This window comes from Anoplolepis gracilipes, chromosome 10 (genome assembly GCF_047496725.1).
Source record: "Anoplolepis gracilipes chromosome 10, ASM4749672v1, whole genome shotgun sequence".
Classification (NCBI taxonomy): Eukaryota; Metazoa; Arthropoda; class Insecta; order Hymenoptera; family Formicidae; genus Anoplolepis; species Anoplolepis gracilipes.
The window spans coordinates 382,094-642,900 of NC_132979.1; the positions used below are offsets into that span (position 1 = coordinate 382,094).

Sequence of the window (260,807 nt, forward strand, 5' to 3'; positions counted from 1 at the left end):
AAACTGGACGTTTCCCCACTTCTTGGGGCAGAGATGGCGCTGAAAATCATCTTGTTCTGCTAAAAAGAAGAGTGCTTCTCACGTAGCTTCCTTTCCATCATTGGTAGTGATGTGAGTAAGACGTCCTGCTTCTTTTCTCCGTTTTTTTTTCGTAATATATTATTACTTGTTTTTATCAGTCGGCAAATTTTTAAAATTGCTTTGCTTTGTCAATAATTTTTCTTTTTATTTTTGCGAACTGAGTAATGTATTCGAATATACGTTTTTAGACCTCATCGTTTTATAACCATTGTACATACACGTGGTTGTGCCTTATCTTGACGATTAAAGTGTGTTTGAATAGAACATTTATCTTTTCTCATATTTTATATGAAATAACAAACTTGCATTTGTCGTTTATGCGTTCGGGAAATTAAATGTATTTCAGTCACAATTAGAGTCGGTTTTTTCACGTGCACATATATGTTTTAGTAAAAAAACATAGTTTTAGTAAAATACCTAATTCAAGTAAAAAAACGATTTGTGGCTGTTTCTAAAAATTTTTCATTAATTGGGCTAGTCATTTTAATAGCTAGTCGAGCTAGAATGTCCTCTCATTTTGGCATGCCTCTATCTTGTATCTCGATAGAGCATGAATGCTTGTGGGAGGTAAAGCAAAGAGGGAATTGCCTTCGGAGTCCACACGATATTGTCTGGAACCGTTTCTCTATATTCCCAATAATTCCTAAATATTGACTGAATATACATTCTAGTAGGCTTTAAATGTACGCAGAAACTACATAGCATTTTTATGATTTTAGGGTCAGATAGAATAAGAAAATAAAAACTTTAAATGGGACTGATATTTTGTATATCCATCTGAGGAGGACAATAAGGAACAAGAAGATCTCTCGATTAAGGATAAAAAAAGTTTCAAACAGAAGAATGTCAGGCTTTACATCATTGGACAAGCTTATCGAGCACTACGTAACATTGGTAGAACACACTTCGACTATCTCACATACAGTTCATGTGATTTTTGGACATTTTCCAACCTAAAGAAGAAAGTTGGAAATATTGATTAAAAAATGAAAAATATCTCTACAGCATGTCTTTGGAAAGCTTAGTGAAACATTGCAAGTGCTATTTACAATACGAAGAACAGTACTATTTTGAGAAAAAAAATCCATCTCAATTATTAAGACATTCAGAATTAAAATAACACAATAAATTAATATATTTTTTTGGAATAGTCCTTTATAACTTATATAAAAAATTAAAGATAAACAGCAATAGAAATTTTCATAATATATGAAAATATTAGCAATATAAACAGCAAATACAAATAAAATAAGTTCGGGTACAAAATGGCACATTTAAAATAAGTAAGTTTCCATAAATTATATATATATAATTTTCTTAAAATAAATTATTAAAAGCTTTTATATGATGATATTAGCATATGATATGATTGTGATATTACACACATTTTCCTCTAAGAAGAACTGAATTTACAAATTGCAACTCGCTTTCACAACTATAAATTTCAAAATTAAATTCTAATGTCTATGTTTCTGTATGTTAACTTTAGGTTGCAAACACTATTGTTGGAGATTAACAATCGAGATCAAGTGATAACATCACAAGGATAATTATAAGGCATACTTTTGCCAATGTGAAGGATGTTCTCAAACCAGAGGAAAAACAAAATACTTAGCATAAATAAAAAATGATATGATATGCATTAGGATAAGAAACTTAAAATTTAATATAACGTCAGTGCAAGGTAACAGAGAGCCTCTCTCTCTTTCTTTTTCTTTCAATATAAAATAACTTTAAACTATTTTGCAATTAATTATATCATTACTGTATATGACATATGTTAATATATAGACTGTGAAAAATTTAATAAATTTTATGATATATATGTAAGTTCAGTCTTTACTGTATACTAAATGTTAGCACCTCTAGAAAATATCTTGTCAATAATATTGCTTACAATCCTAGCGTTTTGCAGATATGGTGATATATTCGTGCTTCCTCCGGTTTGTCCAAACATCCGTAAAGATTGTTCAGTTTCAAGCAATCGGTTTTACTCATCGCTTTTCGTTGGCCGATCATGACACCGGGCGTTTTCGGTGTCACAGTTGGTTTCATAGGATCTATACTAAAAAAATAGTTACCGTAATGCATTATACTGTCATATCCATACTCATAACTATACGTCGCGTTCTCCGGTGATTGCTTGTTGAAGTTTGATCGAAATCCTAATACAAAAGAAGCGACCGTTAAGAAAATGTCTACGAATATATTGGTTCAACAATTATATAAATATGCATAAAGGAAACATTTTTACCAGGTATAATATTTTCGTAATGTATATCTATATACGTGTCTCTATCGGCACGACTGTGCTCGTGGAAGATACCGAGAGCGTGCATCAACTCGTGTATCGCTCTTCCCTCGTTTTCCAAGCAATTCGGTCCTTTCTCGTTTGGTGGTTCCAGGGAAAGAATCTGAGTTCCACCAAATTTGCCCACAAACGACCAGCATCTGGATTAATTTGTTTAGAGACGAAAGTTGAAATTAATCTTATTTTTCAAAGCCCAATTCAACATGTATGTTTTATACATAAAATGCGTATATTTACCCTTTAGGATACATTATTGGCCAAATCAGTAAGAAATCCTTGAGTTTACCATCCCATGGAATAAACTTGATGCATGTCATATAATTTATATATGTAATTGCTTTATATATTTTTATATAATCCTGCGGATCTGGAAACAAAATCTTGTACATTATTATCATGTTCTCTTATCTGTTTTTAACACAATATAGAATATAATATTAAATGTACTTATTTATACATACATACCATATAGAACGCTAATTACATAGGGAACTGTTCTATTTTGCCACAGTTTATCCGGAAAAACATCCCAACGTAATCCAACACGCAAATAATTGAAATACTAAACATAATAAATAATATAAAATACATGTAAGAAATATAATAAGAAAAAAAAAAGAAATAATATGTACTTCGCTAGTTACAGCTATATCTCCTTCAAACAAACCAGGACGGACTTCCGGGTCTTGCGACGATTCATAAAGACGTAATAAATCATTTTGGTTCGATGTTCTAACTATATGTGGAGTTTTATCTTATAAAATTTGTATTCTTCGACATTATACTTAATGCAAAATATTCAGTCTCGATATGCGATTATAAATCCTCTTCATACTCACCTATATTATTAGGCACGATAGGGTGTATTGCGTTGACAGAAGATTTATTTATTGGTGAAGCGATTGCAATGGTTGTGCAAAATAAATATGTACACGTTAGCAATTTCATTTTCATTATTTATTCGTATTATACGGTTTCGTAACACTAACAATTACGAGATATTACCTACGAGATATTACCCGCGGATTTTTTTTCAAAAAGCGGTGTCTTGACACGTGACAGATACAGTCATAGGTTAGGATAACAGCTGATTGGCAAAGCCAATAGTCGACGAGATCCCTCGGAAAATTTCAAGCTTTTTATTTGAGATACAAAAATATGAATATATAATATATATCCTGTTTACAGTTTATTAACGTTTTCGTGAAATTTACTCAGTATTTAAATATTGTTCATGTATGAGGATTAGGAGAATTATTATGGGATTTTCACAAAAAACTGAGCCAAATTTAGATCATGCAATTGCAGGAGCTGCTAGTGGATTTATAACGAGATTTCTATGTCAACCTTTAGATGTTATAAAAATTAGATTTCAAGTAAGTTTTATTATATAATAAATCTTTTGTGGTATATATTTTCTTCTGCTTTTGCAATTACATAATTATCTTTCTTGCAGTTACAAGTTGAACCAATTTCAAAATGTCACATTAGCAAATATAAATCTGTTTCACAAGCTTTTTTGTTAATCTTGAGAGAAGAAGGAATTTCTGCTTTATGGAAAGGCCATATACCTGCGCAATTACTGTCAATTACCTATGGAACTGCTCAGGTACAGAATAAAATTTGTGCAGTAATATATTTAATTTAGTAATTAATATATACAGAATATAAAAAATCCTGATACTTAAACTAACATATATTAATTGCTAATTAAATAAATTATTGGATAAATTTTATTATATATACATTGCATCCTACTCCTTTTTGCAGTTTTATTCCTACAATGTGTTTATAAAAATGATGCAAAAATTGCCAAAAATTGAGCAATGGAATCATTCGATGCATTTTATCGCTGGTACTGGTGCTGGAAGCATAGCGATAATCATTTCATTTCCTTTTGATACTGTAAGGACTAGATTAGTAGCCCAGTCGAGTAATCATCAAGTATATAATGGAGTATTACATTCTTGTAGGTAAGTTACAGAAAGATTATTTTCAATTTACACGTTAATACTAATAATAAAAATTCCAACACAACATTTTTATTATGACACAAATATTTTTATAATTTAATAATATATATATATATATATTTTTTTTTTCTTTCAGTTCGATTCTTCGACAAGAGTCGCCGAAAGTTTTCTTCTCTGGTCTATTACCAACTTTATTGCAAAATGCTCCACACACTGGCTTGCAGTTTGCATTTTATAAATTTTTCACAGATTGCTATAAAAGATATACTTCTGGTACTGATACTAATTTTTACAATTCTATGCTATCTGGTAGTGCTGCTGGATTCATTACGAAAACGATTGTCTATCCATTTGATCTTGCTAGAAAAAGGTTGCAGATACAAGGTTTCCAACATGGACGTAAAGGATTCGGCAAATTCTTTCAATGTAATGGATTATTAGATTGCTTAAAAATGACTGTAAAAGAAGAGGGAATACAAGGTCTTTTTAAAGGTCTAGTACCGACTCAGATAAAAGCTACCACAACTTCAGCTCTGCATTTTACCGTCTATGAGCAAGTTTTATTACTGTTAAGAATATTGTAATATATAAGAGTAAGTTTAAATGTATTTGCTTATATGATGGATTTATTTTAATGTATACATATCTATGCATATATATATATATATATATATATATATATATATATATACTACACTTTCTTTTTTGCAAATATATTAATTTATTAACATAATTTGTATGTAAATATAATTTTTAATTTGTACTCTTTGTAAAAGACTGATTTTTCCAGCATACATATTGTATATATTTGTAAATAAAAATTATATAAATTCTAAATAAAACTTAAATATACAAATTATATAAGTTTATCATTAAGTCTCTACTCTGACCTAAATATAAATATATATCACAATATTGATTCTCAAAAATCAAGATTATACATTCTAGTCTCTATATACCTACATTAAATTAATTTGTGCAGGCATATTTTCAGGTTCCCCTTCTAAAACAGCCATAATATTTCTTGCTGTAATTCTGGCCATTTCATCTCTGGTCTCTATGGTAGCGCTTCCTATGTGAGGTAAAACGACTAAAAGGATAAATTTAGATTAATATTATTTTATATATATATATATATATATATATATATATATATATATAATTTCATGTGTGAAAAATTTCTGTACGACATGAATCTTTAATTATATATACTTACCACAATTATTCAATTTTAAAAGTTCATTATCTAATGGTATCGGTTCCGGTGTCACAACGTCTAAGCCAGCTGCTGCAATTGTGCCACTCTTCAAGGCGTCTATTAGTGCTTCTTGATCCACCACGTCTCCACGACTACCGTTCACGAATATAGCTGTTTTTTTCATTCGCTTGAAAACGTCAGCGTTAAACATTTGCTTCGTCTCTGGCGCTAAAGCTACAGTCACTACGACAAAATCACTGTTCTCGAGTAATATGTCAAATTCGACTTTTTCACCGCCGAATTTGGACGCCTCCGGTTTGATTGCTCTGCTTGTATACAATATTTTAGCGGTGTTGAAGCTTTTGAGCACCTCTGCCACCCTGAAGCCGATTCTACCCAAACCGACAATTCCTACAGTCTTCCCAGACAATCCTGTACCACACATCCATTTCGGCGCCCAGGTTTTCCATTCGCCTCTGCAATAGAATATGTTTCAGTTTTCATGTCATTATACATACTTTCGTAATATATTCTTAATACTTCAGCATACTTGTAAATTGCTTTATTCGCCTGCAATAAATTCCTCGACGTGGCTAATAAAAGACCTACTACCAGTTCTGCGGTTGCTTCAGTCAAAACATCAGGAGTATAACCGACTCTGATGCCTCTTTTCTTTAAAGCGTTTAAATCCAGGTGATCGACACCCACTGACATAGATGCCACAACTTTCAATTGTGAACCTGCAGCTTTCAGAACTTCATCATCTATTTTATCCGTTAGCACACAAAACAGAGCATCTACTCCACTGATTTTAGACAATAATTCTGTTCGTGGTATCGGTTCAGGTTTGTCCCAAAGTATGGTCTTATATCTGTAACATAAAAAGCCAGATGACAAGTAATAACAACTATATCGTATATCGTACTGTTACATTTCCTATGATATTTGTTTCATGACATTATATTGCATAATTATTTAAAATTTACATATGAAATTAAATAAAGAAACTAAACTGTATAAAATTATATAATTATATAAAAACTAAAAAAAAAAAAAAAAAATATGGAAGAATGAGATAATATAAATCATGTTTTACAATGTAATAAAATAAAAAAATTGTTTAACAATAAAAATTTGTTTTAACAATAAAAATTTACTGTAAATAGAATATTCACCGTTCGTTCAGTAAAGATAAACCTGCAATAGGTATGTCCGGTCGTGTAATTAAAACTTTAGGTGTATCCATTTCGACAGAACTCATTAGGACTTTCGGACAATTGCAGATCGCTGGATTGAGCCTGTGTGAAAAAACAAATCTCTCGCTTCGCTTAAAGAAACTAGCCTTCCTGTATTGCATTATGTATTATCACTTAACGAACTAACCTCTAGAAGTCTCTTGTAAATCTCTGAGATTTTTTTGTGCGGAAAAGATGAATTATATTCCTTCCTCCTTTGAATCAGAAATTCAATTATATATAATTATAAATAAATAGTGATTTTTGGAAATTTTATTCTCTCGCATCTGTGGATAATGACTTGTGATTCTCCTTCTTTTAAATATTTAATTTTCACTGTGTTTCTAATTTTTTTAAACTACACAATCTTTTTAAATTATAAATTTTTTTGCACTAAAAATTCACGATAAAATATATCACCGACATGGCAGTCTCTGTAAGACTGCAAGACTTTCAAGCTTCAAGATGAAATAAAATAGCATGAGCTATGTAATATAGTGTTGGTGGTGTTTGAGATAAAAATTATTATTGCAGAGATGTCTGCTGCAATTATGTAATAAATTTATAGTTGAAACTTGCTACAATCAGAGATATACTTATAAGATAGAAATTTCACAAGATACATGAAGTGGTTATAAAATTTGATTTATAGAGAATGCGTTTATTTATATATTTATTATTAATATTGTTCATTGACATATATATGTATATACATTTTTAATTATTAATTTTTTTATAACAAAGTTTCTTACATATTTATTTCTATATATATTATTATTAATACTAATATAATAGAAGGCATTTATCCATAACAATTATGTTTGAAAATTATATATAAAATTAGCAAAAAAATATGTAAAAAAAAAAAAAGGGATAGATGTCTTTTATACTCTTTTTTTTTTTTTTTTAATTCAGCTATTATATATAGTGTGCTTCTGTTTCTTGATAATACTGTATAAATTGATAGGTAAAACGGCTTTCTATAATTTTATAAAAATAATACTACAGAATACAAAAATCGTCAAATAAAAGACCTATAACAAATTATACTGTATCAATATACAAATGCCTTGCTATCCTCTAAACGATCGGACTCCTTCGCGTCCTTCTGATTTCTCATAGCTGCCGCGACTGTGTTCTTCATTAGCATCGCCACCGTCATGGGACCCACGCCACCGGGGACTGGTGTAATATGTCCAGCAACTTTCTTTACACCTTCGTAATCCACATCTCCTACCAGGCGATACTTGCCGTCTGCCGTCTTTACCCTGGTAATTCCCACGTCAATCACGCAAGCGCCCGGTTTTATCATTTCCTTGGTGATCAAGCCGGGAACTCCAGCCGCCACCACTACTAGATCCGCCAGCTTTGTATACTTTTCTAGTTCTGTGTGAGGTGTGTTAATATGGCAGATTGTCGTTGTCATGTCCAAGGCACCTGTTTCACCTAAAAATAGAATATATGATTAGTTTGAAAAAATAAAAAAAAAAAAAAGAAAGAATCAAACTCATGTTATTTGACAGTATATAAATAATAAGATCGAAATTTATTAAAGTTTTTCTATAAAGAAGAAAGATTTATTAAATTACATTGTCGCTAGTTACTGATACGATTCTACTTTAGTGGGACATTACAACTTTGCTATCAAATTAATATTACCTTTGCCATCTGCGTGAAGTAATAACGCAATAGGTAGTCCTACATGTTTCGATCTACCAACAACCACAGCATTTTTTCCAAATGTCTCGATTTTGCTTCTAAGTACTAATTCTTTGACAGCCAGGGGGGTGGCTGGTATAATACTACTCTTGTCCAGTGTCAAATTGCCAAGATTCACTAAATGGAACCCATCTACATCTTTTTTAGGAATTATTGCTTGGCACACTTCTTTGTCATTCATTCCTTTTGGCAATGGTAATTGTACTAGTACGCCATCAACGGATGGATCTTTATTAAGATTATCAATTTCCACAAGAAGTTCCGCTTGTGTTATATCTTCTCCCAAATGAATAGTGTAACTCTCAATTCCTGATTATTGATAAATAAAATATTAGTATAGATAAATTTATGAATAAAAAAACCTTTATTGTTTGTTGAAATAAAAAATATATTTACCTACTATCTTTGCAGCTTTCATTTTTCTACCAATATATGCTTTGCTAGCTGGGTGATTTCCAACTAAGATTGCTACTAATTTTGGTCTTTTTTTCCCAGCATTTACACAAGTATCTATAACAGTTTTTAATTCCTCTTGAATCTCATCTGCTATTTTTAACCCATCTATTATCGCAGCTTCTTGCCTGTACATAAAAAAAATTCAGAATTATTCTATATATTAGTCTGCAGGTTACATTCATAATACAATTAATACATTTTTATTCTTGTCAAGATTATAGTATTAAATATTATACAGAAGGATTGTTTTAATGCGACCAAACTGGCAAATTAAACTTATTTATTTCTTGAATGTTTGACATTCAATTGACTTTCTGACGTGTAAATATGACGAATTTACAACTCTCTAACCGTAAGAACGTCAATTTAGACTCGAAAGGATTTAAAATCGACCTTAAGGTCAAAACGTCATCTTTATATCAAACATTCAATAAATGTTTAATTTAGTCGCATTAAAACAATACTTCTGAATAATTTTCGTCACTGGTGATACAAATTATTATCAATAAATATTATACATTTTTGAAAAATAATCATCGTTTTGCGCATTATTTATGTACATATTAAAAATAATTTATAATTTTATTATTACTATATAATAAGTATGTTTTTTACACATATATGTATTGAGATTAATTTGTTAGACATATTCTTTGAATTGCAGATTAAAAACATTATTTATCATACATGTTACAAACATCTGAAAAACAATAGAAAAACCATTTTTACACTTACCGGATTTTTGACAGATGCAGCTTTCTCGCAAAAGTCTGCGAGACGACGGAGAAGATGCTCTTCCGGGAGAACATTATTCGCTGTTGTTGCTTCGAGAGATTCAATCACTCTTCTGAAATACATGCTACTGCATGCTGTTAAAAGCTTAAGATATGCCGAGGAATTCCGGTTTCAAAAAGCTTGTGCAATCCGTATTACGTGGGTTCGCGATAATACGAATGTCGTTTGGACAAACAACTGTCATAAAAACAATGCTGCTCGCAGGGGGTCTCTATAATACTGACGTTTTAGGCGGCGTTTATTGCGAAATCGAATAAGACCGCGAGCGGTCAGACCAGTTTTGCCTTTCGCTATTCGGAAAAAAAAATTATGTGAAAAAATAGTTGAATTCCAATGCAAATCCATGTTCGTTCGACGTAAGGAAAGTCAAGTATGAAATGACCATAGAGACATTAGATATCTCTAAACTCTATGGGAATGACCATAGAGAGATTAGATATAGAGCACGCGAGTGCTAACTCGTAATGGATGCGATTGTGAAATAGAAAGAGAACGCTGCATATAGGCCCCTTGCCCCTTGACCCTTGTGTCAGACAGAGGAAAACTTGCCCCAGCTTGCGCATGCTCGATTAGACAAAGACACAAGGGGCCTATGCAGCTCTTTTTTTATTTCGTTATCGCGTTTTCGGCTCTCTCGCGTACTCTATATCTAATATCTCTATGGGAATTAACAGGGTGACAGACGTATTATCCGTCAACCAATAAGAGAATTTTTGATAGTGGCTTAAAGATGGAGCCAGAAATCCATTTTCGTGGGCACAAATGTTTTACGTCACCGCTGGATGATCCATCAATCAGAGCGCGCTCATATTTTACACTTTATGTGATGTATTTGAAAAAGAAAAAAAAAATATGGTAAACAAATGGTTTGATATATCAAATACACCAGAACGTATAAAATAATATGTAAATATAAAATTATTTATTTATCTATTTTTATTTGACTGAAGAGAGATAGTTTACAAGAAATTTCACAAAAAATTGCTGTCATTTTGCATATTGTTAGTCGCACCAATTAATTTTCATTTACGAATAAAAAAGTTATGTGTTATAAAATTTATTCCTGACAAATTTATTTTCATTCTAAATAATGTCTGTCTTGTTAACAAATCATAGTATTATCTATTAATATTTAAGATAATTCTGTGATAAAATGATGAGACACATTTCCTATTCAGGTTTTAGGAACTATTTTTATGACATATCAAGCGACACTATGTTTAAGATAATTATATGATAAAGAGAAAGAGAGAGAGACAGACATTCTCTGTTCTTTTCTCTGTTTTCTTTAGATTTAGAAACTACTTATTAAATGATATAATTGTTTAGTGTAAATTTCACAAGATACATGAAGTGGTTATGAAATTTGATTTATAGAGAATGCGTTTATTTATATATTTATTATTAATACATTGTTCATTGACATATATATGTACATATATATATATATATATATATATATATATATATATATATATGTATATACATTTTTAATTATTAATTTTTATATAACACAAAGTTTCTTACACATTTATTTCTATATATATTATTATTAATACTAATATAATAGAAGGCATTTATCCATAACAATTATGTTTGAAAACTATATATAAAATTAGCAAAAAAACATGTAAAAAGAAGGATAGATTTCTTTAATACTTTTTTTTTTTTTTTTTTTAATTCAGCTATTGTATATAGTGTGTTTCTGTTTCTTGATAATACTGTATAAATTGACCGATAAAACGGCTTTCCATAATTTTGCAAGAATAATACTACAGAATACAAGAATCGTCAAATAAACAACCTATAACAAATTACACTGTATCAATTTACAAATGCCTTGTTATCCTCCGAACGATCGGACTCCTTCGCGTCCTTCTGATTTCTCATAGCTGCCGCGACTGTGTTTTTCATTAACATCGTCACCGTCATGGGACCCACGCCACCGGGGACTGGTGTAATATGTCCAGCAACTTCCTTTACACCTTCGTAATCCACATCTCCTACCAGGCGATACTCGCCGTCTGCCGTCTCTATTCTGTTGATTCCCACGTCAATCACGCAAGCGCCCGGTTTTATCATTTCCTTGGTGATCAAGCCGGGAACTCCAGCCGCCACCACTACTAGATCCGCCAGCTTCGTATACTTTTCTAGTTCTGTGTGAGGTGTGTTAATATGGCAGATTGTCGTTGTCATGTCCAAGGCACCTGTTTCACCTAAAAATAGAATATATGATTAGTTTGAAAAAATAAAAAAAAAAAAAAGAAAGAATCAAACTCATGTTATTTGACAGTATATAAATAGTAAGATCGAAATTTATATAAGTTTTTCTATAAAGAAGAAAGATATATTAAATTACATTGTCGCTAGTTACTGATACGATTCTACTTTAGTGGGACATTACAACTTTGCTATCAAATTAATATTACCTTTGCCATCTGCGTGAAGTAATAACGCAATAGGTAGTCCTACATGTTTCGATCTACCAACAACCACAGCATTTTTTCCAAATGTCTCGATTTTGCTTCTAAGTACTAATTCTTTGACAGCCAGGGGGGTGGCTGGTATAATACTACTCTTGTCCAGTGTCAAATTGCCAAGATTCACTAAATTGAACCCATCTACATCTTTTTCAGGAATTATTGCTTGGCACACTTCTTTGTCATTCATTCCTTTTGGCAATGGTAATTGTACTAGTACGCCATCAACGGATGGGTCTTTATTAAGATTATCAATTTCCGCAAGAAGTTCCGCTTGTGTTATGTCTTCTCCCAAATGAATAGTGTAACTCTCAATTCCTGATTATTGATAAATAAAATATTAGTATAGATAAATTTGAGAATAAAAAAACCTTTATTGTTTGTTGAAATAAAAAATATATTTACCTACTATCTTTGCAGCTGCCAATATTCCATCACTATATGCTCCGCTAGCTGGGTGATTTCCAACTAAGATTACTACTAATTTTGGTCTTTTTTTCCCAGCATTTACACAAGTATCTATAATAGTTTTTAATTCCTCTTGAATCTCATCTGCTATTTTTGACCCATTTATTATCGCAGCTTCTTGCCTGTACATAAAAAATTTAGCATTATTTTATATATTAGTCTACAGTTTGTATTCATAATACAATTAATAAATTTTTATTCTTGTCAAGATTATAGTATTAAATGTTATACATTTTTTAAGATAATACGAGTGTCGTTCGGACAAACTAAATTCACTTATAATCTAGTAATCTAGCGACTTTATCATTTTCGGCTCTCTCGCGTACTTATATCTCAATGGGAATAACAGGGTCACACAGACATTATCCGTCAGCCAATAAGAGTATTTTTGAGAAAATAATTTTGATAGTGGCTTAAAGATGGAGCCAGAAATCCATTTTCGTGTGCACAAATGTTTTACGTCACCGCTAGATGGAGCTGGATGATCCATCAATCAGAGCGCGCTCACACTTCACACTTTATGTGTATTTGAAAAAGAAAAAAAAAGTACGGCAAACAAGTGGTTTGATATATCAGATACACCAGAACGTTTAAAATGGTATGTAAATATAAAATAATTTATTTATCCATTTTTATTTGACTGAAGAGAGATATTTTACAAGAAATTTCATAAAAAATTGCTGTCATTTTGCATATCGTTAGTCGCACCAATTAATTTTCATTTATGAATAATAAGGTTATGTGTTGTAAAATTTATTCCTAACAAATTTATTTTCATTCTAAATAATGTATGTCTTGTTAATAAATCGTATTATCTATTAATATTTAAGATAATTATGTGATGAAATGATGAGACACGTTTTCTAATCAGGTTTCAGGAACTATTTTTATAACATATATCAAGCGACGCTCTGTTTAAGATAACTATGTGATAAAGAGAAAGAGAGACATTCTCTGTTCTTTTCTCTGTTTTTTTCAGATTTAGAAACTATATATATTAAATGATAAAATTGTTTAGTGTAAAAGTATTTTCTGTTTTTTTAAATAAATTCTCGATAATAATACATCTGATTATATCCTATCACTAACTTGAATATCGGATAAAAAAGATGCAAACGAAATAATGTGTTAGACGTTACACAGAAAGATTACATAAAATTATTGGCAACTTTGGCGTCCAGGAAAGAGGCGCGCGTCTCAACGACGAAATAATATCACGAACTAGGAACTGTATTAAGAACATGAAATATGACTGAACGTACTCTCTCCTAGCGTGCCGGCCGTATTATTACGCCAATCCATCGTGTCGTAACTACTGTAACGTGGCCTACATAGTAAATATTAAACGTATTGTTCGATTATACGCTCGCACATTGTGAAACTTGACGGATATGCTGCGTTATATTCAATTTAGAAGCGAGAGATAGGGAAAGAGAGTCTAAAAAGAATCATTAATTTATAAAATTATTTTGTATTATAATTTTATATATTATACACATTTTTTCATTATATTTATTTATTGTATCATATATATTATTAATATATTAATATATTATATAAAAAAAATTGTATAATATAAAAAAAAAATTATGAGAAAATAGAAAAATCTTACTAAAAATATTTATTACAATATTATTAACAAGAAGAGAGAGAGAGAGAGAGAGAGAGAGAGAGAGAGAGAGAGAGAGAGAGACAGTATTGGTGGAAAATTCCACATGATGGAATTTTATAACGATGCATTATTATCACTGCTTTGTTCGAAAATAACAATCTGTCGCGATTATTATGCCAAGTATGTGGGTAAGTGTGGGATACACGAAAATTTCCAGTAGATCCCTACGATATGGCCAAATATTTAGTTGATCGTAAGGGTTGGCGTGCATAGGACGCATACTTTCCGCGATATTATAAGCCGAGCTTGAGCTTGTACGACGTGCAACCATTGATCAAATAGTTGGTCTCAGTTGCTTGCGACTTCCCCCCCCCCCCTCTCCCCCGCCTCAAGTACTGGTATGTGTGAATGCACGTTTGTTGCTAAATCTTGCTGTCAAAATTTTGCTTTGCCTGTAAATCGATTGCAATATATGCAACAGACTGAAATACCTAACGTTGCGATGGGAAATATCCGGTTATAGTTCCAATGACGCGGAAAAATATGTCAAGCAATATATATTTTCAAAAAGAATATCTCTTATATATTTATGATTGTATTTTTATATTAAATCTTTGTATAGAGCTTAAAAGAAATTTAGTTCTTCTACAGGGCTTCTTTCTCTGTCTGTTTGTGTTTGAAATATATCCAATTTATATAATATAACATAACATTCTCTGGATACATTATATATTAAATGATGATACATAATTTTTATTATTACATTTATTACATAATATATTAAATAATAATCTTACTTTAGTAATAATAATTTTATATTTTTTATTCTCTCTTTCTCTCTTTCTCTTTAAATAAATACTATAATTTGTTTTATTTTAATACTATAACATTACTTTACCACTTTCAAATATGTGTAATAAACTGCGATCTCAATGTTGAAATTAAATTCGCGAGCACAAATTCTTAAAACATAAAGTTTTAACGCACGTATACGTCATAAAGGTATAATATAAATTATAAAAGGTATGCTGTCTCTCTCTCTCTCTCTCTCTCTCTCTCCTTTTCTCTCGCAAATATCTGGTTTTATATATTCTTTTAAGAGGGAAGGAGAAAGATACAACTATGTCACGCAGCTCAGCTATTTTAGTCGGCGGTGATTAATTCCGGCGAGTTCTTTTCCGGCGTGTGTCCATGCGCCGCTTGAATTTCCTAAATTCACGAGCTGGTTTTCAGCCTGAAACTCAGAATTCCTCGGCACTCGACATTTTAACAATTCGGTCCCCTCGTCATAACTGCAACACAAGTATGATAATTATGCGTCTTTCCTTTAGCACCGTCATTTCCTGTGTCAGGACTCCTTTGATTTTCCTTTGTATTTAGAGCATCATTTTCTCACCATCATTTTTTCACAATAAATTTGATGCATTATCCGTTTTTCTTTACCAACAGAATCACTTTTGATATTAGATAGAGAACAGTTTTGTACAATTATTACAGATATTTATTATATTACCAAATCAATAATTGACGTCAGTATAGGTCACGAGTGATTACACAAAGATTAATTAGACATTGTTACGTAAAGCTCATATTTTATTTGCATTTAGACAGTACTCGATATTTATGATAAATATTCATAAATATGTGTACTATTTATTTTTTTTAAACATATAAATATTTTATATATATTTTATGTACATTAAATGAAAAAAAAAATCATAAAAATTGTATTTGACATATTACTAAAATATAGATTAAATATTTTATGTAATTTTATAGTAAAAAATTAATATTTGTAATAATATTTTGGAAATGTTTCTCAAATATTTGCTGGCATATTTATAATCTTATAAATCTTTATAGTCTGTTCAATCTAAGATTACAAAAATATTTATGAAATATTTTGATAAATATTCAAATAATCATTATAAATATTTCGCAAATATTTTATAAATATGGTGTGCTGTCTGGGATTATTATACATATATTATAAGCACAAAACTGTAAAGTTTTTATAAAATCTCTTTCGCAAAGAGAAATCAAGCAAGAAATAAATAAATATCCACTCTCGATATTTCGTACTGCGATCAGAGAACCGTGTGCGGACTGCATTATGCAAAAAATTATGCGCCCCCGTTGAATGAATAAATATGTATTCCTGTCTCGTATACGCACTACACCCCTCGCCCTTTGTCCTTTACCCTTCGCCCAGTAAGCTTCGCGACAGCGCTCATACATAATTTATCGTCCGTAGAATCTGCGCGCTCTCTCAGCGATAAAACGTTTACTATAATCGGTATACATTGTTATCGCTATCGACGCAGCAGGCGGGACTTGCGTAAACGTGCCTTCTAAATTTGTCTCTCTTGTCCGAGTCTTGTATTTTTATCATATTCTTCAATCTCGACGAATATGTGGTTGTTATCTATTTTCGCTTTTTCACAAATAGATCTGCTTAAAATTGGCTAAAGATATAGACGTAATTGAAATATATCCGAGTAGAAAAAATATCTCGGGAAAAACTAATTACGAGTTATTGCCTATTAAATGCAAATAATGTACTGAACCACTGTGTGTGGCCAATTTTTACAATTTTGAATTTAGTAGACAATAACTAGGTTTATGATTATAGGTAAAAAATTGTTTAGATAAAATTCTATTTAAATTACTACCTATTAATTAGTACAGATAGATAATTTTTTTATAATTTTTTTGTTTTAACTAATATCTGTAATAAGGCAATTTTATAAATATTTTTATTTATTTAAAAATGTAATAATTTGTTGACAAATATTATATTTTTTTTCTAGAAAAATTTGGATTTTTCTAAAAACTTTTTAGAAAAAAAAAATTAATCGAAAGCTAATTAATAATTGCTTAAATTTTTATCGTTTAATTATTGAAACAAAAGCCGATGACTAAGATGTAAACAGTATTACTATTAAAAATTAATTAGTAATTAATAAAATATTTGCCTGGTTTCATTCTCTACTGGCTAGTTATTTTTTATTTGAATAACAATACTTAATATTAATTACACTGTTATTTTGTTATCAGCGTAGCAATAACTGCCGCTAACGTTATCTTTATATTTTTATCGTAGACATATCTAGAGAGTTTTGATAAAGCCGGAAAAAAACATCATGTAAATGTGAATGAATTTGTTGAGAATATCGGCTGTAACGAAAAGTTGTGACGTAAAACTGTTCACTCTGATTTATATAAACAACAGAAATGTCGACAGACGGTTGACGTCAGTAGGTCACAAATCAGCTTGTCGCGAGTCAATTTTTGCAATGGATATTTGTTCGCACACACCGATGACAGCATTGATATGGTGGTTATTTTGATTGAAATTGTGCGTGACCATTACAGCATCGTTGCAACACTCGCAGCACGATTGCTGTCACTTTTTATTAATGCCAAGTCATTAACTCGATAACGTCAATATTTAATTATGCAAGTATCCGTTTATAATCGCAAATGAACATTTTTCAAAACCCATATAATGAAAACAATATTTTAATAATTGATCTAAACCTTTAGATATATAATACATAACATGTACTCTCTTATATAAAATTATATTATCTTTTATATTATCTTATATGCGTAGCCTCTCGAAAATCTTTCTCCGCAACTATAACGCGCACGTCACAATTTGACATTATTTCCAATTTCTCGTACGCATATTTAATGAGGCGACGGCTTATTACAAAATTCCATTGGCCATTGATTGCCACTTGCAGTGCGTCCGTAGTTAATTAACCTTTTAATTTAATGCAGGTGGCAACGGCGGCGGGCGCGTAAATTCTGCGATTTCTCATCGGGAATGTCGGACGAATGTGTTTCGATTCTCGTGGAAATCTGGATTTGCGGCCGACGATTTCCATCAGAATCTGGACCGGCGGCTGACCACATTTGCGGTATTACTACTTGCCGAAAACACGGACATTCTCCGAATCTTGAATACCTGTTACCAAGAAGATATGTATGCATGCGAAATATATATCATCCGAAACATTACACGACTGTTAAGGTATGAAATATTCATTTTATTTATACAGAAATGTAACACTGTTCGACCTTTTGCCTTTTACGCGGGTCTGTTTTGTGCGCTCAAAAGTGCGAAGAATTTGGTGTTTTGAATTAATTTCAAGCTAAATTTAATTCAACTTTGAGCGAGTAACACATACAGCGGGAAAAGGGAGTTACAATCAAATTAATGTTTAAACAAATATAAATAGACGCAGCATACATTTTACAAAATTTATCCCTCATCTTTTTTCAATAAAAAGTTTGATGTGCTATTCTATTGTAGCAGTTACATGACATCGATGTAACCGTACGTACATTGTGGACGTAGTTCAAGTATAAGGAAAACAATATGCCATGTTTCAATGGTAAATAAAAATATGTAAAACAGAACGCGGATGATATACACGCATATATAGTCGGCTATGCTAGAATAAATACAATTTTGTTGCACAAATTCGAATACGCAAGCTATCTGTCGCGCTTTCGTTGATTTGACTAAAATATGTCGTGCATGATCAATGTACTTTTTTGCAAATAAGTGATATACAGAGTGGACTCGCAATCATGATATACACAAATAGATGCTGAAAAAAAAAAAATAGATAAAAGTCTACATTTTTTTATTATTTTATCTTGGCGGATCGGTATATATCATATTTACATTAAAGTTCTCTTCATTATTTATACACGATATTTGAATATATATATATATATATATATATATATATATATATATATATACTATGAATATTACGCTTTCTTACGTCTATTTCTATCGTAATCAAAATAAAATATTTTATACTTAACTGTTTTGCCCCGAAATGTTAGCTTGCAATTTAAGGTTTTGAAAAATAAAAGATCTCTTTTTAGACATTGCACTATTTTTTGCAATAAATGCGTTCATTTTGAGACGCTGATTTTCTTAAAATTGTAATAAAGTCGGAACAGAAAAAATGCAGATTTATACTGGCTCTTTATCCTTCGCATTAAGAAATCATTATTCTAATACGACGCTTTACCCGGTCACTAAATCCGCGCTGCTCGTCGCGAATGTAATAATTAAAATATTATTTTGCGAGAAAAAAAAAAAAAAAGGGAGGAAAATGGAGCGATAAGCGTAACGAGCCCATCATCGACATAAAAGCGTTTCCATTTAATTACAATCGATCGCAGCAGGGATCGCCTTCGGCATCGGCTCCGAGAGGGGGGAAGGGGAAGCGGTTTTATCGGCGGTCAGCCACGGTGGTTCGTACATCGGCGTTAAAACCACCACTCAAATTTGCAGAACTTTTTATCTGTCTCACTCGCGTTTCGATCCCTCCTCTTTTCAAAGAGACTTAAAATTTCAGAGACCTCTTCCCCCCCCCCTCCCCCCTCCTTTCTCTCTCTTTCCTATCTTTTCCTTCTTTCGTATATTCTCTTCTTCGTCTTCGTCTTCTCTTTCTTTCATGTCATTTGATTGAGAGATTTTTTTTTCCTGTTTGAGAATTTTTCGGTAAAGGTTCTCCGCATGATCTTCGCGAGAAGGCAACCAACAGAATATGTTTGATCTACTTGATGCGAATGCCTTTAACAGCTCTTTCGATTCTTCCTCTTTTCAAGTATCCGATCCGACTTTTCCTCGTTATTTCGGATTTCGATCTTTCGCCGACATTCTTTTTTCCTTTCATTCCCTTCCCGTCTCGCGATTTACTTTTACGCTTCGTCGCATAGTTGTAAACGTAAATGGTTGCTTCAATCTTCAGTTCTTCAGAGACTACCGGGGAGCACACGGGATTCAATTTTACTTGATAAGAAGGATTCTTAATCGCGTAAAAGTTTGGTAAGATTAATGGACACGGCTGAAGAAAACCATATCTTTCTGGATCCATATCTGGTAAAAAAATAAAAAAATAAAAATTTTCTGCTTTAAAATGTGTTTGCAAAATAATAAATCGCGATAATATAAAGAGAGGATAATTAAAATTATATAGAATTCCGCGTTATTTGTCTACCTCGCGGTTGCGCTTTATCCGTTCCTCGCAGCTTCTTCGCGTGCGCTCGTTTGTCATTTTTTGAGCAAAGTTCATTGCTTCCCGGACCATCGGACGTGAGCTATAAAAAATGTAAGAAAAAGAGGGAAGAAGGAACACGAGGGTAAGAAGAAGGTGGGAGAGAAACACTTTGAAGCTGGAGCGAAACTTTGGAGCTGGCGTTATTGATGTCTTCGGTAGACGTGTGCAAGCGTGAGAAAAGGGCTAGATGGGGGGAGGGGGAGGGCGAGGGGGGAGAAGTAGGGTCGGTCGGAGGGGTAATCCTGAGAGCAGCCTGAAAGGCTAAATGAGAAATACTTTCCGATCGGGTAGCAGTAGCAGTAGCAGCAGCAGCCCCCCCCCCCCCACCCCCCAAGACCTCGCCGGTGAGGCTTAAGACTTCATATAACGCCTCTGATCCTCGACATTTTAACCCAGCGTTGAGATTTCGACGCTTTTATTACGTAACTGCCGATTCTCTTCCCGTTCAAATCGATCGAACTTTCGTTTCTATATTTTTTTGCACACAAATGTGAAGGTAATATCAAAAGATGTTTTAAAAATATATATATATATATATATATATGTGTGTGTGTGTGTGTGTGTGTGTGTATCAGGTTTTCAAATTTCAAATTTAATAATATCAAGTCTGTATAAAAGAGGACGAGAGAAAAGGAGAGAGAGAGAGAGGGAGACTTTAACTAGTATCCGTATACTTTTTTCCACGCGACTACTTAATGTTAATCGGTTTCGTAAAATTTTCCATGCGTCTCTCGCAGTTTTAAATCTCAGTAGCCACCCATGGATAATCGAGGGGATAAGGGTGAGAGAGAAAAAAGCGGGGCGAAAAAATTAATTACGGGCATATAACGGGCTGTAACGATATAACGGGTCGGTGTACCGCGCTACACGAGGGGGGCGTTCTGTCGGCAGTAATAGTAAATTAGGCAATAAATAATCATGTTTAAGTGGCAACGTAATTTCAGCTCTGGTAGTCTTACGGCCACCATTAAGGCCATTATTGCGAATCTCTTAATTTGCGAAAAACACTGCCTTCTCGCAGTGGAGGAGAAGGGTTGAAAGAGGGAGGCAGAGCGCTCTCGAGGGGTGCTAAATGAAGCGCCGCGAGGTTGAAACTGTTCGCCGCATGTGTCGGGGTATCATTCATTCTAACCAACCGGCTCTTGACCTCCTTTCGCCGGATTATTATCGCTCTCGCTTTTCTTTCTCTCGCGCGTACTGTGCTTTCCCCTTATCTTTCTCTCGGTCATTGCTATAAACAACTCTGACAGTTAATAGTCATTCATCGCGCCCTCTTCAAGCGTTAGCTTGAATAACAAGATTATTTGTCTAAAATCGATGCCTTCATTATCTCTTTACAACAACTATATAAGATATTAATTCATTTTTTAATTAATAAACAATTAAAAGTCTAAAATTTAAAGATTTATAATAATCAATTAATAAAACATTATTTTTTTTTTTAGTATTTAATTTTAGCAGAAAAAAATTTCAATTTGCAATATGAACGTGAATATAACGCAAGGTTGCTCGACGGAATTGGCATTCGATCAAATTTTGGTTTCAAGGAATTATAAATTCTGTTATTGATGAAAAAATTGCCAAAGTTTGGCAGATTTCTCTGAAATTATCCTACGCGCAGTATCTTACTTTTATTTTCATATGTTAATACGAAATTACTGAAGCAAACAGACAAGGCAGCCCCTGCTTTAAGTTTGTCTTGTTCTTCTCCCTAAAAGGCGGATATACACTAAGACTCCCCGGGAATACGAAATTTTCAAAGTTGCTTCCCGTTCCAGTCAATGTCTTAAGTCTTACTCCGCTTTGGGTACAGTTCACGTTCTCCGCGGCATAATTTTACATCTTTAGACCTGAATATTTAAACGTAAGTCTGCCATCGCGTTTGAGGATTCGCAGGCGTAGAGATTCGCTGGGGCTGCGCGCGTAACTTTTACACGATGTTCTATTGTATAAGAATATACCTGAAGATTTCGCGCAGTAGCAACGCCGCGATGTTACGTAAAACACGTGCTGCATTCTTCCACAATAGCGATTCATAGCGCCCTTTTAGTGTGAAGAATAAAGAAACAAAGGTTTTTTTTTTTTTTTTTTTCTTTTTTTTTTCGACAACTAGACGACAACGCTTAGGCAAACGCTGTAAAATTTTTGTTGAATTTTTCAAAATTTTCACTCAAGACTCACATATTTAACACTAGTTTTCAATATTTAATAATTAAATATTTTAAATTTAATATAATTTGTTAATATTTAAATAGAATATTAAAATAGAATCACACACGTGCAGAATTTTGAATTAGAAATCAGAATTTTCTTTTAACAAATCTTATACATTTGCCAAAATATTTAATTTAAAACCGTGAAACTTATTGAAAAACAAGTTATTTTTGAAAAAATATTATAATCTGAAATATTCGAAATTTCCAATTCCATTAAATCTGAGACACGTCGTATGTAAATATGTTTATATGATACATTTATCAAAATAAAATCAAAGAATTTTAAATTAGAAATTAGAATTTTAATTTAAAACTTATACATTTATTATATATTGTCAAAATATTCCTATTAAAAAGTGCATTGGTAAAATCGATTATATCGAAGTTTTTGTCATCGTTTTTTTCGATGCTGATTGGTTCTCTCCATCTCGAGTAATTATTTATCTTAATTTATCAAAATAGTTTAATTTAAAAACAAGAAAGTTATAAAAAAAACAACAGTTGAACAAATTATTTTGAAGTAAAGTTAATGCATCTTCTATAAATTTCTATAAATCAAAAACACTTTATATAAATATTAGCTAAAGAACACAAGAACGGAGCTTTTTCTTGTTTATTTCAGTACGTATTTCCTTCGAATTATAGGGTCCTATCTACAATCTTAAGATTATTTTAAATTCATGCGTATTTTGATATTATCTGTCACAGTTTGTCCGCGTAATGCTTTTCCTCTTACGCCCCTCATCCCTCTCCTTTGACGCCTCTCGCCCCGCTGCCAGGGCCGCTAACAACGCAAGCTGTTAATTATGATTAATCATGTCTCGGAAATTAAAGCGATTAATCTTCCTGTTGTTACCGGCTCCGGCTGGAGCGCGCCTGTGCTATGTCCAGCGCTTCTGTTTTCCCTGTGAAAGTGGTGGGGTGGTTCTCCCAATTAGTTGGACCGCTAATTGGCCCCTTAAGACTTACGACGGTTCACGTACGTCAGATAAGCCGCTCGTTACGGTGTAACGACATGTAAGTTACATCGTATTACTATTATATTTGCGTTTTCGTGCAAGAAACTTTTCCCGACTTCCCGACAATTCCAATAAATGATCATGAGATGCATATGTCATGTCATACATTTTTTATCTTCTGAAAAAGCGATAAATACTATTCCGACAAATTACAAAAGTGCTTAATAAGAAAAAATAATGAAATACCAGACATAAAGTGACATAGGAATGGACGCGCGTCACTTGTGCGCTTTTGTCGTTGCATCGAGGGTGAGCTAATTGAGCGAAACTCATGAATAGGCTCGATAACCGGTCACCCTCAACCCTTGGGAAGCGCTGCGTTATCGAACATCGTTTAAAAGTATTCGCGTTGCAAAAAGAAAAAAAAAAAAAAAAAAAAAAGAAAACGAAGGATCATATACGCATTTTTCGATATTACAGATCGAAAGAAACCGGAAGCTTTATTTCGTCTCTACAACTCATTTCAGTTTCCGGATTAACCTCTCGGCAACCTAGCGCATTTTGTACCATCTTTTCCCCGCTCTTCGTTCAATCTCCCGCCGAGAAGAGATAGAGGTACGAACAAAGGATTCCGACACGATGGTGACTAGTGGTATAAAAAGTACGAACTATATCGCAAATAAATAACCGATAGAGAATGGTCGGCAGACGTTAGTTTCTAAGTGCGAAATATAGGAGCGCACGATAGAGAGGGCATAAGAAGGACTTGTTGGGTTGGGGGCTTGAAATGAATGCGCGGTGCACGAAATGGGGCGGTTGTCGGTGAATAGAAGTGTCGGTGGTGGAAGCAGAGACAGAGAAAAGAGGGAGGGAGAGGGGAATACAGGTCCGAGAGCGTGAAAATGCGGGGGCGGCAACCCCTTGTAAAAGAAAAATATATAAACTCGAAAGCCCGATAAAGTCAGTGCCTGCTGTTACAACAAGCTCCTCATCATCCCCCCCCCCCTCCCTCGTCTCCCCGGCCGCCCCTCTCTCTCTCTCTCTCTCTCTCTCTCTTTCTTTTACGTTTAACGACACCTCTTTGTCTCGTTCGACCCTCCGTTTTCTCGGCAAAATATCAGTAACTTTAGACACTTGAAGAATTTGTGAGTAATAATTAAATACAATAATTAAAAGTAGAATAGTTATAAAATATTAATGCAACAATAATAAGACATGATTATAAATCAAATTATATATCGATAATATACGATAAAACTCCATCGTTTCTTTGATTTTTTTTTTTTTTTTTTTTTTGCAATTCCAAAAGTCATTGTACATAAATGCGACTTTAACGAAATAATGATGAATAAATAGCGTTAAAATAACTTAATGCCAGAGAGCACGTAACGTTTAATGACGATTTAATGAGTGGAAATACTTATCTCTGTTTCGAGCGAGACGGTCATTTCGTGGCCAATGTAATGACTTTAAACCTCTTCTCCGTGTCCAACCGTACAGTTGTAACTTTGTTTACACAACCCACTTACCACACGACGCCTTACTGACACCAGTTTAGGAAAGCCGGCACGCTGGGTGCTAAATGTCGCGTAAATGTTTTGCGCCGATGTTATGACACCGGTTTACGCTAAATCTGTCGGAGAACACGCTAAGCCTTAAGGACAACTTTCGTGTTGCACGTAATACTCCGACAAAATTTGTGTTGTCGTTGCTGATGTGGCGCGTACGATTGCAGGGAAAACAGGCGGTTTCTCAATACCAAGTCACGCTCACTGTTGCCTTGTCATCGTTTTACCTTGCAAAGGATTTGCGTGTAGAATGGCCGATGAGAGAAAGTAAAACGTGTAGATGACAGGTTGGACAGCAGAGATGGTGTTGCAAAGGCTAGATGTAAAATAATAATCGCTAAATCGTTAAAAACAATCGAGTACGTGAGAGTATTATCGTCTGTTGCAATCGTTTTGTCGAAAATCTGGGCGGGAAATGTATTTACCGCAACGAGACGATGCCTGTTTGTCGTGACAAAGTCGTTCAATCAGACGCCGTCTTCAGGGCCGAGAAGGTAGAAGGAGGCGAGAAACGTTGGCGAGAAGCGGTTCCGAGAGGATCGACAGCGTCAACTCGCAAGAATGGCGACGGTAAAGCGATGGTGTACAAACTCCGGGAGAGGCTGCCGATAAAGTCCACGGACTACAACCCTCGGTTACGCTCTCACTTCGTTTGCCGCGTATATTCTTTCGGATCTTTTTTTTTTTTTCTTTCTCTCTCTCTCTGTCTCTCTTACCCCCACACACACTTCACCCTTCTTATCTCACTCGTTTTGTTCGGGTTTTTCCTTTGAGAATTGTACTAGAAGCTGCTTTTCCAACCGAGTCACGTGCAAATGACAGCGTATACAGAGTGTTTCAGAATAATCTCGAAATATCTTTTAGAGTTATTAAAGGAATTTCAATCTCAGGGTATCTGCTCTCTGAAAAAACATGGAAAACCTGAAATTCTCAGAGACTTCTCTCGTAGAAAAATCAGAGAATTTTCATGAAATTTTATTGAGACTCGGAGAATTTTTAAAAAATTCTCTCTCTCTCTCTCTCTTTTTAATCTTTAATATATTCCTTTGATCTGGAATTTGAAACAAAAATACTCTGAAAGATCAGGAAATTTTTTTACAAGATTTGAATAGACATCCTATTAATAGTGATTTTCAGATATAAAGAATGAATGATATATCTGAAGAATCTTTGTTTTTAAAAATTTAACATAATCGTAACGTGAACTAAATACATACATTGAATTTCAAAAGTCATTTGCGTTTATTTATTCGCAATTGCAAATCCTCAATTTATAAAACTCTCTTGCGTAAAATATAAAGATTTCTTATATTCATTTTCTATTTTAAATTTGATTATAGGAATTTTCTTTATAATTCTACAAAATATTGTACTTTATTGTCTGTATTACTCCAACAATAAGGTATTCAATATATATGCGAATTCAAAGAAACACGTTCAGCAAACATTCACCAACGCATGTACACGTCCCTTCGCACAGAATGTTTTTTTTTTCTTTAATAATAGATGAAGGGAAACAAAAAAGTTGGTCAGGAAGACTACGCGGCTATTCAAGTAGTAACACTTTTCCAATGGTCAGCCGTAGCGACTTTAATTCTCATCATATCGCCGCGTAGTATAGATACGTAGCAATTCGCATTATCGATAAAAATCATTACGTTTAGTTTTAGCCTGTAACAGCATTTTAAGAAATATGCTTGCACATGTGTGTGGGAGACACGGAAAATTTCAGAAATATTAAATTACTCTCTTTCTCTTTTTTATGAAAATTGTTTCGTAGAGTTTAGCGAGATTGATTTGCGAAATGCATTTAGAGATTTTCGAGACGCAGATAAAGTCATTAAATCGTAGAGAGCGGGAGTACGGCTAGTCCATTAATTTTAGCGAAACAATGTAGCAATAACAATGGGGAGCGTTGCAATCGGGCGCGAGAGATCTCTCACTTGAAGCGTATCTTCTATTACGCAATGTAGCGTTAATCCGCGAAATTGCTCTCGTCACTACGGAAATTTATAAGTTTTAAACGCTTCCACTTCCTACTCGACAAATGATTGACTACCGTGTGTGTTTTGATCAAAATTGATTTTTCTTTTATCAAAGCTATAGGCGCTCGGAGAGGGGGAAGTGGGGGAGGGGGAGGGGGTATAACAGAATCTTTTATTATTATTATTATTATTATTTTTTTTTTTTAATTCTTAACATAAACATGTATTGTATTTTTCCGTCGATATTATAACGTTTTGCTACACGTAAATTATAGCCGAGATTGAAGTTTATTATTGATACTATTACTAATAAATAATAATACTAATGAATCGTAATCCTCGATTGCAATATGTTTCCGGAGTGTAATGTACCTTTTCATTGCGTATTAATTTGTGTACGGTAGAAACAGTTGTATGTGTGCGTCCTTTAGAACGCGTTAATTAATCTCTTATTAATAATTGTATTTAGCAGAAAGTGTCTCCACATTTGAAAGACAAATGATGTAATCCGTCCTTGCAAACTGTTTCATATTTGGACCGTTTCATTACGTCTTGATTATATACGATTAGTCGTTTATAACTTGCAAGTTCTATCAGTAATAATTTAACGTTTGCAGAGAGAATATGTGTTTGATATATACCTACATATATATTTAATATAAAACATTACAACATCTATAAATTATAATAACTAATGGTCTCTCGTAATTCTATTCTAAATATATAAAATTTTAATTTTACATATTTTACATTCTAAACAAATAAATTATTTAATTTTAATTTTAAATTTTTAACTTAAAAAAAAAAAAAAAAAAAAAAAAAAAAAAAAATCTGTTAATGAAATAAAACTCGGAAATTCCTCGAAACATAAATTATATAAAGCTATAAATAAATTGGCGGTGAGAAATGTGTATTGTTTCTCGAATGTAATAATACATTGAACTCTGGAAAAGAAGTGGGAGAAATTTTTGCCAAGTGTGGAAATATCGTCCGCGCACGTCGATTCGCGGCAAGTCGTAAATAAGAGATACATCCTATATATCAGCCGGTCATGTACATAAAATATCCGTAAGCAGCGGGAGCTGGAATTTGATCGGACCATAACTCTCGCTATCAAACATTCATTCACCATTGACTAATAGATGTGACGGTGTGCCTGTCGGACCGACCAGGTAACGTTCCACTGATGTAGAACGCGTACAAAATGCGCTTCTGGATGTACGTAATTCATACGTAATAGTTAGTGTTATATTATTAAAAAGTGCCATTTTCAAACTGACCAACTATTAATGCGTATGATTTTGTCAACAACCTAAAAACTAAAAAAAAAAAGCTTGGTTGCAACTGGTTTTCTTTAATTTATATATGGCAAGTTATACCTCGTTCTGATAAAAGGACCGCTTCATTTCTTCCTTTATGGATCTTTGGAAATCGCTTTCGGATAAAGAATCGAGTGAAACATACTCGGACCGTTGCAAAATATCTCTGTGCCGGATATTGCGGCAAAGTCGATATCTCAATATGAGGCAAGCAAAGTCGATTTCATCTCTTTATCCTTTTATTGACATCCAGAGAATGCGCTGTGTGCATCAGTTGAGTTAATACCCAGTCTCCAAACATAATCCCGCGTCATCATTTGTCGTGAATTTTGCAAAGAAACATCTTTCGTGATAAAACTTTTTCTTTTTTTTTCTCATTGTATGTTTAAATCGTTTAAGAAAAATCTATATTTTTCTACATTTGATGTTATATATAAAAAATAATTAACATAAATGATGTTTATTCTTTTTTTTTTTTTTAATTAAATAAGACATAAAAAGTTATTATTAAATCACGGGAAACCATGTATGATTAAGCTATTGTTCGTGTTATATCAATTATCTTGAAATTGAGCGTATTATTATCTTTATACGTTCAAGAAAGAAATGGCATTTTTTCAAAGATCAATATTGAGGGAAAACATTTTTTTTTTGTTTTTTTTTTCGAACAAATTAACACGTTTAAACGACGCGATCGATGCTTTTAATGTTTTTATTACTTTTCGCATACCTGCGTCAATTTAGAGCGACGGGGTGATCGTTATATGCGATAATCATTTCGTTTTAACGCTACTGCCGATAGATACGATCCCCGCGAGAGAGGAGCTGCAACAGCCGTTTCGTGTTTCCTTTTTTATCAATCACGCTTTTACTCGATGATGGTTGTGCTATCGGTTTTCCCAACGGTGGCCGATCGACGACACCCATTTACCTAGCCAGCGATGATGTACGGAACGAGGGGGATACTTTTCTTTTTCTCTTGTAAGTCCCTTTATACGTTTCGAGCTTCCGCAGAGATAATTTATCGCTGCATTCCCTCCCCTTACATTTTTATTTGAATTTGTTGTGTACCCTTTAAATTTTTAATTTTTATTTCAAATTTTTAATTTTAATCTTTGATTAAAAGCAAAGAGACTTTTCGAGAAAGTTAAATTTGTAATAAAAATTGAACATTTTGTCGAATAACAAATAAATTCCAAAGGTATATATATTTATACAAATAAGATTAAACTTATTAGGATTAAACTTGTAAGGTGTTAATAGGTGTTAAATATGTTTTAAAACAGGATTTTTTCCTTTCTCGAAATTTTTCCGACAGAATCTTTTTAAGAATCGTTAGGGTTTTTTCTTTGATCTGTGTATGGGAAAAAGAAGGGGTGAATAATCAGTATTAAATATATTTATCTTTGTACCAGAAATGCGTCAGAAATTTATTACATTTATTAAAAATTAAATTATAATTTTTTTTAATAATACAGTTTTAAAGTTGCTCCTTAGTCAGAGAAAGTTGACAAATTGTTTGTATTAAACAAAAAAAAAAAAAAATCAACTCCTAACACATTTTGCATATCCGCGTTAACAAATTGCTCGTATCGAGAGCAGCGGAATAATGTTTAAACAAAATGTTAAAGAAATGGTTCATTAAAAAAAAAGAGGTAAAAGAGAGGAAAAATTGGTTATCTGCGCGTCCACGACCGAAACAAAAACTTTCCAACAACGCGCGGAAAATTCCTGCGCCTCCCTTCCTCCCTCTGCCTGCGTGTTGGGTTCTCTCTCTCTCGCAAAAGGTTGGCGAGGAAAACAAAAAGAAAAAAAAATACTGCGAAAAGGGAGAGATAAAGAGAGAGAGAGAGAGAGAGAGAGAGAGAGAGAGAGAGAGAGAAAACAACAGAGCGAAAAGCGGCACATTTTATTTCGAATTCCTACGGCCACTAAACAAGTTCGTTCTTTCTCTCTTTCTCTCTTTCTCGCGGAGGTACCGTCAACCGTCAAAAAATTTATTGGTCGTCTCCACACGCGCTTATCGGTGACGTTTATCGCGCCGCAATATTTTCCTCCCGAAATATACAGCTCGCGCTTCTTTTTTTGTCAGTCGTCGACGCCGCTATTTCTGCGCGAGCGCGCGCGTCCCTCTTCGATGTCGTGGGTCTGTTTCTCTTTTTTTTCTTCTTTTTTCTTTTTTTTTTTAAATTTTCAGTAACCGCGTCAGAGCTCTCTCGACCTGTCGGCGCCGAAATTGTCAGGGATCGATCGATCGATCCTGGCTGGCCGGTCGAGCGTTCCGGTAGCCGTCCCACGAGTGTTTCCGCGACGAAATCCAGTTAAATACAGTACGGTCGCATTTTCGATCGCACGCGAATGTAACGTGAATTGAAACATGATTCTTTGGACCATTGGCGTGTCCGGAAAGCCGGGGAAAAAAAGGCTTGACACTGATGAAACGAAATTGTTCGTCGTTTGTGTATTACATTATGTATACTTGAGTGATTGCTTTCCATTGTGTTTTAAGATCCACCATAAAATTAAATGATGATGAGGCATGTTTATACATGTAATGTATATACGACATTCGATTACCTTGAAAATTATATTTGTGCAACGAGAAAATCATATGCAGAATCACCAAAATATGATAGCTAACTAAAGGGATAACACTTAATCCTTCAATTTTCAACGTAACATTGCCGATCCTTTAATTTAAACTCACAGAGATATTGATAGAGATTTTCATAACTTGTGTAAGTTTATGAGACCTGTACGTGAAATTTTGGTAAACCAAAGTCTGATGGGTTTGCGTATCTCCATGAGAGAGACCCATAAGCAAAAACCGATTTCGTTCTTCGTTATGTTAGATTAGCGAGACATATCTATACGTCTCTTATCTGATCCTATATCAGTTCGATATCAATTAATTGATTTTACTTATTTTTTAGTTTATTTTCAAAACGCAGAGAAAAGAATTAATCCCTTATTATTTCTGCGTTTATTTCTAATTAAAAAATAATGCAAGAATTACCGTTTGTTTCATGGAATCGGTTTCGAGACTTAGGTACTCTACTCGTATAAGTGCGCTCGTACATGTATTTTGATTAAAAGGGCTGTACAATTTTCAGCTTCACCGGTCGGTTTTGAAACACGATTCTTTTGGTTACGGAAAATGAACCAACGGTATCGAATAACGTGAAACTAGGGAAATTCGATTTTCTATATTTTGTCAGGTTACACTGGATGGATTAGTTTTCAAGTTTTACTGGAGATACTTATATAAAACGAACTTATTATTACGACACACACACACACACACACACACACACACACACACACACACACATGCGCACACAGATATTTGAAAACTAAATTTTAAGATTAAATTTTTTTTAGATATTTTATCATATAAAAGAACCTTTTAAACCGTATAAAAAAAAAAAAGGAAACATATAAAGGGTCTTGAATGTTTTGGCTAGTCTTTGTGATCTGATGGAAAATTTAATTCCAAACAACAAATTTTCTGTAAATATAGGTTCAAAAATACTTTTTTAAAAAATTAATACACAACACTTTTGAAATCACGTTTTTTTATACATTTTTGCAAATATTTGCAAAAGTATGCGTTTTTAAACAAAAAAAATATCGAAACAAAAATTGTATTAAATTATCTTTTAAATGAGATTAAAATATTTTTATTACATTTCACAGGTTTTGAAATAATTTTAAATGTAGAAAAAAAGTTGAAGATAACTTTTTAAAAAAGCATTTTTATAGAACCCCTGTTTATAGGAAACTTTAATGATTAATGATGTATACACAACAATTAATAAAAATATTATGTAAAAATAAAATTAGCTTTGATTTGAATTAAAAAAACTTGACTATCAATGTTTCAATTGATTTGAAAGATCGTGTATATACCTGATACGGATAATTATCTTGAAAATATCTATGGTTGGAAAGTGATTTCGTTCATTCGCACGAAATAATAGGGCGCATTGTCACGAGCAGAAACCGACGGTGACGTAGCGTCATATGTTCGCTAAAGCGTGCACGGCAATGGCAAATTCAAGCCAGGCCGCGCGATCGTGAGTGTTAAAATAAAATAACGTTTACACGGGTTGAAAGTTATATGGAAAAAAGAAAAAAAAAAAAAGACTGAACTGTGCAGTGGATTCTTCATCGTGACACCGGCAGATCGTGCGTCGCGAGCCGTATCTGGCATTTTTCGCGCTGCGGAATAGAAAAAAAAAAAAAAAGTCACGTGAGTGCCGGAATATACTCGCAAAACACGCTAGATATTTTTATATGAAATTATGCGTGCGACAATTTCGCGGAGGAGCAACGCGGAACATGAACTACCGTCGCGAATACGAGAAGGGGAAACTTTTCGTATTTGACTTCAATAAATTAATGTTAGCGAATATCTGTACTACATATATTTTTAGCATGTTTTGCGTTTTCAATTTAAATTTAAAAATTAAAAAAATTTAATTAAATTAATTGAAAGTAATAACATAATTAAACATCTTTCAGCTTTAATTATTTTTAAAAGTTTTATTATACGATTATCATGTATTGCGCAATATTTTAATTTTTAACATTAAAGCTATTAAATAATCTGATACTCAAATTTTTTGTTGCTAAAATAAAAGTTACTCGAAGCTAAAAGATTATTATTAATTATTTTAAAAGCAAATTGAAATTTGTAATCCTTTAATTTCTAAATTACCCGTTCTGACGATAATATAAATAACAAAAAACATATGTACTTATGATACACGAGATTTCTGCGACAGAAAGTCGCGGTTGTAATTCAAGTTATCGCACGCGCGCCATTAAATATGTCGAAACGTGAGATTTACATCGGTACGCTATTACGAGCAAAATGATACGGAAAGATCAAAACTGTTAAACGGTAATTATGTGGAGAATAAAAGCCGTATGTAGAGTATAAATGTGAACAAACATTACGAGATGACGTCTGATTAAACGGGCCAAACTCCCGATGATCAATGGGCTCCCGGCAATCGAATCATCCTCAACCCATTTGCAAACAGAATTGTTTATTTCGATTCGCGTTATTTGTATTGTTCGCTTTATATGTTTTCATCATAATGAGCTCGCGGAGTTTCCTGCGTGGATAATTATAAAGCGGAGAATAACGATTTATTCGCGCTTAAATGTTTACGATAATTGAAGGATGTTGCGCTCGTTCCATTTCGCATATCTACATTTTAATACTCTTATGAGCTATTTCATCTTTATTTTTGTTTTTTATTTTTCCATTACTCTGCTATATTTACATTGTACTGTTACTTAATACGCAGTTTGTTATTTTTATTCTATTTATATAGGAAATAGCTTTTTACGTGATTATTAATATACCGAGGGATTGAAAGAAGTTTATTGTGTCGCGTGCTATCCGATCCTCCCTCGTCCAAATGTTTACGCCGAATAATAGAAGGAGAGAACAGAGTGTCCTACCCTCTTGACGACTTTAGGAAACAGGACGGGAGGAGCGAGAAAATCTGCAACGATACAAACAGAATAGCAGAAGACAAATTGTGTTTCCGGAAAATTGGCGAGAGGGGACCGAAATTTAAAGAAGAAGATAGAGAGAGAGAGAGAGAGAGAGAGTAAGAGGGTGTGGAAAAAGATTACACGGGGGCAGTGAGGGATTTCTTTCAGAGCGTAAAGGCGCAGATAACGTAAGATACGTATAATAGGAAGTCTGATAACTTTTCTCGCTCCTTTTCGCACTCGAAAAAAAAAAAAAAAAAAAAAAAGAAAGAAAGGACCACCGCGCGCACGGATTATCCGTCCGAGTTGAGCACCGCGGCCGTGAGATTTAATATTGTATTATTTTCTTCTCGTCGCTTTTTTTTTTCCTTGGCAGAGCTCTTCTGGACGGAAGAGGGAAGAAGGCAGGTGTGTAGGGAGCCTTCGACCTAAAGTCGACAACAGTACGTAACAGCTGACGCCATCAACTTTGAGTGCAGCGCGTCTTGCTTTCCTTCACTCACTCTCTCTCTCTCTCTCTCTCTCTCTCTCTCTCTCTCTCTCTCTCTCTTCCTCTTTTCCTACTCTTCTCTTCCACTCTTTTACTTCCCTTTTTACTCTCCTGTCCGGTCTCTTCTCGCACGAGTACCTTCGTTCCTCTCCGCCGCGCTCGGCTGGTACTTGAATACAGAGCTTCCGCACTTCAATCCATCTGTCTACTCTTGTTAAGAATCGGTCGTCCCATCGGTCGACGTATCGAACGTACAGCGTCGCCGAGGATATTACGATCTGGGATTAAAACCCCACGCAGTGGTCGTTTTGCGAATAAATTTGGTTGCGAAAATCGTGTCGTTTAATTATTCGTCACCGATCAAATACTCGACGGAATATCTTTTATATATAAAAAAAAAGGATAGTGTTTTTTTTTTTTTTGTTTTCACGAGAAATTAAAATATCGAGAACTTATTCTTTCTATTTAAAAGTTGCGACACATATAATATATAATATAAGATATATTTTCCGACGATTTTGCATTATTCAGTAGAAAAGTTTCATGTCAAATTTTTTTTTAAACTTCTCTCTGTCCTGTTTTTCTTCTTCTTTATTTACAGGAGTACTTGGAGAATATCAATTATAATAAGTAAATTATACAGCCGTTGTTTTATATAAATTAATAATTAATTTGACATGTTTTATATATATATATATATATACATACGTGTGTGAGTGTTTCGGGGGTGATTTGTTAAATAGCAATTACGCGAACATGCTAGCTCTGTTAATGGAAAAATTCAATATTAAACTGTAACAAAACGCTGATGTTGATGCCAATGAGCGAGTTAATTGCACGCGATTGCCAGATAATTTCAATGAAGGAAATATGTTTCTCATTTCTCGTAGTGAATTACATATCCGTGTAGCGATTAAATAATTTATCCGCCTGCTCATTTAAATCATGTATGCACTGTGTGCACGTATGCACTGTGCATTAAAATGAATGTATTTAACTTAAACAGAAAACATTGTATTTAATTACTCATTATATTTAATTACTCTTAGATGTATTCAAATACGAAATACTTTTGTTTTTTAACTACTGCGACAAGTGCAATTCATAATGCAAAAATTAGATTAACCATAAAGTCACTTATTTTGATAGGACAAATTTACACACACACACACACATTTGTATATTATAAAAAAAACAGAAATGCAAATTAACGTTGTTTGTCTAAAATTTGTCGAATGCGTAACGAAGCTGAATAAACGCGCAATGAATCGTCGATATTTACACATCATCGGAATTATGTACAACGCTAAACTGCTTAATTGCTGAATGTAATTCACGATTCTTTTTCCAGTAAATTAAACGGTAGGTTGCAGCTTTCTTTCTTTCAGATATATATATATATATATATATATATATGTATCAAACTTTTAATACTAATGCATTAAGCGACTTTAAGATATTGACAGATATTTTTTAATAGAAGGGCGAGGGACCCTTTCGTCGGTTAAGGACCCGGAGAGTGTAAGTTTCATTAGCTTTTACATAGAGATTCGCCCCTGTGTAAAATAAGCAGTCCGTGAACCCGTGTAATACGGTCCAACCGCAAATGACAAAACTTTACATGTAATCGAGCATACGGTGGATGGTCCGAGGGTGCGCGATAGGGCGCACAACCCTTCTCTCTGGTTTTCTCCTCTCCTACTCGCACAAAGGTCCTCGGTAAGTCTGATTTAAGCGTCAGGTATATTATATATATATAAGGGTCGTAAAGACGATACGATATTCCGCACTCGTGAGAGAAGAGAGAGAGAGAGAGAGAGAGAGAGAGAGAGAGAGAGAGAGAGAGAGAGAGAGAGAGACGACTTTATTACCCTAGAAATATGGAGCAAATCATGCTCGCACAGTAGTTCTATTCTTCTATTCTTGCGCCCTCAGAGATCGTCCCTTTGATGGAGATCGATCCTTGACCTTAATGCGATTTTCAATGATAATAATTTTACTGAAAAACTTAGGTAATCCATCACTATTAAATATTGTACGTCTTGGAATAAAGCGGATAAAATTCTGAAAGAATAGCTTATTTAAATAAGGTGATGAATTCAGATAGCCGACGTTTTCACACGTAGGAGGAATTAAATACTTTACAAAATGTAGAAACTGAGAATAAATGTAATAGAAAAATACTCACACATTTAAAATAATATACAGGATGTTTCACGTAAAGTTTTTTACATTGTGTTTTCTCTGATAATGTTTCTTGACGTTGTACAAAAAAAAAATATTTTAGAAAAAATATAAATTTGTAACAAACAGCTACATATTTTTTCTTAAAAAAACAATTATGTATTTTCTTCCCAACAATTGATTCTACTCCTTTTGCGCATTAAAATGATGACAATAAAAAAAAGGAATAAAATATTTTCCAAGATATTTCATGGTCTCTATGTACATAAATTGAAATATAAAATATTTCATAAATTATTATATACAATTTTTTGTCATCTTTGTAACCTTTTATGCCAAATATTACGAGGAATCGATTTATATTGTATAAAAGAATTAAAGTTATTTCATTTAAAAAAATTAAATTGTTCTTTACATAATCGTGAAAAATATTCTAGTTACAATTTAAGATTATTAAATTTTTTCGCTCAAAATTATGAAATATTTTTTTTGTTTAATGTAAATATAATACTTGTGTGAAATATCTTGTAAACAATATAACAATTTTCGTGTAAAAATCATGCAATTCGTTCTCAACATTGTGTGCCTATCTTTTAAAAGAGTTACACAATCTTCAACTTGTCTCATTTCTTAAATAATCCAACGATAAATCACGCGTCATCGCGGAAACGAAAATGTACTGTTTTTAACGGATTGTTTTATGAGACAAGAGAATGTGTTACAGATATTTTCATTTCCTTCTGCCGTTGTACGGAATAAAAATTGCAAACGCGATTGCATTCGCGTGGGAAAAGAAACGCCATACATATCGCACGTGGATTTTTCGCGAGAGTTTGCAGTCGCTCGCTACTTATTCATCGTATGCGCCTCTCTTGATAATCCGAGTAAATGAACATCTGCGTGCGAGCGTCACCGAGCTGTCCCGACGACGTTTCAGACTATAAATATGCATGGCATTAACAGAATGGTAATGAATTCGGTAAACTCTCCCATCTCGGCCTCCGCCATCTCTCGCCATCTTCGTGAGAACATTGCTTTTTCTTCTCTTTTCTTTATTAAAGCGCAAACTAGAATGCATTAATTAAGCGAGTCTCCACTTCAAATTGATCGACGCGGTAAACAAGATCACGTTTCCTTTTTTTTTTTTTTTTTTTTTCCTTTTCTTTTCTTTTCCCTCGTCCTGATTATCCGCAATCGCGGAAGAGAGGGAGATTTCATAGAGATTGCACTCTTTGACGTTCGAAATGAGATGAAAGGACAGGTTTTATACTCCGTATAAACGTAAATACGATTCTCGACTCTCGACTCTCGACTCTCGGCTCTCGGCTTACATCGCCTTATATTCCGGAAATCGTATCTGAACTTAACAGAGTCACCGCGCGTGTGTCACGGGAAGCGAACTCAAATAACGTAGGTTCATCTCCCGATGAGGGCGGAAATTTCTCTCGGTATCGCGTTTCACGCAAATTGACTAACGGAAGACACGACGATACGCAGGGGCATCATCGATAGACGATGTAATCATCATCTCTGACACGTGATATTTCTCGATAATATTTCGTTCATTGCTCGTCGATAAAAACCTAAACCTAAACCCGGGATATGCAATTTCAGCTGACGTACAACTCGGCGGCAATGAAATTTCCTATATATATCGCGTGCGAGGGAATGAAGCTCTCGGTTCTCCGTTGCGAGACCGTCTCCCACAGCACATATTAAATTTGTTTCCCCGGGATATAAGCCGAGAGAGAGAGAGAGAGAGAGAGAGAGAGAGAAGAAGGAAGAGGAGGAGGAAGAGGAGGAGGAGGAGGAGGAGGAGGAGGAGAAGGAGGAGAAAAGTTACTTTCCTCCCCTCCCAGGAAGTGAGGAAACATGGGGCGCGTGCAAGAGGGAGAGTGGACCCGGCGTAATAAATAAATAGGGGTCGATGGCGTTGTAAACGTCCGTCGTAAAGTGATTTAGCCACTTCATTGGCTCATAGAGAGTTAAGTGTGCGAGACGCGGACTACATAAATGTGCGAGATTCACTCTTTTCCCACCTCCACCTCTTGGTTCTCTCCCTTTTTTTTTATCCGCGTATTTTCGCTGCCGCTTCTCGTGTCATCCCTCTCCCCTCTTGCCCCGCACCCCTTTTCTCTATCGCGGGACGCACGTGTAAATCCCACGACCGGTGTCCCTCCCACATAAGTATCCTTTGGACGCTCTACTTTCCCGCACGGATCTCCCTCGGGGGCGTAAAACGCGCCTTTATTTTTACATCAGATTTAACCGCGCGGTTTCACGCGGATCTTCGAAACGATCTCGCCGCCGGCGCGACCTGTGTGTCAATAACGTCAGCTTCGAAGCGACATAGCATCGTTCACTGTACATTCGCTGCAATTTAACCCATTAGCGTTTCCAGCGCGTATATATCGGTTGAAAGACAATCTGTTTGCATTTGTCTGAGAAATTTCAGCTAAAAAGCGTCAAGTAAATTCTTCACGTGGCTGTGAATCACAGTTTACGTTTATATATTCTGATGTATCTCTGACAATCTTTTAAAATCTTTATCTTACAGATAAGAGACGGGAGAAAATTATTTCAAGTATATATAATTTGGAATCATTTGTCAAAGACAATTTTTGCAATGTTTATTTTTGCAAAAGATTCGTAAAAGATTTTTAAATCTATCAATTTTCGACAATAATTATTTATTTTGACGTATCTCTGACAATTTCAAATCTTTATTTTACAGATAAGAGATAAGAGAAAATTATTGTAAGCACATATATATATATATATATATATATATATATATTGTATATATGAAATGCGGTTATATATATATATATTTTAAAAGATATTTTTAGAAACATGAATGTGTGATTTGACTGGTTATTTTTTACTACTTGCATTATTTTTTTTTTTTTTTAATAGATTTGAACTCGTTTGTAGGTGACAATTTTTGCAAAAGATTCGTAAAAGATTTTTAATCTATCAATTCTCGACAATAATTATTTATTTTGACGTATCTCTGACAATTTCAAATTTTCAAATCTTTATCTTACAGATAAGAGATGGGAGAAAATTATTTTAAGCACACTTATATATAAAATGCGATTTTATATATATATATATATATATATATTAAAAGATATTTTAGAAACATGAATGTGTGATTTGACCGGTTATTTTTTACTACTTGCATTACCTTTTTTTTTTAATAGATTTGAACTCGTTTGTGAGTGACAGTATTTGCAATATTTATTTTTTTCAAAAGATTCGTAAAAGATAGATTTTTAATCTATCAAGTCTCGACAACAGTTATTCTAAATCTTTGTTGATGTAAAGTTTAATTAGAATTAAGAAGAAAGGATGTTTCCTTGGCATTTAGCGACGAGACAGCGGCAATATCTCAGACGGGAATTCTTAAACGAACTCACAAATAATGACTTGTCTATCAAAGTTGCTCTGGCGAGAGACTTTCAGATACAATTTTCTTTAGTTTGCTGGAATCGCGGCCAAGGCACAACTGCGCTGTGTGTTTGATAAAAGGCGCAACGCGATTTTCAAAGGTCTCCCATCTCCCGTCTCCCGTGTCGTTTAGATAGACCGTGGAATTGGTGTGCGATTCTTTACTATCTTTACAGTTTGCTCACCACTGTGTCGTCGTGAGTCATTTTTCTTACTCTTGTCACTTTTATCCCCCTCACCTCTTTTCGCGACTTTTGCAACTCCTCCCTTCTCGTCGCCTCTCTAAGTAAAAGACGCTCTTTCTGCTTTCATCGCGGAAACAGGCTTTTCGCTTTTCGCCGATTTAATACAACGTTATGGACAATATCGGATTCTCTATTAAGCCACAATTTCATTTTGCATAAAATCGCGAGTCATAAATATTCATTTATTTGCTGTTCGAAAATGGTACTGCGAAAAATTCGCATGGCTGAGAGAGACTGAACAAACTGACGAATTTCGCGATTCGCGATTGGCCTGTCGACGTGTTTTGGATGAGAAAGGCGAGAAGCGATAACGTCTGTAAGAACTGAAAACGAGTTTTCATAAAAGGAATCGAGAGGAACGGATTACTCTCGAGGGAAGAAAAGACGGCATACGATAGAGTCTGATGTTCGAGTTTGAAAGCAAGTACATGTCAGATGTTAAAACTTGGACAGAAAGAAAGATGAGAAATGTATGATATTTATGGCGATGTGTGAAAAAAAAAAAAAAAAAAAAGATCTGAATAAATGTAGGACATTCCTCGGTCCATAAGATTACACTGTAAAAAATATCCGCGCTCTACAAAATTGGCTAAAAATTCAGACGCATTTTTGTCTAAGATTTTAGATTTTCATGTCTGAAAATAATTTCAGACAATCCGTCTTAATCATCAGAGTTATTTTTTTCTGAAAGATTAAAATGTCTGAATTTTTTTTTAGAAAATTCTGTCTGAAAATTTAAACAGAGTGTGTCTGTAAAAAGAACTTTAGACATTTTGTCTACAGTTATTTTTTACAGTATTTTTTCAGACAATTTAAAAAAGAAAAAAAAAATTAATTTTCATTAAAGCAGATTGTTTGACGTTACTTTCAGATATCCAGATCTGAAAAATCAGATCTAAAAATGATGAAAGTGTCTGAATTCTTAAGCAATTCTTTCCAATGTAGATGTATCTGAAACGCGTATTGATTTTTCTTTCTTTCTTTCTTTCCTTTTGCATGATTACATAATAAATATTGCATAATATAATTACATAATAAAATTCGCGATATTGCTAAATCACCCGCTCGATTCAATTACATTTTCTTAACGAGACTTACACTGCCCGAGCTTACATATAATTCTATCTACCCCGCGAGATTCAGAATCCCAGCATTTAATTCCAGTCGGTCCCCGGGTCTCGGTTTTCCGGTCGATTGCGGTGCAAAATCCTGAAAAAATCGTCAGATAAGAGACCATTCCTAGAGAACGACGGTTATCACCGACGAATCTTTGTCGACGGAACAACTTTCATGGCGCGGCCGGGCTTGTGTGTTCGGTCCGAATAACGATGTTCCAATCTGATCGAGCCTGTGTCGCGGAGGAGGACCGGCTAAAACCAGCGATTACATCCACTATCGCGGCCAATCTTAGTTGAATTTAATCCTCCGTACTCCTTTTTTTCGTTTTGAGTGTTTAAGCAAGATCACAAGATCGGGTCCTGAAATGAAATCGCGATATGAGAGGGAAATAAATGTACGATATTACATATATTATATCATTGTCGTTTTCTCTTCCTCTCGCTCTCTCTCTCTCTCTCTGTCTCTCGCTCGTTTCGTAACTACTTCATCTCTCATTTCCTCATCAGGATTTCAGCGTAGTTAAGCAATTTTAGGATGTAATTGGAGTTCAATAGTTTGGATTCATTAGCGCTGAAGCGGCATTATCTCAAGATCTAATTCGTGATACTTCGGGTCGAGAGGCAGCCTATTACTTTCGAGGACTTTCAAAGAATTCTCCTCTTCGCGTCCCTACTGACGTCGCTCTCCGACATTTCCAAGAGCTTTACTATACATACGCGCGCCTGTGTGCGTGTATGTACGTATGTATGTATGTATGTATGTATGTATGTATGTATGTGTGTCATAACTACAGAATCTTTATTACATTAAATTATTAGAGAATTTTGCGGCCATCGTACGCTCTCTCATCTTTTTTTCTGATTTTATCACAGATGGAATTACTGTACGAATATCTATCCAATGTGATTCTACGATGAAAGAAACGTCGATATTTTAATGTCATTAAATTGATGCCAAATATTTTTATCTATCAGACAAAGTTGAGAACAAAAGATAAATCTTATTTATAAAAAGAAAAAAAAAAAAAAAAAATTCAATCTCACTTGAAATAAAACTCGATTAAAACAAAAGTTTTTTCGCGCATCAACTTAATACTTAATTGCATGATGTTGGAAATGTGTTATTAATTTGGCTTATTTTGCATATCTCGCGGCTTGCATTACTGTAATCGTGCTACCGCTGACTGCTGACGTTTCCATTACAACATGAAGCGTAAGAACGTCGCGTTAATCGTCACATAATGCGTACCCTGAAACGGAGGTAAAATTGCAAATCAAACGTAAAACGGGGGGCTTCATCCAATTACAACTTGCTACAAAGGGCGTTTACGTAAAATAATCGCATTAACGTTCAACAGACCGGACTAATTACCTTTCCTCTAAGCAAGAGGGAGCACATAATTCTCCCGGAAACGACAGCGGCCAGATTGGAAACTCCTTGCGCTCGCTCGCTCGTTCGTTCGTTCGTTCGTTCGTTCGTTCGTTCGTTCGTTCGTTCGTTCGTTCGCTCGCTCGCTCGCTCGCCTGAAACGCTGAAACGATTCAGCAACGTCTCGCGGTACCTGCCAAGGCAAGCGGAATGGATTAGTTTTGCAAATACACAAATATGTTTCGCATGTTTCGCGGTCGTTACGCCTAATTTAGCCAACACTTCTGTCTGCTGCTGGCAGAAACGGAAGTCAATGGCCTGAAAGTCAACCGAGAATCAGAGTAATTTAAGGGGAAGTTTGTAGGTTTCAGAGGAATCTGGCTGACGACAAGGCAAATAATTTACATCGCGCTTTTTACGATGATGATCATAATAATAAATGCATAGGGGAAACTAGGGTACAATGGCCATAGGCTGTAATTTTTTCAATAATCGCTACATAGTGCGCTTTTTTTTAGTCATTATCAAAGATAATTGATATTTATACAGTAGTTTATGTGACGTACATTGTTCGAAATAACGATATTGTGAATCTTATATCATATTTTTATTTTTGACCACCTGCAAAGTTTTTCACTTGTCCACTAAAAACTGTTACAACGTCAAATAAATGACAGCTATCGTAATCGACGTTGGACATATTATAAAGATATGTAAATTGTTATATGATCTATAATTTTTATTTTCGTTTTCACCATTTTTTTATAAATATTATGGCCATATTTTCCTTAAAAGTTGGATAAAATGGCCAATGCTTATGTTGTACTATTTTGATAATAAAAAATTTCTATTAAATATTTTCCTCTTAATTTCGATAATAATACGTAATTTAAGTTTCAATGGAGGTAATGTCTCAAACATTATTAAAAAATAACAAAAATAAAAGTATGTTTTTTGCATTTAAAAAAACTATGGCCATCTTACCCGAGTTTCTTTGCCCTACTGTCTGTACTACTTTTATTATGCGTGTTGCGTAATAAAATCGCGAGTAAAAGTTGCTTGAAATAAAATTTCACGCGAATAATCCATTGCGACTTTTCTCGCTTTTGATTATTTTGACATAGGTACGTTGTTTTATTATACATACGTCGGTCAATGTAGAGGTATGGAAATCGAAGCAATCAATGTCGCAATTAAACTGCAATTCTGTTTAAATTGGATAATTTTATATAACGAATATTTTCGCTTCATGACATATACATAAAATGATGGAGTGTGTCCTGTCGAGATAATCAATTCTCAATCTGCGTTCGAGGATTAGGTAGGAGAGATATGCCGCGAATGCTTGAGGGTGGAGTACATCGGCATTAAGTCTAACTTCCATTATAATCCATATCCAATCACTTGGAGTCGATTACCGGAGCGGCCAGGGCAGGAAATGGCCCGCGCCTTGTTTCGTGCCGACCCTTCTCTATTGCCTCGTCGAAAATAAATTGCGTTTTGTATTCTTGTCTCGCATACATTCTTAAAATATTACATTGGAAAAGAGCAACGCCGGTGGTAAATATATTTTTCTGTATTAAATGTGTGTTGGCGAAGCCAACCACGGCTCTTTTAGATCAGCAAACGCAGATATCGAAGGATAAATGTACCGGATGAAAAATGATTCAACCGATAATGTTAATAAATGTTAGCATACGACCAGGGGAAGAGGCTTCTATATGAATAATTCGAATAAGCTTTTTTCACACATCTTGACGGATATAAATCAGAAAAAAAAAATATTAAAAATTTTTAACGAAATATAAATGCCATTATACTTGACAAATGCGACGAATCTTTTGCCAAATGTTGTTTAATTTTTTTCCACCTTTTATAAGGGATTTTATATATGCCGATAACTGCACTCTAGAATTCCTCGATTACGGCGGAAGCTGTGCTCTTCGCGTTCGGATCAGGATCGCGCGATCGTCTTTCCGGACGAAATTTTCCGCCGGATACCCGTTCCGAGACGTCGACACGTAGCCGGAAAGGCTACATTCTAGGTACAGATCGGAAACGCTGGACGCTGGACGTTTTTGCGAGGAGAGCGACGCGCGTGAGCCGGTTAACCAGAGGCTCGTTTCCAGGTCCGATCCTAATCGGACCAACCTACTGCCGAGCCTGACTAGCTCTGGGCGTAACCACTGGATAGAATCGGAGATCCCTTTCGTAACGTTGACTGCGACAGTTCTCCTCTTTTTTTTTTTTATCGATCTCCTTTTCTCGAGATGCGAATCGACGAGTTTGAATGAGGATGTAAGCTTGCTTTTACCATTTTAGAGAGACTTCTTTTTTTTTCCTTTTCGTTTAATTGATTAGTTTCTGTGAGACTTGTTAAGAAATTTAAAAAAAAGTCTGCAAAATAAAGTAAAGATACGTTAAACATTTTTTTTTTTTTATACTTTAATATTATATCTTTTAATTAAGGAGAAAGTCCTGAAGTCCTAGAAAAGACATGTACCATATATAATTCGAGAAACTCGCATATTTCAAGGATAATCATGATTGTTGTTCGAGTTCATTTCGACGATGCCGGACTTTGGAAAGCATTGCCGGATCGTCGAAATGAACTCTTTGCCGCGAGAAATTACGAGAGATGAAATTATTTTTCCATATCAGGAAGATATATGGCGCACATATACACATATACGCGCGTCATCCGGGAAATGTGGTACTGGTTATTTTCCATCTGGAAAGAAAACATTTGCTTCTGCACTCAACTTACGGGGGATCGCCTTACAGCGGGAAATTCGAACTCCGCTCTCTATATATCGGATTGACTCGCGGAAAGGGTGGGGAACGAGGAAAGGCAAGGGGTGGCATCCGGTTACACGTCAGACAAGTGATGGATCGGGAATAAATGGGGAATATTGACTGGAAATATTAGAGATATTAAAAAGGAACCGCGCACGCTCTTCCCTCATCTCACTCCCGTATCTCTCTCGCGCATCGAGAGAGATTGAAATTTGACACTCTCATATTATCCGAATTGAACAAAGGGCACGTTCGACGGGGATGTGGAATATTCGCGTGATATACCCTTGCTCCTCCACGCGCGCCCGTCTCGGGGGGAGGGGGGGGGGGGGAAACACCCAAACCGGAATACACGTACGTCAGAGATATATATCCCGAAAATCTCTAATAAAAAGATTCTGATAGAATTAGATAAAAAAGAAATCGATGCAATATATATCACAAATCACGTTTTTACTTCATAAATATCAGATTTCTTCTCCGATACGTTCGATAAATTACCTTTTCTCATTCCGTTTTATAATTGCATACGTGTTGTTTATCGAAAATGATTCATTTCTTGATTTATGCTTTAAATTTCTATTTTTAACGATAGGATACGACTTTTTTTTTCTATCTACACACATATTGCACACCCACAATTCCTATTAAATAAATATTTATAAACTTTTACAATTTTTAGTGCCAACATGAATGTTTATAAATACGTGTAAATATAAAAATTTAATTTTTATATATAAATTTTAAATTTAAAACTCTTAAACGGAATTCATGAAAATGGGTCACTGATTAAAAACAGTGAGAAAAAAGTTTATCGAAATCAGTGAGTATGTCACTATAATCTTTGGTGAAAATACTCACTCTATCATCTCCTCCGTCTTATGTTTCATTCCAATTGATAGGAAAGTTTGATGAAAGCTAGTGACTCGGAAAAATCAATTATAATTACAAACTCTAATTTTTTTCAAAGATACACGCTATACTTATATAATTGATAAGACTGCTTATCAGTGATGATAATACACTCGTTTCATTAAAGAGAGAGTGAGCTCTATCTAAAAACTGTTTATAAGAAACTACAGATATATTATACGTAAATAAGTTATTAAATAGTAAATATAACTATTTGTTTTATAGTTACGGTATCTTTGTGTGCGGAATTCTCTTATAGAATCTCGAGGATGTCCGTAGTTAGAGGGAACGTGTTTCTCTGCGCGTCTTAAATCGCTTTCCATGACAAAGGGCAAGGGTTTCGCCGCCGCGATACTGCCGCACGAATACGACGCAATCTCGCGAAAGAGACAACGAGGGTAGCCAAACTGTGATTAGGGTAAGAAAGCAAGGAAAATGCTGCACATTGTTTTCTCCATCCTTCTTTCTTTTCCACTCTCTCCTTTTTTTTAAGGAACCATACGATGGGGCTTAATTTCAGCTGGATTTCTGAGACGGCTCGCTTTCCTCCTTTTTTTATGACCGGTACTAAAGCCTCGTGCAAAGAGACAGGGCAGGGAGGCGGGCGGACGAGGAGAGCGGGGAAAATGCGGGAAAACATCCAGCCCGGTCGGGCGAGATTGCCTCTTTCCTAATTTATAACTAGGCGAGGCCTCGCCTTAACAATTTACGCTGTATCCGTACTTCGTGCCAACCATCACCCTACTCGCCCATCCCCCCAGATTCCGAAACGGTTACGGACCTATAGAACGTCCGAGGCAGTTACGACGTCGCGACACGAGATTGCCGGAGGGAGGACGCCGTGCCGTGTCGTGTCGTGTCGTGTCGTGTCGTGTCGTGTCGTTTCGTTTCTTCCATCGGTCTCTTTCGACCCATTCTCTCTTTACCAAAGACTTACGACTCCTCGTTGACAGAACTCTCGATTCCGATTCACCCCCTCCCCTTCCCCCCCCCCCCTAGCCAAAATAATGTTGAGAAAAAAAAATTTTTCTAATACGTAAAAAGAATGAGGATCTCTCCTGGTGACGAACGTTGGACGCGTCATTTTTGCAGATTTTTTTTTTTGAAGCTCGATGTAGTAAATTTATATAAAGGTTAGCTTGCGATAATCTTGAAAACGTCCATCGCACATTGACAGCTTATTTTCTCCTTTGTAGCGATTATTAAATGATTAGGCTAATCTTCGATAACGAGTATGTTACAGGATGCGTATAGCAAGTTTTCTCTTCTGAAAAAGTCGGTAATGTCAATGCAAATGCAGAGAAGTATCTTGCCTATCTGAATTGCAAATTTCATTTTCTTAATGGCACTGAAATGTAAAACACGTCTTTCAACCTTGAAGAAACTTTCAAACATTCACTTCTTACATATAGATGCGATTTGAGAAACGGAGCAATATTAAATTATTATCTGTGGAAGAAAAAGTAATAATTTATCGCTTCATCGAGAGATATTTATTCTGTTTCATCCGTCTCTTTTTATTTTATATTATTATCGAAATGATTTTAAAAATATTGATTAGCACACACACACACACACACACACACACACACACACACACGTATAGAAATATTTGTACGCGCGTGTCAAATTATTCAACAAGAGAAAATGTAGCAATTAATTCTTTTGCGAGTGAAAATAATTAATGCCAGTTATAATTAACAGCAATTTGAAAATATAAAAGAAGAATTATTTTAAATAAAATAAAATAAAATAAAATAAAATATTTCACAATTGTGAAGAAAATAAAAATTGTGTAAAGTATTATAGAAAAAAATATATTGTGGAGAAAAAAAAGAAAAATTTCGCGCGATGATGTTATTATTTAAATAACATTAAATTTTAGGATTGATCCTTTTCTCACAAGTGTCTCTCTCTCTCTTTCTCTCTCTCTCTCTCTCTCTCTCTCTCTCTCTCTCTCTCTCTCTCTCTCTCTCTCTCTCTCTACATAAGAAAATATTACAATTATCACAAAAGTATCGCGATTTTACATACGAGTGCGCGTTATGCACCTGCGAAAATGCTACGTAGTATAATACATATAATATTCCAGGGGGCAATAAGCTATGAAACTTATACAGTCGAGCCTTAATACCGGGAGAATTTTCCTGGAGGTTTCAGTTCCCAGGCACCAACCAAGGAAACACTAATTATTTCGCAATCTCGGCACTCACCCCATTTTGCAGATGGTGTTGCATTAAGAAAATTAATTTTTTACAGCCTCCCTCCCTCCCCCCTCCCGTTAAAGGAGATGCTCCGCAACCCCCGCTTCGGTTCTAGCGCGAATTGATCCACCGGAAGAAACGATAGCAATCGGATGTAAACTGAAGATTATACCATTACGAAAATTAATAAATAAAAACGAAATCACACATACATGCACTGGTGCGGCCATTAAGAAAATTAATTTTCCTGCGACTCGTAAGCTCGCGCAAGTCTGTATATTCGCCCGATCTAGTCGCATACATAATGTCTTTTACCATCTCACGGCGATTTATTAATCGCATCTTTTTCTCTACTTAATTTATCCAAGAAATATTATCATAATTTTTTTCAGCAAAAAAAAATTATCGCATCTTATCTTTCTCGTTGTCGAATCATCTTTCTATCAGGATCGGACGCATCGCGATCCTTTTCTCTTTTCCATTCTCTAGCATCACTACGCGTATCATAATTGAATTTACAAACGAGATTTTGCGGTCCCAAGTAATTTGGTCATTTAAAGGAGGATCTTCGGCGTCGTTGAGAAACGTGAGAAACGATGGACGGACAAAAATATGATCAAAGTCAAGAAGATCTCTATTCTTTGAACGATTCGTCCGTCGAGATATGTGTGTGTGCGCGATACGGTCTGGTAGGGTAAATTCGAATGTTACAGGAGAAGACAGGAAAGGAGGGGTGGTTAGGAATTTGTCAGGACTCGCTGGCGAGACGTGTCTGTCGGTATATATCTCTTCGAGATATTATTCGCGATAGTAGAGCGAGAGATGGAGGTGTCCCGCCGGTCCGCGCGAAAACTGGGTACTTGGACAGTTGGACAGTTCGTGGTCGCCCAGAAGACGAGCGTTGTCGTAGTCGTCGTCCAGATCTCCTTGAGGAGTGTCAGGGACGCGCGGTGTCAGGGGTGTCGGTGGATAGATGGTGTGGGAGGGAAAGAGCGAGGGGAAAGATCGACTGCTGCTTCTCGCCAGTCACCCTATTCTTGTCACCTTGAATTTCTTGACGGCAGGATGACGTCTCTATCGAGTTATGGCTTTGTTTTTGGGTCGGCCAACTCTATCGGCACTTTGGCGGAAGGAAAGTAGTCCGGGGACTTTCTTCCTCGATCGTCCACGTTGTTCGCGTTGTGTCTTTTGCATAAGAACGACCTTGACTGCTTATGTTGACGATTGCGAATTTTTATCTCAACAATTTTGAATTTGCTCAACTTATGCCTATCGTTTCGGGATGAGTTGTATTTAGGGAAGAGAAACAAGATTATTTTCGATTATTCACTAAAATATCAAGATTTTTAAATGAATAATATTTTTAAAAGAGATTTGACACATGTGTACACAAAAACAGAGAAAAAGAGAGAGAGAGAGAGGGAGAGAGAGAAAGAGCAGAGTATCCTTGTACCTTGTACCTTTGTATGTTTGATGTTCTTAGATTTATCCTTAGCAATAATTTAGCTTGGTAGAATTTGTAGACGGGTCATTATCCACAAGGCTATCCATCTCACGAATGAACATTCGATAGCACTGAACACCTATGCTACACCTATGCTACACGATCGCGCGACTTGGTGCCGCATCTGTAATTTACGCCGCACGTGCGTATATAGAATCGAGCTTATAGGAAGTTCACGCCGCTGAAGCTATCATCATAGCTATTCTATCGCATAGCGAGAAATTTTTTCAAGTTTAAGGAGCGAGGGAGGTTGGAACTCTGGTAGTAACCAATAACGAGGAAGAAAGCTTTCTTTATCTAGGTTGCAAAATCAAATTGCCACCCTACGCCGCCGCGAGGTTCCCTCGCTCTTCCCCTTTTCCACAACCCCATCCCTTTACCCTTCTCTCCCTCTCTGTCATTCTTTATCTTTCTTCCTTTCTTCCTCTCTTTCTCTCGCGCAAATTCTCACACCTTTCTACAGCCACTCACCGAGTCGAGTTTGTGAAAGCATTACGTTCGAGCACTCAACCGCTATTCAAACCCCACACCGAAGTTAAGAACTCGCTGATGAGGTAAATCAAACGTTCCCCGAGAAAACAATTCTTTCGGCATTCTAATGAGCTTTCATTTAAAAATTTCCCGTCCTGCGAAAAATCCTCGATCGCGAGCTTCGAGAGAGAATTGGCGAATAACGTGCACGAAGGGGATAAGAATAATACCACGTAAAATACTGTCTAATTCCGAAATACTACGTACATTATGCACAAAGGAAAAAAATCTTAAACCAAGGTTTAAGTTCGCTTTAAGTAGCCAAGACGTTCTTTTTAAGTACCCCAATATCAAGTTCGAAATCACAGGATTTCCCATTGTGGAAATAATAGTTTGACCCACTTTTCCAAAAACTTGCAAAAATAAATCCTTAAGTTAACTTAGAGTTATTGTTGAAATCAGGTTTAGATTTGCTTTACCGTTCGTTTTCCGAAAAGCGGAGTTGAAAGCCGCTCTGTTGCATTTGAACTCTATATATATATATATATATATATATATATATATAATCAGTTTTAAGAGAGAATTTGTACTTGTATTTCTTATACACTGTAATCCAATTTTGCTCACGAGATTTAAACTTTTCGACCGGAAATTTCAGAGTCGGAGGATCTCCTCCCGTATATCGAAATTTACGGCATACGTATTTCGAAAACGGTGTAATTTCTGACATCACCGGAGAAGCTTCTTCCCGCACCTTCACAACGATATCAAGAGAGAAGCGCGCGCTTTGTTCGGCCCATGCACAGCGTCGGAGGAGACCAAGTTTTGCAGTAAGAACATCCAGCGAGAATTGTCGTCGCTTCCTCAACAGTTTGCAAGTAGCTGGCAAACATCGGCGTGGATGCGTCGACTCGCTTTCCTCGCTCTCCTCGCTCGCATACTTTGCGAGCATTTCTTTTCACTGCGTGGGAATCGTAAGCGCTATGCATTCACTGAATAATACGTCGGATGACGTCATACACACAGCAAGTTTAGTCTTTTTTTGTGAAAGAGTACGCCAAAGAGAAAAGCTGAGGGAGAATTTTTGTAGAAATTTGTAGAAATATGTAGCTAGGAGCAAACAGGTAATGCGATTTTCCAGTGCATATATTAAAATGTTTACAAATGAAAACGAGTTGCATATTAATCGGCTATCAACTTGCAAATTAACAAAGACTCATATTTTACATACAACTATGTAGCAAGGGCAACTTAAACAAATATGTATACTTTGTCTTAATTAAAATATGCAACTAAATATCTTTTTTTTTTTTGTAGGCTTACAACTTGTAAAACATTTTCCTTTGAAGCCACAATTGTCTGAGACGTTTTGAACTGTTTCAAACGTCTTATCAAGTAGAAGAAAATATTTATATATAGGAAAATTGCGTTTCTCAGCAAGAGAGAGTGAGAGAGAGAGAGACTGACGGGATGACTGAGCTGATTCGAGTAAGGATGCAGGCAAGCAGACAAGTAGGAGAAGGAAGACCCGGAGAGTAACTTAAACAGCGGCTAAAACAAGAAGTAGCAAGTCATAATTGAGTCGGGCAAGTATGGTCGGGGTCTATGTAGGGTAGGTGGAAAGCCCCGCTGCCGACATACCTGACCGGAATTCGAAAACAGGAGGGGTAGCTCCCTGGTCTCTCTCCGAGTCTCAAGATGGTTTCCGTTAGTTCCCCGACCATCGAATGGAATCCAGATGTTTCCTGGCATATTAATGCCGTATGCGCAAATACGAGAGCTTAACTTCACAGCGAAAAAGAGATAAGCATAATTGTGGACTTTGGCGGTCTGAAACTCGAAAGAAAGAAGGAAAATTAGATTTTTACAATCAATCAATCATTCATTTAGGGAAGCTTTTGATTAGAAATTTCAAAAATTGCATACGTTTAGAATATTTACATCTATTTTTCAGAATCTATTTCTATATCTAAACCAAGACAGAGCATACAATATTTATAATATTTATTTGAATGTTTTATAAATATTTATCAAAATATTTCAAATATTTTTGTAATTTTAGATTGAACATAAATCTTTTTATTTTTTTATTTTTTTTTTTTCTTCGATGTATGTAAAATTTATATAAAATATTTATATAATTAATTAATATAATTTGAAGAAAATAAATAGTAAAAATATTTATCATAAATAACTGTATGCTGTCTGAGAATTGTCACCAGATTTTCCTATCATACTTGAGAAAAGTATCTCTATTCTTATATTTGAATTATTGAATTATTAAATTACATATAGAAGTATTTTGAATTATTAAATTAATATTTATTTTTAATTAACAAATTTATTTGCGCTCTGCGTTCTCGAAAGGCGAGTCACGAGCGTTTCACGAGATTCTCGCGTGAAGGGAGGCTTGCGGTCAAAAGGACACGCTCCTGCCGAGCATTGGATTCCCACATCGTTTGACAGACGGCGCTCGTGTAGCGTAGGATATATTGCCCGATTGCGAGAAATTATCGGGCGGAGGCGGAGGGCGGAGGAGAGGCTGGAGAGGTCAAACGCCAATGACATTGACGGGCGAGAACCGGCCAGGATCCGATCTATATTAACGGGCGCAGAGGATACGATCGATGTGAGAGAGAATGTCGCAGGGCAACTTGCTGCAGGGCTACAATTGTGAGTAATCAAAAAATCCGCCGACCAGCCGACGAGCCGGCGAGCAACCGCGAGCGGGGGGCCCACACGCGTCGCACACGCCACACGCCACACGCGTCGCGTCGCGCCGTGAAAAATGAGCTCTGATAATGGCGGCTTTCGTTTATTTAACGCCAGACAAAAAAAGCCGAGAGCCAGAGTCGCGATTCGCGATTCGCGATGCACCTCGGCAGCACGTCAGTCGTCATCGTGTCTCCATCTCTCTACAGATATCCGGCCAATAAAGATATTAACGACGCGTACGTGTGTCCCTGTAAACTTATCGTTCATCCTACGCTACGCGAGCATGACTCCGAATTTTTCGGAGTCGTATCCCTTGCGGTACGCCTTTTAATATTCTTATATTTATATAATATATATTTAATCGTGTGAATTAAATTATTTTTCCTAGCATTTTTTATTTCATTTCTGTACGTTGCTATGCTAACTTGATGTTAGAAGAAAAAATAACACATGTATATGTATGTATATACGTCTCCTTAGTTATATATATATATATATATATATATATATATATATATATATATATATATATATATATATATATATGCGTGATAAAAGATGTATATATATATATATATATATATATATATATGTATATTTCTTTCATGTTAAAGTAAATTACTCCGAAATACAAAAAAAAATTATGACACTAATATATAAATTATGGAGATGTATATAACTTTTATGTTAAAGTAAATTACTCCGAAATAGAAAAAAAAAAAAAACTATGACAGTAATATATAAATTATGGAAATGTACAATTAATAGAGTTTATACATTTGATTAAGAAAATTTAAGATTTTATTAGATTCATTCTATTAATTAATTATAAATGTTCAAATGGATCTCTATATATTTTGATGAAGTCTGAGATATATTTTTAATCGTTTTATAAAATTTAACACGATGTAAATTTACTTGTTTGTCTATATAGGCATAGATAGAAAGTAAGACAATACGTTTAAACAGAGCTAAATGTTTACACGATATAATATTGTTGAGTTGTGTAAGTTGAAATTATGCAATACTGTGCATATTGTTGCGTCGCGTACGTGCATGCATGTTATCGATGACAAGCGTCGAGCGTCGTGTTATCTCGTCTAGAGATGCTAACCGTCGATTAGCCGGTTACGCTACTAAAACAATGGCGCTCTTCCTCCCCCCCCCCTCCTTCCAGGAAGTTTAGAGCAGTGGAAAGTTTTCGATCAACTTTCACAAACAATAATATACCGCATAGATATTTCTTTCCAAGTAAATATCCTATGGAGAGATATCGAGATGAAAAGTTTGTAATATTTTTACCTTGTTTTATTAAAAAGTAAATTTTGATCGATGAATGGAAAAGTCCATAATAATAAAAACAATATTTTTTATATTGGGACACATTTGAAGGAAAAAATATTCCATCGTCAAAAAGATATAAATTGCGTAGATTGTAAAATAATAAATAAAATCCACGTTCGGGAAGAAAGTAAAAATCTATAAATTGCTGCGAAATTCTAAACATGTTTGTCTCAGAGACGATAATTCTTGATATCTCCTATAATAAATTTTATAATAAAAGATACGCACATGTAGTACGTATACAATTATTTTGAAGACAAGACAACACGCGCAACACAATTTTTCCACAAACGGAATACTTTCAACTTTGTAGGGGAAACTCAGTACGACGATCCGCAGGTGCAATTCCCTCGTCCTATTCCGGACGAAGTTATCAGGTGAGTTCGAGAGATGACGTAGTCAACATAAGAACGAATGCAAACTATTTTCTTCTTGTATAAATTTTTATTTTATGTAATATCGTTCTTTTTACATCTAACAGAGAGATATAATAATATACGTGCAGTCTTTTTTTGGGGATAAATTTTTATGCATATGAAAAGAAATGTGAGATATAAAATTTGGTTACAACTCCACGTGCTTATATGCGCTTGTTGCAATTCTCTTACTAATTCTTTTAATTTGTGAAACACCACAATGTGCCGACTTAGCGTTTACGAGGTCTACGTGAAGGAGGAGTCGGGCCCGGACTCGAGGAACGATACACCGAGTGTGTCAGGATTAGGCTGCTCCGCAGTCGATCAACAATTGATCCAAGTAATTAATCGCTGCGAAAGTTTTATCAATGAAAACGATTTGCGATCATGTAAAATCACTTTCAAGGATGCGTGCATGGACCTGGACGTAGCCATAGATTCCGAAGTGATCAATATCGATGGTACCGTCACTAAACTTCTTGGCAAGGACGCGTTAAGGTACAAAGTAAGTGCCAAAGTGAGGTATCTTAAATATTTGTCCAACTATTAGCGCGGGGCAAGTTGTTTGCCAAGAGAGCGAGTGTATATCGTTACAGCAGCAGTTTACATGAAATATTTCACCTGAGACGGTCCCTTTGTTTATCTAGAGTTTGCCCCCCTTTCTTCTTACTTTGAAGAATTTCATTTGCATACGCTTTTTTATAGTTTTATGTACCAAGGATTTGCCTATCTACATCACGATGTAGCATAATTATGGGAGTAAATGTGAAAGTATTGTTGGAAAGTATAGTTGCATTTTTACCTTGCATTCTTTAAAATTGCAACGATAGTATATAGTTTTCTGTGTGCAATCTAATCTTAAAGCATTTCTTAATCATAATATTTTTTATCGCGACTGATAAATTTCCCCTGTTTTTTGCACATATCTCTCACTGATATTTTTCTTAAAAATCCCAATTCCCGGTCTTTTAGATTCTCGAACAGAATGTTAACACGCCGGACGAAAATCAAGTATATTCACATCCCGTTGCCGAAGGATCTTCGTCCACGACAACGCGACTTATCGATAAAGATGATCCGCGATCCAGACTGCATTTTGTAAAATATCTAAAACGCGACGGAAAGACGCTTAAAATTTGGGAATGCGGCATTTGTATGTAATTTTTCTGTAATATTTAAATTTAATTAATATATAAAATAGTGACATTTTTTTATATATAAATAAAATAATATATATTGCATTTTTTCAATTATTATTATTAATAAATAATTTATATTAATATTAATTAATTAATAAAAAGAAAAGAATTATACATTCGGATAAGATTCAAATAAAATGTTAAGTCTCATATTTTTTCCTGAGAAAGATCATTTCGCGGATTCTCATTCGATTTTGCAGCGTAGTAAGTAATTACTTTTTAACGTTGCCACTGAGGGGTCAGCTTGTTTTCGTTATAAGAAACTTTTATGTTTAATATTTGAATCAGGTTCAAAAGAGTTTCGTCACCAGTATACCTTGATGAGACATTTGCCGACCCATACCGACGAGAGGAACTTTAAATGCGAGGCTTGCGGCAAGGCTTTCCGCCAGTTGTCAACATTGAGTCAGCACAGGGCTATTCACAGCGACGCCAGACCCTACGTATGCGAATTCTGCAAAAAAACGTTTAACAGGTAAGAAATTATCTTTTCAAATCTACATTTCATATTTAAATGCGTAAAGCTTAAAAGCAATAAAACTTCAATATTTATAAAATTGAGTTATATCGCCTATTTGACACTTTTATTCGCATTTCAGAGTGTCTACGTTAATTTCTCATCGAAAAACGCATTCGGAGCATAAGCCGCACAAGTGTCACGTGTGCGGTAAAGGATTTCATCAAAAGGGTATATGATACATATACATTAATTAGATTTAATAATTTGTCATGTTCAGCAGACTTGAATTTCTTCCGAAAAAAAATTTATAATTTGTAAAATCTACTTTCCACTTTATTTTTTTCTCTAGATTTATTAATATGTATCTCACACGATTCGATTGTATTTTATCGCGCAGATTAATGTCAAACGTATTCATACAATTTGAAAATTCGGCAATTAACATTAGTCTTTTCAGGCAATCTGCGTAATCACGTATTCACGCATACGAACGAGCGGCCATACAAATGCGAGCTCTGCGGCAAAGGTTTCAATCAGATGTCAAATTTGGTCTGTCATAAGGTGAAAGCGCACGCACACGCCGACAAGATGCAATATTCATGCGGAGTCTGCGGAAAGGAGTTTCCGCGTAGATTCGCCTTACGATCGCACGAGGAGTACAAGCACGGTATAAAGTATCGAAGCACGAGCAACGCGCAATCTGCCGTGAACGAGCCCAGTACCGCAAAAAGGTATGTAAAGAGGTTGTGCATGATGTTAGCCGCGATGTATAATGTGCAACTAATGGTGCAATAAATGTACAAAAAAAAAAAAAAAAAAATCTGAAAAATCGTTGAAATTTATCAGCTATTTTATATAAATATTCGCGCAACATAATAAAATTCCTTATTTATTTAAAAATATCAATCTTGTTATAAACTGTTGTTGATATATATTTTTTTCTCATTAAATAAGATTTTGCAAAAATAGATGAGTTAAAAGGAATTACAGTTACAATTTTGTATAGGATAAATTTCTCTATCGCCCTTTTCTTCTTTATTAATTTATGTCCCACACAGGCTAGAGGGACAATCAAAGCGCTTATATATTCAATTATTATTTTACACAATGCATAGTTGATTTAATTATAGATATTTCAGTTCGTGCGATATGTAATTATGCATTTTCAGCAAGAACGTTAGGATCATACAATTGTTTAATGGCGATCGAAATCAAACGAGCGAAAGCAAAGAGAAGGATTATTTTGGCTCAGTTAGTATATATTTGATTTATGATAAATATAATGAGAATTTACGATTATGTAATTAGTTTTGGAATCCTGTTTCATAATAGTCGGATTTAGTGGACACCATTGTGATAGATAAAATCGAAACAAAAGCGATGGAGGTAGCGTTACTCCAAGGTCAGACTCCTTTTGCTCTTTATAGACCCGTTAAAAATATACCAGTACTCGTTAAAGTTTTGCCCACCGCAAGTAATAAGCATGTAAGTATGTGTATTTATGAATATTATCCTGATATATGTATATACATTTATAAATTGTCTTGTAATTTTATCTATTTTTATTATTAGCAAAAAATATATAGATAAGCATGAAAATTAAGTCATTTAAAATCACAAGTAAGATGTATAACTCTTTTAGTCACACATAATTAAATTTAATAAATTTATATGTAATTGTAAATTTATATGAAAATTTGAAAAGTTATAATAACGTTAATTTAAAAGTTTTTATTTCTCGTTAGTGTAGTTATTATTATTTTTATATACTAATACACTTGATGAGAGAGAAACTCGACTTTTAGTTGACTTTGCGAGAAAAGTTTATTAAAAGTTATATATCCAATATTATGCAGTAAGTAGAGAAATTTTTGTTTGAAAATTTGATGTTTTGCGGATGTATTTGTGTTTCGTTTATCTTGCTGTCGGAAATTTCGACAGCTTTTGTAAGCATGTTCGATTCGGCAACGGAAATCAAAATCAATGATAATTTCAAAGTACATTAATTAATATTAATATTTAATAACATATAATTATTTAAAGAGAATTAGAAATATTGTGCTTAATAATTACGTACTTATATAGATGTCTGTTTATATAGATACTTATACCTGCGACTGCCGAAGATTTGCGAATGGCAGGGAAGATAACTTCGAATCCTACCGAGACTTCAGACGCTGACGGCAACAAGGCTGTTCAAGTGAAAGTACCGGTAGTTGCTACAGTGATACAGAATATCGAGAGCGATGGCAAATCCAGCTTCATGATCGAGCCACCCGGAGCAGAACAGGAGCAAGGTAAGCTCTTGTCGATCCTGTGCAACCAAAATGTTTTTGTCGAAACGTTGCCCTTCATCTTCGTATTTTGATGTCAGATGATCTAGTGACGGCATTGGATTCACAATTCTCTCTCTCTGAGCTTCATCCCGACGAGGCGGACCGTCAAAATAGCGCAAACTCAACTCCGTCAATGGACGAGTGTAACGAGTTGCTGGAGTTGGCTGCGCAAGGTGGAATACAATTCGTTCGAGCTATGGAGGACGGTCGTTACGAGGTAATATAGAAACGATTAGCGCATTCACATATGAAACTATGTTAGTACTTGCATAACGTGTCCGATAATAGTCGCGTTGGGTGAATAGGATGATGTACCTTTGTTCAAGCTCAGAACAAATTTTTCTTTTTCCTCAATTTATAATATAATTATTTTTCCACAGTTTTTGAAAGTTTCCAGATTATATATCCAGGTAAAAACTATTCCAAATTTCTGTTACTGGCTAGAATGTAACTTGATAAAATTGAAAAAACAATGATTGTTGATATTATGGGAATTTAACGTAAGAAAACGTAAATTCCATGACATAAGATGTCGTTCTTCGACATCTTTATCTTTGAAAGGACGACGTACTTTTTCCACGCAAAACTGGCATTATAGTGTCGACGTCTTTTAGACCTACAGTACGCGCGACACATTCTGAGTATTCACGTCAGGCGCCTCCGTTCCTTTACATAGATTTCTCTATTTAGAGAACTGTGCAGCGCTGTCGCGTTTGCGAAACGTGTCGTATAACGTTTTTATAGAAATGGCTTTCGCGTTGGAATTTATCTTTGATGCTCTTCTTCCAATTAGCTCCAAGAATTTGATTAGACGTAATATCTATTGATGAATGCGAATGTACTTCAAAAGTCCTAATTAAATTCCTCATAATTCTCAAAAGTAACTTTGAAGAGTAAAAGAGAGAGAGAGAGAGAAATTTTACTTAAAATCATATAAGTACCTTTCTTGAGCAAAGTACCATCAATTTATTTTGCATTTAAAATGTAGTCTTAAAGTCGAGATTTATAAAGTGTACAAATTTTGAGAAATATTGTATAATTTAAAATAAAATTCGAAAATAATATTAGCATTATTTTATCTCTGTATAAAAGTAATTGAAATTTTAAAATATAATAAGACAAATTTGTGTTTTATAGTTGATAAGACAACATTATGTTTCATAGTTTGCATTAATGTAATAAATTATTCCGATCATGACGAAGCTTTGAGCAGTTCAATACTCTTATCGTTATGGCTGCAGGTTATGACGAGCAGCGAGGCCCGCGACTTAATGGCGCAGAATTCCCATGACGTAACGATTCTTGACAGCGAACAGGCGGATGCCATCAATCTTGTGAATATACGCAATAACGGTGACGTCATCATCGGCGACAACGATAATCAGATCATGGTGCTGGAATCCGGCCAGAAATCCAACAGTATGTCAATGGAGGGTATCGAGATTCTCGAGGACAAAGACATTAGGATTCTCGAGGGTAAAAGCCTCGACGATCGTTTCACGGATGGTATAACATTCCTCTCTCAGACCAAAATCGATGATCTCCTGCTGGGTCCCAAATCGTTGGCCATTGACAGCGATAGCGCCCTGGTCGGACACGACGATGGTAGGTGAATTCTTGTCACAACATCTCAATTTATCAAAATTCTTTAGGATATCTTTTCGCGTATTTATATCGCAAGATATAATAAATTAGTACATGTAAATTTTAGTAACTACTTTTTTTAATTTTTTAAATAAATATATAAGTAATAGGTAAGCAATATACATATGTTTATATTTAAAAAATATTTACATTTATATATAAAAAATTTTTTAGAATTAATGTAAAGAAAATATATATTTTATATAATTTATGCCAAGTTACTATATAATGTTAAAAGATTTGATTTAAAAACTTGATGTACATATGTTTGATTCGTCAATGGTTGTCGATTTCAGCCATGGCGATACCGTCGAGTCAGCAGGATCTAACGAGTATCTTGGGTCATTCTTCGAATCTATCTACTAACTCGCAATCTTCATTGTCATCTCTATTAATAAAGAATCATCCGCCATTGTCATTGTTGAACGAGACATTCCCGTATTTGAAGAACAGTCAGAGCTTCGCAGATGATCTAAATATTCTTGGCGTCTCTCCTGTGGCAGATCATCACTTGGAGTATGACCCGAAGATGAGATTGCCGTCGGTCTTTGACGACGACTGTGATACCGGCTTAATATCATTCGGTCAATCGGACATAAAGATGCTCGACTCCGGAAATCAATGCATTAAGGTACAAGATTGTCTAAAAATGTTCAAGCAATTCGCGCTGATAATAATTTTCGTCACGTGACGAATTTTTACAGCCTTTCAATGACAAGTTTTATTTGCCGCCTCCCAAGATGTTCCCCGGCCTGAACGAGGTGAAGATCTTGGGGCCGAAGAATCATAATCACGAATTGGTTGCCCCACATTATCAAGATAGACTTCTCAGTCCTTTTGAGCAGTTCCTCAAGAATACCATGCAAACGAGTGGTTGCATGTCTAATAATGTTGATGCGTTTGAAGGCTGCAGGAAAGAAGTAAAGATACTCGGTAAAAAGCTCGGCACCGGCATTATCACTACGACCGAGGAAGGTGATGTTGTCAAAGTTGTCGACGACAATTCTAAATTCGTAAGTACGATCACATGTATATGGTTGCGTTTTAATTATAAAATTTAATTAATTATTAAATTCTCTCTCTCTCTCTCTCTCTCTCTCTCTCTCTCTCTCTCTCTCTCTCTCTTTATTATTCAGCTATGAGATATAATATTGAATTTGTCGATTATAATTTACAATCACAAACAGCGACTAGTACTAATGAATAGCAAATTTCTTGAAAAATATTAGATAAGAGTTTAACGCGTCTTGTAATACTTGATATACTTTGTTGGCGCAGGAAACAAGCAACAATGTAATGGATCTCTGTGACAACGGCTTACAGCAGTGCACGATCATGTCACCGAGACGATTGCACCGGCAGTCGATGGAGAGCGACGTCGCGGATAGCTTCTTACTCCAAGTAAAAACATTTGAGAGTAATTATGGTAAAAGCGACGAAAAAGAGAACGTTTCTCCGTACATATACAGGCCGGCAGTCCATGCTCCGATTTTCTGAATTTCGGCAATCGCTTCGGTGGCAAGAACCTGTCGCCCGAAGGTCATCTCGATAGGAATCAGAAAGACGATCGTGGGGATAGTTTCGCGCCCGGAGAAATGCTGGACATGGATTGACGATGCGCGACCAAGGCCTCTGGTTTAGAAATGGCTTTTTACTTCTGGGATTACTTGTTCTTTATATCGCTATCCTCTGCGATTCTCTTGTGAAGGTATTCATGTGCGTTGCTTCGGATTATCTTCGATGTATACAAACAGCACACAGGTAATACGCGATAAAGATTATTAAATTAATACGCATCGAGAAGAATGGTACATATTGATATTTTTATAATTTTTCAAAAGGTTTACAAAAGAACTGTACTGATTTAAATATGGAATAGATTGTATCTATATTTGTGTATCTCTCTAGTTGCAAATTATTTTGCTGTTAAATAATAAGTAATGTGAAAATTGGATTGTCTAAATTTTTGAAAATATGCAATCAATTTGCAACAGATTTGAGAGAGCGATTTCAGAAAAGAGAAAGAAATGATACATGCATATCGCAATATATTGTGATCATACTTTTTGAAATATGCTTATAAATTTCAAAGTATTCAATTTTAGATAGTATTCAATCATCTCATTAATTTTTATCTGAATTAAGTAATATTGCTCTACGATTGTATAAAAATTCAACCAGAGTATTTTATATCCAGATTTGCATGTTAAAGAAATAAAATATATAAATATAAATTTCTTTCAAAATTGTTTAATCATTTTATTAGACAACAATGTATATATGTTTTTCGTTTCCGTTAGATAAGAAAGAAAAATCATCTCAGCATTACTGTTTTTAACAGATACGTAGGATAGAGATACGAAAGACGGCGGTATTCCGATACGAAGGTTATTTAGATTTATTCGCGAATTCTCGACTCGGCAATATTTTCTCCGCGTGCCAATACCAATAGGTGGAATGGTTAATACCGTCTGCCCTGGCATCCATCCTTGCTACTTGATAGTCAGCTCCCATTCGGAGAACCGCACTGTCTTATATAGTAACTTGTACAAGCAATCTGCCTTCACGGTTCGCAAATTGTGGAATTTAGAAATTATGTGAAATACGAATAATAATTATAATTTCTTTCGATATTTACACAATTCCTGTGCTTCAAAAATATTCATAGTTATATCGTATAATTTTAATCATTTATTGTGTTATTTCTCAAGAATTACAAAAGTATTGAATAATTTTTTTTATTTTTAAATCTAATTAATTTTCTTGTTCTTTTTTCTTATGTTATTCTCTTTGTATCATTATATTTTGGTAAATATTCAAATCCCCAAAGACTGTGATATGGATATCGGTAAGTCATGGTACATCTATCGAGTGATATCTCATAGTCTGACTTAGCATTTATCTTCACTACTTGGTAGTCAGCCCGTGGTAGAAGCCTCTCTACATTTAGATAACGCACAAGAGAGACCTGTAATATATATGCTCTGGAAAAGCGCAAGATCCAAATAAACCTAATAAATTATAACAGAAAAGAGCAACGTTTGCTTTATATTGACAAAGTAATGTAGAATTTTCTGATATAGAATGCGCTCGGCGCTTTTTCTTTTCGAAGCGAATTCTTTGATTATTCGTCGAAATCATTTTCACACCTCGACGATTTTGCGGAATATTACTATCGATTGTTTTTTTTTTTTTTTTTTTCAATTTCTTAAAAACATACAATAAATATATAATAAAAATAAACGTATAGATATAATAGCAATTGAACGTAAATTGTAATAAACTTAATTTTTGTATGTTAATTTAGATGTGGTAAAAATGAGAAAGAAAAAGGAGAGAAATTGGCGAGTAATAAATTAATAAAGTTCTCCGACTTAAATCCAGCAGCGATAAGCTGTAGCTTACGAACGCAACGCATGTGCGCGAGCAAACGTGTCGGAAAATTTACTTTCCTTCCGCAAAGCCTGTCATCGTCGTCGTCGTCGCAGCACGCAAATACGCAAAAATTAAGTTGTAAAAGTCGCTTCGAATCGCTCGCGCTTTCCAGCCACGTCTGCCGCGAGGACGAGCGAATCCCACGGAAATTCCATTCGTTCTTTCTCCCGAGCGGTGCCCTTCCCCCTCCTTTCTCCTGCTTCTCTGGGAGCCCCTCGGGGGAAATTCGCGCCTTTTCTCGGCTGCTTTGCATCGAATTATTTAAAAATGCACCCGACGTCCCGAGAAACATCTACTTAACTCGGAAGGCGCCGAGACGTTCTTAGCGCGCCGGGAGTACCGTGAGAACAATGGCGTTAACGACGACTCGTTGTATAGGTCCACCGGTATCTACAAAAGACGAAGAATTCGAAATCCTGAAAAGCCAGCCGGGATGTTTAGGACTGCTCTTAACCGGATGTTTCCTACGACGCTGGAGGAATTTTTTTTGTCGTCGGATCGGCATAACTTTGTTGCTTTTATTACGAGGAGAGGGGGGGGGGGGAGATTCCTCGTTTAGTTTTCTTCAGGGTGTCTACTTCTTGAACAATGTGAAAAAATGTGGAAAATTTGAAATTTTTTCAAATATTTTTTGTACCTAGAAAAAATTAAGAAATTCTCGAGGAATTTTATTGGGACTCTCGAGGAATTTTTAAATTCTTCCTTTGACAATTTCGCTCTAATATTGTAAGTAGTCGGCAAGTCGAGTGAAAATTACATGTTTAAAATATATTATGTAAATATATATCGATCTCTGTGTATATTCTATGTCTTATGAAATATTGAATATACAATACCTATCTATTTTTTAATTATAATTTTTAGTGATAAAAAAAAGGAATTTGTTATGCAAGGGAAAAATGTTTATTTTACGAAAGTTATTCTTAGTTTTTTCAGAGAGTACATTTATAAATCTAGCATTTAAAAGGAGGCTTTATGTTTTGACTTTGTATGAATAAAAAAAAATTAGAAGATGCGTATATCAAAAAATTTATTTTAGAAAGTTGCGTAAAAAAATTTCCAAAATAATATTTTCTTTATCTAGAATTTTGAACAAAATAAGTATTTAGAAAATGAGGGAATTCTTTTTACCAAAATTTCAGACACCCTCTTCTTAGGTAAGATTCTATTATCTAGAAAAAAAAATTATAAGGATTAATCAGGTATTGATGTATTTTCAATAAATTCATTCATGAAAATATTTATCGAGTAAAAAAGATCGGTGAAAGAAATTGAATTTGGCTCGACAAGAGAGCTAATCGCATTTTCATAAAGAGCCGAACAGCCGAGAATAAGCATTTTATTTGCTTTACAACGTAATTGCGGTAGAAAGTATTCCTGCTGCCAGATCATTCGGCTGCATTATAACCCCGTGGCATACCTATAAAGGGGGAAAGAACGCTCGTCCTTTTCCACCACCGAGATTTCTCCCACGGGTATAACTTTGGTGAGCGAAACGGCTCCGCGGATTATCTGAGGAAGTGCGAAGAGGCTTTTAACTCGGTATAATTTATTTAAAAGCCGAGACCGGGGGAGAGGGATGGAAAAGGGGGGAGGATGAGAGCCGGCCGCGAGAAAAGGGAGGAATCTCCAAAGAAACAGCCTTAATTAGCACGGACTTTCTTACCACCCGGCAGATTCCTCCTTAATTTTCGCAGATGAAAACCGCGCGATCCACTTCTCTGCGCTTTTTCTCTTTCTCGACCTTCCGTTTTTCCCTTTTCCCTTTTCCCTTTTCCCTCCCTTCTCCCTCTTTCCCCCTCCTCGACGATTTCTCGCTTCGTCCTTCGTTTCTTCGAGATGCCTTTATTCTACTCAAGCGCGTTTGACAATTCGCAATAAAGAGAAGTCTCCTCGATATTGATTAAATTCCGCAATTAGGGGAAACGATACTCAATCGAACGTGAGGTAGGATATAGTTCAAGTGTAATATGATTTTGTCTCGCTTCCGCGAAATTTGCATAAAATTCGTCTCGCATTTATCGCGGCAGCGTAATGTACAGAATCGATTTTAGCTCGGTGAAGATTTGATGGAAATTGTAATTAGGAAAATTTTCGACATTGAAGATGAAATTATTCTCTCGGTAAGTTAAAATTCAAGAGACAAAAGCAGCGCTTTTCGAGCTCGCTTGGCGATTAATTTCTAGATTTTACTTTGACAGAAATTTTTCATTCGATTCTCCGTTATACAAAAATACACATGTATGTATGTATGTATGTATGTATCATATATGATAGTATAAAAAATTAATGGGACTATTCTTGCCTGTCAATTGTAAGCGATTATACAGAAGAAATAAGATTTCATGTCTCGTGAATTAAATACTCTGTTGTCGGTGAAATTCACTCATGTCATTCTACAGAACAGGGTATCCACGGGATAAATCGAAAAATTTTTCTCCCTGCAAAATGGCTAAATGCGACGTCCGCGCGCACGTCTGACGACAGCTATTCTTCCTAACAAAGTCAATTGACGGCGCTGCCGTAATGTGCCTCTCCTACTTTGGAAAATTTACTTTGAATTTCGTTCCCTTTTACGAGCTCTTCCTTTCTACTTTCCACGGGACATTACTTCGTTCCCACGCCCCCGCGTGCTGGTGCCCTCGCGAATTACCTCGTCAGGAATTCAGCCCTCATACACACCCATTTCGCAAATTCGATCTGCCTCGAGCTACTACTCGACAGAGAGAAGGGGAAATAGAGAAAGCAAGTCAGCCAGTGCTGTAACATTAAATTAAACCGACTGACAGTACATAAAACCGCGTATATTATCTGACTTTGACGTTATACTTGTTGTGATTAAAAAGAGATTATGTATGCTGTAAAAATATCAATTTCAAGGTGTGTGTATAAATAAAAATTACTTCCTTTAAATATCTATATTTATTTTAAATATGCACATAATTTGCACATAATATATCATATTTATATTCGAAAATATACATATATACATTTTCAGAAAAATAATATTTTTTTATTTTTATATTCTAAATATATAATTAATATATATATTTTCTTTGTTTGCTAATTTATTCAAAATGATAAAGATTCCTTTGACGATCAAGAATGTCAGAGTTAAAATTGAAGAGATAGAGTTATATCTGCGCTCTTATTATTAGATTACTTGCATTACGTTATGCTGTTAAAGACTGTTAAAGAGACTCGCACAAAGATGAAAGCAGATAGCGAGCCGTTCAGTCAAGCAGAAATTTTTCCAGGATACTGCCTTTTAAAAAACGACAAATGCGAATCTGATCTGACCCAATCCGATTTCAGTCCATTCGAAGGACTACCGTGCAGACATAAGGCTTGTTGGCTACAACAGAATAAGAAGACCATGAAGCGTTGAAAGATGTGAAGAGTAAAATACAGAGAGAGAGAGAGAGAGGAGAGAAAGTAAACCGGAAATGAAGCTACAACCTGCTACAACAAATGTTCCTCGTTAGTTGTGATTCTCGAAGTATCATTTTTATTCTATTTAATAATTTTCCACTTCAAAGATCGATAAAAATAAACATGAAATAAAATAACACGTGATTTTTACTATATTTTTGTTGAAAAAATAATATCGTTACAGTTACTGCAATATTATATACGCGTGAATTATTTTATGCGAATATGTTTTGTTGGAGAAAGTGCGATAATATCTATCTTTTTTTTTTTTTTTTTTTTTTTTATGAGAATATAATAGTCGTGCTCTTTTAATATTCATTGCTCGCTAATTTCGCCGACATTTGATTATACGATAAACTAAATTCAGACTCACCCAGCGATTTCTCGATGGCCGTACTTCCTATTTAATATTCGTACTTCGGTCGAATATTAAATAGAATTTAGATGGAATTTATCAGAAGAACATTGACGTTTCTCCATCGGCTTCACTTTGGCTGACCATGGATATTTCTTATCGCTGATAATCGGATGAAATCGCAGAATGGTATTTCCCATCGACGATAGCAAACTTAGTTTCCTCGAATATTCAATTCTGTGATTTTGTCGTCACATATATCTCGTATTCGATAAGAAAGCTATCGCAGTGAAAGTTGAAAGTTTAAGTTTTTGTTTTACTTACATATTTTGTAAAAATGCTTCTAATATTTTTAACGAAACGCTAAAAAAGTTTTAGCAATAATTATGTAATTAAAATTATCTCATCTTGCTCTATTAATTGAAATACAGTAATATATATCACATTATTTTATTACTCAGATAGATAAGAAGCTCTCAACTTTTTTTATAATGAAATAAAAGTAAATAAAAAAGGGTAAAAAGCGCTATTTCTATTCCTTTATTCGACATTTTTACGAATCTTACATTTTTACTATTAGAGTCTCGAAAGTATACGCGCCGATTGTAACGCCGGGGGCTTTCGATATTCTAACGACCGATTTGTTGCAGTCTTTTGTGAGGAATATGTCAAATATATCACGACGGGTCTGTTCAAGCGTGTCTTTACGAGCATCTGAAAAACCGTATAACTCAAAAATGGAGAATTGGATCGCGTCGTTAAAATTCCATAAAAAAAAAAACCGCCAAAAAAAAATGCGACGAGAAGTTTTAACACACGAATAAATAATACCACGCGCAATAATTAAATATGCGACGAGCAATCGGAATTATCGAGCCTGCCGATTTTCAGTCTAACCGGATATGAATCTTGGATATTGCTACGATCCGCTGGGACAACATTATCGAGTAGTTAAATTCAGCGGTACAATATATTTCCGAGTTGCAGCCGGCGGGTCCGCGCGCCGAGTACGGCGCCGTGGGGCAAATTAATTAATAAAACGCATTGTTCATTAGCTAATTGACCATTGGGCAAAGAGCTTTGTTGTGAGATCACGTTTTTGACGCGACATACTATGTATGTACGTCAGTCTTAACGCACATGCGTGATTTAATGAGTAATCATACAAGGTATCACGAATGTTGTATCAAATGTTTCCACGACGATTAAAAATATTAGACTTTAATTTTTTATCCTCTCGCATGTACACAGTTAAATTTTTGCGACAAGAAATGATGATTATATAGGAAATATATGGAGATTTAAAAAAATGTTAGAAATTAGAAATTAGTAGAAAGAAAAGATATATCCTTTAAATTCTAAATTTGTTGCAAATTTATATTATACATAAATTTTTTATATAATATATTTTATACAGATTTGCAGATAAATTTTATGTTCGATTAAAAATATTATAGACTTTAATTCTTATCGTCTCGCATCCTTTTTGCGTAGTAATATTCGCAGATAAATTTTTGTGACAAAAAATAATGTGAACAATTATATGAAAAATATTTAGAGATTTTAAAAATTATTAAGTGTCAAGTATATATTAGAAAGAATACAGTTTAATGTAAAATTTGTAATAAATAATGCCGTCTAAATATCTTTTACTCTAAATTTGTTGGAAATATGATGAAATTTTTCTCTCAATCTGATCCGACGACGTGTTTGTTCAGATATGTTAAATACGCAATTTGTACTTTTGTAGGAACACGTCATCCTTGCGTTATTTTGACATGGGATTTCACGGGGATTTCCAATACTCTAAGCCATTTTGCGTCATCGCCGAAGAACATTTATACAGTTGTGTAAGCGGAAAGCCCGTTAACGACCTAGAAACTAATACATGTAATAGCATTGCACTGAAACGCGCGGACGGGAGGGAGAGAAGGGTTAGTCGCAGGACCTTTGGTTCTCAAACGCAACAAAACTATTTAACAATAATATACTCTGCATACGCGATTGCTCAATATTTCCAAACTTTTACTAAATAGCAAAGTAAGTTTTTATTTCATAGAAATAATTTGAAACTTTCCATTTTGTTACATTAATGTAACAATGTTTTAAATTTTGTATTAAAGGATAAACACGTATAGAGAATATACACGTGCATACATACATACATTTTAATATTTAATATTTAATATTTTTAAATAAAATCTAAAATACTATATATATTTAATAATATCTATAGTAAATAAATTATAAATTACTCACAATATACAGATCGTTGTTCTGTCCATCACGCGATAGCTTCTTGGATCAACTCTTTCTCTCATCCTTTGCTTTTTCTCCGTAGCATTTGCATTCGTTCGCGAAAACACTGTTAATTACGATTAATCGAATATTTTAATATTGACGATTGCGAGACACTCTCCTGTACATGCGATACGTACTATATCCCGACGCAGAAGCACGATATTTGCTCGATATTCATAAGATCAAAATTATACAGTATACATGTACATATACAATATATATAATTATATATCGTAAGATTAAAACATTAAAGTAATGATATAGCAATCTTATAAAAATTATATACGAAGGATTTTGACCTATCGTCCTACTTGCGTATTTTGCGTATTTTAAAATGTAGGTATATTTAACACACACATATATATATATATATATATATATATATATATATATATATATATATTAAAATATGTATATATTATACTCTCTAACTACATTATACTTATATTGCGTTTTTTGAATTATTGATTAATTGTTAATTAAACGATTGATATATCATGGAAAGTGTTTCATTTTGTTGTATTATTCACTCGATTCGATTTGATTTATTCTTACCGCGTGTTTTCAATCCGAGTAGCAAATTACATTTAAATCAGCGAAACATGTAAAGTAATATATTTGATTCCAAGTATCATTGGAAATATAATTATTGTCCATAAGAATTGCAATAAAGCAAATTTATAATTTGTATTTCTATCGCTTCGATTTCTACTTGAAATAATAAATCACGAGAAATTACGTACAACTGTTGTGTCGTTTATCGAAAATTGATTAATCGTTAATTAATAAGTAATAAATTATAACGAATTATATTTCTTCCGATACTTGTCGCGATCGCGTTTCAAAAAAGAATTTGACAACAAAACGACCGCGTATCTTAATTATAGTACACCGAGAAAAGCAATAGTCAATTATTGTGTGGCAATTACAATATATAAATTATCACCTCGAAAATACATATGTACAACACTTTATAATATAAATGCAGGATAAATATTTTCTGTGCCTTGCATTTTAAATGAATCTCGGTGAATGGACCATCATTGCGTGTAAAATCTAACGTTTATTAGAATATCATTTATTTCAGTTTAATCAAGAAACTATTTATGTAAATTAATTTAGTATTATATCATTTTACGCGAAATTTTCAAATTCCGAAAGGATTAAAATTATGTATAAAGATTAATGTATCAATTAATGTATCGTAATAAATAAATCCAAAATTGTTTATTTAATTTTAATACAATAAAAATTAATATAATAAAATTTAATTACTGCGAAAAATTAATTATTAATATTTATTAATTATATTTCTAATTGTAGGAGAAAATATTTAATATAGGTATACTATACATATTTTTGTTATATTTAAAAAAAAAAATATCCGATGTATAAAAAGTTAGACAAAATTTTAATTAATCGCCATCTGAAAATTACAAGAAATAAATCGACGATAATTGTCAACAATGTGCAATAATTTTTATAACAATCTTACAAGTCTAAAAATACGTTAAAATAATCGTGTTATCGTCGCGTTCAATAAAGGATAATTGATCCAAAGATTTCATCGGATTAAAGTCTGTCGCACCGGGGGACACGTCGGTTAATGTTTGACAGAGAGAAGAACGATCTTAAAGTTAGAGAGTGACCTGAGAACGCATCTTGTTTCTATGTCAAGTCTCGCGGGACCGATTCGTGAAGGAAAGTTAAGCGATCTGTCGAATCTAGAGGCCGCGAATCTTGTGGACAGTTCCCGATAGCTATGATTTTGGCAGCGAATCAACGAATTATAGTCGTCATCATTTTTAATGCTTCATGCATCGAAATTCCCGTGAAAAACATGTTTTTCCAGCCTTAACGAAATATCTCCTTTTATTGAAAAATAAACGAATATATCGATTTTATATTATTATATATGGAAATATAATATGTACGAGTATATTTAATATTATAAAAGTAATGAAATGACACACGTGTGTACCTTTGCATCGTAGCCTGTTGATTAAATGTGCGAATACAAATAATTCTCAGGTTTAGCAATTTTTCAAAACAAGTCGAACCCGAGACAAGCAAGATTTTGAAAAATTTTATATTCAAATTTCGCGATATAAAAATTAATGAAAAATTATTAATCTTAAATGTTTCTGTGCTATTTAAATATTTTAATTTGTCGATATTTTACTTATATTGGGATATCCACAGTCAACTTGTTTCAAATTTTTTTTTCAAGTATCCGCACATTTTAGATTACATTACGAACAACTCAAATAAATTTGCTGACTTAATACTATAACAACATTAAAATATATTAAAACTTATCTATAACAGATGTGTAATTTATGGAATAAATAAAGCAAAATTGAATTTATATAAATTTAGTAAAATAAATAAATCTGCGAAGATAATGTTTAATTTATCGCCTATTCTCATCGATGGTCGATATATCGCGTTCAAACGAACTCGGAAAATTATTAATAGTAATAATCCAAAGTGCGCGTGTATGCCAGCAGATGGTGAGTTTAATAAGTCAAATTAAATTGGATTAAGAGGAGCCGTGCCATCCGCACGATGCCCGAGGATTTTGAATATTATATCAAGAATTTTCTCCGTGTGCAGAAACAGTCTTGTAGTAGTTGAGTTACATCGGTTGGAATGGAAGATTCGGACGGAACCGTGTTGAAAAGAAAAGATTGTTATAATGTGTCTAATGCGTTTTTAATTAATACTGATATCTTTTTAATAAACTTTGTGTTTAGACAAAAAGTTGAAAGATTATTTGACATGATCTTAATATAATATCGTATTTGTTAAAAGAGCACATAATTATACTTCTTGAAAAATAATTTATTATTTAATATTGGGTGAATGTGAATAATTGATTGATGTAATAATGATATAAATTTCGGCAATCAAAATCTACGGTAAACAAAATATTTAATTTTGATTTTAATGATATAAATATTTATCACTGAGACTTCGTTGTCTTTCAAAAATAAAAACAAATATTTAATCAAATTTCTCCTGCAACATTTGCGAAATATTTGCCCGAATATCCTATACGCCCGGTCTTTCAAATGTTTGACATACTTTTAAATATACATAACTTATGAATATTCCCGAATATAAATCATGAATGCAACATTAATTAATTACGCGAGATTAGGCTGTTTGAGATAAAAGGGATTGACAATAACATGCGATAATATGCATTCCCTTATTTATTATTAATAATGCGTATTTCAGAGGCACGAAACTCGACTGAAAATAGAGTACGATGATACACACGCACATCCATACGTACGTATGTACGTATGTAGGTATGTGCGTATGTGTACACTTTTAGAAACAGGTACGCGTAAACGCGCGTGCAAACGCGTTACACATTGTAACGGACGCGTTTACTCGGGCAGGTACAAAATCCTGAAAGCGTAAATTAATTTCTCTCATCCCATCGTTAACGAGAGGAGAATCCGCGAGAGCCGGAGCATAATTTCGCAATTAATATTTACCTTTTTTACCTCTAATTATATTATAATTTCGCGTTTCAGTTATATCGCGGGGAAATTTGCATTCCGATAAACCTGTGATACCTACGATGCAACGTATATTTCGCAAAAAATTAACTTGTCCGTTTAGTGGTTGAAAGTGGTCGAAATTGAAAAAAAAAGGAGGAGGAGGAGGAGGAGGAGAGGAAGTTCAACAATTGGCGTGTTTTCGTTAATTGAATTTTCAGCCGCTTCATTATCAACGCCGATTGCTCGTCCGTTGATATTTTTTTCCGATTCCGCGTTCGCGATCCCACGTTGCGCCCTCCCGCGTTTTCTCCTTCCTTTTATTTTATTTCGTTTTATTTTTGTTTTACTGTAAACGAACGCGCGCACACAGCCAATAATTAAAACACAGAAAGAAAGTGGATACGAGTGGAGAATCGCAATGACAGAAAAATATATGCTAGATACCTTCGTATTAAACTCGATTAACTGTCCGTTGAACTGCGTTTAAATATTTCGAGAACCAATTATATTTCTTCGATCGGTCGAAAATCAGAATTTATCTATAATAAATATTTAAATTAAAGCCGATTAGAGTTTTAATCTGAGAATTAATTCTCAGACTCTATTTAATGTTAAAAAGATTTAATTTAAATATGTTCAAACGAAGCATTTAATTTTGTTTCGGTGTTTTTTCTTAGTTTGCTTTCACGTTGAATAATAAAATTCACATACATAGTAATAAAATATAATAATCCCTTTATTTAATGTCAAAAAAAAAATGTAATTTAAATGCGTTCAAAGTAATTAAAAAAAGTATTTTTAATTTTGTTTCAATGCTTTTCTTAGTTTGATTTCACGTTAAATATAATAATCATCATGATATAATATAGTATAAATATAAAAATGTAACATAATAATATATTTATAATTCAACGTGGAATCATATATATTAAAATTGGATAGCGATTGATCCATACGCAGGTGAATTAAAGAAATCGCGCTATATATACAAAGGGAAATACAGTACACGTTTTCCCGAATTGAGCAATCACCGTAATGTGTGTTACACCATATACATTGCACAAATACGATGTTAACGCAATGTTGTGTTACGCCGAAGCGGTGCGAATCGCAAAGCGAGAGCGACGAGCGTCTCGCGAGTTTATCCGATCTAGATCAATGTTGCTCGTCTCTCTCTCTCTCTCTCTCTCTCTCGTTTTACAATCGTTTTACTCGTCATTTTTTATCCAGAAAAATCACCGAACCAACGTTCGAAATACGTCGATACGTGATGATTACGAAAATTTATTTGCAAATTTACTTCAATTTCAATTTATTCGCCGCATCAAAATCAAAATGAAATTTCGCGAGACGTTCGCGACCGTCACTCGCTTCGATCGTAATCGCGAAACGATACGCCACGGTTGTCCGACCATATCAATCACATCAGAAGCGGCCCAGTCGATTCCGCGCGTTACCACAATAGTGTTTCCACGGGATTATTGCCACCGTTGCGTCGGTGTGTGCGCGAATAACACCCAACGCATTTTGACGATACACTTTATCGCGGCTTGCACGTTCCACTGTCTCAAATCAAATAAATAAGTGAGAATATAAAGTTGATTTAATTCTATTTTTAGAAAGTGGTTGTTTTTTTTTTTTTTTTTTTTAAATATATCATCGGCTTATCAATTAATCATTTCTCTAGATTCTCTCTCTCTCTCTCTCTCTCTCTCTCTCTCTCTCTCTCTCTCTCTCTCTGTTTCTTCCAATTAATTAATTTTTATTTTCAATTATTATAAAATTGTAATTATTTTTAAGTTTAATAACTTATTTCAGTCAATATTATAATGTAATTTCTATCAAAAGTTATATATTATATATAGTTTCCATCCGCATACCAGATGGTAGAAGAAGATTTCCACCCTGAAGAAAAGGCTAGCAGATCTCTATTAAAAAATTCCAAAACTTCGAACGGCGAAGCTTCGTTCATCTGAAATTCTTCGCGAGATGCGAAATAACTTATAATAACGTCGTGGATAAAAACTCTCCCTTCCCTTTTGCCCGCGCGATCGCTGGAATTATTGACGAGCCGCGAATTATATCGAAGGAACGAAAGGGTCGAAGGTCCCGGGCGCGCTGGGAAAAAAGAAGCCCCCTCCCCTTCCGGCTTATCCGCGGCAGAGCGAAAAAAAAGGACGCGCCCTTAAAAAAGTGAAGGAACAAAGACGAAGGGTAAGAAGGAGGGGAAAGGAGGACGAAAGCGTCGAAGGCGCGCGCTTCGATATAGAAATAGCGACTGCTTGATACACCGTGCACATCGGATAAATTTTCAATCGGACAAATTCTGAAAGGGTCGCTACTACACCCTCCCCCCTTCCCCCCTCCGCCAACCGCCCGTTCCTCGCCATCCCCTCTCTTGCATATACGGTCGAGCAAGTTTAAAAATCGATGCAGTCCCGAGGAACCTTCCTCGTCTTTTTCCTCTCGCGTTTCCTTTCCTTCTCACCCCTCCCCCTCGTCCCTCCGTCTCGATTTCGCGGGAGCAAAACCACCCTTCCTTTCCTTTTATCGGATTTCCTTTTCTCCTTCCCGTGAATAGGAAAAGAACGTATACACATACTGGCCGGAGGTGGCCAGATATGGTGGCACGTATGGTGGACGACATAAACTACAGAGCGATAAGCGTGCGCCCTCTCCCTTTCGTCCTTCCAATACGATTTTTTTTATTTCTTTTTTTTTTTTTTTTTTTTTTTGCTAGACACGTTTGGAATTCGAATATACGTATGTAAAGTCTAGCTCTTATCTTTATTTTTGTTAGATCAAAAAGGGGAGAGGGGGTAGTTGGATGAAACCTGCACCGGGCTTTCGATCGTTCAATCGGCGGCGCATTTTAAATTGCTATCAATTAACTCAAACGAGTCGCGTATAAAACCTTTGGCCGCATAAATTAACGATATGTTTTGTCGAATAAATATTTTAATTATATTTATACATCTGCTAGTTTTTAATTATAGATTGGCAGAGAGAGAGAGAGAGAGAGAGAAAGAAAGAGAGAGAGAGAGCATATACGAATTATTATTTTTACGATCTGTTGCTTTTTTCAACAGCCAATCTGTATTTTTAATGCTTTGCGGGTGAACCTTTGGGGATATTTCCCGCTCTTTGATATATCACGTACGCGCCGCGGGATCAGAGAAGCCGTGGAATTGCAAATCGAAAATACGTATCCATTTTTTTCTCCGAACCTTGAAGCTTCGTCTCTTCGTGTGTCTATACACATACATACGTGCCGATGTGTACGTGCGCCCCGAGACGGTGGGCCGGGAGGGCGATGGAGCGGGGGGCAGGCAGGGGGGGTATATTGAATGTGGGTTCGGGGGCGCCGAAATTTCGAATGCGGGCCACGTAGACGCTAAAACGCCCCCATGATTCAATTCGCATCAGCCAGCCTCCGATCCCCCGCTCCGCGTTTCCCCTCTTCACTGCTCGGGCCCCCCCTCTCTCCCTCCCTCCCTCCCTTCCTCCTATATAGGTTCCCTCCATTGGCAACCTTAGAGCACATCTTCGGAAAGCTCCCGGTTCCCAGTTCCCAGTATGTTGCCAGCGTTGACGCGCGCGAAGACGGTCCCGAAGCTTGTCAACCCGTGCGCTTACTTACCGCGATTGTCTGCTCCCCTTCTTTTCACCCCCCCCCCCTTTCCCATCCCTCGGTCGTCCCTCGCGCGGCGAGAATTTTCCTCTTATGGCCCTTCTATCGCGGCGATAGGGGCGGGGGGATGCAATTTCTATTTTAGAGGTCGATCGAATGCATTTAGGCGGCTGCCTAAGTCGAGGAGTCGTAAGCGAGTGAGTCTGGAAGAGAGGACTCTCGCTCTCTTCGACTCTCGAAGATCGATATTCGATGGCTCGGACTACTGTCGTAAACTATCGCTGTTGTATATCTGCAAGCGCGTGGCTCCGATTCGCTTTAAGGGTCTCCTCGAAGAAAAGAAACTTGGTAGCGACAATATTCACCCGCCAAGTGACTTTAACTCGTAATAAAAGATATGTTCGTTCAAATGAAAAGCGAGAGTCTCTTTGTATCTTTATCGTCATCCCTATTTATCCTTCATAAATATTTCGATATCGTGTCAACTAGAAATTTAAAATTCCGCTATGATAAAGTGTACTTTGAACAAAGCGACAGATAATTCCTCATTATTCTTCCATTAAGTATTTGAAGTCTAATTTCACGAAAAGCTTTTCAACCTGTAATTCAAACATTATTAAAGATTTGATATTTTAGCTAATAAAAATCAGCAGAAAAATATGACAAAAAGGAAATAACCTTCTGTAACTTAAATTTCTACATAATTAGTTTTTCTGGCTTCATATTTTAATTATTACAGATATTTATAATCTTGATAAATAATCAATTTGTAAAAAGCTGAGGTATCGGAAAATTGTGATTTGAAAAAGTCGGACTTTATTTATATTACACATTTGATGTTATGTCACAGGATGCTGTAGTAGAATAATTAAATGTTAAATACATACGAATCGTGTATACATGTTAAATAGATAAAAAATTAGTACTTTATACAAGTGGCACGACTAGTTAATTAATTATGATAAATGATCAATTTGATAATTAATAAATTGAAACTCAATTGAGTCGATAACGATGAAGTTACCGAGATACGACGTAAACGCAAATTCTCTACGCAAATCGAATGTAATTAAGCAAACTAATATGTGGGTCATCAAAATTGACGAAAGCGTAATATTATTCGTCCGTACGAGCGGTCATCACATTTATGGATATTAATGAAAAAATTTCGTTTGACAGATATATATGTATATATTATACACATATGTCGAAATACCGTATCGTGTTTTATTAAACGCAAAGAAATCTCTCTCATTCCTCGATAATGGATATGATACGCGTGCAACGGATAATGCACACACGTGAGAGATTTCCATTTGTCGGAATAATTAAAGTAAATGCGACGCGAATTACACGTATACACGACGACCACCTTCTCTTTCGCGTTTTCGCGAAAAATATATTCAAGCTCGCGTTATTTCTACGCGAGCACAATTTTAACGTTGTACTATTCAATTCGAAATTCAGCGATAAACGACACACACTATGTGCTGCAGCGAAACGAATGGATTAGCTTCCATTCTCCGTGTATATATATGTATATATATATATATAGTAAAAAAAAAAAAAAAAAAAAAAAAAAAAGGAAAAGAGAAAAAAAGAGGAAGGAGCATACGCGTACGGAATACACGTACCGGCCGAGTATATGGAACTCATCGTTTCCAAGCTATTTCGCAAGTCCGCCCAATCGTAGAACTATTTTGTTGTACGTGGCTGGATTTGGAATGAAATTTTCCTTACTGCCTTGGTGCTTGTCAAGACGCCCGAAACTGTTAAGAGGAGGTTACGCGCTAAATCGACGACGGTATTTACGGAGAGAAAGCTTTCTTTTCCTTCGCGCGCGAACGCGTTCGAAATATCTCTAATCGTTGATATTTTTTTCCCCCGCATGTGTTTTTAACATATTTCGATATTTTGATATTTTTCAACGTGTGCATCGCAATTAATCTCGAGCGCGGTGCGCAAAATTCATCTGTCGAAATTGATAGAGAATTGCGAGTAGATCGATTGTATATATCGAGATTGTAATACCAGTCGGCGTATGTTATTTTGGTCGCAAGATAAATATTATTTTTAGCGGAATTCGAGGTAGTAGAATAGTATTTCAGGGGAAAAAAGCGCGAAATTTATTCGGCGGCGTTGCTGCGGATTCGAGGCGTTTTCTTTATGCAAACGTCGCAAACGATGAACGAAATTGGGATGCGAGGCTGTTTGAGGAATAGAACGCGTAATTCACGCGATAAAAATTATAAAGGGCTCAGTCCACTTTAGGCTACATCTCTCTCTCTCTCTCTCTTCTCTTTTAAAATATCAAATATCTATTTTTTTTACATTTTTTGAAATATAATGTATCGGAAGAATAAAAAATTTCGTAAAATTGATGGAGTTCTACAAGATCTTGAATAGAATAACACACGTGTCTTCAAATGGGCCTGCATAATTTTAAACGCGCTTTTTTCAAAACATTGTTTCCAGAATTAGTATGACGAATATCTTGAAACCTAGTGACTTGTATAATTTTAATTTTTCTAAATAAAAAGGAACGTTTTTTTAGGAATATTGAATCTAATTAAAATTTAAAAACTTAATATTTAATATTTTTCTGATCATCAAAAAATGAATAAATTTCAGTAAAATTATAATATCTAATTTTAAAACAATACTTTATTATTTTTCAATTCTTTTTTCTAGTGAAATTAGATTCAATATATCAAAAATATCCTGTGGATAAAACTAGATTAAATTTTTCATTTTATATTACACAAGTATTGATTGAAAAATTCCAAATGTCCTTAAAATTTAAAATTTAAAAATATTAATATTCTAGACACTAAGCTGTCCTATTTAAAATAAAAAGACCAATGTACTATGTAAACATCAATAAAAGCTGCGTAAAAAAGAAGTTAAAAAGATCAGTTTTTAATATTTTAAAAAAAATTTCGAAAAATCAATAAATTTTATACTACTAAAATAGACTGAAATCTTAGTAAAAACGAATGGTTGAATATAAGAAAGTACATGGAATAAAAAAAAATCAACAAACACACAAGTTACTTTGCGACAGGCGATTCGGTTGTGAATGTTTTCAGATGACAATTTGCAAAGAATGCGAGAAAAAGACTCGATGAGACGTTGACGTTGACGAGGCTCGAGGTCGGAGGTGATACGAATTGATTTGTAGGGGGACGAACGAAAGCTCGCCCCGAGGTGCCGTGAAATGGATGAAACGAAAACTTTTCACACTTTTGCTAGTGTGGAGAGGGCGATTTCTTCCCTATCGAGGGAGGAAAGGGAAAGCTCCATTCCCATCTTCCTTACGATCGTACGAACCCTTTTGCGCGAACGACGCTTCCGGATAAACTCTCTGAAAAGGGCAACGATATTTTCTGACTCTTTCCGTCGTACAATCGCGTTACTTGCATATTAAAATCTCGTTAACGCCGTCGCTCAGAATTATCTTACGCCATCCTTTTTTCTTCTCGCCGACTTTAATGCGTAGCCGCCGGGTAAGCTGTAATAGATGCAGCACTAGTGTATTTTTATTTTTCTTTTTTCACCATACTTGAACAAGTGTGTGAAATTGGAAAATAATTGTTTATAGAGAGAGCATTGAAAAGTATTGTATATGTATAAATTAATGAAAAAATTCTTGTAATTCTTTTCCCTTCTTGAACAATCGTCAAACGTTAATAAAAAGTCGCGGAGTCATTAATTTTCCCATTGAAAAAATACATTGCATATAAAAATCTGGGTTAATTCTTCATTAATAATGCATACACACGTCGTGTGCCATGTATATTTCATAAAATTGTTAACGAGATGTATAAAAAGCCTTGTAACGGCATGTTTGATTTATTAGAGCGAGCGCTTCTATCAAATTATAAAACGCAAAAATATCACTTGAATTTTCCACGTCACGTGGATTATATTCCGCAGATATGCACGGTACACACATTATGCGGGATAACTCTTTGAATACTCGCTGCCTCGGCTGCTGGGTCCGGGCTGCTCGTCAATTGATAAGGACGGCTAATCAAAATTAATGCGGTCACCGTTAACGACGACGGTGTCGAACTTTCTCCAAGATCCATTCGTCTCTTTCGAAGAGGATCGGACTTGACCGGGATTCGTCGGGCGAAACCTAACCCGATGGTCCTCGGATCCTCGGGTCCTCGGATCCTCGGGTCCTCGGGACCGCGGGACCGCGGGAATATCCGGACGTTTGTCAAACCGTTTTCTTGCCGCGACTTGTCGGAATCGGCCCCGACAAATTGGCTGGCCTGGCAAAAAGCTAGACCGAGCTTTCGGCGTCTGTACGTCTGTACGTCTGTACGTCTGTATATGTTCCCGCTGTTGGCTGTTACGTTGGAGGCGAATCCCTTTCGAGTCGCTTTTTGCCGGATCTGGATCTGGCCAACTCTCTCGCGGCGGAGTTGGCGTGCAAGATTTCTCTATCACGCGTAATGAAACGACGCGGTTACGTCGAGGAAAACAGGACGGCGGGACCTCGATAATTCATAGTAGCCACCGAGAATGGACGAGTTCTGCTGTTTTGATATCCACCAGAACGGTACGAAGCGGCGGAAAGCTCGCCGAGGAGTTAAACGCGCAATTATAGCCGCGATTATACTCCATTGTGACGTTAACAAATATTGTGATAACCTGGTTTTCCAGAAGATATTATAATGACATAATACTACGCTTTTCTTTTAGAAATCCAGAAGGGTTGATAAAAATCATCATTCGCCAAAAACTATTTATTTAGATTTTTAGATAAAAAGAATATCGGAATAAAAGAATTAAGTAAAAGTTAATAAGTGACCGACTATATATATATAATAAATAAATATTAAAGTAGATGGAATTAAAATTAAGATTTTTTATTTATTACTAAAATAATAAAAATAAATAATCCAATATATTTTTAAAACAATAATACAATTATCTGTATATATTTCAAAAATTATTCTAGATTTATCGAAAGTTAATTAGTCATTTTTTATTTCTTTACGTTGGCTTGTCAGAGTATATATTTTTTATACTAATCTTTTTAAAATTTTATTAAACAAAATTTCTATTCGTGTTCAATCGCTTTCGTAATAGTTGATATTAATATTTTTCGACTTGTCAGCTCAAGATTTATTTATAATTTAGTTATCAATGATAATTTTTGAGATAAATTTTCTATTATTTATATATTATAGGATTATAATATATTGCATAATTTATTATATTTATACAGTAAATTTATTCTTTAATAAATTAATACTTTATAAATATATTAAAGAATAAACAAAATATATAAAGAATATTTATTTATTTTCTTTTATAAATTTATTTCATTAATAAATTTATACGATATTAATTTATTTAATTTTGAAAAATTTTTAGAAATTTTTAGGTATGTTAGGTATTACAAGTATATTATTAATATTTTATTTTATTATTTATTAAAGTTTATTAAATTTATGTTTTATTATTTTATAAAAATATATATAAAGTATATTATTATTAATTTTATAAAATTTAAAAAATTCGTTATTTTTAAATAACTTTAATGAAAAGAAAATTTGAATACGTCACAAAAATTTTGTTACAAGAGAAAAATAATTATAAAAAGCATTCTATTGTTATACGTTTAACTTGCAATATTTTTGAGAATTGTTAATCTTCAATGCTTCTAAGAATTGAATCGGACTCGCTCCTGAGATATTGATGAGGTATGAATAGTTAAGTTTTCGAAACCCCTGATTGTTAGGTATCAATCGGTGTGAGAGTGGAGAAGCCAAACTAAAAGTAGGACGATCTTATGAAAGCGGGGAACTATGCTTATAAAAGTCGACTTCGAACTTTACATTTGAGATCGGTTCGAGTTTGGTTTGACACATCGCAAGAAAGTTATAATTCGGCTTCAATTTGGCACATTTGGCCGAGGAAGAAGTTCGATATTCGCCCTTCTCGGGACACCTCGGGAACTTTATATTCACGGTCGATGTAGATGAAATATAAGCGTTCATTTCGACGATGTTTGAATTAATAATTTTCGTCCCTGGTAAAAATGAGACCAAACGAAAAGTTGTCGGAAAAGTTTATCGATTTCTTTTGTGTTTCGCTTATATCAAATATATCCAAGGATATATAAATCAAAGTTGAAAGTTGTTTTTGTAAAAAAACCTACACTACCTCTTTGTTCAAAAGAGAATTTACACGTATCATCTTGTCCTTGTTTCAAAATTCATTCATCGAGGAATCTCCTCTCGCGCTTCTAATCGCTTGGATAATCTCTCGAAAGAGATCACAGCTAACACATTTTAGCAAAATGACTTATTCCTGATCGCTCCATTTATTTTACAACTGCAAATTTATTACCACGGTGACAAATTTCAAGTGGGGCGATTATACGCCGAAGATTCGCGCGTCCAGTGCGGTCTTACAGGATACAAGTCCACGTGTGTGCGTGCGTGTGTGTGTATGTGTATGTCGAGGCGCACGTGCGGCGACTGTGAACGTGGACAAGGCTTAATAATGGTGGAAGCTCGCGGCTTAACATTCCAACTTGACCGCTGGCATACGCGGTTAGCACACCTGAGGGATTTTGAGTTATGGTCGGAAACGACGGCGGTAGCGGTGGTTGGGGAGACGTCGGGGGGTGACGCAGGTGAAACGAAGGGTCGCGGGAGGTGACACGAGGGAGGGACTGGAGAAAGGAGGATGGGACGGTAGGACCTTCGCTTAGGGGTTGCGGGTGAAGGAGCGGGTCGAGGACGTAACGCGGTGACGCGCTTTACGTCCCCGTGTCACTTGCAAGGTGCGGCATTAATTATTATTTCGTATCAACTCAATTTCTCCTACGCCAGAGCAGAGTCAATTATGTCTTTAACAGACTCGTTTGGATTGCGAGGTAACATTAACGATATCAAATTGACCCCCGAGTAAAAAGAAAAAGATATAAATATGAAAATTATTTGCGAATTAATTTAATGTCCAACGATATAGGAAAGAGTTGCCTATCGTACAATTTAACTACTTATTAACTATTTACTAACTTTATATTTGCTATTTAGCATTAATTTGTACGCAAGTTAATATTGGACATTTTAATTTGATATTTAAGACACATAATATTAGATTTAACCTTTTGTCAGAAATAAAGTAAATAAAGAAGTAAAAAAACATTCAACTTATATTGATTCATCATATCTCATTTTAAATCATATTTTATCGATAACAAATAAGGAAGGAAATATTTAACATTAAGATAATAATTATTAAATAATATATTTTTAAGTAACAATGAGACAATAATAAAGTTTTGCCCTTTTCGATACAAAATTTTCTTCAATTATATTGGTACGATTTAGGAAACCTTATAGCGATAGGAAACGATTTAGGAAACATGATTAGTTTATTTATAAATATTGATTTAACCTAACCTTAATAATAAGTGTAATATATACATGAAATGAGATGTAAAATATTCTACAATAAACTTAATTTTAGAAAAATACAAAAATATAAAACTGCATTTAGTTAGATTATTATCGGCTAAAATAAATTGGTTAACATTAATAATGATTAAAATTATATTAATCGTACCTGCTCTTTTTAATGTTCGTAGCACGCAGAAAATAGAATGTAATCTATTTTTGTTTATATTTCTTATTGCTCATTTATTTCATATTTTGACCATTACATCGTTTATATTCATTAATTATAAAGAAATTGATAAGGTATGATTTATGAGACTAGTATGATATAGGCAACTCTCCTCTGTGTAGCGAGAAATACTTACATTAAAGATTACACTGTATGTACACTGCATCGGAAACTTATTGCTAGATTATTCATATTATTGAGGCATCCGGGTTATTGATACATAATTATAATTTCATCTGCGCGTATGTTATTAGTATATCGAGATGTTTTTCTCTAGTTTCTAGCAAGATCACATTGTATATCTGTAAAATGCTCCTACAAAATTGAAATCCGGAAGTGGTGTCGGTGTCGTCGAACTAATTACGTCTGGCGTCGCCGATGTAACGAGCATTGTCGAATATTGCAGCCCCGAAGCTATCCGGAATCGGAATTGTTGGCTTGATTGTAAGTATCTTCGCGTGTAATTGGGCTGCCAGTGAAGCACCGGTCAATTATTGCGGAGAAGACACGATTGTGGTGTCGCGTCGTTCTTCGAACTTTACCCTCACGTGTGACTTATGGCAACAAGTAGACTTTATTTCGAGTTTTATTCAAAAATGTTGAATTGAGTGAAAATAATATAGTGTTTGCATGCAATTTATTTGTCATCTTATTTGATTTTATAAAAAATAAACTAGAAGAAATATATATATATATATATATATAGATGAAAAGTTTAAAAGCCGGTTTACTGTAGCAGTAGGAAAAATTGATGATTTTTAGGAATTTTTTTGAAGATTATTATAAATTGATTTTTTGACGTTTTATATATTATATATAAGTATACATGTTTTATTAATGTTTAAATAGTACGGTATTTTTAAATCTTGAAAATAGTTATATTTAGTTTTTTTTTAAATCAATAATCGTGTAAATAAAATAAAAAAAGTCGGTCTAGTTTTATTTCGTAGGATATTTTTGGAATATTGAACCTAATTTTATTTTTAAAAAATAAAAAAATTTCAAAATAATGTCATTTTAAAGTTAAATTTTTTTTTATTTATTCAAAGTTAATATTAAACATTAAATGTTTAAATTAAATATAGTTTCCTCAAAATGTGTTCATTTAAAAAAATCAAAGTCATTTGGTCTATTAATTTTTAAGATCAACTTTGGAAACAATTTTTTGCGTTTTGCGAAAATTGCATTTAAAGTTTTGCAGACCTATTTGAAGACACGCGTTATCTTATAACCTCGTCAATTTGGCGAATTTTTCAATAAAAATTAAAAAAACATATTTTCAAAAAATGTAAATAAAAATAATTTTTTGGCTCTTCAAAATAGATTGAATTCTTAATGAACCTGGGAAAGAAAGAATTGTTTTTTTAAAGAATGCTCTTTCGCGCGCGTCGATACGAAAGTAACAATCGCGAATTTCATTATCAACGAATTAACTGTACTCATACATTTTTCACTCGAAAAATTCCCCTAAAAGCCGCCACCGCCGCCGTCGTCCTTTTACGACGGATCATTAATGATTAATTGCCTTTCAACGAACGGTGGCGAGGGATCAATCGATCGCGATACAGTAGCCGCTGCTGCTTCTCTCTCACACTCTCTTCCGCCACCAATTCGGCTCTCCTCGCATTTAGCACTGATGGTTTTGCACGCAATTTGGAGTCACGCCAGGATGTGGTTTCCCACGACCATCCTGGGAAGAGGATACCGAACGGATTGTGAGATGGAACAGAAGATAGGCAGTCCGATCGGCTTCTGGACGCGCAGATGCAGCCGTATTTGAGCGGATTGCCAAGTGGCTGGCGTCCTGCATTCCGTGAAATCCAATGGGTCTGCCATTAAGTTCTCGTCTAACTGCAGATCCAGACTTATTTCTGCATGCGTTTTAGAACGATCTACCATGTTTGCGAATTCGAATTCCATCTGCCTTTAGGTTTTCCTAATTCTGTTCTAAAACTTTTTTTTTCTGTTATTATTAAATACTCGAGGCCTATTTTGAAGATAAGCAAGTTTTATTTTTGTTCTTTCGTCTAATTTTACAGTGAGAATGAAAAAAGCGAATATAATTAATAGTTAATAAGTACGAGAAACTCTTAAGAAGTATATAGTTGAAATTATTGCAAAAAAAAATTAAAAATAAAATAAAATAAAATTTCTTATCGAGATATACTTATATGCAGATATACTTTTCTGAAAAGACTCATTTATTTAAAATGTTATCTAAAGAATTATGTGTTGGAAATTCGTAAATCAACTGCTTGGCTCCAGAAAAGAATTGAACAAGACGTTCTTCTCGTACGATGTACGTCAGTGAACCATTTACACAGAGGAAAGTTCTTGCGTATATGTAATGTTTTTACGTTTGTTCAGTGTGTATTTGCGTGGCTGACCTGGGGCTATAAACATCCAAAGATGTGCACTCTCACGTTTACACGGTTACGTTCGTTTGTCTTCTAGTTGGACGAAATTTGGTTACAGAAAGCAGTCGTGTTTCAGAGCCACTAAAGTTACGGCGCGATATAATAATATATTAATTTCTTCTGAATTGCCCTACAAAATTTCCTCTTTCTTCATTTTCGAGATTTGCAAATCTTTATTTCTATTTTGCAATCAGAATTGACGCGAAAATGTGGGTTTTAAACGGTATTCAGCTGCGACGACATTCTACCAATCTGCTCGAGTCCCACGGTTGGTTTTCATTCTCTCACTGCACATGTAGATGTATGCAAAATAACGTGTCCGTATTCCGCAGACAAAAGGAGGATATGAAACTCACTCGTCCGGTGAGGGGAAAATTGTTAAAATGCCGTCTTCCAGTCTTCCTGCAGAAATACCCTGGCTGAGTTATCATTCCACGTCTCTTTTCTTGCTCGCGAGATTATTTTTCTCCTCTAGGAGTGACGAAATTTTATGATGTCATGAAATCCGTAACGTGCTTACAAGCTTGTTCGGAGATATACTCGCAATGTTATGCCAATTCACTGCGCAACGTTGTCTTTATGTGTCATCGTGAATTTTCGTCGTGTTGCGATTAAGTTATATTATTTTTAGGATTTCGCGCGTTAGAGATTACTTCATATTTTATTAAAATTTTATTATTTTTTTATACCAGTAAGTTTTGAGATGACAGTAATGCAATGGTCAAAACATTATTGTATTCATGCTCTTATAAATTATTTTATATTTGAATTTATTATTTGTGTCTATAGTTATTTTATTTTATATTACTAAAAAATTACAAGCACCAAGTATTACAAAGCACCATTTATTTCTTTTGTGCCATGTATTATTTAATCAATTTTACAATTTAAAAATTTTGAATTAAACAAAAAATATCTTTTCGAAATGAAAATGGTGGTGTAAAATGATATTATATTTAAATTAATACAAATAATAATCAAACTAAGAAATTATATTATTTAAATAAACGTTTAGACTTTATATGTATTCAATGTTGTCCCAATCATTGAAATTAAAATTTAAAAAGTAGGAAGATATAAGAAAGATTCTCAGCCTAAATTTATAATATATTACAAAATGTTAAGTATTTAAGAAACGATAACAAATTATTATAATTGTCACACACAGTATTTTTAATTATTCTTTTTCTCTATATATATTATATATGTAATCATATATTATTGTTAAGATACGCGGTCATCTTGTTGTCATTCAAGTGACGTAGAGTCGCTCCATATATTATTGAATTCGCAACACGATTGCGACAAGTATCGGAAAATAATTTGCTATAACCATTATCGTTCGACTTCTCGAGCAAACACAATTTGTAGATTCAGAATGCTCAATAAAACAATCAAAGCAGGATCAAGTAAATAATAATGAAAGACTTTGTGATTTTACTTACGTAACATTAATTAATTAATGTTTTAATAAAAGAGAGAAAGAGGGGAATAATAAACAATGAAATGTAATTTAAATTGACGAAGAACTGAGAGCACGATATTTAAATCTAAACTAAAAGTTATTACTATACTAAATATTTAAACAAATAATTATTTATAATTGCCATTATGGTTATTGTTTCTATTCTAATCATATACATCTCGTAAAATTTATTTGAATAAAAATCATAAAACGGCAGAGGGCAATTGTGTAAATTATCATTTTATCTTGATAATTACGAAAAATAATTGTTTCTTTAAAGTGTTTAGATTCGAATTTAGTCGATGGTTTTTCTTCATTATTTTTTTCAAATCGAGAATACACAGTCATAGACGAATCGAATATAATCAAGTAAGAAAAAGACATTAAATTGCTTGGTAATTGCTCTTAAATATTTCGTAGCAGCAGTGAATCGACTGTTACCCGGCATTTAGGCGCTTGTGTTTTGCGACGTTGCGCGCTTTGTTTACATTTGGCGGCGGCGGCCTTGATGACGTCATCTACGTGAGACTCTGCCCTCGGCAGTGGCAGTGCCTCTTTGTGTCGCAGTGCTCTTCGAGACGCGATGGCGGGAGGTGAGTGGTGATATTTTCCGATTATATTATAACGCGATTATCAATTCGTGCGATAAATAATGTACGATCATCGCGGCTGTTGATCAAAACATATGTATTTCGCACGTATATATCCATTTGAATCAGAAATCGAAGTAATAAGGTATGATAACCATAAATTGCCATTTTATCGAGATATTTACTGGGTGATTATTACTTCGGTAAAATGTTGCAAATATGTTTCTAGTCAAGTAGTATATACATATGTATATATATATATATATATAAATAAATGTATGTACCTACTACTTCCACTCTCGGTTTAAATATGCATTAATTGAATTTTGACTAAATATTTTTGGATATCTCTATCGATTGCGTAAGTAATATATAAATTTGTGGGAAATTCGGACCGATAATTTGTCGAAATACGTATTTCACGAATTTATTGAATGGAAATCTCTATCTATGCGCGAGCAGGTCGACCAGTAAACGACGCGACCAGTTTTCCCGGACCAGATAATCCGCGGTTCGCGGATATGTATCTTTAATTTTTGCATATATTCAAATTCATTTATATTAACAATTTTGCCCTGTGAAACACACACACACACACAGGCAAAAGCGTATAACGGTGTTGTGTAAAATGCGACAAGTGTACGAAAGTGTAGTTTCAGGAGCAACAGGTGTAGCGTCGCCACGCGTTCTCCAAGTTTCCTCTAACCTTCAAAATTCGTGAGAGTCGTCGCGGATGTCGAGTGAACCATTTGACTCGACAGCTAATACTTGTCTTGTACTTTCCGTTATTCTTTCGTCGCGTTGTAATAAAGTGCGTGTCTTTCAAGTGACTAATATCGGGAGTGTCGTAAAATGCCGACATTTTCGCGAGTGAGTGTTCGAAAGGAAGAAATTAGGACGAGGGGGAGAAGGAGGCTCGGGGAGGTATCAGGCAACAGCGGAATAATTCGTGAGGTAAACTATTTAATTACTACCTATATATTATATATTTGCCATTTAATTGCTATTAAATATTTCTCTGCTTTAAAAAAAAATTTACAATACGCGTAATAATTTTTTTTTTAAATATATTAATTTTAAACATACACACACACACACACATACACACATACAAATACACGTACAAATTGTTATATATAATTTGAATATATTTATATTTTGCAGATCAATGTGATATATTGCGCATCCGCTGCTGCGCATCATATATCGGTGAGTGCTGAATTATTTTTATTTTAATCTTCAGTAATGTGTAATTGTATTTGTTAAAATTATATAATGTTATAGAAAATTACATATGTATATTTATATCATAAAGAATTAGAGATTAAAATTATATAACATAGAAATTTTTAATTAAAACTTTTTAATCTTAATATTGAGTATTATAAGAGATCTTTTCAAAGTTTGATCACAAATAAAAAAATATAATATTGTTGCTAATGAAAATTCGTTTTTTACAATTTACAAATATTAATTTTATCTTTTTAAAATATGAAAATATATTATTTTACAAAGTTATTATTACAAAAATGAAATAAAAGGAATCTGTGAAATTATTTTTATATATAATATACTCTTTTGTAACTTATAAAAATTTATTTTTTGAAATTTAAAAATTTTAATATTTTACACAACTCAAGAAATTTACATATAATATAATATTAGCATTAATGTATGCAAAATTATTTTTGATTTTATTGTATGTGTGTGATTGTCGCATTTATCTTTCTTTAATAGCAGTTGTTTTATTGAAATATTTATTGTTCTAAATTTAAAAATTATACAACAAGAGTATATAAGTAATGTTTACTACTTGGAATTGGATTTTTTATTTTAAAAAGGAATGATCGTGGTTTCACACCTATAATAAAAAAATATTGTACTTGTTAAAACTATATATATAGAATGTTTGGTAATTATGATATAATATTTTAATGGCATATTTTAGAGATTACAATTCAAAGTCCTAATACGAAAAGAAAATCAAACTCACAATAACTGAATTAGAATACATACAAAAAATATATATTACTTAAACTTTACGCTTTCAAACTCATAATCACATACATTGTATGCATAACATAAATTTGTGTTATCTGTTATTGATTTCCACAGTTTAGACAATATTAATTTTCCTTTTTCTCAACTACATATGTATGTTCCTGAATATTTTTTACTTTATTTATTATATATTAACACAATCAGCTGATATCATTTTGATTGAGTACAAAGTTTAATTATTATCATCTATTGCTATATAGTAGTTACATGTAAGAAATCAAGATAAAATCAGTTAAAATTAATAATAATTAATAATAAATTAATAATAATTATATATATTAATAATAATTATATATATTAATAATAATTAATTGCAATATAATTAAAAGTAATGAATAATAATTGACTAATCTAACCTGTGAAAATCAACAATAACAAATGACAATTTGATATGTGCATTACGGATTTAAACAAAGTCGTTATAGTATTGACCAAGCTTGACCACTTATAATTATTGTGTTATTTCTGTATAAAAATTTTCTAATTAATTTTGAGAACGTTAGTCTCGCGTACGATGGTTCTGAGTTATTCTGTAGATCCCAAACTTGGTCGCGCGACCAGGCTTTTGTCCCGGTAAACCGAGGGATACGCCTGGTGATTTATTAGCACAGACAAGCAAATCCTTGTTGTAAGTAAATAGAATAAATGAAAATGAAAAAAAGAAACGCGCAGCAAATGATGCAACCGCGAGCGTGTTATAGGGCGATAAAAGATTACCGGCGGCGGTAAAGGATGAGTTAGCGCAGAAAAAAAAAAATAACAAAATTAAAAGCCACCACAAAAATGTGCAGAAATCGGAGATGAAATCAATTCGGGCGGTAACTCCACCATGTGGAAATACCGTGTGTATTAATTTCGTTTATCGAGTTTTAGTACAAAGCAAGTTCGCATAGAAAGAGAACAACAAATTAAAGGGTTTTATATATATATATATATATATATATATATATACTTTTAAAATTTCACATCTTTTTTTCACATTCGAATATCGATTACTTTTCGTATATAATTACATGTTGCTAAATTTGTATTAATTAAAAAAAGATTCGATCACATGTAATAAAAAAAAAAAAAATAAAATTTGCGCAAATACAACACAATGACCGTTTGATTGATGTAAAACGTTCTGTATGAAAAGTGAAAGTACTCTCTCCAAACTGTGCAACTGGAAAGCTTCGTTTGATTATATTCACGTCGTAACTTTTACGTAAACGCATCGTAGTTTATGCATTTCTCGCCGCGGGCCCGATCGTCGACGCGACGCGACGCGACGCGAAGCGAAGCGAAGCGACTTCGATCCGATAAAGTCTATATGGTAGGGCGGCAGCAAATGTAGCGCCCGAGAAACGATGCACCCAGGGCGGCGGCGACGGCGGCGGCGACGGCAGCGGGACGATAGTCCGATATAATGACGATGACGAAAGTAAGGTCTACGATAAAGGTAAACGACGGTCTCGTCACATCTTTCAGCCGGATGACGGTGGTGAACGTTCGCCTTTTTTTTCACCCTCTCCCTTGTCGTCGTTTCTCCCCCGCGCACCCTGTCACCAGGTTAGGTCGTACGTCGGTCGCTCAATTCCCGACGAAATGGAATATCGATACGCGGGACATCCCGAGGGAAGTGTAGCGAATATTGAAAAATTCTTGCCTGAAAGAAAAAAAGACAGGAGAGCGCGAACGAGAAGAGGGAGAGAAAGAGAAAGAGAGAGAGAGAGAGAGAGAGAGAGAGAAGAGGGGGGGGGGGCGGCAAGAGAATTTTGAGGACAGCAGGAAAAAGAGTGAACATTTTCTAGAGTCGTTTGCATTTTTTGGAAAATATAATCGACCGGTTTAAATTGATCGGTGCCTCGTCAATTGTCCGGCGCGCGTTTGCTTTTGCACAAATTTGCGCTGCGAAAAACCTGCCTGCCGATCGAGGCGACGTCGAGAGAGAATTCAGCTTGGGATTTATTCTCATAACAATCTGCGTGTTATTGCAGTTCTCGATTTGAAATTTATGCATTCCCGGTCCGTACGATGATTTCGATAAGTGAAGAGAAACACTTTTCTGTTTTCGACGAATCAATCGCGTTTCTCATCTTTCCATCTAGTGTATTTATTGTGATCTGCTCAATAATAATAATAATAATAATAATAATATTTTGACTAAAAGTTTGATTAAAATTGTATAGAAATTGATTAGATTTGCGATTTGTATTTATTACGATTTGGTCAATAATAATAATGATAATAATAATAATATTTTGGTTAAAGAGTTTGATTAAAATTGTATAAAAATTGATCGACTTTCGATATAAAAATAACATGGAAAACTGATACTTGTCCGGTGTACAATAAATTTTATTGTACAAAAGACTAATAGCTGTCCGCGTGTATTGTTTAAACTTTCGGTCCGGACGTAGAAATCGCTTTGAAAATCGCGTAGTTCCGGCGGGAAAACGTTACCGGCGATTTAGCCTCCAGTGCGTCGACTTTTGAATCCGTCCGTCGCAGGCTCCAAGTCCATATCGGGACTACAGAGGGACTTTTTTTTTTTTTTTTTTTTTTTTTTTGCAAATGCATTTGCGCGCGACAGGGGGGGGAGGGGAGGGGAGGGGTGATTGCTATAGAAAGGAACGATTTTGGAAAGGGAGGATAGCCGGGGATAGATTAAACGTACATTTCAAATTTCGATTAAACGGGATTTCGATACACACATATGTCCCGAGGGAGGGAAATTTACCGAACGTAGAGCGCGTCGGTGTCCGTAGGACCCGGGGATGCAAGCGGCAGGTTTTCGGACGATATTCAGAGTCATTGGTTAGGCAGGATGGGAAGGTAGGGGAGGAGTACGTAGTGCGAAAGCCGGTATAATGCGAAATGAAATTGTCACAATAATCATCCGCGAGCGTATATACATTGTGGCTGGATAAGCGATAAATACATACCGCGATTGTCGGTGCACACAATTATTCGCGCGCGGAGGGTAGCTATGTTAGGTGTAAATGATGAGAGTTGCTCTCCCTCTCTTTGTTATATGAATTAATTAGCCAACAGACGGTTTAATTATTGTCGGCACGTGAATTGATTGCGATGACTCGCAAAAGACGTTGGCGAGAACGAATCCAAACTAATACTACTTGAGATATTTTACGTTGTACTTTTTTTTATATTAATTTTTTATTAGTATTTGTACGCTAGTTAAAATAGTCATTTTAGTTTGATGTTTAAAATCTGCTATTGGATATTTAATCTTTCATCAAGAACATATCAATTTGTATAAATATATATTTTTTAATGATATAGTGTAAAACGTACGATTTAAATAAATGATCTCTTAAATAGTATCTCCTTAAAAAATAAATTAAATAGAAATAAAAAATATGAGTGAGAAAGAAAATTTATTTATTAATTCATACATATTAAGATATATTAAGAAGTAAAAAAATATCCAATTTAATATCCATTAATTCATATTGATTTATATTTTATTAAATCATTTATGAACAATAAATAAGAAAGAAACTGTTTAATATAAAGTAATAATTATTAAATAACATATAAAAGTGATAATGAGACAATAATAAATTTTTGCTCTTTTTGATACAAAATTTGCTCAAATTATTTCGGTACGATTTAAGAAACCTTATGGTGGTACGAAACATAATTAGTTTATTTATAAATATTGATGTAACCTTTATAATAAATGTAATATAGGTATACATGAAACGAGTGTAAAATATTCTACATAAACATATTTTTTGAAAAATACAAAAATGTACTGAATAAAACTGCATTATTATCAGCAAAAATAATAAATTGGTTGCAAGTTACACCAATGGTCCCTGATTTTTAAAAATATTTTTTAAAATGTTTGGCGCACAAAATAGAATGTAATCTAAGAACTTTTTGTTTATATTTCTCATTGTTTATTTATTTTATATTTATTAATTATAAAGAAATTGATACGATTTAGAGAAGACTAATGTGATATAGGCAATTTTCCCCTATTTATTGTTAGCGCGAAGATAATTAGACACATACTATAGGATGCTAATTATGTCAATTAAATTCGAGAAATAATATTTCTATCGATTAGAAGTAATATAGAAAAATAATATGCATCTGCATTTACCAGGCGTAATCTTCAATCGTAATAATTTTATTCTCTGCTATTGACACTTTTTTATTACTTCTCGTTTCTTTTGGCATCCCATTTCACATTTCTTACAGAATTAAATAAAAAATGCGTTCGTTTTCTCTCACGTCTGTGCGCGCGAATTTCCTTTTGTCGACGTGACGAGAAAGGGAGAGAGAGAGAGAGAAAGAGACAGTTAATGACTGGATCCTTTCTTTCATCTTCTACTATATTCCACGCTAGACTGAGAATTGGTCCCGGGGGGGATGAAGGAGGAGAAGGGCGTACGCGTGTGCTAAAGGATCGAAGAAACGCAAAAAGCCGGAAAAAACGCGAGGGATATCGATATGCGGGCGGAGTAGTAAAACAGAATCGAAATGAGACAGTGAAACGTCGCTTTGACGGTAAAACGACCGATCAAAGCGCGAGACGATGGTAGGTAGACGCGAAAATCTTTTTGCACGGAATTCATCTTCGTTCCGTTCGATTATCGTCGCAGTCTGCTAAAACCGTCGTCCGGAAAAATGTCGAGAGTCCTTTGAAACGCGAATTAGGAGGGCGAAGAGACGACGACGGTTAAGATTATTCGTGCCGGAAAAGTATCCCGTAAATTATCTATTTTTTTTTTTCTTCGTCAAGCATTTATTTGTCGCGAACCATACGTCGAACGAAGAGGGGGGGGGGGGGGAGGGCGGGCTGCTAATGACATTGTGAAAAATATGTTTCTGTTATCCTTATCGTTTGCTTTGTGCCTCGCGAGCCAAGTAGGTAGCGCCAAGAGGATCACAAACTTAATACTTTTTCTTTGAAGTTGAAATTCTTCCATTTGTTGGACGCCAATTCTTACGATACCACGTATGTGGCTTTGTAAACATTTCCTTCCTTTAGAAGAGCTGAGAGATGCTCTTTTTCGTTAACGGACTTTGTTCTTTGCTCCGTCTAATGCATTGCCTAATTACAGTTGCACAAAGAATTTTATGTTGTATAGAGAAGTAATGGCCGTATAAATATAAATAGGGAGAAAAAAACAAGTTGGTTAACATGTATATGCTAAAATATTAAAAAATTTGACACCCTACATATTTTATACAAACATTATCTAATTAGAAGATTCTGAAAAAATGTTAGGGATTAACCTTTGAATACTTTGATTTGATTTATTAATTTATATACATAAATATATATAAATCGAATAAATTCAATTATCAAATGTTATTTAGCATAATATTCTACATGGAAGATTACCATTTCAATTTATAATGCCGTCCATTGTATAACATGCGAATCAGACTATGTATGTCTGGCAATGCATGCGTTTACTACTACGTTACTGTGCATACACAGTTATTGAATAATTATTTATGTCTCTAGAGACACGGCTCTCTCTCATTCCATTCTAAGTTCTACTACTATATGAATTAATTAGAGAATTACTGTAAAGATCTTTGTACTAATTACGCTTTAATATCAAATTGCAAATTAGTAAGAATATTTTAAATATAATAAGCTAGAATTGAAATTCACATTTATAAAAAAGTAAATTAATATTAAATTAATGAAATAATGTGTCGTAATGTAAATATATGCATAAATCTCATGCAGAGATTAAAAAATGTTAAAACGGTATTAATTATTAATTGTAAATAAATCTAATTTTTTTTATTTAATTTAAATTTAATGTTAAATCTAATAATATACAATATATAAACATGAAAACATGAGACATTTAAATAATACTTGGAAATACATTAAAAGAAAATAGTTTAGTTTGAATCTTTTCAATTTGAGATATTTCTTTTTGTCTTAAGTTTGCAATTTTTCTTTAATGTGTAATCGCTTGTATAAATATAAATGATAAAACGTTAATTCGTTTGACATAATATTTTACAATATATTATAATATAAATAAGTATTATGTAAATAATATTTTGCAATATATTATAAACCATCTTTTTATGAGATAATTTTCCAAAGCGTTTGCCTAAAATATTTCCTTTGTGATTCAAATTTCTTCACTCATAGTTAGAAAAAAAAAGTGATATTTTTAATATTTTAAATTTTAAATTAAATTATTATATTAATATAATAATTAATTATATTTATATATAACATATATATTTATATATTTTAACGTAAGATTAAAAAGAGAGAACATCGGAGGTTTTCGAATCGTAAATCCGCTGTCGAAGTAACGTGTTGTCCCTAAATTCGCGATGATAATTATTCGAAGGCAATGTACGATGCGGAGAGAGAGAGAGAGAGAGAGCGAGAGAGAGAGATTGCTCTCAACTCACTAGTGTCACATCATTGCTGCTGGCGGACGATCGGCAGCTCGGCAGCATCGAAGAGCGACGCTCGCACGTAGACCGTCGTCGCCAGTAGTACGATGCAATGGTAATTTGAAATGCAGGAACACGTCGCGCATTATATATTGACTGCACTACTAGCGCGCCGACGATGTCGCCGGCATTTCCGAAGTTGTCTCTCACGAAATCTAGCGGTGGCTGCCGGTCCTCGTCGTTCTACTCACCGACAGCAGTCCACGAGAGCTTTTACTTTTACTTTTACTTTTCTTCCTCTTTTACCAAGTTTCGGGTAATGAAAAGTAATTCAGAGAGTAACGATATCCACGTACCATGGAAAGATTGTGGTAATAATAATTATCATAAAGAGCATATATTTAATTTATGCAGTTTTCTGGCCTATATCTGAAGGGGCTTTATAATTTTTATTTATTTATTGCCCGCACGCAATGCGGTGCTAATAATGAAAATAATAGCTCAGATGGGTTGGATAATTAATTTTTTTCATTATTTTAATTTAGTCTTGAAAAATGTGAGGTACTCTGTGTAATCTTTGTATGATTTACGATATCATCTCGTATACATATATACAATATATATATATAATGTATATACAAACAGTACATATATATTGTATATAAGAAAGTAATATTACTACTCATCACTTTAAATAATAAAAATTACAAAATAAGTCTAGGCTTGAGATATAACGAAGAAAGTTGACTCGTAGCTTGCATAAAATAAAACGACTGATAATATGTTTTATAAAATATATTGTATTTGCATTTTTCATTCTATTAATATTCAACTTAAATTATAAATTTCCATTAGTTTTGTGTCGCGTATGAAATATAGATATAGATTCTTTATAAATTACAATCAATATTAGAATGTACCGAATAATTGTGAAACTTTTGCTAATATTTGCAAGACTTATATTTTAAAAGAATGAAACAAGTTTATAAAAATGTGTGTGTGTGTGTGTGTGTAGATTTGTCCGTGTCCGTGAAGATTTATTTTCCAAATTAGAATACTTTTCTACGACAACTTTCAATATAAAAGAGCAACGCGTCGTGTCTCACGATACCAATTTACAACCACAATCAATCATAAAGTGGACGAGCCATATAATGAATCGATAGACATTGCGCGTATGAGTTGTCTTGAATTAGTCAATAGACAAATGATGGATAGTACTTAGTAGTTTGGTGAAAAACAGTTGCGTAGATAGATAGTAAGGACACAGTGGGCAGTAGGGTCGGAGGGGGAGGAAGGGAGGGAAGAAGGAGAGGTTGAAAGGAGAGAGGAGGGAGAGGAGGGAGAGGAGAGGAGGTGGGTAAAGTGGATAGAGCGGAGAACGCGCCGTTATACTAATTTGGCAGGCGCTCGTTAACGACCCCTTTGAGGTCATAACTTTTGCCGCAAGCTCGACGCGTATGCGAGAGCGCGACTAGTGGCGCGAAACGCGCGCGATGTACCCGGTGTGTCCTTTCTCTTCATCGTGCCCCTACGATCTCTTTCTAACCAGCGCGTTGTCGCCCCACTACCGGCAGTTTCAACAGCGTTTCAACACTACTCGGCAGTCGGTACTCCAAAAGCATTGCGGTGCTTTCGGTGGCCCCCACGTAGTAGTGGGGAACCCTCTCTCGTCCACCGAGTCAAAGCAGGGGAGGAAAAGGGGGTGCGCACGTTACTCGGTGAGCTTTCGGGCGCATGCTCGGCCAATCAGCGCGCGCGGCGCGCAACGTAATCGCGCGCGTCCGCAGGTGGGGATGAGAAACGTGCTCTCATCTCGCGGACTCGCTTCTCGAGGAGCTTTTTGGCAAGCTCAGTAAGCGCCGCGAGCTCGCCGTGGCCGGAAGCGTCTCGCGGTTGTCCACGCGCTGACACGCGACATTTCATTCTCGCTCACTCTGGCGACGAGCGCGCCATTCGTCGCAGGTTTTTTCCGAAATTTTGTTGCACAGCCTCGAAAAGTCTCGACAATTTTCGCGATATTTTAGCCAATGTTTTCTTTTCCCGTCAACTCGCGCGATTGACTTGCGTCAAAGCAAGATATATGTATACTCGCGGTTCTTCAGAAAGTTATTTTTCGAAAGGTGTAAAGGGATTATTTTCATTAAACTCCGGACAAAAGTCGTAACTTTTTGTTTGAGAAAGGTAAAAAAGAGAAGAGAGAAGAGAGAGAGAGAGAGAGAAAGAGACAATTAAGTTGAACCCTCGCATCCCCTTCGCATTGAACCAAGGCTTTTTGATCAAAGATAAAAGTTCGACTTATTCAATGAATAGAAGGAACGTCTAGTTGCGCTAAGGGGCACTGCAACTTACTTCGGTAAGTTACGTCAAGCGGAACTCGCGTATTGAAGAATCGCGAGGTCGCTTTCAGGGAGCTGACGTCATCGGAAAGAGGCAAGTAGATCGAGGATTCACGACGGGGGATAGTATTATCTCCCAAGGCTAAAGGAAAGAACCCGAAGCCGAAGGCGAAACAGCAACAGCCGGAAAAGGAGCAGGGAAGTGAAGGAGAAGAGAGAAGAAGGAAGAAAGAAGAAAGAAGAGGGAAGAAGATTCGAGAGACTCTTAGAGAGAGGCATCGAAGACGAAGAAACGAGAAGGGAGAGGAAGCTCGGAAGCTCGAGCCTCGGGGTTATTAGAAGAGAGGCAAGTTAGACGAACGAGATAGAATTTCGATCGAGCCACTTTCGGGCCGCAGTGGTTAAGAGCCGTTTAATGCGATCGGCTTTAATTAACAATCAGCTGTTTCGCAGTCATAAGTCACTTTTCCGTCTCCGACGGTTCTGCGGCTGATTCCGAACATCTGTTAATTGAGACATCTCGTCATCTCGGGGAGAAAAAAGAAGAGGGGTGAATTCGATCTCATCCGACCTTATATCTCGATGCTGACTCGAGACATTTTTCGTGTCATTCGGATCCAATGATGAAGGACGTGGCATTACCGAGGAACGTCTTTATGCTCCTTATCGTTGTTGATTGATTGATCAGAGTGGCTGATCAAACGAGGACTTGATTCCGACGCATTAATCGGACGATGCTCGATAAAAGCACGTAAGGATCCGACCTGTTTCTTTACGCTTCTTTCTTTCGCCGAGGGAGAGACCTCCCGGGGAAGCAGCTAAGATGTGCGTGAGATCGTTGCTGCTGTGCGTCCTCGGTATCATCGCTGTCGTCAACGGTAAGCCCGCGACAACATTAGCGTTACCTCAGCTTCGAAAGTTTATTCGCTATTCGGAAAAAGTAGATTTCTTTCTTCTGTGCGAGAGGGGACAAATTTTATAACGCGACGAGAGATTTTTCGCAAATCTATATTTTTAATTGAAAAATTATCAAAAGTGTTTCTGTGATTTATATAGCTGTTATGGTATATTAATGATTATTGCATATTTTCACGATTATTTCTTAAATAAGTAAGGGAATAAAATATTATAAAAAAGGTAATATTTGCGCATACTTTCAGTCGCAAATAATCAGAGATAATTCGTGTCTGAAGATTCATTGAAAGTGAGATAAAGATGATGATATTAATGAGAAATTTGCAAGACAATCTTAAATAAGAAAAAAAAGGCTTGTTTATATATATATATATATATATATATATATATATATATATATATATATGTACACATACACTTTGAGACTACGAGAAAATCATTTGTCAACGAATGTAGAGTTTTTTAAGCGAACTAACTCGAATTTCGCGTGTAAATTTTACGCCTGGCTCTGGAAACGTAAGTAACGGCTGACCCATCATTCTTTATGTTTCTTGTTCTCCGGTGTGCTTTTCTCCGCATGTGTGGCGTGGTGCCGGGCGTTGACGGGCGACACGTATGGACTTTGCAGAAAAAGAACGACCCGAGAAAAAAGAGAGAGAGAGAGAGAGAGAGAGGAGGAGGAGGAGGAGGAGGAGGAGGAGAAAGAGAGAGAGAGCTGACGAAAATGCTCGCTCGTCGAGTACGCGGGAACACGACCGTTTTATACATGGCCGGTTTTTATGGACGCCATACGCGCGTGCCGATGGTCGTAATCTATGTGCTGAAATCGGAGGATGACGGAGAGAGACGGATAGCACACGGCCGGGAGTTTAATACGATAGGGCGAAAAAGAGAGATAGCGAGAAAGACGGACATTTTCGCGAAGGATGAAAGTGGGATGCGAGAAGGAAGAAAGTCTGAGAGGGAGAGGGGTTGGAAAGAGAAAAGCGGTAAAAAGCCGGGCCAGGTTGAGGTTGTTAATATGGGCTAACAGAACTCTCTCCTTGTACAAACTGCGACAAAAAAAAGCTGATATTTTTGCTGTTTTTAACGTATCGGTGGCAAAAAATACAAATGATCGGCATGACGAAAAATTATTCGCTCAGAGCAGCGAGTGGTACAATATTATTGTGCAGGATAAATTGAAATATGACCGCCAATATATATAATAATTTTCTTTTGCTGCCATTTTCAAATTACACACTCACACAAACATATATACATATATATATATATATATATATATATATATATATATATATATATATTCATTCGAATTGTCTATTCTTTTTTTCTACCATTTGTTTAGAATTTCTTTACCGAATGGAAAAAAACTTGCGGTTTGTTTTTTGCATATTTACAGAGAGAGAGAGAGAGAGAGAGAGAGAGAGAGAGAGAGAGAGAGAGAGAGAGAGAGAATCTACTTGTAATTCCAATATTTTAATTCGCTTAAGGTCGCGAATTTGGTTTAATATTTTTTTTTTTTTTTTTATAAAATGTCATCACTTTAAAGATGAGAAATTTAATTTAAAATATTAAAATTAAATTAATATTGAAAATAATTGCACGATAAAAAATCTTTGCGATTTACTAAACAAATATCATAAAATGGATAATGTTCTGGTGACTTTTGGTATATTTCGTATATATTTTATCGTGATATTTTTTCCGCTCGAAAGATTTTTGTTTAAACAATCTGACGGTGTGTTTTTGTGTGTGACCGCGTTTATTATTATAAACGCTTATAATAAATACCATTTAATTAATATAATCCCAGCAGACGTGTTAACTACGGTTTATGCGCGCGCGGATGTTGTTACGTGAAAAAGTTAATTTTAAATATTTGCAAAGAGGGATACGCATTTTAGATATATATAGACATGTAACAAAAGTATCAATGTATCGGCTTTGCGTGCAAGACACGCGTGTTGCGTTTCCGCCATTGTTTGAACTCTGTGTAATTAATTAATCATGATGTTACGCGCGCTATCACAAATATTTGAGATAAAAAAACCCATAACCGTGTGCATCGAGCATTGTGATTAATGGTAGGAATGAATACTCGCCGTGTATGTATTGAGAGCAACCGAAGGAAAATTTGATTGCGATTGGATAAATACTGGAAAAATAGGAAATATTTATTATCGGAAATACAATAGTTGTGTGAAATTAAAAAAAAAAACGCAGAAATATTAAGTATCATAATTAAAAGAATTTAAGATAAAAATATTTAAGAAGCATACAATATAAATATATATATATATATATATATATATATATATATATAATATAATAAAATATAATCGAGGGAGTTGTACATATATTGTACTATGTTATATTTTTTTTAACGCGCTTTTTTTATATAATATAAACGTTTGTACCTCGTTTTCTATATATATCTATATATATAGCTGGTGTGAGAAGCGAACAACAGGGGCCAAATTTCAGCCGCGCGATTTGATTCCCGTTTGAATCCGCACGAAACTGTCGGATATTGTCGGATTCGAAGCAATCATCGTCAGCAGGCTGCGCGAGCGTGATTCCAGGCGATAGAAAGCACAGAGCTTGCACGTTATATCCGTCGTCGCCGGAAATCTAGTCGTCTCCTCCACGTATTGGCTATCGCACGAAATCGACTATCGTCCGAAGACGATGTTCGGTTCGATGACGATCGAGCACTCGTTTTAAAAGGATTTTAAACAAGTATCTGGGGATTTAACGCTCAACACGTACATGTACAAACGTATACAAGCTGTATGTATATAAATATACTTTACAGTAGAAATGAGTCAGATTTATGTACGTGAAAGATATTTGCATAAAGCAGATTATATAAACGATATGATGATAATGACTTACTTGTTAAGACACGATTAGCGTAGGTAATTTTTTTGCCGCTTAAGACTTTTGATGGTTTCGTGTAAACTTATCATTAATACGTCACAATTTCAAGTATTTGCGTGCTACAAAATCCTTGCGACTAAAACCACCGATGACATCTGCATCACGCAGGTTGTTATGATATCTTTAATAACACGTGCGCGTTCAGTACGATTCGACAGTTCGAGTTTTGCCGATGATAATACCGCAACAATTTGCGCGAAATCATAGACAAGTTGTTGAGGCGATAATAAATATCTCGAATTATTTTCTTGGAATATTTTATACTATTTATAAATTTATAAATAGTATAAAAAATTGCAGATAAACGTTAGTTAAATTTCCACGAATGATTAAAATGGATTTAGAGAAATTCGATAAACGAGTCAAGAGCCTTAAATCGGCTATCAATAACTGCCACTGTTATTAAAACGGTAGAATAATTGTCAGAAAGTCAAGTTAATGTCAAATCGGCTGCAATCGCGGCGCGTGATATTAGAGTTTTATTGAATAAATTAACGGATAAAATCTAACGAGACAGACTCAATTATACCGCGGTATAAATGTAAAGTGAAACGATAATAGATATTACGCGAGACGGGAAAACGATACGAGCAATTTGAGCGAACTTACTTGAATTCTCGTACTTGCTAGCGACCCTCCCGGCGCGAGAATTCCTCCTGTGTGTGAATTTTACGCTGGCCTTTTTCCACTTGGCAGATTACGAGCGTACAGCCAGGTGAAAATGCTTCCGTTGGGACGGAATACGCGGTCGCGCACGTGGCACAGGAAAATTGTTGGGTTGGGTATATACAAGATGCATAAAGGTCCTAAGAGATCATACGATAGTCGTTTTCGCAAGAAAGATAAAATCTCGTTTAATTTGATTAACTTTTTACGTAAACTTGAACGCTAAAGAAATTTCTCCTAACAATTCGGGCACATTTTGGTCTGAATTTTCTCAAATCTGTGGGGGTCTAAAAGTAATTTCAATCTCTCTCTTAATCAGAGTCATTATTCTAAAAGTTGAGAAGGATGTCTAAGTTTAAACATTTTTCTGTCTTAAAGATTTGGACAATGTGTCTACAAAAAAAAAACCCAGACACTTTGTCTGCAATTATTTTTATATATATATATATATATATATATGTTATTAATATCAAATTTTCAGCAGAGAGTAAAAATCAGTATATTCATTCAATGCTCATTAAAGTTAAAATGAAATTTTTTTTTTTTTTTTAAGCAAATAGGACTAAACAAAAGCAAATGTTACGCATGACATTTTTTTTGCTGGTGATTTCCCATACCCGCTCGAGAATAATAATCGTCAAGCTAAATACAGATGGGAGTGGCATTTGCATCCGATTAATTATTGATACACGACAATGATAATGACATGGAATACCCGTCACGCCATAGTCATCGAGTTAATCATTAAATGAATAGCTCGGGGGCGATAGTAGCACGATAAGCCGTGAGAGTCACATGAGAGTAAACTGCGTGTGTGACGCCCTTAGCTCATATTCCCATTTATTAACGAATTAGCGGCACGCATGCAACTGGGTGTTCCAGGCGTTTTCATGCATTTTTGCGCGTCACGGGAAATTTCCCAGAGCGAGACGATAAAACGCTGTAGGTATGTAGAATTATGCGGAAACAAATTCAGCAGCATGTGCGTTTGGCGAAAAATACGAGGCTCGCTCGTCCGACGAAATTATGTATACACGGTGACTGATAAATTGAGACGCGCGTATCATTCAGAGACGACACAGTCTCTCTCCCTCTCTCTCTCTCTCTCTCTCTCTTCTTATCATTCCGCTCTGCCTAAAGTGTACAAAAACTCTGCAAATTACGGCGAAGCGAGACAGGTTGATTAATTACGACACCGACGACGTGTGTGCACTCGCGCGTTGTATCGGCAACGACGATGACGAGGACGAGGACGAGGACGAGGACGAGGACGAGGACGAGGACGAGGACGACGACGACGATGACGACGACGACGTCTTTCCGCATGGCGTGCTATGAGCACGCATATTCACGAAAAGCATCCCCGACGCTCTTCGTACGAATATTGCGAGAAATGCGGCGGTAAGATGACGCCTGCGGGTTATGCAGAGGATGTATGCGCAAGTGCACTCGCGTATTTGCCCGTGTACCTGCATGCATGTATGCATGTATGTATGTATGTATGTATGTATGTATGTATGTATGTATGTATGTATGTATGTATGTACACGCGTGTATCGGAGGAGATGCGCTAACCTTCGACTTGGAATCTCGAGTCCCCTTTGATGGAGATTATTCCTGAAAATCATGATTATAATCAAATTTTAGTTGAGAAAGGTAGGGGGGAGAGTTGCCTATATCGTACGGATCTGCTAAATCATATTTTATCAATTTCTTTATAATTAATGAAATAATGGTAAAAATATGATAATGAGCAGTGAGAAATATAAACAAAAAATTCCCTTAGGTTATATCCTATTTTGTGCGCGTTGCGTTTAACACTTAAAGGATCAAGTACGATTGATAAACTTGTGAGCAATTTATTATATACAATATTTTAGCTGATAATAATCAAACAATGCAGTTTCATAAAATATTTTTGTATTTTTCTAAAAGCAGATTTATTATAGGATATTTTATATTCATTTTATGTTCACATTACATTTATTATAAAGGTTGAATCAATATTTATAAATTAACTTTATCATGTTTTTTAAATCGCATCAGTACAAAGTTATTTAAATCGTATCGATATGATATTGAGAAAATTTTATATCAAAAATAAAAATTTATTAGTGTTTAACTGTTACTTTTAAATATATTTTTTAACAATTATTACTTTACGTTGAATATTTTCTTCCACTATTTGTTATTGACAAAAAATATGACTTAATATGAGAGGTAAATTAATATTAATATAAATATATCATTTCTTACTTATTATATGTTGAATGTTTCTTTATTAATTTCTTTTTTCACTTATACTTTTTTATTACTTTCATTCGCAAATTTTGAGAAAGATACGATTTAAGAAACCGGTTGTTTAAATCGTATTTTTCTTTATTATATGTCATTAATTTGTTTTTTTTTTAGAAAAGATTAAACATCTAATAGTAGATATCTTAATTATCAAGTTAAAATTAACTAGTATCAACTTGCGTATAAATTAGTGTTAAATAGGAAATATAACGTAAATTATCTTAAATGGTATAATATAGGCAACTTTTTTAATCACTGATCTTTATTTGGGAAGAGAAGTCTTTCTCATTTTAATCGCAGAGCGCGAACTAAAAAGCGATAATTATTAATCCTCTCAAGATATGAATAAATGTTATTAAATGGGATATCTCTCGTTTTTTTATTTTTTTTTTTTTTTATCTAATTTGCGGATAAAGATAAAATGAGAGATAGCAAGCAGGAGATAAGCAGAAGAACCTTTTCTTTTTTTTCTATCCGAATGTAACAGTATATTGGATTATTTATCGACGCGATGCGGTCGAATTAGAAGGTAAAACGTTCAACGATTCGTGTGTCCACTCTCTTACGCGTCTCCTTTTTTCTCGTTAGCATATCCGGGACTGGGGATCTCGCTCGAAAATGAAAGGGATTTTGAAAAAAGCGTGCTAAGCCGCGACGAGGGAAGGCGTATATATGGCAAATTGAAAAATACGCGAGTACCGCATAAATGCTGTTTTTCCTCTTCTCTTTCTCTTCTTCTTTTTTTTTTTTTATCCGTAAACGAGAGAGAGGGTTTCCAGGCTACTGGCGATGGTGCGTATATTCGAACGTCGCCATGGTTTATTCAAAGCATAATCCAAGGAACGGACGGGGAGAGAGGTCAGGAAATAATTACTTTACTGCCAGATTCACTCGAGGTTATATTTTCACGGTCGCTTTTTTTTTTTCCTCTCTATTTTTTTCCCTCGCGAAGGATAAAACATGGGCGGGTATGTGATCGATAATGCTGTCGCCGCAGCGTCGGCGACAAAATCAAAAACGGAAAACATGTTTTGTAATCGGATTGATAGACGGAACTAAATACGCAGCACATTTTTGCGTATTTGCACGATTTAATTACAAAAACTTTGATTTTACGCGCAATATGTGATGGCGAACGCTCTATAAATACTTATGAATTTAATTCTGTATTATTAAAATGAAAGTTTTGAGATTTGTGAGATGCATTTTGTACGTAAATTTCATTCCATGACGCGCGACATTTAAATCACGACGGTCGGTTAGTAGCCTTGACAATGAAAACACACGAACTCTGGTGGCTGTTTAGCAAGATGAATAATTTCGCGTAATATTTTCAAATAACGTGGAAAATATTTCGTCGTTATAAATCGGCGTTTATTGCGGAGCACCGTGTCGTTGCGCGTTTATTGTTTATTTCGTTGCATTTCCCTAAATGCAAAAAAGTGTCGCATAATTTTCCTTTTCTTTAATTTTCGACTCGACCGGTCGTATCGAATGAAAAAAGAAGAGGGAAAAAAAAAAAAAAAAAAAAAGAAACCCGCGGTATTACTTTGCATTCGCGAATAATTCAGTCGACATGTTGGTAAAAATCATTTTGCAAGTTTAATAATACACCGTTGTAAATATTATCAACGGAAACGTCGGAAAATAATTTGCATCTCTCGAGTTTCCTTGCTGTTGGAATAAATAAAATATCTTGCGTTACATTCAAAGTGAGACACAGATGTTTTCATTTATATACCGGCAACTCTGAAAATAGTTGTAAAGGTAAATGTGAGAGTTAATAAGGCGGTGAAACGCGATTTTTATTCCGCGGAGTGTACGGTTTAAAAGGAGAAAAGTGACCGATGAAAAATTGCTCGTACGTACATATATTCGGGATCCTCGTTGCTCTCGAGCTCGCGAGATGATTAGGACGTTAAATCCGAATGTTATTACGATTTCACGGCTCGACCGAGGTCATCCCGGAAGGACAGGGATTATGGCTGCGGATATAGGATAATAAGGATCCAAGGAGGTAAAGACGAGAGCTCGGGCGTACGTGACTGGAATCGCGTGTCGAAGAAAGCTCGAATTACTTTGACAAACTCTGCGGCGTACGTGCCCCGTCTCCTAGCAAAAGAGTCATGCTTGTTAGAAATCAGCGGGACACATACGTATATAAGACCTGAATACTGTAGGACGTAGGACGTAGGACGTGGTTGAAACTGAATTAATTTCTGTTATGGCGGATACTATATACTTTCCAGAAATGTTTGAAACCTGTAGTGTATATTTCGCGAAATTCGCGATACTCGACGAGACGGGGAGAAAATTACGAGTAAAATATTGCGAGTGAAATTTGTTTTAAAATGAAAGGTGAAATTTCTCCGTTATACATATATATATATATATATATATATATATATATACAATATATATCCATTGGATAATCAAATATTAAGGATAAACAATTAGATATATCTTTGTTTTCATCTAAACTTTCACGCAATTTTTGTTCCCTCAAGTAAAAATATACAGAGCGTTTCATTTAAAAAATAATTTTTCTATAAAAAAATTAAATGAAAATCGAATAAAGTAGTTAAAAATTTTTAAACTATTTTATATTGAAAAAATTAAATAGGGCATTTCAAAATGCGGATTCTATATCTCTTTAATATATGCGAGAAAAGTCATAAAATTATATTTCAGTAGAGCATGCGTTTCTGCAACGGGGAGTATATATTATGAAATAAAAACGAAAAGGGGAAAGAAGAAAATAAGTTTCGATCCTCGTGTTCTTCGCTCTATCTCCGCCTCTGCCGAATGAATAATTCTCGCATTTCAACCGTGAAAGTCGAGCATTTCGAGATACAATACGAGCCGAAAAATTCGAGGTGCGCGTCTCGAAAAGAAGCCGACGAGACGCGACGCGACGCGCTCTCCCCGGCGGAATGCATGTAACTTTTACAAGATATTGTCGCGCGAACTGTATCGCGACGTCGGCCAAGTTTTCCCGCCGAAAAGTTGGCCGAAACAATGAAGAGAGAAAGACGAGGGACTACATTCTCTCCGCCATATATATATATATATATATATATATATATATATATATATATATATGTGTACAGCCCTACGTACATCTTTGCGGAATTACTGGTTGGCGTGCGCCGTCTATATCTATCCGTCGCCGATAGCAAGTTTACATCTGCGATAGCAGTTGGAAATGTTCCCTCTATCTATCCCGTTACTTTTATTCCCGCCCGTGCGGTCCCTTTCGGCGACGCAAACCCCATTGGCGTCGCCGACCCAATAGTACACCCATCTACCACTCTCAGCCAAGTTACGAGTTCGCTCGAGAATGTGATCCTTCGGAATCCGACTTTCCTTGTTTGCCAGGGTACCATCGACCTGGAGAGGACGATGGACTGCCCGTTCGGAATCGGTAACCCGATATCAATCGAATCGGTCATTTCGAAAGGGCCATGTCTCCGCAAACGGAAATTTTATAGGAGAGACAAGGACAGGGTAAAGTGACCTTTTTTCAACTGCGGACAAAATTAATCAAGCTGCTGTGACTGAAAGATTGCGGCGATAGATGTGGAATTCCGTATAGGGGAGAATTTCTTACTATCGTACCACACACTTTAAATATTTTCTCTAATATTTCCTATTTCACTCTAATTTATATGCAAATTAATACTGGACATTTTTTATGTTTAAAACAGCTACTATTAAATGTTTAATCTTAATTTAATATAAGTTTTTTTTTTTTATGACATATGTTTAGTGTTGAAGGTACGATTTGTTGTGTACGATTTAAGCAACGAGTCTTTACTAAATCTCTCTTCAAAGTAGTAAATTTGCGAATGAAAAGAATAACAATAATGTGGGTGAGAAAAGCAATTACTATAATACGTATATTTATACTTGTTAAGGACAAATAAAGAAATATCCAAATAATTATCCATAAAATAATTAAGAAATAACACATTTATCTCATATTATTAAATCGTTAGTAATAAATGAGGGAAAAAAATATTCAATGTAAAGTAATAATATTAAATAACATATTTACAAGTAACAATTAGGATAATAATAAATTTATTTTTATTTTTTTTTTTTATACAAAAGTTTATCATACCCGTCCGATTTAAGAAATCTTGCGATGACACGATTTAGGAAACACGTGACTAGTTTATAAATCAATTTATAAATATAGGTATATAAAATATTCTACACAATAAATACTTTAGATCTACCAATAATAATACTTTTTAAGAAAATACAAAAATACAGAATAAAATTGCATTGTTAAATTGTTATCGGCTAAAATAAATTCGTCACAAGTTACGTCAATGATACCTGATTTTTCTAAATGTTTTTAACACGCAATAGGATGTAATCTGGAAACTTTTTGTTTATATTTCTCATTTATTTCATACTTTTATCATTAGATATTATATTCATTAATCATAAAAAAAAATTGACGAAGTCGACTTGTTAGGAAAGCTAGTACGATATACTTTCTTCTATATAGTGTGTCCTTGGACGAATTTATGTTTGCTTTTCGTTCTGGCTTTCCTCCATCTTTCTTTTATATAAACGTTTAAATCGATGTAACGGACGTTCCTGGTATTTTGTACACGTGGTGCAATCGTGTACTTTAAATCGATTAATCTCGTGATGTGGGAACTAGTCGCGTGTGTAAGAACATTTCGGGAGGATCGGTGGCGATCACTTGAAACTTTGGGCAATAAATGTCGAAGACCTATTACGCGAAAATTGCACGAAAATTTAGTTTCGACAATTGAAATTCCAAATCATTCTTGACAGGCACGAAAAGTTTTACCGCGCGATCGATCACGTGCGCGTGCTCTCGTGTTGGAATTATCGAAATAATTCTTTCATTCCGTCTAGGCTTCCTAGCCGATAATGTAACTTTCGACATGTTATTGTAGAGCCTTCGCGTTTCTTGTTGTTACCAATATCTTCGCTAATCTCACGTCACCCGAGACTTACGACTTATCCCTCAATCCGATTTTCCTCCTTTCACCAAGAAACTGAGAGAAGCTGCAGTTCCATAAATATTTCCATCCACGGATTTTCATGATATTACCAGGTGCTGAAAATAATGCTTCAATAATGAACAATGTTATTCATTATTCAACAATAATGTTACATTTTTCCATTTTGATTATCGATTCGAGAATTGTGACAATATAAATTTAATCTTCACTGAAACTTTAAGCAATAAAAGAAGATGAGTGAATTCAACTTTAGGTATGAATAGAAATACATAAATTAAGTTTCTATATCTAGAGATAATTAATATTGGAAATTAGCAGATGGAAAAGTTTTAAATTAACGTCGGAACAAATTTCTCGTTGAGTGAAAGGTATCAAAAAAAAATTGATGGAGAGAATTTAGATAAGAGTTTCGTCAAAGTTACACGTCGAGCGCGTAGATTACATTAAACTTTTATTCGAGAGGCCAGTAGTAACGGACGAAACTGGTCAGCCTCGCCTGGTTAGACACGCTCCTTAGGCGCGCATTCTATCGACCCCAATGTGTCCGTTTCCTTCTCTTTCCTTCCCTTCCTCCCCCGCTCCTGCTCTCGAAATAGGACGTTTCGAGAAACCTGTGACAATAATGGCGCAAGACCATAATAACGTCGTAACTAAAATAAAAGCACACTGGCTGGCCGGGAGATGAAATGAGTCGGCAGTAAAACTGCGGAATGTGCCGTGATGCATATAAGTCCTCATTTGTTTCAATTTGCGACGCTCGTTTCTTCAGTCTCCCTTCCAACTGTCTGCCTTTCAACAGCCCTTTCCCGGCGTAACCCTCCGTTGATTATTGTTGCTTGACTGACGGAGCGGAATTATTGTCAGTCAGCTGAGAGGGCGGATTTTTGGCGCATAAATTCCAACGAGCGACCCAGAGCCGACAATACGTTTTTCCCGGATTGTAGCGAAAAGGGCTACATTTGCCTTAATCATACGTAAAGAACGCTTTTTTACGTTGACTTTTTTTTCCCTCCTGCTCGACCAGAATCATAAACGAACAAGAGAAGTTGTAAACTACCAACACAGGGATACTATCTGCGAAATTTACTTCTACTTCATGTCGCGAGATATTGTAACTGTAATCCACAGAATTTATTTTCCTTTAAAAATTTTAAAATTTTATTGCATACCTTGATGAAATATAAATTAAACTTTATGGTCGTCAATAATAATATTTCTTTTATTTATGTGAAAATATATTTAAAGGGAAAATGGAGAAGTTTTTTTTTTTTTTTTTATATATATATTAAAAAAAGCAATATATCGAAAATGCATTCGCGAGCTACGGTGCAGAGTCGCATCGAGAACTTGGGTGTTAAATAAACGCGATCCCCCGCGGGTATTGCGATCGGATGATTCATGAATATCGGGCTATCGTCTTCGCGGTGACCGCCATTGTGAAGCTTGATGCATCCATCCGCTCGCCTCTCTCTCCCCTCGCGCTCCCCTCTTCCCCTTCACCCCGCTAACAAGGTCCAACCTTTCCCGAGGATTTTATTTTGCCCCATTACCTCCATATCGGAACGAACCGGCGCTGACGTCATCGAGTTCCATCAAGTTGCCAATTTTGCACTTTTCTCGACCCTTCGTCAACCTCCTCCCCTGGCATTGCATCTTCTACAGAGATCCTCTAGCAGCTGCTCCTTTATCTCTTAAAGTCTTGGCATTGGGCATTGTCCCTCGCCCCTCGCCCCTCGCTCGAAATAAGTCTTGCTCGACTTTTTATTTTTGCACTAATGCCATATTCAGTTTAATCTTTGGATAAAAATGAGATATTGTTTGGAATTTTTGCGCGAGATGTTACTTATTTGAAGTTAATTTTATTTTATTTATGTTTTAATGTTTATATAATATGTGTATTATGTGTGATTATAGTGATTACATATAGTTTATAAAAAATAACTTTTTTTTACGAATAAAAATGATTTTCCGTATTTTTTTTTTTTTTTTTTTTTTTTTTACGCGCATGTATTAAAATATTTTATCAAGTTACAATTTTGAGAAACTTTACAATTACGGTAAAAGTAAAAGCTTTTTAATGTATTTTAGAAACCTTCAAGCTTAAATAAACATATCGAAAATTATTAATAGCTAAATTTACGACTTTCTCGACTTTACATTTAACTATGAATATGTTGTCGTGATTATTGCGATAAATTTCTGTTAAGGAGACTAAAAATAACGGGTTAATTAAAACGACCTAACTAGCCAAAACAAGTCTACTCACACGTAAATTAAAAAAAAGAAGAAAGAATACAATGAGACATGTATAAAGGTGGAACAAATTAAACATTTCTTTCTTCTTTTCCTTAATTTGTGAGTAGACTTGTTTTTTAATGGTATTACATTGTATTTTTTGCGTTAAATTCGGTATTAATTTTATCCATATATTATTTTTTGATCCTTTGTATAATTTCTTTATAGTGACACTTGAAAAGGACCACAACCATATGGTCGAAACGTCGTGTTAATAAATTAAATGATTTTGGCTAGTTAGGTCGTTTTAATTAACCCGTTGTTTGTAATTGAATACTAGCGACTTTAATCTTTAACTTCCGAGACTAAAAATTTTAATAATATGCTTAGTGAATTGCAATAAAATTTCTTTAACACGTCATACATTAAGTTGTAGTTATAATACAGTACTTGAAATATATTAAAATAGCGTTTGACATTGTTTGTCACTTTAATCACAAATTACTCAAAATTGTGATGTGGTTGAGCAATTTTGCTAGCAATTCCGTTCGGCATCGTATTCAACGTAACAAAAATTGCCAAAAATTACTATTTTTCTTATTGTTGAACTATGCTATAATATATCAGGGGCACCGAAAATGTGATGTTACCGCCAATTTAGCGTATATATTTGATGTGTACTTAATAAATCTATGACCCTCAGAAAATCAAGACTTAGGGTCGAGTGTGATAAAGCTCGTCTGTGTGTTATTCGAAGATACATTGCATATTACAAGGCAACAACTTGCTCGGGTTAGGTTTGTTTATGACGTTTCATGGACGAGCTAAAGGATAGTGTTTGTTGTTTGGGAAGAAGCTTTACGCATTTTCACCGAGATAAATTGCGAGCGTTCCGCCGAAAAGGACACATAGTGCATGAGATGTCAGGGGAGATTTAATGGGTCACGTGTCGATTTATACCGATTGTTCCGCGAATAACTTTCTTCGATTCGGATTACATTCTATTTTTTATAGCTTTATGTGCACCGACATAAGATTATTGTATATATATATATTTTTAGCAGATTTTGCGATAATGTAATATCAATCATTCTTTATCGAAAATTTTACGAGAATTCTAAATGAACACATTTATTATTGAAGATCAAGGAACTCTGGTAAAGTAAGATTCAGTAGTGCAAAGAATCAGATAAGAAGATCTGACTGCTTCAGTTAATGCCACGCGGAGTCTGTGAAAAATTGAGGTAAAAGTTTTAATATCAAAGAAGAAATGAAAAAGTTGCGCTAAACTATATATATTCTCGCATTAGATTTTTGTTAAATAAGTAAAATAGATCTGTAATTCTCTCTCTCTCTCTCTCTCTCTCTCTCTCTCTCTCTCTCTCTCTCTCTCTCTCTCTCTCTCTCTCTCTCTCTCTCTCTCTCTCTCTCTCTCTCTCCCCCTCCCTCCCTCCCTCCCTCCCTCCCTCCCTCCCTCCCTCCCTCCCTCCCTCTCCCTCCCTCCCTCCCCTCCCTCCCTCCCTCCCTCCCTCTCTCTCTCTCTCTCTCTCTCTCTCTCTCTCTCTCTCTCTCTCTCTCTCTCTCTCTCTCTCTTCGACGGATAATAATTTGAAAAATTACATTAAGATTGATATCATATTCAAGGTAACATTATTCCAAAACAATTTTTTTTTCTAACACAAAGTATGACCATTAAGGTGTCCGTGTTGCTCTAAGAATATTTCCGCGCGAGGAGCATTAATCTCTACCGCGCGAATCACCTTTGAATATTTTATCTTTAACGACCGACTTCGAAGCTAAAACAAGACCCATTCGATATTCGCATTAAATAACTTCGAGCGCTCGTTAAAATCCGAATTTGAGATCGAGGGGGAGGGACAGGGCAGGGCAGGGCAGGGCAGGGGGGGGCATCATTTTCTTCTCCTTATCCTTTCCTAAGAGGATTCCGCAAAATCTTGTCTCGAAAAATGGAGCGAATAATCCTTAGGATCGCGGATATTACACGTATATAAGAAACAACGTTTTTTTTCCCGTCACTATGTATATTTTTTCCACTTGTGTCTGCATATATTTGTACATGTATACGTCCGTTTGTCGTCATGTGAGCGCTCTGTATGAGCCTGACGAGATAAATGGCAGACGGTGGAGATATATATTTGCAAAGAGAGTGAGGGGGGGAGGAGGATAGATGGGGGATTTTGGAAGGGGGACGAAACAGGACAGTCGCGTTAAGAAGAGAGTCCGTTTCAATTCAGATAGCGACATCACCGTCGGCTGGCAGGCTTTCGAGGGCAACGGGGTCGCCCCTCTTTCCCCCTTCTCACTCGAGCAATGTGCGGTAAAAAGCATAGGGGACAGGAGAGAACAGCGGGGGAGAGGAGGCAGCAACCGAGGGCAACCTGGCGAGCAGATAACGCGGGTGAAATGTGCACGGGCATTATTTTCCCGGGTAAATGTGGCGTAATAGAAAAAAAGAACTAGAACCGCTCTCTCCGAGTTATCCGGACTTTATTTTGCGGGGGAAAGGGGAGCGAAAGAGAGAGAGGGGCTCGAAGGCCGGAAAAGAGGGAGACGCGCGCGTCAGGCAATTCAACTTGATACCGCTGGACGGGAGCGAGAGTGCGCAATGATTGAAGACCCTCGGTGCACAAGAATCAGGCAAGTTCGCAAATGTTAGGGGGAGGGGGGGGGGGAGAGGGACGAGATTCCGATCGGTGGCGGTTCAATGAAATGGAAATGGATAGACGTTGTCCGAGCATTGAATTTTAGTAAATTGTGAATAATTGTATCTGCAACCGAATTTGCAAGTATTTATTAACTCTTTTAGAGAAAATTGTTATATTTAAAAAAATTATTATTATTATTATTATATTATAAAATTATTATATTAAAAGGATTATATCATGTAAATAATTATATATTTTAAATATTAGTTTATCATGAAACGTAGATAAACATGGAAAACAGAGACAGTATTGGAAGCAAACGCAAACGATAAAATTAATAAATACTTGTGACATTTTGGCAACGAGAGTCGTACGCAACTTTTTATTCATGTCATGAAATTCTTATGGATACTTTACTTTCATAACATCTTGGTGTTTATATTTTGCGAAAGATTGCTGATGGCGAGAGGTTCAAGAAGAGAGACAAGCGAGTAAAAAGGCAACTAGGTGTCGTAAAGGAAAAGGAGAGGAGGCAGGGAACGTGCAGGACGAATTTCTGAAATATTTTTGGCGAGAAAATTTCGGGAATTCGTTGCTGTAGGATGCCATGAATTCTTCCTAGAAATTTATGGATCCTCGACGAAGTCTCGGTCGGGCTTCGTGAGAGGCGAGATATAATTACGACGGGGTAAATGGGGATGGATAGCGCGGGTAGGGACAGGAGGAGAGGTAGGCGAGATGGTACAGGCGTTGCAAGGGGTAGTCTGGAGCTGTCCGTTAATGTCGACCACGAATTATGTACACGAGACTCGAAATAACGAGCGTAAATCAATAGCCAGGAAGAAATACGATAAGTTTCGGATGATTGCGCAACAATTATATTGGTTAATTATGCTCTAATTGTGAATTATTTGCAAAATTTTTTATCGCACATATTTCTTTTTCTCTCTTTCTCTCGAGAAAGTGATAACGGTCGGGACAGAAAGAACAATTGAACGAGAGATAAAAACATTTTTTTATAATTGATGGAAAGCGTCGTCATATTAATTATGTTGCGTGAAAAAGGTTGAAGGATACTTATTATAAAGAATCCTTATTATGAAAGATACTTATTATATTTTTATAAGAATAAAAGAGTGAGAAGGGTGAGAGAGAAAAAAAAGATTATTATATAAGTGCTGAGAGTTTATGTATTATTTTGATATTTTGATATATTAACTTGATACGTTTCCAAAACATTATATTATACATAAATATCATTATACGCCAATGTATTACAAATAATATACATATATTAAAGTAATGATATGAGAGTAATAATATATCACTTTTGTGTAGTGTATCAAATTAAAGAGCGCTTTATGATAAGGATATTAACAATGACAAAGGATCATCCATAATACATCACACATCATTATCGTGATCAAACAGGTGTTTTCAGCGATGGAAAACAACCTTATTAACCTTGCAACTTTTATGGAGATTTTTCAAACAAGACACTTAGGTCAATCATTTTAAAAATTATTAATTATCCTTTAAGAAAATATGACTATACGTTCAACAAACAATATAAATCTTAGTACACTTAAATTTTTGCTATTTTTAATTTAAAGTGATAGCAAGCGCTCTGACTAATATCAGTCGTGCGCGAGCAAGAAATTATAAGTTTTTACTACTCTCAGATACGGTTCTAAAAAGCGCGTATAATAATTTCTGGTACAATGATGCATTATTCCAGCGGCTGACGTGACACCTATGCGTCCTTTTCGCGAGAATGACATTATCACGTGACACGATTAAATTCCGTATATGATCTAGAAGCGCTGCACATTGCGTCGCGTCATCACGAGAGGGTTTATTGATTCTCACTGCAAGTATAATGAATAGAGATTTACAGCAAACGGAGAAGAGCTCGTCACTCGCGATGGAATAATATTTATAAAATATTTTTACCATCACCTGGAAAATACCTCCATTCCAGATTATCGATGATATTTAAACGATAAATTTTAAATATTTCGTGTCGTTTTTCGTGGGAGATAATCAATATTATATTTCATTTACACATTTTTAAATAGTTGATAATTTTGGAAAACGTCGTTTTTCCTCTTACTTTTTTGATGACATACCTATCAATTTATTTTATTTTTTAATATATGAAAAATTGTATATATATATATATATATATATATATATATATATATAGTATATAATAAAAGAATTATATATAAATTTGATTTAATTTAATTAAACTTTAAATGTATCTTATAATGTAATCGTAAATATATCTTATATATTTATTATATCCAGAGATTTCTCTCTTTTTTTAAGAAAAAAGAATAAAAACTCCGTTAAAAATATAACTTATATATATATATTTTTTATATAATGTCCGGAGATTTTTCTTTTTCTCTCCCTTTTAAGAAAACAGATGAAAAGTTGTGTTAAAAATATCGAAGTGTCTGCACTTACTATATACATACATTGCAGCGCCGTACATGGAGGACACTTCAAGAATGCCCGTTTATGTTACGTACAATCGCGAGAGGCAACGTGACGCATATGTTAGAATAGTATGAGAGTAGTAACGGCGTTTCTTCGCAAACGTGCTTGGCGTTGTCGCACCGTTTTCCACCTGTCCGAGGGTTCTCCCTTGGTGAAATAACGAAGGCGGACAAAGTGGGCCGAGTTTCATCGCGAGCGCAAACTACGTGCATCGGTCACCGCGACGTGAACGCGGACGGAAAGTAAGGAGGTGTCGCGCGAAGATGTAGGGAGAATATTATAGGGGACACGATGGAGAGGAATGATGACACGAAGCGAGCTAGGATTACATTTCGTCCATTAAATGATCCGCTTCTTTTATGCGTGCCTAACCGGTCGAAATGAAATAAGCGAGATGACGTAATATTCCTGGAAAACTTTCTCTCTCCATTATTTGTTACATAAATGCAAAAATATCAGGTGTAGTTGGAGGGTGCGAGAGGAAGGTTGGGTTGGCTGTCATAGTAAAAGTGTAACGTGAGATGTAAGGATACGTATCTAGGACGGTACATGAGATTTATTATAAATATTTTTATTTAATAAATATTATAAAATTTGATACATATATATTGAGGGGAGAAATTATAAAAAAAAAAAAAAAAAACTGTATTTCACATATATATTATTAAAATATAGATTAAAAATTTCATATGATATTTATATTAAATAATAAAGGAAAATAAATATTTGTAGTAATATTCTAAGCTTATATAAAAATATTTATGAAGTATTTTGATAAATATTGATAAAATATATTCAATAATTATAAATATTTTGTATAAATGTTTTATAAATATTATGCGCTCTCTAGATATTTATTTATTTGGCTAATATAAATCTGTTTGACAATGTGTATAAGTTTTTAATATAGGAAGAAGTATAACTATTGTGCGCAATTTTATATTAAAATTCAGAAAGATAGCGAGAACGAAATCTGGCTGCGCATGCGATGCACACATAAAAGTCGGGAAAGAGAAGCAAAAACAATGTCGCTCTTCTCTCTTTTTACGAAATGCGCGAGTGTTTTTCGCCCTCGTGTATACGGTATTGCATGAATGTGTAATGGAACAAGCGAGTGCACGCACTCAGAATGAAATATAAACGAACATATTTCACTCGCAGTGCGTGCGTTCGGTTGTTCCTTTACAGGTCTGTATGGTAATACGTACGAGAGCGAGACACAGACACACTCGTGTACTTTGTGCAAAGGGAGGCTCGGAATATATGTAGCTTACCCTCTTTTATCTTTCATATACTTCACAACGTTCAACGATGTTAAAGCAAACAATACCTCGATTATCAGTACTATATCTACGATTTGTGCGTTCGACAAATTACTTGTTGAGACAAATTTAAAATTATCTGCGTGGTAATCTCGAAATTATCTAATCGAAATCTTTTCTTTACTATTTAACTATTATCTTTATTAAAAATGTTGCTGTTTATTGTGTTTGAACAGAAATGGGTTGTGAGGCTATCAAATTAGTGGATCGCAAACTACTAAAACGGAGCGTAATTATTGCGTCACGTGTTACTGAAGCAGGGCGATAACATATGACATAACAATCGCGCGTTCGCCGGTAGCGAACGGTAATGACCCCGTTGATTATGTTAATTATCCATAAAGTACAGCGCGTATTTCGTGGTTCTCGCTTTGTCAGTCACTTCTACATTACCCCTCGCATTTGCTTCTAAACGGATCATTTCAGAATTAAAAAAATATATATATATATATATATATATATATATATATAAAATAAATATATTTATTTTAAGGCGCAGAGAGAAATTTATTTTAGATTTATTTATTATTATTTACCTTTGAAAGCCGACTTTTATTTTGTGACAAGAAACTCTTGCGTTTCGTTATAGTTATTATTAAACGTCCACGTATGAATTACACGCTTCATGTTATTTTACAATGAAAAATGCGGCGGCACGATGGCTATGAGTAATGGAAAGACGGAAGAAAATAAGCAAAACAAAAAAGATGATCGCGTGCAATAGGTCGCGGGGGCTGCGGTCGTAATGGCATAGTGCTGGTGGGCAAAGTGAAAACGAACGACAAAAAGTGTACCAAGCGCGGGAGCGGGGGAGAGGGGGGGGGGGAGCGGGGGGGGATTGTAAGCAGCGGAAGGTGGTCAGCTTAAGGGATACGTCGTGTTGCGTCGGCGGAACAAATCGTCACTAATACACGGAGAGAAAAATGGCCATTGGTCGGTCACATTGTTCGATACGTACAATAATATTTTTCGTATAGCAGTCTTAGGAAAGGTACAGATGTTTAAAAAAAATCGCAATGATACGCAAAAAATAAAAATCTTGTGAAACTCAGGGCGTTAGGTGAAATATTGTAATACAAACGTCGTTTTTCAGCTTGTGGCATCGAACCGTGCTTGGAAAATCGAACGTCGACCGTTGGAGTTTCTACGCAAATAGTCGGCCTGTGTAAAAAATATACCGTAACTTTTGCTGGAATTGTCTAAATATTTTCTAAAATATTCGCACAACCGGCAGGCACAACCTGACAGGTTTAGGTATTCACGTATTCGGCTGGATGAAAGATTTTTTTTTCTTTTTACACAAAAATATGAGATACATCAAGTTTTTATATTGCGTAAACATTTTTTCTTCGCGATATGAATGTAAAAAAATATTGTATATTGTATAATATAGAAAAAGTTAATGAGTTATTCCGCTATAAAAAAATTTTACTCACGTTAATCGTGTCAAATGGTATTTTGACAGTTCTTCAATTTTTCCTCGTTTGAATTTGATTGACATTTGATTGCATATTTCTTTTCATTGCTAATAAAATGCAATTTTACGTACGGTATTTTAACTTGACGATGCGCATTAATATCATCCTATTTTTCGGCCTTCGGTTTTCTGTGTCTTCTTTGTATATAGACTTTTTAATCGTCAATAATTCGCATCGCGTGATGATGTCCTAAAAAATATGTACGGTCTGTTAAGTACGATTACCGGAGAAAATTTGATCGATATCGTGCCGGCAAACGCGAGCGACGTTTTATATAAATATTTACAAACGCTGGTTTTAGATGAGCTAATGGTCGGTGAAGCTTTCTATCGCGATGCGACGTGACAATTGATGGGTAAACCCTTTCCGAAATACGATCGTTGCTGTAAATTTTGTTCAGAGGCGTTAAATGGACATGGAAGAAAGTGCAGGAGAGCCGCACGTAGGTGCTAATAGAGGGTGATCGTTTGGAAGCCAGTTTAGGAGACGGGAGGAAGGGAATGAATAAAAATACGACGCTAAAATACGACGCGTCGAGGAGGAAAATCGGTAACGTTTGGCGAGTCGGCCGGGCATTGGCAAGCAACGGAGGTTGCGTCAAAGGCCTGCCAAGCGAGCAGGAAATAGGAAAATTAAAAAAACAAATCAGCGCGAAAAAAAGGAAAAATATATAAATCCACGGAAGCTGACCAGTAAGAGAGCTTGAGGGAGTTATATCGTGTGTATTCGTCGAGGGAAAATGGGGCTCGGTACGCGAACCGCAGGGAGTAAAAGAGGCGGGGGGGACCGGAGGAGGGGGGAAAGTGATAGAGGGGAGAGGGCGGATGGGGTGAACGAGAGATGAACGAGTTTGGCGAACGAACGAACCAACGAACGAACCAACGAACGAACGAGCGAGGATAGAATCTCCGACAATGCGTGTGAGAGTGCCCGCCGTCCCCCCGTGTGGACTAACATTTGTGCGTGAGTGTGCGTGCGGACGCGTACAAAAATCGTGCGTACGCGCCGCCCCCGGGGAACCTGTTTGAGTCGGTTCGCAAATTGAAACCGTGCCGGCATGTCTGGCGGCGCGCCCGCGAGCTCTCATCGAACGTATTAATTCGACCGAAAAAATCCGGAAGGGGAAAGAGAATTGATCGTGGAGGGGGATGAGAGAGTCGATCAGGGCGCCGGGAGTTACGTCCTTTCCGGCGGTCACCGGCGATGATTTCTCGAGCGATCGCGACGCATCGCCCGTCCCGGTTTTGTTTTATGTAGCTTTCGCTTTAGGAAGAGAATTTAGGGAAGAAGGGGCAAAAGAGGATTATTATTTCTCCCCATCGTTTTATTTGGAGACTCGATCGATTTTTTCATTGAAACGTAGAAGCGAAGAAAATGATTGTGTCGCATTTTTAGTTCGAATTGCTTTAATCTTGTTTTCACGTTCAAGATGAATTGTACTTTTTTTCATAAATAATTTATTTAAAAAAAATATAGAGAAAGATATACAGGACGGTAAATTTTATTAAATTTTGCTGAATTAAAGAAAAATGTATCCATTTTTCTGTGTGAAAATATCGCGAAAATTGTTCCGCTCCTACAAAATACTACGTCGAAAATTCTCTTTTTGTCCTGGGAACACTTTCCTGGGAAAATTTCCCAATGGCGCATTCCCACATCGGTGGATAAACCGAGCACGGTTATTGCGCGATAACACGAGTTTCGCTCGCGATCGCTCGAATTTTCCGCGAGATCGAGGTTCGTCGAAGGGGAAAAGAAAAAAAGAAAAAGAGAGAAAAAAAAAAAAAAAAAACAGTCAGGTAACTTCGGTTTTATTAAAGAGCGGGAACTTTGGACTCGCGCACAAGTAGAGAAAACGATGTAATATGTCAACGGCATGGATAATGAAGCCGGAGAAATAACGTCCACTTCTGCTTCCGCAACGTTGCCGAGTACGAAGGGGTAGGGGAAGGGGGAGAAAAAAAACAGAGAAACTTCCGTCCGCTTTTATCCGCTTCGCATAATAATTTCCCAGAAATGAGTTTCGTGTTACTCGCAGCTTCATTGATTACATTAATTTTTGTAAAAGTTAGATATTGAGGAACGCGCGGAAAGGCACTATATATATATATATACCGAATGAATTCCATCGGTTTTCGCGATGTAATAACTGTAATACAGTACGAATGGGTTCTAATACGTATAAAATTATTATTACTTAAATTCACTCTTAATATAGCTTGAAACTCTAAGCATATATAAATTTGGAAAGAAGCAATTGTCTCTAACGCAGCATATATTCCATTTTGTACTCCTGTAGTTATTTTTTACAGTGACCCTTTACACGTCGTTTAGTTTATCTCGATAATTATTATCAATAGGATTTATAAGAAAAATAAAAAAATAATAAATTATTTATAATAAATTATTTATAATTAGGTTCTTTTATTGTCAAAATAAATACTTTTATTATTTTTATATAAGAAGACGAGGGGTTAGTCACTGAGGTAATTTTTATACAAGGGCTAGGTAATTCAGCGGCTATCCCAGCAAAATTTTGGGTAATCCAAGGTTATTTTTGGTAAATCTAAATAATCTTTAGCGTTAAAATAATTTAAAGTAAAATTTCTTTTTCAAAATTTATTTTTAATTTGAGATACTATTAGGTAATCTTAAGTAATCCGAGGTATAATTTAAGGGTAATCTGTATCAAAGGGTAATTTTTGTACATTATAACTGTTAGTGACTAACCCCTCGTAAGAAGATATAAATCAAGCTTTCTATTAGTCACTATCTCGTATCTTTCAACGATACAAAAAAAAAAAAAGAGCAAGATTCTATCGCAAGGAACATATCCTTTCGGTCATCCCTTGTAAAAGAGATCGAGGGAGAAATCGCGCGCGTGATCGTAGGAAGGGCAATGGCATCGCGAAAGAACGACGTATCGCACGCATTCAGATAAAACGAGCGTGTCCATCAGCGTGGCAGCCAACCGGCGAGCGGTATCTCGCCACCCGGTATCGTTTATCGGCTCGGTATTATCTCGCTCGCGCAAATGGCGCGAACATCCGCGAGGCTCCTTCCTAACTTATCGTCGTAGGAAGTGGCCCACTCGTCCTCCTTACCGACGAGTTTGCCCTCTTCCTCTTCCTCTTGCTCGAGCAGGGTCTCTTCACCTACCGTCAAAACCTCGCCACCCTTCGACGTTCCTTCCGTGGGTGCAAAGTGAAAGACGCTCTCTCCCTCTCTTTCCCTCTCTTTCTCTCTCTTTCTCTAGAATCCGGAAGACCTTTTTTTTTTTTTTTTTTTTTTTTTGTAAAATACGTAGGTTAAATCTCGCGAACGGAAAAGATGTTTTTTTTTTCCTTTCTCGTCTCGAGAAAACCGACAGGTCCACTTCAAAGATCGGAGAGTTTATTTATTCGTCGCCATTGAATCGGTGTTTCTAGGAATTATTAAAGACGTTTCCAATCGCAGAATTTATAATAAGCTTTGAATTTATTTCTTTTCCTCTCTCTCTCTTTGTTTGTAAAATTTTTAATTTTAATGATGCGAGAGTATGTTTGTTACGTTGTAAAAAACATTATTCTGAAGTGAAATAGATGTAAATCGTTGAAAAAAAACTGGCGATTCTTACGAGTAGAAACAGTCAATCCGGTCACTGAATTGATTTTCCAATACATAATACTCCATTTGAACAAATCAAACGTACACACGTACTTTGAGTGTCATGATATCGTTGATGGCTCTCAATATCACCTGTTATCAATTTCGAAACAAAGTTTCATTTATCGTACATCAACCTTTTCTATTCTCGTCTCGTTCTGTAATTTCGACTATCGTGCTCGTTGTCAGCTGATTCTTCCTTCGCTTTTCGCAGTTCTCGCATCTTTTTCGCGGCCTCTCAATACTTTCTACCTTCAGCTTGTCAGCGGATCATCCGGCTTATCGCAATTCGAGAGTTATCAAAATCTCAACAAAGATGTAAACGCTTGAGCTATTACTTTGATCTGGTATAAGGTAAAAATTCTTTTAATGCATATTAATCATTGATTATTATTATCAACTTATAAAAGAAGAGAGAGTGAATTTTATCATTAATTATCATTAGCTTCTTAATTAAAATTATTAATTGAAAAAAAAAAAGATATAAAGAATATACCTATGTGTTCATTATTTCGCAACAACATGATTTCAATGATGACGTCAGGAAAGTGCGTCGACCTGGCATTTTAACGGAAAAGCACATTCTCGCGGGGGTGATATTTCGATAAATCGAGTTTACGCTTGACGCTTATTACACGAGATCCTTTATCGTATGGTTTTCATTATCGCGAGATGTGAATTACGCGCACGTTTCTCAATGTGCATATGCGCGCAAGTTGTAGGGGATGAATGTCGATGATGAGGGATAAAAGGAGAGGGCGCATACGATAAAAGTTCACTCTGAGCGGGAATCCACGGGGAGCAACAAGTGCAAGAGAGAGAAAAAAAAAAAAAAAAAACAAAGAAAAGAAGCTAACACGAGGAGAGAGTTGCCACACTCGCGCGGGCGCGCGAGTGCAGTTTTAGGAAAGTGCATTGTCGGGAGTGCGTGTCTCCCTTCTTCTTCTCCTTGGAAGTGAAGAGGGAGCGAGCGAGCGAACGAGCGCGAGAGGAAAGTGGGCGAGAAATCAAAATGGATGGGTGAATAAGGGAAAGCGAGGCACGTAAAGCGAAGGCGTAAAGGAGATTCAGAATACGTCATGTAACAGCCATTTTGCCGAAGAAACCGTGCAAAGTTTGGCAAAGAGGCTCCTTTATTCCGCGAGAGTTTTTCGTCAAAGTGACCTACTTTCTTCCACTCTCGCGCATGCACTTACTTAACCGAAAAAGCTCATCGGCACGTAAGGGAAGCGACGAGGATAAAAATTCGTCGTGCTTATCGTCGCGTATGTATATTCTTATTAGAAAGTTTACTTTTTTCTTTTAAAACACACGTGTTTTACTTGGAAAAATTCGTCTATATTAAAGTAGATTTATTAGGCTTTGAGATTATCGCTTGTATTGCGCGTAGGCGGATGGGGTAAAAAAATGGCGGTGGCGTTAAAATAAAATATACGCGAATACACGTAGCGAGACAGGCGCGCAGCCTGCACTCTCGAGGTGAAATTCGATCTTGTCGAATCGAGAGCGTTTTCAACGATACGGAGCGACTCTAAAACCATCAGATAATCCGATTAAAGCGTTTCCGAGGCGCATGCATGTACGTGCGCGTTTCGCGATACTCTCTTTTCATCACGTTTCCCTTGCCGATGCCGTCTCTCTGTTTTATTCTTTCGTTTGTCGTGTTTTCTCTCTCGCTCTGTCCGGCGTTTATAGGTGATCTCTCTCTCTCTCTTTCTGTTTCACCTCACCGATGCTCTCACTCATGCGCGCCATCCTTGCAAATAGTCAGTGAGGTGAGGCAACCCCGAGGTTTAGCATCCAAATGGTGGCAATTTGCAGCAGGTGATAAAGGTGATAAAGGTGACACAGTGGTTGCACAAGCCCCGGTACCAGCTCCCCCTTTTCCCTCTAGTAGCCGCGCTTCACCACCGCCGCCCACCCCCTGAGGTGTTAAGTCCCTAAATAGCTACCCCTTCGCCGGGTCGAGCCACCACATCAGAGTCGATTAGCTACACCGAGTTGATAGTAACGGCTACGCATCACTCGCGGAATCGAAATAGTAACCGATCATTTGAACATTAACTTACGGAATAATGAATCGATTAATTAATAATCTTGAACACACGAACGAATTGTGGTTTAATTTGTTCAAACCCGTTTTCGGATCAATTATGCAATTGGAAAAAAATAACGAGAAGTTAAATGTTTGTAGATGATCAAATATGCAAGTATTTTGTTTACAAATGTTTAATTAACTAAAAGAATTTATTAAAACCAATTGATTGAATTTATTTGATTTTCCTTCAATGAAAAATTGTTAAACAATTATTTTTAATCAAATCTCTAAGAGCCTTAAATAAAGGATAAAACTGTGCGTATAAATAATTTAAATGATAATGTTTTTAAATAAGTTTGCAAATTAGTTGTGAATAAGCCATAAATTGAGAATAGAGTGTGTCTTAAATATATTTTTTTTCCCGAAAATAAATTTTTAATATAACATATATGTAATATTATATTATTTTACATTAATTTACAAATAGGGGAAGCTAAAAGTGAGATATATTTTACAATATTAAAATGCACAATTGCTCGCTTCGAGCGCAACGTAAAGTCTTGCTCGTAGATCGATGCACACGAGGGTGAACCAGGGAGTAACATGTATATATGTATATATGAGAGAAAGAGAGAGAGAGAGAGAGAGAGAGAGAGAGGACACGAGTGTGTGTCTGATAAAGCGTGCAGGCGAACGAGAGGTAGCATCGGCTAAGGTCGCTCTGTATCGGAAAACAATTCGAACGTTCGCACCTGCGGGCCGGCACGTGCGAATTAGGCTAACCCTCTCCCTCTCTTCCTTCGCCCCTCTCGCCCTTTGCCTTCCCTCTGCGCGTATCTTTGATTATTCTCCTTATTCTCGTTCACACCAATAGCCGTGTTCTAACGTAACCGAGCCTAATATCCGCGGGGCTTACCTGGCTAATTAAGGGGCAAGCCTAATGACCCCGGTGCTATATGCGCGTTCATAATCACCCTCTTAACTGATAATCAAGCCTAGCTTCCACCGAGTCACGGCCGACTGAATTCTCGGAAAGATGAGATTCGCACTTAAGGTCAGGACAGCTTGGTAAACATTATCAGCCCGGCGAGCTGTTCTCGCTTATCATTCGGATACCACGCTGGTGGTCCGAGGCTGTAGCCGAGATTGGGGCCAGCCCGAGTTCAAGAGCCGGACCGCAAGCTAATCTGAATATAAATGTTCCATACCTATATATAGGTAGAACCGAAAATGCTTTGGATCTCAAAAGCAATTTGAGATTATATTTGCAAATATTAAATGTTGTTTGTTGAATTCTACCGATAATTAATAATGATTAACCTGAATATCCATGAAATTCCGAATAGAATGCTCTTTAGTTTGATTTCGCTTAATCTAGATTTGTTTAGATCGATTTATCTAGTTTTTCTTGGTAATCTAATATTCAATTTTACAATCGAATCGTCGCTTAATCATTTTCATCCAGAGTTTTAATTTTACGAGATGTATATTAGGTACAAAAAATACGTATATTGTTATTACAGGTACGATGAAATCTTTCGTATAATAATGCTTTTGCATTGTTAATAACAGCAAGAGAAATACATTGCGCGCGAAAGAACACTAATTATGAAATTAATTTCCCGTTCCGCATTGTTTCTCATATATTGCCTTAATCAACGTTGGCTAATGATCAAAGGAATTTAAATTAGTATCTAGCATTATTAACGTGGGAACCAAAGAGAAGCTGCGGTGGAAGATATATATCTATCTATATATATATAGTATATATTGTATATATATATATATATATATATATATATATATATATATATATATATATCTATAGAGGTGCATGCTCGAGAGGTACAGATTGCATTTTCAGAAGCATCTCGACATTGCGAATTCCACGAATCTCCGTCATCTTAGAGAGACGAGAGACCTAGTTAAAGAGTAGGTTATGAAGGTAAGCATCGTCAGATGACGTATCGATCTGCCTATGCATAATAAATGCGCTTCAAATCTAATTATCAAAATTTCATGTCTACTACAGAGAATATAGATTTAAAGTTCAAGAAATAATATTTTAAAAACAAGGATAGTGTATTCACATTTGTTTCCCTTTCTCTTTTTTATATATTATATTTTAAGTTATTATGTTCTGATTTTCTGTGTTTTTTTTTTTTTTTTTTTGACAAGAAAAATAACCACAAAAGTTTCACAAAAATATTGCGAGAAGCTTTTGACAAAATTTGAAATTTATAAACAAATACACTCTCCCGTACCTGTATTATCCCTTGCATTTTAGCGTCGTGATATAGGAGAGCAATTTTATGTCATCGATATTCCGCAGGTTAACATGCTTACGTAAATAGGTATCGGTATTGAAACTCACGTGCGGATTTCCGTGCTTACATCGTGAATTTGTAAGTTTCACTAGAGAGAAGAAGAGGGGGAGGGGAGAGAGAGAGAGTGCGAGAGTGAGTACCCTGGAATCGAGTGCGGCGAATTTTATCTCCTCTCGGTCGAAAGAGTGTCGAAGCGGAGTGCGAGAGCGAGTGCACGTCGCTTCCTGCCGCGTGAAATGAAAGCGGAATACGAAACGCCGAGCGTGCCGTTACGAAATTATATAGGGGATGGCGATACCCGAGGGGGAGGGGCGGCGGTGGTGCGGCGCCCGGAGGATGGAAAGAGAGGAGGGAGAGGGGGGTTGGTACACGATGTCGATGCAAACGCGCTTTTCGTCACGGGCGCCCTCGTGGGACCTGGAGTACGCGAGGCATCCAGGTCCGCCCTCCGGGTAGACTCCCGGAAGTGCGAAATGTTTTTGAGAGAGCTGGGGATAAGGCTGGGGGAGAGAGCTCTCTCTCTCTCTCTCTCCCAGCTGAAAGCGCTCTCTATCGCGTCAAATAAAATTCGTCCCAGCACGACGGTAGACGACGCAAGAATGTAAATCTGTAACCGTATATGCGATACAGTCGTAACGAATCGACACAAGCAGCGATATAGGAATGTTACAATAAATTAAAATCAGGGTGTCCACTTTCTGGAAAAACGCGGAAAACTCAGAATTCTCAGAGATTTCTTTTATATCTAGAAAAATTCTCGTGGAATTTTATCGGAATTCGGGGAATTTTTACAAAAATTCTCTTTTTTTTTTATATGAATTTTTCTCTTATATTGTAATCGACAAATCCGCTGACAAGCCAAATTATGAATTATGTGTTTAAAATATTGTATAAACATATATCTGTTTATATACTCGATAAATTCTTAACAAAATATTGAAAATGCAGTACATATTCTTTATTAGTAAGTTTTAATTATAAAAAATTAAAATGTATTGCGCAAGTGAAAAATGTTTATCTTACAAAAACTATTTACAAAATTTAACCGCTTGAAATTTGAGTGACTTTCCTTTGTATAAATGTAAACAACATAGTTAGAAAAATGCATACGACAAAAAATCCTTTTTTAGAAAATTGCATCAAACAACCTTTAAAATATTCGCTTGGAATTTTGAAAAGTATTCGGAAAGTTAAGAAATTTTACAAAATTTGAATAAACATTTTATAGAATAAACTATATCAACATCTAACAGATATAGGTATATACATTAATGCACGTTTGTAAAGCCTAGATGATTGGAAGGGAAAATGACATTTTTATCGTTAAAGAAAATAGTTATTTTTGTAAACATATTATTTATAACGAAATTAACTCATTTACACAAGTATTGTCGGGTTGCTAGATTTTATATTTTTACATTGAGAATGCGTTGCCCGTATGTTAATTTACTGAAAATTATAAAAAATGCGAGATTATATGTCTTGAGATGAGAAAGAGGAGTCACGACAAAGTTCCTCGAAGACACCTTAAGTAATAAGACATCTGACATTTAAAACAAGACTTTAAATAATGCACAGCTATGCTCATTTTTAAACGAGCACTTTAAATAATAAGCATGAAATATTATTGCAAAAGCTTGCTATTTTTATCTTTAAAAAAAGTTGTAAGTAACAAGTTACTCGAATTATATGAGCATTGACAAATTCCATTGCAGGTATAAAGTAATATATTCTCTTCAAAATTATCAACAACTTTGATGTTTTAGAATGTAAAATTTTTCTGTTTGTTGCAAAATTTTTTATTAACGTAACATCAGTATAGATTATTAAGCAAAAACTTATCAGACAGAAAAAAACAAACTTATCGCATGTAATGTATTTTTATGATAATTTTACGAATATAACGTTTTTAATTGACAGCCGGAAATAAGCAAAGGCCCTCTAGTGTCACGCGCGTGCGCGTGTTAAGAAATATTATTTCTCTGTACATAAACGATATACAATTTTGCAATGTCACTTATTTAGAGACATTTATTTGATACAACATAGTTTTTCAAACAAAGAAGAACTTGACGCGCACGACAGGAAACAAAAAAACAAATCCGAGATCGTTATTGTATATTTTTACGCGTCAAATAATCCAGCGGTTGAAAAAAACTAGTTTACAAAAATTGCTCGCACACGTACACGTGTGCGCACTTTATATTCTTTGCAACAAAAAAAAAATGTCTTTTTTTCGAGGTATACGCGTACGTGGTTGTATAGTTGTAAAATAAAATAAAATAAAACTCTCTCAATTTGCAAAAATGAGAACGATATACATATATATATATATATATATATATATATATATTTGTACTTAAATACTGACAGATTAAATCTTTATTGGTGAAATGATAAAAATATTTAATATTTGATGAAAATTTAAGTCTTTGAGAGAAAGAATAAGAGAAAAGGAGAAAGAGAACAAAAATATATATTTGAGAAAATTTATAAATTTTTAGATAAATGTGAAGATAAAAATTTATATAAATTTTTAGATATTTTAGATAAAGATACTTTATAAAGCCGTGTTTCAGCTTCGCAGACTCCATTCATGTTAGGTAAAAGAACGATCTCGAGCGATCCATCCATCATGTAAGATCCATTCAATATGTATCAGTTTGATTTCTCCATTTTTGTAGAATCGGTATATTTTTAGCGAATTGTGTGTGTGCATCAAAAAGCCATCAGGGGTCTCAAGTTTTTGCTTTCGATACACGTTTGATCCAAAGCATCGTCACTTCGCGTACTCGGTCTCGCCCTCTTCCCCCTCCTTCCGTTCAAATATTTATCTCGCTTCTATCGTCAAAGTAATATCAGGTAATTACAGGAAATTTGAGCGAACTTTGGCAAGTGATTGACTATTGGTCTCGCGCTCCAATGAGATCGAATCGATCAAACGGCTATGAACTCGACGCTTTGTACCCCGAATATATCTCTCTTAACTCCTTTGATTTCTCATCTAATGGCGATGAGTAAAGGTACGATATTTATGTGAATGTATCTCTTTATGTCGATAATCTCTTTTGTGTAATAATGTATAATACATCTCACGTAGTAAAAAAAGTACCTAATTTTAATGAATCAAAAATAAGAAACGCAACGTATTTTGTATTGTATTTAATTTTTATTATACGCAATATAATGAGAAATAGAATATCTCTCTACAAAAATCGAACGTACTCTATTACAATGAAAATACGTAAGAAGAAAGAAACCACAATTCTCATTTAATAATTAATAAAAGTTTCAATTTTAAATGTTTTTAAGATACAATAAAAAAATTTATATTAATTATTAAACGACAAATCGTGTTCTTTATTTTCATTGAGCGCAATTTTTGTATAGGTATTATATTGTGCCATATATTGCGTATAAGAAGGATTTAACATAAGATAAAATATATATATATTAGCAAAATACGTTTTCTTTTTAATTTGTGATTCCTCGTTGTGAATATTTTAACAAAAAAATTAGGTGTGATTTTTTTATTTCGCGTACATATATTTGTAGGTCGGACGCATATGAAATATCATATTAGTTCATTAAATTATCATATAACTCTCACTCTCTAGAGTAACTAGTATCGTCCCGAGCTACAGAGATAACGCGATCTCAGACGAGCCATTCATAAACTTTGCTCTTCGCACTTGCAACTATGATTATTATTTCCGCGTTATTGCCGGCGCAATTATTTTCGCGGCTTAGCCGGGGTGAAGCTAACGCCGTGTAAATAATTACTCGGCAATTACGGCGTAATTAAGGGAAATTAATAAAGCGCTTGAAGATGCGCGATTCTTCTTGCCGTTGTGCGCGTTGTACGCTCTAACCGAACAAATTAAATATATGTCTAAAGATAGTTTCCAACATTAGGTTCTCGTGATTAAGGATTAATAGGATGTTTAAAGTGCGTGACAAATTTTGTCGAGAAGAAAACGCTGTATATTAAATATCACGATTTCATTATCGTAAGAAGCGAAATATTAATAAACGCGTGTATGTAATTTAAGAAAATGCGGAAATATTTTTGCACACATATATATATACATAAATGCGCAGTTTAAACGCTGAATATTGCGTTATATTATTAATAAAAAAGAAAAATAATATTTTGAAAAAAAAAAAAAAAAAAAAAGTCTACCAGGCGGTAAATGAATAGTTATTTCTAAAGACGGATAGTATAACAAAAATATATATAGTATGATTCGCAAAAATTCTCTCTGAAAATTTATACGGTCTCATATGAACCGGATCGCTGGCAGACGGCTATTGCCCTGTAATCAAAAAATGCAGTTACGATCTTTATCGCGTGTCATTCTCGTAGCACTACGCGCATACGATAGCGTTGGCGCATCGTTAAAACCACGCTGGTGAGTTACGAAATTCGACCGATTTATGGTCTGCAAAAATAAAAAAAAAAAAAAGTTTTCGAATTTGGCGAATAGTGAAGCCATAACGTTCAATTACTCATGGTTGATATCAACTGACACGTCATTGTATCGTTGTATTAATAATACAATTATTTATAATTAATAATACACAATTATTAATTAAAATTAAATATATTTTGAATTTGTTGAACATGTATATGCATATTTATAGATGAGTTGAAGGTAAATGGAGGGAGAAATGGAAGGACGTAAGTAAAATTTGCACATATGCATTTGTCAAGATTAATTGAAGTTCAAAATGACGTGCGCTGGATAGAGTATGACCTAGATTTAGATTAGAGAAACGCTGAATGTTAATTCTATCGTGAATACTTTTGTCTACAAATTCTCTCCTATTATAACTAGTATATTTTAGTTTTTATTATTTATCATTTTATATATTATTAATTTAAAATGGAACTGTCAATTATAAAACAGAAATTGCAAAACAGATATTTTACTTTTATCTTAATCATTTCAAGCGATCCGCTATGCAAGTTGTAAAATGCGTGCGCGTGTACACATTATACTTTTATATTTTTTCATGAAATATGGAGAGATCCAAGAATTTTTTTCAGAGCAGTTTTGGATATACGTCACACTTTTTATACAAAATCGAATGAATAAATCATTCCGTGTCAAGAGAAAACACGTTAATAAAAATGATACATTAATATTATATCTTCGAATGATAATAATAATTGTACTGCTACAATTTTGTTTATGCAAAATTCAGTTAGATGAGAATATTTCGTTGTATATGCGGAATGAGCTTGAAAATTTCATAAAGTTGTCATCTTACACGTCAAGTGAAATTCAACGCTAAGTTTTGTCAGAAGCTAGGAGTTCAGAACTACGTACGTACGGAGTTTGACATGTGAGTCCTCTGAGCAGGTGTAACCGTAATTTAGTCTCCACGTTTCACTTAGAGGGAAGATCACCTTGTCTGTTGTCCTTTGAAGGATGCCTTGAATAAACGCACTAGTCTGGAAATGAGACATAATTCAATTGAACGTAATATTATATAAATGATATATATATATATATATGTGTGTAATTCTGTGCTAATTCTGTGCTATATTTCTTTTTCGTCTTTAAATATTTGCAATATTATTTATTGTAAATTTTTATTATTGCACTATTTAAAGATAATATACAATATTAAAAAATAATGAGCTTTCGACGTTTAGAAATTGGAATATCCTCAAAGTAAATCGACACTTTCTTTCTCGCGCTATCGTTCAAGGACAATCTTCAAATTACTTAGTTGACATCGTTGCATAAAAGCCTGTGAAAAGCAAAGATCCTTTTAAGAGGATGCAGGCTTGTAAGCCATTAGTATTAAAATAGATAATTCGAAAGTGAAAGAGAAGGAAAGAGCGACAGAGATGAATAGATATGAAGAAGATGAAAAGGAGAGATGGATGAGAAATAAGGGGAGGAGAGAGAGAGAGACCTCATATAATATAATGCTATCGCCGAATGTTCTTTGTGTCGAAGTTCGACGAGCGATGGAGGAAGAGAGGAGAGGGAGAGGGAGAGGGCAATGGAGAGAAAAGGGCTGGCAAAGGGTCCCGATCCTTTTCGGGGCGTATATAACTGGGCTAGGTATTTGAATGCAAATCCAATCGCGCTCCGGTGAATTTTGCAACGTGATCCTCCGTCGAAGCTAGGGCTGTCTTTAATTCATGAACGATTCGCACGCTAAAGGCATCGAGGCCGGTCAAAGTCTTTCGACAAATTAAGCTGGCCTGTGGAATATTGGAAGAAAATCCGATATTGCGCGCGGAAAATATCGCACGGATACAGAATAGATACGATATATACATGCATCAGCGTTTAAGAGGAGAATCTTTTGTCAAAACATTGAGTTAACACGGCAATCTTAAAATATTATTTGCAATTACAGCTGCCATTAGAGTATTACTTATTGTGTAAAATAATTGTGTATACACGTACAATCTAAGAAATTGCCTAAGAATTCAGACAATTCTTCTGGATTTTCAAATCAAGGTGCTTGAAAGAAATTTCAGATAATCTGTTTTAATCATTAGTCCTTTTTCTGAAAGTTTAGAAGAAAGTCTGAAAAGATTCTCTTCTGAAAATTTGGACAGTGTGTCTAAAAAAACTTTTGTCACTTTATCTTTACAGTTATATATATAAATTTTATTGAATTTTAATTCTACATAATTTACATTTTATTTAAAATAATTCAGTCTCTTTTAAAGGCTTTATAATGCATACAAGTAATTCGACAACATTTATTTTAAAATTATTTTGATGTATTTTTTGACGTAAAACGCATTAAAAATAACTCCTGTAACGCGATAATATTGATTAAAATGCGAATAAAATTCGAAATATTTTGCATTGAAATAATGAAAGGATTATATTATTCCTTTGTAGCAACAATCTGTGTTTAGTCAAAGTTGTGAATGGTCAAAGGGCTTAATCCATACTTGTCAGCGGTGCTTCCGGTTTCCGCATTAGCGAATTTTGAGCAATGTGCAATCGATGAATGCGACACTATCGCTGCATCTGTGATTGTGGGGATTCGTACGATACAATGATTTCGGCAATAACTTTGTTTTACCATATGCGACACTTAATAATTTTTTTTTTTTTTTACCAACGATAATAATGTACGTTACATTATTGCAGTCTCATTATATCAATAATTATAACAATCTTATAAATGATATCAATAATTACATTTGCGCCCAATTGATGATCAGACTATCAAAAGTACGATTTGTATATTAATTTTGTACAATTTATATTTCGTATAAATCCGAAACATATACATAAACAATATTTGTGTATTTTCCAAACAATGATGAGGTTTAATTGAATGAGATTACGAACACTAAAAATTTTCCACCATTATTGCATTATTTCTATTGAATCGTATCCGATTCGAAAAGGTGCAATTGTGCGGAAGCTATTCAGATAGCGGGAAGCATAAGGATTAAACCAAAATCAGTAATGTACGAGATAACTCGCTAAAATATTCATGCGATATTATTTCGAAAGAGCGAAATGCGTATCGCGTCACCGCCAATGACCGGCGGCGATATATTCATGAGCTCGTAATTTTGTTCACTCAGATTGTCCGCGAACGACAGTCTATAACAGCGGGACAGATATGTCGCATCGAGAACGGACAAGCGTAAATTTTTCGCGCATGTACCATCGCATCAGATACGACAAGAGAAATCTAATCATGCTATCGAGATATACATGTGCAGTGATCAAGAAAGTTCTATTATACGCAAAGAAAAAAATACACAGTATCGATAAAGGAAATTAAAATTACTAAATAAATAAATAAATTAAAATTATTATTATCCATGTTATTTTTCGTATATAATGTTCTAATTTATAAATTACTCAAATTTATTTTTATAAAATGTTTGCTTTAAAACTTTTTTTTTAAATTGGATAACTAATTAATCTCAATGACTTTTGAGATATTCTAAAACGACTCGAAGGGGTAGACTGTGAATTTCAAAGATACCGGGAAAATGTATAGGTGTAAGTGGGAAAATCTACATAAACGCAATTTCCGTCGATTTAGCGGTTTCCCTGAAAGGCACCAAGTCATTTAGGATTGAGGAAGGTATCAATACATAAGTCAGTAAACTTGACGGACTCGATTCGGATCGTTCTATAGTTACTCGAATAGTATGTGAGAACGGAGAAGATCGATATCTCCATTCACGATACATCTTGCGATGCTATTTGAAGGAGCGAGCTGTGTCTCAATTCTGTTGTGAAAACGCTACAGTTTGTTTTAAAAATTGTTAATAAAACAGAACGATCTTTCTTGGAATCGCCTTGAATTCTCTTCTAGATTCTCAATCTGTTGTATATTTTTTTTTTTTTTTTTTTTCCAAACAAGAAGAAGAATTAATTTCCTTTTTTCACAAAGACCATTCATTCTGGTTAAATCGCGATGTTTATCGGCCAAGCGATATAACTTATAACTGCACATCGGAAAATATCCGGATGATAGGAAAATGTCGATCACTTGCGAGAACGATGATAAAACGGCACGACGATCTTCTCTTCGTATACGTATATAAGATTCCAGCGCGCTACTTGCGGCAATGCTTTCTCGCAAATCCGTGGCTGTCCATCGTTCGGAACGAAATCACACGGTTCAATTTCACGGGCCAGGGCTCTCCACGCACGTGAAAATTTCCGAGCGCGACGTCGCGTCGGTGCGGTCTGAATTTTTAGAGGCCGCCGCGCTACGTGTTATAAAAATGTAACGCAAAAGTATTAAGCGTATATAAAATATTCAAAATACTCGAAGAGATTTATCTAAAAAAAATTCTTTCGCAAACAAGTTAATTCGATATCTCTAGAAGTTTTTAGATTACTTTTTAAATATACATGTATAAAACATGTAATTCTATATATAATAATTTATAAAATACAATGTAATTTTTTAAATATTTAATATACATATATATATAAATAAATAAATAAATGTATTTTTCTATTTACGCGTATATCTATATTGTAAAAAAAAAAAAAAAAAAAAAATTGTTTGAGAAACAACATACATTTTCAAGTTTAGCGATCATTGTCCGTCATAAAATTTTCCCTTTCAAAGCGATCGCGATTCGATTAATATCTCTTTGTGCGTGAAATTGAATAAATTCGAGCACTTTTGCATTCCGTCATCCGAGTCCACGAGACCGCCTCTTATCGCGATATGAATCGCAAAGGTGCCGAATACGTTTACTACACCCTATGCATACCCCCTACACACCACGCGCTTTCCTCCCCTCTTTTTCGCGCGCTGTCAACCGAGATCAACGAGTTTTTCCTCCAGGGAAAGATCACAATTTGCAACCCCCGGGCGAACCTTTCAAACCGATTGACAACTGCTGCTCCCTGCCCCGTAAACGCGACGCAGCGAATCGGAGAATCGACGGAATCGTAATGAACGACTCACGCGCGATGCCGTCAATCTCCCTTTCCCCCCCCCCCCTCCTCCCCCATCATCCCTTCCGAACACTCTCGGCCATTTCCGTGATACCCCCCCCGTCTCTTTTTCTCCCTCGTTCCCTCGTTCCCTCGTTCCTTTCACGGATCAAGGGGGTAGATTGTCGCGTCGAGGAATTCACGATCACCCGGAACGTTTTCATCGGATTCGGGCGTGCCTCGCCCTTCCTCTCTTTCTCCCCCTTTTTTTTCCGTTCACCTTTTCGCGGAAAGGGGAGGTAGGTCGCCCTGGAATCGATGGAGACCTCTCCTCTCTTTGCGTTCTCTCTTCTCTTTTTCCTTTTTTTATTCTTCTTTTTATTCGTACACGTAGGCGAACTTGAAAGATCTCGCGCGACTGAAAGCATCGAATTTAGGCCAGTAACCGAAGTAACAAGGCAAACAAATGGAAAAACCTGACCAGCTGCCTGGCTGGCTGTTTGCCTGGCTACATTGCTGTATTGAATCAGGTATATCGTATTACGTTTTTGCGTTTTTATATCTAGACTGGGGAACATGTGGAGAGCGTGCTCTCCGAACTGCGGAAAGAAGATAATAACTCGTCGTTTATTCAACCGCCTGAAATGTTATAACATTGTGAAAATGAATAATTTTGTTCAGATTGAAAAATTAACGAAGGAATATGAAAAATATGACAAAATATTACATGTCCCAGAAAGAAAATTATTGGAAATATAATTTGCAATCATAGCTGTAAGATACTTTCTCTCGACGTTAGGATTTTCCTCTCTCTCTCTCTCTCTCTCTTCGTCTCTTGACGTAAATTAATTTATTAGTAAAACAGAGTCTGTTTGTTTGCCAACAAGGAAAACAACAACTTAGACAAGCGTTTACCAAATGCGAATTGATTTCAGCCAAGAGGGCTGTCTCTTCCGATTTTCAAGGAAATCGAGGAAAATTTAATCTCATCCTCTTAACCGACTAAGAAGATCGAAGTGAGTCAATGAATAACAGACAACAAGTCTGTTTTATTCCATAATAAAAGTTTTGCATTTATGTTGGAAGACATTTACGATCTTTTCGTACAAAATTTCAATGTACGTATTTTGAGAATTAACATGTGCAGAAAAAAGAAATTATATAAATTGACTCAGGAATGGAGAAAATATATATTATGAATAGTATTTATATAACAAGACCGCGCATGAAAAATTCAATGTAAAATCCACCTGAATAGCAGGGTTGAGACTTTTAAGCATAATTGAAAAATGTTTTAATGGCTGACTCGTAAAATGCTTTCATCGTGTAACCGCTATTTTAGCAAAAATTCGCCTCATTTGATCAACTTGCGCGAACAAAGTTCAGTGCGGAATTTTATTACCATTCGGCCGTGCCGTCACGCATGCTTCAGCAAATATGATGTAGTTAATAGGCGTGCACTTTCGCGGATTTTCGCGTTGGAAATCGCCTAAGGGTTGCCACGAAAATTCACCACGAGTTGCAATGTATAGTTACAATGTAGCAAAAGTTAGCAAAACATATAATAGAATCTATATGACTGTGCGTATGTAAAGTTCAAAAAAATATATTATTTTTAAATAAACTTATTTTTAAATAAACTTAAACGTACATTTTACATAATTTAAATTTTTAAATATTATATTGGAATGTGAATTTTTTTTTTTTTTTTTTGTTTTTTTTTTAAGAAATCACAATTATGTATTTCCATTGTGCGGTCAATCGTATAATTTTTCCTTCAATTTGTTTAGAAATACGAAATTTATAACAAAGGTTAATGATAATAGAATAAAAAAAAAAGAGCAGAAAAATACGTATAATAGAAGGAATCCGAAAAATTGAAGCCATTAAACGAATAGTGGCCTGTTTTTGACTGCGCTCTCTCTCCCTCTCTCTCTTTCTCTCAAAGGGTACCAATTTAATCGGAAAAAGAGGGTGAAGGATAATTCCTGTTTCTCCGCAACCTACCACCTACCACCTACCACCTACCACCTGCAGCGCCTATCCGTTCTATCCACCATCACCCAGTACGCTACTGTCGGCTTCGCTGGTCGTCTATCTGTCTGGTCTAACCCCGGGCGCGCAACCGGGCTATCTGTCGAGGAAGTATTTGCAGGCGACTGTACAGAAACCCAATTTAGTCTGCGGTCGACTAATCCTATCCTACTACATACCATCAGTCGATAGCTCGGGGCTCGACCCTCTCCTCACCCTCTCTTTCCATCCTCTTTCGAGCGTACTTCCTTCTCCGCCTCCTGCTTTACTTCCTGCTGCATCTCTCCCCTCCCTCTTTCTTCTCTTCCTCTTTGTCCGTCCCTACTCGACAATCCCGATAAACTGTCCGAAACTATTCGATCGTCCCAGAAAACACGTTTTTCGAGAAATCCGGCTAGTGATACTTTGAGAGAGAGAGAGAGAGAGAGAGAGAGAGAGAGAGAGGAAGAGAGGGAGAGAGAAAGAACTTCCCTCTTATAAAACTTTGCCGATGTAATGTCTGGCTATTAAAGTTCCGAAGCTTGGACAGCAATAAGGCTTCCTAATGATTGAACGTTCGCATTTTATTTAAGAAATGAGCCTGTCTTGATAATAAACGGCAACTGTTTAATACTTGGAGAACGCAGAAATCTCTATGACGTTTTATAGATTGAAAATGAAGGAGGAAAAAAAAAACCACATCGATAAACTAGATATATCGTAGTTTCTGGTTTCGAGACGCTCAACATGACATGATCTGTTCTTCGAAACGCCGAGCTGACGCGCTCAGAGAAATTCTTGTTTGCTCGACGTGCTTAATTCTCTATGGACGTAATTAATTTTCTTTGGAGAAGAAAGATTGATAAAATTAAAGCGACACTGGATCTACTGTCAAATAAATATTCAATTATTTATGTGCGTCTTTTTAAAATAGATTCAAAACGTGACGCTAAGAAATTGCTTAAGAATTTAGACACATTTGCTTGCACAAGTGCTTGAATTTTCAAGTCTGGTTGTCGGATAGTAATTTCAGACAATCTTCGTCTCATTCATCAGAATCATAATATTTTTTTAATTTAAACAAACATTTTTCTAAAAATTTGGACAGTGTGTCTGTAAGAAAACTTTAGACACTTTATCTGCAGTTATTTTTTTACAGTGGAAGATACTATTTAAGGCTTCACTCTTTTAGAGACTGTAAATATACGGTGGTGCTTCTATCAAAAGGATAATTTCAAGCTACGCGATATCAAGACTGTAATATACTTTTGGTTTTTTTTTTTTTTTTTTTTTTTTATTTTATTTTTACTTGCCTTATCTAGTAATTTGCAAGATCTCGCACGAAACTGCAAACTACAGATAGATATATCTCGGCATATATACATATACACACAGATGGCACAAGGTGGCAATAACGTGCGGCTGTTGGAGGAATAAGCGCCATATACGAGCCTCCCCTCTTTTCGACCAACCTCTATTCTGGACACGATGATGCGACATAGTTGGCGAAACGTTGGCGAATAGTTTCGCCAACAATTTTGCGCAGTATTTTACTTGTGTGCTACGAGGATCATTCCTCGCTTGCGCGTGTCATGTCGTGCAACGCGTTCTTTTCTGACCGACAAGTAGTCTGTGTTGCGTGCCTCGTCGACTTTCGAACAAAAAGAAAATGGAAAAAGAGAGAGAATAACGTGCCGTGTGTACGAAAAGACGGCAATTTAGTGAACGTAATCTGAAACGAAATAAGTGTGCGAAGCAATCGCGAACCCAAAAAATTTACCGTGTGTTTCTCCGCTATCGCAATATTATTAGCTAGTATATAAGAGGCTTCTCATTAATATTTTTTAATTTAATTTAAATTTAAATTAAAAATATTTTTCAAATTATTTTAATTAAATTAAATCCTCTTGAAGGTTATATTGCGCTCTCTTTCTCGCGTTATGGAAAAATATTGTCAAAATGAATCTATAAGGGAATCCAACTCGCGTATTTCCGGTAATAAAACTGGGATTGTATCCCAGCGAAGACATTGCCGTAACGGTTCAGATTCGTTCGCATTTGGCCGGGGCCATTTTTCAAAGGGACAGATCACGGTCGTCTAAATTTCTTCCCGATGGCAGCGGCGCGGGAGCTGTTCGTCTTTCCGGAAAGAGACGACTTCTCTTCCGGGTCGTGGTAGGAATAACTCTACCCCCTTCCCCCCTCCCCCTCTCCCCCTCGCATTTTGTCCTGGTTCTTTATTTTTTTCCCCTTTTTCTCTTTCTCTTTCTCTTTCTCTTTCTCTTTTATTCCGCTGTCCGTTCCCCGGGGGCTGTGCACCCTTCAGTGGATTCTCGTTCCCCAAGTTTCGACACAATGTCCTTTGAATTCTCTCACTCGGTCGGCAAAGAAGGCACGCAGAAGGCGCGAGTGTAATCTAAAGTTCGAACTCTCGATTAACGAGAAAGCGAACGTTAGGACGAGGGGCGAGGGGCAGGGGAGGTGAGCGAACGAAGGAAGGAGGAAGAAGGGGGTGGTGACGGGCAGTGGAATCGAAATAATATTTCCTTCTTCGTTCTGGCAGTCTGGCTCGGACGAAGAATTCGGGCGAGGAATAACTCAGTTGGCAAGTTTTCCATCTTTGCTCACACTCCCATGATCTCCCCTTCCCTTCCCTTCCCTTCCCTTCCCTTCCTTTCCCTTCCCTTGATTCGCTCAGACACACCTCGTACCTTTCGATTTCTTCTTTCTCTTCTTTCGTTGAAGGGAAGGAAGAATGGCTATGCAGCGCGTTAGCATCATTATTATCGTTATTATCCCTCGCTAAGCAGCCCATCGTGGAAACCATCTTTCCACGCTTGTTCGAGAAATCCACCGGGGAATTTATTAATCGGAAATGCCGAATAAGGAAAGGGCAGGGGTGGGAGGGGGGGAGGGAGAAATGAACGTGGGAGAATAAACGCGCGGATCAACGATGGTAAGAAAGAGATAACGGCATACGGTTTTATTTCGAGACAGTATTTGCATTCGCTTGTCGGTATTTCCAAGAATGAAAAGGTGGAGAAAAGGGTAGGAGAAAAATTCCGCGGAGGTGAAAATTGCGCGCAACGCGGGATGTCGATTTTGTATCAGGAGAAGATATTTTAATATCGATACGTTATATTGGATGTTGAAGCTGTAGACATTTCGCTTCAAACTCCTTCATCATTATCGTTTACATGATGACATAAAACTGATAACAACTTGAATAATAAATCTTCTTATATTGCAAAAATAAGTACAAGTAATAATAGGCTTATGCGAGCAAAGGCAGATTGTTTATTTTGGAAAATAAAATTCAGATAATTATTAAATAAAAATATCTTTAATACGAAAGTAAAGGAACTAAAACTGGTGCCTCTTTGACTTGATGGAACAAAATATTCGTTAAAAAAATCAATGATAAAAAATAATACAAATTAAAAATATACACGGTAACAATGATATTTACAGACATTGGAAAAAGAGAGAGGGAGAGAGAGAGAGAGAAAGGATAAATTATTTTTTCCGTCTCTTTCATCAAATTTGAATTAGATCTTAATTTTTGCAACATCCCCGTATTATATTAATCCCCGTTCAATCTCATCAAATGCGAGACAGCTAGAAATATAGAGGAGGAGGAGGAGGAGGAGGAGGAGGAAATGGAAGTATATTAGATCTCGGGCATGCGCTGTTAAATTTATCCCTCCGATGACGTTAAATAATTCTGCGATTCCATGTTTGCCACGCGAGACTATGTGATGTATGTATCTCGCGCGCGATTTGTCGGCGCGATAATAATTGGCCGGTTGCATAACTTGAAAACGGGCGTATAAACGGAGGATCGGCCATTCGGGACCATCCGTGATACCGAAATTACCTGCATTCTCTCGTGCGATCGGCGGGGGGTGGAAGGGGAGGAGGGATTCTGTCCCGAAATAGTCGTGAACCTCGGCGTGTGGCGCGGGGGACACAAGAGGTCCTCGCAGAAATTATCCGGCGTTTCGGAACCCTTGGATTACCCTTATCGCGCGACCCAAATTCAAACCCGTCCCGCTGTTCCCGCAGCGGATTACCAAGCCTCCCCCACGCGCGCGCGGTATAACGGATTCCACAGAAATCCCAACCCGAAACATCCTGCGGGGGTTATGGATACACAATGTTGACACACTCATACGCATATCTGTGTACATATACATATGCCGGTGTAGATATCAGTTGGGAATCAGCCGTATGTGTGTGCAAGGTACTGTACGACCGCGATTGCGAAGCTGTGCTGGGATTGAATTGCTCAAAGTAACGTATGAGAAGTCGAGATGCATCAGAGACTTCGTGTATGTGATTCTTAGTGATATTAGCGTTGCTTGAACTAATCCACTTCCGTCGAATATGTAACTTCAATATTTGAGGCATAATAATATAACTCAACTACATAAATGAAATTTGAATTTAGCCAAGAGATTAAAGTTTGTAAAATTTCTCGATAAGACAGATTCGAACTTTCTACGTAGATTATAACTTTTGTTTTTTTTTTTTTTTTTTTTTTTCTTCTTATTGAAGACTATAAATTTTCAAATTATTTTTTTATAAATTTAATAATTACGATTTAAAAGAAAAATTATTAATTATTATTAAAAACTGTGAATAAATATCACTTATAAACATTTAGAAAGGGAGCACAGGAATTTATCGTTATTAAATAAATTATTTAATTATTTATTTAACGATATATATATATATATATATTTTATTTTGTCGAGCAGGAAAATACGTTTAGCGCAATGTTCGATATTAACAAACATGCAGGTCTGTATATTTGACTTAATCTGAAGGGTAGAGTGCATACATAGTGGCGCTATCGCGTGATATCCGGGATAGATAATTATTGCATTGGTCCACTCGGTATTCGTCGGTGTCATACATTTCCGAAATAATACACATGAAAATCTAGATCTCTAACACTGTTTACATTTCGCCGCGAACCTAATTACATCCTCGACAATCGTGTAGGTAACTATACACTATTCTGCGTTGAATATCTGAAAATATGCGTAGAAAGAATTAAAAAAAAAAAAAAAAAAAAAAAAAAAAAACTGCGCATACATATATGTGACACACTATATAAATAATAATACGCTAGAATAATTAATTAATTTAAATGGTATAATAATTCAAATACGCCATTTGTAAAGATTAAGAAGCAACGTTTTGTGTATAAAAATGAAAAGTCAAAGGATCAAGTCGCTCAAGTTCTCGCTTATTGATTTCATAGACATTCTAAAGTTGGCGTAAACAATTTCCGTTCTGCCAGAGGAAAGAGAATACGTGTCGGGAAGAAAATGGCGATCGACTGACTCTGTGTAGGTACAACCGCGACGTGATTTCAGCGACGTCGATACGCGACGCTAAAATAACATCGGTACCCGGTTTGTATCGGCTCATATCGAACAAATAACCAGGGACGCACGGACGTGTGCAATCGCCTGCGGATGCGTGCGGAAACGCGTATCGAGCGAGAGGTCGATGCACGCAGGTATGTATGATACGGTTGCGTCTACCATCTACCGTGTCCTAAACGCCCACACACGTATAATTTGCAAACGCATCCGCGCCTCTGCCTCCGCCTCGATTTCCGCGCGTGAGGATGAGAATTGTTATTGGGTGTCACAGATATTATTCCATTAAACGCACTCGACTAACTGGTCACGCCGGTCGAAAGCGAGTTTGTCATCGGCAAATACGACACGTGCGGGTATGATGCGCTGACAATAGTAGAGTGACCGACGTTACGTCGGCACCGCTGGTGTTATTTGTGGTATTGATTGTAAGAGTCGGGATTCTACTTGTCCAAGATATTATCGGTATTCGTTAATTAATAATAATTGTTGCGCACGATGAAATCGAGTCGGTAGTACGTAAAATCACTGCTGTCGCGAAATAAGAAGATAACGCAAGGAATTTATTATATACAGTAGTTGTGCCTTCCTGTCCTCCAGCTGGCTTTCATTAAATTAATTACAAACGTAAGAGAGAAACTATGCTGTCTGCAGAATTATCGTGTGTAATAGTAGAGACGCGTCAGCGCTAATTGAACTAATGAAAATTTGCTCTAAATTGATAAGTTATGGCATGCGCTGGTTCATATAAAGTGATAAATCTGAAATCAGAAATGTAACTATATATCTGTTTAAATTCCTGCCAACCAATTATTCTACATGCGTAACAATTTGAAATTTATAATTATAAATTTTAAATCATCAAACTGTATAGTGTTACTCTATCTTTGTGAGGGGGATAATTGTATTATATCATTCTATTTTTACAAAGAGTTAAGAAAATTGATTCGCATTAGGAAATTTACAAATAGTATATATTTGCTTGTGTAGAAAAAGATTGTTATACTAGAATGATTTATTTGATGGTATCGCGTGGGAATTTACGTGTCGATTCTGATTTCTGAGGCTGACGAGGCGTATCGACAGTCGCTCCGGGAATTTATTAATGAATACGATCGACACATTGTCATTAAGGAGGGACACGGGTGACCTCCTGGGTTTAATTACCGGGCATGCCTTGTTATTATTACCTCCGACTATTAGGGCCGACCATCAAACTTCTCTCTCTCTCTCTCTCTCTCTCTCTCTCTCTCTCTCTCTCTCGGAGACGTCGCGTACACCCGGTCCAAACGATTCTGAACCCAGAATCAGATGGGCAGATCGATCAGGAAACGAAACCATAATGCGGAAAATGTTGGCGCACGGGCTTGGTATTCAGTGGATGAATATAAGATGAAAGAGGGGTAGGGGGACAACAAGATGGCAGAATCTGTACGACTGTCTCGAAACGGAAAACGAAGTACGGTACGGTCTTCCGGAAATATGCACGAAATGTAAAACGCGATGCAATATTCCGGCCTCTTTTCTAGAAAAAGAGAGAAAGAGAGAAGAAAATAGAGAGAGAGAGAGAGAGAGAGAGAGAGAGGGGAACGAGAAACATTTTTTTGTTTCGCTTAATTATACCGTACTATTTCTTACTTATTGTTAGCATTGTGAGTGTTTGAATGTTGAATAAAACGTGATGTGAATATTTGGCATTTTTTTCTTCTTTTCTGCAATGTATGAATATTTTATTAGCAATATTATAAATGAGTGATTTTTGACGAAAATATATCTGCAGGACAGAGAGAGAGATTCAGATTAAATTAAATGTTTATTTTGTACAAAAATTATAAAACGGGATCCTCGAGAGAGGAGTAAATAACGAATGTTTAATATTAAAAATAAAACTCGATTTATTTTGCATTAACAATGTATTTAGACTTAATCGACTGTATTTATTATTATGTACAATATCATTGGATCTGACAATTGTATTTTAACACAGGAATAAAGGAGTTTTAGTACAGATATTAAATATACATACGCGACGCTAAATATTAGTTGAAAAGGTTAAATTTTTTTTTTATTATTATTAAGGTTAAATTATTTATATTATTGGAAAACAGAAAAAGAAGTAATAGAACAATAGATTAGATTACGACGATTCTAAATTTTTACGATCTACAATATTCGATTTTATTGGTTTATCAGACATAATATTCTTTATAATCATATTATTTACTTATCTGAATCAGCTTTGTTGGATTCAATCAGATAAAATATCAACTTTTGATTTTTCGCTAGAAAATATCAAAAACAGTAACGAAGAAAGAAAGAGTTAAGATCTGAGATCCGAGTCTCGATAATAAAAGTAAACACATTTGACAGCAACAAAATCACGTCTTAAAGATGTTACGAAATTTTCTCAATATAATAAACTTTCAGAAACATCTTGATATTTTCTTCCGTAAACTTTCCTGCAATCACGATGTTCTCACGACGCGCGGTTTCCATTTTTTACGATTTTGGATCACGAGGATCGATGATAGCGTCCCCATAATGTGGGAAATTTACTCAACGGTAGGCAGAGAATATCCATTGTCAAAAGAGAGACGGAGACAGGATGAGAGAGAGAGAGAGAGAGAGAGAGAGAGAGAGAGAGAGAGAGAGAGAGAGAAGGAAAAGGAGAGGAACAAACAGTGGAGGGGGATAAATGCGACGCACGCGAGAGAGCGTCGATGAAGGAGAGACAAGGACAGGTTACGGCCGCGTGGTTAAAGTGGATTACATATTGCTGTCCTACTCTGTGCAACATGTTGTACACTTGGCCGTACCGGCCTTCCAGGTAAATCGAATCACCGCTAACCTGAACGAAGTTACCTCCCTTAACCCCGTCCTCCCTTGTCCACCGCTCGCCTGCACCAATCTCCTCTCCTAAGTGCATACGCACTACCAGCGATTCTTGGCTAGAAAGTAAACGTCGGTTATGCGCCAAAATTTTTTTCCGCAGCGGAATGTGGGTTAATGAATTAAAAATCGCAAGGGTGTATAAAGGGCGATAGCTCATTTGTTATTTTTTTGTTTTATCTTTCCTTTATCTTATATGAATTATGAAAGAGACGGGAAAAAGCATGGCGCTTAAGGATCGATATATTCATTTTTACTAGTCGGTTTGCCTGGAAAGCAGACGAACGCGATTAAAAATGTCAAATATGGTTCCCAAGCAGCTACGTCGAATAATCCAATATTGGAACTTTATAATCAATGGGTTAGTACATGCCGCCATTTTTTTTCAGACTCGCACGATTTAAATCTGTCTGACAAAAATCTTTTTTTCGAATTATGTTAATATTTCAGTTGTATGTGAATCGTGTCGATAATAAAATTTGTTTATCTCTTGTTATATTTAAATTTGGATTTTTGTTAGATTTAAAAAAAAAAAAAAAAAAAAAAGATTTTAATATTATATTTATTATATTTAAAAAAAAATATTTTAAATATTATACTTGTAAATATATAAATATATCGTTATGTTTAATACGTCATTGGTCGCTCCTTTCTATTTGATTTTCGAAATTCATGAAACTCGCTGGTTTGTCGTAGAGTTAGCAAAATTCACGGATCAAGCCGAATGTTTTACTCGCTTGCATCTCGGAGACAGAGAATGAAGGTGCCATTTGCGACGTAGCTCGTAAATTCTAAGCAGCTTAGAAACGGTGCACGCAACTCAAGCTCTTTCTCCCGTCGTTACGACCTCCCCCCTCTCCTTCCCCTCCCTCTATTCCCACGAGCTTAATCCGTTGCACTTGTATTCGATGTTTCCTTGCGCGATGAGCATTCCGGAAGTTAAGGACACTGATAAACGGCACCCGGTACTACATCTCTTGAATGACATGTACATATACGTGCTTTCCCAGAAATCAAATACCGTCGATGAAAAGATAGCATTTTGTCGCGAGGAAAGGCAATATTATGCTCTCCCACTGTAAGAAATTGCCTAAGAATTCAGACACAATTTTGTCTGAATTTTCAGATCTGGGTATCGGAAATAATTTCAGACAATTTGTCTCAATTATTGGAGTCATTTTTCTGAAAGCTCCGAAAAATATCTGAATTTTTATTCACACTCTTCTGCTTGAAAATTTAGACAGTATGTCTGTAAGAAAATTTTAGAGAGCTTTTGTTTGATTTTTTTTTAGTCAATCAGTGCCTTCTTACAGACCGTCGATTATATAAATTAAATTATTAATTAGCTCTATTATTATTATATTAAAATAAGCGTTTAAACTTGTATGAAAGATTGTATGAAGCACCTCATTGAATAAATAACAAGTTGGATAAACGCAACATAAAAATGCAACGACATTAGCTGCGCTTTATTAGCGCATAGTCTTGTCATTACGTCACTACGTCGTTTGAAGAGTATTGTAAAGCCATCGTGCTTCGCGGATTCATTATGCCACCGTAATTAGGACCAGCCCCAGGAAAGCACTTACGCTGTGAAGGACGAGAGGTGGAACGCGATATTAGTTCATTTACGTGTCCTAATGCCGCCGCGGGGGCACGTGTTTACGAGGACGTATTTACGAGTGCGGTGCCTGCGCCCCTCGTTTTCTCTCGCGTAAATTTAATGTCAGTGGCGTAGCTGTCCGCTCTCTGTCTGTTGCAACAAAAGGATTGTAAAGCGTCGCTAAACGCGTTTCACCTACACATATACGCGGCGTATGCTTTGCAGAAGCATAACGGATAAACTTTATAAGCTACAGGAAATCAGAAAATGTAAAATGATGGGAGAATGTCAAAATTGAATTTTAATTTTAAATGATTTTTTTAAAAACACTAAAATAATTAAAATAGTAAGACAAAATTGAGAGGAAAAATTATTACACACAATATGAAAAAATAAATAAATAAATAATTATTATATATATATATATATATAATATTATATCATATTACAATACTATAAAAAATGACTGACAATTAAGACACAAATTATCTAAAATTATTATATCTTTCAGGTCAGAAAATTTAGATAAAAATTTGTCCAAATTCTTAGGCAATTTCTTACAGTGAATATAAATTGAGCTGTTTTTTTTTTTTTCTGATAAAGCAATTTGTTATAGAATATTACAAGTTGCGCGGATATCCTGGTTTGAATGGTTGATTCTGTTAAAATCGCGCAGACACATCAGCCTTTTGCGCGAGTGTTTATTTTACATATATCACGTACTCGTATAAAGTTTTATGAAAGTTATATACCCATACGCTACGTATACGGTAAACGGAAAAGCCAACGGAAGAGCTTTTTACGCCGCGATCTCGACGTCGTTTATCTAGGAAATCTTTTTCGCGAGTGGCTTTCAGCCCAGGGTTTAAAGGAGCTATTGAGTCGAGCCCCCGGTGAGAATTTCACCTGCCAGTTCGATTGTCCGCTAATCCCATTGGCCGGCCCTCGAGAGAGGGAGAAGAACGCCGGTAGGGGGTGACGAGACGGTTTGATTCGACCCTGTGTGCCGTTTTCCGAGGCGGTGCTCGATTCCGGAGGATGGAAACTATCGGACGAGAGAAGAGGAGGAGGATAGCCGGAGAACCCTCGAGTAAACAAAGGAGGAAATGGGGTAAATAAAAAGCAACCACCGAGGAAAGGACCGGGGGCGGCGCTGTATGCGCGCGTATTTACACGCGCGCACACAGTCGTGAGGAACGAGTCGCTCTACAGGGTGTACCTTGAAACCCAAACAACGTAGAATTAGAAATCTAATCAGAGATCTAATCCATTGATTATCATTTTCATATATCGTCTTAATAAATATATCGAAATGTGTACACAACATTTTTATTCGCTCGTACAATATATTCATGCTCTCGAGAAGTACAGTTATTGCGTTTTATGTTACCCTATAGACAAGAGGGATGGTATCACGTGTGAGTTAGGAACGCACACGCGCGTCCCTCGATTCCGGAAGCCTCGGAAGTAAGAGAGCGCTTTCGCGTAAGAAGGCAGAAAAGGAAGAGGAGGGGGGGGGGGGCGGGGAGGGACCCTCGAGCGAGAGGCGATGAGAAAAATGGGTGGAGAGAACTTGCGGGAAAGTAATCCGGACCGGCGCTTTATAGTTTTGTTTATTCCCTCGCATACAATTACGCTGATGACGCGGAGTAGAAGCCCCGGAGCTGCTGCTTTCGGAGCGCGTTTCTCTCGTGGAACGCCTTTATGCCCAAGAGAGACCGTCTTCCTTTTCCCGCTCGTTTTCACATTCCCTCCCCCCCTCCCTCCTCCCACCCCTTTACTTCCCTCGCCGCCGGGAAATGGAAAGGACGACGACGACGGCGGTGGCGGCGACGGCGGTTCCGCTAAAACGTTCGCAGAGCGACGCCGCGGAAGATGAGATAGTCGCCGAAACGAGACTCGGCGGCGCCTGGCGTCGCGACGCCACCCCGGTCTCGGCGCCTGGCGTCGGCGAGGGCAGGAGGTGTTGTAAATTTCAGGATGAATGGTGGGAGTTTAGGATCGAGGGAACCATCCTGCGCGTGTATTTACTGCTACGTTTATTCGAGAGGTTGGCGTTCGATATCCTTCGCGAGCTGCACTGAATTAGTGGTGAAGGTTTATATTTGGTCGGACGTTTGGACTGTCAAGGAGACGTGCACTCGACGATTGTAATCGCGTCGAATCGAAATGCATAATGGACGACGAGAGAATTAAGGATACCGATGTGCGATTTCAAATCGAAATTTGCCATCGCCTTGGAATATGTGCAAAAATATAATAAATAATAAATAAAGATTATTTAGATGATAGGTACAGATTATTTTGATTATTGACAAGTTGGAAATATCGATTATAAATAAGATAAAATGTAGATTATAGGCAATAATTACATAGATGATTTATTTTACAATAAAATAAAATTAAATTAAATAAAATAAATAAAATAATTAATAAATCATTCTTAAAGTCATTGCGCTCATTGCTGTAATGCAATGAGCGCAACATGATAATACATGTAATTATAAATTAAATTAAATCTTTCCCTTAAAGTGTTTGTTTTAAAAACAAAGAAGGAACAAGGGGTCATTCACACCTAAACACACATAATTTTGAATCGTCGAGAATTCGCGTGCGCGTATGCAATTTATTGCCGCTGTCGTCGCAAGTGCACGGCGATATCAAGCTTAACGAATCGCATCCGTTCCGCTAAAACTACACATTAAGTGAATATCGAAGGAAGAAGTATACGGTATACGGTTTTCACTCCATGATTTTTTTCCTCGGTTCTTCATTATGTAAGTGTACTACTTTTGACGAAAATCCTGTTGCGATTAAATGAATATTTGATTAGCTGAAATCTAACATTAACATTGGTCCGCTTTGTCAAAACAGTCAATTGCATTTCAAATTTATTATGACAAATTGAGGTGACACGGAAAATATATGATCTGATCTACTTATTGTTACTTTTTTATCTCTGTCTCTTTCGTTGATCGGTTTTTCTTTATTTGATATACTTTTTATATTTAGCTGTACATTGTATATAATTAAGGAAAAATCGACTGGCCAGAAAAAAGTTGCTATTAAAAGATATTCGCAGGTTTTGGAATACCGTGTATGTATGCATCTATTCCCGCATCATCTCGTTTAAATTATATATATATATTTATTATTTCTAGAAATTCCTCTCTCGCGTGCTTACAGATGTTTTCAGATATGAAATTATAAGGTCTTTTCTCTCTCTCTCTCTCTCTCTCTTTTTTGTCTATTTATACAATTGTTTTCCTTTTTACAAAAATTATACATTAGTTTCCATTATTATACAAGATACGAAGAAGAATATTAATAGAAAGTGTCACTGTGTGAAAAAATGCCAAGCATTTATTTTTAATGCAAAACACAAGATTCAAGCGTTATAAGTAGTTGATACATCAAACAAGCTTGCAAAGCTTTACGTTATTATTATTGTATGATGATGACTAGAAAACCACCGTGGAAAAAAAAGAGCGAATATTATTCATATAAATCGATTACAGCGACTCTTGGTAGGTAAACTCAAAGTGGAATATAGTTAGTGCTCGGCGAAATCAAAGAGCGGCGGTGACGGGAGTAAAGGCGGCGAGAATAAAGGAAAGAAAGAAAGGCAAGGGTCGGTCGTTGTATGCGGGCTGAATTGTAAACCAGACTGAACTTTTCGCCTTCTTTCCCTCTTGCCTGGTCGTTGCCTGAGGATAGGGACGGCGAGCGCGGGAGATGAAGTTCGCTCCTTCTTTAAATTACATTTGGCCACTCGTTTGGACACTCCGACTCTCACCTTCTTTCTCGCTTATTTTACCCTGCTCCGTGTAACCCCTTCCGAGCGAACGCCGTAGTTCTGCACCCTATTCGCGAACAACGAAGATGGAAAAAAGTCTTTATACATTTACAAAATGCTTTGATATGAAAAGATATAAAATATTCTTAAAGATATGAAATATTTTCTATTGAGCACTCTTATATACACTTTTATAATTAATAAAATAAAAAGGATCATTTATCTCTGCTCATACAACACGCGATATTTATGATAAATATTTTTACTCTTTATTTTCAAGTATTACTTAAATATTTTATAGTAATTAAGAGGAAACAAAAATGATAAAATCCATACTTGATAAATGATTAAAATATAGATTAAATATTTTACGTAATATTTATGTTTAAGTGAAAAAAAATTTTATACTAATAATTTGATTGTAATATTTTGTAAATATTTCTCACGTTTCCTGGGACATTTATGATATAATCTATATGATAATTTAAGATTACAAAGATATTTATAAAATATTGAAATAATTATCATAAACCTTTTGTACATTTTGTAATTTGTATATTTTATGAATATTGTGTGTTATCTGTGGGTACAGGCAATTAAGTATAAACTTTGTAAAGTAAAAAATTGTATTTGTGCGTCAAAGAAATTTGTACTTTCCTTAATTTTTTATGGAAAAAACATCCTTTATAAAATATATTGTAAAAAGACTGAGACGTATTGCATTTTTATGGAGATTTTTATGTTTCGAAAAAGCTTGTTAGCATGTGAAGTTGACCAGCTTTTGTACTAAACTCCATTATGAAGGGAATTTACACGCGGGTCGTTTAAATGCACGAAGGAAAGAATACTGTCGGTCATTAACTGTCTGGTGAGTGTACGCCGTCGCGTCGCTCGTACTTCTTTTCATCTTTTAATCCGGGAGGCTGCTGTATACATATATACACCTACGCAAAGGCCATCCGGCCCTTTAGAGTCATCCGTGTCGACGGTGCTCGTCCCGGACGAGAGCAGCCCTTTTCGGGGAAAAGTTCATTTACACTTTTGTGCTGCTTCAATTTGAATTTATCCGTTTATACGGGGTGGCTCTCTCTATGCAAAAAAGGGGATCCTTAGCTGTGTGTGCCTGCCGTTATAAAGACGTATGGATGAATATGCATGTATTCAGCTCACGAGTGTGGTAATATGGTAACGCGGGGGCGGGGACGGGCGCGGGCGCGGGGGCGCGCGCGCTGTAATAGAAGAATAAGTATTAGAAAATTAGCCCGGGGGGACACGATGATCTCGTTCCGCTTTCACGTCACGTCGTTCAAGGGGCCCGGTAATTTCGCGCCGCGTATACGAATAGAATTACGTGAAATTATAACGTGCGCTGGGAGATTGTCGGCGCGTGCGGGCTGTATCGATTAAACCGTAACGCAAATATCGAAATTCTCTCGGTATGACACGAGGGATTTATTTTCATTTCTGAAAAAAAAAAAAAAACTTTTGCAAAAACTTTTTACAGATTCTGTCTACTTTGACAATTTGAAAAAATGATGATTTTTTTAGGGTTTTTTTGAAAAATATTTGAGAAATTGATTTTTCTTTTTTTTTTTGGCATTTTACATGTCTTTTTATTGACACATAAACAGTACGTCAATACTTTTAAATTTTGGGTATTTAGATTTTTTTTTATTCACTGCGGGCTTTTGGTTTTCGTGTAATTGTCTGAAATGAAAAAAAATTCTGTTCAGTTTCATTTCGTAGGAGATTTTTGGGCATACTGAACTTAATTTCGTTGGAAAAAAAATTGAAAAATAACAAAGTCACATTTAATTTTACATTTTAAATTTAAATATGTATTTCAATTTTACTAAATTTTTTTATTCCTTGAAGATCAGAAAATATTAAATATTAATTTTAAAAAATTTTAATTAGATTCAGTATCTCAAAAATATCCTATGGAAACTATACCGAGTTTTTCATTTCAGACAATTACACGAAGAGCAGAGGCTCGTATTAAATAAAAAAAAAAAAAAGTTAAATGTGAGAACAAATTTAAAAATACCGACGTACTGTTTGAAGATTAATAAAAATATAGGTAAAAGGCCAATTTCTAATATTGTTAAAAAAAGAAATTTCTAAAAAATCATCAATGTCATACTGCTAGAATAGACTGGGCCCTTAATATTTACTGAGCTGAAACATGTAATATTTATATCTCACGAGACAGCTTAAAATATTCTATGCGAAGAAACTAATCACAGGCTATTTCTTATCGTTTGAAAGAAAATATCCTCGAGACTCGCGTTTATGTCGAAAGTTGATCGAGATTTCCATTAGAGTATGTTAAAAATATTTCGTGCGCTATGTGCCCAAATTGCGGAATAACTCTGAACCGCGATACGGTGGTTAGTTATAGACTTATTTGATATGCCCCTTGATAAAAGAAAGAATCGCAGCGGCGATAGTATCTGCACCGTTATTTGCCCAAGTCTTATCTTGCGCGCTCTGGCATTTGCGGACTGTAATTTCGTATGGCTCCGCCAACGATCAATTTTAATGTTTAATCAGTATCGGGCTCACGTGCCTTTCATTTATATCACGAGAAATATTTACTTAAATTATCCGCGCCGCTTTAACACACTCTCGCGTGCGTTAGTTTCCGCCCTCCGGATAACCCCCCGAGGGCAGCGGGAACATCTATACGATTCCACGACCCGCACTTTCGAACCGTGATTCAATTTTGTTTCACTTTGTTCACCACACACACGTTACGTGTCTTTGCCTTCGCTTCCGCTTCCGCCTCCGCCTCCGCCTGCGCGCCTGACCCGAAATTAATTTAGCGCAAACACTTCTCCCCGATTCGGCAATATCATCTATCCCATCGCGTATCGTGGAGGGGATGCCCGTGATATCGTTCGTGGTAAAAATCCAACAACGAGGAATCGATTACTAGAACGATAATGTTGACAACAAAGGCAAGTTGTATCGTTTATAAGAAAGCTTACCTTTAAACAACTTTAGACAACACTTTGTCTGCTTTAGTTATTTTTTACAGAGAAAAATTGTATATCTCAAGAAATTAAAATAAATATCCTGATTATATCTAATAGAGATCAAACTTTTTTTCTGATGAATTCTAATCTCTTGTCGAGTAGTTTTTAAGAACTTGCGACTGTGACATGAATTATTGAATCTAACCTTTGCGGAAAATTATTCGGCCGACCTCATTATTCCCCGATATGCGCGTGTCAGGATACGCCGGTTCTTTTTCCCGATGGAATAGGCGTTTTATCGATTCCGTGTGTAATAAGAGTAACAATTTGCCAAACGACTAAAAAAGTATTATATAAATGTGTTCGCACTATCTGCCGATATTGTACGAAGCCTTTCCTATTGTCAGGTGGACGGCTCGCCGCCGAGAAATTGGCGTAGATGTTACCCCGGGGCGAAGGGTTGGCTCTCTTTAAACCGCGTGGAATTTCCCCGATGCATGCGAGGTTGCCTTTGAGTGCATTCTTGCAGCCGCGAGACTTTTATTGCCCGTATAATTGCGTAATTCTTATGTGAGCGACTCTGCAATCCAATCTCTCTCTCTCTCTCTCTCTCTCTCTCTCTCTCTTGTGTGCAGAGTTTTCGCATCGCGAATTTTATTCGAGAGAACGCAGTCTCTCTGCTCTCGTAACGGTATTTCTCCCTTTAACTGGTTACTCTGGCGTTTATTCTTCGCTTTGAAAGTACATAATGCGCGAATTGGATTGCTACCGATTGTACGAATTATTGTCGCATTTATTTGACGTTTATATATAACATTTTCGACATTTTGTATTTTAAACAAAGTGCTCCCGTTTTGCTCGCGATTCGTGTGTTGGTGTAATCGGAAGCTAACATGTTTTTGCAGAGATATATAACGTGTAATGCAATTATACTTTTATGAAAAATTTTATTGCCGTGAGTTTTTATCGTGAGATTGTTGTAAAGTATCTGAAAAATTATTTTATGAAATACAAGAGAGAAAATCTTGTGATAAAACATATATTTCAAAGGTAAAGTTATAAATTTGGAATGTTAATAAATTGTAAAATAAGCGAAAGAAAAATATCTCGATATCAAAATAATATAGATTTAAATAAATTTTGTTGCGTAATTAATAAGTACAATATATTCCAAGATGCATTTCTTGTATTATCTATATTTTTTTTTATTTATTCTTTTTAATGTTTAAAGTTATAAATTTAGAATGTTAATAAATTGTGAAATAAGTGAAAGAAAAATATCTCGATATCAAAAATAATATAGATTTAAATAAATTTTGTTGTGTAATTAATAAGTACAATATATTCCAAGATGCATTTCTCGTATTATCTATTTTTTTTTTTTATTTATTCTTTTTAATGTTTAAAGTTATAAATTTTGAATGTTAATAAATTGTAAAATAAGCGAAAGAAAAATATCTCGATATGAAAAATAATATAGATTTAAATAAATTTTATTGCATAATTAAAACAAGTATATTCTAAAGTTATTTTTCCTATCTCTATATTTTTTCTATTTATTTTTTTTTTTATTTATATAAGGTATACATTTTTATAATTAAAAGAAAAATTCAACGTCAATTAGATATTGCTTAATTCATGTTTAGAAAAATTTTTCAAGAAAAATAAAAGATAGAGGGAGAGAGAGAGAGAGAGAGAAAGCGGAGATCCACTGTGGTCGCGCTTGTGCATACCGTTACTACTTAACGTAAGTAGTTCGTCAGAAGCAGGTCAGGCATCGATGCGTACGCTAGAGAGGAGAGTCTGGTATAGTCTTGATGCATTTCTGGGCGCACTTGATGGATCGTAACGCGATTACCGAAAGTCTCTCTCTCTCTCTCTCTCTCTCTCTCTCTCTCTCACTTTCCACCGATAAAGTTCGCCGGGGTGGTATTGAGCGCGCGATTGAATCGCGAATCGAAAAGAAGTTTTACGGTTGCCTCGCGCCACCGATATACCGGGAAGGTCTTCCCGGACGATACGGTAGCGTTATCGACACTTTTGCGTTAAAAGCGAGTCGAATAAAAGTATCGGAACTGATGCAGGCGTGTACACAGAAAAAAAGTAAGTGTCAAATCAAAACTTATATACTCATATGGACGCGTTCATTGTTTCATATATGTATACGCAACAATTTATAATCTTGTTAGAAGAATTTAAAAATCTTAAATGTTAACAATATTATTACAATCTTACTTCAATGCTACGATTGTCATATCAAGAATCAAATAATTATTTTAACTCTGAGAAAATTATAATCTTCCATTTGAACATGTGTTATTTTTTCTATCCAACATTTTTTTCCTCTCCATTCAAGAAAATTATTCTTAAATAATAAGAATATATTTTTCCTGGTTGAACTATATAAAATGTCTTTATCCAAGCAAATTTTTTTTGATTAACGCAATATAATCTCATTTCAAGATTTACATTTTGAAACTAAAGATATTGTCAAAATAAGAATATTCTTTTTTTCTGTGTACGATCCGCGGGCGATAAATGCTATCGTATAATCGAGATGGCCCTGGCAGGAAGCACCTCGTAAACGTATGCGAGTTAGTCATTAAATGGTAAATTGATGAGTTTTACTCTGACAAAGTTATCGATCTTACGATTTGTCATCTTGTGACGTACGATGTATGCTAGAGAAAGATCGCGCGCAAAATTGAAAATTTGTGATAAACGACTTTTGCTCGAAAAAACGAATTATTCTCAGCGTAATTCTTATCAAATTTGATTATTGCGGTTACAGTTACGGTAGTCTTTTGTAGATTTTTTCCGTATGCGTCGTTAAAATAATTTAAATATAAAATATGCAATAAATGATGGATGTCTCGTCGAGAAGACAAGTTCTGTGCAAATAAAATATTCAAAAATAGTCTAAGATATCAAACGCGCTAGGAAATGTAATGGACAAAACTTCTACATAACTTGATTACGAGATTAGTAAAGTTTTTATCAAGAATTCATTCGCCGAAAAATTGAGACGTCGTTTTAATAAAATAAATATCATGTCACAACGAGAGGAAATGTCGAAAAAATCGTTTATCAAAAGATGAAATAATGTATATAATATCCAACCATAATTTTGTTATTAAAATTAACAACCTCTGTAAAATACTGACAGCTACTTTTATCGCGTCAACTATCTGGTGATGATTTAAAGTATACTGTAAAAAATTTCCTGTAAAGAATACAGATACATTTTTTTGAATTTTTAGATCTGAGTGTCTGAAAGTAATTTCAATAGACAATCTGCCTTTATCGGAGTGATTTTTTTTTTGAAAATTCAGAAGAGTTTCTAAAAATTCAGTTCAACGTCTTTCTGAAAATTCTGAAAAATCAGGCAGCGTGTCTGTAAGAAAACTTTAGTCACTTTGTCTACAATTATTTTGTACCGTGTAGCTATATTACTAATCAAAGGTAGATTTAAAAAATGACGTAAAAATGTTACGTCCGACTTTCCGTTTTTCAATTCGACAACGATTCTAAGACCGAATCCAAGACCTTGCAATATTCTGTGATAATATCATCCGTCCAACATGACAGTGACAGGCGTCATTATCGATTATGCGCTAGCCGCGATCGCGTACACCATTTGTATTCGTACTTGACAGCCAAGGTTTATACATACGTAAGGCACCGGATTTCACATGTCGACAGCGCATCAATTCTCTGTCGGTCATAACACGCGAGCGCGATGACAGCAGCTTTCGTGAAGCTGAGACTCTGATCATGGACATTTTTGAATATATTTGAATAAGTCATTTATCTCGAGAATTTAATATCGATAAGCTCGATACAAGATCGATACTACTCGTACAATTTTTTTTTATAAATCCTCGAATTAAGACAATCGTAAGGTTGCTAGACACCCTGTAGATCGCGTGAGACAGACACATAATCGCGGCAAGGTTTAGTTACAGTGGCACGTGGCTGCTGGTCCATTAAGGTGCATACGCTGTCCACTCAGCGAACATGTACGTCGTGTCGCACATGTTCGTAACACACGGATAAACACGCGTGGCCGTCTGATATTATATAGACACGAGTCCAGTAGTCCGGTAGTCCGTAATGGCCAATGGATCACGAATGCTCCGAAACGGAGCAGATGCTATAAATATCTCGCGGTACCAGAAAAGAGAAGGATTAGTCGAGAGAGGCACGAGCCGGCGAGAGGAACGTCGAGATTGACAATGGACAGAGAAGGAACAAGAGAGGGAGAGAGAAAGAGAGAGAGAGAGAGAAAGAGAGGCAAGAGAGTAGCAGCCCCCCGAGAAAGTTTTCCAATTTGAAGCAATTAGTTTGCAGTACGGGCGCTGGATGGCATGCATCCAGATAATCGAATATGGGTCAGCTTCTAAAGTGGTATGGGAGGTCGATCTACGGTCGACGAGAGAGAGAGAGAGAGAGAGAGAGAGAGAGAGAGAGAGGAAGCGAGTTTCCCATATGTGTGTACCCGGGTCAACTCCGGGTCGCGCTCTTCTGGCATGTCCGACGCGCATAAAACCACGTGGCACGATTCGAGAACCGCTCTGCCTTAGAATTCTCGCCCGCGGTAATCGATTGATCGATCGTCCTCCCTCGTCCTCCCGCCTCCTCCGATCTGCAATCCCAATTGATCGATGCACCGGTCAGTCTTTGGGCGCAGTGATAGTAGTAGCTTTAAAGTTTTCCACCGTATATGTATGTCTGCGGGGTCTCTCGGGTTTGCTGGATATAGGGATAAGAAAATTGCGATCTTTCTCTCTTATGTTGACGCTAATAATTTAAAACAGTTAAGCTTAAATACCGAGTTTGAAAGATAACCGTAATAGAAATACGATAATATCTAATTGTAATTTGTTGTATTTTTCTTTGAACGCAATTAAAATTTCGCATATTTTCATTTACAGAATCCGAAGCCAGCTGGGAGGAATGGTGGACCTACGATGGTATTTCCGGTGAGTATTATAATATATAATCTCTTTCCTCTCTTTTATAAAACTTTAAAAAATTTTAAGTTATGAAAAAAAATATAAATATATTGTTGTCAACGCCTGTTAAATCCCGTTACTTGCTGCGCGAATCACTAATTATCGCGTTTTATTATGACTATTTAAATGGCCGCTCGCGTTATTACTTATTTACGAGAGACGCGAAATTTTTTTCACTTCTCCGACGCTTTTATGCGTCGCGCGTAATTTCCGCGTTCTTCCTCTTTTTTTTGGGGGGGGGGGAGAGGGGGTATTTCCGACTGTCGCGCGGTGTGATAGACAAAGTAGGAAACTTAACCGGCTCGTTGCGCCAAGTTTGTTCATCTCGCGCAAAATTCTTGCAACTTTACTACCGAACAACCTAAGGTTAACGCGACGTTAATAGTAGAATTAATATTATCCTAGGAACGCGGCGTGTAAAGTATATATTACATACTTAAAATTAATTTTACGATACAATATCTCCTAGGAATACACACGTAAACTAATCTCGAGTCAAGGCGCGAAATCTCTTAATACATTTTCGTGCGATTAAATTTTCGCGTGATTAAAATTTAGTTTGCGAAAAGAGTCGCTCGATAAAATCACAAATGTGTCATTGGCGATGTAATTATTATCAAATTCCTGAGAGAGAAAGAGCAGAGAGAGAGAGAGAGGATATAAGACGTTTCGCGAGCTCAGCCGGTCGTGCAGCTTCCTAATTTTCTTAATTTTAAGTTACGAGGCCATCGAGTGCCTCCGGGCACCGGTGAATTTTTTAATCTCAGAGCTTTCTCCTTTCCTTCCCTTACCGTCGTCGTAGTTTTTATTAAAAATAAGGCGAGCACCGATAAGACCGCGTCGGGTCTTGAGTTTAGTGTTGTTCCGGCCCCATGCGGGCCAGCTGTCACACGAAAAAACAATGCCGTATACTCGTTGAGATGTTGGCATAAAACGCCAAAAATTTCACTTTTTCCCCTCCTCCCCGCGCTCATCCATTTCCTGCCTCCCCCCTCCCCAACTCCGCAAACCCTATACGAATTTCCCGTTGGCCTGTTGACATCGGGGAGGAAGCTGTTGATCCCATTTCGGAATTTACGAGCGCCACAGAATTTCGCTATCGATTAGCTCGAGTGCCGCAACGAAATTAAGTTCGTCCCGCCAAGTGCCAGTAATATCGTTATCACGAGCGATATTCTTGCAACGGTAAACGCGAAGAAACTTATCGCTGTCGTTTTTCTCTACTAGTTGCTACTTGGCTACTTCTGTGTGTAACGTGAGTTTAAAAAAAGAAAAAGTTACCCGAGGGAAAGGTGATAATATCGCTTTAATGAAATGAAAGAACGCTAAGGATTAAATTCAGTACTATCAACGATTATGATTAATATAAGTGGTAATTTATTAATTTATTATTAAGAATATAAAATGTAGGATTCAATCTTTTATATTTTTGACCTTTTTTTATTGAAATTTAATTTTCTTACAACAGAATGTCAAGTATAAAATTTATTTGTCTCTTTTCTTTATTTATCATTTCTCTCTATCAATATAATTTATTTCTTTATCTCTGTAGTTTATTCTTTTAAAATCACGTTTTACCAACCACTAAATTTTGCGTCAAACCATTAAGGCGGACGAGTTTTTTAATCGAGACAATTCATACTTGAAGTACACCCGGTACGCATCAAGGTATCAGCTGGCTAACTTGTTACCGTGATCGGTGGCGGATAGGAGTCGATTTTTAGGGTTCACCGATGCCTTATATCGCGAGCAGATGGGCTCCTGTTTTACAACCAATAAGCGCGCGCCCTCGGTCGCGCACTTTGAACTGTCGTTACATACTTCGCTTTCTTCGAATTTATATAGAGCTTTCTCCCTCTGGGTTTACTTCGACCCCTTTCATCTACGCAACCTTTTGACAAATTTGGGAGACGAAGATTTTCTCTTCGCGAAAATTTTATTACTCACCGCTTTTTCGCCAAACTTTTCGGCGCGTTTGACACCATAGTATCCTCTTGAAATTTTTTTTTACCTGAAAATATACTCTGCCGAAGGAAAATATTCTTGAATTTAACTTGGAAACAAGATTTCGTTACTAATTTAATTTGCCAGATGTACACGTAACGGGAATCTCGAAAATTTATCTTAAAAAAAAAAAAAAAAAAAAAAAAGGAAAAAAAAAATTAATCGCGAGTTAGAAGACGAATTAAAAATTTTGTACACACGCGTGATTTTCTTCTAATAATCCCAAATAGACTTCTTTAGTACCGTATTACATGGTTTACCGTGAGTAGCGGTAGAGTAGAAGGCTGCCAATTTCGCATAAAGTGTGCGCGAGCGCAGCATGCATGAGCAATTGCATTTGCGCGTATATTTACGCGGTGGCGGAATAATCTGGTTACGTTGCAAGCACGCAGATTGCACAACGTGCAAGTTGCAGAGCACTTATGCTTTTTTCGACCTCAAAATGCACCGTCGCGGCACAATCGTGTTTACTTGCAGGGGGGGGGGAGGAGCGAGGGGGGGGGGAGAGACTCTGATTTTATGAGTACGATGCTGTAGTGCATGATATATCTTTGATTTCGCCTCGAGGGCAAACTACCGGCTGGTGGCACTAAACTTTGTTATATTATAAATGTGAGACGAAAAAAAGTTTGTAGATATATCGCTTCGATTATGTTGGTCGTATCGCGTGTTTCTTAGAGACTTATCGCTTCTTTTTGTTTTTTTTTTTTTTTTTTTTTTTTTTTTTTTTTTTTTGTCAACTACAAATACCGGAGAGAAAGGATGTAAAAATAGCTGGGTTTAAATAGCGATATCGGCGATGATTTATTTCGTATAAAATTACAGAGCGCTAATCTTTATTATTAAAGAGTATTGATAGCTTTATTTATATATAAAAAAAAAGTATTTATATTTTACATTCTATATAATACTTATTTAATATATTTTTTTTTAAGTAAGCAAAATTCAATTTTTTCATTCATTTTGCGAAGATGAAGCGTTATTTTATTACGACAAGCTGGCATTCAAGCTGTGCGTGTACGTATCGATTTTAAAAGATTAAACACAGTTACGTACATGCACACACATACACACACACACACACACACCCCCACACAGCTCGACGGCAGATTCCATAATACGTGGGAATACTCGTGGTCGCGGAAATAGGTCGGTGGGATTATTAGGGTCGAGAATTGCAGCGGTGTCAAAGTGAATCATCGTACGAATAAAAACGCGCTCGGCGAGATGGCTTGCGAGAAAATCTCGGCGAATGCAAAACTTTTCCACGACCACGACGACGACGACGACGACGACGACGACGACGACGGGGGATTAAGCTCTTGGGTTCTCTTTTGCTCCTCGCTCCGTGCAACTGGTAGCATTGGCAGCGGCTCTGCTACTCGGCGAACTGTTTCTTAAGCTACGATGAGAGGAGCAGATACTGAAACGAGGCTGAAGATGAAATTTCCATGGTGTGGTATGGCAAGAATATGTCTTTTCGGCGAAAGATGCTAAAAATGTAACGCATCTCTCGAAGAATCGTGTACCTGAAGCCCAGACGTTGCGTTTCTAGCAGAAATCGCTGCGATTCTTAAATTTAGATGTCTGTACGTGATAATGAAAAAAACCCGAACATTTACGCAAGATATTTTATGAAAAATAAAATTTACTCACTGATAATATCAGAGTTAAAATTCTATTACTTTTTTTTTTTTTTTTTTTTTTTTTTTTCTTTTTTTTTTCTTTTTTATCATCTCTTAGAGTACGCTTTATAAAAGGTGAATATATATTGATAATCTAATCTCGTGCGGAACGAGAGAATGGTAAGTTGAAAATGAAAAATTTTAGTGAATTGAGGAAAGAAGCACAGCGGTTTCTTGGCGGAAATTGTGAACAGTCTGTTTCCTTCTTGTCATCCAAATATTTACCCGAATGAATGGCCTTTTCAAACTCTCGGTCCGGGAAACCTGGGCCGGGGTTTGCCTGTTAAGTTTTGGGTAGCAACTGAGAGAGTGCCCGACTCTACCCGGATATTTGCACATCCGCGTTAAATCACTAACACTAATGTATTTATGAGGGAGAAGTTAGACGAACCTCCATGCAATACGATAATTGAAATTACCGCGCAAACCAGTTTACCGACGGGAATTGCGGGCTCCTACGTTCTAAATATTCGAAAGCCTCGCGATATTTGTACTAGTTATATAGAATGGTGTTTGCTAGTCGATGGGACAACCGGAAAATAAATAATTCCCTGGAGCAGACTAAGTCACTTCGACTCTAACTGCACTTTTCCCGTCGTGAATTTTAGTCAACTCGCTTGTCGCGTGTTTTTAGACAAGAAATCCATAAAAAAAAGTATTAAGTGTGCCTTGTTATTATTATTATTATTATTTTAATAATATATAATTATTATAATTAATAATACTACATATAAATAATTTAAATAATATTATATATAATTAATATGTAATTATTTGCGATTTTGCGATTTTTTTTTCTCACGATATTTTAGAAGACGCAAATCTATCTACATCTTGATATTTTTTTTTTTTTTTTTTTTGCTTTCAATTTCTATAGTTTAATGAAAGAATTAGAAATTTCCGGAAGCCAGCAAATCGGTAGGGATCCTTATCCAAATTGTGGAGTTGTCCGCTGTTCAACAAGCATGAAATGGCCGGACTCGACGTTTGGATGCGAACGTGAACAAGGCAGACGGAAATATCGAAATACGAAAGCAAGCAGCGAGGCAATTTTACAAATGGTTGCACGAATACTGAATGTCCCCTAACAACAGAACAGAACAGAGAACGCTGCGTGGCTTTATATAACTAAAATAAATATGCAAAACACAAACGTGAAATTAAAAATCATTTTTGAGGTATCTCTCCCTTTCTCTTTCAAAGATTGAAGGAATTATTATTTGCATAAATATTTACATTTTGATGCAACAAGATAATTTCTGAAATCGAATTTCTTCTTCGATAAAATTTAAATAAAAGACCGCTAAACCTTTTGCTTTTTAATATACATTAATAACTTTTTATGTTAAGCGTGTCTGATACGAATAAATAAAAATTTGTTTGAAACTTTAATATTTGATAATTCTATAAATATCGCGGGTCTGATATTGAAATTGGCGATATTTTTAGTTTGCTCCAGTTTTGAAGAAAGTGCATGTTTCTTGAGATACATATATACAATGCAAAAATCTTGGATAAGAATAACGTCTCTGTGAATATTTAATACCAACTTTTGAAATATTCACCGCGTGTCCTGCAGATCATTCCTTCGTAGGTCGTACCTTTCGTACCTTTCGTACCGCACATGAATATTTCGGGACGCTATCTTTAGAAAGTTAAACGAATGTAACATGTGTATGCCCTCTACATTACGTACTCTAAATCTGGGAATTTCCGGTATACTTATACAGAATATTAAAAATAAATTTAAGAATCTCTGGATGAGAATTCTGTCAGTTCAGTGTTCGGTGTTCTTATTCCGCGAATAACCCAGAAAAAGTCAAGTTTTATAAGTTAAATATTCCCAGCGCGCGTCATATATAAATTTAATAGTCTTATTTAAATAATTCCATTCATAATTCAAAGTGCACAGAGAGGATTTCAAAATTTTATTCCTCCCATCATTTTTTTCTTTCTTCGCCTTAATTTTGTTACAAATTAGTCGATATTGAAATCGACGGTAATATATATATATATATATATATATATATATATATATAAAATTCAACAATAATTTGTTCTTGCAACAATCAGATTTATACGATAGATATGAGAAGTTTATAGGAGCGGTATTAGCTATATTGGACGAACACAGCTGCTTAGATACTGGAGGTTACGTAGCTTCTGTGGTAAGCAAGTCGATCATTCGGTCAATCAAAGTTTGCCCGGAAAGCCCAACTATTTGGCCGGCCAGATTACCAGGCGAATACGTGTTCACTGCAACTCCGGATGGCCATTCGCGTGCGTAAACCCGGATTCCTATTTGGGGTAGCATCAAGTATACTACTGTAATCAAAATCGTCTCGCACGTAGGTGCGAGGTACATATATGCAGGAGCTCACACTTTCTCGCACGCAACTCGGTCCCGAGTCTCGAGGGGATGCATCGTGTCTATTATTTCGCGAGCGAATGAAGAGATGGCTTTCACGAGTACAAAAGTGTTTATCAAATCTTCACATCTAATCTCTAGATTTCCCTTACTTGCCGTTGTTAAGAAAAGCGTTATTTATAACTGAGACATTTTTTTGTGTGACATTAAATATCCAAGGAAAGACTAAAGAAAATCTAGAAATTACACAGAAAAAAAGTAAGTGTCAAATCAAAACTTATATACTCATATGGACGCGTTCATTGTTTCATATATGTATACGCAACAATTTATAATCTTCTTGAAAGAATTTAAAAATCTTAAATGTTAACAATATTATTACAATCTTACTTCAATGCTACGATTGTCATATCAAGAATCAAATAATTATTTTAACTCTGAGAAAATTATAATCTTCCATTTGAACATGTGTTATTTTTTCTATCCAACATTTTTTTCCTCTCCATTCAAGAAAATTATTCTTAAATAATAAGAATATATTTTTCCTGGTTGAACTATATAAAATGTCTTTATCCAAGCAAATTTTTTTTGATTAACGCAATATAATCTCATTTCAAGATTTACATTTTGAAACTAAAGATATTGTCAAAATAAGAATATTCTTTTTTTCTGTGTAGATTTAGGAGGAAATAAAGTAAGCTTCAAGAAATAATTTAAAAATCTTGCAATTATTACAGAAAGTTATTATATCAACATTATAAATATTGTAAAGTTTGTGTAAAACTCCTTTCAAAGTCGAAAGTCAATAAATAGGAATGAAAGTAAATAAATAAATATTTCTCTATTTATTATTAGACATTCAATATTATAATCTACTTGGTGATAATAATAAAATCTAAAAGAATATATATACCGCAATGCGTTTGTTTTAAATGGCTTCACATCTAAGATCACCGAGACTCTGTGCAAATCTGATTTTTCTTTCTCTCTCCGAAAAGTACAGCGGAAAGTAGGTTACACAATATTCACTTCTGAGGTGGAAGCGATGCTACCTAGATAAAAGTAGTGTGCCTTCATTTGTAAAGTGACATTAGGTCGCGCCATAGTTGCACTCTTTCGTGTTATTTTGATATTTTTCACGAGAATAGACTCACAAAAAAAAAGCTTTTATCCAGAGAGGAATAAATGAGCACTTTGTGAAAATGGATAAAATTGATAATTGATTATTCGCTATCATTATAAATGCTGTTGTTCCTCTGGGATAACACAGATATCGGTAAAAGCATAACTTTAATTGACTAACGATATCTCTCGATAAAGAGATTCGTTGATAATGTAATTGATTTCCCGTCCTGAATATTATTTCTGTTCGCGATATACAAAATACATAAACTGTCTATACGACAAGGGATCTTGTCAATTAAGTGTATATGCGTGGGACTGTCTCACATTTTGTGAAAATTTATTAATTGTTGAGAGTTTTGTCTTTATTTTTATAACAGGTCTGGAATTTTTAATAGATTAAACAAATAGTTTTAGCTATTATATTAAAAAAAAAAAAAAAAAATAACGGGACAAACTGATACGTTCTATAATAATTTTACAAAAAGTTCTATGCGTAAAAATTATTAGAATAAATCGTATTAAAGTCGATAGAATTATCGAAACACGATAAGTGTCTCATCTCGATATTTATACGTTTAGCGTTTCCGCGCGCGCGCGAACGATCTAATTTGTTTAATAAATATTCTTATAACTTTTATATATAGAACTCTCTCTCTCTCTCTCTCTCTCTCTCTCTCTCTGAAAATTAAAAGGGATTGCAAAATAACACAAAATCTCATTAATCGATAGAACTATCGAAATATGATAACGTTTAATTTGACGTTTTAATTAATTAATATTCTAATAATTCTAGTTTAATTACTATTCTAAATAGAACTTTTTGTAAAACTATTGTGTAATTCTTAAACGCTTAAAATTTGATAAGAAATATCAAGAAATTATCAGTAGATAAAGTGAGAGTTGTCAGTTTGTCCCGAGTAATTTTTTTTATTTAATGGCCAAAACTATTTATTTAATCTGTCAAGAATTCCAAAACTATTAAAAATAAAGCCTAGAACTTTCAACAATTAGTGAGTTTTCATAAAGTAAGACGTTTCACACCGTCATTAATGCAAGTACAGAAAATGAATCGCACGCTTTTCGACGGCGAGAGCGTAACGACGTCATAAAAATTCTCGCCGGATGAAGATTTATGTCAACCTTTTTGACCTATTCTGTCATTTTGCGCAAAATGATGCATTGATCTCTCCACGCGATATGTCGAGGGACGTAGCGTCAGGGTCAACGAAATTTTCATCGTGATGTATGATCAACGGGTCTGGGTCGGGTTAGGGCGACTACGAATTAGAGCGACACTTTTGCAATACGGGTCAAAGGTCAATCTATATAAATCTACGCATTTTTCTCGTACGTTTTTTGGGATATATTTTTCCCGTTTTCATTTGTTTGAGAAATATGTTTGCTTATCTGTCAAATACGTATACAATATGTGCCGTATATACGTGGTAAAAAATAACGGTAGAAAAAATGTCTGAATTTTCAGAAAACTCTTTTGAACTTTTCGAGAAATGACACTGATGGCTTGAGATAGATTTTCTGAAATTAGTTTCAAATTAGTTTCCATCTAGATCTGAAAATTCAGACAAAAATATGTCTGAATTCTTAGACAATTTCTCGCTGTAATTTTAAGAAATTGCACGATTTGTCTGTTTTTACTTCACACGAATGGTAATTAAGTAAAATATTTGGAGCCGGACTTTGCGGCTGACAGATTTTATATGCGTAAGAACACTAATGAAATCCTGCGGTTTGCGTGGCGATCGCATATGCTTCTCGGTCCGACCGGAGAGGGAATTTCTCGGAATTTCACTAATTTGCGAAATGTCATGGAATTTGGCCACGTCATCATACCGCACGTGTCCGATATCTGGTCGACCAGTTGCCGAAGCTAGTATGTAAGCTCATGTATGTAAGCTTTTGATGGTCAGAATACCGGGGTTTCAACGAAAGTGTGTTAATTTTCTATTTAAAACTATATAACATTTATTTATTTAAATTATTAGTATACAAAAGGTTTTAATTCTTTTTTTTTAATATATTTATAAAAATATATTTAAAATGTTTCTACCTATAACATATTTCAATTAAAATTATCATCTTCTAAATAATGTAATAAATCAACTTTGTTTAGAATTTTTGTTACAGAGGTGGTTTAGCAATTATTATATAAAAAAATTACTAATTATTATGTAAAAAAAAAAAAAATTATAAATTATGTGAAATATACAACAGAACACAATTGAGGGAAAACATGTTTCACCTTTGATTCGCACACGCTCGACTATGTTGGAGAGGAAGTTTCTGGGTTCGGAAGTTTCGGGCACGGATTAAATCGTCGCTGTCGCGCGCGAATTTCGGCGCGAGAAATCAAGTCTCGGATAATTAACAAGCCGAATCGAAAACTTCTAATGGCTTCCATTTCTGGCCGTACTCGGCGGGATTAACGAAACGGGTCTACGCATGCAGAAACTTGGAAACGAAACGATGGTCGGCGCGTTGTACGTTTCGCGTCGCGTACAGAAGTTTGCACGAAGATTTCAAATGTATCGGCAAAATTCTTGCATCGTTGCATTTGAATTCAACGAACGGAATCGAACATTTGATGTCGCGAGTTAGTCGAAGGCGGACTGAAATCAAATTTTACGAAAGCCAAACACACAGAGACAAATGCAAAGAGCTACCTCGAATTTCCTCGAATTAAATGGAAACGTATACGATTAGTCAGACACGAATGACACTTATCTCTTATCATGATTTTCCGTCGACGAATTTAATCGAAATAATGTTTCGACAAGGGGAGAGAAAATGACTTATGTTATTTGTATATGCAAGATATTATCTTATTGACATTCATAATCGTGTAATAGCAAGCAATAATTTAGATGGCAATCTAATCCAAATATTTCGCGTGAAAAGAGTAGAGAATGGTTTCAAATGTATTAATGTTATTTATATCTATTATATCTATAATATGTGATCTTAATCAGTTACTCGCATTTCATGTAATATAAAATCGATATTCTGTCGTCCAAGTTGTAAGAAATCTAAATGTATATGTTATTTTGACGCAACTAAAAATTGCGACTGAAGAAAAGAAGAACAGTTTCCGCGCTATTTCTTGCAATGCGCGTGTCGTCGTCGCTTTCAATCGAAAGTGAAATCGATCGGCGTCGAATGAATATTCCAGATTCGAAATGCTCTCGGTGAGGGAGATACGGACAAGCAGCAGCACTCAATGGAACACACACAATACGATCCCGCGGCTTTTGCCACCGTGACAGGCGAAGGATGAGAGAAAAGAAGGGGGATGAATGGCTCTCTTGCCGTATATTTTTTCTTGCGTGCGTTTCGCGCGCGATTTGCCGCCGCAGGACGTTGGAGAGAAAGAGCGACCGGAATTAAAGAAGTGGAATAAACATGCAAATGCCGGCCACTTTCCATCTTTATCACTTCGCGCTGAATGCAAGTGCGCCGACTTAACTGCGCTCTCACACCGGCGACGAGATGGAAAAAACATGGGGAACGAGAGAGAGAGAGAGAGAGAGAGAGAGGGGAGGGGAGATTTCCTTTTCTTTCGTGTTGCGTCTATTCTCTAAAATGTTACGCGGTCGCGAATAGCGAGTAAATTGGATTGGCCGTCGAGGAATTATTAAAGAATTTACCTTTAAATCGTCTTTGATCCACACATAATTTTATTAAAAAATTACGCATTTAAATAATTTAGATAATTTTTCGATTTTCATTTTTAATATATTGTATTGTATTATTAATTTATTTTACTTTAGCTGAATTAAATCGAAAATCTCTATAAATTGAGTTACCGTAAGAGAGAATCAGAATTGGTTTCTGGATTTAATATTGAATATTTTAATGTAGGATCCACATTAATTTTTTATTAGATTTCTTAGAATTATTAGTTTATATGTAGCTTCATTCTTTTTTTTTAAATATAGAGTTATCTTCCCCTACTTTTTTTTTATTTTAGTACAAGGCAGCTTTTTGGAAGTAAATGTTTTGATAAACGATTTTTCACATCGTACAATCGATATAATACGATTAGAAGCGTGCTCTCAGAACGGTTCGAAGTAAATTTGTCACACATCCGCGCTCGGTGAAACGTATTTTCTAGGAAGCCAGATTGCGGAGCAGTAGAGGATAACGCGCGGATAAAGCCGACGTATGTGCTATCAATCACGTTGCCGCTGGTTGCCGTTGTACATCACTCTTTGCGATGAGTAGTCACTCGCAGGCGACACAATCGTGTCGTTATCGCGTTACACACTGCCATTGTGATTTACGCTCGATATCGCATCTTGACAAGGTTTTTTTTTTTTTTTTACGAAACTGGTTTTGCCACTTGTGTAAAATATCCATAGAGCGGTTTGACAGCGCGCTTTTCTTGCCATTCCCTTTCTATATGAAAGGACTCTTTAACAAAAATAGAGTAGTCAGTACCGGACAGAAAATTTCATTTGAATTACATTAACCTGATGTAATTTTAAATTGCAATTATAAACGACAGAATCTTATTATGCCGCGGCTTATTATGCATTCATGCAATTTAACATTTTGCCGAGCGAAATATGAACCGGAGGAGGGAAATATTAGCGAATGTGGCGTTCATAACACGCCAGTTTGGCGATGTAAAAACGTACATTGTCGGTTCACTTAAGAGCATAGTCTACTGTAGCGGTATAAAACAATTGATGATTTTTAGAAATTTTTTTTCAAGATTATTACAAATTAATTTTTTAACATTTTGCATGGGTGATATTTAAACAGTACGTTAATATTTTTAAATCTTTAATTCGCCCATGATTTCGCCTTTTGGTCAATAGAGTCGTATAGTAGTTTTATTCTGTAGGATATTTATGAGAAACTGAACCTAATTTTATTATAAAGAAAATTTTTTAATAACAAAGTAGTGTCACATTTTCAAATTAAATGTTTTAATTTTGAAATTTATTCATTTCATAAAGATCAGAACAATATTAAATATTAATTTTTTAAAAATTCTAATTAGGTAAAGAATATTTTCTTTTATTTAAAAAAATTAAAGTTAATTGGTCCATTAATCTTCAAGACATCCGTTACATCAATTTTGAAAGTAGTGTTTTCAGAAAAATATACAATTTCGCATTTAAAGATTTATATGTTTTATTCAACAATCTTTGGACCCGTATTCTAAGCTTATATTTATCGTTAAATGCGCTTTTAAATATGTTTTTATATACGTGTATACATTTAATATACGAATAAAATTCATATTTTGCGATAAATATGAGCTCAGAATACGGCCCCTTTAATTCTGTCAATTTTGTGAGTTTTTCAATAAAATTTAAAAGACATTTTTTAGACATCGTGCTTTCATTGTGTGTCGAAAAAAAGTCGATTTTTTTGAGTAAACGGAGGCTCTTAATTAACAAATATTTGATTTCGCAACGACATTCCCGGCTTATCGACATTTATATAGACGAACGTAAAATCATCGGAGAATGTTTTTCGGTTTTTTCGTAGACCTTTTAATGCTACCCGAGAATTATGTGGAAAAAAATATTCTTTGCGTGCAGTAGACGGCTCGTTCCAATTTGGATAGTTGGATGAAGAAGAGTAAAGGGAGAGAGCGAGAGAGAGAGAGACAGAGAGAGAGAGAGAGAGAGAGAGAGAGAGAGAGAGATAGCGTAAACCGGAGAGGAGCAGCAGAAGCACCGAGCACAGAGATTAAACGAAATTATTTAAATACCGTAATTTAACATCCCGACTACCGGCGACCGGACTTGCTTCGCAGGTGTTGAACATGCATGTATGCATAGAATATGTTTCCGGAAAACCGACTCCACTCCGGCATCGGGTCTGCTCCGCTCCGGTCCGGTCCGGTCCGGTCCGGTCCGGTCCGGTCGGCTGGCAGACCGGATGGTTGGCTGACTGTGGAGAGTGTGCGTGCATACATTATTATAGCGTGGGTGTGTGCCCGACCGAGGAGAGAGCGACAAGAGCGTGGATTTCAAACAAGCGGGTCCCTCATACGCTCTTTCGTATATACATATAGTATGTATACGTGTCTGTTTATCGGACACGCGGTGGTCGGTCCACCTTCGCGTTTCGCCCTCTCCCTTCGTGTACAGGAAGTTCTAATTAAACAGGAAATTAACCGCGCGTTCGCGCTTTCACTGATATCGCGCACTCTCAGATTTAATCGCGTTTCGTGGTAGTACTTTTTCAAAATTTTATATTCTTATTAGATTTTATATCTGTGTGTAATAATATATTTCGAGCTTCTCTCTGTAAAAAATGCGTACAAAGTCTGCAATTGTCAGATATTTTTTTGAACTTTCAGAAAAATCACTCCGACGATTAAGACAGATTGCCTGAAAATTTAGACAAAAATGTGTCAATCAATTTTTTATTTATACTACAAGCATCCTTTTGTTCTTTTTCTTTTTTTTTCTCTCTCTCTCTCTCTTTCTCTTTCTTTATTTAATATTATATCCCTTCTTCTTTTTTTCTATCAATTACACAAATATAAATTACATATTAAATATACATATAATATAATATGTATCTTTTTCTTGTCTCTCTTTTTCGTTTTCTTTAATTTTTTTTTAACTTTTCTTTAATTTAATTTTTTACAAGTTGTCACATAAACTGTCAAAATTTGACAGCTACAGACGACACGCGCGAAGCAAGTCGCAATAACGAACTTGACAAGGAGATATCGAGACAACTATAATCATCATCTCGGAATAGAGGCAACAATATGTAAATAACGTGCCTTTTTTTAGAAGAGGGATAGTGTTTATTTGTAACTTAAAAAAAAGCGATTGTTTTTTTTTTTCACGTGTTTTGGCAAGCAACTATGTAGAAATTGAATCAGATTGAAATCAAAACGTGTTAGCACCCCTGTAGCTCGATGCTTGCGATACTTCACTCGAGTTGTCTCTGCGTAAAACACACCGGATTCTTGGCCGATTATGGCGTAAAAGGACGAAGGGGGATGACGGTAGCTCCCATACCGTAATAAAGTGTACTTTACGCGAATATAAAGATTGTGACCTTTTCAATCCAATGTCGGGCGATTTATGAGATTTATCTATTATCTTTTTCCTAGGTTTTCTCTCGCGAACCTGTGTTATAACGGAATTTAGGCCAACTAGACGCGATCGATTCAACTCGACGGTTCAAACGTAAATGGGCAGAGGCCAAACGAGTGATCGCGTGATTGATTTTGTAACTGACGTAGATAGAGTGCGCGGCTCGTAATCACCGGTACATTGATACATTACCGGTAATTACCGGCGGAGACTTCTCGGACTCTAATCGTTGATCGTGTATCACGACGATATTCGCCGCACAAGTGTATTTTCAAGTAAGCGCTCAACTTAGTATCTGGAGAGATGCTTCCTATAGATAATCTCGGGTTGGTTGATTTTAAAAGATATAAAGAGACAGCTTTTTCATCCCATAAATTCCACGATGACCGCAAAGGTCAATTTCGCCGAAATCAATTAATTAATCGCGAATATTCCGCGGCAATATATTGAGAGCGAAAGGACGTAATAAATGTCTGTGTACTCGTATTTACACCCGAGAAGCTGAAGGCAATAACGGCATCGGTGGTGGAATTACTACGGTCTCCCGGAAAAAAAAAAAAAAAGATCCACGAACAAACGGTCACGCGACAGGTGCTATAGCAGCTGATTGCAAAGTTTGCCTCAGCACGGATATTCAAATGAAGCCTCCAGCTCTTGCTCTCTATCATGTTTTCCAGGAATTACTTGCAATATCACTGTGATACGAGCAATAAAATTATGACCCGGGGGGGTGAAAGAGCGTTCGCGCGCGCACGCGTGTTTGAGGGTCTGTTTTTTTTTTCTGCCGATTAGATTGCCAGCTCTAACTAAATGTGTATTTCTCTTTTTTTTTTTCCTTTTTTTTTTCGCCGCGGGCTTTTTGCAATCACGCGCATAAATCCACGCGTACGTACGTACGTACGATCGTAAATTGTAAGCCGCGCGAGATAGGAAACTAGTAGTGTCGATATATCGACAAGCGATAAATAAATATGTCCTACTGGCATAGATGCAAACTAATAAATCCGCCAAGTGTCTCCAAGTTAACCGGTGAAATTTCGATCGATTGCGAGCCTCGTAATGAAGTCGTCGTCGCCGCCGCCGTTCTCTGACGAAGATACGAGAAACAGACAGCTGCGTTATTCACACGGTGTAAAAGCTTCGATTAAACTTATACGAGGAGAGAGAGAGAGAGAGAGAGAGAGAGAGAGAGAGAGAGAGAGAGAGAGAGAGAGAGAGAGAGAGAGTACCTATAGAACGCTCCGCGTATACCTGTAAGCGCGAATTAGCCGACTAATCTCAGACGGAGAAACGGAAACTTGGAAATCGATCGCGTGCAAACACCAATCCAAGTTCACCTACAGAGTCAATTGCGAGAAAAGTATCTCTCCGTCGAAGAATAATGGCGTTATATTAGCCAAGAGAAAATAATTGAAAATGCTGTCTGTAAAAATTACGTGTTCCAATATTCGATAAACGTTCACGTTAACTTACGTCTCACGCGTTTAATATTTTATTTTATTTTTTTTTTCAAAAAGAGGAATCTAGTAATGGCGTAAATTTATAAATTAATATACGCTATAGAAAGTTACTCGTATATATGGATTTATTAATAATCATGTTCGCGAACGGCCTTTGGCATCGCCGCGCTGTACCGTACGTGTTACGCACTGTTCAGGATTGAACGCATTACCGGGGCTACAGAAGCAATTGCCTTAGTTAATTAACGAATTTACAACTATGCATGCCGGTGGCGCGAATGCGAGTCTGGCGATATCGTTATCGCCAGCACTGACGCTGCGTGTTAAGCAGACCTTTATACTAGTGTTAGAATCCGCTTATAAATTGGCGTCGCGAATTACATGTTTTGGTTGCCGCGAATGTTGCTATAATTGTTGCGCACATATAAAGAGAGACGTGTATATTCTTTTATTTTATTTGGAAGGTATCTGTCGCACGCGACCGTAAAATGCGACGAAATTGTTTTATGTACCTCATACACGCGGGACAAAAACTATACACGACCGTGTTTACTCGCCACTTTGTCGCGCGTTGATTAGCGTAAATATGGATGGGAGGGCCGCAAATTTTCGCGCACGCGAAATGACAAATTGCTGAAATTGTAAATGTCATTATATTTGTACCATGGCAATGAAAATGGCAATTTACTCTGTTTTACCGCGGATCGGAAAACTGTACGTGTATCAAAGTTGATTTACAAAACTCAATGTGCAAATTACAATTTATATTGGTTACGGGAATGATTCTATTACACGGTATATCTTTCTGAATATATAACTATTTGTACGATAATATCCTCTTTTCATCGTTCAAAGAGACACGAATAAATATTATATTATTTATTTTACAAATTTATTTTATATTATTTATTTTATAAATTAAAAATGTATTAAATACATAACACTTTTTATAAAATTGCTAAAGTTTGTTTTTTAAAAATGGTAATATTGGATCGCATTAACCGGCGCATTCTCGTTAAGATTTTTCAGCTAACTCGATTTTTTTTCGAGGGATTACACGTAATGGGTGGATTCGCGCGGCTGCGAAAGCTGATGAAATTTTCAAGCATTTCGAACACCTGATCTGCCATAGCAGTTCAGCGTTGCCGATGAGGGGAAACTCACGCCCGTATTTTAGCCCGATGCATTTTGGATAAACTCGTAGTCTCTCTGGACTACAAGTGGTCCATTAGCTTAAGTAAAATATTAATGAGTATGTATTGACTTTAAAAATAACGAGAAGACAATTAGAATTATAAGTTTATCGTACGATATCAGTCTCTCAGTCTTACAACGTAAATTAGGATATAAAGACACGGGACAAAGGACTCTGAAATTTTTATTAGCTATTTCCACCCACTTTTATTACGGATTTTTGCGGATTAATAATTGATTGGAAAATAATTTTAATCATTGACTCTCTCTTTACACCATAGATTATTTATACACATAATGGCTATTCGAGTGAATTACTTTTCCGGTATAACATAGTGCCTGGAAAAAAAAAAAAAAAAAAAAAAAAAAAATAGCAACGTGCCAAATGATCACACATGCTTACAAATCGACATGGACGTCGATATGGCCACGGTAGCTTTTAAAATCAATAACGTGGCTTTTTAATATCTCGTCGCGCGTGACAAAATATTTCACGCGGATATTTCAAATACTTTAATCGCGCCGGGATTTACGCGCCGTAAATCTCGCGAACGGTGTAAAATTTAATTCATTTGCCGCGTGCCCAGTGCATTTTTCACTCTCCAGACTAAACTCGTTCTCCCTCGCCGGTCGTTAAAACTGGTTGCCATTACGACGAAACGCCAAATATCGGATGTGTACACGTACGTGTATGTGAGATAATACGCCGATGTTATATTGAAATTAAATGTAATCGTAACGTATGTGTATATACGCGTTGTATATATGCGTGTGCGTAACTTGTACGCGAATGTGGCACGCGCGCCACTATGTCGTTTGCATTGGACGTGACGTTAAAACAGTATTATATTATTACGACGCGCAACGTTATATCCGCTTCGTGTTATCACCCCCGAAATCCTTTCGAGCCCTTTTAACGAGCCAAGTTTCGAATGCGGAATAGAGTTGGCCCGACGACAAAAAAAGCGCCACGCGCATACGTACATGGAAACGAACATTCGCGTTATGCATCGACAATTAACTTTCCTGATCTTCTTGCGCGGCTATCCTCGGGGTGCACTTAGCGGATGCATCCCGACCAGCGGGTCGTCAACCCTGGAAAGCTTCGGTTTACTCGAGCTCCACTGACACTGCACTGACGCTTCGGGCGTTTGTTTACGTCGCACGTGTGTCGTTTATTATCTGAACGAAAGTACGAAAGCAGTCCGGCGCGTTTAACGCTGATTTTCTACAAGCTATACTGCTTGTAAACACGCGATATTCGGTCTAATGGATCTGCCGTTGGCGAAATTACAGCGTCACTTTCTACGATATATTGCATCTTTTCTTTTGCGGAAGGATTTTTTTTTTTTTTTACAATAAATTCTCAAAAACTAAGCTTTAAATTGAATAAAAAAGTTTTTTTCTTTTACAATTCGTAAAAATTGTACTTGAAATTAAATAAGAAAAGTACTTTTATCGTGAGACGTGAAACATTTTCTCTCTATAAATCTCCTTAAACATTTTTTATTTCTTGAATTATTCATGTCTCGGCATTTTTTTTATTAAAAATGATATTTATTACAAGAATTAAAAGAATGTGTATATTTTTATATTAAACTGTCAGACAAATAGGAGAAAAAGAGAGAAAGGTAGATCTATTATTCTAAACTGAATTACGTCGATCTCTTTCTGACAAATTTTGGAAATCAAAATAGAAAAATAAATAAATATTAACTTTTAGGATAAATAATCAAGTTAGATGATATAGTTTAACGCGGAAAGATTTTAAGCCGAAAAGAGCAGCAAACCCAGACCATGGCAACGATAGCGAAAGGTAGCATGTGAAAAATTCTAACAATCTGTTGACGTGTCCTGACGTCGTTAACTTTGCGGTCGTGATATCTCTTCGTGTAGTTCGTCAGTTTTCAACGTTGGTAAATTCCCTCCATCGCGACTTCACGCACTTTGGCGCGCATCCTATCAGCTACAAATTTACCTGCGGCACGCCAACCCTTATTCTGCAACGAACCGGAGAAACCATGGGTTTCTCTTCTCTCGGCTTTGGAAAAATATTTCTTCTTCCCGATCCCTCTCGATCGAGAGAATGCATTGCGGTTTCTATCTTCCGGTTATCGATGAGTCCCGATTTTAAAGGTAGACCCAAAGTTTCTCCGTGACATTCTCTTGTGGCTAATAAAAAGTAAAAATCCCCCTCGACAAAAATTTAATTAAATATTTCTTTTCCTAACAACTCGGAATTTTTTTACAATCAATTCTCAGAAACTAAACTATATTTGAAATAAAAAGTACTTTTAATATTTTCTTTACAAATTTTTAACGATTTATCTCTTGAATTATTTGTGTCTTTTTCTCTCTCTCTCTCTCTCTCTCTCTCACACACATTTTTGATATTTGTGACATTTTTTATTAAAAATAAAAACAAACTTTACCTTGAATTGGTCAAAGGAATTGTATACCGAGTTTCTCCGTACATTTTCTTGGCCAATAAAAAATGAAAATCTTCCCTTAACAAAAATTTGACTATATGAAATATTTCTTTTTCTAACATCTTGGAATTTGTTACACTTAATTTTCAACAATCAAACTGTATTTAAAATGAAATAAAAAAAAAAAAAAAAGTACTTTTAAAATTTTCTCTAGAAATTTTTACTTTCTGAATATATGTATCTTTGTGAGATTTTTTATTAAAAACAACAAAGTTTAGCTTGATAGTTGAAGGATTTATATACTGATCTCCCAGCAAGTGAATAGAGAGAGAAGATGTCTGAATTGTCGGTAGAAGGGCAGCTTAGGACGGTTTAGAGACGACGAACAGTAGAGCGTGAAGTCCAATTAAGATGTTTTTCAACGGTGAGGGGCTTTTAGCCCCGCAGACATCGGCGTATCTAGGCGTCGCTTCGGCCTACCGCGAGAGGAACTGAATTCATATGCATACATGAATACATTTTCGCTGTTCCCCCAATCAACCTATTCGTGCTCGCCCCGTCGACGGCGAAGCTATTGTCCGCGGATTGCCGTACACACACCATGGGCAGGTATTTTTTGGGACACGGAATATCCACATGCTAATGAACGGCCGTCCCCTTTTCTCCATTTCGCATCCCCCTTCTCGGATTATAATCCTCGTTCGTCCAGAATCTAGGAAGATGGGATATCGTAATTTGTTTGATTAAGATTACAAGACACACGGCAGCTTTTTTGAATAATCGCCAGGTATTTTAAACTGGGAAACTAGAGTATCCAGTTCCCGGAAATTCTAATGATTAAAATCTAACGTTTATTGAAAAATGATTGCCCGAATACTTATTTTAATTACGGAATATTGAATTTTTTACTACTTTAAATAAACAATTTATATAAAAGATAGTTTTTATAAAATATTTGATTAAAAACCGAGTATATATTTTTTGTTCAATTTAATTGTTTTTCTCCCCCGATCTTTCTCAACAAACATTTTATCGATAGTTTGTGATCAATTTTATATTTAATAGAATATGCAATTGTCAAGAAAAAAGATAAGAGAAACACTTTGATGCATCAGGGTATAATTATGTTATGTATTTTTTTTTTTCTTTTTACGGCTTTCTCTCCGTTACACGAAATAATCCGTCTTTGATAATATCGTTACACAGTTCGATTCGATTTGTAAGAGAGGCAATGTCGCAACGACATTGATTAATTACACAACGGCAATTAATTTGAAAGTGATGCGACAGCTTTAACAACGTCGAAGCCGAAGCGAAGATCCCTGAGATGATGTAATTTTCGGACAATAAGTCGTGAATTCTTAATATTTGATCCTTACCGACCCTCTTTCATTAATCACGATGCATATAAATATCGTTTTAAAAAGTATCTTCAATTATTAATGACAATCTGCTTTTAAAAGTGTCTTCAATTTTAAAGCCGAACAAGTTATATTAAAGCATCTGTCTCATGCAAAATAATGTCAAACTATAATACTGCAAATTGGTCCACAAATATTTTGCGTTTAAAAGATAATGTTCGAATCGAGGATTTCACGGTCGATCTATATTTGACTTTCTAAGGAAAAATGTTGGCGGTCGTGATTTATTTTTATCAGACACGTATCTAGAGACTACTTTGTTCGAACCGGCCGACCGGCCGGTGCGAATACCCTCTTATCGTTGGTGAGAAAAAATCGCGGGAAATGGGTCGAAGGTCGCGTCCAACGGGAAGAATAAAGGACTAATTCTTTCCGGCTTTTGTACAAACTTCTGATACGTCGAAAGCGCGAATAAATCTTGCTCCGGAGTATATCGTTGCAAGCGTCGGCGAACTTTTTATCGATAAAATCATACTTCAAAATACATTCCTCTTTCTTGGATTTTATACATGTGTGTGTGTGTGTGTATATATATATATGTGTCTGTGCATTTCAAACTTGAACTTTTCGAAACTAGATTTGTAAGTTGTAAAAAAAAAAATAGAAGAAAGTTTGTGAAAAATAAATTACGGGGTTTACGCTTTTTTCATCAAATTATTCTGTATACAGTAATAATTAAAATCTTGTAATTTTTCCAGCACACTTTTAGCCTAATTAATTTAATCCTATCTAATATACATTAATCTCTACCTTTTCTCGGGTTGATTAAATTATTTAATCTCTTTTAAAACTTATCAAGAAACTTTCCAAAGCCTCGTTTTTGAGCCGAATATATATACACTTTGCTCTTATTACTAAGAATTCTTATCACTTCTCTTTTGAGAGCCCACCTTATGATATAAACGACTTAACGATCTGAGGGAGAAGCTGGCGGCTATGAAGAAAATAAAATCAAGCGTCCTTGGAGAACTCTTGCACAACTTATGAAGAACCTCCGGCGTCATTATATTCCTTATATCGACGACCTTCGCTGCGCTTTAGTGGTAAAACTCGACGGCGCGGCGCCCGATGGTCGGTCGCGACACTTTTCATGTTCTCACAGGAGTCGATAAATCTTCCAGCCGTTTGGCGGGAACGAGAGAGAGTTTCTCCAAGAGAATCGAGAACTCACCGGCAGTCAGCCAGGTCCCGGCCAGACCTTCGCGATATATTTTTTACAGCGTGCTCTGGGAGAATTTTCACTGTTTTCCCCACTGTTGAGCTCTTTTTCACTTTGCCGCGGTGGCGTAAGCTATCGACGAATCAGATTGAAAACCCGTGTTACGCCCGCGACTTAACGGAATTCTTACGTAAACTTCTCGCCAAAGTCAGTCGCTCGGCTCGGCTCGGCTCGGCTCGTTTATTTGCTCGAGTTTACTGCTCGGTTTTTTAGTAGATCGCCAAATCGTGTCCGTAGAAACCACGACATTCTTTAACGCAACGACGATTGAAACGATTTATTGCGAGAAATGTCTATACATTGCGCGCTATACGATCGTCAGATGTGATATCTGCAATGTTAAAGCTAGAAATGTAAATAGAAAAGAAACAAAATAGTATTTTTTGATGAAAAAAAATGTTTTTCTTTTTTTTTTTTTTTTCCAGATATTTCTTTTTTATATTTTGATTACTGCATGTTGATTTTTCATTGTTTTTGATTTTTAGATGATAAATTTGAACAAACTACCACTATTTTAAATGTAGATTACATTCCAATTGTCTACATAGTTGTGTATAATTACTATTTTTATTAGGTAAATTTTCCGAAAACAAATCAAAATAGAATGAATTGTTTTTATGTAAGCGAAAAAAATTGTCTTCATTATATGTGAGAAAAAACATGTTTTTTATGTTTTATAGTTAAAATATATAAGCACGAAAAAACTTTTAAATAAGATGTAATAATATCGAATATTTTTTGTTCGTATTACAAGTCGCTAAGTTTGACAAATAATTTTAAATTAAATGTTGACTAGCTATTTTCGAAGATGTTTATCTCTTTCTCTAATGTTTCCTAAAATTTGAAATTAATCTAATTTAAACTTTACTCATCTCTGTCTTGATGAATTAAAAGGAGCGAGGATAACTATTAAATTTATTCTTCTTTCTTTTTCTCTTATTATTCATTTTCATTTTAATAAATTATATATTTATATCTTGAATATAGAAATAAAGAATATATCTATTATACTTTATTGTTATGTTAAAAGTTTTATACACACACACACACACACACACAGATAAATACCTAGAATTTTCGCCAACAACATACGCTATTTCTATAATTAATTTTTAAATTTATTTTCAGAAAATAATTCAAATATATGATAAAAAGTAGTACTCCCTTTTCCTAAGTATTATACTTTTATACATTGATCGGTATTCAAACTACTTTGGTGAAAGTACGAACGCATATCGGATTTATTAGAATAGTCCGCTGTATATATTCAGTAGTAGTAGCAGCCGAGGGTCTTTGCCGACGCGTAAATATATATGCTAATGAATACCATGCAAATAACAGCTCCCTACTTTTCCTCAACTTTTCTCTTCCCGGACGCGCCATTAACACAGTTTTTACAAGCATTTGGTTTTCAGATCTTATGCGTCGTATCTACCGTTGTTACGTACCTCGTTGTATTAAGCGAGGCGCTGGCGCTGGCGAGTTTGTACGTCACGTTTTTTTCACGAAATTTAAATGTCGCAAACGAAACACACGTCTCTTTCCCGCTTCGTTTGCGTTTACTCGTCCACGCGAGTTTTACAATGTTCCGAGTGGGCTGTTCAAAAATTGCTTTACACAATTTTCCGTAATACAATTCACACCGCGGTAACAGACAGTTTCGTTTTATTTTGAAAGTGAGTTAATATTCCGCGCTGTGTAATTGCATAATATGCATTAAATAAATATATTTATCTTGTCCAGAGATATTTTTATATATGATAATTCATGTGTTATATCACATAATTTTTTTCATAATTGAATATTTTTCATAAAACGAGAGGACTCAACAATTTTTTTTTTTTTTTTTTTTTTTGTGAGCGTGTTTTAATTAATTTATTTTTTATAATTTATTATAACAAAAATATGGTTAATTAAAATTTATTAAATGTTAAATTTTTTAATTTATTCATTTATTGTTAATTAAATTTTTTAACAGAATATAAATTTTATAAAAATAAAATTATATAACATTATTATGGTTTTTTTATATTGTATTTTTAAAATATATGAAATATATATTTTAAATATATATATATATATATATATATATATATATATACAATTTTAAATAATTAGATTTTAAGTAATTGGATTACAAAATAGGATTACCATTATTATTAGTTTGTCGTTTATCCTTGTTACGGATTTATTATTGAAACCTAAATTTTCTATTTCGATTTTCAATTAATACAAAGAATCCTATCACGATTATTCTCACGACTGCGAAAATCATTAAAACGCGGCTCAAAGCCGATCCCAGCATTTTTCAAACACCCTAGCCGTCGATTAATTGTTTTTATCGAGGCGATCCACTCTGTAGGAGCTAATCCATCCTTGATTAATCCCGCTGCCGTTCTCGAGCGGCGTGTTGCTTCTTATCGGCGGAAATCTGACGGCAAGGGAAGAAATTCGACCCGACTTGGCTCGACGATAGCAGAAGAAAAAGATCGGGCCAAGATGGAGCGACAAGTGAGCGAGCGAGCGAGCGAGCGAGAGAGAGAGGACAAAAAATTTCCAGCAATTATTGCTGGTGCCCTAATTATATAGCGTTAGCTATATAATTAGGTCGGTTAACATAAGGATAGGGACGAGACAGACCTCGAGCACCCTTATTTTTTTCTCGCGCCTCCAACCACTCTTTTTCATTAGAAATTATTAGGACAGGTGGATAATTAAAACAGGTGTTTAGGGGCTACAACCACTATAATGACACCGTGGAGGAAGAGGGAGAGGAACTTTGCGTTGTGGTGGGTCAGAAAATACTGTACTCAAATGAGGATTGCCGTGCTCTGAAGGGAGAATACGGACGAGGGGACAAAGAGAGGAGAGGGCAGGGAGAGAGGGACCAGGCTACGTTGGCTTCCACACTTAATCACTTTTGCTAATTGCAGAATGATTGCTCCGCGCTTGAAGTTTCAATAATGGGGTTGTTACACCCCCTCCCTCGTCGAAGGGGACCGCCTTCGTAGCCTTCGGTTATATAGCAAGGGTGCTTGTGCCTGTGCCTGTGCCTGTTCATACCCCCTTTCCGTTCATCTTCCTTCCCCTCGCCACTTGGGCTTCCGCCTCGCCGTCGTCGAGCTCGCCTCTTCCTCAGGTTCCACGTGATAAATGCTATAATAGCCTACCTGCCTTCAGGTGATAAGAAAGTAATCATTCCATCTGCCCACCGTTATTTCATTATCTTTCCCTCGTTCCCTTTCTTCCGGGGCCCCTCCTAAGCTTGTTCCGGCATTGGCCACCCCCTTTATCCGTATCAGCAGCGAGTCGAGCTTCTTAATGACGGCCGAGAAGGTAATTATGCAATTATACGTAGAACTAAAATTCGATGAAATCACGAAACGAGAAGAGACGGGAAGCTGCGATATATCCGCAAATTTAAATGCATTTCCGGCATAGTGATGGAAACTCGTTGAAGCGCATGTGCCGTAGTATTATATCACTGTATTATCATGGGATATAAAAATGTTAAGATTAAAAGTTTGAAGAGTAAATTAGAGAGAATCACGCGGTAAAACTTTGTAATATTTTACAGTAGTGATGATAATTTCTTCGCAAACTTATCGATGAACAATTACACTTCGCATCTTATAGTTATGTAATTTGATTAAGTTTTGTTTCATTTATGTAGTGTTTATGAATTTTAATTTTCACCTTTTTAAGCACAATTTTTATCTGTAAAAACATCCGTTACACGCATCTCAGGCCCTTTTATATTTTGTTTGTTTAAGAAATTAAATCCTATTATTATATTTCGTTCCATAACATATATCGTATTTATGCAAAGGATTATATTTTACATATAAAGACTTATCATGTGATTAATAGACTATTATACATCAAATGTACATACTTGCAATACTGAATCGATTTGAAACCGAATTACCGAGTTGCCTCTATTTATTTATTCAATCAAGAACCTACTTCATCTATCTTTATAAGAATTTTGTAAATTACATTAAAATTAATTAAAACGTATCCTCTTTAAATCACTATAAATAATGAATGAAATATTGAATAAACTTAGCCCCCTCCCTCCTTCTGAACTGGTAGAACAATACGATCTCGAATGTGTGTGATCGATTCTAATTGAGTCCCGTGGCTTTAAATTGGTCTGTTCTCGGACCGATACAACGTAGCTATGTTCGCGCGAAGAACAATGGGTTTAATTTAATAGAATACGGTCCGGTGTGGTTTAGGTCCGATCGTCCGCTGGTGCGAATCGATTTAAACGCCGCTCGTGTAACTATAATCCAATAGTAGATTACACGTCCGGTACATACATACGATCGCTTTTCCGCGAGCTAATAATTTGTTGTCACGCGTAATGTGTCTCGCACAAAGTGCACACACAATAAAGTTAATATAATATATATATATATATATATATCTTGGTAGCGGTATTTTGCCGAATAATTTATATTCTCGAAACAGTTTACCCCTCTCTTTTACGAGGATTTCATTTCTAGAGAAATATAACAATTTTATCGCTATATTAAATACGTATAGACCAATCTCCCGCTAGAAAGAAAAGGAACGATCCTGTTGATAAGTTTACGAGTTAATAAACTGAAAATGTTACGACGGCTGCGAATGTCGTAAAAATGGAACCGATTTGAAATATTTTTATTTCTCGCAACACATATTTTTTACAGGGTATACATATGATTATTTTACGTTCTTCGAGTATACGTGCACACGCTATGTAAGTAATCAACGTATGAGGATCTCGATCGCAACAAAAATACTTTAAAACCTACTAGTCTACTCTAGCAGCGTCAACAATTCATATTTTTTAGATTTTTTTTTAGATATTAGAAATTGATCTTTTTGAATGTTTTATATATAATGTTTTTATCGATGCTTAAACAGTATTTTTAAATCTTGGCTATTTAATTTTCTTTATTCAAGTTTTATTCCATAGGATATTTTTAGGATGTTATATCTAGTTAGAATTAAAGAAATTAACGTTAGATATTTTTCTAATGTTCAAGAAATGAAAAAATTTCAGTAAAATTAAAATATCTAAATTTAATATGACATTACTTTTTTATTTTTCAATTTTTTTTTCTAATAAAATTAGGTGCAGTAGTCAAAAAATATTCTAGAATTGATAGAGTATATTTGTAAAATATTCAGTACATAATAAAGTATTCAGCTAGCACATAGTAAAATATTCTGCAAAAACAACTTTTGTACAAAATAAAGCAAGATATAAGAGTTAATATAGACTTGATAGAATTTTTATAACTGTATATCTACTTGTCAGTTAATTTTTCAAATGTTTTTAGTTAAATTTTTAATAAATATTAATTTTATATTGTGTTCTTTTTTTTGCGCAAAAACAATTCCTGTCGAACTTTTTTTTTATCACCAAACCGAAAATATAATCTAAAATTTCATATTTCAGTCTTCTAACGCCAATATTTTTTTCGTAGCATTTTTTTTGATAAATATACATATATGCCTTTCATAATTAGAATTTTTTAAATTCCCCAAAATTACAAATTTGATATTGGGCGTTTTCAAAGAATACTTCAATTACACGCGAGAAGCAATATGTCATCGTCGAATTATGGATTTTCAAACTATTTAACATTAATGAAAACATACGTAAAGTGTCAAAAAGATTAATTTCTAATATTCTTTAAAAAAAAATTCCTAAAAATCGTCAATTTTTCATATCACTATAGTAGCCTGAGTCCTTTGGACCTCGCATAATCTCCGTACGGTTGAGAGAATCTTAATCAAATAAATCGCGGATCTATATACCGTGGATCGTAAGTAGATAGACACAAAGAGGTATATCTCGGTGTGGCTCTGCGTTGCATATATATATATATATATATATATATATATATATATATATATATATATATATATATACGCGATAACGAAGAATAATGGCGAAGATTGCGATTGTGGATGAAATCGGGTGTACCGCAGCGCGCAAATGTTGCACAACCGAATCGACCGGAATGAAAAGAGGAAAGCGTTTACATATACACTATATGCATGCACCGTATGCGTGCGTCGTTTAATAAACTTTTGCGTGGCTAGCGCGATGGCGTGCCATTTCCCTCGACATAAATTCCATCGCGGAAAAAGGCGAGAATGAGCGGGTATGAGAGTATGTGCTACGGAATTGCAATAGCTACTCTTTCTCCTCTCTCTCTCTCTCTCTCTCTCTCTCTCTCTCTCTCTCTCTCTCTCTTTCTTTCTGTTTCTTTTTCTCGTGTTAAGAAATCAAATGTGCGATTACTTTATTCGCAGGGGCGAGTTGTGTAAAAAGCGCACCGCAAAATGTGTAACAATTTAACCGCACAGAAAATAAACCAGAGAATAATATACCTCTTTTTCGCATCGTATCAACCTGTTTTCAATCAATGCCGCTGCAATCAATTGAGATTTATGGCGTCGAGATTTTAATGATTTTACATTGAGATCGCACAAGCGAATGTAAAGAAAGTTTCTTTAAATATATTTTATTTTAATGTTATCATAATTAATTTTAAATTATATTATTATAATATTTAAAATATTTTTTTATTAAATTAAATAATGTTTAAAAATTTCGTAAATATTTTCTCTCAATTAAAAAATATATATATATATATATATATATAATGTATATATATATATTTTTTTAAATTAAGAGAAAATATTTAAAAAATTTTTTTAAATTTAAAATTGTTTGAAATATTTTAATAATTTATAAAGATAAAAAAAGAGATTTATAAAGATAAATAAAGATAAAAAATTTTAAATATTATTTAATTTAATATAAAAATATTGTGATGAATTTTTATATAAATTCACATTACAATTCAACTATTAAATAATTTATACACTTTATACATTTTCGAGATGCTTTTTACACGTTTATTCTTATATCAAAACCAATTTACATACCTACTTTTACGAATGTATCATAATAGTCACGTGTTTTATATCTCAGGATAAAAAACAAGAGATTGACTTATGCGTACATACGTTGCTTTTTTACAACCCTTTAATTAATGAGTTTTGTTTCGATGAAATGAATCACGCATGTCGTGCACAGGCTGCTCTTGCGTGACGAGCGGGGTCGGGGGGATGAAAGAAAATAGCGGTGCGAGGATGCTAATTACAATGGGACTAATTGCACCGCTGTTACGACACTAAAGTGTCGATGTATCGTTGCCATCGCACACGCGTGTGACACGTGCGTACGTGCGTAAACTTATACGAAGAGGGGATTGAATCGATATACGCACGCGTTTATTAAGCTCGTAAGTTTTGATTATGTTTGCGTGCCGAGATGTCATTACGTGTCATCCCTCACACATTCCTCTCCTCTCCCCCTCCTTCCCTCCCGATGGATTCTGAGCGTTAACACATGAGCTTTGGAACGCAGCGAGTTCGCACACCTGTTTCACCGCTCGTGTGTATATTAGGTGATGCTCCGAAATTTACGGTCTTGCATAACTTTATGTTGACTCTCGCATCTAATATAGGAGTAACTACATTTATTGAGATCACCGAAGTAGTATATCAAAATAATTGTAAAGCTACATAATAAAAATTTGACAATTATGTGAATAATAAAATATTTGAATCGTATTAATTATATTATGTGTAGTATAAAGGAAAGCTTATAGTGTCGCGTTTATTTTCGTATCACAATTACCTGCGTTGAAATCGTAATTGAATCATTAAATTATTATATTTATATATGACAGTTTTACAAATGAATTAATTAAAGTGCCGTTAAACTCGATGTAAATCTATATATTTAAAACACTTTGTACACAAATAACATATCTCGAGTAATATCAGCGTGTGCATCTCTCGTGTGTTGTTACGTCTGCCAGATTCTGACGTCGACACGTCTAATAATTTATTGTCCACTTTTGTCGTTTCGAGTCTCGTGAGAGTCGTCGATGGCGGTTATGCCAAAAAAAAAAAAAAATATATATATATATATATATATATGTATAAAAAGTGTGAGAAACCTCTCGCTCAAGGCGAGAATATTTCAAGAAAGTCTGTTTGTTATCCCTTGCGAGAGAGGGGAACGAGTAGATTAAGAGGATGACTTATAACTTTTGTTAAAGTTGTGGCGTATAGAGTGATAAATCGAGCTGTTGGAGGAGATGTGTACACAACTACAACAACTACACAAGTAAATATATGAATGAAAGTAAAAAAGTTGGACGTGAATTTTCATGTGTTTAATTATATTTAATACTCGACTTTGTGAGTTTTTGTTGGTAGAGTTGAATTTTATCTAAATTCATTTCCGCAAGAATGTAATTCCTGTCTGTGTTGTTTCGTGATATACCACGAGCAAAGATTCGTTAAGCCGGGCTTTTTCAGGGGATATCGATTCTTGCGGACGACGTGAAGAAAGTTAAATTTCTCAGAGGAGTGCCGGAAAACGCGAACGCGTTGGTCGCTCCCTCCTAAGACGAAAGTTTTTGGAAGGGGAGACGCGCGCGAGGGGGTTGCCGGCGGTCCCTGGCGTACGAACCTAGCGAAACGAGTTCAAAATCCCTTTTACTGAGCGAAACTTGACGCGGACTGGACAGGGGACGGACGGACCGGCCGGCGCGACCAGCTGGAAAAGTTGGAATTATAAAAATTTCAGATTTCTGAGCAGTTGACACGTGACACGACGCGATTCCGTATACTCAAATAGAGAAAATAAGAATCTTATCTCTCGAGGCTTCACGACCGAGTTTCTTCCAGATACTCGGAGGTACAAGTTCAAAATTTCTGGATGATATTTCTGGACGAAACTCACACCTAATTCAAGACGTTTCTTACAGATATATATCTTTTCCTTTGAAGAATTTATCTTTGTAATAATTCACTGGAGAGGATGCATTTTACTTTTTTCTACTTCTTGATAAAACATGCTTGTTTTTAGTTAATTTGAATCAAAATCTTTCAGCTTTTTTATTAGATTTTTTTTTTTAAATAAAAACTGTAAAATTGTGGTTGTTTTTCTAAAAAAATTGAAAAATTCTTTTTTATTAAAAAAATCCCGTAAATCTTAATAATTAATTTAAAAACTTACTCTGAAATCTATGGGCGTTCTAGGTGAACGTAGAACCTATTAAATGTCATCTAAAGTCTTGCGCCGATTTGACGTTTAAGTTATTAATCAAAACTGTTGATTTTAACAAATGGACATTTTCAGAAATTTCAAAAAATCTTATGTTTTTCAAAAATTGCACCTGATTAAACAAACCTAAATATGATTTTTGCACAGTAGGAAATCAGATAATACAAATAGTTTCTCTGAAGCAAAATGGTCGCATATCAGTGTTATCTAATTTTGATCTTCACCTCTATTCGAATTTTCAAAGTTTTTTAAATCATACATTGTTTTTATTTAAATATTTTTTTTTTTTTGCGAAAAAGAAGAGAGAATCTTCTTACTTTTACTAATATATTGCATTATATTGCAGGACCTTCGTTTTGGGGCCTGATAAATCCGCAGTGGTCTCTCTGCAGCAAAGGAAGGCGGCAAAGTCCTATCAACATCGAGCCGGACAAGTTACTCTTCGATCGTCACTTGAGACCAGTGCACGTCGATAAACACAGGGTAATCTATTCACTCTTTTTCGCAAAATAGCACCGTAATTCCCAGGTATCTCTCTTTTACTTTCCTTTGGGACGCACGAGTGTTTGATGAAATCAGAACCTCTCGTGAAAAAAGTCGATATAACATTTTTATATTTTAGTCACGTTTATATTATAAATCTTTTTTTTTTTTTTTTTTTTTTTATATATATCTAAACGATATCGAAGCATTAATAAAAAATTAATGAGTCACCAAATATTAATTATATATAGAATGTCTCACTGTGTATCATGTCATGTATCTATTAGGTTATTTTAATTTTACATGTGAAACTTCTTTAATCTTCTAGTAAATATTTGTTACATTATTTCTAGACAATTTTTCAATTTCCAATGAATTAAGAATTAACGCGACGCGAACATCTGGCGAGCACCCTGTGTATCATTGCGCGTTCGAGTATAATCTTGGGAAAAGGATACGGAGAGAAGTTAATTTCAAAGTTCGGTCTCCTCTCGTGTGCACGTCCACTTCAAATGAAGACGAAAGAGTTGTCTGACGGACGGTCTCGTTAGTCAAGCGGAACACATACTGGGTGTCCCTCGGCGGGATGATTAAATTGCTCTGGTTTTTACGTTTGGCGGATGGGTAATGAGAAGGATCTCATTGATATTAACGATTTGAAAACGCGGCAACTCATTACGAGCATATGACGCATTGTTTGCTCTGAATACGTTCGATTGTTGATCGTTACATGTAATTATTCGCATCAGTCGATTTATTTTCATTGCAAGATCGCTATGAAGAGTTCCGCGTTTTATGTAATTAAAATCAGATTGGAATAAAATTATGTAACGCTATGATAATTTGAGTTATTTAAAAGCTCGAATTGTGTCCGTATACAACAAATTAATCCAAGTAAAATATAAATGGTATTGAAGTTAAAAAATTAATGCAGAGTGCAAATATTTATAAAATTTCATAATTACACGACGTAACTCCAATCTACATTACTGATTGCGACGAAATATAGAATTCTGTTTAATATTACATTCAACAATAATTTTTATTTACAAAATTTTGTAACTTTCTTGTAATATATTCGTAAGAATTTTACATTTTTTATTTTAGGAAATGGAGAGAGGGGATTATTTTACATTTGAAATATTTCCGTAACTTTGAAGAAGAATATGTAAAGTTTTTTTTTTACTCCTTTATAAAAAAGAGCAATATAATTGATTTAAAATTGGAGCGTTATAAACTCGATATGAATGTACATCGGATGATTAAGAGAGGCATTTAATTCATACTTGAACCAAGTTGAAATTAGAGCGTCGGGAATGATTCATTTCACACGAGACACCTTTCAAAAAGCAAGGATAAAATCAGATTAGTAAAAGTATTCCCAGAGCTGTCGCGTGATAGTAATGGATTTGGAATTCACCGCTCCACTTTTCCGCTGTCCATTTTTCACTAGCCAAAGCTCGTTGATTCGATAATAAAGCCATTAATTATGAGGCCACCTATTTAACACTGATTTTGTTCACTGAGGAGAAAGAGCCTCGGGAAAAGCTAACTTTCAATTATGAAAACATTTATTCATCCCGTTCGTTCCTACTACCTGTTCGTTCAAACTTACTTCATTTTCATCATATGCTCATAAAAGTATCGAAATAGAAAGAGAGAGAAAGACATTTAAATTTATAAAAAAATTTTTAAAAAGGAATATATAAAAACGAAATATTTCGCAAGAATTTTCATGTCTATAAATTTTTTATTAAGAGCGATATGAGGTATTATATTCACCACGATATTCGTTATTTTGTACTTTCGCCCATCTGCATGTACAAGTGATTCATGCATGCAGTATGAGCGTATTGAAGAATATATTGAGAGGTCGAAAGCCGTTTATAAATGCATGAACGAAAAGTCTCTGTGTGAACTTTCAATATACATAGAAGAAGTATGAACTTTTGATGTAGAATGGAAGAACTTGCAATGCACTGCTCGATTTATATTCTCTCCATTTATATTCTCATTGATATCTTTTTGCTTATACGGGACACACAACTCTATAATTTGAATGAGAAAATAGAGAAGAGAGACACCAACGGATGTAGTTTAGGGATTTAATGAAAAAGGAAAAAAATTAACATGTGTTATTTCTTGTCTATAAATACTACTTTATAATCTTATAATATATATTTTTAATATTAAATAATAAAAATTGTGATTTACAATTCATCTCGCAAAGTCGTATTCCATAGGACGACGTATTTCATCGAATATATAAATACGGAAAAATAACTTTTGATAATAAATTTTAATATATTCCATTAATATTTCCTCTCTTTTGTTTATCATATATGCTGAATTCAATTTCGTCAATGTGTGTGTTTTACACCGAGATGTAGCATCATGGCACGTTATACGGTCACCTCATGTTCAATGCGTTCTCTCCATTTTCCACGGAACATGCATCGCGCGCTGTCGCGGTCGCGGGATCTCGGCACCTCGGGACTGTTATTCCTGAGAAACGCGAACATGAAAAATGCCCCGGTACCCGTGACAATGCCTCCTCTCGGATACGGCATTTGATACGGGTCTCAGAGACGGATACGTTTCCCGGTATTTCCCCATGCGAGAGACGCTGACCGAAAAACTCCCGAGCAACGATATTGCCCGCCAAAGGATATACAATAAATACGCGACGTGCGATCGCGACAATAACTCTTTGTACCAGATGCAAGTGACCAGAACTTGGCTGGCTGGCGACGAAGATATTATTGCGCTGTCTTTCCGTGTCTCTTTATATCTTGACTCCTTTTATCGTATCTCGTAGCATTTTTCGCATTTCGTGCAAAATGCACGCATATTTTTCATAAATCTTTCATCAAATAAAAGATAAATATCAAATGAGAGATATAAGTGTCAAGATATTTTATTAAAAAAACTGCACTGCAAGAAATTGTGCTTAATAATTTAGTCTGAAACATTTTTGTCTGAAATTTCACATCTGGATATCTGATCGTAATTTTAGACGATCTTAATCATCAGAGTCATTATTCTGAAAGTTCAGACAGTATGTCTGCAGTTATTTTTTTCACAGATAAATATAAAATGTTGCCCGATACTATTGAGATTTGTTGTAAAAATAGTTTCGTATCCGATGTTGTTTGCAAACTGATGAATGTAATAAGGGAAATTTTTAAAAATCTTTTTTCGCTTCACTTTATTAGTAAAAAAATAACTGCAGACAAGTGTCTACAATGTTTTTTTTTTTTTTTACAGACACATTGAAATTGCACCTAGATCTGAAAACATTCAGACAAAAATGTGCTTAAATTTGTAAATTTCTGATTTCTTAAAATATGTTACATTATTTATATTACATTGGTACATATATTATTACAGTGTTACGTTTATATTGTTCTCTGCATTTCTTCACAATTTTATCGACATTTTGGCTTATTCGCTCTCGTATTATTCGTGGATGGGCAACCAGATACTCTTGCCCATCCACGGAAGTCGTAGATAGCGATACCTGTATCGCTTCCTGTTCCTGTTTCCTCCGAAGAGAGAGGGAGAGAAAAATGCGCATTCATCGACTTCTTTCGCAGAGACGGACCACAAAGTGTCTTCCGCGGAAATGCACGTGAAAAGGTTTAAACGCGCTTGCAAGGTATCGTTTGCCCTGTCGTTTCTTTCCTACTCTATGACCAGGTCCCGTTTCCATTGCTCTTTTCGTGCCCGTCCTAGAGTCAATCTTTCTTACTGACGGGGGTGGCTGCGCCGGTTCTCACGAGCTGCTACCGTCGTCTAGATGCATTCCGCCGCCCGCTTTGAAATGCGCCACGAACGGGACTCTTCATTGTTTGCCTACCCTCTAGCAAACGACTGCCTCTTTCTCCTTTCACCCTTTAGCGCGGAAAGCGCGCTAAAGAGAGTTCTCTCGAGTGCCCACCTCTCTTGCCTTTTGCCGTGCTGTTAAACGCGCTCACGACGACGCGCCCTTTTACCCTTTCATTGAAATAAGCGTGAAACCGCACGTCGAGAAATCATACGCGACAAACGCATGTCTCGAAATTTGGAAACTTTTCTGTACAAGAGCGATGAACAATTTCGTTTGAAAATGAGGAGATACCTATACTGCAAAAAGCGGGAAAATAGAAGAAACTTTTTTTTCTCCGGGAAAGTACGTTTTTCTCGCAAAAGAGCGAGACTCTCGATGTGTCGGGAAATGCGCGGGGGATAAAACGAGAGACCCGGGCTTGGTGCGAACGGAAACCGCACTGACGTCACACCTGGTCCCGCGCTATTTAAACGCGGTCTCGGCTCTCGGGCCGTTTCATAGCCCGACGTCGCCCCCCCCCCTTCCCCCCCTCCCCTCATTGGTGCGAGACCGAGCGGTGCGAGACCTCGGGAGGGAGAGAGCCTCGTGAATTTATACGCCGTTTAACCCGGTTAAAACTTTGGCACTTAAATTAAACAATAGAACGAACCGCGCGTCCTCCCCGACATCCCCTGGAGTCGAACGTACGTCTTCGGCGGAGTCTGCTCCGACCGTTTCATCTCCCTTCGTTGCCCTGCGGCTCTTCCGGTTCTTCCACACACATACATCCCCCTTCCTCCCGCTTCTCTTTCTCTCGAGTCCGTTCGTATGGCCAGTTTGCTCGCAAGAACGTATCTATAGATCGTTTCACAGAGCGATAGCACAGTCGTAGATACCATAATTTAACTGTGAAAACTCGTGTTTTTGGAACCAAACTTGAGTTTCCCCGGTATTATCCGATCGCTGTTTTATACAAATCAATAATTTATGAAAAGAATTTTGGAGTTTTAATTATAATTATCAATACTTTATTACAAAATTGTAGCTAGGAATTTATGGAAAGTATATAACACATACGATATGCGTTATAAAATATAGAGAAGAATTTTATGGTTATATTTAAAAATAATCATTATTATATATAAAAAGTAAATGATTAATAAGTTAGATTTAATAATCTTAATAATTAATAAATTTAGTTTTAGTAATTAATTCAACAATATATAAACAATTGATGAAATGCACATTTTATATTATCTACTGTACAAAATATAATTGCAGACTAATTGTAAATGTCTGCAAAGTCTTTCTTACAGACACACTGTCCGAATTTTCAGAAGAGTTTGAATCTTAAAATATTCTTCTAAACTTTGAAAAAAATGACTAATGATTAAGACAGATTGTCTGAAATTACTTTTAGATACCCAGATCTGAAAATATAGATAAAAATGTGTCTGACTTCTTAGGCAATTTTTTAGGCAGTGTTTTATAAACTTTGGGCGGGGAATAAGAGTTACTTAAAAATTTTGTAAGTTATCGTCGAACCATCCTGCAACCTCGACGCGCTATTTTCCCGTCGTAATTTTATCGCAACAAGTGATCGGGGAGTAGATTTCGGGGAGGAAAATAGCCTTTACGAGGCTATTCTCCGGCGCGCATCTAAAGTTGCCGTTAACGGCCCGTCGATATACCGCAATACGTTCCTTCGCACAAACAATCCCCCACGAAACCGGCGAATTGTATACCAATCGTCGATTCCTGGGTGTACACCCTGATGGTGGCGGTTACATGCGCGAGCGTTTCGATAAACCCAATCGTAGAAACGCTCTAAGAAACGGTTATATGACGGTTGTGACGTAACCGTCATATAAACAGAACCAACTGTCGATTAACTTGCGTTGAAAAAAACGCGCGAGCAAGAGAGAGTTTTATACGAATTCACGAAGAACGTGAGTCCCATGCGAGATGATTCTACCTGGTGGCCACTTAATTCGTGTTCATTACTACTACGGACAATTTTGCCATGGTACCTGGCTTCTGGAGGGGTCTTTCGAAAGGTGCAACGTTTCAATTGCCTCCATGTTTTACGTGAGATTTTACGCTGGATTTTTACTCAGAGTTTAAACTGAAAGTCTATCTTTGTCTCATCAAGATATCTGTTTCTACTGCAGCTCTCGTTCGAGACTTTGAGAACGAAGTATAGTTCCGAATTTAGTATAATCAGGTATATGTAATTGAAAACAGTTTGCGTGTTAGTAGAGACAACTGAAATCTATTTTTCATAGTTGTCACGACTCCTAGAATGTAATCGCGAAATTAGTAATCTCTATGGAAAATCGATTTAGCGAGTTTCAGGAATCTCATAAACAGACTTTACGTCAGGATTCTCTGAACGCTCTTAACTAATCGTCTTGAAATTTGATTATATTCCCACGATTTCTCCCAACATTTCGGTGCATTTCCGTTACCCGAAAAAGGAAGTTGTCAGACAGCCATTAATTGTGAATCACTGTCACGCCGCAAAGTTGATAAACTTTACTACTTTCTTTCAGTCTGCTTTAGAGAGTTAAAAAATTTGATTTTTTTTTTTTTACATTTTCTGAAAAATATGCCCTTCAAATTTTATTGGAAAATTCACAAAATTGACAAAGTTGCTTTAAGTAGGATAATGCACGGTTAAAGTAAAGATTTGCTCTGTGTAATATAATTTAATTTCAGAATCGAAATATTATCTTACATCGAACAAACTTTTTTATAGTAGGTAAAACTGTACTAAATGTTATAGTGTGCACAAAAATTTCTACAAATAAAAAGAAATTTTAATTTTACAAATATACACTTTAGCTCATAAATTAATCATTAATTTTATATTTTAAATGCTAAAAGCGCTTTGCGTAATGTCATGTAAAATTTGAATATCGAAATGTATTAGCTTTAATGACTTTTGATGGTGATCCGTTCGATTCCTCTCCTAAATACATTTTTCTCAAAACACTGTTTTCAAAACTGTGATACGATGGTTATCTTTATTTCTTTTTGCATAAAAGAAAACACTTTTGAAGATATTAAATCTAAATAGAATTTAAGAAATTAATATTTTTCTTTTTCAAGAAATAAACAGTGAAATTAAAATATCTACAAACAAACAATTATTAAAATATCTAATTTTAAAATGGGACACTTTATTTTTCAATTTTGTTCTAATAATGAAATTAAGTTTAATGTAAATATTTTACGAAATAAAACTAGACCGTGTTTTTTCAAAAATTACATAATGTTTACAAACATGCTACGCGCAGAGGCTCGATCTAGGAAAAGCTAAATATAAAAGTTTTAAAAATACCGATATACTGTTTAAATATCAATAAAAAATATACGTAAAAGTCTAAAAGGATCAATTTTTTATACTACTATAATAGATTGAGCTTTTAAGAAATTTAACGTCACGTGTTTCTTACATCTCGACATCTTCCCCTCACTTTTCTCTTTCAATCCCAATTCTCTCATGAATTCTGCAGTTCTCGTAGGAGAACAAAACGACAGCCGACAGAATGTGCAATGACGATTGTTCGGACTAAGGGCGGACGACTTTCCGGGCGAGAGGGAAAGCTCAGAACGAAGGGGTGCCAAGATGGAAGGTGATCCGACCCCCGAGCAAACTTTGAGTTTCCTCGGAAAGAAGGCCTTTGTGAGCATTCAAGATCGCACGGAACTATCGTGTTCTGCCGCGAGTGCTCTTCCGGTTTCTCTCTCTTTCTCTTACCGAGACTCGTTTCCATTGATCCAAGTTTCGAAGACGATGGTACGAGGCCGAGGAAAAAAAAGGAACTTAGACAGAAGGCAAAAAAGACGAAAGGGGCGGACGAATTATTCCTGGGGGCAATCGAGGGGGTAGAAATCTATCGCGAAATAATGAGTTATGCACCATTGACTTTCTCTCTCTCTCTTTCTCTTCTACCGCGCGCCGGCACCGGCGCCGGGGGAAACGTCGTCGCGTCGTCTGCTCGTTTTCATTTTTCTCTGTCATCGCGAAGGAGGAAGGCCGTTTTGTCGATATCTTAATGAATTTAGAAGAAACAAGGAGAAATTTTTTAAATGAGCTTAACAATCAACATTGTCGTAACGATCCAATTGTTTAATAAATACATATTTTAATATTAATATTATTTTAAGATTTTTTAAAATTTATAATTTAATTTTTTAAATATTTATATTTTAGTATTATTTTAAGTTTAAATCAAATTTTAATATCTTTTCTTTGACATACAATCTTTCTATACAATAAAAGCAGTTGTGTTGACCAAAACAATAGTTTTGCAAAAATAATGTTATAAAAGATTGTTCAAAATTTATTTTTACATTTTTTATAGTAAAGTTTAGCTTATGCAATATAATAAGTATTTTTTAATGCGTTTGTATGATTATATATATTAATGATATTTCGAAAAGGCTGATGAAGCTGAGATGATTCTACATTAGTTTATTACGGAAAGGTTCTACGAGAAAAAAAAAAATAAGATAAAAAAAAGGAGAGGCCAAAAATCTATTGCAAAATAATAAGTTATCTCCCGTCGACTTTTGCCGACGTGTCTTTCGCGGCTGGCTTCTCCCCGAGGTTACCTCATTATTTCTAACTGATGATGCCATAATTCAGGTTCTTGGCGACGTACAAGAAAATGGACTTCTCCCCGGCCTCGTCTTGCACTTTGCCGAGCTCCTGTGCGACATGGCACCGTGTCTGGTTTTGCTATTCCATCCAATTAAATGCTTAATCAATTATCCCGCGGACGACGAGTTGCCGCCCTTTCTTGTAGACATCTTTGCAGCCGCGGCTCTTATGCAGCTCATTACGATAAAGCGAAAGTCATTGTTCGTGAATCTCGTTTTAAAGTACATGGAATTTACATTAAAAATCTTACGTCTTACCGTTTTGTCAAACCATTTTGATTTACATTAAGAAAATCGCGCGAATCTGTTTGAATCTTATTATATTCCGCGTATGATTACATATTTTTTTTTTATCACAAATTTAGCAATGTGTTATTTTTTTAAAATATCATTAAATTTTTTTTTTTTCAAGCAATAAAATATTTATCGTTATAGATAATATATTTAAAGATATTTTAATATCAAGAAATATTTTGAAGATATACGTATTATTACGAGTATTTTTTTATCTTCATTTTTTTGTACAGCTGATATTATAAATTTAATTGTGAATTATAATTGTCCAGTTACATGTAATAACACTAACAAAGCTTCAATCTGTTCTGGTTTCAGATTTCCGGACATTTGCACAATACTGGGCAGTTCCTGGTGTTTAGAGCAGACAGAGAGGCGAAGGTACGAGTCAATATAACGGGTGGTCCGCTCGCCTATCACTATCAGTTTGAAGAAATATACATTCATTATGGATTGGACGACGGTCACGGTTCTGAGCATCGTATTAATAACTATGCTTTTCCCGCCGAGGTGAGTTTATATGTATATGATATAAAAGTATTACAACAACGCTGGCTTGATTATACGTGAATTAGTAACAGTCAATTATATCGCGTAGCCAATAAAATTGTCAATTAAATCTGCGCGTTGAGTGGAATCTCGTAATTAAATACTACTAATTGATTTTAATAAAAGAAAACTTAAAATTTTCCACAAGACACGAAATTGGTGGATGAAATTTTTTTTCAACTTGAGATATTTGCCCTCTAATTACATATTTTTTTGCATAATCAAATGCATAAATAAAGCCTTTTAAACCAGTAAATATCGGAAATAGAATTAATGAAGGTAATAGAAATCATTTCTGGATTACTAGTTAATCGAATCGCAGATTTCCGTCGCGTTTATTGAAAAGTGCCTGCATTTTTCAATCGACAGATATCGTTCACATTTGTGGCGATCCATTTCGGAGATCGTTTCGAATGTTAATTACAAATTTATGTACGCGTTTCGATTCTCATAATGTTCTGATAACGGATTCTCTTTTCCTTTGGAAAAATCTATATGGACATTAGAACTGTGTGCGAAATAGCAGAATTTTATTAGGTACTATTAAAGAGATTTAAAAAAAAAAAAAAAACCTATCGATTTTTCATAAATAAATGAGCTGATTTTTCACGATAAAGAGTTGGTTACGAGAAATAAATTTCAAGTTTTGTGGAAATTTGCGTAATTGCTCGTGTTATTAACTAATTACAGTTTATTGTACATACATCTCTTTGCAGTAAAATAATACTTACAACTGTAACGTATCTCTCGGTTTACGCCAACCACAAACACGGTACAACGACAATCATGAAATTCTAATCACGCCATTATCCGAGCAATCGCTTTACAAAGCGACAAATAATTAGGATTATCATGTAATTTGCAGTTTGCCAATTAATTACAACCGCAATGTAGCAGTCAGGGGGTATCGGGGGAGGAGGGGGGGACGGGGAGGGGGACGTGCTTGTGACACAGGCACAAACGGCACGGATCTCTCGTAAAATTTTACATATTGGCGAACGTGATTTTATTCGCGAATGAGCGGTAGGTACGCGAAATCATTGCCGTAAAACGAGAGGAGAGGATGACCCGGGAGTGACGATATAATTAATTGAAATTAATTACGTGCCGGCATCGTAACGAGACAAATTAAACATTCGTTAAACGGGACATGACAGCGACCCAATTAACTGTGACCCGTTTATTCCTCTCGAAAAGCCAGTCCACACAAACTCGTTTCCTCTCCCCCCCCCCTCTCTCTCTCTCTCTCTCTCTCTCTCTCTCTCTCTCTCTCTCTCTCTCTCTCTACGCAATTCAATTTTCTTAAATCCACAAAATAATGCGGTACGATCCACACCATCATCGAAGCGCTAAGCTTGTCTAAACCGGAAAGCGGAATCGCTCCATGACTTTGCCATACTTTGTTACCACTTTTCCCCTTCGATCGATATATTCTAACGTTTTCTGTTAAAAATTTTATATTGAAATAATTATTGTACGCTGTAAAAAATTGCATAAGAATTTAGACATACTTTCGTCTGAATTTTCAGATCTCAGTATTTGAAAGTAATTTCAGATAATCTGTCTTTAATCATTAGAGTGGTAATCATCATTTTTCTAAAAAGTTTCGAAGAATGTCTGTTCCGTCTGAAAATTTATGATATTGACTGCAGTTAATTTTTATACATTAAAAAATGTATTTATAAAATAAATTTCACTCTATGGAATATTTTGAAACAAAAAAAAAAAAAAAAAAAAAAAAATTACGTGCGGTATTCCTGAGATGATTGAAAATATACGTAATATTCTTCGAAAGATGGATAACGATGGAAAAAGTCGCAACGGGATGCTAGCGAGCGAAACCCATACGAGAAAGGTATTACCAAGCCTGCTAAAAAATGAAACTTGCGAGAGCGCGCGGTTGAATCGATGGAAATGTAATATCGATTAGTACTTCTCTCGTAAGTACAGGTCGGAAGATACTTCTCCCGCCTTTTTTTCTTAATGACTAAAAAAAGGCAGATTAATGAATCCGCGCGACCGGGGGGTAATTATCGAGAATCGATAATCAAGAAGTCTAAATGCATTTGTAGGATGTCGAATCGGTGATACGATCCCACAAACGCGGATCTCTCATTTATTAAAACTCGGTGTACCTAAAATTCAATATGCCAATAATAACCAGCTTCCTGGTCGCAAAATTCTCTCTCAGATAACGATAATAAGTTACAAATGTCGGCGATAGTTCAATTCGAATATCGTCGCAAACGCTTATTTAAATAAATAAGCTACCAATAAAAATCTTATTTATAGCTTGCAAGATTGCCTTTATCAGAATTCCGATTAGAGATTTTTTTTTATTTACTAAAATACACTATTTATCTGATTAATTTTACATAAGAATTAATTTCCTAGTGTGTATATACTTGAATGATTTTATCTCTCTCTTTCTCTATTTTCAATAATTTATAATTACACTTATTTTCTACTTGAAATCGATAATTTGAAGATGACATAATTCAATTACAATTTTGCCAATTAAACCATTTCTATATAAGTTTATTAATATATAATACTTTGATAATTGATCCTGTTCAAAACTTTTAAAATGTGATCTTGTTTAATGCAGCATTTTATATAGACTTTAATTTGTAGAAAAGTTCTATGATAAAAGCTCTCTCTGATCTTTTGATATAAAGATACGATAAATGAAATAAATATCTATAATTGCGACAGCGTAAATCATTTATCCAATAACATTATCAGGAAAAACATTTCTCTAATGTGCATTTTTCAGGTGCATTATTGATTTTACAAAGAACTAATCTCTAAAAAATTCTAATTTTACAACAATGTTAAAGTTATTTTTACTTAAAAATAAGATTCAATTTGCTCCGAAACCTGACACGAGATATATGCCACGAGAAGTAAATCCGGAATATATCGGAATATATACCTCTTATATATTTTTCTAGATACATGTATATATGTGTGTGAATGAAAGAATGTCGAATATCATCTGGCCCGAAGATACGAAGAATTTAGATACGTAGTTTCCAACTGGAGGGTATATTTTTATTTCGACATGCATAGCAATCCGCATATACGTAGTTGCCATCTTGACGCATCGAACTTCGATTTTCCAAGAAATCGTGCTTTCAAGAAAAAGCTCTCGGAAGGACATCGTATGTCGCAACGATATCCTTCCTTCTCTCTCACGTCTATTAAAATACGATGCGTCCCGTGATTTAGAGTGGGAAAGAGGGGTGGTTTACGAATTTACATTGCAAGACACATGGAGAAAAGCGGCGAAATGCGGCCGGCCGCCCATTATACATCCCTCAGTGAGGAACGGGCTTTCAATGGCGTCGTGAATCAAAGCCAGTCACGTACCATCGTACGGTCCACCACCCCCTACGGGTCTAGCTTACGCCGCTCCTCTACTATATCGAGGCCACCGACTCTACGCGAGCGTATGTGAATTAATTTCGTGGCCGGCGCAAGAAGAGCGACTCTGATATTTTCCCGCTTGCGATCTCAAGTGGAGGAGGGTTTATTACACACAAATCTTGCTAGGTAAAAAGAAAAAAAAAAAAAAAAAGAGAAAAAGACAAAATGCCAGGATTAAAAATCATCCGGGAAAATTTGTGTCAAAATACTTTGTTTTGAAAAATCTTATTTCGTTCCGCGATAAAAAGGGTGATTTTTCTCCAAATGTATGGCACTCGAATGTATCGAATTTCGGGAACGTTGGAGAAGTGGTTAGAAAGGTGTTGATATTAGATAGATAAATACACAACACGATAATTTGCGCGATATGAAACATTATAGTCAATAAAGAGAGCATAACGTGTTTATTGATCATTGATTCAGTTTTCCCCCGGGGAGGGGGGAGGGGGGAGGGGGAGAGAGAGGGGAGAGGAGCAAATACAATTATATCGGTATCGCGCACACATACATTATGCTAGGTGTACGATAATGCTCAATAGGCTTCCGTGTGTATTCAGTGTGACAAAAGTTACTCATTCAGAAGAGCGACTACCTTCAATGGAAACAAACCGATATTAGTATGAATCGAATAAGCTATAAAATTAAATGTCGAATTTCTCATTGATTATTGTCTCTCACGATTGTAAATTCGAAATGTCTGATGTATAATCGCGACTTATAATGCGCACATAACTAATTGTAAGATGGACTATCCGTTTTTCTCAGTATTTGATTTTTCAGTTAGAGTCACGCTTCTGTCTCGCGAAGGAAATTATTCTTTTTTTTTTTACCGATCCATCAGGCAGAGCTCGCAGCTCACGTGTGTACCACGTGTACGTATAATACGTGAGTTTGTTACACGATTTGCATTCAAATGCAATAGCGGCGTCGTTAGCAACGGCAACGGCGCGTTAAAAAGCCAGGCGATTAATCAACGACGGTGAAGGGCTCGCATAGTTCCGTGGCGTCAAAGGGACGCGAATAATTCAAGCTGCGGAGCGGCATCTTGGCTGCGTAAACACGGCGCTATAATGAAATCTGCATTAATACGTGTTTCCAGGAAATCCTGGGAAGGGAGGAGGAGAAGAGAGAGAGAGAGACAGAGAGAAGATAGTGGACGAGGGAGGAGGATTGGCGGTTGATGCGGTTGATGGTTTAGCCGGGGGAAGGGAGGAGAGGGGGAGGCTCGGTTTGAAAGCCCTAATTCCCTGCCCAGGACAAGAGAATTCCAAGAGAGCCAGGACTCTCGTGCGAGAGTCTGACTCGTAATCGTGCGTGTTTGAGGGACCAGCCGAGCCGAGCCGGTCCGGTCCGGTCGCTTTGATGCCGAAAGCCTACTCGAGGAGCCAGCTGATGGAGTACCTAACCTGGAGCAAGGCACGCTTCTGAAATGGAGGGGGGGGGGGTCGTCCATCCCCCTCTCTCCTCTCCCTCCCTCTTCTCTGTCCCCTTCGTATCGCAAGACCGATGTCCACGGGAGCCAGGGTGTGCGTGCTATTTAGCCAGATCGGGCAGGCCTCTCAGTCGAGATCCGTTCGCGAATTTATGGTCGTTGTGCCAGGACCAAATTGGGTAAACCATTGTCTAGTATTGTCTGCCATCGATCACGTAAGAAACGTCTTCCGGTACGATGTTTTACCTCCTCACGCGCATATTCGATATCTTCAAGATCGAACTGATGAAGGGAAAGAAGGGAAGAAGATTTATATATGGAGTTCTGCGGGTGTAGAAAATAATGTTTAGAGCAAAAGATTTTTGTTAAGCGGACGAATTTGCGCGGATCATAATCATCTGTTTTTTATGCGAGTTGAAGTTTGCATAGCTCTGCTCGATAAAGAAAGTAATTAGTGAAACTTTACCGCAATCTGCAGTGTGCTAGAGAATAATTTGTTAATTAAAAGTTTCCAATTTTTATAAAATTACGTCCATTTACACGTAAATGGCAGAATAATAACTTTGCCGTCGCTTTATATAAATAAACATTTAATTTATCAAAAATATGTCGAGAGGGAGAATTTGTGTCGTGTTGGTTTTGATATTAATTGTAAAAAGTCTAATCGGGGCGCGCGCGCGTGGCAAGATAAGAGAGCGCGAATGAAACAATTCTCTTTTCAGAATGATTTTTCTTTTTTTTTTTCAATTTGTTATTTTTTAATCGGCTTTAATTCGCGAGCTAATAAATTTGCAAAATTCAATCGACCGATTTAATTTCGGCGAATCGAGACCGAAATAGAATGGCGGCAGTGCAAATGCGACCGAGCGATGCCGAGGGTCCTTTTGATAGGAGCGAGCGCTCTGACAGCCGGGTATACCCACTAATGGTCAAACAACGTGGTACGGGATTCGAGTGCTATGATTATGCCACCGGAGCGTACACAAATTGACAGGCATAATTGGTTTAATTTCTGCATGGCGTCCAGTTTGTGGAACGCGGCCGTTTGGAATTGTCTGGAAGGACGCTAATACCTTAAAGCTCGTCGCGTCGTTATCAATGCACTTCATCGCGTAAACAGGAAACGCACAAAGACAACGAAATTATGTCGTATGTTAACTTACATTTAACATTAATAATTAATTAATTAATTTTATTGTCGTTTATATTAATAACTAATATAATATCATGTTAATAATTAATTAAATTGCATTTTTCCCGCCAAGTCAAAACGATTAATAAACCACACAACAGACAGTGTAATTATCTTCCTTACAATTATTTCCTATATATTATATTTTAATAATAGAGATTTTTTATTTTACGAACAATCTTTTTTAAATTTGTTAACTTTTCAGCTTTATCATTCAGTTTACGGGAAAAGTTTTTTTTTTTTTTATTAGGGGAAACGACCCTACGCACCAACGCGCGTACTGAACGTATGGAGAAATAAAGGGAAATCCGAAATGGTAACGCGCGTATATTCGTTTAATTATTCCGCGCAGAGCTTTAACCAGTCGAGAGGTCCTAGCGGGCGTTTTCGTAATTGTAGTGGTCGTTTATAGTTGAACGACCCTCGTCGCGTCGCGATTGTGTGTTGTGACGAGCCGCCTCTTCTACTTCCGGTTTGTGTTAAAAGGTCACCGAGGCTCGAGAGAGGGTGGTACCCTCGACTCTTTTTTTTTTTTTTTTTTTTTTTTTCTCTCGCACTCATAAAGGTCCTCTTTCGCCACTCATTCTCTCTCCGCCGCCGCGGATCTCTCGGCACTCGTCTTCTTGAACGTCATTAAAATTTTACGACGTTACGGCGTTACATATTAAAAGCGGACTCTGTAAACTCTGGTGAATAAATTAATAATCGCGATATTGATTCGACTTAATTGGATCGCGGGACGGTATGTAACGTGTTACGAGCTCGTGTAGCTTCGGAACCTTATTAATTAATTTCGTGTTTATTCTACACACATTATACGCGCAAATGATGCGTTGCCCGTTATATTTTCACGCATACACACACACACACACACACACACACACACACACACACACACACACACACACAGACAGACAGACAGACAGACAAGTGCGCTTATTTTCATTATCCTTATTTAATAAAATTCCGGTTGTCCCATACGCGATAATTGATTTAATTGAAACGAAAACCGCCGATAAACGGCAGTGACTGCCGGCCATTGTCATAAGTGCTATTAATGCGTTATTTGGAACGATGGGAAATTGGAATACCGAAGAAACGTATTATTCGCGTTTGACGTTTAAAACTCAGTGATCAAAAGCCCTGGACAAACACAGATAGACGAGATAATATCTGCGTCGCGAGAGGAGACTTTTTTACCCGCCGGGGGTTAAAGCCTTATTAACGATACTAAAACGTAATTAGCCATAATTTGAAAGTATAATCCCCTCCCCACGTTCAATTAACGCCGACGCGATATCACGGTAATGGAGTACTCGGCGGTTTTTCCAAGCAAAATGACGCAAGAAGACGTATCTACATATGAATAGCAGGGACTCTCAGGACGTCTTCGTGTGTGTGTGTGTCTACATACACACACACACACACACACACACATATATATATATATATATATATATATACGTATTGTATATTTATTTGTATACATATACGCATCTGCATATTAATGTACGCGTATGTCTCGGTATGTTGTATTGTCACGTCGTTGTGTCCGTATAGACATTCTCTGTGTGTGTATGTGTGTGTGTCTGTGTGCAAGCAGCACTCGTGGGTTATTATGGAGAGTCGGTGGATGGGCAGGTGGGTCGCGGTGGTAAAGGGGCAAGGGGGAGGTAGAGGATGCGCCGCATTACAGCTGTATATCTATCATACTAGAATAGCGCATTGTGCCAGAAATCGTGATGGCATGCCCATAGGCCGCAAGAACGCCGTAAGCGCATCCTCTAATGTGTGAATTATCCTTGATGCACCGTCCTCGCGAATGCGAGAAAAAAAAAGGCAGAAGTAACGATGCGACTGATGTGAGATTGCACGCTGATGGAGGTAATCTTGTCTAGGATGTATAATAAAAACGATCTATTAAGTGCAGTTCCCCGGTTAAAGGTAAAAGGGAGTCGATGAGACGACTAGAAAGAGATATTCCTTGTGTCGAAGAGTTTTTATATACAAAATTTTCACATTTCATATTTTTCACAGTTAAACATCGCGAAATAAATATTTTATCGTGTATATTTTTATGTAGTAAATATACACAAGGAAAATGTGTCAAGAACGATAGCTGGGCGGTACGAAAAATTGAAGTAAACATTATACAAGTGTCAGTGGACAATCAATACGCGCGGGGCATGAATTTTCATTGACGCTTTAATGTACCCGTCAAGTTGTGGCCATTTTATCCGTGATGTCCCGTCCATTTTCTGGCGATGCGTTTACCTTTAATGAGAAATTAAATTTCACGAGTACGTAAAATGTGCGGGCAGAGTTGACTTTGAACGCCAAATATTTTGGCATCCGTTATGACGTTTTTACATCGCTTTGCCACTCTTCGCTTCGCAATATCGTGTACTTTATAATTACGAAAAAAAAAAAAAAAAATCCGCGTTCGCATTTTTTATTAAAATATTCGAAGCACAGATATCAATTTGTCCGTTTTATTTGCTACAGTTTATTTGCTTACTGTTAATATACATATTGCTGCATTACAATATAGTTGTATATGAAATCTCTTACGGTTATAATTCACAGAGGATTGAATCGAAAAATTTAGACGATAAGAGTTTATTTGTTCAAATTTAATTGCAACCTCTTGGATTTGTCGAACATTAATTATACTGACAATACGTTATAATTTGTGTCTCTTGTTTCGAATCGAGTTATTTTAATCCTTCAGAGTTGCAATGTATTTATGTTTGTCAATTTAATTTTCAACATTTCACAATTGCTCAGTTTTTTTTCGCATTTTTGTGCTTAAATTGAAATCGATTCTAAATTTGATAAAGATATTTTACATCGTTCAGGTAGCGCCTTATATATAATACCCGACCTTGCATATCCTCGAGGTGCCGATTTTTCAGTTTAATACGTCAAACCCCTCGCGATCGCACTCACTGATTTCACACTTGATGCATCCAGCGAATGAACCGCGCGTATCGAATATTCATATCGGCCGTGACTCGCGGAACGTTATCATCTGCTCCCAAAATAGAGGCGTAAGAAGAATACGTTACGAAAACGCATCACTCGATTAGGAAAAATGGATTTATCTATTATTTTATAATTTTATTTTTTAAAAAGAAAAATTCCTTCTTTAATATATACATAAATATACATAAATAGTATTTAAACAGAGATTTATATATTTATCATATTTTTTTTACCGAGATTGCTGTTTGCAAGAATGAAATGCGTGACGCGGATGTTTGTAATCAGATTCAGACAAAGTTTACATGTGCAAGACAATTTCGTGCGTTTCAAAGCAGCTTACATTACACCTACAAGATAGTCTTGAGAGGTTGTGGCTATAAGTTAACTAGTATCATGTTATATAATCGAATCAATTAATCATAATATATAATTCAAAAATGGTTATATATTTTTTTAAAAATCTATAACCTTTTAAAATTAAAAGGTTATAGATCTTGTCTGATAATTTACATCCTTGAATTTGTTTCGGTAACTCTTTAAAATTTGCTAGCTTTCTCTTGCGCGCATACAATTAAAATACAAGATATCGTTCTAAAAATTACATTGCTTATTAAATTACGGAATTGTACAAAATACATTGCTTCGCACACAAGCGTATCGTAGATATATTTATGTGACGTCGCGTTTAATGAAGCCGGTACGCGAAATGGAGGTGCTTTTGCTGTTCCGGACTAGCTACTTGGTCGGCGTTTAATTCCAAATGCGGGTAAAAATAATGTTGGCCAGTGACAGCGTCGCCGGAAGTGTCGCGCTTAAAGAGAGGATAATGCGTTTACCTCTCTCGAATGCGCGGTTCTTGGTGTTTGTTGGGTCTATCGCACAGTCTTGGCAGCTGATGGTGATTATGCTCTAGTGGCGGGCAAAAGTGGCGGGTAAAGCACGAGGAGGAGGCGGTCGTGAAAGAGGGATCGGGCCAGGATGAGAGGCAGAGAGAGTGCAGAAGATACGATGGAGATCGGATGGTACACGTGAAGTGTAGGTGCTTGGAGGAAAAAGAGGGCCAGCTAGGCACTTCGCGGGTTACTCGCGGTGAATTCCGAATTTCCAGGGCGTAGCGAATTTCAGAAAGCTCGACTATATATACCCTTAGAGCTCGGTCGTCAAGTAGGATTTTGCTCGCCCGTGACAACGAATTTTAGAATCGCCGCGTGCTGGCTAAGAACCGCAGAATTTTACCCGGGTTCTTTCCAGAGATAATGGAGGGACAAAAAAAGCAGGGCACAGCTTTTACTTTTGAGAATAAAAAAAAAACTCGTATATGTTTTATATACAAGGCAAATTTACACAAGGTTACTAGATTTATTCCTACATAACTTTATGTAGAATTTAAAATATTATTTAGTCCTATTTATTATGCACGCGAAACTATTCAACGCGCGTAAAGTTTATTAATTAACTGAAACCGAAATGTTAACCGCATTTTATACATGTTAGATGGAATGTTTCATTTGCTGGACAGAGAGAAAGAAGTTTAAATGGAAAATAAAATGGAAAATATTTTTATTACATGACCTGATTTATAATACTCGAAGGGGGTAAACTTACGAATCTGCATCAATAACGTTATAACAAGCATGTTGAAAGCTGATTTGTTGGATACTTGTTAAGAACGTATTTTCCTTCCATCAGCTGTATTGATTGACTGTATATAAAAAAAAAATCTAAAAAAAAAAAAATAGTCAAGAGAAAATTCTTTGGATCTATTGGATAATTAAATTTATATATTAGACATTAGATATAGCTATATTAAAAGAACGTTCGAGCTTTATTTTGATAAAAAGATTAAATAAATTATACGGCAAATACATAATTGCAAGATTTAGACTTTAAAGAAAAGAGAGGAGAAAATATCGAGTATCACAAAATCATTTAAAAATTTTTAATAACAAGTAAACGTGTTAAAAAAATAACGTATTAAAACGCTTGTATATACGATAAGGTTACGTTTTTTTTTTTTTTTTTTTTTTTTTCTCCATGTACATTGGTAAAAGTTGTGGTTATAGATGCGTATATGTACTTCTTAAAGCCAGAGTTGTAGATAGTGTCTTGAAATATATTCATGCATTAAATTTCATGAAGTTTAAATGAGTGTTCTCTGAACTCTTCACAGACGCTGTTGTTTTCGTACCTAACTTCCGCTTCTGTTTGCCCGCGATAAATATTGAAACTTTCAGTTTGCATGTAAAAACTGTCAATCAAACGTCGAAATAAGTCGTTTTGCTGATTCACTTAATTTCTTCTTTCTTAAAACTTGTCGGAAAGTTACGTCGAACACAAACTTTGCTCTCGTTTTCATGTTATTTGGCTTACTTTTTAACCTAAAATTACAAATGAGAGATAACAGAGAAAAAAATGTAATCAATCAAGATGCGAGTTATGCGTTTATCTTAGATGTATAAAAAAAAAAACAAGAATATATATACAATCATCTGAATGGAAAATATATTGCCATATGACGGTAACAATTAATTAATATCTTTTATCAATATTACGAGTGATTTTTATAGAAGAATAGATTCAAACAGTGTGTAATGTTATTATGCGTCTATAAATATTTGAACATATATGTAAATTAAATGTAATAAATAATGTTATTAAGCGTCTATAAATATTTGAATATATATGTAAATTAAATGTATGATTCACATTCTTAATTACTCGTTTTAATAATGCAGGAAGCGAACACAAAAGTAAGTAAGTAAATCCATTTCCGTCTTTAAATTTTCAAAAAACCGCGGATTAAAAAATGGATATATATCGTCAATTTTATTCTCACCTTGTCGATATTACGTCAATAAACCATCTGTCGCTATTGAAATAGAATCGCGTTTGAGGGGGTACAAGATTTTTCGATGCTCCACGTAAGACGGCGGTGCCTACTTTGACGAGTGAAACGAGCTACCGAGAGAAAAATATCTCGCTAAAAGGCAGAGGAGAGATGAAGGGACGTGCTGTGAAGGAAGAGAGGAGTGGGTGGGAGGGGAGGAAATTTCACGAAAATGAAAAGAAAGAGAGAATCTTTCCTATTCCTAGTAGTACGAGTCGTACTTTGATCAGACGCGCAGTGGATTTACACTCACTCCAGGCAATCCCTCCTCTTCTCGCGTCATCTTTTTCTCTCTTTTCTTCTCGCATATATCTTGCATCCTTCTCTACTTTCCGTACTTCATATCCTCGTTCCCGTTTCAACGGCATATCCGCCGTCTTTGAAAAAGAACTCGTCACATCGCGGGCATTTCAGATACCCTTAGGCATAACCGGAAGTGCCGTGGCAATGCTATTACCTTGGTAGAAAGAAACAGATGTATGGTTACGGTGAAAAAGGAGGACAAGAGAAATGGAGGAAATACAAGAGAGCGAGAGGGAGGGAGGGAGAGAGACGGGAAATACGTCAAAGGGAAGCGATCGCGGCGAAAATCCTTTTCTTCGCGAAGAGGACACGTACGCGTCGCGTCGCGTCGCGTCGAGTCTTTTCCGCGCTTTATCCAGCGCATACGGAACTTATAGCAGGTGACATTCGCGGGGAATAAGACACGGAAAATGAGATGTATGTCCTAAAAACAAGATGCATTTCACGAGCGACTTGGTTTCCGCTCCTTTATAAACTGAACGCCGCTCCCTTGTGTACACACCGATGATAGATCCATCTTGCGATTTATTTGCATATATATACAATACTATAGATATTATTCGAAAAAAATTACATAGCATATTTGTCATTAAGTCTTATCGACTAGACAGTTGCAGTGAAATATAAATAATTAATTACAATATACATTAAATCTGAATAATTATTGTCTTTTTTTAATTTAATTTTTTGTGAAATATAGATATTTTTATCATAATAATGTGGCTGCACATTTGACGTATTTTATTATATTAAGAAATATGAAAGAGAGAGTAAAAAGGGGAAACATCTGAAATGTGATCAGATATCGAAGAAAATCTTGTTTTCGAAAATATTTTAATATTTTTGCAAAAAAATGTACATGCACATGTATATGGTGTGAAAGAATATTTTTATTTTATTAAAAAAACGAACATTCTAATATGAGAAGAGGCATATAAAAATGCCAAAGGAAAAGTGCATCCATGATATGGTATGCGCTTAAGAATCTTGGTGCTCTCTCTGAAGTTTATATACTCGCATCAGAATGTGATTTAATAGGTATGTGTCCGATGAAAATATTTGTGGAATATTTATTTATAAAGCATACAAGATGAAGCCCCCGAATACGTCGAACGTATAGATCATTCATGCTGGAATTTTCTATCGATTTCTTTTAATTTTACTATCATCGAGTATACCTTGTAAAGTTAAGAATATACAATAAATACGTAAAAGTATAAATAATAAAATATGAAATTTAATTTTATATAACATAAATTCTTTTATATATATATATATATACATACATGAGTTTCTTAAAAAAATTAATAAAATAAATATCTATGAAAATTAACATTTTTTGTTCATTAAATAAATGTTCTTGGTCGTGAGTATAATATTATAAGAAATCTTTTGATATTAAATATATCGTGCTCGGCATTTAATTAAACACAATAAAGCCACCTGGCAACTATCTATGAGAGACGTGATTGTAAGAGAGCTCGATCTCGAGAACAGATAGAAGGAAGGAGCCACGAGGGATGGGAGGGAGGAAACAGCGTAATACGAGGCATCGTCGGGCACGAAATGTTCCAGAATCTAAACTCTAAACTCGAGAATTTGTTCGTGCGAGAACGGAATTTGTCGGTGTGTGATCGCATTGCGAGAGATACGGTTATGCTCGGCGGCATAAGATTCCGTCCGAAAAAGTAGGTAATTTCTTTGTGTGGTTGTCTGTTGCAGATACAAGTCTACGGCTTCAACGCCGAACTGTATCACAATATGAGCGAGGCGCAGCATAAAAGTCAAGGGCTGGTGGCGATCTCGTTGATGGTTCAGGTGAGTGAATTTTTTATCGAACACGCGCTCTTAACACGAAAGTTTTCCTTCATTTTTCAAATTCTTTTAATCCACGACAGTTTGCCGCGCTATAAATTACAGCCATGTAATTTTCTACGCCATTAATAAAGACGTAGTTAAAGATCGCGCTGATCTTAGCTCTACCATATAATCTCAATACTTTAGGCAGCGTGCGATATTTATGATAAATATTTAGAAACATTTTTATTTTTTATTTTTTTTTTTTTTTAATATAAATTTATATAAAAATTTAAAATATAAATATTTTATCCATATTTTATATACGTATATTTAATTTTTTAAAATATTATTTAAATATTTTATATATATTTTTATGTACATTAAGAGAAAAAAATCAAAACCTGCATTCGACGCATTACTAAAATATAGATTAAATATTTTATAATATTTACAATAAAAAAATAAATATTTGTAAATAATATATTTTGTAAATATTTCTCAAATATTTGCTGGGATTTATGATAAATATTTATGATCTGTTCAGTCTAAGATTGTGAAAAAATTCATTTCTTTTAATAAATATTTATAAGATGTTTAAATAATTATTTTAAATATCTCGTATAAATATTTTGTATATATTTCGTAATGATTGTTTGCTGTCTGGGATTATATGTAACAATATAAGAGAACAAAAACATATATGTAAAAAAGCAATGTTTTTGTATTATATTACAGGACTGGTGTCGATGAGTCTACTGATTTAATTCGGCGAACGAAGCGCATAAATTAATAATTACGTTGGCAGTTAACACCTCCGTCGTTCCCCATCCCCTCGACTCTTGTCAAGCCAACGTGTTATAGCGAAGCCCCGTTCCTAACAGGGCATATCGCGATACTAACTTTCGACTTTGGACCGCACTTAGCTTCTCCCCTTTACAAATGCATTCGGCGTAGTAGAGATTACGGTAGTTAGTGCGTGACAGATGCTAGCCAGCCGCGCTAATAACGCTTGTCTCTCGCCCCACCAAATAATGAATATACAAATTCCTTCGAGTTTACTTAACTCTTTTTTGTGGCAATATCTTTGTTGGAACTGCATCCGCAGACGAATATATCAGAAAGATAATTTAATTTAGGGCGTGATAAATTTAGTAAAATTTTCTCGAAAATAATACACGTTAAAAGATGCAAGAGAAAGACAAATGTTTTCGTTAGAAATTTAAAAAATCGATCCTAAAGAAACGCATATGAAATGTTGTTTTCAAAATATACGCGACGTAGAACGGTGGTGAAGTTTATTAAATAGGCATTAATTACACGTCGACAAGAGCGAACATTATCCGATATTTTTTCAAACAACACGCCCTACCGGCTCTTACATTCCCGACCAACAATATCATTATTATGGCATAATTATTTCGGTCGAAGAACTGCGAGAACAAACACGCGGTAACTTTCCCAAGACGCGTGGGGCGCTTAACACAGGAATAAATTTCAAAGTTTTGAGAGGAGCCTTCTGGTTCCGCATGCCGCAGTTAAATCTGCGTCGCGATCCTTCCTATCCCTCCTATACGTCTCTCTTTCTCGTCTTTCTCGTCTTTCTCGTCGTGCTCTCGTTGATTTATATTCCCTCTCGTTCTTCTCGATATAAACGCCGAATCGTACTGCTGACGGTTATTCCCCGAGGTAGACAATCACGACGTTTGTACACTTGTCGATCAATGAGAGCACGATAAATCGATAAATCAACAAATTTATAAATTCTACACATTTATTATAAATTGTACAATTTTAAATAATACAATATATCTCATTCATAAGCAATAGCAATTATAAATTTTTTTGTAGCAGTTAAATCAAAATTCTTAAAAAAAGAAAAACTTCTTTTATCAAAGTGCAACAATATATTAATAATAATCTTAGAGACTTACAACCAGTATATTAATAATAACGAAATATTTGATGTGTGTATTATATATAACATATAAATAAATAATATTGGTAATACAATTTTCAAATTACATTTGCGATATTTGCATATATATTACATTACGCAACATACTATATACATTATACATCTTACAATAACTGGATTTGCCATTATATATTTTTTTTGCATCGCAACAGTATCGGATACGCGAAATGTATGTATGCATGAAGAATAAATCGGATTGTGTCGATCAAAGCGATACGATTTTAATATATGGAAAATAACGAACGCATTTCCCGTTCGTATTTCCTCTTCGAGTAGCAAAATTATTACCGTGAAACAATTATCTTGCTTCAACGCTCATGGATAACTGTTTCCAACGGCTTCTTGCAGATTATTTGCAAGCCAAATTTACATTCCTCTATGGGGAAACATTATGTCATATTCAGTTCTTTTTTTTCATAATTTTTTTCTATTTTACAAAAAAATCCTTCTTTTAAAGAGAAAGGGAGAAAAATTTACTATTAAATTATATATAAATATCAAAATTAACGCGTGCAATATATTCGTGTTGATCTAACGTTACAATTTCTTCTTTGTGAGATTAGAAAAGTAACAAGTTTTTCTAACAAAAAAAAAGTTGGAAATTAAAAATAAATTGCAAAGAAGGATTTTTTTTGCAGAAATTAAACATTTAAAGGATTAATAGTGGATTCTGGACGAAAATTTTATTCCGACGAATCTAATATTAGATGTAAAATTATGTGTTTATATAAAATACATGTATTTTTCGTTTGTAATGAAAGTCACGATTGCACCGACAAATTTTTCATCGTGTTATATTTTTGAATAGAAATAGAAAAGCGCGAGCAAATTTATATCCTCACATTTTCCGTCGAGGAAGAGGAGGGGGGGGGGATATTTTTCGCATATCACAATCTAAAATGCAAGAGATTAGCGTCACGTAACTCTCTCTCCTTCCCTTCCTCCCCGAAGAAGGGCGCGATATAAAACATGCAATAACCACCGCTAACCCGACTGTGTATTTACCTTCGGAATAACTTTGAAACTTTCAACGAGATGCGACTTCTGTCGGCGGCACCCTCTTTCTGGGAGGGCGGTCTTTTGCGTCCGTTTTTCCGTTTCCTTTTTACAACTTAACCTTCGAAAAGCGCGGCGGCGAAACGAAAACGATGAAAGAGATAGAACAAGAGATGAGAGAAGTGTACGTCGTAACGACTATAGGATCTAACGACGCACTTTGACTCGACAAACGACACAGCAACTTTGAATATTTTTAAGGGGATGTTTACGAGCCACGGTGATGGCTGAGCGAGACGATGAAATGAGAGTTCGCCGACGCGATAATGCCGAACATAATAGCACTTTTTCCGCTGAATTTTACAGCCCCGCCGCTACGTGCGCTATTACATTAGCTCTCGTTACTTGCCGTAACCCGTCTGTTGATTAATATGACAGATAAGTTATAAATATTCAATGAACCTCACTAAAGATATGGCCCGAGTGCAAAAGATTTTTTTTAGTAGCTTTCATTTCTCAAATAATTTTTTTTAATTAATTTATGTATTTATATATATATATATATATATATATATATATATATATATTAAATTTTAATATATTTTCTGAATTTATATTTTTGAATTGATATATTTTTTTAATTTATTTAGGACATAATTATATATTTAATCACTCAAAAAATTTTTTGTACAGTTATATATTTATAATTGAGATATTTGATTTTAAATTAAATGTTTCAACGCGCGAGAAAAAGAGAGAGAGAGAGAGAACTCTGCATTTTATTCATGATGAATGAGATAAAGTTTTGAATGTCATAAATTAAAGTCTCTGCATAAATAGGAAATATTTCGGGTGACCGCAAAGTAATTTTCACTTCCAAATTCCAATGAGGCCAAAGTATAAATTCGGATAAATACGCGTCCGTAGAAAGGTCAGCGTTTTGAATAATCCCAAAGCGTACGCTACGGCATCATCCTTCCTAGAAACCTTTAACAGGTGCTCGATCTCCCGACGAATAGATCGTAAAGGCGTGTCTGGAGGCAACGGGTTGACGACTGTAATTCAAACGGATTATACCCTGGGGTGTCTGAGGGATGAGATCCAAATGAGTCGGTACCCCAGCGATAATGTCGGGGTACTTCCACGATCTCGGATCTACTCTACTCCGTCGACGTTTTAACGCGATATAATACTGAAAACTTTGGCGCCAAATAGATTTCTATCATCAATATATATATATATATACGCTGATTAATAAAGGAAATTTTAAAATATGACAACATTTTATTTTATAAGCTTCAATTATTTACAACATTTTATAGCGTTTATTTTCAAATACTTTATTTTACATAATTTTAATTTTATATTGTATATTGATTTTATAATTTTTCATTTTATACTTTACATTATAATTTTATATTTTATAATTTTCATTATTTTAATTATTCTATAGCTTCTATTTTAACGACTAGCTTATTGCAATAGACGCAGTATAATTAAAGTATTCATTATTGCAATTTTGATAATTTGTACAATTACGCGATAATTGACATAATTGTGCGCCACTTAATTCTGACCTTGCCACGTACAAATGGCGCGTGTCAATTGCTGCTGCGATTGCTTCATGGAATGTCGAAAGGTCAGCGAGAGAAACTATACTACACGAACTACGGCGATTAAAACGGAATCGAAAGTTTCTTGGAAAAATACGACCCAGAACCTAAAATCTATGAAGTATAAACACACGATGCTGTGAAAGCTATTGGGAAAAAAGTTTCGAAAACCCTGTGCTCGAACAAAGTGCGGAATAAAAAAGTTTATTCGCTACACGCGATTCCGGCGACTTTATTTCCCGCGAATTTACTTGTAATTCATTCGCCAACTAAATTACATAAAAACACGCGTTTTTATTGTATTAAGAGAGCGAAATTTGCATAATAAAATAATAGTAGTTAATCGTTCAGTTCCTCAATTTTTGCAAAAGCGAAAGTGAAAGATATAATCGATCGATTGTAATAGGATGACAGAGACATCGTCTCCCCCATTTGTTAGACAAATATTCCTTATCGACGCAGCTGTGATGATTAGCACAATCGGTTGTTTATCACTTACACGCTGCGAGGAAATTACTGATTCGTAATTACGCCATGCGTCAATTTGCCGCGACTGCCAGTCGGTACCTGATCTAATGAGAAAAGACGAGAATTACGCGCTACCCCGGAAGGAGAAATTTGGTCGACATGAAGGGATTCTATATCCTTGCCAGAGGGGAGAAAACAAAGAGAGAGAGAGAGAGAGAGAGAGAGAGGGGCCTGGCTAACTCTCCACAGCCATCGGATAGATTGCATAATATGACGTGGAGTCGTGCATTGGCTATTCCCCGCACAGGTTTGGTGCAATATCCTTTATCCGTGATCACTATAGTGGTAAGCTCGAGGGAGACTAAAAGGACCAGGGGTCTCTCGCGCGATCGATACGATCTCAGGACGACGGGGCGTCGTCGTTGCAGAGCTTGTTTATTGCCCGACTACCGCGGAAATTACGAAGCTACAATTACAAATTAGTGTGCACTTGATTTGCCAAACAAGTAGCAACATGCTGACGGCGTAACCCGCAATTGCAGACCGGATTTAACTAGATAGACTTTGGCCCGAATGATGTCGGGATTTAACGTTGCAGCTGATTTTGCAGCACTTTATATGCTGAACATTGGATTAAGTAAAAAGCGGATTAGTGAAATAATTCATGTGCATATATAATTACAAAGACTATTTAATTTAAAGGAAAAAAAATTAAAATAAAAAGAAATAAAAATGAGTAACAATATAATACAATATATTGGACTAATAATTTTCAATACCGAGAGGAAAAGAAATATGCTTATATTTTTAATAAAAATTTTTTTATATCTGTATGCTTTTCTAGAGACGTAGAGATTTGAGTTTCCGTTATTTGAAAAATATATCGGTGTGTGTTTTCAAAATTTTTTTTTTTTTTTCCTCGTACATCAGTGGTAAAAATATTTTCTTTCAATTAAATGAATATTAGGAAACGATTACCGCGAGTCTTGCCAGCTAATTTTATTCCAGAGTGACAGGATTAAGACCGCTTAAGGACGGCCGTCATTGAGATTAATTCTCTTAGCTCATAATTAAGATTAGGGTCCCTTTATTACAACAAATTTAAACGGAGATTAACCCGTCGACGTCCGCTTACCCGTCTCTCGCAAGCTCTGAGAATCTTTATTACGTCCCGTGTAATTCTCGAGTATATCTGGATTGAAAAATAAAATGGACGCCACCTCTTTACACAGCAGACTTTCAACGCTCAGGTAATTTCGCAAGCGTTTGGTTGATAATCGCAGTATCATAAAATGGTAATGAAACCTATAAAAGTATGGCAAAAGTACATTTCGTTTATAAATGAAAAGATAATCAAGGATTATAATAAAAATATAATATAACGCGAGGATAAAAATGCGAGGATTATAATAAAAGTAGAATGTAATATATTGTAGAATAAAAATAAAATTTAATATAATGTAAAATATATTTTATGATTTATACACGATATTTTCTTTTACCGCGACATAAACATTGACAGTTTTAATTAACGAGCCGCCATAAATCTGGATACCCGAAGAATATCCACTTGCTATCTGTGTCGTTGCACGATCTCTATTCGCGATCGTATTTCGTTTCCCTTTTTTGTCCATCATTATATCCCCTTGTTTACACTTTATTTGCAAAACTGAGCGACGGAGAGGCGGCGATAATTTTGCGCCACCCGGGTTCGGCGAACGACGAAACTTTTGATCGACGGCAGATCCGTGGTCGGATTAACTTTTATTATTTATCCTTACTTTAAAGTCCGCGGTCGGTTTAGCTGGGTTTTATGGTTACCTTTAATGGTGCGCCCAATGTAGAACTTTCGAAACGACTCTTTGCCTTTACCTCTTTATACTGTGCACTTAGCAGCGACCGAACAACCCCTTTTCATGGGAAATCGATGGAAAACGTATCAAGGCGAAGAGAATGATGCGACAGAAAGAGAGAGAGAAAGAGAAAGAGAGAGAGAGAGAGAGAGGGGGGGGGGTAGAGGGTGAGAGGCAGGCGAACGACACATTATGTACGTGTAGGTAGGTGGAGGTGTCACTGTCGTTTAGTCCGATACACAAAGAAAGCTGTTTTCTGTTTCAGCTCGGCGATACGTTAAATCCTGAGCTGCAGATCATCACCAGTGTGTTCAGCAAGGTCATACATCGAGGTGAGTACTATGACGACCTCTCTCGTCGTGTGTGCTGTAGTGAAGGGAAGCGTGAAATGTTCCTCATCCGCTGCTTTCCTAAATCAACCTGGAAATTCCACGCCGTCCTTTTGGCTCTCTATTGCGTAATATCACGCTCGGTTGTATCTCGCGTCCCCGACGACGTGATAACTTTTTCTTCAACATCCTAATGGTAAAACGAAGTTTCATCAGATTCCGTGATAACATCACTCGCTTTTTTTTTGGGGAAGCTATACGTTTGACTTGTTATCTCTTGATAATCTTTCTTTTTCTATATTTTTTACTATCTTGAAGTAAAATTAAATATTCCAGGTTTTAATCAGTTTTATTTTGATACAAATCATGTAAATCGTGTCTTTTTACGTTTTATTATTTCCAGATGAAATAAATAATTTTACAATTAATTTAACATATTTTATATATAAAAGGAAATTACGTGTAAATGTCGCTCCATTATAAAACAATTATGAATTTATAGGATTCTCTGAAATTGCTATGAATTTATAAGATGCTCCGAAATTGACAGAAAATACGAAGGATAATTGTAAAACAGACAATTTTGGTATTCTCTAATAACATTGCTCGTTTTTGTTCTAATATATCCTTTTGTCTTGATATCTCTTGGAAACCTTCTTTTCCACTCTCTATTTTAAAACAATAATGTTCCAAATTTTAATCAGTTTTATCTTGATATCAATTACGTAAATCGTGTGTGTTTTTAGGTTTTATTATTTTCAACTTGAATAATTTTATAATTAATTAATTTATATACAAAAGTAAATTATGAGACAACAATTAAATATAATTAATACAAAAAGTAGAAATATCGCGTGATTATTAAATGATTATGAATTTGTAAGGTGTTTTGAAATTGACAGAAAGTACGAAGGATGTATCTAAGACATTCGAGAGATACTTGGTTTCGAATAAAATTTCGTGTTCAACGCGTTTTGCAAAATGACATCGACATTCTGCCTCCTTTGAACGACGAGTGAATGCAACCGGTATGTCATTGACGGCGAGACGAATCAAGCGACGTGTAATAATTATCCATTCGTGATCGCTCTCGCGTTGGTGCTTTTTACAGCGTATGCTGGGCAACACAGTCGACGTAACTACGTCGTATTGTGTCACCGGAACGTAAATCCTGAACAAGCTTCGAATGCAGCAGCTCGATACTAATTTCCTACAATACCGCCTAAATGCGTCGTCGAAATCGTCTCGGCTCTCTCTTTCCGTGAGACTGACATGGAATCTAATAGATACATATATGTGACGTCACTTGGGAGAGGAAGTTTCAGAAAAATGATAAGATTCGATTGTGTCTCGCGCAGATTCGCACAAAGACAGATCCTCCGAAAGAAATACGTATTTTCATTTCCGAAATATTTCACAAAAAATTTCTTCTTTGTACTTTAATCTTGTCATTTTTATAGTTTTTTTTTAAACGTCGACGTCGCATGATCGTAAATCGCCGATGATACGACTGATCGCGAGCGTCCTCATAAAACTTACTCGGGTCAAAGACATCCAAAGAGGTCAAATGCAGAAGGTTCCTTCGGGCTAAAAATATTTGGTCTATCGGTCTACCGAAATTCTCGGCTCGTCCGACAAAGTTGAAGTCCTGAAGAGCAAAGTTGTAATTACATGGTTAGGCCCCGTCAAAAGACTAGTTGCCTTTTAAACAATGCCAATTCAGAGGAAGAGGAGATACGCGGTGGAATACACCCTTCACGCATCAGATACTCGCGGCAGTTGAGCTTCGGAAAAGCTTGGTCGGATGCTGCGGTCTACTGGAGTTAACTGCGGATAATAAATAAAATGTCGGTGTGGGAAGAGAGAAAGAGAAAGAGAAAGAGAAGTGTGTCGGGGTTCTCTGCCGGCGATATCCGAGTGAAGCTTAAGGGGCGGCGGAGACGACGACGTTGGGTGGATGACACTCGAGTCGCCGAGTCGAGAGAAAAACCTCCTACGGAGAGGAAAAGGCGAAGGGGGCAAAATGACTCTCTTAAGATAAAGAGTCACTTCGTCAACCGACGAGTATTCGCGCCAGCGGACGCGTCTCCTCTTCGATGTTTGCGTGCTATGTCGTCGTGAGAGATAGCGTAGAATGCACTTTTTTTTCCCTCAAACTGGCATTTATATCAGAACGCTGTGACTTGCATTCGGTTGAATAAGTAATGAATATCGCTTTTCCCGCCTTAACCGCTTAAGCACGGTTAATGACAGGACCCGTTGTACACCTTTAAACTATTTTACGAAATGTTATAATGTATTATAATTGATATATTTATAGCTAAAATATCTTTGAGATTTTATTCGCGAATTATATATGGAGACTCATTGAAAAAAACGATATCTCGAAAGTCATTTTTCTTATACGCTTGATGAAAAATTATTTGTATCGTAATACATGAATTATAAGTATGCTTTCCATTAAGAATGACAAGGAGCAAAAAGAAACGGCGCGTGAGTATGAATAACGAGGAAACATTTTAGCGGAGAGTAAGAGTAATGAAGAAAACGCGAACCAACGGTGCAAATTACTTACAGCAATGCTTTCCCGTGAGCATTTAAGTAAGCGGAACAATGTTGCTAGACGAGTAGTTAATAAATTTCTAGCTTTCTAATTGCCATAGAGTAATTAGTGTGCATCTTTTTGAAAAGAAGAAAAAAAAAATTACTGAAAATTTGTTGAAATACTTTGCAACATTTTCCAACAATAATAAGATATAGAATATGATAACACGAGAAATATTTATTGTACATATTTTATGCAATGAAAATATTCATTTCACTCTCTCTTTATAATTATATTTTTTTTTCATATAATAATAAATAATAAAATAATAAAATAACAAATAGTATATATGTATAATATAATAATTTTATTATAGCAATTTATATATATATATGTATATATGTATATAGATTAACCTATTCATTAATTTAATTGTTTTCCTATCACTATATAAATTACATGTTAGGATAACATTCATGCAGTTGGTTTACTGAACTATGTGAAACACTGAAGTGGAAGGAAATCGTAGCGTTGTCAAAGCTCTCCGCATAATAACACACGCATTACACTCGAGTGTGAATCGAATCATTATCCGCGATATATTCGATTGTTACGATTTTTCGCAACTTGACGAATTAATAGCTTCTCTCTTTCTCGTTTTTAATAAATCAAAATTAAATAGATAGTCGCATCGGGGGGAGAATCTGCGCGTTTCACGCAAGCTGATGGGGCAGGCAAATTACGCCCGACATAAAATCGAAATACGACTCCCTTATATTATATCTCGCCCCCTTTCTTCCTCTTCCCTTCTCTCTACTTCAGAGATTCCATCGCGCCAGAACCAACTCCCGGCGATTTGCATCCGCCACCGCCGCCGCCGAGAGAGCGACAAGAACGCCTTCTCGTTCAACTCTCGCGTGGCATAATTCGGCGAATACCACGGCTGGTCGCATTGCTCGACGAAGAAGAAAATAAACTTTACGACCAAGTATTCTCAGGGATACATCCGGGAAAAAGAGAGGAAGGAGAGTGAGAGAGAGAAAGAGAGAAAGAGACCATTGCGCGCTCCGTTGCACCCCGAAGGATTTTCGAATATCCGAATGTTCGGTCGCGCGGGGGTTCTTCATATTAAGGGGTCATCCTCGTTAAACGATTCGACCTGGAAGCGTGCCTAAGCGCTTTTTACACGATTAACACGATCAACGCTCTCGGCGAGTATTGGGAGTATAGATGGGGGGGGGGGGCCAAGGGAGGGGGGTCGATTTACAAGGGACGACGATGTCACACACTTCGGCCGGACCGATGTGTGCATAAATCTGTATGCACGGGCCGGGATACGGCTGCTATGTGTGTATTTTAATCAATACCCTGTTGACACCGCGACCAGGGAACATAAATCATAAGACAATGGAAAATGGCGCGTGGGGGAGGAGCTACAGCGGGGATCTAAGTATTCCATTGTCGTGTACGCGCTGCGAGAGAGCGAGAGACACGTTGCACGTACAGTGGCCTCCGCAATAGTTGGAGTGTCTCGCGAGAAATTTATTTAACTCGAGCTTTTCATTAGCTAAACATGTTTCTCTCTTTTGTACGAAAGGATATTATTTTTATATCTTTAACATTTATTTTCGCGTTTAAAAATAAAACGAGCGAAGCGGCACAAAATAATTTTCTTTCTTTCCAGAGATGATTTAATATCGTAGTAGATTTAGTATATGTATTTAGGAGTGTAATGCAACGCAAAATAATCTATACAGTCCTGATATAAATTTAATGATGTGCCTACGACAATGTGTAGAATCGGGAGAAAGTAAGTACCTTTTCATTTATCCGTGCACAATATCCGCTGCAAAATTGATTTTACCGGTGTCATTAATAATAATGTCAGCAGTAATGTCTCTGCCAAATCGACCTCGTGAATAATGCGTTTTTAAACCTCGATCAATAATGCGTATGACATAATCAACGATGATTACAATCGGATGAATCGGAAAAACACGACGAAAAGTGTTGAGCTTGTGGAGTGTTTTCGAGACTCGTATCGTTTATTCGCGCATAATTTTGTACGTATAAATGCGCGTATTATAATTATAAAATTTTTATTGCAACTGCATTTTTTAAATCGTCACATCAAATTTACATTGAACAAATTGTTCAATCGGGTATGTCCATTAACACGAATACTTTATGTAACGATGAGTTTCGATTGATAAATGTGAATTTCGAGTATTCGTATATTTGTAACATGTGATATATTTTAATATGTATTTTTATTTGAAATGCGTTTGTAAGTTATTTTAAAATCGCGATGAAGCAAGAAAAGGAATTTAAAATAGTCGTTTATAACGTTTAATAATATAGTTGTATAATTATATTTATATAATTTAATTAATATAATATAATTATTATTATATATTTATAACATATATAATATAAAAATATATATATATATATATATATATATATACATAATAATATGTTTTGCTTGTAACGTTTTAAAATTAATTCCTTTTGAAAAATACCTTGCATTGATATACATTTTAGTATTATGTAAGACATGACAGCTCTATAAAACATGTATTTTCATCATGTCAAGCGTACAATGAACAGACATAATTAATGTCAATCTATGTTTTCAATATCAGCATCTTGTAAGATGAGGATCTGTGTCTTCTTATTTCTTGATTACCGCAGGCTTTTGTACGTGTACCAACCTATAAATTGAAATGCACTGATTTATGCGACCGTATACACGCACGCACGCACGCACGCACGTACGCACGCACGCACAAAAGGGATCCTCCGATGTATAGGCGTGGTAATCCGGACAGCTCTCGAGGAGAATATTCGCAGCTAGGTTTCGCTATATATATATATATATATATATATATATATATATATATATATATATATATATATATATACTTATACATATACACACTTATATACATACATCTCCGACCATTTACTTCGCGCACACCCGTTACACGAGCCGTCCGGCGAATGCCTACGTATCTACTACGAAATGTAGATAATAGATGAAATATTTGCGCGGTATGCGTGGTATTAAACCGACACCCCTGAAATTGTATTTTATAGCTGCCACCACCCTCTCTCTCTCCTGCCACCTTGCCTCTCGGGCCCGCTCTGGCAACCCCTTCGGAGTCTTGATACCCTGCTACCCCCGCTTTTCCCTCGACTATCCATATCTCTCGCCCTCTCTCTCTCGTTCTCTCTCTCTCTCTCTCTCTCTCTCTCTCTCTCTCTCTCTGTCTTTCTCGCATGCACAGCTTGTACAATCATATACACAACGTCGCAATACGGCGGTAGCAAAACCGCCCTTTCTGCCTCCCGACTCACCCCGTCCCTCCAGACGTGGCGTTTTGCCATATAACGAAACGCCAGAAACCAGTTTGCAGATCTGGCCGTTGGGAGGCGCGAGGTATCTTTCACCCGAAACGTTTCTATCTTTCAGGGGTTGCATCCCTGTCCTCCTCTTCTCCGCTTTCCCCCTTTTCTATTGCACCATGTGATCACTCTTTCTCTCTCTCTCTCTCTTTCTCTCTCTCTCTCTCTCTCTCTCTCTCTTTCTTTTTTTTCACTCTTTCCCCTACGCGCGCGATCTCCCTAGTCGATAGAAATATTTTTCGCAGCTACGAGAATTGCAGGCGGCGAATTTATCACACTGACAGACCATCCTCTCTCTCTCTCTTTCTCTTTCTCTCTCTCTCTGTGCCGAGAGGACCGAGGGCAATCCACTTTTTCGGTTTTCTTCACGCACGGTGACGTGAAAGAAGTTAAAGATCATGATATAAACTCTAACGAGATGATTCAAGAATACGGAAAAAAAAATAGTATTTAAATAATATATTTTTGTAAATTATTATTCATGTGGAAAAAAGTAATATATTAAAATCCCGTATACGTAAACGTCTTCAGTATTGCGATTGAGCTTATAATGGTAATTACAATGTTTAAACAAAACAAGGCACATATTAAATATGACGTACTCGATAGCGTAACATAAAATAATGCAGTGACACGAAAATCATGTGTAATGGCTGATACGATGGATTTGATGTAACATATGCAGCGTGCTTTATACATGCTATTATTTATCGATACGCTGCTGTATATTTTACATCGGGTATATTTTGCTACACGTACATATGACATACTGTGATGCTTTACCTTACTTTCGAATCGATTTGAGATCGGAGTATATTTATGCTGATAAGAAATGTGCAACAGCTACTCGAATTCAAATTACCGATTCTACATAAATATAAACAAAATTTACTTTTTTTATCATTTTATTTAATCGCAATTGTATATATATACAATGACATTTTCAAAACTATAACTATTACAAATATTTAAATATACATAATTTTTTATTATATACATTTTATATCGAAAAGTCTTAAACAATATTTAAAAAAATTAAAGATTATGCGTTTACGATGCTCAATTCAAGTAACAAATCAATTATTTCGTAAGATAATTTCCAATTCATTTCTCGAAATATTTTGACATTTGTACGAGATTATATTAAATCGTTACGATTATAGTAGTGAGTTTTAATCAAGAGAAAGAGGGAAAATAATTAATACCATTTATCTAATTACATCCTCGGTCGAGATATTATAAGACAGACTAAACTCGCTTGGTCAGCCGGGAATTATTCGGCAAATAAAAATCTCTTTTCTAGACGTAAAGTGACGAGCCTAATAGAATGGCGAATCGATAAAATCAACGTATCCTTTGGGCGTCAAACAACACAAAAAAACGTTTGTTACGTGCGTGAGGGATGTTCTTATATCGCGATTATCGCCGCTGTCATCATCATTATCCCGCCAACGCGACCATTAGGCATGGTCAATTTTCCTAAGAGCGTTTCACATTATTCCCGACGATACTCGACTTCCACGCGACGAGACCGCGTGCGTCGTGCGTGTGCGACCCTCGATGGAAATATCAGCGACCCGGCGGCCCCGGAGACGGCGCGGGCGCGTTCGATAATAGATAATGGTGCGTCGGCACGGATTTGCGTCGACCATGAATTATTAAACGGGAACGCGTATCCCTTTTCATGTCGAAAATCGCTGCTGTTCTTTCACGGTGGTATATAAGAGACTCGATGCGGCCATTATTATACGTGGCGTCCGGTAAATTTACGGTGCTACGGTTCCGGCGAGAGATTCCTCTCTCTTGAAAAAACAAATAAAATAATGTAAAATAAATTGTGTTTTGCTTTGGTTATGTTGTTTTTGGTGAAAAACGATTATCAATACGAATATTTGGTGCCTCTACGACGTAGATACATATATATATATATATATATATATATCTACGGGAGTTATTTTTTGATATAAAATGGAGTTTCTCAATTTTTATTTCTCCAGCGTACAAAGCTCTCTTTTCTTATAACGGAAATTTAATTTACGGCTCGATTATCGGGACATATCAGAAGTCGATACTTGAGAAAACTGCGGCGAACGACAAATTTCCAGCACCGAGCTTTTGAGGAAAAATCCATTTTCAACTTTTGTCAAAACGCGGAGAAACTTGTGTTGCAGTTCTCACAATATATATATATATATATATATATATATATATATATATATATATATATATATATATATATATATGTACATATATACAATACAACCGCATTGCCTCGTTTAATCTCGCTTGTATGCGCGAGAAGATATCAATAGCATAGTGGCAGAGGGGCTCTTTTCTCAGTCTCTCTCTCTCTCTCTTGCCCGGGGAATGAGTTAATGCATTTCATTAATCACTAGGAGGACCTTTCCACTCCTTCGTGCCTCCAACTCTGAGCCAACTCCCACCTACATCGTCTCGTTGGTCTCGCAGACGACACGAAGTAGTTGATATTTCCCCGTCCTTTTTCCGTTATTATTACTTGTCATCCCGCCGGATTTCTTTCTCCTCGCCTACTCAAGCTTCATTTACCCCTCTTCCTCCCCCCCCTTCTCTTTCGACCTCGTTCATCAGAGGGGGATGAAATCAGGACGCGGTGATAAATAAAAATAAAACACACACGCACGCACCGGGGTTGTAAGACTCGTCGACAAGGCAAAGGGCGGGGAAAGGGGAAACGACACAAAGGGAAGGGGATGGCGTACGCTTGAAGAAAAGCTTGACAGCTTCTAACTTTTTGCCGTCGCGACTGCTGAATAACGGCGTCCTAAGAATATCTTTGGCGCAGGAAGGGACCCAGAAGCGGATAGAGACGAGGGGTATCATCGGAAGCCCCTCCTCTCCAACCCCCCCCCCCCCCTCGGACGCAGGGATTGGGGGATCGTTCTGTGTGCGAGGCGCACGGCTCCCTTGTGTCGGATCTGCCATTTGTAAGAGGGCGCGTTCGCCTATCTTTAATGTCACGGACTCAATACGAGAAATAGACGGCGAGTAATATAAGCGACATTTTGATGAAACGCTCATCGTCGTCGTCGTCGTCGTCGTCGTCGTCGTCGTCGCGGTTATACCACCGACGAACTTTTGTCATGGAAGCGAAATCGTCTCGTTGATGCATCATCGTCATGCTACTACGTTCAAACGGACTCGTTAGGATGGTTAAATGCACTTAAAGTGTTTCCGTTCCACGCGTGTTGTCAGGCAATTTGCTATACGTATGGCAGAGAGATTTTGCACTCGCATATTTTGACGATTATTATATTCGTGGCTTAATACCTTAATTTTTTTAATTTTACATGCATTTAATTCTTTGCGTCATCTACACATCATCTAGAGACATTCTGAATGCAATATAAAATAAGAAGATAAAAGAGATAAAGAAAGAGAAGCTTATATATATATATTTGTTATAGCTATAGAGACAAAATTTATCTTTTTATAAAACATCTAAACATTTTATAATAAAGTGCGGCTCTATATTTTTGAATCATGATTAAAAATGAAATATTTTACAATGTAACTAAGAATTATAATAAAGTGTGGCCCTATATTTTTGAATCATGATTAAAAATGAAATGTTTTACAATTTAAGAATTTGAGTCAAATCAGAAAATGTTCTCTTTTAGAAATATACATAAGTATTTATTATTACTTATTAATTTTCTATAAATAAGTGGCTGTTCCACGAAAAGACACTTTATAAAGCGATTGAATAAATCTGTCAGAATCTAAAACAACAATCGTTATATTTGATAATATGGCTAATGGATCACTTGTTTCGTTTTAAAAAGAGTAAAATTCTTAATCAAACGTTTCATTTTTAATAATGATCATGATTTAAAAATTTGGTCGCAATTTATAAAATGTCTGTTTTATAAAAAGACGGATTTTGTAATCTGACTACAACATATATATTTTTAAAGATTTTATTTCTATATTATAATATATAATTATGTTTTTTTAATGTATTAAATATATAATTAAAATATATTTTTTAATTTGAAATATATAATTAAATTTATATTTTATAAATATGTAAGTTGCTGAAGCAAAAAAAAACAGATGACAGACGCGGCATTTGAGTAGCACGCATATGTAATGCGCATGTAATCTATACGATCTGAGTAAATTTAACTGTATCCTGTAAAATGCGAATAGATGGTAGATTGTGTCCGCTTGGTCGAGCGCGCTCTTACGTGACGTCACGGATCCGAAGAAATATATATATATATATATATTCGGGGGGGACGCTATGCGGAGCGAGTGAATCCGTGTTTAGATGTTAGCTACCGCGCTATCGTGGATTATATGTATCCATTTATTTGTGGATAAACTGTAGCGCGCGGGTGTGTACACACAGACCCGGATTCAAGCCGGATTCATCTCGTCCACAGAACGAGATTCGCGATAATCTTACGTACCCGAGAGAGAGAGAGAGAGAGAGAGAGAGATGTATGTATATCGTGAGAATACCGATGTCTTTTCCGAAAGATTGTCGATTAGACGGATTAGATAAATAGCTTATCTTCCTAGAAATAATTTTTGCCGTTAAAAAAAAGAAAAAGATTAAAGTGTATGCAAAAAAAAAAAAAAAAAAAAAGTAAAAATAAAACGCGGAGAGGAAGAGGAGATACTGGACGGAATCGAAGGTTTCGCGCGGTAACATACTTTCCCGGCGTCCGATAAATACGATCCCCGGTGCGAGAGCGCGTGAGCGCTTCCCGAGCGAAAGATTTATTTTCACCGCGCATTCTGAAATGATGACCTTTTACGCTGGATTTCGCCCCGAGCACGTTACGTAGGAAAGATACAAATCACTTCTGGACGTTTGTGGCGGTTACGAACGGCGCGCATCCTACCGTATATACAGCTCGAAATCCATCGCTCGCGCTCTCTTCAAGAGTAAATTCCGTCGACACATATCTCGGAGATGGTGTTCGAAACCATTCATTTCGCGCGATGTCTCATTCGTCAAAATCGACAGTCGCGCGCGTATAAATGTTTAATTAAATTATAGTTACAAACATTCGCGCTCCCTCCGTTAATCTCGACTTTTTTTCTATTTGCATTATTTTTATTCAACATTCAAAGAAAACTTTCAAATTTACTCGAAATATTAAAAAAAGAAAAAAAAAAATTAATATTTTTCGAAATATTTATTTTATATTTAAAAAATGCTCCTGTTGTTTTACGATTTTTTTTCACGCTACAAATTCTCACGTTTAATAATAATCATATTTGTTTAAATATAATTGTGTTTGCGAATGGCAGCTCATGGTTGAAACGCGCGAGTCGTCCGCCGCTGTCGATGGAAAGTTATGCGAAAGGGTAGTGCATAATGCATTAGGTATACCACATTTTGCATGAGATGCAGATATTTGCGGAGTGACGGCTTACAAGCGAGTCGCATATTGCTTGTTCTTGTAATTCTACTATTTACTACAGGTTATATGATACATTTACACGACGCGTTCGAAATTATAACTCTCTGAATATGCAGAATCAACGGGTGCATTATTACTGCGAAAGAGCATTACGGCTTAAGTGCAATACCATTATCTCAATGAAAATGACATTTACCGATCATGCTTTTGCGAGAGAAATTTAAAAAAAGATGATTGAGAAAAATTCGTAAATAGTATTAAATATTAATTAAAAAATAGTATAAACTATAGTATTTTTTAAATAATATTTAGCGATATATTTTTTAAGTACATTGTGTTATTAAGTTTGGAATCATATCTTATTTAATTTTTTTTTTTTTTTTTTACTATCGTGGCCAAATTATGGGCGTGTACGCGTACTTGTTTCTTTTTTCCTTTTGTCGCTCTTTTTCGGATTCATCGTCGTTTTTCCGGCCTACCTCCAGGATGGCAAAAGTTCAAAGGCGTTCAAAATTCGTGCGAATCAATCGCGAATAGTTGATCCGCCTACGCGAAAATGATGTCGCGTCGTCGTGAATTCCTTGGAACGAAGGATTTGTATCGAATAGCACGAGGGAGCGACGCCTTTTACGCTTCACGACCTTCTATAATCCAGGCGCATACGCGCCTGTTATCGATCAAAGTAATACGAGGTTCGTTTTGCACGCACGAGTAATCGGTCGAATTTATGGGAGTGCTGTTTTCTTCTCGGTTGCTAAATTTTTACGATCGAGTGTTAAAGGCCGCCTATGAAAACGGAATATTTCATTGTTTCGTGAGATTAAACGCTCTGCCTTGATGTACAACCATAAGGTAGACAATAATCATTTGCTATTTGTCCAGGGAAAAATATATGACAAGTCCGATACTTTATTTAATAAGCTTACATGTCAGTAGTCAATATGTCTTCACCCCATTGCTTATAGCCCTCAATTTTTTATGATAGAACCTTAACAAATTCTAAAACCCCAAATAGTGATAGTTATATTGATTTGTATTAAATGAAATGATATTTTGAACTTTCTACATACACGACTAAATACGTCAAGTATCTCGTGTTGAGTTTTTATCTGATATCTCTCTCGCGCGATTGTCATTTATATAATTTGTGCTTTTAGTATAATTTATCAGTATTTTGCATAATGTACAGAACTTGCACGGGCCAACTGCATTAACACCGTCTTTTAATCTTCCGCTTCTTAATCTGGATCTCTTAATCTTGAAGTACATACATTTCTCTTTTACGATCTCTTATCAAGAATCTTAACGTCTAATTAAACTTTTAAGGACATTTAATTCTTGAAAATCTCTTCAGGAGCCTTTAAAAGTATCGCCAACTGATCTCGCTTGGTTTCAAGTAATTTCAACTTGAAATCTTTGTTTTATTATTTTATTATTGAAATCTTTGGGAACCTTTGGCTGAAACTCGCTAATCAATATCGTACTCAAGCTTGTCTAATTATATCATTGCGTGACAAATCTCGTTTCACGCGCGAGAAATCTATACTGATAGCCCAACTAACTCTTGCCGATATTCTCTTTTTATCTTTCAGGTGACACCGCACCTGTTCGCTACCTGTCTCTGAAAAGCCTTCTTCCGGATACCACCGGTTACATGACTTACGAGGGTAGTACAACGCATCCCGGTTGTTGGGAGACGGCGGTGTGGCTGATTCTCAACAAACCGATTTACATCACGGCACGAGAGGTAAAAAAAAAACATGTCCATCTATCAAGGCCCAATTTTGTTCTCGCGATATTTTTTTTTTTTTTTTTTCTCGTCCCGAGTTGGTTCGAAAGCTCGCGTGTCCCGCGATCATAATCAGATCGTAATCGGAAAGTAACGAAAATACGAAGCGATAAGGCGGCAATAATTTTGTCGAATCGATCAACAAATCGCATTATTCTCACCATGTATATTATCTCTGTCTTTAGCTGTACGCCCTAAGGAAATTAATGCAAGGCCCTTCCAGTACGCCGAAAGCGCCTCTCGGTAATAATTCCAGACCATTGCAAGGTCTTCATTACAGAACTGTGCGAACAAATATCGATTTTGCCAAGGTAATATAACACTGTAATTATATTATGCGATATTTTCGTGCAAAGAACGCGCAATATTAATTATTTAGGCTATTTGGCCCACAGTAAATGTGATATCACGATGTTTACATTATAAGGTTGTAAAAAAAATATTTGTTTTCTTTTTTTTTTTTATCCTTTAGGATTTTTTTAAATTAAAAAAAAATTAGAAAAGATTAAATCATTTTTTAACGTTTATAAAATTAACAAAATTTAAAATAATAATTATTTAAGTTATTTTACACTCAAAAAAATGATCTTGCAACTTCAACAAAAATTTTCTAAGCGTGAAAAATTAACTGAAACAGATAAATTAGCAAATACTGTGATACTGCATATATTTTGCACTTAATCAATTTAAACGACAGAGACAGAATTTATATCTGTACTATTAATGTGTAATTTAAACGAAAAATTTTTCTGTGATGCCTATCTTTAAAGCCTATTGTCAAGGACAATTATATTTGTGATCGATATTTGGCAATGGGATTTAAATTTTCTAGAGGTATTGCTAGAATATCGCTGCCATAAATTCTATACTTGACAAACAATATTCAAACAGATACAAAAAGTAGGGATAAATTTTAATTGAGGCATCTAGAGAAATCTATCTACATTAGCAAAATATTTTTTTGAGCGTAGAACTACTTTGAACAAATTAATAGTGGAAAATATCAGTGTCATAAAATATGTTGACGGACCGTGAAAGAATCAGTCTGGTCAGAATTTTCTCGCAAAACTGCAACTTAAATGTACTTTCCGTGTTATTCCGGCAGCGAGGAAACGCCAAGTGTCCGTCGATGGCGCAGGACATGCATTATAGAGGTAACACACGATGTTAGCCAGGCTCCAGGAGCCCCTAAACTTCATGCTTCAACGCGAAGGGATCGTCTCGATGAGAATTTGAAAAGATGACTTTTTCCTTCCAGCCAACACGTGGCGGGACGACGGTTCCCTATCGCACAACGTAGTCTGAAGCCGTCCCGCGGTTCCTACCACGAGAGGGGACTTTTTTCTAAAGGAGTTCTGGAACGAGACAAGTTCATACAACACGATACAAGGAGGAGGGTGAGGCAAAGAGCTGATTTCTAACAACATGGAACGAAGGGTTTGTCGTGGCTGTGTCGAAAAAAAAAAAAAAAAAAAAAAAAGAAACGGACGTAAATTTTGAACGGTTGTGTAAACTAAGAGGGTGAAGTAAAAATACTATAGCGATTCCTGTGTCTCGAAGCGAACCGACAAGTGTAACACAACCACCATCACCACCACCATCGCATTTCGTTATTGAAAAGATTACGTGTATAATTTGTAGATAAGTTTTTATCGAGAGAAAAATATTATACATAAAGATTGAATTTTGTTTGACATTCCCCGAGCAACGAGAACAAAGCTGCATGTGTTGCTACAGCTACTAATAATGTAATTTTCATGACACGAGTGATCAAAGAGCTTCAAGTGTCTTGGTGGGATAGAAATTTTTGTTTTAATGCTGTTTGCAAGTTTACGCATAACGCGAAAGATTGTAAAAGTTATCAGAGATGGGCGTATAACTTAAAGTAATATCTATTATACATATAAACTAAACACACAGTGTAATTTTGTAAAACGGACAATATAGCGCACACTTTCAGCTAATGAACGAATGATTCCTATAAAGAAGATGATAGGCATTGTTTCTCGAGATGAGAGAGACAAATTTTTTAAAATGCCCATCGCTGATAATTACATTCGATTCGTTCTTGTTTTCACGTGAAAAATATCGTGCGAATAAAACGACTGCTTGAATAATTAATCTTGCTGAAAAGCCTTCAAATCGGCCGGAGTTATTTGACAGGTTTTTGTCAATTATCGCGTAGCCAATGGCGATACGAACGATGTAAAACGAAAATCAGGAAACGTGGGGAAGATGGGGAAAAATGGGATGGGGGGAAATGAAGCGGAAGCGCGGGAAGAGACGAGACGATCGTGATGGATATCTTGGTGGAAGATACAGAAGAAGAAATAGCCGGTATCATGGTGGGAGAAGGAAGGGGAGGAGACGAGGGGGGGGGGCGGTTGGAGAGGCAGAGAGCAATTTCGTAATAGCTTCGGGATAGAGAGGAGTAGGTTAATAAAGAAGGAATGGTTCGGAAAGGGAAGAGATTAGGATGAAGTCATGTGGTAGATCAACCGCTCGGCTCTCTCTCTCTCTCTCTCTCTCTCTTCCTCTTTCCGTTAGCTTAGCCGATGGATGAATAATTCGACGCGCTTTTGTATATATAAAAACACAGATACGGAAAATGTACACGAACAAACATTTACCTAAGATAGACGTTAAGCAGTGAAAAAAAGATGAAATTCTTTTAGGGAGAAGAAAAAAAGCGTGTGTATAGAAAATAAAGTTGTATCATAAATCGAAAAAGTGAACGTTTAACAATTGTGGTTAATAAGTAACAATAAAGGCGACGTTATATTGTACAGCAACAGCGGCCGCTGTGTCTCTTTCTCTCTCTGTCGCAATAAATTTTTTTTTTTTTTTTTTTTGTATAGATGTACTTATATCGATTATAATGTTTTCTTTTTATTTTTTTAGAGATCCATCACCTCCCCAGACCTACGATCATTCTATTTGTTTTATTAGAGATACAAAAACAGCACGCAATATTTATAAAAATATATACAAAAAATGTATAATAATCATTTGAATATTTCATAAATATTTATCAAAATATTTTGTAAATATACTTTTGTAATCTTACAATTAGATTGAAGGGATCTTAGAGATTTATCATAAATATTTCAGCAAATATTTGAGAACTATTTACAAAAAAAAATGTATTTTTTATATATTTATCCTAAATTTAAACATATTTTATTTATATTTTAATAATGTGTCAATTAGAGTTTTTCAAATTTTTTTTCTCTTAATGTATATAAAATATTTATAAAATATTTCAACAAAAAAAATAAATAGTACAAATATTTATTAAAATTTATTATAAATATCGTGTGCTGTCTGGGAGAAGATATTCGGCAGAATAATCGCGTCGAATAATTTGCACGACATCGTACATCAACGTTATAGACATTAAAAGCGGCTGTTCTGAAGATGTAAATTAATAAATTTCGATAATACCCGTTAATTTCCGAACCTGAATCGCTGCGAAGAGAAAGTTCTAAAGCACGCCTCTACAAAGTTAGGCATTACAAATTTCTTTGTCGACATGCGTCAAGGATAAGTCAAAGTTCCAACGATGCTCGCGAAAAGTTTCGCACGCTCTCGAGAGCATCGGGGGACTGTACGCTCGATCCAAAAATTCGAGCAGGCTGACAAATTATCCGGCCGACAAAACTGGGTTGAACACCAGCCCCGGAAGTTCATGCCTCGGCCTGTGAGACCACGTTTCATCCTTAATTAATTATCTCCCGCAACTTTCGCGAGACGCCTTCTTCTCTTTCTCTTCCTGTCTCTTTCTCTCTCAGGACTAAGAGGTAAGTAGATTTTATTTTATCAATTTGCGGAATAATTTATATACGCGCGCAGAGAAACTGATTGCCCGTCAGGACGCGATATTCTTCACCGTTAACGTCTTCACGCTTCGCGCCCGTTATACAATTTGACGTTGTTGCAATTTAATCACGGTTGGAAGAAGACTGCATATAACGCATTAGTTTAAACGTGATCGCTAACGATCTGTAATTTGACTGTATGCACGGCCAGTAATTGGTCCTTCAAGACAAACACGTATCAATAATGTATAAATCATTATTATCGCTTTATATAACGGTCAACTATTTCGAAATTCGTTCTCTTAATAATTTGTCACACGTGAATGACATGTCATTGTCACGATATGTCAAAATTCTATTAACTCGAGGTATAATTATGCAACGTGGAATAATATATGACGAACGAATATATATGTATAACGGTGTTCCAACATATCCTAAAATTCAGATTAGCGTGTTGTAGATTTTGAGAACTCGCTCGAATTGCAATATAATTTTTATATTATTCCGGATCATCATTTCGTTATTTTGATTACGCGAGCAATTTTTCAATCAAACGATACCGTACTTGCGTGTTTGTATCTGTCAGCTTAAACGAATGCGATGAATTTAAGAAAGGGAGAGATTTGCCGAGAATGTGCTGAGGGAGTAGCTAGCTGGGCTCGGGTTGCTTGCAGGCAAGCAAGCAAGCAAGGCAAAAGGATGCAGAGAGATATGCTTACCGAGCTCAAAGTCCTTTGAGGGGAAGAAAAAGGGGGGCGAAGGTAAAGAAGATAAAGAAGAGAGGAGGGAGAAGCCGACAGTCACGTGACATCCTCGATTGAAGAAGCGACGGGGAAGAGGGAGTCCTTGCACTCTTTTATGGAAATTAAGGACGTGATTTCGGATTCCCACGAGTACAGGTTTCATCCAGCCCTCTGTCTCCCTTGTCGCTTCGTATTCTCCCTCTGAGGATGCTTCGTGACCGCCTGCGGTATCTCCGCGATATTTTTAGATATGTGCAACACACGTATATATTTATTATAACGTTCTTAGATCACACAGAATATAAAATATTTTATAAATATATTATTTATTATATATTTTATAATTATTTTATAAATTTATTAAAATTTTGCAAATATTTTTGTAATCTTACGTTGAATGCAAAGATTTATCACCTCATTTTAAATATTCCAGCAAAATATTTGAGAAATATTTACTCTAAATATTATTATAATATATTATAAAAATATTACTATAAATATTTATTTTTTTATTTTTGCCTAACCAAAATATTTAAAATATAAATAATAATTTAAATACAGATTAAAATCTGTATTTTAATAATATATCAAATACACTTTTTATAATTTAAAATATTTACATAATATTTCATAAAAAATAAATAATACAAAAATATTTAAAATATCATAAATATTCTGTCTGGATCGCACATATATATTTATAGGTAATATCACAAAATGAATATAAAAGACATTTTTATTTTTTATCTCATATTATTATTACGGTTGTTTTTTTTTTTTTTTTTTTTTTCGTTTCTTGATTTCTCCGAATCAATTTCTATTTTGACGAAAATTTGATTGAATTTTTTTCTCGTTGTTTTCCAAGTGTTACGAAAGCTTGTAAAATCTTTGGAATATTTATACCGTACGCGAGATATGCATATCTATTTGCGCTACGTGCGATCTGTTACTAGTAAAAGTTTTATTGAACAACATAAATATGTCCTGCATATACCATCGTATATTTTCGCCCATCTGTACCTTATGTCTATCACGCTGAAAAGTACGCGTTTCGCGTAGCCTACATTCACGAAGCGAACCCGGTTGAACCCGGGAGCATCGAAACATGCCAGATCTAAATATGAAACAATTTCTTTAAAGCTTAGTATATTGACGAAACGCGTATCGAACACGTACTGTGCGGTGCCAATTTAATCAGACGTTTCCTTCCGTGTTCGATGCCAGGCGCGGCCGTTGAACCGCGGTTAGATGAAATGGAAGTTAGGGAAATAATAACCGAAAGTTGAATGCAAGTTCATTTGGCTGAAACTGCTTTAACGTGCATGCAACGACGATTGCAATATTCCCGCCTTATTCCACGAATGCGAGATGGCTCGAAAGTTAGCATCCACATTTCCACCCTATCTCTCTCTATTCCCTCGCTCTTTTACTTGTAAATAAATAATTGACTGAAAGGTCAAAATTTAACGATACGTGAGATGTAGAATGAAAAAGAAAGTAATTCTTTTTCTTCTCTATTATAAGGACCGACAATCTATTCTACTAATGTGAAAAATTAATTACATTAGCACTTTTTTGGAAAAAATATTAAAAATTTATTGTTTTGGTGTTTTAAATATATTTTTTATTCATATTTAAACAATATATCAATGTTATTAATTCTTTTTTTTTTTTTTTTGATACAAGCCTAGTTTTATTCTGTGGGACATTGGGTTTATGGGAAATTGAACCTAATTTTATTAGAAAAAAATTGAAAAATAACAAAATAGGGTCACATTTTAAAATTAAATTTTTAATTTTGTTAAAATTTATTTCTTGAAAGACAGAAAAATATGAATAATTTTTTAAATTCTATTGAAGTTCAATCTCGTTAAAAGAAATGTTTATTAAAAAAAAATTGAAGTTATTCGGTCCTTTATTTTCAAAATATCCGTCGCACCAACTTTGAAAATAATGTTTTGAGAGAAACGCGTTTAAAGTTTCGCAGGCCCATTTGAAGAGCCAAGAGCCTCACGCTATCAAAAGTCTTACAACTTTGTCAATTTTGTGAATTTTTGAATAAAATTTGAAAGAGACGTAATCTTTAGACGCCATATTTTCAGAAAATGTAAAAAAATTAATTTTTTAACCCTCTAAGGTATAAATCGGGCCCTTAATGTACTTTTATGAAGAAAATATCAATTTCTAAGAGAGCATTTCTTCGTGTATTTTCTCAAACTTCTGTGGACGTCGGCATTGCATTTATATTTGCGCATACTCGGAGAATTCTGCGTTGAAACTGTTATTATTTCGTTTTAACACAGTTATCGCCGATGTCGGCTCTCATGTTTTAGAAACGTTATTCCCATGCGAACAGCCGACACGTACAGCTACTTCGTTCGAGGAGAGGAGAAGCTGGAACTTTCATAAACGCGTTTACGCATTGCTTTAAAAAGTTTAATTGATAATTATAGGATCTCTCGTTGCGCGCTAAGACTGTTTAAAAGAGCAAATATAATTTAACTTTATATTTCAGTCAGTTTTCGTAGAAAGTTATCGATTATTTAACTTCGAAATTAGTTATTGCCACTCTCTACTAAAATTCTTTACGTTATAACTATATGAGCTTTAATCGAGATGACGCCAGCTTTGATGAGAATATCCGAGTAAGCGCTCGTAAGAATTAAGCGTCAACGTATTAATAAGAGTAGATTGATGTCCTTTTTTCCTTTGATTACACTGATAACGGAACGGCTCATCGCGGTCATATCGGTTCATCGTAAACGGAGGACTTTTAATTCGCAAAGTAACCATGAAAATAGAAAGATGGATCGTCTCGAGCGTTGATTGAGGAGCGACAACAGGGGGATAGATCGTTTGAAAAAAGATAACCGGCGTTAAAACTTATCGTCGCTTTCCTTTATACCTGCCACCGATAGATGAGACGAAGAAAAAGAAACTATCGGCCTTCGCGGCCACGTGGAGGTGAGTTCAAGGATGGATGGAGAGAAAAGGGTGAGGGAGGGAGGCTCGATCATGACCGCACAGCGCGCCGAGGAATTATGGATACCATTATACGAGAAAGATTAGAGGTCCTCGTAATATTTTTATTACCTCGTCTCACATACACGTTAGTTCACATCGGATGATCTTTCACACAGACAAACACGCTCGCGCCGACAGGACACAAATTGCCGCGGAGTAGATCGCGTTTTGAGAGATGATGATGTGGCTGTGGCCGCTCTCCTCGGTCATTAAGTAAAGATTACCGTAAAAGAGATTGTGTAAGAAGAACTTGAGAAATATATAAATCTAATCTATCTTGTTATTTTGTTGCCAGAGAGTACCGTGGCTTAAAATTCATTTAAATATATATATATATATATAATTATTTTTATTTATTTTTAACGCCCAAGAATTATCTCTAAATCATCTCTAAATTCTCTGAAGACGTTTGAGAATTGTTTATTGTCTTTATTATTTTTATTTATCTTATTATAACGATGATGAAAAAAATTATGTCCATTTATTTGTCAATAGTAACATGGAATAACGTGAGATTCCATCGCGAATTGTATTTCATCGAAACTTTGTACAAAAGCATAATATTATTAATAGTATCTGTGTGATGCGTTCATAAACCGAATAGTGCAGGTGCTTTGTGTAATTATATTTTTCCGGCTTCGGCATTTATTATGCTCATCGAAGCCCATATGAAATACAATGGTCGATTATTAATTTGCCTAAATCCAGAGCGTATCTGCCAGCCGATGATCGCATGCTAATGGAACGCTAAAATACATTGACATTTTCAATTGGATTTACGTATATAGTACGGATACATAATTTTAACTACAACAAATCATATTTTTACATAGTTTCTCACGCGACGCGTCAAATTATTGTATTCACAGCTATTTTCTCTAAAGCGGGCATGATTATATCGAAAATCAAAGAATGCAATTAAATCGCATTTAAATTATTCGCATTCCAGTGCAAAATGATTTAATAATTTTCCCGGTGACCAACAGACCGAGTAGATTAAACTGAAATATGTCAGACAGACAGAGAGAGAGAGAGAGAGAGAGAGAGAGAGAGAGAGAGAGAGACTAATGGCAAATTTAAAATCTCCGGGATTCCGTTCTGCAGTGAGAGAGAAAAAAAAATGCAAACCCGCTGTATTTTTCCGATTCGTCGCTGATGGTGTAGCATAATAAAAATGCGATTCAGTCGTCCTTCGAATTTCTACGGCCATCGCGGGGACAAGGGATCGTTTTCATTCAACGACGAAGAATCGGCTTACCGCCTTACAATGGCGAGCGAAGAAACGATTTTCCCCCCTCGGAATCGTGAAAAGGAGCAAACCTCCATAACGGACTTACCACATCCGAACAATCCGCGACGCCAGTTTGAAAGACTTTATATCCTTTTCACCGTTTCTATCGCACCTGATACTCGCGTCACCCCATCTACGCCAATCTTTGTTGATCGCGTATAACATAATTATTGCGGTCAATAATTTTTTTTTAAATCGGGTAATATAATTACGTTTTTTTTTCGTATAATTCACGCAATATTGGATAAAAACAAGTATAACAGCTATATTTAATTTGTGGATTGCGACTTAATTTATTCTCTAGTATCGTTGTATATTTTATTGACAAATTTTGTTTCTTTGAACCAATAGTTTACGGATTCGTCAATAGTCGACTTTAGGTTTCGATTCGGCACTGTATATTAATTCATAGCGCTTTAATTAATTCCCCATGAGTATAATCTTGTACGCGACGACACTTGACGCCAAAAGCAGAATATTCGGAACGTCGAAAATGTCGACGAAGCTGACAATGTACCCGGTCCAAATTCTGGCTAACATTTCATATGGCTTCAATAGCCCCTTGATATAGCTTTGTGCATATCGCTTGTAGATGAATTAACATTGCCCATTTGTCACATTCACTCCAACTAATTTAATAAAGCAGACAGCGACCGAATATACTTCGCTCAATCTGACACGGCAAGAGGCTCGAGACAATTGATATAAATCCGATGTACACTCGAGGTCAGATGTACCTTCTCATCTAAATTTGCATACGTAGTATATTCGACGTATATTTTCCTATTTTTTGTATTTCTCTATTGCTCGATCCATTGTTCTATCAATCCGTTCTCTTTTTATTTTGTATTTTTAAATCTGATAATTACTGGTAATTATATATGTATACTTGTATCGAGTTTATCATTGTTATTAGTTAGTTATAAGTTTAACATTATACTATACAATATTGAATATATGTATAAGACAACGATACTGTTATTACGTAATAAGTATATTTTGTTAGATGAATCTATCGCTTATCTTCTAAAGCTTTAATTTTACTCTTTTTTTGACAAACGCGGATATGTCAAACTGTAAACTGTCGGTCACATTTTACCACTATTTTGAAAGAAACAGCGTTATCATTTTTCAAATAATTAACAGTCATAATGCGCGAATATTGAGAAATAAAACACGCGTGTGTCGGGTATGCTCGATAAATTTGAAGAATAGTTTTCGAAATATTCGCATTTTTTCTGCGTGCCTGTCCAACTGTAAAAGTGATATACTTGCATTAAACGCTATTTTTTTTAATTTCCCGATGCATATATATATATATATATATATATATATATATATATATATATATATATATTCAAAATAATGACCATGGAAACTTTCAAAATTGCAGTTATGTTTGATTATGCTACTCGTGTACGCAGCTGAGTGGGATACACGCAATTGGTAATTATCTACGTAATTAATTACAGGTCTAATTGGCCAAGAGCATCTCTCCAAGGAGACAATGATACAATGGAAGTGGGACAATGGAACGATTATATTATTACACGGTAGACGTCTTATGGTATCCGATGTAACGTAGTACGTGCGTCTTATCATTGTTATCGTTAACAATATAACTCGCAAATTTCATGAAAAGCTCGTACTTTTTGTATTTGAATTGGACCAAAAGGAATATCGAAAGATGTGACATGCTAACATAAGTAATAATAATAATAATAATAATAATAATAATAATAATAATAATAATAATCAATAAATATAATAAATTATTAGTAATAAATAACAAAAATAATTAATACAATAATAATAATTAACGAAAAACTTGAAAGTTTTATAAAATACAAACACACGAGGAATCGTCCATACGACGTAAAACATATGAGAATAAACCTCCCTCAAAGGGAGGAAGAAGATGAAGGAACTCTTTTCGAATTCACTTCACTCCTTAACGACCGCGCTCAAGATCGTGCGTCTTTGCTTTTCGCTTCGTGTTCTGTGTCTTCCCGTCTCTCCTTTCTTTTCTTATTCTATAGTAAACTTTGCGATATCACGTCGGCTGCCCTCCCCGTTTATTTTCCTGCAATCTACGTTCACGTGAATATTTTAGAAAAACTAGAAGGAGATACAGAACGAGAGTGCCGGCTGGACGATATTACCTTTTGGCGTTTTGCCATCACGTGACACGTGACACACGCGAAACTTTACGGAAAGAAACATGGGATCTCTCTGTCTATTAATACAAAACTACGCTGGAAAATATTTGTACGCGGAAAAACTGGATTAACTTGCCCGGATTCCAAAATATCGTTTTTAATTCTTAACCAGATATCAATTCTATTCTAGATATTAAATTCTGATGCGATAGAAAATGTGTGATTTTTATAACATTTTGCATACGTAACCGTGAGCTCTGAGTGAGCTGCGAAAATGCAAAGTAAGGCTACTTTCTATATTCTATTTGTATTTCGCGCAGAGGGAAAGCGTTCGAAGAAATGAGAGGTGCTCGTTTACATAACTCAATTAAAGGGAATATATTTTATTCCCTTTAATTGTGAGGCGAAATAATGCACGTGGTGGACCCGGGGCGAGGACCGCCGAGGACCGGGTTCTAATCTAAATAATCAGAAATATTCTAACATTATTGAATTTATCGAGCTTCCGCGGTATCTGCGCCCGGCAACGCGATAAAAGTGGAACAAACTTAACTTTCCCCTCCCATTTTCGCTCAACGCCATGCGCTCGATGCATCACGGTTTGCACGCCCCACTGATTCTGTTACGGTCCTTTTTTGTCCTCCGACTAAAGAGAGGACTAAACTCTATTTACTCTTCATTACGGCCTAATGAGCGATACATTAACAAATTTCAACATGTGAGAGAGTGTAAATAAAGTTGTTTAAACTTATGTGACCGTACTATCAAAACTGTGAGACTCAAGATGTATTAATTTGCTGTGCCCGTGTCGTAACCAGATTACAAAATTCGTCTTTTTATAAAACATAATTTTATAAAGTGCGATCGTATGCTTATAATCTAAATCGTAGTTAAAAATGAAACGTTTCTGTAATCTGGCTACGACGTATACATATTTAAAATGATCTAAAATTGTATGCAAAATGCGATTCTATTTTATCCGATTAAATTAATTATATATGTTTAGTTTATTCTGTTAATTCTGTTAAAAGCGATTATTTATATGTATTATATAAATACTACAAACAGCACGTGTTGTTTAAAGAATTTTATTTTGCATTCATCAAGAGAGAATTTAGTTACTTAGGTATGTATTTATAAATAAAATTTGTTTAAATCCTCTTTTTATTGATAAATATTCGGTAATCACTTTACGGATTTTTTGGAAACTTACATATTTTATGTATCTTGAGGTACAGAAACTAAATTTGTTTGAGAAAAATTGTCGTTTTTATCTTATTTGTATTATATAATCGTAATTAAAACACACACACAGTGATTATATATAATAAACGTTGCGCAACTAATAAAATTTTTTAAAGAAACAAATAATTTCTTATAAAAACAGCGCGTTTAATAGATATAATATTTACAAGTATATTAAATTAATACACTTCTCTTAATATCAATACATTATTTACTACCTACGTTTACGAAATACAAAGTGTTATCAACTGTCAAGAAAACTGTGTCAACAAATTGAATTCGTCGATAATTAAATATAAATCTAAATCTCGAAATTCGAACACGTTTTCATCACTTTTTTTTCTAATAAATGTACGATTACTTGTAACGTTTATTTGATACGACGAGCAAAATGTCATAGATCGTACGGATGTTATTCCTTGCGTACAAGGCATTGCACGCATGTAGCATTCAACGTTCAGTGAGGCTGAAACAGATAATTCGGAATACCTATGAAATAGTTTCATTAACTACTCCGGAACTGTGTGTGCTTGGTGGAACACATCGGAGATAGCGACAGTTTTAATATAATCATCTGTTCATTAACGGTCTCGTAATTCCTAGCTTAATAACTCACGTAACTTACGTTATCAACTGTAATACACGTTATAATGAGTTTCTTTAATTGCAGATATACGTATAATCTTATTTGCGTGTGCGATAGAAAATTTTTACCGGTGTTGATGAAATTATAAAATATCGAAAGTAAAAGACAATTTGAGCTCTCTCTTTCTCCTGCTCTCACTCTGTCAAAATTTATTTTTCCGGTGTTTACCATACATGTATGTATCTCCGACACACAACCTCTGTTAAATGCGGATGAAGTTGAAACATTTCCCCGGTAACGACGACAATGGCAGTTTAAGCACTCGCGTGAAACAAACGATAAATTCTCCCCTGACGTCGGAGAGATTAAGCGCTATTTTTATTTTAACATAAGCCGAATGGAAATCTTTGACGGACCGACCGATCGCGTCCAATTCGATTCACGTCCGACGGCTGCATAAATTGTTTGATACCCAGACTTGTCACAAAACGGGAACATGTTTACGGCCATCAGTCCAACTAAGGCTTGATGAATGTGCTCAATTTTATCTCCACCACATGACCAATCATATTGATTGTGAGCGAGCTACATTGATTGGCAAGGCAGATTCGCGTTGCACACCGTTCTGCTTTTGCGGTGCTTCTCTAACAAACAATAGCTGCCGTACAAATATCACTATATTTCAGTTTCTGCGAGTATAAATGTACACGTAAACGCTACGTTACATTATATATCGGTTATTAAACAATTTAATATATGAAATATTTTATTAGAAAAATATAATATTATCCGGAAAAGGTATAGATACGAAAACAATTTTATTAAATTATATTCATTGAAGAAATTTCTTAATAAATAACATGGTAACTATTCTAAAATACATAAACTATAACTAAATCGATGTAAAAGTGTGCAAATATGTATTAATTCAAAAGCTAATATTCAAATTGAAAAAAATTATATTAAACTATATTTCGGCTTTTGCGAGCATAAATGTACACGTAAACGCTACGTTACGTTATATATCGGTTATTAAACAATTTAATATATGAAATATTTTATTAGAAAAATATAATATTATCCAGAAAAAGTATAGATGGGAACGAAAACAATTTTATTAAATTATATTCATTCAAGAAATTTCTTAATAAATAAGATGGCAACTATTCTAAAATACATAAACTATAACTAAATAGATGTAAAAGTGTGTAAATATGTATTAATTCAAAAGCTATTATATTCAAATTGAAAAAAATTGTATTAAACCAGATGTTTCGATCCCACGCTTTGAGATCTTCCTTAGAAAAATACAAAAACAAGAATCAATTAAAGTTTTATATATAAATCTAAATGTTAAAATCAGCCACGAGTCAATAAAATTAGAGGTAAATTATTATAATGTCATATAAACAATTCTCAACAAACAATAAAAAATAGAAAATAATTTAAATTATTAGAAAATGAAAAGAGAGAAAACCAGCATGTTTTTACAGGCGGTCGGAAATGTGAAATAAAATAAAGTAAAATCAAATTAAAATAATAATATATAAAATAAATAAAAGTAAACAAATAAATAATAATTATTATTATAAATATAACAATAATATTACTGTAGTAAATAAATAAATAATTAAATTAAATTAAAACAAAATAATAGAAAGATAATTGAACATAAAGAAGAAAATAGAAATACTTAAATGGAACAAAATAAATATGGAATCCCACAATTTTAAAATATACTATTTCGAGCGATTTTTGCAACGCGTGTCAACAAACATCGGGAAAGAAGTTACACACGCAGATTATGCGTTTGCTATCCAGAATGAAAAAGACATAAATTACGGAATTGAATTCTCGCTCCGCTTCATACTTAAAGAAGGTAATGGAAATTTAATGTACTCTCCGCGTCGACAATAATAAATAACGCGGCGATAAGGCGCGCGATAAGGGCGTCAATGAGCAATATTGCCCTTTAGGTTAAGGGATGAAGAGAGGTAGATCGGAAAAGGCACAGGGTAAAAATACACGATGGAAAGCGCGCTTTTTTTCCTCCTTTTCCCTTCTCTCACCTCAACGTCGATGCACCATGCGGCTTCTCTTTCCCGAATGACAAGCCAAGATAACTCGAATAAATGTAAAAGCGAGTGCCCGAGTTTTCTCTAAGTGAAAATCGATGAAGTTTTATTGTGTGTGCGTTCGGGGACTGCAATTCGCGCGCCCTTCTCTTCACCCTTTCTCCGGCAGGTCCCACTCTCCTTCTCTCGCCCTTCCCTTCTTCCTGTCTCGTGTATATACACTGTTTTCTTGTCCGAGAATGCTGCCTTTATGTCCAGATTCCGTCGTGCTTTGCAACTAGATCGAAATCTTGTACCGCGCCGGCTACTTTATTATACAGACTCCTGGCATTCGCGAGAGCCCGTATTTGCGTGATACAAACGAGTGATACAGGGGCGTTTCGTAAGATTTGCCTCTAAACTTTGGCGATTCTTCTATTTGATGAATTCTCTCGGTGTTTTAATCAAAAAGTAAAAGCTCTTTATATATACTCGTTTATTTTTTTTTTTATTCCTTATTTAATTTTTGACATTAAATACGAGATATGAAATGGTAATGCGATATGTTTCGTGACATTTTACATTGAGTTTTCGGAAAGTTTCTTGGTAATTGCGAAATCAACCTTGCGCCGCGAGTCTCTCTCTTCTTTTTTTTTTTTTTTTTTTTTTTTTTACAAAAACTTCTACCAAGATGTAATTACACAGAGTTATTTGAGAAGGAAAATTATATAAAAATAATAAACGAGATATTTTTGTGTAACATTACACATTATTCAGTTTAATAATGTACATAATATATAAAATGTCGAAACAAAGGCATTAAATATTATAATAATTATATTTTTATATCATCTTGCAATTAATATAATTGTATGTTTTTATAGAAAGATATATCTATTTCAACGTAGCATATAAATCTCTATAAAAGACTATGCAAAGAGTGTTTTTTTGCGGCAAATAAAACTCGTTGATGAAGTCTAATAACGTGGACTTTTTGCGACGTAAAATTATTTATCGGAACGAAAAAAGGCGGAACAATAAAAAAAGCGCGATTGTAGGATCTGGCTTCTTGGAATACTGCAACGGGATATTTCTCCGACTAAAGGAGTTCATGAAGACGGTGAGAAAAAAAAAGACCGAAGAACCGGAAGAACGCGGTTCGTAAAAATTTTACGACGGCCGCATTGTTTCGCGTATATGTGTATGTGTGTGTGTGTGTGTTTATGTGTATCGGTCTTTATTTACCCATAAAAGTTTCACGGTGTTATCACACTTTGCTGCTTGCCGAAGCAGCAGCAGGGACGACCTGTGTCATTGGAAAATGTCCGTGCCACTTTTACGAACTGCGGCGCGGTTTTTCCCTTCCTGAAAAAGGTCCTGAACCATCGGGCCATATTCGATGGCCCAAAGTTCTCTTATCGTCACTCGACCGCGCGAAACGTTACTTGCATCGCCGGATAATTCAAAATTACTTTTAAAGCCGCTCCGCGCTTTACGGTAGCTAATCGATTTTGTCCCAAGTACCGAAACTAATTTTCTGTCGGTAGGACAGCTTGTATTGCGGTGCGAATAAGAGGCGTTCAAGTACCTCTTTATATGTATACATATATAATATATAATATAGAAAGAGTATACATATTAGAAACTAATAAAATATTAGAGTTTAATCTTTTTGACATTTTTATCGATTAAACGTTAGATACGTCAATATTTTTAAATCTTGGAAAAATGTTTAGTTTTTTATTCAATACTCTATAATTGAAATGAAAAAAAAAAAACTCAACCTAATTTTATTCCGAAGGATATTTTTGGGATATTAAACCTATAATTTTATTTTTGCAAAATAACAAAGTAGTGCCATTTTAAAATTAGATACTTTAATTTTGCTGAAATTTATTCATTTTTTGAAAGCCAGGAAAATATTAGTATTAATTTTTTTAAACCAAGTTAGGTTTAGGTGTCTCTTTTTTTATTCAAAAAAATCTAAAGTTATTTGTTCTCTCCGTTATATAATTTTCAAAAGATTTGTCACACTAATTGGATAACAATTGTTTTGAAAAAAAAATACGCTGGAAGTTTTGCAGGCTTATTTCCAACATCATTTCAATTTTACGAATTTTTGAATAAAATTTGAAAGATATCTTCAGAAGATTCCTCAGATATCATACTTTCAGAAAATGTAAAAAAAAAAAAAAAAAAAAAAAAAAAACTGATATTTTTTCATCCTCTAAAGTAGACTGGGGCCCTAAACTGGATCGTAATGAATTTTCGATATCGCGCGACATAAAAATCCACCGACAATAAACCCGCCTTCATTTCCACGCATGTGTACATACTACCAGCGATCTTTCCTCCCCGCACGTCATTACCTGTTCGCGCTTCGCGAAACTCGACTTCCGGTTAACGAACAAAAACTCCGTCGCGATACGTGCTTGAGGCACATCCTTATACAGAGGGGGAAGGGGGGAGGGGGGGGGGGAGGAGGGTGATATATCTCCGCACGTAGTGATACCGCATGCGGCACAGCCGCAACCGACTCGGCGGACGCTCTCTGGTATATAAAATATCTACTTCTTCCTTAGTTCATCAATTTCGTATAAAGTGGCGGATGCGCGAGCTCGCGCGAGAACTTTTTCAGACGAGAGAGGGTAAAAGAGAGAGAGAGAGAGAGAGAGAGAGAGAGAGAGAGAGAAAGAGAGTAACGGCACAAACTTCCGAAAGCGGCCATCAGCGCGGATCGGGATGAAATATTCTGAGAGGGGAAACGTGGCGTGTCGACAATCCGGACGAAATTTTTAGGCTGCACACGTGTAAGCGTACATATGTATGCATGTATGTATACATTCAGAGTACATTTGCAGTAAAACTGTTTATATACCTGCACGTTCGCGTTTCTTGCGTTTAAACGTAAATTATTATTCCGAATTACAAAGAAAAAAATAAATAATTATACGAATATAAAATAAAAAAGGAAATAACTTTTTTGCAAATGTTTCACAATTTATTTATCGTTTCGAATATATATAAGGAAATTTATAACGCTTATTATACTCAAATAATCTTCTTAATAGAATAAATAGTTACCTCGCGTAATCTTGTCATTTTGCTTCGGATTCCCATCCCTGAGCTCCTATTTCGTTATCGTGATCTAACGAACTTGTAACGAAGCAAATCGAAAAACGAAATCACGTCGCCGGTACTCGAGACGAAATATGTCCTTATTGTATGTCTGTACAATAGCAAAGAGCTGCTCTTCCTATAAAGAGAGTGGTTAATAAATCGCTCGGCCGTTTTCACCCTCACGTGACTCGGAGGCCAAGGGATAATAATTTTATTAATGCCGTTAAGATATCGCTTTGTCCCTCTGCGTGCGAGCCAGCGATTTATTCCGCGGCCATTGTACCTCTCCACCCCCTCCCCCTCCCCCGCCCCCGTTGTTTTTATTTCGCTCGCAATGGCCGCCGAAAATTTCACTCGGACACGTAGTACTTTCCTTAATAGGGCGCAATTCCCCCTGCATAGAGAGGGAGAGCGAAGCGTTTCATAATTGACGAGTACTCGCACTTTAACCCTCGTTACCCCCACTCCCCCACACCATTTCTGCCCTGTCTCTCTCTTTCACTTTTCTGCCTCATCACTCAAACTAATACGAGCGCACCCGCTGACGCTTTCTGGACACGCAGTTTGGAAAATCCAAAAAGTCACGTTTCCGGGATGATAATCAAGCGGCACTTATTACCGTACGTTTAATTGCACGCGAAAAAAAAACGCGTTGAGCGTGTCCGTTTGTTTCGTCTGTTATTGTCACGTTTCGTTATTTGTTGTTATTGATATTTGCTTGAAACTTTTATTGCTACAAAACTTGGGCATGTTTGATCGATCTGATACGTCGGTCCTTGAAATGTTTGGGAAAAAGATATAAAATTCAATCTCTCTTTTTTTTTCACCCAACTTTTGACACTGTGTGTAAAGGGATATCGGAGCACCGTAATAATATTTTCGTATATCATTAATTGCGTATATTTAATTAATCTGCGTAATATACGCAGTCACGTGTACGAACAAATCATTTTTTTAAATTAAAACAAGGCAGTCGAGTTAGTATCAGCGAGCTCATTCAAATTGAACGACATGCGAACCGCATAATGCGAGTGCCAACCTCTCTCTCTCTCTCTCTCTCTCTCTTTCTCTCTCTGTAAAATTCTAAATTTATACCTGTGGAAAAATTTACTGCGCCGTTTACGCGTCGTAAATGCAAGTAGAAGTGGAACGTGGTTACCGCCTTTTTAATAAAGCACATATATTTTAACTTTATATACAACTGTTTATACAAATATAACAGTGAAACCTAGAGAAGTATCAAGAAAGAGAGAGAGAGAGAATAAATGTAGCTATTGCTTTTATAAACAATGACAATATTTGCGGTAGGAATATTTTTACATAATTTTACATACATTTTCAATCAATTTACACACAATATACATTGCAGAATTTGATTTGCCCAAAATTTCATTTGCCCCATTTATTTTAGTCAAGTAAATCATGTCTCTGAGATTTTACGCTGTATTTCTGATAGTGTAATTGATGTCTGTGGTCAATATTATATTGACTTAATTAATTATGTACAGGTCAAAAAACAGGTAAAGCGAGGGTATCGAAGCGTGAAAGGGCAAAGGTGAAAGCGAAAGTACGATGAGAAAAATGTATCGATGCAGATTCTCGTGCGTCGTTTTTACATAAAACAATCGTTTTAACTCGCATTAGAATCCTCATCCGATCTGCATGAGTCCGTATATACATACATGATTCAACAACGCCCCGTTCATAATTTAGAAATATCCGTCCGGCGGAACGGCGGCCAGTCGCTGGTTTAAAACCGTCGGAAATATATGCATGTTTTACCAGTACCCAAGAGTCGGGTAACGTCAAAAAGAAAGGATAACATAGGCACCGGGCATAGAAGATAAATGCGCAAAGTTTCGTTAAGGTGGTAGCGTAGGAGAAAGAGAGAGAGAGACAGAGAGATTGTGTGAGAAAATTGCGGAAAATAGTTGAGTAAAGGTATAATAGATACTTTAGGGAAATATAATTTTATAAATATAGAACTCGAATTTTTATTATTATTAAATATTATTAAATATGCAATATATAAATAATATATAATATTATATATTACAAATAAATTGACTCCTTCCATTAGATTATCTCATACTTGCAGCATTCATATTTCATTTATTCGCGCGTTCATTTATTTATTTATTTATTTATTTATTTATTTATTCGTTGTGCCACGAGGAAAAAATATGAGAAAAAATAAAGAGAAAAGCTACGAGAAAATATAGTTGCTGCAGGAACAGAGCGGCATATATAACGAATATACGAACTATTTACGGATCGGAGTATCCGCCAAGAGTATCCAGAGTCCGGATACCGGATGGTAATGGTACTGAAATTTCTGTTATAGACTGTACATGAGCCGGTAACCCCCCTACATGGAATATAAGAGGGTAGATATAAAGTATCTTGCGCCACGTTTACGATGTGCTTCCTCCTTTTCCGCTTGATCCTTTTCGAATGTTCATCGCACCATGACTCCGCTTTCAAAGATCTATTTGTCAATGTTAGTTTCTGATAAATAGACAGCTGCGTGCTGTCAAAATAGCAGCAGTAAATATTTAAACTTAATCAAAATGCCAAAATTATTCGCGCACTCTCGTTGCTTTTTTTTAACTTTTGTGTTAAAATAAATATTTACAAACAATGTTGTTGAAAAAACAGGAAAGAAGAGAGGGACGGCAAGTATAATAACGTGTATACAAATGCATAAGATTATATATTTATTCATCAAGTATTAATACGCGCGACGGGGTAATTACACGTGGTATTACAACAGATAAGATCCTTCGCTACCGCTCTAAATTTAAAACCAACTTAATGCATGCTACATGTATGATGCATGGAACGAAACGTGAACGTTAAAGTATTCCTTTAAAATGAAAATTAGCGCATAAGCAACGGTATAAGCTTCTGTCATCGTCGCGATAGAAGCCAACGCAAATAAGAGCCTAAGAAAGATACGCCAAGTTATTATGAAGAGTTACTTCATGCGCGAAGTTACTAATTCACATTTGCATTCCGCTAAATTGAGACTACCGGATATACGTACCGCTCCAGAATTTATATACAAACATTCAGTATTTATATATGTAATATGCATATATAAAATATTGAAAAAAATACATTTTTCTCCGTAATTCTCTATTTTAATTTACAAAAGATTTTCCTTTTTTAATGATTCTTGCATTATTTTCTCTCTCGTTATTCATTACTTTCATTAGTTTTTATCAAGAATCGTAAAATATATCAAATATAATAAATAGTCTGCCACTCTGCAATAAAAATAATTTTCTTTTAAACTATCCAATAAGTAGATTAGTTTGCGATCGATAGTGATTTACTAGCAAAATTAATTATCTACCAACCCTACACTCAGAAATTCAGATACTTATCTCAGATTAATAAAAAAAAAAAAAATATATATATGTATATATTGTTACATAACATCTGTCAACATATCCCCTGGGCATCAGCTGACGCCTACTTGTCAAACTTGCTAATTAATTTATCAGGTGGCGGAAAAATCATCCAAAAGTCGATTTCCGAGAACTTTCTATTCTTTCACGAGCGATTGTGTGAACGAATAGACGACACGCCGACGGCAAAGTAAGAACGTCCATCGAGACGAAGAGTGAGGGAGGGTTGTACGAGGGGGTTGTCGAGGAGTATCTCTGGCGCCGCGATTACGAGACGCGCGGCGTCTTTCTGTCTGAATCCCTGGCTGTAACCGGCGCCAGCCGGACTCCAATCCTCCAACGGGAGGATTGGGGTCTATCACAGATCTCCCCCATCCCCTCGGAAAATTCCACGCCACGGTATTGCATC

The 260,807-nt window shown here is 35.5% G+C and overlaps 7 protein-coding genes and 1 long non-coding RNA gene across 17 annotated transcripts; 4 read left to right on the forward strand and 4 right to left on the reverse strand.

Annotated features, from left to right (window-relative positions):
- Positions 1 to 1,974: 1,974 nt before the first annotated feature.
- Positions 1,975 to 3,346, reverse strand: LOC140669917 (hatching enzyme 1.2-like). Of its 3 annotated transcripts, none has more exons than XM_072900127.1 (6): positions 3,232 to 3,346; positions 3,025 to 3,077; positions 2,858 to 2,954; positions 2,630 to 2,759; positions 2,336 to 2,532; positions 1,975 to 2,246 (listed from the first exon to the last, which is right to left on the reverse strand). In XM_072900127.1, the coding sequence occupies exons 1-6, from the start codon at positions 3,344 to 3,346 to the stop codon at positions 1,975 to 1,977; spliced, it is 864 nt and encodes a 287-aa protein (XP_072756228.1). The 3 variants fall into 3 exon arrangements, with proteins under 3 accessions (XP_072756228.1, XP_072756227.1, XP_072756226.1); XM_072900126.1 differs by having other exon boundaries at positions 3,037 to 3,128; XM_072900125.1 differs by having other exon boundaries at positions 3,025 to 3,128.
- A 284-nt stretch (positions 3,347 to 3,630) lies between these two features.
- LOC140669915 (mitochondrial thiamine pyrophosphate carrier) lies at positions 3,631 to 5,024 on the forward strand. The gene is made up of 4 exons (XM_072900124.1): positions 3,631 to 3,768; positions 3,849 to 4,001; positions 4,163 to 4,365; positions 4,502 to 5,024. The coding sequence occupies exons 1-4, from the start codon at positions 3,631 to 3,633 to the stop codon at positions 4,947 to 4,949; spliced, it is 942 nt and encodes a 313-aa protein (XP_072756225.1). The 3' UTR covers positions 4,950 to 5,024.
- A 219-nt stretch (positions 5,025 to 5,243) lies between these two features.
- Positions 5,244 to 7,320, reverse strand: LOC140669912 (glyoxylate reductase/hydroxypyruvate reductase). Of its 2 annotated transcripts, XM_072900120.1 has the most exons (5): positions 6,947 to 7,319; positions 6,739 to 6,861; positions 6,114 to 6,434; positions 5,582 to 6,039; positions 5,245 to 5,455 (listed from the first exon to the last, which is right to left on the reverse strand). In XM_072900120.1, exons 2-5 carry the CDS (start codon positions 6,822 to 6,824, stop codon positions 5,325 to 5,327), a joined length of 996 nt encoding a protein of 331 aa, XP_072756221.1. In that variant the 5' UTR covers positions 6,825 to 6,861; positions 6,947 to 7,319; the 3' UTR covers positions 5,245 to 5,324. The 2 variants fall into 2 exon arrangements, with proteins under 2 accessions (XP_072756220.1, XP_072756221.1); XM_072900119.1 differs by having other exon boundaries at positions 5,244 to 5,455; positions 6,739 to 7,320.
- A 150-nt stretch (positions 7,321 to 7,470) lies between these two features.
- Positions 7,471 to 10,144, reverse strand: LOC140669913 (bifunctional methylenetetrahydrofolate dehydrogenase/cyclohydrolase, mitochondrial-like). 2 transcript variants are annotated; one of them, XM_072900121.1, is made up of 4 exons: positions 9,709 to 10,144; positions 8,914 to 9,098; positions 8,458 to 8,826; positions 7,471 to 8,244 (listed from the first exon to the last, which is right to left on the reverse strand). In XM_072900121.1, the coding sequence occupies exons 1-4, from the start codon at positions 9,780 to 9,782 to the stop codon at positions 7,853 to 7,855; spliced, it is 1,020 nt and encodes a 339-aa protein (XP_072756222.1). In that variant the 5' UTR covers positions 9,783 to 10,144; the 3' UTR covers positions 7,471 to 7,852. The 2 variants fall into 2 exon arrangements, with proteins under 2 accessions (XP_072756222.1, XP_072756223.1); XM_072900122.1 differs by lacking the exon at positions 9,709 to 10,144 and adding an exon at positions 9,170 to 9,326.
- Positions 10,145 to 11,455: 1,311 nt separating this feature from the next.
- LOC140669914 (bifunctional methylenetetrahydrofolate dehydrogenase/cyclohydrolase, mitochondrial-like) lies at positions 11,456 to 13,067 on the reverse strand. The gene is made up of 4 exons (XM_072900123.1): positions 12,948 to 13,067; positions 12,654 to 12,838; positions 12,198 to 12,566; positions 11,456 to 11,984 (listed from the first exon to the last, which is right to left on the reverse strand). Coding segments are annotated over exons 1-4 (948 nt in total). The 5' UTR covers positions 12,950 to 13,067; the 3' UTR covers positions 11,456 to 11,592.
- A 188-nt stretch (positions 13,068 to 13,255) lies between these two features.
- Positions 13,256 to 52,705, forward strand: LOC140669918 (uncharacterized). Of its 3 annotated transcripts, XR_012047427.1 has the most exons (4): positions 17,550 to 17,787; positions 18,115 to 18,367; positions 51,383 to 51,848; positions 52,042 to 52,705. It is a non-coding gene; the product is annotated as an uncharacterized lncRNA (long non-coding RNA). The 3 variants fall into 3 exon arrangements; XR_012047428.1 differs by lacking the exons at positions 17,550 to 17,787; positions 52,042 to 52,705 and adding an exon at positions 13,256 to 13,314 and having other exon boundaries at positions 51,383 to 52,026; XR_012047426.1 differs by lacking the exon at positions 52,042 to 52,705 and having other exon boundaries at positions 17,552 to 17,787; positions 51,383 to 52,026.
- Positions 52,706 to 52,946: 241 nt separating this feature from the next.
- LOC140670210 (uncharacterized) lies at positions 52,947 to 62,667 on the forward strand. Of its 2 annotated transcripts, XM_072900784.1 has the most exons (16): positions 52,948 to 53,397; positions 55,097 to 55,160; positions 55,434 to 55,539; positions 55,606 to 55,704; positions 56,172 to 56,352; positions 56,687 to 56,873; positions 56,998 to 57,086; positions 57,316 to 57,589; positions 58,028 to 58,109; positions 58,191 to 58,343; positions 58,960 to 59,155; positions 59,233 to 59,411; positions 60,436 to 60,799; positions 61,135 to 61,469; positions 61,543 to 61,851; positions 62,117 to 62,667. In XM_072900784.1, exons 1-16 carry the CDS (start codon positions 53,364 to 53,366, stop codon positions 62,333 to 62,335), a joined length of 2,871 nt encoding a protein of 956 aa, XP_072756885.1. In that variant the 5' UTR covers positions 52,948 to 53,363; the 3' UTR covers positions 62,336 to 62,667. The 2 variants fall into 2 exon arrangements, with proteins under 2 accessions (XP_072756884.1, XP_072756885.1); XM_072900783.1 differs by having other exon boundaries at positions 52,947 to 53,397; positions 55,434 to 55,704.
- Positions 62,668 to 99,924: 37,257 nt separating this feature from the next.
- On the forward strand, positions 99,925 to 242,008 carry Carpa (Carbonic anhydrase-related protein A). Of its 3 annotated transcripts, none has more exons than XM_072900622.1 (10): positions 99,925 to 101,309; positions 163,492 to 163,539; positions 195,066 to 195,202; positions 204,291 to 204,482; positions 218,472 to 218,567; positions 225,720 to 225,786; positions 238,746 to 238,900; positions 239,128 to 239,253; positions 240,048 to 240,096; positions 240,183 to 242,008. In XM_072900622.1, the coding sequence occupies exons 1-10, from the start codon at positions 101,255 to 101,257 to the stop codon at positions 240,245 to 240,247; spliced, it is 990 nt and encodes a 329-aa protein (XP_072756723.1). In that variant the 5' UTR covers positions 99,925 to 101,254; the 3' UTR covers positions 240,248 to 242,008. The 3 variants fall into 3 exon arrangements, with proteins under 3 accessions (XP_072756723.1, XP_072756726.1, XP_072756724.1); XM_072900623.1 differs by having other exon boundaries at positions 99,926 to 101,309; positions 240,201 to 242,006; XM_072900625.1 differs by lacking the exon at positions 240,048 to 240,096 and having other exon boundaries at positions 240,201 to 242,008.
- Positions 242,009 to 260,807: the final 18,799 nt, after the last annotated feature.

What these genes read in the sequence shown, in the direction of transcription:
- LOC140670210 (XM_072900783.1), top strand. Translation starts at nt 53,364, where the DNA reads ATGTCGCAGGGCAACTTGCTGCAGGGCTACAATT. An exon ending in TAAAGGATTTCATCAAAAGG is followed by an intron (nt 57,087 to 57,315) that starts GTATATGATACA and finishes TAGTCTTTTCAG; the next exon opens with GCAATCTGCGTAATCACGTA. An exon ending in TGGAGGACGGTCGTTACGAG is followed by an intron (nt 59,412 to 60,435) that starts GTAATATAGAAA and finishes TTATGGCTGCAG; the next exon opens with GTTATGACGAGCAGCGAGGC.
- LOC140669917 (XM_072900125.1), bottom strand. Translation starts at nt 3,346, where the DNA reads ATGAAAATGAAATTGCTAACGTGTACATATTTATTTTGCACAACCATT. An exon ending in TATCGTGCCTAATAATATAG is followed by an intron (nt 3,129 to 3,231) that starts GTGAGTATGAAG and finishes CTCCACATATAG; the next exon opens with TTAGAACATCGAACCAAAAT. An exon ending in ATATAGCTGTAACTAGCGAA is followed by an intron (nt 2,955 to 3,024) that starts GTACATATTATT and finishes TATTATGTTTAG; the next exon opens with TATTTCAATTATTTGCGTGT.
- LOC140669914 (XM_072900123.1), bottom strand. An exon ending in GGCAGCTGCAAAGATAGTAG is followed by an intron (nt 12,567 to 12,653) that starts GTAAATATATTT and finishes ATCAATAATCAG; the next exon opens with GAATTGAGAGTTACACTATT. An exon ending in ACTTCACGCAGATGGCAAAG is followed by an intron (nt 11,985 to 12,197) that starts GTAATATTAATT and finishes TTCTATTTTTAG; the next exon opens with GTGAAACAGGTGCCTTGGAC.
- LOC140669912 (XM_072900119.1), bottom strand. Translation starts at nt 6,920, where the DNA reads ATGCAATACAGGAAGGCTAGTTTCTTTAAGCGAAGCGAGAGATTTGTT. An exon ending in GCGAATAAAGCAATTTACAA is followed by an intron (nt 6,040 to 6,113) that starts GTATGCTGAAGT and finishes ATTCTATTGCAG; the next exon opens with AGGCGAATGGAAAACCTGGG. An exon ending in TTTAAAATTGAATAATTGTG is followed by an intron (nt 5,456 to 5,581) that starts GTAAGTATATAT and finishes TTATCCTTTTAG; the next exon opens with TCGTTTTACCTCACATAGGA.
- Carpa (XM_072900622.1), top strand. Translation starts at nt 101,255, where the DNA reads ATGTGCGTGAGATCGTTGCTGCTGTGCGTCCTCGGTATCATCGCTGTC. An exon ending in CAGCAAGGTCATACATCGAG is followed by an intron (nt 225,787 to 238,745) that starts GTGAGTACTATG and finishes TTTATCTTTCAG; the next exon opens with GTGACACCGCACCTGTTCGC. An exon ending in CAAATATCGATTTTGCCAAG is followed by an intron (nt 239,254 to 240,047) that starts GTAATATAACAC and finishes TTATTCCGGCAG; the next exon opens with CGAGGAAACGCCAAGTGTCC.
- LOC140669913 (XM_072900121.1), bottom strand. Translation starts at nt 9,782, where the DNA reads ATGTTCTCCCGGAAGAGCATCTTCTCCGTCGTCTCGCAGACTTTTGCG. An exon ending in CTGCATCTGTCAAAAATCCG is followed by an intron (nt 9,099 to 9,708) that starts GTAAGTGTAAAA and finishes TTTTATGTACAG; the next exon opens with GCAAGAAGCTGCGATAATAG. An exon ending in GAAAGCTGCAAAGATAGTAG is followed by an intron (nt 8,827 to 8,913) that starts GTAAATATATTT and finishes ATCAATAATCAG; the next exon opens with GAATTGAGAGTTACACTATT.
- LOC140669915 (XM_072900124.1), top strand. Translation starts at nt 3,631, where the DNA reads ATGAGGATTAGGAGAATTATTATGGGATTTTCACAAAAAACTGAGCCA. An exon ending in TTACCTATGGAACTGCTCAG is followed by an intron (nt 4,002 to 4,162) that starts GTACAGAATAAA and finishes TCCTTTTTGCAG; the next exon opens with TTTTATTCCTACAATGTGTT. An exon ending in GGAGTATTACATTCTTGTAG is followed by an intron (nt 4,366 to 4,501) that starts GTAAGTTACAGA and finishes TTTTTCTTTCAG; the next exon opens with TTCGATTCTTCGACAAGAGT.